Source organism: Spermophilus citellus, assembly GCF_964194105.1.
Source record: "Spermophilus citellus genome assembly, chromosome: 19".
NCBI classification, from domain to species: Eukaryota; Metazoa; Chordata; class Mammalia; order Rodentia; family Sciuridae; genus Spermophilus; species Spermophilus citellus.
The window spans coordinates 14,192,556-14,405,308 of NC_138201.1; the positions used below are offsets into that span (position 1 = coordinate 14,192,556).

The 212,753-nt window shown below is 43.9% G+C and overlaps 3 protein-coding genes and 1 long non-coding RNA gene across 5 annotated transcripts; 1 reads left to right on the top strand and 3 right to left on the bottom strand.

Moving 5' to 3' along the window:
- Positions 1 to 36,939: 36,939 nt before the first annotated feature.
- On the bottom strand, positions 36,940 to 60,783 carry SSUH2 (ssu-2 homolog). 2 transcript variants are annotated; one of them, XM_081276342.1, is made up of 12 exons: positions 60,734 to 60,783; positions 52,272 to 52,370; positions 51,825 to 51,906; positions 50,046 to 50,175; positions 48,850 to 48,910; positions 47,627 to 47,751; positions 46,317 to 46,379; positions 44,693 to 44,778; positions 44,029 to 44,121; positions 43,405 to 43,510; positions 41,492 to 41,599; positions 36,940 to 37,256 (listed from the first exon to the last, which is right to left on the bottom strand). In XM_081276342.1, exons 1-12 carry the CDS (start codon positions 60,759 to 60,761, stop codon positions 37,110 to 37,112), a joined length of 1,128 nt encoding a protein of 375 aa, XP_081132468.1. In that variant the 5' UTR covers positions 60,762 to 60,783; the 3' UTR covers positions 36,940 to 37,109. The 2 variants fall into 2 exon arrangements, with proteins under 2 accessions (XP_081132468.1, XP_081132467.1); XM_081276341.1 differs by having other exon boundaries at positions 50,046 to 50,178.
- Positions 60,784 to 74,438: 13,655 nt separating this feature from the next.
- On the bottom strand, positions 74,439 to 141,507 carry LOC308638652. Its single transcript, XR_014019898.1, has 4 exons — positions 141,301 to 141,507; positions 140,841 to 140,949; positions 121,557 to 121,720; positions 74,439 to 74,492 (listed from the first exon to the last, which is right to left on the bottom strand). It is a non-coding gene; the product is annotated as an uncharacterized lncRNA (long non-coding RNA).
- A 2,386-nt stretch (positions 141,508 to 143,893) lies between these two features.
- Positions 143,894 to 157,196, top strand: CAV3 (caveolin 3). Its single transcript, XM_081276287.1, has 2 exons — positions 143,894 to 144,164; positions 156,451 to 157,196. Exons 1-2 carry the CDS (start codon positions 144,051 to 144,053, stop codon positions 156,790 to 156,792), a joined length of 456 nt encoding a protein of 151 aa, XP_081132413.1. The 5' UTR covers positions 143,894 to 144,050; the 3' UTR covers positions 156,793 to 157,196.
- A 2,648-nt stretch (positions 157,197 to 159,844) lies between these two features.
- On the bottom strand, positions 159,845 to 180,337 carry OXTR (oxytocin receptor). The gene is made up of 3 exons (XM_081276078.1): positions 180,189 to 180,337; positions 178,949 to 180,023; positions 159,845 to 164,270 (listed from the first exon to the last, which is right to left on the bottom strand). Exons 2-3 carry the CDS (start codon positions 179,874 to 179,876, stop codon positions 164,023 to 164,025), a joined length of 1,176 nt encoding a protein of 391 aa, XP_081132204.1. The 5' UTR covers positions 179,877 to 180,023; positions 180,189 to 180,337; the 3' UTR covers positions 159,845 to 164,022.
- Positions 180,338 to 212,753: the final 32,416 nt, after the last annotated feature.

Below are 212,753 nucleotides of genomic sequence, written 5' to 3' on the forward strand. Positions count from 1 at the left end.
GGAACTGTAAAAAAGTATTTTTCAATGACAGCCTTCTCCTGATCTGTTGGTCTCACCAAACCTGAATAATAATAAAACCTACATTTCAATGAAGCTCCTACCTGCAAACAGAGCCCACCTTCAGTGAATGTTCAACAAAGATCAAATGAGGAGCCAGGCATGGTGGCACATGCCTATAATCCCAGAGGCTTGGGTGGTTGAGGCAGGAGGATCACGAGTTCCAAGCCAGCCTCAGCAACTTAGTGAGACCCTAAGCAACTTGGCAAGACCCTGTCTGTAAACACAATACAGAAAGGACTAGGGATGTGGCTCAGTTTTTTAGTGCCCCTGGGTTCAATTTCCCAAAAGAAAATAAAAACAAAAATCAAATGAGGAGAGAAGTCATATTTCTTTAGTCTACAAGCAACCCTCAGAGCCCAGCACAATGCTTGGCACACAGTAGGAAAATGACTTTGTTGAGGGCCTACTAAGCATCAGATATTTTCACATACATGCATATAGTCCAGTGTGTGGAGCCACCAATTTTAAAACCTGGGTGTAAAGGCTGATTTCACACTCCTTGGCTATTTGGACCAGTGACTAAACTTCTCTGGGTCTTTGTGAAAATAATAAACTCAAGAGAGTCGCCATAAATACTAAGCAAATTCATTTAGGCAAAGTACACAGAAGTGCACAGGATACCCTGTATAAATAATTATACTTTCTTATTTTCCTCACAAGCCAGCTATGAGAAGAAGGGATTATTATTCCCCAAACACCAAGCAGGAAACAGGAGTTCTAACAAGTAAAGAAGTGGCTTAGCCAAGCCAGCACGTCCTGATCATTCATCACGTGTCACAGCCCAAGGACCCACATAAGGATAGAAAGCTGGGCCTCATCTCCCCGTGGGGTTCACAATTCCCTGTTGCTTCTTGTCCTCCACACCTCCTGGTCTTGTCTCTTGGGGGCTGTATCTAGGGTTGAACACGCAAACCACATAGCCTAACCTTTATGTCAAGCATTCAAGTGAAGTTGCAATTAATGCCTGTGAAATCATGACTGTATTATGATTGGCAGAGAGACCGGCAACTCCACAAAGCCATCCAGTGGAGCTTAGGCCACAGCCTTCCCCACAACATCATTTAAACATGTTTATTAGTTGGCAGTGACGGAAAATCATTAGAGTCTACATAGAACATCTGAATGTCCATACTCTGTCAGAAAATCAGAAGGTCTGGCCACCCCAGGGACCTAGCTCCTGTTCCCACTGCCCCCTGCAGCCAGGCCATTCTCTCTGACTCAGGGTACAATAGCACCTCCATAAAGGTTTCCACTGTGACCTCATTCTCCCATCCACCCTTCATACCACCTCCCATGACAGACGTCCCAAGGAATCCTACTCCGGGACCCATGCCACAGGAGTTTTATTATCAAATGCCAGTTTTATCAGGTCACACCCTGGCTCTAACCCTCTTTGTTTCTTTACAACAAAATGCCTATAAACTCCTTTCTGGAGTACTCCAGCCTTTCCCAGCCTGGCCTCTGGCTACTTCCCTAGCCTTGTAACTTTTCATTTACCACAAAACCATCTTAAAATTCAATCGTATTTTAACGAGCAAGACACCCAATAAACAAAGGAAGCATCAAAAAAACAAGATTGTAGAAGAGCTAAGATGGAACTGATCAGGAAAATCAAATGGAAAGTCACTGTGGGTCACCTTGAGATAGAGTGGCCTGGGAAGGCTATTCTCAGAGGGGGTGGCCTCTGAGCAGAAACCCAAGCGGACAAGTAGAGTTGTCAGACAAATGGTCCTCATGGCTCATCTAGATTTCCTGGGATGGCATTTCTAAAATGGATTCAGGCCTTCATGTTTTCCTGTGACCATGACCCGCGCAATGTGACTTTGCTATTGCTCCCACCAAGAGGCAGACATTATTTTCATACTCCATAAACCAGGACCAGCCCTATAACAAACTTGGTCCAATAAAAAGCTAAGACTATTCTTTTCACATGGTGTTTGTCAGCTCTTTATTATTGTGACCAAAAGACCTGACAAGAACAACTTACAGGAGGAAAAGTTTGCTTTGCGCTCAGAGTTTCAGAGGTTCGGTCCATGGTTGGCTGACTGCATTGTTCTGAACCTGAAGTGGGGTAGAACATCATGGCGGAAGGGTGTGGTGGAGGACGGTTTCTCAGTTCATGGCAGCCAGGAAGCAGGGAGAGACAGTAAGGAGCCAGGGACAAAATATAATCCAAGGGGACACCCCCAGTGACCACTTCCTCCACACCCCACCACCTATGGTTACCACTGTGCAGTCCAGAGTATTAATCAATCAAAATGAATTAATCCACTGATGAGGTTACAGCTCTCATAATCTAGTCATTTGACCTCTGAAGCATCCCTGCATTGTCTGTTACCTGAGTTTTGGAGGGACACCTCATGTCCAAACCATAACACATTGAATTATTTTGGCACCTTTGTTGACAATCAGTTGATCAGATGTGTGCAGATCTACTTCAGACTCTTCTTTGTTTCTGTTTCTCTGATCTACATATCTATCCTTCCCCAGTACACCATATTGCCTCAATTGCTACTGTTCTGTACTATCTTGACATCAGGGAGGGTAAGTCTTCCAACTTTGTTCTTTTTCAAAATTATCTTGGTTGATTCTAGGTCATTTGTGTTTCCACACAAATTTTACAATGGGTTCACTGATTTCTACAAAAGCACCTGCTAGAATTCTGATTGGGATTGTATAGAGTCAATAGATCTATTCGGAAAGAATTGACATCTCGACAATATTGCATTTTCTAATCCACAAATATTGTATCTCACTCCTTTTATTTAGATCTTCTTTCACTTATCTTATTGTAGATGTCTTTCATTGCAGAGGTTTTGGGCATATTTGGTAGAATTTGTTCTTAAGCTAATGACACAGAAATTTTTAGAAATTTTGCTACCAAAGTGTACAAGTACAATTAATTTTGTTTCTATAAGCTGCTTGCACAAGCATCTGAAGTGTTTAGCAGAGGCATTTGTGGGGTCCCCTTCTTCTCTTCCACTCAGAACGCTACCTCCACTTTCCAGTAATTACAGAAGCCTTGAAGAACCTCACTTTGGTTCCCAGGCCACAAATTGGATGGGATTTCTATTGAAGTTTTAGCTAGTGCTCATTTCACCGTGACTGGATCTTGCCTTCAAGCAAAAGACATACAAACTAGAAACTTAACCGGTGCTGATTTCAAGTTCTGACCTTTTCCAAGATCTTCTGGCTTTAGTGAATTTTTCAGAGACTTTGGGTTTTGTTTTCGTACTTTGTACCCAGAGTTTATATATGTTCTCTGAGGGAAGACTGGCCTATTTGGAGTCTACTCTGCCATTCCGGAAATAGGCCTCCCTGGTTTTATTTTTAATGCCTCTGATTGAGAAAGAATTACAAATACTCCAAAACTTGGAGACTGACAAGTGTTGACAAGGACATGGAGAAATTGGGGCCCTGTGCTTAGTGCTAACAGGAATGTATTATGTGACCACCTTGAAAAACAGTTGTGTAGATGCTCAGAAAGTTAAGTGTGGAATTGCTTTATGATATAGTCCACTTCTGAATAAATACACAAGAGAATTAAAGGAGAGAGTCCAGATGGTATTTGTATACTAATATTCTTAACAGCATTCTTCACAACAACCCACAGATGAAAACAACCCAAGTATCCATTAACAGGTGAATCCATGTCTCTAAATAAAAAATAAAAAGGGCTGGGATGTGGTTCAGTGATTAAGCACCCCTGGATTCAATCCCTGGTACTAAAAACTAGGTGAGTGGATAAACAAAATGAGCTATATCCATACAATGAAATATTATTCAGCCTTAAAAAGGAATAAAGTTACAATATGTTCTATGTTTTTCAGGGCTCTCATAACAAGATACAAAAGACTCGGTGCCATAAGCAACAGAAATTGGTTTTCTGTCATGATTCTGGAGGTTAGAATTCTCAGATCAGGGTACTGCATGGTTGATTCCTTCTTAGAGGTCTTGAGGGCAGGATCTGTCCCAGACCTCTCTCCTTGGATTACATATGGCCACCTTCTCCTTAGATTTTCATATCATCTCTCTTTGTACATGTCTGTGTCCCAATATTTTCTTTTTAGAAAGACACCAGTCATGTTGGATGAGGGCCCACTATAATGAGTTGATTGTAACTTAATTCCCACTATAAAGGCCTCATCTCCAAACATGATTGCACTCTGAGGGACTGGGGTTTAGGACTTCTACATATAAATTTGGGGAACTGAAAGGATATAATTCATCCTTTAACTTGCTACCACATGGATGAGACCCAAAAACATTAAGCTAAATGCATAAGGCAGACACAAAAGGAGAAATCTGCAATCATATGAGCTAATAGAAGTATTGAGATTCATAGAGAAAGAAAGTAGAACAGAAGATACCAGGTCTAGGGGGAGTAGTGATAGGGAGTCATTACTGACTGGGCACAAGGTTTCTCTTTGGGATGATGAAAAAGTTCTGGAAATGGATAGTGGTGACAGCAGTGTGATACTGTGAATGTACTTAATGTCACTGAACTAGACACTTAAAGTGGTTACAATGGTAAATTTTATGTATTCTCTATTTTATCACAATAGAAAATACTTTTAAAGAAAAATCTATAAAAAGGAATTATTGCCTGAAATTTCTTCTCTTTCACATCTGGAAATTGGTGTCATAGCAGAGAGTATTTCAATTTTCCTCATTTCTTGAGACATAAGAAATTTCAATTTCCTATAGTTTTTTCCCTCCCTTTGAATTATGTACCTTGTACAATGACACCAACCTTTATTTTAAGATAAGAGACAGGCTACCAAAGGCAAAACGAGAATCAGAAAACTACTTCCAAACAAATTTTTTCTTCAGATTTTTTTTATTGGTGAATTATAGTTGTACATAATGCGGGATTTGTTGTTACATATTCACACAAGCACACAATACAACAATATATTTTGGCCAATATCATTGCCCAGTATTTTCCTGTTCCATTCCCACTTGGTCTCTTTCCTCTTCTGATCTTCCTTTGATTTTCATGAGATTCCCCGCCACTACAACACCTTTCTTTTCCTTTTTCTTCTCAGCCTCCCAAATGAGAGAAAACATTTGGTCCTTTACATTGAGTTTGACTTATTTCAGTTACACAATGTTCTTAAGCTCCATCCATTTTCCTGCAAAGGATATAATTCCATTTTTCTTTATGGTTGAAAAAAAAAACTTCATTGTGTACATAGACCACATTTTCATTATCCACTCATCCATTGATGAACACATAGGCTGATTCCATAGTTGGGCTATTGTGAATTGTGATTCTATAAACATGAGTATGCATGTATCATGGTAATATGGTGACTTTAATTTTTCAGGATATAGCTGGATCCTATGGTGGTTCCATGCCTAGTCTTTTCAGAAACCTCCATACTTATTCCCATAGTGGTTGTACTAAATAACAAACACAGCAGTATGTGAGTTTTTTTCCCCACATCCACTCCAGAATTTATTATTTCCAAACAAATCTTCAAAAAATGAGAGTCAAGTCAGATTTTCAGCTTGAATAGAGAGTCATCAGTAAACCAGTATTTAATTTAAATTGTTTACTTGAAATTTCCAACATGGCTGACCAGGTGTCCTTTATTTCCAATAAAATACCATCTTTGGAGATGTCAACTTAGCAGATACATTTTCATCTGAACCTAAACAAATCCTTTATGCTATGGCCCTCTGATCTTAACATACGAGAATAAGGAATTCTGTGGACAGCACTTGCAGACTTGCAAAGCAATTCTTACAGTCTTCATTTTGACAACAACCTTGAGAGATTTATTACTCACTGAACAGGTGAGAAAACAGAGGCTCCATCTTACTTCAGGAGGTGAGACTGCTTTTGAGTTATACAAAATATGTATCTGTATTATAAGTTTTATATATTTTCTTTATGATCTTTATCAATGAATTATGTAACGTTGGACAAGAAACCTCACCTCCTTATACTCAGGTTTTTCTAGCTGTAAAACAGGGAAAATAATAGAAATTTTCTAGAACATAGTTAGTACTCAATAAATACAGGACAGTATTATCATAGTAGTCAGGATTATTCCTAAGTTCTCAGCTATTTCTCAAGTGCTTAAGCACACTATCATGTATTTTATCTACCTGTATCTATGAAGATACATATATTACCTAACGAAACCATCTCAGCAACTCTGTAAGAGAGATTTTCTTATCCCCATCTTCTAACAGGGGAAACGGAGGCTCTGAAACTTGAAGTTATTTTCCAAAAGTGTTACTAATACCAGTTTATTGGTTTTGAAGGCCAGGCTTTTCGAGAATTGTGACCTCGAAGACCCAGGTCCAATACCAGTTTCTGACTGTCAAACCTACATAGTCTTTTTCAGCCTGTTTCCTTGTCTGAAAGATGGGACCTGGCTCCTTCACACACTTTCTGAAAGTCAGTTGAGATGGTGGCTGCACAAGCACTTGGTCATGATGAAAGTCTAAATCCAGCAATGCCTTGTATTCAAGCTTCCTGGGGAGGGAAAATGGTCTAAGTCTGTTCTGCCCATATCAGTGTCCCCTGTTCTGAGCTCTTCGACTGGATACAGTGGGTGCCCGCTTAAAAGTAGCTGGATGAATTGGGCAAATTTAATTGCTACTGCTTCTGCCAAGTAGAGGTTTCTGAGAATAGACACTTCCTGAATTATCTCAAGCTCCTAAGAATCTTGAGAGTCTCGGGATAAGAACCTACAGATGGTTACAATATATGATCCTTGTTCATCTGGAATTCTGAAGAATAAAGACAGATCCCAGATTCCAGGGGGATTAGGACATAGGTGCAGATTGGGACCAGGGACAGTGTCTTCCCCCAAACTGGACCCACCCCTGCACATGAGGCCTTCTCTACAGGGAATGTAAATCCAACCAGTAGGTCATAAATTGAAGTTTACTTAGAAAAATAAATGTCAATATCATTTATGACCTTATTCTGCCAGCCCAGAGCTCTGCCACTCTGCTGAAGCCCACACTTGGGTAATGAAGCAAGGCATCCTAAGTCACTCACTGAATGCCCTGTGGCCATCTCTGGATTGAACTTGAATTTTTTTTCTACTTTACTCAGCAGAGCTTAAATGCTCTGCAGACATTAGGCTGCCCTGATGACTCAGACCTGGAAAATTGAAGCAAACTCTCCAGAGGCAGCCATGTACTTGGTTGCAGATAAAGATGCAAAGGAAACTAATTAAGGCTCTTGTTTTTAATTCAGGTTCAATTTTGGAATATTACATTACCCAAAGCCCAAAGGGATACGTTTGCAGTGTCACAATGACTCCCAGGTAGGTAGGAACTGAGTCACACAACAGGCGAACTACCTTCTAAGGCTTGGTGCAAAGGTGTTAGGGAACGGCACACCTGTCTTCCTCTTCAAGAAAAAGATCACTTATTATGGAAGTACACTTATTACGGACAGTACAGAGGCAACTGTCTCTTATGCCCGCAAATAAGTGTACATTATGTGCTTGCTTATTTCAGAATTGTCCTGAAAACTGCAATGACATATTGCTGTTTTGTAGACTTGGGCTCCAGGTTCATGCCATTGGGAGGTAGTGGAGCCTTTAAGAGGTGGAGCCTAGTGGGAGGATGTCAGGTTATTGGGGGCGTGCCTTCAAAGGGGACTGTGGGAATCCATCCCCTTCCTCTTCCTCTCTCTTTCACCTGCAGTCATAAGGTGGACAGGCTTCCTCTGCCTGTGCTCCCCACCATGGGATGCACTGCCTTGCCACAGGCCCAAACCAACCAAACTGAAATCACAAAACTGTGAAAGTAAATCTTTACTCTTCATAAGCTGACTAATTTGCACAGAGTCACAAAGCAATCGTGTAAAATGGGGAAGTGCTTACCAAAGTCTGAGCCTTTTATGATGGCTTTATGTCTCCTCTTTCCCAACTCTACCACCCCTCTTCCAAACAGAAAAAAAGTTCCCTTTCCACAGCTTGTCCAGCATTGAAACACACTCAAGCTGAACAGGCTTTGAAATGAAGCATAACAGGGCTTACTTTCCACCTTCAGCATGTTGCTATGTAACCTTGGGCAAGAGTTTTAACCTATTTTCTAGACAATGGTAATTTTCCTCTGGGGTTGGCATGAGGATTAAATGAAATAATAACTGACAGCAACAGAAAATTAGTAGATGGCAACATAGATGTTTACTTTTTTCTTTTCTCTTTTCCCAATATACTTGTTTTTGTAACACTATGGTTATGAGGGCAGGGCCCTGTATATAGTGTGTGCCAAATTAGTGTTTTCTAGGTAATACCTGGTGCTCAATAAATACTTGTTGTAGACTAGCTGACTAATTTACTAAACTCTGTCATGCAGCCCAAGAGTCATTTCCTGCAAAGCACTTTGGTGCCCAAATACTCTCTAAGGCCCACAGGTGACTAAGTGAAGTCCCTTCAGTGATTAAAAGCAGTTAAGGGCTGGTATGGAGATCATCATCTGTACTCTGTAGCCCTAAGCCCATGGCAGGTACTGTCCTAAGACCTCTACATGTATTCATTCATTCCTCAAAACAGCCTTCTAGAGGCATGTGCTATTTATCAACTGCATTTTGCACATGAGGACACTGAGGCACAAAATAATTACAGCAGGCCTCTGAGCAGATGAAAAGCAAAACTTGAACCCAAGGGCCATGAACAGAGTTCCCTGTTATGTAACTTATGAGTTTGGACCAATTCTTTTTTTTTTTTTTTTAAGAGAGAGAGAGAGAGAGAGAGAGAGAGAGAGAGAGAGAGAGAGATAAGAGAGAGAATTTTTTTAATATTTATTTTTCAGTTTTCGGCGGATACAACATCTTTATTTTTATTTTTATGTAGTGCTGAGGATCGAACCCAGCGCCTCGCACATGCCAGGCGAGCATGTTACGGCTTGAGCCACATCCCCAGCCCTAGACCAATTCTTAAGTTAGAAGGCCCTGTTCCCTAAGACCCCCTGCCCTCCTGATACCAACTGCACATTCAGGGTGTGGTTCTCAAATCCTCATGTACAGTCATCTTCTAGAAGAACTCACAGACCTCACTGAAAGCAGCTATGCTCCTACAGCCTAGTTTATTACAGAGAATGATGCAGATGAAAATCAGCCGAGAGAAGTTCTTCAGACAAAATCCAGGGAAAGTCTCAAATGTGGAGCTCCCTGTGTGTTCTCCCCACAGACTCGGGGACACCATCCTCTCCTGGCATCCCTGTGTGGCAATATGCCCAGAGCATCACCAGACAGGGAAGCTCACCTGAGTGTCGGTGCTCAGAAGGTTTGGGGGTGCTTACCTCACCTTACCTCACACAGGCATGAAGGATGGATGGACAGACAGATCACCCATGTGACTGACCTGCTCTCCAGGTCCACGGACAGTGCCTGACACAAAGCCCCCACCCACCCTAAATCACACTGTGGTCTCTCTTTTGGGTCAGCCCCACCAAAAATCACTGTCCAGGTAGACCAAGCCCCCAGGCAAACAAAAACCACCTGCCAGAAGTAGAGGCCAAAGGCCAGACTTCCTTTTAGGCAAAACTCTTAACTGCACCCATGCATACATATTCACATTTGTGTTTAGGCTGACAATATAAGTTATACATAAATGCAGAAAAATAAAACTGAAATGAAACATACCATTTATAGCTTGGATATATGGTGTCCCCAAACATTCATGCATTAATTCTCTGATACGGATTAACTGAGTGGCCACTATAAGCAGGTAGGATGTGGTTGGAGGAGATGGGCCACTGGGGGCATGCCTTGGGGTTTATATTTTGTCCTTAGTGAACAGAGCTCTCTCTGCTTCCTGACTACTATGTTCTGAGCTGCTTTCCTCCACCAACTCTTCTGTCATGATGTTCTGCCTCATCTTGGGCCCAAAGCAATGGATTTGGCCGTTTATAGACTGAGATCTCTGAAATCTCAAGTGCCAAATAAAATATCCACCTCCAAAATTGTTCTTATTGGATCTTTTGGTCACAATGACCAAAAAGAAAATGACCAAAACACATAACCATACCATTAAGTGAGAAATGAATCAGGAACCTAAATATGTCACTTTATAGGTGCTTCCTATATTTTTCTATGTTTAAAATCTTTTCCAAGTGAGACTGTATCTGTGTATTACTTATGAGAATAGTTACCTTTAAACCTTTAGAGAATAAAGGAAGAAAAGAAAAGAAACTCTACCACGGCTGCCAGGCCAGCAGACATGGCACCATGTCTGCCAGGCAGTGGCGTCATACTATAAATAGGATAAATTCTGCTGACCTACCTCTTTGTGGAAGGATGTCATAGGAATGCGGAGTTGGGAAATCTTAATGAAATCACACAGTGTTGGGACTCAGGAGCAGGGACGAAGAACGGAGACCTGTCCAGGAGAGAAATTATCATCAGAGAAATTATCACGTTGACCTGCAGGAGCTGGCTTCAGGGCTGGCCTGAGTCCTGCCAGGAAATAAAAAGGTTCAGTGACTGGGATGAAGAACATGGAACTTCAAGGTCTTGGCCTCGAAGATGGAAGGGTGGGGGGGGGGAGTCAGAGGAGCAAGAGGAACCTCTCCAACTTTGAGTCTCCTCAACACTGAATCCTGGCCAGAAGCCATGAGAAGTGAGTGGCAAAGCCACCTGTCCCTCTTGCATGTCACTCTATGGTCCTAGTTTAATCCTCTTGTGCTAGCCATACATAAGTACTTCCAACTCAGTACTCCGGGAGGCTCCCTGGAGCAAGGAGCACAGAGCAAGGCAGGCCCACCCTCGCGTCCCTGTTCAATAAGACCAGCCCCCCACTTTGTGGGGCCCAGCAGTACCAAAGGCAGGGTATAGAGGATTTTACTTATGAAATGCAGCTGAAATTTCCCTTCTGAAAAGACTTTCTAATAAAACCTAATGGCAAAGAAAGGTGAACTCACAAAATGGACCTAGGTGAGAAACACAAATTAGAAATCATTATGAAACTAATTCAAGCACCTATGGAACCTATATTATTCACATGATCTACCTTTTTTCTTTTCAGAAGAGTCATGGGTTTTTTAAAAGAAGCCATCGTACTATTCAAGACAGAAAAGTGAATAAACGGAACAGTCTAATGGATGCCCGGGTACTATGCTCATTCAACGAATCCTTACAATAACCCCGCTATGTACCACTCCCTACTTTATAGATGGGGAAGAGTGAAGTCCAGAGATACTAAGAAGCTCAAGGCCACACAGACAGAGATAAGAACCACTACCATACAAACCCAAGATCATCTGATATGAGTTTAACCTCTTACCAGAAGGTACTGAATCCTCTCACATTCCTAGCTCATAGCTGGCTTTGGTTCCTCTTTATCATTTGGACTCTGGGTTGGTGGGTCCCCAACAAATTCAACGGGCATCATGACTCTCAAAATGACCTGAGCTAACTTGCAGTTCATTCACCTAATATGAAGATACATTTTCCAAACTGAAAAACGAACTCAAAATCCAACAGAGGAATTTTATTCTCCTTCATGTATGAAAGCCAATCTGAGAAGCTGTCATTTGGCTTCCAACATGTGTTCTTTCCTGGGGTAGTTCAATGATTGGTGTCCACGGTGGGGAGTACCCAGCACCGCCATGCTCCCATGAATCCCCTGGTGTGCTTTGGATCAGCCTCTGAGCACAGACACGGAGGTTGATGATTGACACATGTCTTATCCAGTGGCTTGTGAACCAGACACAGAAAACCTCTGGGGCAATGGTAAATATGAACAACTATCAACAGGAAGGAGGGAAGGAAAGGAATCCAGAGAGAGGAGGAAAGGGAGGGGAAGAAGAAGGAAGACTGAGCACAGAAATGAGTCCTATCACCCCCTCTAATGAGAAAAACCACTGAGCCCAGTCTCGGAAAATGTTTCTGGAGCTGACCTACAGAGGAGGAAAAAGGATCCCCTTTCCCTCCATTTGTCACCCCAAACTCAGTCTTCCTAGTGACTTGGAACAGTCTTCACCACCTGCTTATCAGTGTCCCAGACCCCAGACCACCATTGCTACCTCGTGGCTTGCTCTCTTCTGCTTCCAAGGCAACCCAGAGTTCTGCTGACTCCCTAACTAGAAGGAGCGATTACTAGGAGGCAGCAGGGGTTAACCCAGCCGATATGGGTGACTCAACTCATCGCTTTTAATACTAAGATGGGGCACGCTGGTCAGGGGTCTTGTGTTGCTATGGAATATCTGGTTTGCAATCAGGTTTCCCAAACACTCTTGTGGGTAGGTGAAGAAATGGGAGCTGCGTCATAGTACGACCTGTATCGTGCAGAGCGACCATCCCCCAGAGGGTGCTGAATGACACCCCAAAAGCCACACCCAAGCCCAACACAGCTGAGCATGGTTATCAATGACTTAGAGGGAAATGGGCCGCCTGTAAATGGACGGTGTTGGTGGCACAGAACTGAGAGGAGCTGCCAAACGTTGAATGAGAGCATTAGGACTGCAAAATACCCAGACAGCCTGGAACAACACAGCACAGGTCCGACAAGACCAAGCTTTAACAGGGACAGATGGTAGAAAGCTCTATGCTGGGCCCTGAAATGCAGCTGCCAAATCTCAGAGTGGGTGGCGCTGCTTCACAGCGGCATGTGTGAGGGACTCTGTTGTGTGTCCAGAGTACACGGCGTCTGCCAAGCTGAGCTGCGATCACAGACATGGGAGGGTCTGGAAAAAGTGGGGTGTTCTACTTGCCTTAGCTCTGAGCAGAGACTCTGGGGTCCCAGGCTTTAAGGAGGACAGTGAAAACTGGCTCCTGTCCTATAGAAACTGATGAGGACAGTAAGGGGGACTGGAGCCATGTCATGTGTGCCATGCTGAAAGAGCTATGTTTAGCCTGGGGACACTCAGGGAGGGACAGGAGAGCCGCTTTCAAGTACCTGGAGAGCCATTACAAGGAAGAGGAACTTAACCTTGTTCTCTCTGGCACCACAGGGTGAAGCCAGGGTAGCAAAGTGACATGGAGACATATCTGGGCTAGGTAGAAGTCACGTGGTGCCGACTAACACGTGATCCCATGATGAAATTGTTATCTCTGGAGAGACTGAGCTCCCTGTCACTGGCTACAACCATGCACAGGCAGAATGAGCACCTCCATGGAAGACGGAGACATAGGTATTAACTAGCCTGGATGACCTCTGCAGGCCTCTCCTCTCCAAGAACTGAGGAAGCCTCAGGAGAGACCTGTCTCTGCTGCAAGGTGTCTCCAAGCACCTGTTTCTTACATTCTCCAGCTAAAGAGAGAAGCCAAGCACTTTAAACAGCTGCTATCCCACTGATTCCTTTTCCTAAATTAGGCTCCCTGGGTCCTCACACTGCTGGAGCCCAGAGACAAGGGCCCTATGCAGAAAGTAATTAAGTCCCTGATATCAGCACTCCACTTGTCCCAGAGAACAGCGAAGCCCCAGGGGCAGGGGGCCAAGTTTCTTCAAATTACCATTCTTATAGCAGATTTTGGACTTTTGTCCCTGAGGGCCCAAAGCCCCAGTGATTCACGCCAAATGATGACCAAAATAGAGATGAGCAATGGGACCCAGGTTGTTGCCCAGAAAGCGGACACTCAGTCAAGGACACAAAGAAGTGGCCTCCACTGCCCCATACACTTCTCCCTCCATTCAACCAGCCAAACATAGTCCAGGATGAGAGGTGGTATCCAGCCCTGAGTAATGCAGGCCTGGCTAGAGTCTTAACCATGGTGGACAGCATGACCCCTACTTAGTAGATATGAGCATGTGCCCATGATATGTGAGACATCAGCCTCAACTCTGATGGGAAAAGAAAGGAAATAATAAGTGAACAAACATTCTCTTTTGTTGCATATGAAGATACCAGAGCCCAGAGAAGTTGAGTGAGTTAGCCAGGGTCACAGAGCAATGGCAAGGCTGAGGGTCAGACCCAGGTCTCCTCCCACCCTCAAAGTTTTCTTAGAAATGTCAGCCCCCACGCCTTGAATGACTCAGGAGGCCTCTGCACCCCCCAACCACTGGTTCTCCTCTTACCATAGGAAACTCTTTCTTCAGGGAATTATGATTTGCTGAACATAAAAATTCTTAAAGAAGAAGAAAATATGAAAATGAAAAATAAAGTCAGATAGAAAAAAATAAATAGATAATGAAAAATAGGAAGAAAATAGACAATTTCTGAATGCCTAAAGGGATTGGATAGAAATCCCACAGACAGAAGTCAAGGTCCAGAGGAGCTTGGGAGCTCTAAGGTCAAATGTGCCTCCTTTTCAAGTGTCTGCTCTTAGGGGTGACTGTAAACGGAGGGGACCCAGGAAGAAAGTTAGAGACCGAAGGTGCTGTCAAAATAAGTGAGCTATGTTTGAATCCTCTTCCAAAGAAATAATTCCACTTTAAATGCACTTGTCTCACACAGCCTGATACATTCTCATGTATTTGCGGATGAATGCACACGATTCTAGGTCTTCCTTCAAAGTAACCTAATGGGGAGAGATGACAGGGGCTGCAATGCCTTGAGTTCATAATTACTGAAACAGGGGACTGGAGATGAGGGGGGCTCACGATTCTGACAATTCTCAGTGTGTTTGAAATTTTATATAATTAAAAATAAAAGAAGGAGATGGTGCCAATATTTTGAGCCCTGTTGCCAAGCCACTGCCTAGAAAGAGAGTCATAGAGGATGTGAATATTCAGCCAAGGCCAGGTTTGGGTGTCCAGAATTACTCTAGAGCTCATTAGTCTCCCTGGAAGTCATTTGAGCAAACGGCTACTGGGCAAGACCAGGAGTGTGAGAAGCACACTCATAAAAAACATGGCAAAAATGTCGCTTGTTCTCACTTCCTGCCTCTTTTCTGAAAGATCTATCTACTGGCTTTTGCCTTCTTCATTGCAGGGGCTTCCTCTTCCTCACTGCACATGGCCCTAGAGGGGAGCCTTTCCTATGCTTGGAATTGCTTCACAGTGACCTCTGAGCTGGGCGAATGCCCACTGGCTGCAGCGACACCCCACCCATAGCAAGTCTGCTTTGCAGATCAAGCAGCCCCTCTGCAGAGTCTGGCCCATTCCACAGCCCAGCTGCTCAGATGCCTTCTCGAAATAGAAACTCTGTTTCATAATGCCTCCCCATTTGCCTTTCTGCAGGAGCCAGGCGGAGAGGCCAGGCTGATTAGCTCTGAGCTAATTTTTACCTGTGTCCACCTGTTGATGTCAGTTTCCACAGGTCCTGAATAGTGAGGTCACATGGCGTGAGCTATGACAGCCTATCTTTGGGGCAGGGCTGTCCACAGTGTAGGGAAAACCCAGACTTCACCATATACTATCAGCAGTTCTTTTCATGATTTGATGGTTATGTCAAGGAGAAAGTCTCACTTGGGTACCCGTCCCTCCCGCCTTGCTAATAATAGCTAATCTCCAGTTTCATCAAAACCAAGTAGGTCTCAATTTGGGGGTATCTATAGGTAAGAGTATCAACCCAATATTGAATAATCTGGCTTGATCACCATCGTTTGTAGTTCTAAACCCAAATCTATCTATGGAAATGATGTTGGTTTCCCTTGTACAACCATAAGACAGTGTTAGAAACGTTAAGTAAATACAAGTGGCACATTCTGCAAATTGTGAGGGAACAGAGATAGATTTAACACAGAGCTAATGAAGTTTGCAGGGGACCATGGGGGAGTGGCCCCAAGAGAACCCAACCCAAGAGACAGCAGAGAGGAAGAAGAGAGGAGGAAGTGAGAGTGAAAAGTGAACGCAGCTGAGCCCCTGCAATGGACAAGGCCAGCTTTTCTATTTGTACAAAAGTATTCGAATATAGGAACTTATTTTATGTGCTTTTTTTTAAAGGGCTCTTCTAGTCATTCTGCCCTAGAATTCTGGGAGCCAGCCTTGACTCCCTGCCAAATCCCACTGATCATCTCCATCCCTTCTATCTTTAACCACCATTATTGTCATCATCCCACTGTCATTACTATTGTCACCATCATCATCATCACTGTCATTGCTACACCATCATCATTACCAACCTCACCATTATTATTATCAACCTCCATTACCATCGCTGTCACCATCACCACTGCTATCACTATCACCACCATCAACACAACCACCATCACCACATCACCACCACCACCACCATCACAATCTTATCATAATCACTATCATCAATGTCATCATTATCACCAGTCTCAATGTCATTACCATCCCATCACCATTATCATTATGTCACCATTATCAACATTATAATTACTATTACATCATCAATACCATCCATTAGCATCAATCATCACCACCATCATCAACATCACCACTACCATCATCACCATCAGTAACTAACAGCACTTACTGCATACTAAGAGATTAGACTCTGTTTTAGTTATTTTGGTAGCCTCATTAGCAGAGATGCTGTGATCCAGCTTATCTTACAGATGATGAAAACCTGGAGAGGCTGCATGAATCACCCATCTTTACACACCAAGTAAGCAACATAGTCAGGATTTGAACCCAGTCTAGCGTTAGAGTTCAACTCTTCATCACTATGCCATTCAGCCTTGGATTTAATGACCTAGCTTAGAGGTTCCATATTGCTTTCCTGGACTTCATTAATACTTGCTTACTGGGTACCAGTGGCTCTAAGCAGCCCTAAACAGATCCACAGACATCATCTATCACCCACAATGGATAATACAACAGAACATAAACTTGGGATACATTGTATATGTTTGTGCACTTATATGAGCCCAATCTGAACTCAGTGGTAAAGGCCCTAAGAAAGTTCTAACACTAACACACACAAATGAGGAACCCCTGACTACTGAATGAGATATGCATTTCTCGTGCCAGAACTGACTTGGTATGGGTGGTCTCTACAGAGCCACAGCTCCAGATCTGCTTATCTGTTGAATATCTATACCTGTCAGCACCACACGATGTAAATCCTTTCTCAAACACATTCTGTTCACTCTCCTCCAAGGTGATCTTACTACCCAAGGAGTCTCTTGGGGGAGGCTGTGATATCTCTGAATCCATATGCTCTTCCATATCAATGCAACCTACAGTGTTTTTGCTCTAAATGGGTTGGCACCAACATACCATGAACTTGCCAAAACTATCCTGTTCTCCTTGGGCTGAAGCCCAATGTCATCACATCATTTTCCAGGGAGTGGTGGAATAGATCCCAGAGGAGTGGTAGAATAGATCCCTTTCTGCAGGAGTGGTGGAATAGAGGGGGAAAGCATCTGGAAAGTAGAAAATAAGCACCTATTACTCTGAAACCAGAGAAGCCCTCATGCACGACACGTACTCACTAACATTGGGCTTGTCTTTAAGATCAGTGGAGGTAGGACAAGTTCCTATGAAAGCAAGAACAAGGCATACCCCAAATTAGTAAGAAATAAACAATAAAGATCAGAGCATAAATAAATGAAGTGCTCCAAAAGAACAATACAAAGAATGAATAAAAAAACTGCTGGACTAGGCACAGTGGTGTATGCCTGTAATCCCAGCAGCTTATGAGGCTGAGGCAGAAGGATCATGAGTTCAAAATCAGCCTCAGCCTCCACAGCTTAGTGAATCCCTAAGCAATTTAGAAAGACCCTGCCTCTAAATAAAATATATTTTAAAAGAGCTGGAATTGTGGCTCAGTGGTTAAGCACCTTGGGTTCAATCCCTGATACCAAAAAAGCCAAAAAAAACTGTTGGTTGCTTCAAAAGATATACAAAATTACAAAATTGACATACCTTTAGTTAGGCTAATGTGGAGAGAGAGAGAGAGAGAGAGAGAGAGAGAGAGAGAGAGACCCAAATAATAAAATAAGAGATGAGAAAGGAGACATAGCAAATAATACTAAAGAAATTCAGAGAATTATTAGGGACATTTGGGGGGGAGGGTGTACTGGGACTGAATTCAGGGGCACTCAATCACTGAGCCACATACCCAGCCCTCTTCTGTATTTCATTTAGGGACAGGGTCTCACTGAGTGGCTTAGTGCCTCGCCATTGCTGAGACTGGCTTTGAACTCACGATCCTCCTGTCTCAGCCTTCCAAGATGCTGGGTTTACCAGCATGAGTTACCACGCCCAGGTTAATTATTGGGGAATATTGTGAAATAGTATATGCTCATAAATTAGAAAATCTAGAAGAAATGGACTCATTTTGGGACACATGTGACCTACCAAAATTGAACCAAGAAGTTATAAGAAACCTGCATAGACCAATAATAAGAAATGAGATCAAATCATCAATAAAAGCCAGGCACTAGGCAACTCAGTGAGACCCTATCTCTAAATAAAATACAATAGGGCTGGGGATGTGGCTCAGTGGTTAAGTGCCCCCAAGTTCAATACCCAGTACCAAAAAAAAAAAAAAAAAAAAGAGAATCCAGTAAAATAACAGTATAAAAAATCAATTTACAAAATCCAATAGATTTTTTATATATTAATAATAAATAATAAATTTCCTGAGAAAAATTCATAAAAGGAATTCCATTCACAATAACCACAAAAATAAATAACTTAGGACGGAAGTTAGGAAGTGAAAGAGCTCTATGATGAAAATTACAAAACACAAATCTGCTAATTATCAAAAACAAACCGAAAACAACATTTAAATGTGGAAAGTCCTCCCATGATCATGGGATAGAAAAATTAAGGCTGGTAAAATGTGCACACTTCCCAAAGCAATGTACAGATTCAATGCAATCCCCATCAGAACACCAATGATGTTCTTCACAGAACTATAAAGAAGGCAATCCTAAAATTCATGAGGAAGCCCAAAAGACCCTGACCAACCCAAGCAATCCTGAGCAAAAGAGCAAAGCTAGAGGCAACATAATACTTTATTCCAAGACTACAGAGCCATAGTAACCAACACAGCATGGTATTTGCATAAAAACAGATGCATCGACCATTGGAACAGAACAGAGAACCCAAAAATAAATCCACACATCTACAGCCAACAGATTCTTGATAAATTTGCCAAAACACCTTGAAGAAAAGACAGTCTCTTGAATAAACAGTGCTGGGAAAACTAGGTGTTCACATAGAATATCAAAACTAGATACTTATCTCTCATCTTATATAAAAATCAACTCAAAATTGACCAAGAACCTTAATGTAAAACCTGAGACTCTGAAACTACAAGGAGAAAAACACTTTTAAGATACTGGCAATGATTTTGCGGATGGGACCCCAAAAGCACAAGAAACAAAAGTAAAAACGGATAAATGGGATTCCATCAAACTAAAAGTCTTCTGCATAGCAAAGGAAACAATCAACAAAATGAAGAGACAACTAGAGAACAGCAGAAAATGTTTGCCAACTACTCAACTGACCCAGGGTTAACTTCAAAATTATACAAAGAACTCAAAAAACTTTCAAGAAAAACATTAAGAACAAACTGAGTAATCACACTTTTAAAATGGGCAAATGATCTGAATAAACATTTCTCAAAATACAAATGGTCAATAAATATATTTAGAATGTTCCATTATCATCAGTCATCAGGTAAATGCAGATCAAAACTGGGATGAGATACCATCTCACCTCAGTTAGAATGGCCTTATCCAAAAATAACAAATGCTGATGAGGAAGAAAAGGAACCCTTATACATTGTTGGTGGCAATATTAATTAGTGTAGCCACTATACAAAGGGTATGGAAGTTCCTTAAAAATTTCTATAACTAATAAATGAATTCAGCCAAAGTAGCAGGATATAAAATCAACACCTATAGATCAAACATGTTCCTATACATGAATGATGAATCCACACTGAAAGAGAAATTAGGAAACTACCCCATTCACAATAGCCTCCCCCACCAAAAAAAAAAAAAAAAAAAAAAAAAAAAAAAAAAAAAAAAAACAGAAGAGGTGAATGACCTCTACAATGAAAACTACAGAACACTAAAGAAAGAAATTGAAGAAGACCTTAGAAGATGGACAGATCTCCCATGATCTTGGACAGGCAGAATTAACATTGTCAAAATGGCCATACTACCAACAGCTTTATACAGGTTTACTACAATTCTTATTAAAATCCCAATGATGTTCTTCATAGAATTAGAAAAAAACAATCACTAAATTCATTTGGAAAAATAAGAGACCCAGAATAGTCAAAGCAATCCTTAACAAGAAGAGTGAAGCAGGTGGCATCACTATACCAGACCTTAAACTATACTACAGAACCACAATAACAAAAACAGCATGATAATGGCACCAAAACAAACACATAGACCAATGGTACACAATAGAAAACACAGAGACAAACCTATATAAATATAGTTACCTCATACAAAGGCACCAAAAACACGCACTGGAGAAAAGATAGCCTCTACAACAAATGGTGCTGGGAAAACTGGTAATCCATTTGTAGCAAAATGAAATTAAACCCCTATCTCTCACCATACATGAAACTCAACTTGAAGTGGATCAAAGACTTAGGCACTATAGCCTAACAGAAGAAAAAAGTAGGCCCAAATCTTCACTGTGTTGCTTAGGAACTGACTTCCTTAACAAGACTCCTAAAGTACAAGAAGTTAAATCAAGAATCATTAAATGGGATAGATTCAAACTAAAAAGCTTATTCTCAGCAAAGGAAACAATCAATAACATGAAGAGAGAGCTTACAGAATGGGAGAAAGTCTTTATCACATGCACCTCAGATAGAGCATCTCCTGGATATATAAAGAATTCAAAAAGGGCTGGAGATGTGGCTCAAGCGGTAGCGCACTCGCCTGGCATGCGTGTGGCCTGGGTTCGATCCTCAGCACCACATACAAATAAAAATGTTGTGTCTGCCGAAAACTAAAAAATAAAATAATAAAATTCTCTCTCTCTCTCTCTCTCTCAAAAAAAAAAAAAAGAAAAAGAAAGAAAAGAATTAAAAAACCTAACACCAAAAAAAAAAAAAACCCAATCAATAAATGGACAAAGGAACTGAATAGATAGTTCATAGAAGAAGAAATACAAGTGATCAACAAACATATAAAAAAATGTTTTACATCTCTAGAAATTAAAGAAATGCAAATAAAAACTATTGTAAGATTTCACCTCATTCCAGTCAGAATGACAATTATCAAGAACACAAGCAACAATAAATGTTAACAAGGATGTAGGAAAAAAGGAGACTCATACATTGCTGGTGGAACTGATAATTGGTGCAACCACTATGGAAGGTATGGAAATTCCTTAGAAAACTTGGAATGGAACCACCATTTGACCCAGCTATCCCACTCCTTGGTTTACACCCAAAGGACTTAAAATCAGCATATTGCCATGATGCAGCCACATCAATGTTTATAGCTGCTCAATTCACAACAGCTAAACTGTGGAACCAACCCTAGATGTCCTTCAACAGATAAATGGATAAAGAAAATGTGGTATAAATACACAATGGGATATTACTCAGCCTTAAAGAAAAATGAAATTATGGCATTTGGCAGTAAATGGATAAAGCTAGAGAATATCAGGCTAAGCAAAATAATCCAATCTCAAAGAAACAAAGGCAGAATATTTTCTCTGATATGCAGATGTTAATTCACAATAAGGGCAGGTAGCCCTAGGGAAGAATAGAGGTACTTTAGATTAGATAGAGGGGAGTAAAGGGAAGGGGGATATGGGGGGAGAAAGGATAGTAGAATGAATCAAACATTTGACCCTATGTGCATAAATGATTACACAACCAGAGTAATCCTACATCACATACAATCAGAAGAATAAGTTATACTCCATTTAAATATGATGTGTCAAAATGCATTTTACTGTCATGAATAACTATTTAGAACAAAATTTTGAAATCAGCATACTGCATTGACACAGCCATGTCAAGGTTTACAGCAGCTCAATTCACAACAGCTAAACTATGGAACCAACCCTAGGTGCCCTTCAACAGATGAATGGATAAAGAAAATGTGGTATATACATTCAATGGACTATCACTCAGCTTTAAAGAAGAATAAAATTGTGGCATTTGCCGTAAATGGATGGAGTTGGAGAAAAGCATGCTAAGCGAAATAAGCCAATCCCAAAAAACCAAAGGCCAAATGTTTTCTCTTGATATATGAATGCTAATTCACAATAAGGGGGGCACTAGGGAAGAATAGAGTTATGTTAGGTTAGGTAGAGGAGAGTGAAGGGAGGGGAGGGGAAGGGATGTGGGGATAGGAAGGATAGTAGAATGAAACAAACATTATTACCTTATGTGTGTGTGTGTGTGCACACGCACGCACGCGCATGACAGCATGACCAATGTGATTCTACAACATGTACAATCAGAAAAATGAGAAGTTATACCCCATCTATGTATGATGTATCAAAGTGCATAAATGCATTCTACTATTATATATAACTAATTAAAACAAATTTTAAAATTTTTTAAAGTTTTAAAAAGTCTAAAAGTAGATTGATCATGTGATCTAGCTATCTCACTTCTAGGCACATACTGAAAGGAAATGAAGTCAGCATACAAAAGAGATACCTGCATTCCCATGGTTACAGGTGTACTTTTCAAGGTAGCTCAGATATGGAACCAGCCTGGGTACCTGACCATTGATGAACAGGTAAAGAAAATATTATAGACCTACACAATGGAGTACTGTCCAATACTGAAGAATGAAGTCCTGTCATTCACAGGAAAACGAATGGAACTAGAGAACATCACCTTCAGTGAAGTCAGACACAGAAAGACAAGTATCTTCTCATATGTGGAAACAAAAAATTTCAATCTGAAAATAGGAGGATTACTAGGGACTGGAGTCGGGGGTGAGAGGGGGCTTGGAGGGCAGGAAGAAGAAGGCAAAGTACACATGACCAATGCATGATATAGGCATGTATGGAATATCACAGTGAATTCCATTAATCTGTACAATTAATGTGTTAATTATAATAAAAACACACTCACAAAGATCAATAGAGGTAGGATTTGGTGCCATGGCCAGATCTGGGGGTGAAGCCAGGGTCTGGGGGTGGGACCAAGGCCTTGAAGAAAGACCCTAGCAAACTCCATCCAGGGCACGAATCCCCACCCTCATAACATAATACCATCATCTTGGGGGTAGGGGTAGGATTTCACCATTGAATTTGGGAGGCAGGAGGTATTTACTGCATGGCCCTCCCCCTTGGTCAGACTCAAAATGTCTTTGTCAGTCAAATCCAAATGAGGGTTCTCATTGGTTGAGCCCAAAGGAAGTTGGGAGAAGTGGGCAGGGGGCAGGGGAGTCCTGCAGAACCACCTTTCAATGCTCAGACCTAATGAGAAGCGGAGAGTGTCTCTGGAGATGTCTCTGGAGACAAAATTACAAGATTCAGCCCACCAAACATTTGGAGATTTCTTTTTTTCTTTTTTTTTTTTTTAGTTGTTGATGGGCCTTTATTGTTTTTTATTTATTTATTTGTGGTGCTGAGAATCCAACACACTGCCTCATACATGCTTGGCAAGCGCTCTACCACTGAGCCACAACCCCAGCCCCTGGAGATTTCTTAACAGTATCCTGGACTTCCCTCCAACATTTCCCACCTGAAAACATCAACATTCCCTAGGCCCCTTTTCCCTCCACAGTGTCGGTATTTTCCCTTTCCCCTGCCCTCCCTCCACGTAGTGGTCAGCTTTGCTAAATCCCATGGCTCCCTCCCCAACTCTGAACTTCTCCCTCCTTAATTTGCAGAGCGATTTAGAGAGCACCCTGCCCTCTGTTCCCAGGCATCCACGCCATGGGAGCATTTCTTCCCCCTACCATACCCTGTCTTCCCAACAGGCAATCTGGCAAACAGCTTTCTCATCTCATCACACATTTTTTGGCGTTCATGTTGCACAGCTCAAAATCATTATTAGCTTCAAAATCCTGTTTGGGGAGTGTGGGGAAGAAAATGATTTTCCCTAATTGATCTGGATAAACATGTGTGTGTCAATACAAATCCCATCCCTTCGTGGATCATTTGCTGCAGTTACAGAGATGTGCTTCAGGGGGGAAAAATGAAGGCTTTTCTTTAATTGTAAGGGGCAGCCACTCAGTGGAGCTTCGTTGAGAAAACTGTCTCTGAGCCAAGCTGGGGAACGAGAAAAATAAGCAGATGCTTGGAGCCAGGAGGATTTTCATGTTTCTATAATCGGATCAGATCTGTTCCTCAGCAAGAGTTTGGATTCCCTTGTGCTCACAAACAACCACGGACTCAAAGCCACCTGCCCGTGTCTGCACAACGATTCCCTGAGGGTAGACCACATTGGCTCCTGCAGCCTGGCGTGTCCTCATTCACTCTAGTGAAGAGTCCATTTTCTATACCCAAGAAGAGAGCACTGTATGTCCCTTAGAAACAACCAGCATCTGTTTTCCTCAGCAACCCTCCCCCAGCAGGCAGGGTCATATGCATAGATACTGCAGACCTCAGGGAGGAAGGGAGGTTGGGAGCCTGCTGCTCCTGACCAGCTTCAGACTGGACTCAAGCTGGTGTAGACAGGGAATCTGCAGTCCACTTCCTGCATCCTCAGAGGAACACACAGTGGATTCTTCTCAAGATCATATGTGACCTTGAACAGACCCAAGCTTACTTCCTTATAATGAAAGAGATAAGCTGAGGAACCCATTGGGCTAGTGCATGCACACAAGTTGCTCTGGTTGGTGGTGGCTTTGCATTGTCCTGCAGAGCCAGTTTTCCCTGATGCTTGATCCAGGAGAGTTGGATGCAGCTGATGCCATTCTCTGGCTAATCACTCATTTCACCACAAGGCCAAGCCAGGCCGTTGGGCCCAACAAGTCTCAGTTGCAGAACCATTTCTAAAGCAACCAGGAAAGCCACGTGCACTTAGCTGCTGGAGGGCTGAGAATGTCACCCTGAGTCCAGAACTAAGTGTAGACATCTTGCCACCAGCAGGGAGAGAAGCTGGCAAAAGGCTGGTTCCTGACAGCATTGTTTGAACCTCCAGGAACAACCAGGCCCAGAGCTGGAAGGATGCCCAGACTGTTCCGCAGGCCAATCATCTGCCTCCCTCAGGTGAGCTGGGTTTCTGTCACTTGCAACCAAGTATCCTAATGCCCATGGGGGACATCTCCTTTTTCTTTGTTTCACTCTTTGCTGGCAATGTTAACAGCATCCATCCTGTGCATATCTTTCTGGAGACAGCAGGGTGTGGTGGGTGAGAGCCCTTGATTGACTACATGGTGGACAGGTGACTGTGTGCTAGCAGGTCTGAGGTGAGAACAGGGGAGCAGTACCCAGGGACAACCAGGGGTCGAATGGTGACACAGGCTCTTAGGAAGTTCCCCACTTTGAGCTGTGAAAAGCTAGGTGTGCTGAATTCTAAGGCACAGCCTGCTGCCAGGAGGCATCAATTAGAAGAAGGGACAGAGGCCACAATCAGAAGTTGGCCATCCCACACCACAGGAGCTACTAGACAGCCAGGATGGGGAGGAAAAGCCACCATCTATGGAGGTAGCACTCCCTGGAATACCCCAAGCCTCTGCTAGACACAGAGGGGCTCTCTTCAGTAACCACAGAACCAAAGACTCCAGTTCCAGTCCAACTCATGGGGTGACTTTGAGCAGAATGCTCAACCTCCTGGAACGTCAGGTTTCTTATCTGAAATGGGTCTCAAACTAAAGAAGCCTCAAAGGAGTCACCAGAGTATTAAATTTGGATGGTGGATAGGACAGTGTTTTATAAATCCATTTTGCCTTCCGTAACAAAATAGCATAAATTGGAGTTGGGGGCTTATGAAAATGGAAATGTCTTTCTCATAGTTCTGGAGGCCGGAAGTGGGTGACCAGGGAGCCAGTATGGGCAGGTTCTGAGAAGGTTCTCTTCCAGGTAGCAGATGGCACCTCCTTGTATCCTCAAAAAGAGTACTACTCCTCACTCTTCCCTCCTCTTCTTCTTCCTCTTCCTGCTCCTTCTCTTCCTCCTCCTCCCTTTCTCCTTCTCTTCTTCTCCTTCTCCTCCTCCTCCTGCTTATCCTCCTCCCTCCCTTCTCCTCCTCCTCCTCCCTCCCTCCTCCTCCTCCTCTTCCCTCCCTCCCTCCTTCTCTCTCTCCCCTTTCCTACAAGGACTCTCACTAAGCCCACCCCCTAGTGCTCCACCCTTGTGACCTAATCATTTCCTAAGGGCACAGTCACTCACACTCACACCCCATCACAACAGGGATTAGGTTTTGGCACATGAATGTTGCAAGGACAACATCTGGGTCCATAAGAGGCAGTTAGTAGCTTGTAGAAGGCTATATTCCTATATAACAGGGGGACAGTCTGAGGAAGGCCTTCAAGACCTTAGCCCTGACTGGAAATTCCTGGTGGTTAGGAAGAAGGACATGGAATTTTGAGCCCACATATCCAAATTTCAATCACAGCTTACTATTCAGGAAACCTGTGATGAGACATTTTGCTTTTTTGTGTGCATCTTTTTCAATAATTTTCATATGAGAAAATGAATCCCAGCTTTCCCTCAGATCTGGAGTGGGGCTCAAAGGAGGGAAATAGAACTTTGTGAAACACAATCACAGCAGCAATTTAATAGATCACCCACTAATGAACACTTACTCTGCTGTCTCATTGAAATCCCATGGCCATTTTGCAAGAAAAAAAGTAACAGTAATAATGACAATGCTATTCAACATTGGATTATCAATGGTCACAATTACTGAGAGCTTAGCAGGTGTGCGGCTCTGCTCTAAAGCACTTTCATACACTCCTGTTGCTAGTCCTCACAGCAGGTCTAGGAGCAATACCTATTGATACTACTCATATGCCCATTTTGCAGATGAGCATACCAAGTTCAGAGGGATTTGAGAAGTCAACATCTGGGGACTGGGAAAAGGAAGAGCCAAGATGCATTCAAAGATAAGTGCCATCTTACAATATGTTATATATAAATATAAAACTTATTATATATTACATATTATGTATATCTACATACATGTATATGTCTTGGGCAAATGGCCACTTTATCATATTCTCAAATTGTGGAAAGAGAATTTTCACACTCATATGTTGTATAATATATCATATCTTTCATAATGTAAGTTTCCAGGAGGTCTAGTCAGACACACAACTGACAGGGAGATGATCCACACAGAGCTTTGCTGGTCAATCCCACCCTGGGCAATGACATCAACAGGAAGTGGTTGGGAGACCTGTGGCTTGCCTTCCAAAATGAAGATCTTTCTAATCTCAAGTGTGGCTAAAGAGGGTACCTGGGCCCAGTCCACCTTGCCAGAAGCCAAGCCAGCCTTGAAAACCAAGCAAAGGAGCCCCAAATTTTTGCCCAAGGAGATTGACCCAGTTCCACTCAGCAGCTGGCAGCTGGGGCCTCCTAGCTGTCACAGCTGTTCCTGGCAGGGATGCTTCACTACTGGCCCCAGGGTCCCCCACCAGGCTCTGGGGGTTAGAGGAGTTTGCTGTCCCTGTCTGCTGATCTGCACATTCATCCCTGGGCATCCCTGGGAGTCAACTTTTCTCATATAACATACACACAAGATTCAAAGCCAAAAAAGTCTGGCTCTGCAACCCCCAGCTCCCTAAATTTGGTAAGTGATTTAAACTCTCTGGACCTCAATCTCCACATCTGTAAAATGGGAATGAAAAGAGTACCTGTTTCATAAGATCATTGTGAAGAGGAAGAGTCTCCTTCATAAAATGGTTCAAATGGCGCTTAGCAATTGAGGAAGAATTAATAAATGTTTGCCGTTAGGATTATCTGCAGGAAGACCAGAAACTTAGCAACTCCTAGAAGAAAACATAAGGGAAACTCTCCAACATAGAAATGCAGGCCACAACCTCCTCAATAGGACTCCTATAGCTCGGGAAATACTACCAAGAATCAATAGAAGGGATGATATCAATTAAAAACCTTCTGCATAGCAAAGGAAATAAGAGTATGAAGAGAAAGCTTACAGAATGGGGGAAAAATCTTTGCCAGCTGCTCTTCCCACAAAGGATTAATATGCAAGATTTATAAAGAACTCAAAAAACCTAAAACCCCCGCCCCAAAAATCTGTAAGTAGTCAAATTAACTAAACAGTCACTTTTCAAAAGAAGCACAAGTGGCCAATAAATATATTAAAAAAACACTCAACATTTTTAGCAACCAGGGGAATCCAAGTCAAAACTACACTGAGATTCCATTGCAGTCAGAAGGGCAGTCATCAAGAATATAAATAACAATAAGTGCTGGCAGGGAAAAGAAACTCTGATAGACCAGTGTTGGAAAATTAAGTTAGTATGACCACTTTGGAAAACAGTATGAAGTTTGTGGAAGTGTGCATGCCTGTAATCCCAACAGCTCAGGAGGCTGAGGCTGGAGAATCCCGAGTTCAAACTAGCCTCAGCAATAGCAAGGCACTAAGTAACTCAGTGAGACCCTGTCTCTAAATGAAATACAAAATAGGGCTGGGGATGTGGCTCAGTTGTCGAGTGCCCCTGAGTCTAATCCCTGGTACCCCCCTGCCCCAGGGGAAAAAAAAAAGACTAGGCATAGAAACACCATGTGACCCAGCTATACCAGACTTCAATACTTATCCTGAAGAATTAAAAGTCAGCATACTGCAGATGATACATGCATACCCATGTTTATAGCAGCAAAGTTCTCAACAGCCAAATTATGGAATCAGCCTTGGTGCCCATCAGTACATGAATGGATAAAGAAAATGTGTTTTGTAACAAATACTCAATAGAGTTTTATTCAGCCACTAGAAAGAATGAAATTGTGTCGTTTGGAGGAAAATGGATGGAACTGAAGGGCATCATGTTAAGCAAAATAAGCCACATTCAGAAATTCAAGGGTCCAATGTTTCCTCTTGTAAGTGGAAGCTAGAGATAAAAATGTTTTTTTAAAAAAAAGGAATCACATGAGAATAGAAGGAAAACCAATAAAATTGAGGAAGAGGTCAGTGGTAAGGAGAAAGGAAAGGAAAGGAAGGGGGAATGCAATTGTTCAAATTCTATAATATACATGGACAAATATGCTAAAATTCTGTATAATTGTTATCTGGCCAATAAATTTTTTTTTCAGAAGATTACATGCAGGAATTACTAAAAAAACAAGGCGGGGAGGCCCAACAGAAATTGGCATGGTGTCAGGGAGTCTGCTTGGACCTGAGTCCTTCAAAGGAGGTACTTGGTTTCTTCTGGAGGTGATAAGGACATGAAAAAGATGAGAAAGAAGTAGAACATCTCTTCTGGCTCTTCTAGAAACTCAGGAAACCATAAAGGGGGTCAAGGATGAGACTGAAAAAGTATCCAACTTCAGAGCAGGGCTGAAGATATAAGCAACTAGTAACTGAGCCACCTTTGGGCACCAAGGCTGACCCAGACACAGCCCACAGCCAGGGGCAGGGAGGGCTGAGGTCTCCATTCAGGGAAACCCTGAGCTGTTCCCAACCTCTCACTGGAGACTCTTCAGCCCTTTGTGAGGGAAGGCTTATCATCGCCACTTTACTGACACAGGAATAAGGCTCTAGGAGAATATCTATGGCCTTAAATGGCTACAGAAAAGTTGAGTAGAAGCAGCCAACTGTTTAATATGTCTGATAAATACATTGCAAGAGTAAAAGTCCAGGGGCTGGGGCTATAGCTCAGTGGTACAGCGCTTGCCTAGCATGTGTGAGGCACTAGGTTCAATCCTCAGCACCAAATAAAAATAAATAAATAAAATAAAGTGTCCATCTATAACTAAAAAATATTAAAAATAAAAAAGAATAAAAGTCCAGGTAAAGAGGGTACAGGGACTCTAGAAGGCTGGTTCCTGGCTTCCTATGACTTCAGAGAAATGCATGAATTCTAAAGAGAAAGAGGAAATCAGAGAGAGGACCCCCTTTAATAGGAGGTTCAGCAGGGGCGGGAAGTGTTCAGAACCAGCAACTCAAATGTCATCCCTTCTAGAGGCCTTCTCTATCCCCCCCACTCCATGGGCATAAAGCAATGCCCCCAAATGTTTGTAGTGAGTCTGATTCCACTCTGTTTGTCCCTACTGTGTTCTGGGCTGGACTACAGCTAAAACTAAGACTGAACTCTTTGTTCTTTAAAAGATATAAAATTCTGGGGTTGAGACTGAAGCTCAGTGGTAGAGCCCTTGCCTCACAGTTGTGAGGCCCTGGGTTCAATTCTCAGCACCACAGAATAATAAATAGGTAAATAAAGATAGTGTATCCATCTACAACTTGAAGAAAAAAAAAGAAAATTCTGAAAGACAGTGTCACAGGCTGGGTTCCATGCACCAAGATCTTCAATGGGAATCATTTATTTGGAAGGTAATCTCAGGAAGCAACGGTAGGAATATAGGGAAGGGAGCCAGGGAGGATACAGTATTGAATGGGGTAGCCCTGTGGACACTTGGAGTGCAGTCCCATTGGGAGACACTAGGAGGCAGTAAAGAACATGCTACTGAACTGACCTACTGTAGGAGCTGGGGTCACTGGCTGAGGATCACTCCCAGGGGCAATACCCCTACTTCCCTGCACTGTCCACAGAAAGTGAAGAAAGTGGCAGATGGACAGACCAGGGGCTCAAAGTGAGGAAGCAGCAGCATGCCTGGGAATCACATGTGGCTTAGGCCTCAGTGACTTTTTTATACATCTGCTTCCCTACTAACCCAGAGAGAGTGTGGCAATTCAAGGACCTGTCTCCAAATCCCTTCTCCTCCCCTCATGGGTGACCTTGAGTCAACTTCTTCAGGACTCAGTTCCCTCCTTTATCAAAGGGAGGGAAGAATAATGCCTAACTCACAGGACTCACGTCAGGAACAATACCTGCCCTAGGGGTGGTCCCCAGACATTTTAAGTTCCAGAATCATCAAGGCAAGATCAGCACCTGCCTGGCCTTAGTCTCCCCAGAGGCTGACCTAGCTGGTGCCCGGCACAGAGAAGGGGCTCAGTTCAAATCTAATGAATGAATAAAGGGATTGGATTAAATAGCCACTGCAGCTAACCTGGACGGGCACTATGACTTCCCTCGGGTTCTTCTTTGGGAGGATGAAACACTTTAACTGCAGTCTCCAAATAATAGAGGACATACTAAACCCATTCCTGAACAAATTTTCCAGAGCTACCTCGATTTCCCTGAGGCTCTGATCCCTGCCCAGGGGCTCCATGACTAAAAAGAGATTTGACACAGGCATTGAGCTTCTGTAGAATGGTGGGCTTATTTCTTGTGCGTGTATCACCTTCCCTCTGGTGGACAAAGTCCAAAACAGCAGGGAGCCTTGGAAATCATCTTTCCAAATCAGAGGGAAAATGTTTGGTTTCCAAATATTGCTTTGATTTACAAAGGGCTTTCTCATTCAATGCCTTGTGTGAGCCCTAAAACAGCCAGGCAAAGTAGCCAGGGATTATCTTCATTTCAGAGACGAAGACACCGAGGCTTGAAGGAGACCAGGCAAGGTGAGCTAGGATCGACATTTAAGGCTTTGATATTTTCCTCCACGATTAAAGGCTTAATCTGCACAGGGCGCTACTGGGAGGTGGGGCAACCACTAGGAGGTGGTCCTCAGATCTTTGAGAGTGTACCCTTGAAGAGGATCCTCTCTCTCTCTCTCTCTGCCTCGTTTGAGGCCACTGCTATCTGACTAGAGGCCAAAACCTACATAAACCCCTGCCCAATCTCAGACTTTCAAACCTCCAAACTACGCATTAAATAAACCTTTTCTCTTTATAATAAGGTTGGTTGCCTCAGGTATTCTGTTGATGTAACACAAAGCTAATGAGTACAAGCTTAGTTAATACTGTGATTCCAAAGCCCAATTCCTTTGATTCTAATTTCCCATTCTGAAGGGGCATATAAATCCCCTAAGGACACTGGTTAAAACTACAGAATATCAGCCATCATTACCAAAGCTAGGGATTATTCCCCATTTCACAGATGAAATCAGAATATCAGCCATCATATCCACCCCTGCCCCCAAGGCTTAGGAGAGAGATGGAATATGCATTCTGACAAACTTTCCAGGTGAGTCTGGTGCAAATAGGTCTCAATGAGCACCTTCTGCTCTATTCTCAATGCCTGAGGACCTGACCTCTAACACTTGACTTCCCTGTGGCCCCTCAATGACTAACAGTTAAGAGGTCCTGTCCCACAGGCCAATACACTGGGTCTCTAGAATGGTTCCAAGAGTCACTGGGACCCCCATGCACAGAGTGGCCAAGCAGAGGTATCTGAGATCAAGCAGTGATACTCGGCTGAGCCAGGATGGGAACACCAGGCTGTGATCACAGAGGCCACACTCAGTCCGTCTTTGGAGCCTACTATTCTGTCTTCCCTAGAAAAGTCTCCATCTTGTGTTCTAGTCCCCTGAACCTCCTGTCCTATTTTCTGATCATGGGACGGAAACTATTACTAAAAAGCACTGTGACTGATTTTCACCTAATAGATTGGCACAAGCCTCCACCCCATTCCCAAACCACATCTTTCTTTTTTTGGGTGGCGGGAAGGTACCGGGGATTGAACTCAGGTGCACTCAGCCATTGAGCCACATCCATAGCCTTATTTTTTTGTATTTTATTTAGAGGCAGGGTCTCACTGAGTTGCTCAGTGCCTCGCTTTTGCTGAGTCTGGCTTTGAACTCACGATCCTCCTGCCTCAGGCTCCTGAGCAGCTGAGATTACAGTTGTGCATCACTGCAGCCAGCTATATTGTTCCTTTAGCTGGATTTCAGTTCTGCCAGCTGATGGGGTTGGGGAAAGCAAAGAAATATTCAGAGCTTGAAGTCAAGGATACAAGAAGCACTGTTCACCTTGGTGACCAGGAAAAAAAGAGAGGGACCCCAAATCTGGATGTTCCAGGCCCCTTCTGCTCCAGGTAAAGTGCAGTAAAGCTGTCAGCTGCCCAGAATATTCCTCAGCCGAACTTTCTATAGTTCTAAACATTCGCCATTGAGAAATTCAGTTTGTGCCAAGAGTTTAACTCTTGAAAGAGGAGGATGTGGAAAAGAAGGAGGAGGAGGAGGAAAAAGAAGAAGAGAAAAAGAAAATACTTCCAGAAGACTGTGGTCTACAAGAGTTGCAGCCCACCTCTCTGACCCACAGGACAACCTCTGAGACACCAAGGCTGCACAGTGACTCTGGTCTGGCTGTGTTCAGTGGGTTCCTAGAAGCTGAGGGCTAGATGTGAGAAGGGCTGGGTGTTGGGAGCAGGGGAGCCAGGTCCCCTTACCACACCTCCACCTCTGGCTCCAGCTCCACTTGAGGCAATCTATATGTCCATGTCCCACATAATACTTTATTTGAAAGAGGAGAAAAGTTTCCCTTGCTAAGAAAAAAAAAAAGAAGGAGGGGGGAATGGGATTCCACCCAATTCCTGCTACCACAAAAAAAAAAAGGAAACCTGAGATGAAAGGACACACTGAGGATGGCAGAGCTGTAGAGGCCAGGCTGGCTTTAAAATCACACTCTGCGTTACACCCACACCCTGCGTCTTCATCCAGCCATTCATCCATACTTGGTAGTGTTCGGGAACAGGGACACAGAGACAAGCAAAACACAGCCCTGCAGCCTGTGAGACCCACATTTCAGTGAAAGAGGCAGACACAAGACAAGTGTATGTACCGTGGGCGCCAGAAGGCGAGCTCTAGGGAAGGGCAACAGCATCTGACCAGAGCAAAGGGTGAGGGGACACTTCCCCAAGGAAGCTGAAAGATGAGTGAAGAGCGGACCCAGCAGGGGACGTAAGGCCACAGCAGTGCACACAGCCAGCTCATCAGCCCCCTGGAGAGCCCCTGAGATAGGTGATCTGCACTGACCTATACCCAAAAACTAAATCCAGAAAGAAATGGGCTCTTCTAGGTACCCAGGCCCTCCTGAGGCTGGCCTCTGAGCTCCTGGCCTCTTTGGATCTTTCCTCCCCATCCTGCAAAACAAATGGCATCATCCCACTGCACAGATGAGAAAATAGGCTTGGCAAGGTCAACTGAGATGCCTAAATATCATAGAGCTTCAGATAGGCAGGGCCAAAATTAGAACCCAAGTATGTCTGATTTCCAAGCCCGAGTTCTTTCCAAAATTCCAGAATGTTACATACAAATGGAGAGACATTGAAGCCAGGTGCAGTGGCACATGCTTTTAATCCCAGCAACTCAGAAGGCTGAAGCAGGAGGATATAAGTTCAAGGCCAGTCTCAGGAAATTATAAGGCCCTGACTCAAAATAAAATTTAAAAAGACCAAGGATATTGCTTTGTGGTAAAGCACCTGGGATTCAATTCTCAGCTCAAAAAAAAAAAATCCAAAGGATAGGGAGACATTGAAAACCTGAAGGTAAACTAGCAGAATTCAAGCTACTGTATGTAGACGCTTCTGCAAGGTTCTAGCTACTATATCTAGAAGTCTCAAAATAAAAGGGGTGGGGATGTAGCTTAAAGTTAGAACATTCCTAGTTTCAATGGAAGGAAAGAAAAGGAAGGAGAAAGGGAAGAAGGAAGAAAGAAGGTAGAGAAGATATTGAAAATCTGAATGTAAACCTGCAGGATCCAAGCTACTGTGTCAAGAAGTTCTAGAAGGTTCCAGGCAATGGATCTAGAACTGGAGTTGTATTTGTTCTTTCATCGTTTATCCATAAAAGCACTACTGTAACTACAAATTGAGTTGTTGAAGGCCAAGGCACTGAGAATTACAGAGAACTTTGAGGGGAATAAACCCAATGGGGGGGGGGAGATGTCCCTTCGGCTTTCTAGGCAGTGACCCCGCCACCTGGCAAACATGCACACCCCATGCACACACACTTGCACCTACACACACTCTCTCCCCTTCCAGACCCTGTGCCTCTTCTGAGAGCCACAGGAATCCCAAGGTCAGCCCAAGTTCTCATTTCTAATCATCAAAATATAGCAGAATAGCAACCTGCAACCACAACAAACACAGGGAAGAGAAAGCAGGACTTAGGAGAGATAAGATATCATTTAGGACAAAGGACATAGGATTGGAGTGTCCTCTGTTCTACTCTCTGCCCCCAGTGACTTCAGCTGGATCTAGGGCTACACAGTATCAGCAAATCAGCTCAACAGTAGGGAGCGGCAGAAATAGCAAATAAGTCCAATCCTGGCCATAGTGAAGAGCATGAAAACAAGAGGATCCAGTAGCAAAAAATCTGCAACTGGCAGGAGGGCCAGGGTCCATCTGGGTTCTGTTCCCAAATCATCTCAGCTAAGGACTCCTTGGCTGGTGGCTCCCTGTGCTTGCTGCTCACTTGAGAGCCCACTTCATTATGGCTGGACTGCTCTTGTTGGGTTCACAAGCCAACAGTGTGTAAGTGCCATTTGGTGTCAATCTTGACATTCTCAACACTTCCTTTATATCTAAAACAAGATGTACATATAGCCCACTTATATACTATTTTATAAAAAGCAAGTTAATACCCAAACTGAAATATAAAACAGAAATGAAAAGACAAGTCATTTTTAAAAATACATGTATTTCAATCTGTAAAGTCACGTGAGAACATCCCTATTATGAAATCGGCGGATGATTATACACACTATGTTATGGTTTAGATATGAGGTGTCCCCCAAAAGCTCTTGTGTAAGATAATGCAAGAAAGTTTAGAGGTGAAATGACTGGATTACGGGACGTGTAACCTAAACAGTGGATTAATCCACTGTGCAGTCCTGATGGAGTCAGAAACCACCCCTCTCATCCTGGAACCTGCTGCTCTTGTCAACAAGCAGGACCTGTCCGTCAGGTCTTTCCAGTGTGTGGCTCAGTCAGGCCCAAGGAAACAGCAACATCTAAACAGTAGCCAAGTGGTTTATCAGGGATGCCCAGGGAGATGGTTTGTGTCCCCTTAACATCTCCCAACCAGGCCTCCCAGATCCACATGCATTCCTAGGGTGGGTTGAGCGGGTAGAGGGCAGGATGGCTGCAGCTTGGACATCAAGACAGGATACCAACTGGCCCTACCCAGGTCGGCTGCTAGAGGTCACTCCCTCTGTAGCATCTTCTTCTGCATCCAAGGCAGGAGTCACCAGATGATAGGGGCCTTCAGTTCCCTACAACCACGTACACAGTGACCAGCCGAACACATCCTCTCCAAAGCTGACACAGCACTGTGTCCTCAGGGCATCCATCCATCTTCTCAGCCTCGATCCACCAGTGCCTGCATGCAGGGCACACCCACTTCATCTTGCTCAATGGGCAGGTTCCATGGCTGCTACCTGTGACATCAAAAACTGTATCTACTCAAAATCACTCTCTAAACTCTTTTGCATGGGCCCCAGGCTAGGGATCAGCAAATACAGTCTCAGTCCATCCAATGCAGCCTGTTTGTTCTCTGGTTTGGGAAAAATCTGTATTTTTTTCAACTGAGGCATGCACAAGGAATGTGCACCATCAGAGCTGCCATGTTGGGAGGAAGCCCAGGCTACATGAAGAGGTGCCTCAGCCATCCATCACCAAAAACCACCAGATGTCTGAGTAAAACAACATTTAAATGGCTTCAATCCTTTCCTTGGGCCACGCCAGCCTTGGAATCTTCCAGGTGAGGTTCCATATCTCATGGGGCACAAATAAAGCATCCCTAAATTTCTCACCCACAGAACAGGTAGTAAAACATGACACTACTTGGATTAAGGGCAGCCAACTTGTGTGTATCTTTAAGCATTTCAATAATGTTCACTTGGCATGAGGGTCACACTAGATGCAGCCCTGTAGAACCCAGATAACAGAAGGAACAGCAAAATAAAGCCAAGAGCTCCACAGGGGCATTAAAATTATTTCTCTCAGCCAGCCTAGTGGCGCACGCCTGTAATCCCAGGAAATCAGGAGGCTGAGGCAGAAGAATTGCAAGTTAAAGGCCAGCCTCAGCAACTTTGTGAGGCCCTAAGCAACTTAGCAAGACCCTCTCTCAAAAAATAAAATGTGGCTCAGTGCTTGAGCCTCCCTGGGTTCAATCTGAGTGCCAAAATATGTGTGTGTGTGTGTGTGTGTGTGTGTGTGTTGTGTGTTTCTGCCATTTGTTCATATGGATTTTACCAGAGAACAGTTAATGCTTGATAGATGACTGAGTTTTCTAGAAGGATACTCAGGGTTTGTGTGTGATTGTTCAGTTCAGCCAATGCAGAGAAAACTCAGAGACCTCAGTTGTCCTCCCGGGCAAGTGTGAATGGTGGGCTCTGGGGACAGCTGTGCCACTGTGTCAGATAATTGTACAGCCACAGCAGTATCGTTCAGGGTAATCTGCCACATACACCTGGTGATCGGTGCCATAGATGTAGTAGACATAAGTCTTTCCTTGGTACCAGTAGTGAACTTCTGTGAGAGGGATCAACTCGATGGTCTGGCGCTGAGGAAACAAATGGCCACAACAAAAACAAAAACTTCAGTGTTCTGTTCATGTCATTCACCTGCTCAAGAATCTTCAGTGGCTCCCTACTGCCTATGGAATAAAGTTCATTCTCTGAAGTTGGCATGCACTCTAGAGTTGGTGCCTATATCCCCTACCATGCTCCTTTTCCCTTAACCTAAGCTTTGGGCAAAACTGATGCCTCATCTTTAGCCACCATCCACTTCCGAGTTTCACCAAGCAGGACAGAGGCATCTTTGGGGAAGTTCTATGGTACATGAAAAGCTATCAGCCAAACACAACATCTTCCAGAGGCATTAATTTTTAGTCAAAGTGCTAGAGGAAGGTGGAAGATAAAGTGATTTTTTTTAAAGATTTATATATTAAAACAACCATGGAGATAGTAGGGAGGCATTTATAAATTCTGAATTAAATTTTAAGATAAAACATTGGTACCAAAGAAACTCCCAAGTTTGGTAGGCTGTGTCGGGCTATGTCCTCAGACCTCCCTCCCCACCACCGCCACCATTTCAGATTGACCCTGCCTGCAGCAGTCTTCCGCAAATGTTCCCTTCTTTTTATAAATGGGGAAACAGAGGCCCATGGGCTCATGAAGTTTTTGGTGTGGAATTACCCCAGTTCAAGCCCTGTCTGCTCACCAAAACTATATCCAGTTAAGGCTCAAATTCCTTCCCCCTACATCTGGTTTTGTTTTGTCTTGTTTTGTTTTGTTTTTGGTACCAGCCCTGTCTGGGGGATTGAACCCAGGAGGACTTAACCACTGAGCCACATCCCCATCCCTTTTTGAGGCAAGTTCTCACTACATTGTTTGGGGCCTTACTAAGTTGCTGAGGCTGGCCTCCAACTTGTGGTCCTCCTGCCTTAGCCTCCTAAGTTGCTGGGATCACAGGCATGTGCCACCGTGCCCAGCGACATCTGCCTCTTTTTAAATGCCCCATCCGAATGGGGAGCGCTCTCCCCTGACCACAGAGTGGTCCTAAGTCCCACACTAAGACTTGGGGATGTCAAACACAGGGAGAGGTAGTGGGACTGGCCCAGGGTAGGACCCACACATGCAGGGATTTCTTCCTGCTGGGAAATGAGCCCAGAGCACTCCTGTGATAGCTGATGGGACAGAGGACCTGGGGGAAGGGGCTGGGAGGGATTCAGGTTCAAACCACACAGCAGCTTGACTTCTCTCTGCACAGGAACAAACCTGACCCAGGAGAACGGGGCAGGCGGGGAGTTCAAGAAGCAGGCTCTACAACTAAAAAATATTTTTAAAAAATTAAAAAAGAAAAAGAAGCAGGCTCTCAACTCTTACTAGAAGAGGAGCCAGGGCAGTGTGCCAATGGGGAAAGAAGAGGGGAATCCGGGTCAGGGAGGGAAATGTCTGTTAAGCCCTCTTTGTGATCTTGCACCCTGTTTCTCTGAGCCTCAGTTTCCTCCTCTGTGAAAAGGGAATGAAAATTACTTCACAGTCTTGCTGACACAACCAAAGGAAATCCGAGGACTGAGTTTTCTTCTCATGCCGAAAACTGGTATCCAAATCATGACTTTGGAAACACAAGGCAGAAGATTTCTCTTGAAATTTCATCGTAAATGGTCCCAACTCAGGGGCATGAGGAAATGAGAACTGACATCACTGCTCAGAAAGCCTGGACAGCGGGGTCAGGACCCCTCTGGCTTCCAGAATTTTCGACTAAGATCAAAGGAGAACACAGCAACACCATCCCCACCTCCACCGGCCTCTATCTATTACAGGATTGATGGGTATCTGACTTTGAGACCACAAATTGCTCAAGAGCTCAGTGGCCATCAGGTGGTCATCTTGTCATTTGATGTCTTGGTCATGCCCCATAGGAAACAGATCCCAGGTTTCTGCGTCACAGCTGTGGCACCGCGCAATGGCAGATGTCTCCACATGTTTGGATTCCACCTGCTACCTTTTGCATCTTCAGTAAAATGTCAATGTGAATCTTTATATTCAGTTCCAGGACCAAAGGCCAATGGAGAAAAATGTTTCACAGAATTGATCTCTTAAACTATTATGTTCCCTTTTAAAGAAAAATGTGCACGCTGCCTGGTTGACCCTTTCTGGCTCCAGAATTTGTCCACAGGTGGTTCATATCACTGGGAGTGCATTACAGGGGGGACACACGACTCAGGAGACTCACACTGTGTGATCTTAGGCAGGTGACTGACCTCTCTTCCTTGGGCCTCAGTTTCCCCCGCTGCCAAATGAAGGATCCAAAGAGGACGCAGATTTCTCCCTCTTGAAGTCGCTGGTTAACACCAAGTCTCCTCACTTTCTTAGAGCCTGTGCACCCTCTGCCCATTCCCAGAGGAGCTGCCTCAAGATTTGGGGCTCTTAATTGTAACTAAGTCACAGCTCACCTGTACCGTAAGAGCCAACCGCCTTGAGACCATTCAGTAGGTTGTCCTCGTGCCACCCCCTCCCCAGGCTTCCCCCAGTCTGTCTCACCACCCCTCATGTCTGGTGTCCAGCTGTCCACAGCTCCATGCTCCCAAGTCCTGACCTGGAGGTACAGAGCTCACCTCCTACACAAGGGCCAGATAGTGCCCAGGAGGATGTGCCTGATGACTGCACATTCCCACGAACACAGTCCACTCCCTTGCCTGCACGTGGACAGGCAAGGGGTGATTTCTGGGGGTGATTTAAGCTTGGAGTGGGGTCACAGAGAGGCCAAGTCGTCACCCAAACTGGGGCCCTTTCTTAGCTTCTTCCTCTTCCCCACCCCCACTCCTTCTCAGTTTCCCCCCAAAATGATGTGGATGCAAGTCCTCGTCTCTGCTTCTGCAGAGCCCAACCCAAAACAAGAGCCAGTGCCTCTCCTTTGACAAGCAAGGACATCAAGGCCCAAGGAAGGGAAAGGGGGGATCAAAATCACGAGTGAGTATCAGAGCTGGGAGGAGGCGCTAACCCCATAAGTTAATCGTCCCTGCAGCACTGGGTCCAATGAAAAGGGATCTAAATCCCACATCCCGCTGGCAGGTGACACATATACCAAGTCTACAGTAGCTTTCTGAGTGGCTACTAAGCTGCTGGCAAAGTCCCTCTCCTCTCTGGGCCTCCTCTCATTTATTGGAAAAGTCATGCATTTGGATCAGAAGCCCCGAGTGACCCCATCTGCCCACGCGATGCTCACAGCTTTGATAGGATTCTGTTGTGAATATTTAAAAATTTGAAAGTCTCATGTGAAAATACGGACATGGGAAAGTTTAGACACTCTGGGCACTGTGCCAGCACAAAGCTGAGGGGTTATTGGCCCCTTTGGATGCGGGGCTCTCCCATGCATATGACCACCTGCATGATTTCAAAGTTCCCTTCTAGATCCCAATGGCCCTTGTTAATTTTTACTAAATGCATCCTTTTCTCTCATGCAAATAAGATAGATGTTCAGAGACAGAGAGAAAGAGAGGTAAGAGAAAGGGAAGGAAGCAGTGTAAATGTTCACTGCAGAGAGGCTGGGAAGAAAAGGGACATTTCAAGCACTAATTGCCAACCACTTTAAGCAAAGTATCTTCTCTCTGCAAACCCCCCTACCCCCAAGGTGGTGTACTAGTGAAAAACTAGACTCAAAGGAGGATGAAGTAGCTGGCCCAGGGTCACATCAAGATGCAGGTGACCCAGGGTCTGACCCTAACCGCAAGGTGCAGGCCATGGCTATCACAGGAGCTCCAGAGCCAGACCCCTGCTCCAAGCTCAGTTACACCCAGAGAAAGGGCAGGCACCAGCACCACCTAGTGGCCACCAGCAGCCTATGACCTGATTCTCCAACCCATTCCTTTTTCTGAATTCCAGGGAGTCCCAATCTAAATCACACTAGGCCTCTTGTGTGCGTGAAACCCTGCCAACAACTTCTGATGTCTCAGAATAAAACTCTCAGCCTCTCTGGGTAGCCTATGGTCCTGACCATTGTGTCTGCCCTATTAACCGCACTGGTTCAGGTTGGCATCCAGGTGTTCCTCACCTGCGACTCCTCCCCTTGGCCTTCTGTTGGTCCACTCTGACATTCTCAGGAAAGCCTCCAGGCAGAGAAAAGGGCTTAGGTTCCCCTTTTTGTTGAGCTCAGGAAGTGCCCAGGCCTGGCCCCGGGAGCCTCCCCTTCAACAGCCCCAGGTCCAATCCCCAAAAGGTCACTGGCCCCAGGAAGAGAGATCAGAGCCAGGCAGCCCCTCCAGGCCTCACCCCAGGTTCCCTTCCAGCTCACCTGCTGTAGGATGCGGGCGCAGGAGGCTAGGGAAGCGCTGTGCTCTGTGATGCCCCTCTGGGAGGCCAGAGAGATCTCCCTCAGGGGGAAGTCAACAATGGGGTACACCTGGGGGACAGAGAGATACCAGTTCACTTTCTCAGATTCAGAGCATTAGAACCTGGAGGTTTGGAAGACACTGGGACTGAACTGAGCCAGATAGAGGAGGAGGCCCAGAGAGGTAGTGGGGGGAGCCCAGGGACACACAGGAAGCCTCTTTCCCACACACACCTTACAGGCCTACGAAGGTCAACACAGAGAGGAGAAGATCTGTGATCAGGAAGAGGACCCCTTCACCTGAAGCCTACCTTCCCCCAGCAAACCCTTGCTCAGTGCCTACTGTGTGCCAGACATCGTGCTACCGGCTGGGAGGCAGTAGGGACCACATTTGCCTTGGTCACAGACATAGGCAGCTGGAAAGCTCACTTGAGTGATTTCTCACTCAATACTGGAACTGCCTACTGAGTGCCAGGCTCTGTCTGCAAGCCTGAGGATGTGCTGAAGTCAACTCAAGTAGTTTTCGGTCTGCCAACAAAGTCCATGCAGCAGAGGATAGCAAACATTTTTTTAATATTTATTTTTTAGTTTTAGGTGGACACAACATCTTTATCTTACATCTATGTGGTGCTGAGGATCAAACCCAGTGCCTTGTGCATGGTAGGCGAGTGCTCTACCACTGAACCGCATCCCAGCCCCCATTTTTTTTTTTATTAATTGTGTTTTTTCTCTTTTTTTAACATTTATTTATTTATTTTTACATGGTGCTGAGGATGGAATCCAGTGCCTCACACGTGCTAGACAAGTGTTCTAGCACTGAGCCACCACCCCAGCCCTCAGCAAACATTTTGTGCAAAGGCCATGACAGGAAGGTTTTGCAGCCCACACAGTCTGTTTTAACTCAACTCTAACTCAGAAGCAGGAACACAGCCAAAGACAATAAATAAACAAATGGAGGGCTGTGTTCCAATAAAACTTTATAAGCAGGGATGGTGGCACATGCCTGTAATCCCAGCAGCTTGGGAGGCTGAGGCAGGAGGATCATGAATTCAAAGCCAGCCTCAGCAACTTAGCAAGGCCCAAACAAACTCAGCGAGACCCTTTCACTAAATAAGATATAGCTGGGATGTGGCTCAGTGGTTAAGCACCCCCAGGTTAAATCCCTGGTAAAAATAATTAAATTAAAACCTTGATTTATAACAGCAAGCAGTGGGCCAGATCTGCAGACCTCTGGCCTGTAAGATCCTTCATGCTCTGGCTGTCAGGCACCTGTCAGGCCCAGGCTTCTCTTTCAGCCCTGCTCTCTGCCCTCTGCCATGCCCAGCTGTCCCCTGGCTCCCGTGATCACGCGATCTACTACTCCCCAATGCACTGGGTGTGTAGGTTTCTACCCAAGGTCCCTTCTACAGAGAGGCCTTCCCTGACCCCAGCTAAGGCAACTACCCCTCCCAGCCTGCTCCCTCACCCTTCCTGAGTGTTCCACCATAACCAGACCTACCACCACCTGGCAACAGCCATTATTTCCCCCTCCAGACTGTAAGAGCCCTGAGGACAGGACTTTGCTTTTTTTTTTTTTTTGCCATGAAATCCCCAGCACCAGACCACTGCTTTGTTTGTGCACTTGAATCCTCAAACCTCATGGAAGAGAAAGGCGAATAGAGGGGGAGAGGAATAGAGGAAGGAAGACAGTACAAAGGGACAGAAACAGGGACAAAGTGTCCAGGACTGAAATTCAACGGGAGCCGGCAGCCCCTGGGGTCCCAGAGCCTCTTTCCTAGCCTTTCCCCACACAGCCCATCTTCCCACCCAGCTGCCTCCTGCAGGAGGGGACAAGGAACCCCACTGCCTTGGTCACCTGTCCACAAAGCCCTCCTCACCGCTGAGTTTTCATCCCTAAAGAGGTTTTCTCCCTTGGCCTTCGCCAGCAGCTCCCGGGGACAGTGGCGCTGGTGCTGGGACAGGAACTCAAACACGCTGTTCCTCCTGGAAGTACATGGGAGTGGGATGATGCACACAGTGCAAGAACATGGGCTTCAGCATCAGGCACACCCGGGCTCAAGGGCGCATGCGCAGACTGGTAGGCTCTGGGAAAGTTCAGGGCCTCTCCCAGCCTGGGAGCTTCCCTGCAGTGGGAGTCCAACAGGGGAGCCTGAGGGCTCGGCTGTGAGTTCTTATTTTATGAGGGCCCAGGTGACACCCTTAATGCCTTGGAGCACTGACTTCCAGACTGTAGCTTTTAGGGCCCCGGGATTCTGTTCCCTGACACAGGCACTCAGCTGTTGAGGGACTGCTGCGTACAGAGCGGTAAGGTCAGCATTTGAACTTGGGTCCTTCTATTCTAAAGCCTGTCAGACCCACCACCCCACGCAGCCTCTCCCAGGGAACTCTTCCCCTTCTATGTCCTGGCAGCTCCCTGCCCCATGGAGTTGCTCTGCAGCAGCCAGGCTGGGATATGTCCTCTGCCACCTCCTTGAAGCCCAGCACTGAGCTCTGCCACCTACCACATGACGACCAGCTGGATGAAGTGCACCAGCCTCCTCTGCCCCTTGCAGGTGGCACACGTCTTGTTCCCCCCTCCTGAGCACGTGCTGCACCTGCAATCAGTCACAGGGTTCTGGTGACTTCCAGAGGTCCCCATCCCCAAATCCTTCCTCAGAAAGGAAGACGGGGATGGGATTGCATCGTTTTTACCCGCCACCATCTCCCCACCTTACCTTGGTGGCAGGGTGTCTTTGGGGACCTCCCCGCCTGGTCTGCTTGGTTCCTGGGCTTTGCCCTCCCACCCTATTTTGACCAGCTTAGGATGCCAGCCTGGTCAATCATTCCATCTCTCTGGCAATGATAACTGATACAAAGGCAAACACAGGACCCAGGTGAATGCAGTGAGACCCATCCTATGACAACCATTGAGACTATCAGGAAAAGAGCATCTTTGTCTACTGGGATTCCTAAGGCTGAAGCTACCTCCACCACTCCAGCCTGGTGACACTGTTGAAGCCCCTGGATCCAGCTCAACCTGAAGCCATCCCAGGAATACACCCCTGGGGACATAGCAGGGACAAGACAGGTGCCTGCCCCCCTTCTAGATGAGCAGAGGGTAAAAAGCAAGAAAGCCAGTACATGAGACCCTTGGCCTGAATGCTATGGACACCCACGGGCTCTTACCTGCGCCTGCCAGAACCCGAGCACATCTGACACCTCTGGGGCTGCCTGGCTTTGCGCTTGGCTCCACTGCAGGTCGGGCACCTCACCTGGAGACACACCACAGCCTCAGCCCCACTGGCTCCTGGCAGCAAGGCCAAGACCCTCCCAAGACCAGCCTGGTGACGTTAGCACAAGTGACTCCCTGCCTCCTGGGCCACAGTCCCTTCATGGAACATGGGACCCTTCCAGATACAGCTTTCAAGGTTGGGGATGTTTCTTCTGAGAAATCAGCCTCCCCTCCTTCTCTCTGATTCCCACAACCCCAGAGACCTTCCCCAACCAAGTGTGGACAGGGAGCTGGGGGCAGAGTGGCCGGCTGGGGACCTGGTGTTGGAACTGGGGGCAGGAGAGAGGGAGTGGGGGAGATCCCTTTTGATAGTGGCCCCAGAAGTGGCTCAGGCATTGCCCAGTGAGAAGCAGGAAGAGCAGGAGTGGAGGAAGGAACAGAAAGACCATAGGGGAGGGTGTCCTGGGACAGCCAAGGAGGCAGGTAGCAGGGATGAGGACACAGGAGGGAACAGAGAAAAGCCAGGCACAGGCCACTGCTGGAAAACACAGAGTGTGAGTGGGTGGGAGGTCAGCACCCAGAGGAGAGAAATGAGCCGCGGAAAGGGTGGAGGGCTGACTGGATGTATTTTAGGATGAAGTCGCCAGTAGATGTCCAGACTCAAACTGCCAGAGCGGAGAACACATGGGGAGTCTGGTTCTACTCCCAGGCACGGCCCTGGAAGTTTCAGAGAAGAAGACTGATGGCCCAAGAGCCTGGCCGCCTGCTCCAGGCCTGCACTGGGCTGGATTCAAACTCAACCCCACTCAAGTGCCCTGGAGCCACAACACATGACCTTATTTGGAAATGGTCTTTGCAGATGTCTTTGGTTAAGACAAGGTTCAACAGCCTCATCCAGACCAGCCTGGGCCCCCACTCCAATGACTGGTGTCCTCAGAAGAACAGATGAAGATGAAAAGATACCCCAGGAAGGAGACTAGTGGACAATAGAGGCAGGGACGGCAGTGCTGCAGTCACCCAGTGGGATACCAAGGACTGTGGGCAGCTGGGAAAGAGGCATGGACAGCCTCTCCTTCAGAGCCTTCCAGAACACACCTGCCCGTGCCTGGGTTTTGCAATTCTGGCTGCCAGAACTGGGGGATCTCTGTTGTTTTAAGCCACCCAGATGTGCTAATTCGTTAGAGCAGCCCTGGGGAACCAGTACAAGGCACCTGTCTACCTTATCTATCAAAGCCCTCATCACCCTGGGCTACAAATGCTGATGGCTTGTCACTGTCCCCCACAGAGGGTGATGCAAAGGACCCCAGGTCTCAGTCCTCTTATAGGGCCAAGCAGTAAGCAGATGCTCAGTGAATACTGGGAGATGAATCAGACGGGAGAGAACACTTACAGCTAGAATGTCAAACTGTGAAGGTCATTAGGTCAGCTAGGTTTCCCATTGGACAGATGGAAAAATGGAGGCCCAGAAAGGGAAGATGTTACACAGGGAGCCCCACAGCCCCAGCCCAGCCCTCCTCTCCTGTGTCCCTCCCTCCCACACACAAGTTCTCACTCACCAGTGGCCCATATGTGACTCACCATGCCGGACCCGTGGCAGCCACTGCACTTGTACCGCCCATGCCCATGACATTTGTGACATTCCTGAAAGTGAGACGCTCTCCCTAGGTCCAGTTTCCCAAGCACCAGCCCCCTGCCCCGTGATGTCACCATCTTGAATAGAAGTGCCCGTTGTTGAGAACAGGGATAGGAAGATAGGATGAGCAAGGTACGGTCCTTCCCATTTGACCAGGATCCCCAAAGGCTTTGAAGGCCAAGTCAAGGGCACTGCGTTATCACTGCCTGCAGGCCCCCGCCCCCTCCATCCTGTGGGCCAAGAAGGGGGCTCTCAGAGTTTACTCTGGGCTAACCCACACCCCACGACTTCCCACCAGGCTACACTGCAAAGTCTGATGACATCTGCCTATCATGGCTAAAAGTGGTCTTCAGGAAGAGGGGCCACACAGAATGGACACCATGTTTGTGAAAGGCCACGAGAAAACTACTGGAACTTCATGACTGAATGAAAATAGCTTTTCCACCCTCAAAAAAAGAAAGGAATGTTTTTTGACCTTTCTGCGACCTCTTCATCTCATAACTCTATAAAAACTCAGGAGAATAAAATTACATATTCAGTCAAGTCCTTAGGTGAAAACAGGCAGGAATTAGATGAGAATAGAATATAAAATACCTGTTCCAGGTTCCCCTCACTCCATGCCATGATTATATTTCTGTTCTGGGGATTGAACCCAGAGGTGCTCTACCACTGAGCTTCACCCCCTCCCCAGCCCTTTTTAAAAAAATATTTTTTAATTTGAGACAGGGTCTAACTAAATTATTGAGACTGGCCTCAAACTTGTGATCCTCCTGCTTCAGCCTCCTGAGTCATTGGGATTATAGGAATGTCCCATTGCACCCAGCTATGATGATATTTCTATCAAACAGGATGGAAGTGAAATTCCGTTTCCCTACTGAATTCCAAGAAAATCCCAATAATGTTTTTAACTTTTATTTCATGTCATTTTCACTCACCCCTCCAGTTATTTTTGTCAGATCAAAAAAGAGAGATACAAATACATTCAAATGGTCTAGGAATGTTACTGTTCACTATTTAAGGCTGGGGACAATTCTGAAATTGCTATGTGAAGACTCACTCCCTAATTTGTGTGGAATTATGTATGAGACTACATTCCATATCCTGGATATTCTAAACGGAGGTTTATTTATACCCACAAATGAACCACCAGGCTGGATTGGGGGTTTCTTTTCTAAAGGGATAAAGTTAGAAGAAACATTCCACACTTGAAAAATTAGCCCAGAGAGAAAGTCACGTGTTCCAGTAAGTACATTACCTTCACCAGTGAAGAATGAGGGACTTGGAACTTCTTGGTGTCCTCCTGAAACATTGGAGGGATCTGGACCTTGATATCCCAAAGCCTAGGGGAGGTGCCTCTTTGTGGCCCGTCTACTGAGTGGTCTACAAAAAGGAACGATCATCAGAGCAGCTAAGAGCATCAGAAATTAACTTCCATTTATTCAACAAACAACACCAAGCCATGCCCAGGCATTGGGTTAGATTCTGGGGCTACACAGCTAGGTATAAAAGAGCCCCCTTGGAGACCATGATTAAGAACTCAATCTGTAGGGCTGGACAGACCCAGGTTTGATTTCTGGCTCTACTATTTCCTAGCTGTGTGACTCCAGGCAAGTTATTTAACCTCTCTGAGCTTTAACTGTCTCTTTTCTAAAATGGGGCTAATAGTGGCGCCTACCTTACAGGAATGTAGAGAAAAATAAATATAAAAATATATAAAATGCTTTGCACAGGTCTCCCAAATACTGAGGGATTAATCAATACCAGCTCTGATCCTTATTACCACCATCCCCTTCACCATCCCATCTTCCTCCTCTCTGATCACAGAGAGTCACAGCATACAACCTCAGTTTTATGTCATGAAATATGATAAGTTCTTTGGGCAAAAGTTGTATGAAAGACTGTAAGAACTCAGAAGATGGATCTATCCTAATGAGCAGCGGATAGCAAACAAGAAATCCTGACAAGCTTCACAGAAGAGGTGACACATGAGCTCCATCTTGAAGAAGGGACCAGAATGGCCCAACCGAGAACACAGGCAGGACAGAGGGCTTCCCAAACAAACAACCATAAGCCTCTAGTGGGGTTCGTGGAAGGTGGGAGGCATAGCTGATGAGGGGGGTGGCACAACAGTCTTGAGTCTTTGAGGGGCTGGGGTGGCACGGGAGGCGGGCAGATGCCAATCACGTGTCTGGACCCTCCTGCCAGCACCAGCCTGCAGCCAAAGCAAGCCCTGGACTTCCTCAGGCCTCTTGCAAACCACTTCCAGGAGGCAGGATGTACTTACTGTGGTCAATGCAGGAGAGGCTCCAAGATCAGCATCCACCACTCACCCCCATTCTACAGGGAATGGGGAAACCAAGGCTCTGAGCAGATGAGCACCTTGTTCCAGGTCTGCTGCTGAGCCAAGCCCTGAGATTTTCCACCAGCCCCCTGCCTCGTTTGTTACCTGTCATACTGATTTCAAGACGATTCACTTACTCGTAAAAGGTTGAAATGTCCACTCGCTTATCCTGGATTCACTGAAGGTCTCTAGTCGATACTACAGAGGGTGGAAAAAGAGCACTTTCACATTCCTGTTCCTGGGAAGACAGAGCCCATCTGCCAGGGTTAGTTGGGGACACCCAGGCTCCTATGCATGGTGCCCTCTGGTTGCTTAGAACAGGGTGGCAATGGTGATTTTTATTATGATGCCCTGAGACATCTGCAGAGAACTCAGGCAGCCCTGGGAAACCCCCTGACAGGCTCCCAATCTGAACCATTTCAGGTCCCCAGGAATCTCCACACAGAAATGTTCTATGAGGCAAGTTTGGAAGCAGTAGTTGTCCTTTAGATGCAGGCCACTGGAGTCCACAGTTCTTAGGGTCCCTATTAGGAAGAATTTATCTGACTCATGTCAAAATATTCTTGATCTTCATCCACAAAAATCTCAGAATTTGGCTCCTCCTTTCACATGTAAGATAACAGGCTCAGAGAGGTCGGTTGATTTGCCCAAGGTCAAACTGCTCTAAAGTGGCCACTTCCTCCAGATCCCTAATCTAGCTGCTCTGTGTTTCTGCATGAGTGTGTGCTCATCAGAGGACAGCTGTGTCCATGACACTCAAAAATATGGACAGAAAAGCTGTCCCTCTTCCCCCTTTAATGCAGGAGACAGAAGAATGTACCAGAGTCAGGATAGCCCTGGAGTGATGGATGAATGATTCTGCAGTGTGGACATGATATGGGAGAAGCAGAGGGAGCTGGGGTCAGCCCGCCCCTGGTGGAAGGCTGGAGTGAGGCTCTGGGATAAGCAACCTGGGTTTGTAGACTGAGGCTCCGTCCCTTCTACTGCATGTTCCTGTGTAAGTCACTTTGCTTTTCCAGGCCTCCCACCTTCCTCTCCAAGCTGTTGACAACAAGGCTAGAGTGCAGGGTGGCCAGGAGGGTGTGGCAACACATGCATTTCCATGAAGTGCGGCACATCTGAATGATAATTGACAGCACTCACTCACTTCATTATGATTCCCAGGTACAGACCAGAGATGGTGCAGAAGGAATTGGACGTTGCTACCATTCACCTGCTGCCCCCCACCAGGACTCCTTGTTCTTGGCTGGCTTCCCATAAATATCCCCTCTGTCCCAATGTCCCCATACCCCAGCCCCTTGGCCAGGGCCTCCACTAAGCCCAGCCCCCTTACCCTGCAGAGAGTCTGCTGCCTCAGCTCCCGGATGATGAGGTCATCTGCGGCTGCACTGCCATAACAGCATTTTGAGTTCACGAAGCTGAGAAGGGCCTCACGGGCCACTTCCTCTGTCACCACAGGGACTCTGCTGGGGACCAGAGAGGTAGAGGTCTGGGAAGGGCCCTTGGGTTCATCCAGGCCAGCCCCCTCAGTGTACAACTGGGCACCAAGGCCCAGAGAGGGAGGAAGAGTCCTGAGGTCAACAGTGGTAGTGAAGCCCCAAGGAGTCCAACTGGGGACAGTGACCCGAGAAAAAGAGCATGAATGGATGCCCAGGGTGAGAAGTGGCAGGTCTTTCTAAAGGACAGCAAAGCCATGTGAGTGAAAGTATGTGGCTCAGGAGAGGGACTCAGAGAATCTCAGAACAACCACATACAAAACAAGATGAGGCTTGTGCCCTAAAAGAACTTGACCTTGACCTTGACTGGAGGAGCTGGAGCAGCATGCACCAGAGTATTGGAGGATAATGACGGGGAGAGAGGCAGATCTGGGGCCCTTCCTCTGCCCTCTCTCTGAACAGCTTCCTCTCCTCCTGGAAAACCCTCTCCTGAGGCCAGGCCACGACGTCCTTGGCTAAGCTCTTCCTGTCCCCACCCTCTCCAGTAAGAAGGAGCCCTCTCCTTCCTCTGCCCTCATATCTTCACACCTGCTAGATCTCCATGGCAACCCTGGAGCCATTTGAACCTGACATGGACACCTGGTGTCTCCAGTACCCACCAGGCCCAGCACGTGCCTTCAGATCAGTGGGCAGCAGAGATGCTATGGGCTGCAGAGGCCAGAGGCAGCTGCACAGAGGAAGGGTTTGTACTGGGCACAGAGGCTAGGCAGCCCAGAGGAGAAGGTGAGCTGTTTGTGGCTGCAGGAGGACCAGGAACACCCAGGAGACTCCTATCTGGCAGGCCATAGCTGCCCAGCTAGGAGGCTGGACCCAGAGAGTGGGCAGGGGGCCCCTGGGGTTTCACCTTCTTTCTGCACAAAACTGGCTAGAAACCCAGAGCTCTACCCCTGAACTCTCAAAACCAATACAGGCAGGCCGTGAAGGGTCTAGCCTCAGGGCTTTCAAATTCCTGCAGCCAAGGGCCAGCTAGCAAATATTTTAATTTTCATGGACCACATCGTCTGCACCTCAGCTACTACACTTTGCCATCAGAATGTAAAAGCTGCCATAGACCATGCCGGATGAATGAGTATGACTGTGTTCCAATAAAGCTTGACTTATAAAAATAAATGGTGATGGTGGGGCGGGGGGATGTGGTGACATATGCCTATAAGCCCAGAAGCTCAGGAGGCTGAAACCAGAGGATCACGAGTTCAAAGCCAGCCTCAGCAAAAGCAAGGCACTAAGCAACTCTGTGAGACTCATCTCTAAATAAAATACAATAAAATAGGTCTGGGGATGTGGCTCAGTGTTTAAGTATCCCTGAGTTCAATCCCCAGTACCAATAAATAAATAAATGGGGGGACTGGATTTGGCCCACAGATTGGAGTTTGCAAACTTGTGGTATTGATTATGATTTTCAAATCTGGCTTTGTAGGCAAATGACCTGAAAACCCTGGTAAAATGTAGACTGCAAGGCTCCTTCCCTGGAGAATCTGGTTCAGTGGGTCTGGGATGAAGAGGGTCCACCCAATGGATCCCAATGCACTCTCAGGTTAAGACACACACACACCCTCCAGCCAGAGGGTGTTCATAGGGAAACAGTGACAGGTGCAGACACAGAACCCCAAAGTCACCTGTGTTCCAGAAACGAGGACCAGGAAGGTGGTTCCTGGGTTCTCACCGGGGCTTCCGAAGGTGGGAAGAATATTTGCTGCCCTGTAGGAAAGGAGGAAATGATCCAGGGGCTGCACAGTGCAGCTCCAAGGAATAGATGTTTGTGAGGCAAAAGGAGGAAAGCCTGGCTGAGCGTGGGCAAGAACATGAGGGAAAGGAACGGGCATTTGGTGCATCTAATGCAGACAAATGGGGATTCCAAGACAAGCTTCATTCAGGCCGTACGCTGGGTTATAGTCAGGAACGTCCATAATCACAGGGCTATGCCCCACTTCTGCCCGCTTCCACCCAACCATGATGTGGGGCTTCCCAACCCCACCAGGGAAAAGAGGAGCTACCTCAGCACCAGCCAACCTGTTCCAGAGTTGTCCTCACCAACCAGTGTGAGCCCCAGAAAGAGAACTTACCACCGCCCCCATGAAGAAGCCAGTCATAGCTGGGCAGCCTCTCCAGGAGTTCAGCAGGGGGTGCCAGAGGACTCTCGGCCTCAAAACTCAGGTCCACACCTGTGGAAAGATAGCGAGCGATCCTGAGCCTTGGAGAAGGCAGGCTGTCCTGCTAGAGAACCACAAGGAGAGGCCCTGAGACTCATGGAGAGGGCTTCTTGGAGTCCAGCCTTCCTGCTAAGCCACCATGCATGTGAGCAAAAACATCTTGGGCCCCTCCAAGCCAGGTGCCTGTGAGTACCACTGAGTGACCCTACTCAACCCTACATGGAGCAGAAGAATCTCCCATCAAGGTCCTGTCCAAATTCCTGACCCACAAAATCCTGAGATATAACACCAGTGTTGCCTAAAGGCTCTGAGATGTACATGGCTTACTCCCAGTGGGTAGTCCTTGCTCTGCGACTCCCCACAGACTTGGCCAAGGCTGCCTAGGAGCCACACCACAGTGTGAGGTCTCTCTACTCAGTGTCCCTCCATCCCTCTCTACCTTTGCAGGTGTCCAACTGAAATACAAAGACCCTCCTTGCTCTTTCCTTTCATGAGTGTATCTCAGGACTTGCTGGCATGCCTCATGTCACCGTGGTGTCTGCACCTCAGGTGACCCAGACTGACACACTAGCACTACCCCCACCCCCATTCTAACAAGGAGGACACTGAGGCACCAAAAGCTGTGATTCGGCCAAGATCATCCAGCCAGCGGGCGGCGAGTGGCACTGATCCAAACCAAAGCTCCAGCTCTTTCTGGGTACTTTTCATAAGGTGAAACACTATTAAGAAATCATTCCATGTATATCTGCTTTCAGTACCCCATCGTGACCTGCCAGATGTGGCATGGATCCAGATGGCCCTCAGAGTCCACAGAGGCAAGTGTAAGGCAAGCTGTGAGACGTGATGGCGGGCTCACGAAGCACCTGCCACACCTTTGCCTCCTCGGAGGAATGGAAGGCAGGGACTTCTGATTCTACTTGAGAGGCTACTGCAGTACTCCTGGATCACACAGCTGTGGGGCTAGAGGGGGAACTTAGTGCTATGCCTGCCCCACTGACTGCCTCTCAAAAATGTTCCCACAAGCCCTTGTGCTGGGGGCAAGAATCCCTTGGCTCTGACTTCTTTCTAGGAGGAAACTCTATCACAGGACATTCACTACAAGGCCTATAAAGAGTGGGCTACGAAATGGAGGTGCTATTTACTATACTCAGGTCAGACTTCCCCACCTGATGCACTTCCCAGCCGATCTGCTGCTTGAAAGCCTACATATCGTTACTTCCACAAAAATAAGAGAATGACATGCCCCATGCTTTCAAGTTTAATAAAAATGAAGGTCAGACTAATCAGCAGCTCTTGTTCTAAATGAGAGCAACCCAGGTTTATCTGAAAGTCAAGGAATGAGGAAGGCTGAAATCCTGAAATGTGTGTGGTAGGGGGAAGGGCAGAAGAAAGAGGGGTTGTCATTAAGACAAATGAATATGGCCCCTCAGCTGCCCCCTCAAAGTTAGGAATGCCCTTGTCCTCTGACACTGAGAATATTCTCTCCATCTCTGCGGTAGCTGTCTCTTGCAGGAAACCTACCAATGAAAATGAGAAGAAGAACTTTTGCAGATAAAGAGAGTGTCTTTCTAGGCAGGACCAGGTATGATGGTGATGCAAAGTGACATCATCCCAAAACCTCACACAGAGGCCAGACAAGGTGCACAAATGTCCCCAACATGATCATTCTTCTGGAATTCTTATTAAAACCTTGGTCTTCAATACTGTTTTGCTTTGAGTGATCTTATGAGCACTTGAAGAAATGCACTAGCGGGGACCCTGACAGCAACCATTTGCTGTCAAGAGCCAGGCAGGAAATATTTCAGACTTTGGACGTTATGATGGAGCAAATCATATTTGAGCCAATGTCTGAGCCGTCTCTAGTCCCGTGCCTGGCATATAAGCAGTGCTCAGTGAACGCCTTGGATTTGAGGAGGGTGGGTCTTCCTCTTTCTTTGTGTTCTTTTAAATCAGAGGAAAACAAAGAAAATGTCAAGTGTAGAAAGAAAGACAATCACATCCCCTGGGATGGCTCCTGCCTGCAGAGCAGTCTTGGGTTCGGCTGGGGTATTAATGTTCTCGTTGACGGGAAGATGGAAATGCCATATGGCTGGGAACCAAACAAAAGAAGCAGGAAGGGGGGAAGAATGAGGGGTGGGAAATTCAGAGCTCTATCCATCAACTAGGAGCCGCCCTGACCTCTGGGGCAGTTGCAATTCATTAGAGCTAAATTAATCTCACCATTATGCTATGTGCAAAAATAAAGGACTCCAGACTGACCCCCAGAAGGATGCGTCATTTCCTGTGCAAAAACCAACAGGCACAACAGGACCGTGGACGTCACTGGCCACTGTGCAACTCCTAACATGGGGCACTCAGATGGGGGCTTCCAGCCGTGTCACTGTCCCCATGGTGTTGGGCAGTTGTCCAGCTGGGCCACCCCACCCTGAAATAGATGTTGCAACACGTGGCTCACAGAGGAAGGCTGCAGATACGACCTCTTCTGCACTTCAAGGTCACCAGTGTCCCCGATTTCAGAGAGGAACAACAGAGGCTCAGAGATGTGATTTGGCTAAACTAGCTGGCACGTTCATGGCAGAGACAGAAATAGAGGCTAGAACTCAGACCTGACTCCAAGCCCAAAGACCTTGCTACTGAACTCCACTCTGTGTGTCTCCAAGTCTCCATGGCAATGGCATCAAGTGGTTTTTGAGAAAACTTTGCAAGGACATCTGAAAAGGGAGTGTTTCTGCTCACCAGTCGCCAGCTATTTTTCTTTTTTATAAAAGGATTTTTTTTCTTGTGGGGAAGAAATAATTAATGGATAACTCCTTTAACCTTTTCTTTTTTTAAAATGTCATTGTCTTTCCTTCAGATGAAAAAGGGAATCCATGCCCTTTGCCCCTGATTTCAAACTAATCATCTTAAAAACACTGACATCATGCTCCAATGGCCCCACCATACCATCTTGCTTTAGTTTGTTTCATAGTTCATTTCCTTCAACAGGTATGACAACCCCTTTGAGAGAAAGGCCCCTCTTGTATACCCCAACAAAGGGTAGGCATGCAGTAGAGACATACAAGTATTCCGTGCACAGAGTGTCAAACAAGGTGGACATACAGCTGGTGTACAAAAATGCATTTTGACTTGAATTATACTTAAAATTGTGCAAGAAATAGTCTGATGGTCAAATTCACAGAGAAGTTGGGCCTGGTGATACATGCCTGTCATCCCAGCAGCTCGTGAGGCTGAAACAGGAGGATGGCGAGTTCAAAGCCAGCCTCAGCCATTTAGGGAGGCCCTAAATAAAATACAAAATAGAGCTGGGGATGTGGCTCAGTGGTTAAGCACCCCTGGATTCAATTCCTAGTACCAAAGCAAAATTAATCAAACAAATAAACAACAATAAAAAAAATTCACAGAGAGAAAAGTAAAATGGTGGTTGTCAAGGGCCTGGGGGAAGGGTAAGGAATGGGGAATTTTTGTTTAATGGGTCCAAAGTTTTTGTTTTGCAAGACGAAAAGCCTTCTAGAAATGGACAGTGTGAATGCCCTAAACTCTACCTTTAAAACTGGGTAGGAGCCATTCATGGTGGCGTAGTCCTGTAATCCCAGCAACTTGGGACCCTGAGGCAGGAAGATGGCAAGTTCAAGACCAACCCTAGCAATTTAATCAGGCCCTCAACAACTTAGTGAAACTCTATCTCAAAATAAAAAATAAAAAGGGCTGGGGATGTGGCCCAGTGGTTAAGAGCCACATCAATCCTCAGTAAACCCTCCCCCTCCAAAAAAAAAAAACTGCTAAGATGGCAAAAGTTATGTTACATATATTTTACCACAGATAAAAATAATTTTAAAAGCATATTTCCAATGATTGAAACATTATAAAGAAAAAGAAGAAGTAAGAAAGGAGATCTGTTTTACAAAGAACAACAAATGAGCAAATGATTAGCCACAATATTTAAAGGACTTCTTGGCGAGGCTAAGAAACCTGACCACGGCACCCCCTCATTTGAACCCTGCAGAGGCTCATGATTACTGAACCCCTGAGCTTGACACTACCTAGGCCCCTACTTGGGCCCCTACCTAGGGACAGGAAAAGGGGATTCTCATCTGTCCACATGCCAGGGAAAAGTCTTCCTATGTTGTCCAGACCAGGGTGAGAAAAAGGGAGATGGCAATAAAGATAAATGCAGAAAGATGGAAGAAGGGAGATAGGCTTGCTTGAGGCCAGAGAGAGAAGTGTAGGTGCTTTGGGGTGGGAGACACCAGGAAAACCATATGGCAAGACCAAAATGCCAAGAGCAAAATGAAGAGAAATGGGGAACTCAGACCCGGGGGAGGTTCTGCTCTACACTGGGTAGGTCTCTGCCATTGCAGGAGAAAACGAGGCGAATATTACAATATTTTGTTTTAATTATGAAGGCTCATGATTTGCGATTTTTAAAAATTATTTGGGATTATGATTTACAGCTGCTTTACAGCTATCTGGGAAGTATAACCCATGCACTGTAAAGAGCTCCATTTTGCCAAGATAGGACCATGGAGGGGGCAGCTGGATTTTCTATGGTCTGTCCCTGCTTTTCCAGGAGTGATCTGTGACTTTGTGACACTGGCATTTGCATTTGCCCTCACTGGTACACAGGCCATTGCTCCCAGCCTTGCTCTGGCTGTTCCTGTCCTTGGCACATCCAAGTGCCCCTTTAGTACTTTCTCTCTCTTCCTGTTGTTGCTTTTGTTAGATGGCTTTTAAGAATTCTTTTTTTAAAAACAATTTTATCAGCATATTCTAATTTATACATAGTAGTTCATGTGTGCACATAATTTGTTCCAACACATTCTTTATAAAATGTCCACTTGGGTCCCACCAGACTTTGGGCACCGTGAGGTAGGAGGTGTTTGATTTACCCTCATTCTGCAGGCCCGAGCTTAGCGCAAAATACCTAGTCCACCAGGTAGTGTTGGGGACGAAGTCATTTAATTTTAGGGCTTTAATTTCCTTCCCTAAAAAGAAGTCTTAGGGAATACAGCCACTGGCAGGAACAGATGGGGCAAAGGATTAGAGAGGGCTCCACAGCTGACCTGGAGAGCCCTGCTAAGCTCTATATGACTTCGCTCAAGCTGTTTATTTCTTACAGGCTCCCCAGGTTAGATGTGCTATCCTGCTGTTAGGAGTTACTGGACCCACCATCCCTTCCAGCAATGTGGAGTGTGCAGGAAACACTGAACAGGCCCCATGAGGCCATGTCTGACCCAGCAGGTGAGGCCCGGATTCCTGGTGGCTATGGCTCCATCACTAGGATGTGTGAAAAACACTGAGGCCCCATGTCAGTCATTAGGAATGCTAGCCTCTGGGCCCCTTGTGGGAAGTCCAGCATCCTTTTCTACCACAATTCCATGGCAGCCTCAAACCCAGTCTCATATCTTCAGTTCAGAATTTTGTTGGTAGAGGAGGGACACTTTAATGAACAAGCCTTTTGGAAACAGAGCTGGCCTGTGATCCAAAAGAAGAGCCCCATCTATTCAGCCCTGGGCCACTGAAGGTGATGGTTGGTATGGCCTCAGGTCAGTCACTTGTGACTTCAAAACCTCTCCTCCTCCAAGGGACCAATTCCTGGAGGTCAGGAGGTACAATCTAGGTCTTATAGGCCAGAGAAGCCCTCTCCTAAAATTACCAGGGGCTCTACTGAAAGCCTCTCTTACTTGAAGAAGCTATTGTTCTCCATTTTTGGGAGGGGTGTTCAGTCTGCAACAAAGGAAGTTATATTATAGGACATATGGTGTATAAAATAAGGGAGGAGATCTTTCCTCCTGTGCTCTGTGCCAGGACATGGTGCTCTTAGAAATTGAAACCACTTCCCACCTGGGATTGCTGAAGAAGCAGGAGCTGGTTAAGCAAAAGTTGTTGAAGTCACCAGTGACAAGTTAAGCAGAAGAAAAGACTTTGAAGGGCTCTTGTTTTAAATAAGGAACACCCATGTTCCAAGTAGCCTTGACACCTAAGATCAAGAGCAAAAGTAGAAGAGATGTCACTCCAAATTAAGAAAGAAATATTCTCAGAGATAACAGGGGACAAGCTCAGCAATGGGAATGTGGCAGCCACTGGAGGAAGGCACCTGCCCTGGTCAGGGATGCTGCAGAGATACCCCAGCCCCCCGCAAGGAGGCTAAAAGGCCTTCAGGGCAATCTCCACCTGGATGCCACAGCCCAGGATGTCTTCATCCATATCCACTTTGAAGGAAGGAAGTTTTCCTCTCTCTCTGAGGCCACCTATATTAGGGACCCCCAAATTAAGGGATCAAATACTGAGTGACAAGAAGGGAAAGCCCTAAGATGAACTGGGATACACTGCTCACCTTAAAAATCACATACGTAAGTATTACAGTAGGGTCCCCTTCCTGGAAAAAGGTGCCTAGTTTCATAATTCACCCACTTATTTCTAAAATATTTTCTGGGTGAACCCAGATACCCCAACTTCTGACCTTAGCCCCATGGTGTTTGAAGCCAACATACAGGGCAACCCTATGACAGACCCTGGGCTTGGAGGACAATGAGGGAACTAAATCCTTCATTAGTTCTCACTGAGCCTACCAAAAGGTGTGAGACCCAGAAAAAAAAACCTCACAGGTGATAATAATTGCTGTTAATAGCAGTTTAATTTTTGAAGCTCTGGGGACATCATCTGGTCACTTCTGACAGTCAGTGTTTACTCCATGCCTACTCTGGCCCTGGTGATGTATTAGGCACTTTAGAACCAATGAATCCTCCACCAGCCCTGCAGAATGACACCATCTCTGTTTTTGATAAGGAAAATAAAGCTCAGAGAGGTTAAATGACTTGATCCTAGTTACCCAACCATTAGGGAGGAAGAGCTTGAATTGGAATCTACATCTGATGTAGTCCAAGGATACTAAGAGAAACTCCAATTATACCTTGAAAAATCTGCTAATGAAAAATGGTTTGAAGAGAAAAGATTTCATTAGAATATTTGTAAAATAAACATCCACAAACTGATCAAAATAAGACTATGGACACATCGTTTCAGTAGATCAGAGATTACGTTAGGTCTTCCTCAAATACTTGGAAAAATATCTCCATACTGTCTCCTAGTTCAATATGAAAAAGGAATCCAACAAAATTTAAACTGAGTTCTCTCCAAGATTAGCATAGCTTAACTTTATATTCTATTTCAATCTTTTTTTTGGGGGGGGGGGGGAGAGCAGGGATTGAACCTAGGGGCACTTGACCACTGTGCCACATCCCCAGCCCTATTTTTTGTATTTTATTTAGAGAAAGGATCTCACTGAGATGCTCAGCTCCTCGCTTTTGCTGAGGCTGGCTTTCAACTCCTGATCCTCCTGCCTCAGCCTCCCGAGCTGTTGAGATTACAGGCATGCACCACCACACCCTGGCTCTATTTCAATCTTAAAGCATACCAACATTAAAGACAACGGAGTGTCAGACCTGCAAAGGACCTTCAAGGTCATCAGGTCCAGTGACAATGACAATGTATTTGTGTCACAGGCCCCTGTAGGATTCAGATGAAAGACACAGACCCCTCAACACTCTGCAAATACTACATTTACATGACATCTTGTCCCCACCCTTGGGGTCCTCAAATTAAGGACTCCTGATCCTTTCTGTAGTTGGGGGAACTGAGGCTCTGATAAGTAAAATGACTTGCCCAAGATCACAGAACCTCTTTAAATCAGAACCAGGTCTTGAACCTGGCCTCCCAGTCCCCCAGCGTCCGTGTTTTATGTTCTGTCTCATTACCCATTCCAAAACAGTATGAAAAATTTCCTGTTTTAAACATAGCACATTTCTTCCTAAAATACCATTTCCTTCCTTATGTTTTAAATTAGTCTTTAAATTCCATTGTACTTCTGTCCTAGGGATGACAGAATGGAGTCACCGGGGCTGTGTTTCCCCAGCACTCATGAACGAGCAGGTTTTTGCTACAGGCAGGTCCTACCTAAAGACTTTACTACAAAAATTAACCGTGTCTATGAAATTAACCTCATCTAAGAATGTGATCAAAGTAAGAACCCCGATATTCATGCTTACGTTTGGCTGGGGTTGGGGGGAGGTGAGAGCCAGAGAAAGGAAAAAGAAAGAGCACAAGGCTGCACATCATCCCAATGGGTAGGGAGAAAGGTCCTTGTTAAAAGTTCTTGTTCATTTTTGCCGGTCCTTCTTCATTGTCTAGAAGCACACAATAGAAGAAGAGGTTGCAGGCTGCAAATGAGCTTTATCATGACAGCAGGAAGGAGGAAAAGAAGGAAGTTATTGGCAATGTAGACCCAGACCCGAGACATGTTCAGGGCTGACACAGGGTCTTGTTCAGTGCTGGCTACGGAGGACAGGCACCCACACCAGCCCTGACCCTCTACTTACTGTCGTCTTCACTCAGGTCTCTGTCCATGGTCTAGACCTCCAGTCAAGACAGTGTCTGCGTTCCCAAAGGCCAGCTGCAGGAATCTAAGGTGCCACCCTTGAGCCCCTCCCAGAACGTCAGGCCCATTGTTACCTGATTTGCATACAACAGAGGCAAAGCCACCGTGTCCATCAGAGAGGCTGCCTGGCACCCACTCCACGGGTGCTTGGGGTTCCTCCCCACAAGAGCCTCTGGCTTGCCACTTGCTTGTGGATGCTTCTAGAGTTCCCTGGGCCATTGCTGCAGTTCTGTGTGAGGGACACTCAGATTCTGCCCATTTTTCTGATCTGGGATTCAAAGCCTTGACTACCTGCTTCTCAAGTTGACCACCAAGCACACTGTACATCTGGGGGAGGCAGGTTTCCAAGTATGGGCAGGGCCATATAGAAAAATTTAATATCCATAGGCAGATCCCCTGCCGAAGGGGGTAAGAATATTTGGTAACCCAGACTGAGGTCTTGGGCACCAAGCTCTTTCTTATTAGAAGCTGAGGTTATGAAGTGAGGCTCCAAAACTACATAGCACATCATAACAAGAGCTGGCTGCCAACCCAGGATGCACGATCCACCATCGTATCTGTGGATTACTACTGGCTCCATACCCACCTGGGCCCTAGGAAAAATCTGTGGGTTGTAGAGGGGCAGAGTGGCTGGGGTTTGAACCCAGGACCTCATGCACGCCAAGAGACACTGAGCTACAGCCCCAAGCCCCATATGCAAAGTTTTAAAGGTCTTTTCCTAAACCTTTTGCATTAGGGGAGAAATTCCTTCAACTGCAACCCTTGGAAGATCATCACTCTCCTCCAGATGAGTCTAAACAGACTCTCCAACCCAGATGTGCTACTGGAGATGTACCATGATGCACCTTAAGGAAGACTGGGGTCACATAGGGAAGACTTTTTATTTATATCTCATCACTAGTTATTGGCCTGTATATGTTTTCTATGTCTTCTTGATTAAATTTTGGCAGTTTGTAAGAGTCTAGAAATGTATCCATTTCTTCTAGGTTTTCCAATCTATTAATGTATGCGTTTTCAACATAATCCATAAATATCTGCTAGATTTCTTTGACATCGGTAGTGATTCTTCCTTTTTAAATCTCTCATTTTATTAATTTGGATGTTCTTTTCCTTTTGCTAGTTTGACTAAGGGCTTATCAATATTGTTTATCATCTCAAAGAAACAACTCTTTGATCTTTGTATTTTTTTTTAAATTCTGTTTCATTGATTTCAGTTCCGAGCTTGATTATTTCTTTCCTTCTACTGGTTTTAAAATTGGTTTGTTCTTTTTCAAGGGTCTTGAAATGCATCATTGGGTTGTTTATTTGGGAACCTTTCTGATTTTATTACGTAGGTACGCATAGCTATAAACTTTCTTCTTAGAACTACCTTCATGGTGACTCAGAGGTTCTGGTGTGTTGTATCACTATTCTCATTTGAATCTAAGAATTTTTCAATTTCTCCTTTGATTTCTTCTATCACCCACTGACCATTCAAAAGAGTATTTTGCAATCTCCATTGCAAAATACTTTATATGTCCTTATAAAGTTTTTATATGTCTTTATATGTCCTTATAAAGTTTCTACAGAGTTTTGTTGTGTTGATTTCTAATTGCATTATGATCTAATAAGATGCAAGGAATTAAATCAATTTTTTTTGTATTTGCTAAGAATTGCTTTGTGGCCTAAAATATGATCTATTTTGGAGAAGGTTCCATGAGCTGCTGAAAAGAAAGTGTATTCAGCTGTAATTGGATGAAACAGATGTCTGATAGGTCCATTTGATTCATAATATTTTTCAGGTCTGAACAGTATTTACCAAGTTTTTGACTCGGTGACCTATTCAATGGTGAGAGAGGTGTGTCAAAATCACCCAGTATTATTGTACTGGGGTCTCTTTGATGCTTCAATTTGAGTGGTCCCCCCCCCTTTTTTTTTTGTACCAGGGATTGAACTCAGGGGCACTCAACCACTGAGCACATCCCCAGCACTATTTTGTATTTTATTTAGAGACAGGGTCTCACTGAGTTGCTTAAGGCCTCCCTAAGTTGCTGAGGCTGGCTTTGAACTTGCAATCCTCCTGCCTCAGCCTCCCAAGCTGCTGGTATGATAGGCATAAGCCACCACACCCAGCTGAGTGCTGTCACTTTTGTATAATTAATTGCACCCACCTTGTCAAATCATCATGTTGTATCATTTCCTTTACCAGTATGAAGTAGCCTTGTCTCTTCTGATTAATTTTAGTTTGAAGTCTGCTTTGTCAGATATGAGAATAGCTACTTCTAGTTCTTTGGGGTCTCCATTCACATAGTATATCAATTTCCATCTTTTAACTTTCAGCCTATGGCCATCTTTTCCTATAATGTGTGTCTCTTACAAACAACATTTAGTTGTGTCTTGTTTTTTAATCCATTCTGCCAGTCTATTTCTTTTCATTAGAGAGTTGAGACCCTTTAGATCTAATGTTATATAGAGAGATGTGATTAATTCCATTTTGATTTATTTATCATATTTCATTTGGTCCTTTTTATAATTTATTTAATTACTCTTAAAATGATATTTTGTTCATTTGTGAGCTCTGGGGTTTGCTTTTTATTTTTACTGTGTGGAAGGGCATTTCTTTAAGTAAGTTCTGTGGTGCCAATTTAGTAGTCATGAATTCTTTTAGTTTCTACCTATCATGGAAGGTTTTTATTTTTCCTTCAATTTTTAATGATAGATATGGCAATCTAGGTTGACAGTTATTTTCTTTCAGGACTTGGAACACATCATTCCAAGCCCTCCTAGCTTTTAGAGTTTATGCCAAAAACTCAGAAGTGATTCTGATGGGCTTGCTTCTAAATGTGACCTGACATTTTCTCTTGAGGATTTTAAAATTCTGTCCTTGTTCTCTATCTTAGGTACTTTAATTAAAATGTGTCGTGAAGAGGATCTTTTTAATCTTGTCTCTTTGGGATTCTGAATGCATCCTGTATCTAGATGTCCATCTCATGCTTAAGGTTTGGAAAATTTTCTGCTTTTATTTCCCAGAAAAGGTTATCCATTCCATTAACCTGCATCTTACACCCTTCCTCAATTATATTATTAAATTTTGTTGTCCCAGAATTATTGTATATTCTGATCATGGCTACTTATTTTCTCTTGTTTAATGTTGTTTGACTATTCAAGGTTGACGACTTTGCCTTTCAGCTCTGAGATTATGTCTTCAGCACAGTTTACTCTATTAGAGAGATTTTCAACTGAACAGAATTAACACAAAGACTGTGGATAAATAAATTTTAATTTATTTATCTTTTATTTCCAAGATTTTCTGTTTGGTTCTTTTTCAATATCTCTACCTCCTCACTGAATTTATGATTCATATTGTATACTGACTTCCTTAATCCTTTCATTGTTTTTCTGTGCTCTTTTGGAATTCATTGATTATTTTGTGGACAATTCTTTTGAATTATTTGTTTGATATTTCATCCACTTCAATATCTTGGGGTCAGGTGCCAATAAATTATGAACTTTTGGAAGTGTCATGTCATCTTGTTTTTTTCATATTTCTTTGTTGGTTTGTATGCATCTGTTGGGGAGGATTTCTCTTCATCTCTTATGTGTGGGCCTTATTAGGGCACAATGTTCACTTGTCAAAGTGTCCTAGAATGATCCAGATTGAGACCCCCCTTTGTAGGTGTGGTATCCACAGTCTTTGTGTTAATTCTGTTTTTTACTGTAGTCATGGATGTCTCCATCCATAGGTGGAACCTGGGGGCCCACCCTCTAGCTGTTTCTACTTGGGTACTGTGTGATTTTGTCTTTTCTATTCTTTGTTTTGAAGTATAGCTAAAGATAGAGAGTCATTAATTTGTTTGTGGGGCAAGGTGCACTGACTTCCGGTTGACTTTAGTTCAGTAGTGGTGTCCCTACCCTGTGAATTTGTAATGTCCCTGTAGGTTTCCAGCATCTCACAGAATAAGAAGAAACAAACAATAGCAACAACCAATGCAAACAACATATAACATTCAGCTAAATGCCTGGTTCCTACAATGACATCTTCCACAAAAAACAGACATGGTGGGCTCAGCAATTGCCAATGGTAAAAACATAAGTAACCATAAATTAGATCTGGCATTAAAGCAAATAACAGTTGACAACTATGTCATCCACAGCAGTAATGATTTCAACAGCATGAATGGTGGGGGCAGGAATTATGTAAACCAATTAGTTTGCTAAGTTTCTAAGGCTGAACTTGAACATGTGGTCCTTCTGCCTCAGCCTCCTGAGTTGCTGAGATTATAGGTGTGTGCCACCATGCAAAGCCCCTAAACCAATTAGTTCTAAAAGATGGTAAAAATAGCTGGACTCAGTGGTGCTGGCCTATAATCCCAGTGGTCAGGAGGCTGAAGTAGGAGGATACCATTTCAAAGCCAGCCTCAGCAACTTAGGGAGGTACTAAGCAACTTAGGGAGACCCTGCTTCAAAATAAAAAATAATAGGGCTGGGTTGTGGTTCAGTGGTGAAGCACCCCTGGGTTCAACCCCATCCACAAAAAAAAAAAAAAAAACAAAGATGGTAAAAATATAGTTACTTAAGAAAAAAATGTGAAAGAATTTACAATTTCAAAAAGTGAGCAGAGAGAGCACAGAAGAGATGTAGGATATGATTGATGGTTATAAAGAAGGAAGGAAAAATAGGAGAAACAAAGCAAAGAGAGGGAGAAAGAGAGAACAATAGAATTTGGCTGTCAGCAGAAGAAAAGAGGAAAAGATAAATGAGAAACAGTCAAATGAAAACAAAACAAAATTAAAATGTACAAACAAAAAACTCAAAGCTTCAAAAGACAGGGTAAGGAGAAATAACTACATTTTAAGAAAATGCTAAAAGTAATAAAAAAACAAATATATGTATGTGTGTGTATGTATGTGTCCATGAACCAATCAGACAGCAGGAACACACATATACACATACAAAAAAAAAAAAGGAAAAAGATTCATAATGAAAAATGAGAAAATCATGTCCACTGAGTTGATCAAAATAGTCTACAAGAATAGATGGTTGGGCCAGGGCTATAGCTCAGTGGCAGAGCACTTGCCTGGCATGTGTGAAGCACTGAGTTCAATCCTCATCACCATATAAAAATAAACAAATAAAATAAAGGCATTCTGTCCATCTACAAAAAATAAAAATAAAATAAAAAGAATAGATGGTCACTATCTATGCTCGAATGTCTTTTTTTTTCTTTTTTTGATGTACCAGGGATTGATCCTAAAGGGCTCCCAAGCACCGAGCCACATCCCCAGACCTTTTTATTTTTTTATTTTTCTTTTATTTTTATTTTGAGACAGGGTCTCACTAGGTTGCTTCCAGCCTCGCTAAGTTGCCGAGGCTGGCTTCGACCCTGCGATCCTCTTGCTTCAGCCCCCCAACTGCTGGGATTACAGACATGCACCACCACGCTTTGCTTTTCTGACTTGAGTCTTCCTGGGTATAGTCTTCTCTGTGCCTGTTTCACTTCCATTCCGTTAGTACACCCTAGACCCTGCTTGCTGGGGACAGCGCGGCAGTGTTTGCTGGGCTGTCCCGGGCTCCACAGTAGCAGCTGCAGGGTGGCGGCTTCAAGGTGACTTCACCTCAGCTCTCTGCAGCCAGCTGGGAAACACAGGGCGCCTTTCCTGCACTGGTGTATAGTGCAGCCTCTAGCTCAGCTGAGTTCAGGCCTTTTTTTCTGATCTCAGGTTTTTCTGTTCCAAATCTGTGTTTCTGTGTTCTCTCACCATCTGTACAGAACCCATGCTATGGCCATAACCTCCTGGGTTCCAACGTACTCTTTCGTCTTGGTTTAAATTTATACCCAAATTTTCAGTCTCTAAGACACTCTGTCCAAAATGGAGTTTCAGTGAAATCCCTCTTTTACCCCCCTCACCAAGGAGCAGTACTCCTTGTAAGGATGGCCTTAGGCCTGTGCCTAAGCAACTCCATTTTAAAACTCCAGTTTGAAACCTGCAGTCTCACCAGGCACACCTAACGGAGCCCTGCAGTATGGCCCTCAGGCACAAACAAGTCACTTCTCCCCACCCTGATAAACTCAGAGTGAAGTCTCTGGAATGTTGTCCTGACCCCAATAAGGGGGAAAGGCAAGAAAATCAGGGTAGGGACCACCAGACCAGATGTTTTAACCCCAGGGTAAATGACATAACTGAGAGATCTGGTGGCAGCTGATAAGGATTGAAAGGGGGGTCAAAAGCTCCCAAATTTGGTATAAATAATGGAGCAAATGAACAAACATTCAGCCAGCTGAAATTGATTGCCCCCCCCCTTTTTTGAGCCACACTCTTACTTGGAGCAGCCGCATCATTTTGTACTCCCACTGAGAGTGCCCAGCAGTTCCAACATCTCTCCATGGCCACCCACACCTGTCTTTCTGTTCACAGATTGCTATTATTGTCTCCACACGACAAACATTTGAAATGGCTCAAAGAGGTTAAGTGACTTGCCCAAGATCACACAGCAGGAAGCCAGGCTGAGCCTCCTCTGGTGAGCAGGGTCCCTCACTCCAGGGAGCACTCGCTGGGCATCTAGGAGGAGCCAGGTACTGCTCCAAGACCACCTGCTGCCCATCTAACTAACCCAGATCCACCCAGAATGCCTGCAGAAGCCAAAAGGCCCAACAAAGGAATCCTGCCCACAGGGCCTGGCAGCCAAGATAACATTGTTATGGCTTATCTGCAGGCTGGGTGCATGGAGAGCAGTGGTAGCCCTGCAGGAACAAGAGAATGGTCTTGGCACAAATAAGAAACTTGTTCAAGTGGAGATTCCTGGAAACTGCCCCCAAGTACCCTCCTTTCTCTGGAGCCAGGGAAATGGGCATATCTCTTCAGGCTCAAGTTAGGGGCTTCTAATTGCCTGGATGGAAGAGGAACTGAGATCTTTTGACACCCCCCAAGTCCCAGGGATGAGGAAATGCTTTCATAGGTGTTTCCACACAAAGCCTCCACAACAACCCCATAAAGTAGATGTCATTATCTTCAAATGTGAGGAAACAGCTCAGAGAGGTTGAGTGACTTCCCCCAAAATCACACAGCTCAGATGTGGCAGAGCCAGGATTCAAGCAAGATCTATCAGCATCAAGGCCCTATTGCAGACTACCAACAATTTTGTGCAGTTATGTTTTTATAAGAAGCTGGGGAAAAAGGGAATGACATGGTTTTCATTGTCCTAACTAGAAAAGGGCTGGACCCTGGTAAGTCTGACTACTACCCAATTAACTGAACAGGAAAACAATGGAGGAAAGCTGTGAAATTCTGGTGTACACAGGGCCTTGATATTCAGGACAGTCATCCTTCCTCTCTTCGCCTTATTAGCAAGTGAGAGTCTGCACCACATCATCATTTATAGCAAAGCCACAGTTAAGCTGGTATCAACTCCTGAGCCTGGAAGCTCCTTAGAAGTGCTCACCCATGCACCACTGTATTCTGTCACTCTGCTCTGCAGCTCTTAGCCTTTTCTCTGACCCCTCCAGGCCTCTGCTCCTCTCCCCACACCACTTTGAGATAAGTGAGGCCCGTAGTCCAAGTCTGGCTTCCCAAAATTCAATGGGGAAGATTTTGGAGCACAAACCTGAACTCAGCCTGCAGCTCCTGGATCCCACCAGTCCTGAATTCTCAGGGAATCCCATTCTCTCTGAATAGCTCCTGACCCCTTATAAAGGCCTAATGAGCACTGGGTCATCCCTTTGGGGACTGAAACAGTCATTGCTAACCTCCCAGCATGATCGGCCAGTCAAAGACCAGAGCCATGTCCTACTCTGAATTGCCTGGGGCCCAAAGGAGCTGCCTTGCCAAGGTTTTGCCCACCCCTTCGTGGATGCCCACATCCAATGACTCGTCCATGCAAGACTGCTCTGTCTGAAGAGCCCCAGCTCCTGAGCATCCATGGAATCCATTGAGGTCTTTGTAGCAACTAAGTTGTGATTCAACATCCTCCTCCACCAACCCTGCTTGCTGCCTCTGCTCCCTCATAGGACTCGACCCCAAGAGTACCCTCAACTAACTTCCCATATATAACCAAACTAAATCTCCCCAACTAAATTCCCTCCTCCTCGGACTCTTCCTTCCAGGGAATGCTGCCTGTGGCAAGATCTTTCACCATATCCAGCCATAGGTGGGAAGAGGGTAGGAACCAAACTTCTTCTCACCCTCAGTTCCTGGGGGTGGATAAAGTGGGGTGGACCTTCTTACCCATGATCTCTAACACTGGGGTGCTTGGACACAGCTCATCTCCATCATTGCTTATACCCCCAGTGACTCACCCAACATTGTGCATTGACAATTCAAGACTCCCACCTCTGCTTGGCCTCTCCTCTCAGCTCAAACTCCTCCAGTAGCTAGGACATTGCCATTTGGATGGCCAACAGGCATCCTAAACCCCTCCTGTCTGACACCGTACTCCTGAGCTGCATCCTCCACCCCAATTCCCCTGGGTTTCCTATACCTCCATCCAATGTCAGCAGATTGAATCACCATCTGGGCCACTTGCTCCTGCTCCATCTGAGCCCCATAGCCTCTCACCTGGGTCCTTGCCGTGGCTACTCACTGATGTCCCAGCAGCTTCCCTTGCCCTGATAGAAACTGCTCAACACAGAGCTCCAATGGATTTTCTGGTACTGGGGACTGAACTAAGCTACATCCCCAGCCCTTTTTTACTTTGAATCAGGGTCTCACTAAGTTGCTTAGGGCCTCACTAAGTTGCTGAAGCTGACCTCAAACTTGAGATCCTTCTGCCTCAGCCTCCTGAGTGGCTGAAATTACAGGTATGCACCACCACACCGGGCTCAGACTGATCCCTTTAAAGTTGTTAAGTCAGATGACAAACTCACCTTGCTCAGACCCTTCCTGGCTGCCATCTCACTTGGAAGAAAAGCTAAGCCTTTGTCATAGCCTTGCCTCCCTCCCCCAGTGTGGTCTCTGCCCACCTCTCCCTCTGCCCCCCACCCAGCCTCAGCAGCCTCCTCCTTGCTCCAAGCCACACTGGGCACAGTCCCACCTCAGTGCCTCTGCACTGCCATTTGTCTGGAATTCCCTTCTAGATCTCCAAATGACTTGGTCCCTTGCCCCCTTCAGGTTTTTGCTCCAATGTCACCTTCCCAGTGAAGATGTTCTTGGCCCTGTATTCAAATTCTTTCATTTAATTTTCTCTCTTACGTTAACACAGAATAACTGTACATATTTGTGGGACACGAGGTGGTATTTCAATACATGTATACAATGTGCACTGATCAAAAATTAACCTCTCTTGGGGTTGGGGTTGCGGCTCAGTGGCAGAGCGCTTGCCTAGCATATGTGAGGCACTGGGTTCAATTCTCAGTACCACATATAAATAAATAAAATAAAGGTCCATCAACAACTAAAAAACAAAATTACACTTAAAAAAATGAACCAACCAATATCTATCTCTCTCTCTCTCTCTCTCTCTCTCTCTCTCTCTCTCTCTCTCTCTCTCTCTCCTTAGCATTTCTTTATATTTGGAGACTCAAGCCCCTCTCTTCTAGTCCTTCATAAAATATGTAACAGTGTCTGGTGAATCACATCACCTTGTGCTATAGAACACCAGAACTTCTTACTTCCATGTAACTGTGCCTTGGTACCAGTTATCCAACCTCTCTCCAGCCTCTTCCCTCCTCCCTTCCCAGCCTCTAGCAATCACTATTCTACTCCTCCTTGAAGATCCACTCTCAGCTTCCACATGTGAGAGAGTGCATGTCATAGTTTTCCTTATGTTTCTGGCTGGTCTCATAATGTTCTTTAGTTCTGTCCCTTTTGCTTAAAATTGAACATTGCCACTACTAAGTCCCCAACAAGGGAATTTTTCCAGTTTTGTCTGTCATCATAGGAATTATTATGATCCAATCCATCAACTGTCTTACTATTTGCTTTGCCTAATATGTTTTTCACCACCCTATAATCAAAATTTAGGCCAAAAAATCAATAACTTTTTGTCCATTTAGTGCCTGCTATCCACTTAACACCTAAACAGGACCCAGCAGATAAGAGATGCTCTGGAAACATGTAATGAACAGAATAAAAATGCATTCTATAATATTATCTGGGTTCTTTATCTTCCTATTGTCCTGGACTTCTGAACAGGAGCGATGGGAAAATAAAGACTACCCATAACTTTCAAATATCCCTGCTTCTAGATATTCATGATTCCAAAACACAGGGATCCAGTCTCAGAGTGTCTCTCAACAGGGACAACAGAAAGGAACTCAGAGTGGCCTGGGACTCACTTCCTTGACTAAGGATGCTTCCTTGCAAAAAGCTGAAAGTATGGAAAGTTCTGCTCCTGCAGGGTCTGAAAACCATCCTGTGACAGCTCCAGCTCCCCACCATGGCCATGACTCAGAAGGCCATTGCTCATTTTGCTTTTTGGTAGGTCCAACTAGAGGCCCGGCCTGGGTACTTCAGAGTCCATCAACCAGAGCCAATTCCTACAGCTCTGGCTGCTTTCCTCGCTGGTCTAGAAAATGGGGGAGGTTTGCATTTTTGGGCTGCTGGCAGGCAAAGAGAACAAAGTGGCTTGTCACCAGCAACCCAGAGATGCTAATCTCATAAGGCTGAAGGCTGCCTGCCAGCCATTCCACCCACGTTGCCCTGTCCCTCCATTTCTCCCTCCCTTCCTGATCCATTTGTCTCCAAAACCAATTTGGAATTTTAAAAGGCCAGTCTCTTTGGTCACTTAAATTTCCAACTACAAATTCAATTTGCTTTGCAAGGCGCCGACAATCTTTCCAGAGCACAGATGGAACCAGCTTCAAGCCTTATGTTTGCAGAGGGGGGTTCTTCCAAATGCTTTGGAGTCTGCCCTGGGTCATCACCCCAGGTGGAGGACACTTGCTGGGACCTCAGAAATCCTCTGGTCCTACCTTCTCACTGTATACAGGGAAAATGCAAGCTGATAGAAGGTAAGGGAGGGTTACATGGCAGCGAGTAGCTAGCCACAGGCCACGATTTCTCCAACATAAATACACCTTGCATTTTGTACTGACATCCCCAGGTAAGAAACAACTTCCCATCTTACATTAGACCTCTTGTCTCATGTCAAACTAGAAAGACAGCACTCAGGAAGGATGGATGAGTTCCCAATGGCTTCAACAAATTCATTCTCCTCTGCAGGCCAACCCCTCCTTTCCTCTTCACCAGTCACACCAATTGGGAACCTCTGATTGTCCTCAATTCCTGCCTCTGCTCATCCGTCTGCCAATCTAGCCTCCCTCCATCTCCATGGTGACTGCCTTCTGCTGGGCCTCATGACCCAGAAAGCACCCTGGCTCTCTGCCTCCACTTACCTGCTTAGCATCTCCAGCCAGGAGGAGCTATTCTAATCTGCAGGTGGTGACCAGGAACAGGTGGTCACCTAGCCTTTTTATTTGCACACCTAGCCTTTTTAAAAACACAAATGAGGGGCTGGGGATGTGGCTCAAGTGGTAGCATGCTCGCTTGATGATCCATCACTAGAAGGAAAATGGAGTAACCAGAGATCATTACACTTGGGCTCCAGAGGATGATACAAAACATCCTTTCCTGGGGCTGGAGTGGTGACTCAGTGGAAGAGCACTCACCTAGCATAAGTGAGACACTGGGTTCAATTCTGAGCACTACATATAAATAAATTAATTAAATAAAGGACCACTAACATCTAAAAAAAATTTTTTAAACACACTTTCCTTTCTCTGTTGAGTCACTTACCCATGCCCTGAGTGCTTACTCACAACACAGTCCTATACGCCCCCAACATGCACACTGAATCACAACCCCAAGCCTTTGTGCATATAGTTCCCCCTATTCTGAACATTTTCCTTCTCTATTTTCTGTCAAACTCCTACTCATCCTGCAAGGATCAGCTCACAAGCCCCTTTCCCTTAGAAGCCTTGATTTCCCCAAGCAGACCCAATTGTTCTATCTGCTCTGTCCCTAGGCCACTTTTCACAGGACTGTTACTTATGGATATGAGTGAAAGAGCAGCAATCAAAGGAGAGCAGCAGGAGAGGGGGAGCAGCAGCAGCTTCCCCTTGAGCATTACCTTTTATAGGCCAGAATCATGGCCCCCCGGTTGGGGCGGGTTTAGCCCTTGTGATTGGCATAGCAAGCATCACCTAATTTTGCAGAAGTCAAGTTTCTGTTTCTTGGGAACAGACTTGGGCAGGTCTTTTATATCTCAAGGAGAGAACAGAGAGACCGAAACATCTCCAGACCAGTAAGTTTTTATCTTAGGCAAGTTTCTATTTCTTGAGAATAAGAACAGTATTCATAAAGTGGGAGTGGGGAAAGGAAGATGGCTGTAACTTTGCCAACAACGAGCATGTAACTCACTGTCACCCCTGGGAGTCCAGGGGAAGCCTCCCTCCCATGTTCCTTCCTGCTTTGTCTCCAACTTCTCTTAGAGATTGACTACCTGAAATGGACACTCTGAACTATTATGTCTCAGTTCCAGAGCTGGCTCCACATCACACTTGACGTGGAGAAAAGGAATCCACAACAAAACCCCAAAATGACAGCCACAGAAATGGACGAGGTGAAACATATCTGCAGCTCTAGATTAAGAACCAAAAATGGAAATTTAGAGCAACCCAACTCAAACCTATCAATGTTGCTGGACTTGGGATTCCACATAATCACAGACCCCAGAGAAAGGTTGGGGGGGTACTCAGATGTCACCTGCCCATCTGCTCTAAACTCTTTATTCCTTTCCTCTTGGATTTATCTTCACTATTTTTTTATTAACATAAATACCCTAATACTATAAAAACAAATCAAACAGAAGAAAGTTTAAAAGTTAAAAAATAATGGCCACCTGACTTTAATGTAAATTTGCATGTAGATCTACATATAAATGTATAAATACTTGCATTATTTTTATTTGCACACCTAGCCTTTTTAAAAACACAAATGATATATTATAAATACTGCTTGGAATCTTTTGTTTAAAAAACAAAAAAATGTTACATATATTTTTCTCTGTCAATACATATATATGGTTTGACCTTGTTTGTGTTGTGGCTGTTTTGGTAGAAAATCTTACATGTAGCCCACACCTGGCTAAAGTCTAGGCACTAGGCACAGAAATAATTAAAATATTACTCACAAGACTTTTCCTTTTATTGATAATCATTATTTTATATTTGGAAGGTTTTTTTTGAGGGGGGTACTGGGGATTGAACTTAAGGGCACTTGACCACTGAGCCACATCCCCAGCCCTATTTTGTATTTTATTTAGAGACAGGGTCTCACTGAGTTGCTTAGCACCTCGATTTTGCTGTGACTGGCTTTGAACTCATGATCCTCCTGCCTCAGCCTCCCAAGCCGCTGGGATTATAGGTGTGAGCCATCACACCCGACTGGCTCCTAATTATTCTTAACACCAACTCGAGCAGTTTTGTAAGTTTTATTGAAATATATTATCATGAAACTGCACAGATCCTAATCATACAACATGATAAATTCTCAAAAGGTAAATGCACCCATGGTACCAACACACCAATCAAGAACAGAACATGAATGAATCCTGAACCCATCTTGGTTCTCTTTTCATTGTCCACCTCCCCCATGACTGATAACCGTTCCCCAGACTCAAAACACCATAGTTCAGATTTGCCTACTGTTGAACTTTATGCAGATGCATACAGTCGGGTTCAGGTGAGGGATGCAGCCCCAGGTTGCAGACAGCCATTATCTCCCTATCTAAAGAGAGAGAGAGAGACACACAGAGAGAAAGAGACAGATACATGGAGACATCAAAAGAAAGACAAGGAGAGATATTGGTCTCTTCCTGTAAGGACACTAACCCCACGAGGGTCCCACCTCAACAACCTCTTCTAACCCTGCTTATCTGCCAAAGACTGACCCCACCTCTGAATGCCATCCCCTCACACCGTGGTGGTTAGGGCTTCGATGTATGAGTTTCAGGAGGGGGGACACAATTCAGCCCCTAAGCTCTACTCTTTAGGGTCTGGCTTCAGCATTATGTTTGTGAGGATCTCTCATGTTGCCTCAGTCTTTTTTATTTTTTAACCCATTTTAGTATCTCATTGCGGAAATATACTAGGATGTGCTGAACTATTCTCTTTTTTAAAAATATTTTCTTAGTTGTAGATGGACACAATGCTTTTGATTTTTTTTTTTTTCATGTGTTGCTAAGGATCAAAGCTAGTACTTCACACATACCAGGCAAGCACTCTGCCACTGAGCCACAACCCCAGCCCAACTAGTCTCCTCTTAATGGACACCCAAATTGTTTCCTACTTTTTCAAACTATAGTGTTGGAGTTTTAAACTACCCTTACACATAGGCCTGAACAGGTGAGCATGTTTCCACAGGGCAGGTGAGTATAAAATGAACTGCTGTGACTGCCTCATTGCCAGACAGGTGCTGGGTCTCAGGGGAAAATGAACACCTCAAGGTCTCAGTACACAGCCTCTCCAAGGTCACAGTGGGAACCTCCCCAAGGGTCAGGGGGTGGGTGGCATAGAGAGCTAGCAACAGAGGTCCCTGACTTTCCATCCCTGCCTGTCTACACTAATATCCCTGCTTGACTCCATTGAAAACTCACTTGGTATTAGTCACACACACTCCAGTTAGAATCCCAATCATGTCTCAAACCAATTTCTGAGTGACATCAGCAATCTGACAACTCAAGAGACAACGCTACCATTCCTTTGCACACAGCGGAATGGGCACCCAATAACACAGCCTGGTAGCCATTCAGCTGTTGTCAGCAAAATGCTATATGGTTTTGGAAGCAGGAGACCCCCATTGATGGGTAACAGGGAGCCTCAGAGGCAGACAAACACAGGCCATGATTTCAGAAGTATAATCTGTTCTTCTCCAAGTTTCAAGACACTGGAAAATTTTTACATTTCCCCACTTCTTTTTCTTCCCCTTGTAACACTCTGGAGCAGGGGAAATTGAGTTTCAAAGGGATATTATTCTAAATAAATATAAGCCTGTGCTGCCACAAGAACTAGGTTCTCAGCTGTTTGGTTTTTTTGTTTTTTTGGCGGGGGTGGGGGGCGTGGTGGGAGAGGGTACCAGGGATTGAACTCAGGGACACTCGACCATTGACTGAGCCACATCTCCAGCCCTATTTTGTATTTTATTTAGGAACAGGGTCTCACTGAGTTGCTTAGCACCTCAGTGTTGCTGAAGCTGGCTTTGAATTTACAATCCTCCTGTCTCAGCCTCCCCAGCCACAGGGATTACAGGCATGCACCACCCGTGCCTTGCTTGGTTTTGTTTTTAATAATTCATGTTCCACTTAAGACAAAAATCAAGGAACAAGAGTTTAAGAGAGACAGACAGACCAGGTTTATGCAAATCTTGAATGGAAGATACAACTCAAAAGGCCTTATATGTAGGCTCAAAATTTAGAAACTTAGACCTCTGGGAATGTATGCCTCCCCATTTCATTGCCTATGAAACAAACTTCCCATGAGTGAGTCTAGAAGAAAATGGAACAAAGGGTCTGTCTAGGACACATTTTCCTATTTATTCCTAGAACACATGGCAATGAGGCTTCCTAGAACTTCACTTTCTCCTTCACTCCCCTGTCCTGAGTCCCCAGACCTCTTTGTTCCCATAGCTCAGGACCACAAGTCACTCTCCTTCCCTTCATTTAGAAGGTGTAATTCCAAAAATGAACCAAAATCGCAGCATGCAGCTTCCTCAAGCTTACTCCCTGAGTCACAGTGGGTAGCCTTCCAGATACTGGGAGCTGTGGCCCAGTGTGTTTGGGCCCCAGGTGGGGTGAATGTCCTTTGGAAAAAAGGAGTTGGTAGGGAAAACAGGGATGTAAACAACTAAGCCCCTGGTGATTTTGCCATCATCTTCCAGAAAGAGCAAATGATGAACCAGAACTGGGATTCAAGTATTAAACACAACCCCAGCAATCCCGGTTCTCTTTTTTTAAAATTTATTATTATTATTATTTGTACATGATAGCAGAATGCATTTGAATTTATTGTACACAAATGGAGCACAGCTCTTCATTTCTCTGGTTGTATATGACACACAGTCACACCACATGTGCAGTCATACATGTACCTAGGATAATGATGTCCATCTCATTCCACCATCTTTCCTACCTCCATGCCCCCTCCTCTCCCCACCCTCCTCTTTGCCCAATCAAAGTTCCTCCATTTTCCCCATGACCCCCATCCCGCAATAATGGATCAGCATCCATTTATCAGAGAGAACATTTGGCCTTTGGTTTTTTGGGATTGGCTTATTTCACTTATTTCACTTAGCATGATATTCTCCAACTCCATCCTCCAAATGCCATAATTTTATTCTCTTTTAATGCTGAGCAATATTCCATTGTGTATATATACCACAGTTTCTTTATCCATTCATCTATTGAAGGTCATTTAGGGTGGTTGCACAATTTAGCTATTGTGAATTGAGCCTCTATGAACATTAATGTGGCTGTGTTACTATAGTATGCTGATTTTAAGTTAGACCAAGGAGTGGGATAGCTGGGTCAAATGGTGTTTCCATTCCAAGTCTTTTAAGGAATCTCCATACTGCTCTCCATAGTGGTTGCACCAATTTACAGTGCCAACAGCAATATATGAGTGTGCCTTTTTCTCTACAGCTTTCTACATTTTTCTCTACATTTATTTCAATCCTGGTTCTTGCTCTCGGCTTCAGTTTCTCTGCTTGTGACATGAAGCTTGGGGCTGGGTCAGGGAAGGTGAACTCCTGAAACTACCCCCACCAAAAAATAAATAAGTAAATAGATAGATAAATAAATGATGCAAACTAGAGGAAGAGAAATGGAACACTTCAGGTGAAGTTTGAGTCAGGGTGTATTTGGGGTCATAGTGGCACAAAACATGCTTGTTGATTGAACATTCATTCCAATGCTCAGGATCTGGACCCTTTGGACAATGATAGGCTGTGACGGATGTGATGACTGTGATTCATAGATGAAGAAGCAGCCATTCCACAAACAGTAATCCTGCCCCCCCACTCAGGCTCCCAAGGCCAAGGATGTTGTAGGAAGCAAGGGAGACATGGCCCCTGCCCGGAAGGAACTGTCACAAAAGGAAGAGCCATGAGCTTTACTCATTTAGTCCTCACTACAACCCTGTGGGATGAGAGTAATTATAATTCCCAGTTTGTTGATAAGAAAACTGAGACATGGGGAGAAAAGAGACTGGACCAAGTTCTCACAGCTGGGAAATGATGGTGCCATGATGAGAATGTAGGCTTCTATGGCTGTCACAATTTATGTACCTTCTCTTCCACAGGATTCACTATCCTGATTTGTAATTGCTTCCCTTTATTTTTTATTTTGTGTAGTGCTGGGGATTGAACCCAGGGCTTTGCATGTGGTTGGCAAGTGATCTACCACCCAACTACACCCCCAGCCCTGCTTCCTTTTCTCATCTGTCTTCCCCCACTTAACTCTAGACTCCATGGTGTCTAATGTAGCTCCACACCCCTAATGCTGCACTTGGTATTTGTTGAATGAGTGGGTGGAGGGGTGGACAGGTGACCAGAAAAATAGGTGAGTATATAGGATAGATGGATGATTGGCTGGTTGGTGGGAGGATGCACAGATGGGTGGATAGATGGATTTGTAGATGGAGAGACACATGGATGGGTCAATGGGGGAATAGATGAATAGATGGAACTTATGGGCAGTAAAGAGTCATTAAAGGTTTGGGAGAAGGAGAGTGACATAAAGTTGTATACAGAAGCACAAGATTCAGTTGGGAAGGCCCAGCACAGACACAGGAAACATCTCTAAAGCCCAATGCCACCAAGGAACCCCATCTTCACAGACAGTGGGTAAAGATGAAACAGGAAGTCAGATGCAAGAGACCCCACTCTGCTCTCAGCAGGGGAGAAGTCAGGGAAGACTGCCTGGTGGAGGTGGGGCTAGAGAGGAGTACAGAGGATGGCAAGAGTTAGACAAATGGAGAAGAGGAGGGAAGGAAGGATGAGTAGCAACACCATGCCCTTTCCACCACATTCTACCAAGAGGAGAGTACAGAGGAAGGGAGGGAGGGAGAGAAGGAGGAAATGCCTTTCCTGAAGTCATTCACAGAGGACTCTGCTCTATAGACTCCTGACACCCAACCTCTCTCTTATTTTCCAAAACTCATGTGTAGCGACACCATCACCCTGGAGCATATTGGACATGCTGCGAGAGCTCTTCTGATCTCTCCCCTGCCTCCATGCTTCCCTAGCAAGATTCTGAAGCAGGCAGGAGAGGTGAGATTTGCATCAGGGGCAGGACCAGGTCTGAAGTGGCTGCCTCTACTCCTCCCTGCTCTCATCCCTCTGCAGGGACAGGCAGCTGAGGAGGCACCAAGGAGATCTGCTCTGTAGTCAATGTGCTTGGGGACATAATGATTTCCTAGCTGGGTGATGCTAGGCAAGTCACTTCACCTCTCTGAGCCTTGGTTTCCACACCTGGAAGAGGGGGATGTCTTTCATAGAAACATTATGGGATAAGGGACATGAACAAAGTCAACACGGTGTCTGGTATATGGTGGGATCTCAATAAGTTGGGATTACTATTAACCAGATTGCTTTTATTCCTATTGTATTTGAGGACAAAACAAAATCCTTACTGCTTCTTTCCTGACCATTTCAGAAGTGCTCTGAGGGAGAGTTTCTGGTACCTCGCTCCCGGTAGAGGGAGGAAGAGCAGCATTTGGGTCTTTCTGGGATCCCCGGCCTCCTGGCCCCTGGATGCCTGCAGACTTGCCTCTATTGGTGACTGATGACTGGCTTGGGTGGGGCAGGCTCTTGGGGACTCTGTGATACATTCTTGGGCTCCCCAGGGTAAAAATAGTTTTGCTTTGTTGGGCTGGATAGTTTACTCACTCATTGGCCTGGCTGCCTGCCCACTGGAAAGGCAAATACCAGACTATTTTGGGCGGTAAAAACAAGCCCCCGCCAGGCCCCAGTGTCAGACTCTAGATTGCGGTATTAATAATTCACTATCTCATTCTTTGAGGCCAGAAAAGAGAGAGAGAGAGAGAGAGAGAGAGAGAGAGAGAGAGAGAGAGAGAGAGAGAAAGCTCTGTGGCTGCATCTGCCCTTCTGTTACCCACCACCATCACAGCTGCCAGTACCACCAGGGACAATGCACAGGACTCCAAAATGTCACGTTCCCTCAAACAAAACACAACTTGAAAAGGCGGCAGTAGTTACAGGAATACAAACAGATCATTTACCATAACACAAAATGCCACGGCAGGCCCATTTCTTTCACTGGGTCATCTGGTCACAGCAGCCCCAGGAGGTGAATATGACAAGTTCCCTCTTCAGGAAGAGAAAAATCAAACTTCAGAGAGGTGACATAACCTTCTCAAGGTCACACAGTTAAAAATCAGCAAGGTGGTCATCCAAGCCCAATCAGCCCTGATTCTGAACTCTGGGCTCCTCCCTCACTCATTTCTCCTGATGCCTTAGAGAAGAAAGCTTGGCTAACTCCTGCTTTTCTTTGTCTTGTTTGAAGTAACAAACTGCACTGAAACATTTTTAATAGCTTCCTGGTGCCATTTTTCCTACCTCAATGGCCTCCTCTCTTCTTCTGACAAAAATCTTAACATCTTTACTTTTAATTCTTGGTCTTCTTGTTCCTGTCTTACCTGGGTCCATCTGGACTCTCAGATGTGTTCCCTTTTCTTCTCAATCCATCTAACTCTTCCCATCCAGCCCCACTTCTGCCAGGCAGTCCTGCCTGATTCCCCCACTCTGCCCAGAGCAGAGGGGGCTACCTCCTGCCTGATATCCTGTGCCACCCACCATCGAGGAACATGGGACACCACAGCAGACGAGGACTTAGAGGTTAGAGACTTCACAGGTCCAAGCCATATCTTCCCGCCTGGGTTGTTAGAAGGTGCAGGAGGGCAGGAACTGCCATAGTGCTACAGTGTGTCCACTCAAATTCATCCACCTCCCCAAGTACTATCAATCCATATCCATCCATCCACTTATCTATTCATCTAATTGGTATTTATTGCTGTTAAGTGTAAGATATGGAAATTGACCAGAAATCTACAATCACAGGGGAGAGAGAGACACAGAGAAGGAAGAGGGAATTAAAAATACAGTCCAGGGCTGGGGATGTGACTCAAGCGGTAGTGCGCTCGCCTGGCATGCGTGCGGCCCGGGTTCGATCCTCAGCACCACATACCAACAAAGATGCTGTGTCCACCGAATACTAAAAAATAAATAATAAATAATTCTCTCTCTCTCTCTCTCTCTCTCTCTCTCTCTCTCTCTCTCTCTCTCTTCCCTCCCTCTCTCTCTCTCTCTCTCTCTCTCAAAAAAAAAATAAATAAATAAAAATACAATCCATCCATGGTATGGGAGGAAAGGTATCATGGGAGTCTTCCCAGGCAAGGAGACACCTGAGATGGATATTAATGGAGGTTAATTGGGTAACATGAGGAGGCCATTCCTCAGACAGGCCTAAAGACATTTCCTCTAAGGTCTGACCTAACATCCTCTCCAACTCATCCCCTCAACCATTGTACCAGTTGAATCCCAGTAAGGAAAGCTGGCTCACCATCAGGATGTGTTTGTTTTCATAGAGACAATCATAAATAAAGGGGTGGGTGGGGGAAAAACAGAGGAGAGTGTGGTCACCTGGCTAGTTGCAATGAAGATGTTACCACCCCCTGAAAAGATGGGGGATGTTTACAGTAATGCAGAAGGACAGAGCTGGAGAGAGTCTCCCTTGAGTGAACAGTGGCTTTCTGCCAAAGGATACAGGCAGCCAGAGGCAAACTCAAAAGCAGGGAGCCAAGGGGCTCCATAGCCTGTCCTCACTTTCCTTCCACCTCCAGTGCCCAGGTAGTTCCCCACCACTGGGCCAACCCAGCCAGAGAGAAGGAACCAGGTTAGTGAGCCAGGATAGGAGGGTGAAGAGTGACTCTGGAGGGGCAGGAGGAGCTGTCCTGCACATCTGGTCAGCATTCGTGGCTCCCATGCTCATGGATTATCACTGTCGCCTGAATCCACCCTTGGCCTTCAGCCTCTGTGCCTTTACTTATTCTGTTCCCTCTGTCTGGGACTTTCTTACCCAACCTCCTAGTCCATCAAAATCCTATTTCCCCTGCAAGGCACACTTAAACTCTGCCTTTTCCTTATCTGCTGGTATACAATTATCTTTTAATTGCTTATATCATTCTCTCCTGTGTTTTCTTGCCCTTCATTTCCACTTTTTTTTTTTAACCAGGGATTGAACCCAGGAGCGCTTAACCACTGAGCCATATTCCCAGATCAATTTTTTTTGTATTTTATTTAGAGACCGGGTCTCACTGAGTTGCTGAGGGTCTTACTAATTTGCTGAGGCTGGCTTGGAACTCACAATACTCCTGCCTCAGCCTCTCAAGCCACTGGGATTACAGGCTTGTGCCACTGCACTTGGCTTCACTAGTCTTTGAGCAAAGAGTTGGGGGCGATGGCTGATTCGTCTTTAATATGTAAACTTCTGCCTCCTGTAAGTCATGAACCTTGAACCTGAGAAGAAGTGTGAATGGGCTGAGGCAATCCAATTTGTGTATTCACCTGACAGTTTCATGGATGCTAGCAGAAGGGTCAGAGACAGAGGATTTTATTATTCACAGCAACAGCAGTAGCTGGATGATCAGCAATTTTGCACCAGTTCCCTGAGCCCCAATCCCTACAGGACTGAAGAGGGCTAGATAATACTTGTATATGCAGTGAGCTGTGTTATAGGAGAGCAAGATGGCCTCATGAACTCTAATATTTCACAAGTGGAAGTAAGCACACCTGCTTTTTGTTCCAGTGGGAGACACTACCTGTCTCCCAAGGGAGGCTAGTATGCACAAACATGCCTTTGCTTGTAAGAAGTGCTGAAATGAGAGAGGCCCATGGGGAATTGTCTCCTAATGTAACCTGGTGGGTAAGTATTAAATGTGAAATACACACCTGGGTCTCAGTCTGCCTTCCTAGTACCAAATATCAGTACTGAGAAAGCAGCCAGAGCCTTGACTTGGAGCTTCCTGAGGTCTGCCTTCCAGGGGATGCTGAGACCCAGGGTAACCCTGTTGTCCCCATCTGTGAAAGGGGCATAGTGATACCAGGTGATTGGGAAGACAGAATGAGCTCATCCCTGTAAATCATTTTGGTGGGCACACAATAAGTGCTATAGGTGTGAGCAAAAAGGAAAGAAGAAAAGAGAGAGAGGAGGGGGAAAGGACACATAAACAGAAAAAGAGAGAGAGAGAGAGAAGCTAAGTACACGGATAGGAAGGGCCTGGCACTTCTCAAGAACAGGAAGTAGAATTACAGCTACAAAAAGTCAGAGAACATCACTGGCCACCCAGCCCTCCTTTCCCCCTGTTCTGCTGGACCACTTAGGCAGATATAATTTTCCACACCATTGATTCTGTTTGCTATCCCAAATCACAGATGGGATGGGATGATATCCACATGGCTGAAGATGGCCCCAGGTTCCAGTGGTCCTGACTTGGGGCAAATCATTACCCACTAAAAAAAACCCAAGAGATAAATGAATCATTTGAGATTCTTTCCAAATGCAAAATAAGTCCCAAGGCCATATCCAGGCTACCATTCCTATTATCATTTAGGAATTCATGTACTCTCTTCAACAGGCATCTCACGAACCAGAGCATTGGAAGATCATAGCAGTATTAATAAAAGTAGCCCCTGCCACAAACTGAGCATGATAAATAATATACCAGCCTGGGCTTTGTATAGTAATTCTATTTGAGCCTTGACATACCTCCATCTGTAAAATCTCCATTTTACAGATGGAAAGCTAAAGTTCATGGAGGCAAAACAATTTGCCTCAAATTCTAAGCATGCCTGAGTCCAAAGCCAAAGCTTGATCACACTACATCATTCTGTCACGAGGAGCCTTGTGAATCAGCTACCCTTCTCATTCAACACACAGAAGAACAAAGGGTGGGACAATCACAGTGTATGTACTGAGGCCAAGGAAGTCCTAAAATCAAAACTCCTAAACTGGATCCGGACTGGTGACCCTCACTCTTTGTTCTCTGATAGTTTCACAGGGACTTAGAAACAAGCACCAAATGATATAAAAATGCAGAGGAAATGAAGAAGCTGTGTTTGAGAGCAGGGGTGGGGTGGGGATCACAGTAGTGGCATGGGGGTGGCTAGTATCTTGGCTGGAAATGTTATTTCCAATTCTGTCAAGTCCAAGAATTCCAGTCAGTTAGAGCGGTGATGTCCACCAGGGGGTGCTATGAATTTATAAACTGATTAAGCAGCCTCAGCCCAAAGTCTTCCGCCCAGAGATGCTCTTACAGGGTTACCTGATGAGTGGGTCACAGGAGTACCAGTAAGGACACACAAAATAACTGCAGGAGGTGCATTTACCAAGATTTTAAAAGTAATTCTGAGTATCCTAAGAAAACTGTGTTTTCTTCTAGCTGCAATTGGCAAAAACAAAACAAAAAACACTTGGGTATGTTTTTTCTCTGGTTAGAAAGTGAGAGATTTGGGGGCTTTTTTAACTTCCAAAACAGCTTCTAATTAATAAAATCTCCAGCCATGTCACTGGAAGGTATCTGCTGACCCACATGCCCTTTAGGATCTCTCTGCAGGTCCAGAGCTCTGTGGCTGCTGCCAACCTAGAAAGCATTACCCTGTTCCCACGGGGTGAGAGAGACAGGAGAACACAAGGTTTGTTTTGTAACTCCCAGAAAATGAAGTGATGGAGGGATATAGGGGATGTCACATCTCCCAAGAGCCTCACATTTTTAAAAAAATATATATATTTTTTATTTTGTTTAGTTGTTTTTTGTTTTTTGTTTTTTTTTTTTAATGTGGTATTGGGGATAGAAACCAGTGCCTCACATGTGCTAGACAAGCGCTCTACCACTAAGCCACAACCCAAGCCTCACATTTTTCTAGGCAATTTCAGGTCATTGAATGCTTGTTCACTGGGAGCAGGCCACCATATTGCACAACTCCAAGGACACTGATTCCCATTATCATCTTCATGAGAAGTGTCTCTCTTCTCCCTTGAATCTGCATATGGCATGGTCTGCTCAACCACACTTGAAGGCCTTAACTGAGAGCAGCCATCCATCCATTCATCCCAGGATATTCCTAAGCAACTGCTTTTTTCCATACCCTAGCTGGGTCTTGCTTTTTATAAACATTTAGTCAAAAATTTGGAGGGGCAAAACTGTATTTGGATATATTTGAATGGAGGAAATGCATCCCATTTTGAGAAACCCAACTGTCTCATTTCACAGATGAGGAAACTGAGATCTTCCAAAGTCATTTACACATTGAGCATTACAAACCTAGAGAACAGCAGAGTAGAGTCTAAGCCCCAACTCCTGATTCCTGGCTCAGGACCCCGGTCTGCTTACCATGTCACCTGCCAATGGTCCAGTCACCTCTATACTACCTCCAACCTAAGGAAAGATATTAATATCATTGCTCCCAATTCACAGAAATGCAAACTGAGATCACTAAAGACTAGTTAAGATCAATAGTGACTCAACTCAAACATTTCTCAAAATGGCATCTTCTTATTCTTGCAAGTCATTTCTGAATGTGAACTGTCATCTAATACACTGTGTATGTATTCTCTTTGACATCAGATGTCTATACACCTCACCCTTTCAAAATCCCATCTTGTAAATAACCCTTCCTGGGTAAAGAACCATTCCTGGGACTAGGATTGTGGCTCAGCAGTAGAGCACTCTCCTCGAAAGGGCAGAACCCGGGTTTGATCCTCAGCACCACATAAAAATAAAGGCATTGTGTTGTGTCCATCTACACCTAAAAAATAAATAATAAAAAAAAACATTCCTGCCCTCTATACTGCTGCTTCTTTTCCACTGGATTTCCACTTCACTTTCAACTGTGAGGGTCCTTTTGCTTTGATCTTTGACAATGTTTATGTTAAAAAGATAAGCAGCAGCTGACGGCAATTACTTTGGAATAGTACATTTCCGTTACCACAAGAGAAAGAGTGAAAAAGAGAAAAAGTAGACAAGAAAAATTATTTGGAAAAGAAGGAAAATAAAGTCATATAAAGGGAGTGAAAGAATAAGGGGAAGAAAGGAGGAACCACGGATGTTGGAGAGAGGGAGAAAATACTGCGAAAATGTACCCTGGTTCATTGATTCATTTTCTCTCCCTTAGGATCCATAACAATCAAAGAAGACTGTTGATTAGCACCGTCTGATGAAACCAAACTCCACGGTGAAGCCAAAATGTAATGTAACCTCCTCAACAACTCCTACCTTAAGAAAAAGGGCAGTCTGAGTCTGAGATTAAATCTTTGCTAAGAAGAAAATGAACATGGAGATCATTAAGGGAAACCTCTAAACCATTAACCTAAAGAAAAACCAACCTAACAAAAAATATCCACATCCTTTATTGTTACATGAAATGTTCGAACAAATTAAATATCATAACTCAAGTGAAACAAGGTTAGGGCAATTTTAGACAAAAATTGCATTTTTCCTACAAGAAGAATAGAATCTTTATTTTATTCACATATTATCAATTTGTTTCTATGCCCCAAGTCCTCTCTCTTTGATCAAAAGTGGCAGGTGACATCACTTTTAACATTAAGGCTGTTGACTTATCTTTTTTTTTAATGGTGACTACTGTGAGAAATGATGTACAATGGATGCTTACTTATGTTCAAAAGATAAAGGGGATAATTCACCTCTAAAGAATCTTTAGTCAAACCTGAGTTCCAAGAATACCTGCGGGGAATCTGGCAAAAATAGAATGCTGGTGAGAAAGGGTTTCCTTGCAGAATTTCAAACATGATTTTCAATATCTATCTTCATCAGTTTTCTGGTGCTATAAGAGAATGCCCAAGATGGGGTAATATATAAAGGAAAGAAGTTTATTCAGCTCATGGTTCTGGAAGCTGGAAGTCCAAGATGGGGTAGATGTGTCTTGGTGGCAAAAGTCAGAAAGGGAAATAAGGCAGAGAAGAAAAGGGGTTATATTCCCTCAATAGCTAACATATTTCATGGAGAAAAGCATTAATCCATTCATGAAGGTTCTGCCTCTGTGACCTAAATATATCCCACTAGGCTCCACCTCCCAACACTGCTATGTGGAAGAATTCAGGCTCTAACACAAGAACTGTTGTGGGACACACTCAAATCATAGCAATGTCAGGGGGAAAAAAATACATCTTGAATCTATCCTGCAGGCACATTAGATGACTCAGTTTTGTTTCCTTGAAAGCAAGAACACCACCAAATCCAAACACTAAAAAGAAATGCTTAATATTTGTGTGATACATCTATAGATAAATGTGTGTTATAATCTCTTGACCTATGCAATACTGAGAAATGAGGTGTGTGTATCCTTCTTCTAATTTCACAATCAATATTCTCAAAGTTTCAAATGCATTTGCTAAGTAGTTCAACTATCTCAGGCCAGGTTCCCAAGAAGCAGATTCTAGGGGAAGATGCAGCTGTAAAGGGTTTAGAGTGGAGAAACCTGTAAGGAATAAGGAAGCAGGAAAAAGGAAGGAGGGAAGCCAAGTCAGACAGCTATTTCTGGAAAGTGAGATATACTCTGGATGCCTACCCCCACCCATCCACTGAGGAAGCTGGATTATAGAGGCTTTTATACCCAGCCCTACAGTCATTGTCTATGGCCATGTCAAGGGACATAGACAAGGGGTTCTAGTAACCCAAAGATGGTCCTGGAAGAAGGAAGTGAGCACATATACTAAACACTAATGTCCTATATATCAAAATAGCTGAAAGATTTTTTTTTTAGTAGCAGGGATTGAACTCAGGGGCTCTCAACCACTGAGCCACATCCCCAGCCTTATTTTGTATTTTATTTAGAGACAGGGTCTCACTGAGTCGCTTAGCACTTCAATTTTGCTGAGGCTGGCTTTGAACTCATGATCCTCCTGCCTCAGCCTTCCAAGTTGCTGGGATTATAGGCATGCACCACCACACCCAGCTGAAAGAGAATTTTTAATGTTCTCACCCCAAAGGAATAATAAATGTTCAAGGTGATAGATATGCAGATAACATATCTTAATCATGACACAATATAGACATGTATTGAAAGATCACATTTTATCCCCATAAATAGGTACAAATATTATGTATCAATTTAAAACAAACACACAGTTATCCCTGTGTATTCTTGGGGGACTAGAGCCAGGATGCTCCCTCCTCCTCCTCCCTGCAAATACCAAAATGTGAGGATGCTCAAGTCCCTTTATAAAATGGTGTACCATTTGCATAGAAACTATGCACTTCCTCCGGTAAACTTTAAATGACTTCTAGATGACTTAGAGTACCTAATACAACATAATGCTGTGTAAATGGCTATTATGTTTCATTATTTAGGAAATGATGACAAAGGTTCAATATGGGTGCAACCTTTTTTTCGGATTTTTAAATTTTTTTTAGTTGTATTTGAACATAATATCTTTATTTTATTTATTTTTATGTGTGCTGAGGATCGAACCCAGCACCTCACATGTGCCAGGCAAGCACTCTACCACTGAGCCACAGTCCCAGCCCTTTTTTTCTGATTTTTTAAAAATTGGTACCAGGGACTGAACCCAGGAGCACTTAATTGCTGAGCCCCATCCCCAGCTCTTTTTATTTTTACTTAGATATAGGGTCTCACTAAGTTTCTTAGGGCCTTGCTAAGTTACTGAGACTGGCTTGGAACTCACAAACCTCCAGTCTCAGCCTCCCAAGCTGCTAGGATTACAGGATTGCACCACTGTGCCCAGCAATCTGATTATTTTTAATCAGTGTTTTGTTAGATAGGGAACTCACAGATACTGAGGGTGGAATGTAATACGTAATACATATATATAACTGTGACTATATACACATATACATATATTCATATATATGTATATGTGTGTATACACACACACACACACATTCATATATATATGGTCTACACACACACAGAGTGTATGATAAAAGAAGAAGCAGGAACACCAGTAAGATGAACATTTGTAATTGGTAAAGGAGACGAGGGGGCTGTAGGTAAAGAGCCCTGAGTGTCTGCTACACCCAGCAACTGGGAACATTAACATTTTTGAAAATTTGGAAAGGTCTTTTCCTGGTTTTCCCAAAATCAGAGCAACTGTGGTCTTTGTTCATTGCAGCCAAGTTAAATATCCCTGTGGCAATGGAAGCACCTGGGTATTCTGGGATCAGCACTCATACCTCACCATGAAAAGGTGATGGGCTGGTGCCTTCAGCACAGGACTTCCACCAGGCTGGGATCTTGGTGGGGGACAGGGGGGTGTGAGCTACTATAATGGAGTTTTCCACTCCAATGCTGGGCAGTGACAAGACACTCTAAAAAGATTAAGCCTTTTTTGCATTTTTGGCCATAATGTTGATCTTGAACCAAGTGATGCTGTAATAGCAACAACAACAACAAAAAAAAATGCCCAATCTCCCTTTCTCTTTCTCTCTTCTCTAAGCCCATTACTTCCAAGAATTTTGACTATGTTTCACAAATATCACCAACTGAAAGCATGGTCTGCAGGGCTTGGGAACTTTATAAATGGAGCATGCATAAACAGTGGTGAGCACAATTTTCCTTTTTCGGTGATGAATGAACCTTGAAATTTTGATTTTTCTCAGCAAGCCATCTTTTCAGCATTTGAGTATAAAATCAGATGAAACAATGCTCTGGAATTTATTTGTTATTCTCTTCCCAAGTGAAGTTTTTCTGATGCTCAGGTTCACAGATTAAATGAGTCTCTTCCACACTGTGAAGTTCTTATTTTTTTATTAGAAAATAAACTATTTCAGATATGATTTTCATGACCTAAGTAGAAGAGTCTTGATTCTTCTCATTTCTTGTTTGATCCATTCTGCATTCAAAAGAGTACTGTTCAATCTCCATGTGTTTATGTGGTTTCTATTACTTTTCTAGTTTCATTCCATTATGATCTGATAGGATACATGGGATTAAATCAATTTTTTATGTGCTAAGATTTGCTCTGTGACCTAGAGGAGGGTCTATTTTGGGAAAAAAAGGTAAATTTAGCTGTTTTGGGGTGGAATATTCTGTAGATGTCCCTTAGGACCATTTAATATATTGTTGTCCCTTAGGCCCATTTAATTTAGGTTGGAGATATTGTTGTTGATTTTTTTGTTTTTATGACCTGTTGGTGATAAGGCTGTATTGAAACCCCCAGTATTATCATGTTTAGATCTATGTGTAATTTAACGTCATGGAGTATTATTTTCCTTGTAATTGGGTGCATCAATATTTGGAGCATAAATGCTTACGATGGTTATCTATTCTTGTTGGGTTGTTACCTCTGCTAGGATGAAATGGCCTTCTTTGTCTCTTCTAAATTTTGCTTAAATCTACTTTGTCAGACAGGAGAATAGATACTCCTGCTTGTTTTCTTGGAAAACATGCCTGGAATATTTTTTTTTTTTTGCCATCCTTTTACTTTCAGCCTGTGGGTTGTCTTTGCCTATAAGATGGGTCTCTGATGAATAGCATATAGGGAGATCTTATTTTTTGACCCATTCTGTTAATCTGTGTCTTTTAATTGGGGAGTTGAGACTATTAACATTCAGCATTAGTATGCGTTTGTGGTTTCCTGTCATTTTGTTCTTTGCTATATTTTATCCTGTTTGGATTCTCTCATTTTCTATTGAACTTCCTCTGTGAACTTTGGGAATTGGTTTTTAGTTACTTTCAGTATTCTTTGTAGTTCTGGTTTGGTACTCATAGATTCTTTTAGTTGATTCTTTTTAAAGCATTTTTTAGTTGTAGATGGACACAATACCTTTATTTATTTTTGTGGTGCTGAGGATCAAATCCAGTGCCCCACACATGCTAGGCAAGTGCTCTACCACTGAGCAACAATTGAAGCCCCTTCAGTTTATTCTTGTCATGGAATATTTTTATTTCCCCACCAAATTTGAAACTATTTTGCTGGGTTTAGTAACGTTGGCTGACAGTTGTGTTCCTTTAGGATTTGGAATGTAGCACTCCAGGCCCTCATTGATTTTAGGGTCTGAGCAGAGAAAACAGAAGAAAACCTTATTGGTTTGTCTCTAAATGTGAACTTTTGTTTCTCTCTTCTGGCTTTTAATATTCTTTCCTTGTTTGCTATATTAGGCATTTGATTATGATATATCTTGGTGAGGTTCTCATTTGGCTGGGTCTATTTGGGGGTCCTATAAGGCTCCTGCATGTGGATATCCATCTTGTTTCTGCTGTGGGAGAAGTTTTCCATAACTCTTGTTGAAAATGTTCTTTATAAAGCTGTTAGTTCATATCACCATGTTCTATTCTATCCGAATGAGTCTCAGGTTTGGTCTTTTCAAGTTGACCTAGAGTTATTATATATTCTGATCATGTTCTATAATTTCTTTCCTTCTACTGGCCTTCTGCATATTTGAGATCATATAGCCTGTCTTCAATGTCTGAAGTTCTGTCTTCAAGGGCTGAGGTTCTGTTTTCTACACCATCTAGTCTATTATTGATGCCTTCAAGGGGGTTTGCAATTTGATTGATCTTATCTTTCATTTCTAGGAGTTCTGCTTGATTTCTTTCCACTATTTCTACTTATTCATTAAGATGGTCTTTCATCTCCTGTAATTGCTCCTAATTCCTTTCCTTAGATCTTCTTTTAGTTCATTAAACATTTTGATAATCAATGTTTCATAATCTTTCTCTGGGTTTTCAACTACCTTATTATCAGTGGGTTCCTTCCTTGGGGGATTGTGAATTTGGAGAAGACATTTGCCTGTTATCTCATGTTTTCAGAGGTCTTGGTCCTGCACATCAAGTGAAGTGTATTCCTTTACCTATTTTTTGTACATGTCTTTTTGTATATTGATTATTTGTCCTGGGACTTCTGTTTTTGAAGTATGAGTAGATGTGAATGGGTAGGGCCTAAGTTTCCTATCTGGTTGGTCCTCCTTAGGTCCTTCTTGATGGTTGGGGGCTTTTTGGCTCCTCCCTTCTTTGAGTTGGAATAATGTGAGGGAATGTTAAAGTTCTGCAGCAAAATCTCTAACCTGTGACCTTTTAGTGTCCCTGTAGGTTCCCAGTACCTCAAAGAATGGGGGCAAAGTGAACAATAGTAAAAACTGTTGCAAACAACAAAGAGTAAACAGTGTTTAGAGTAAATACCCAGATCCTAGGACTTTTCAATATTTTTTTTAGTTGCAAATGGACACAATACCTTCATTTTATTTATTTATTTTTTTAAATGCAGTGCTGATGATGGAACCCAGTGCCTCACAGGTGCCAGGCAAGCATTCCACCATTGACCCACAACCCCAGCCCCCCTGCTATGAGTAATTAATTAATTAATGTATTCAACATTAATTGTCACCAATAAATAGGAATAGTGGGTTTAGCAATTGTGCGCAGTAAAAACAGTAACTATGAACTAGGTCTGGCTTTAAAGCAAATAACTAGTGTCAGCTATATTATACACAGTGGCAATGATTTGTATTAATGGTGGGAGCAAGGATCATATAAACCATTTAGTTCTGAATGATGGTTAAAATACAATTAATGGGGGAAAAGGAAATGTGTTAGGAAGTTATGAAAGAATTTATAGTTTCACAAAGTGAACAGAGAATGCAGAAGAACAGTAGCAGGCAATGTTTATACAGAAGGAGGGAAAAATAGAAGAACAGTATTGAGAGAGAGGGAGAACAGCAGAATTAGGTCAATAGCAGAAGATAAGACTGAAAGAGAAATAAACACATGAAAATAATACAAAATCAAACTAAGATATACTAAGATAAACTAAGATTTCAATGAACCCAAACCCTCATAAGACTGTGCTAGAAAAATGTAATTATGTTTTTTAAAAATGCTGAATATGAGAAAAAAAAAAGACACACTTCCCTGAAGAAATTGGGACAGCCAGAATTCACATGATCTCACACATACTCACACTTACACACACACACACACACACACACACACACACACACACAGAAGGAATAAGAAAAAATTAATTAAAAGATACATATGTATTTAAAAAATAAAAATAAGCTGGTCATGGTGGCACATGCTGTAATCCTAGCAGCTTGGGAGGCTGAGGCAGGAGGATCACCAGTTCAAAGCCAGGCTTAGCAAAAGTGGGGTGCTAAGCAACTCAGTGAGACCCTGTATCTAAATAAAATACAAAATAGGGCTGGGGATGTGGCTCAGTGGTTGAGTGTCCCTGAGTTCAATTCCTGGTGCAAAAAATAAATAAATAAATAAAATAAAAAGAGAAGGAAAAAAGTACAATATCTTGGTGTACAATAAAGGGACCTTCTCCACTGAAGTGGTCAAAATATTTGACCAGAATGCGTGGTCACTATCTGTGTCCAGTAGTCTTTGCTATAAATTATTCTTGAGTAAAGTACTGATAGAAAAAGAGGTGGGGGATATTAACCCCTTCCTGTTATTGTGCGGCTCTCTGAGTTACCAATTAGAGTGGCCTAAGATTGAATCTATTTGATATAAGACTCAGTTTCCCTTCTTGCCATTATGAGGTGGGATGGGTCAAGATGCACAGTTGTCTTGCATTTTTACCCTTTGTACCTGATCCAAGCACTCCCAGGCTACAGGTTCTGCAGCACATTCTGTGAAGGGACATCTGACAGGTGGCACTGAGATCTGTTTGGGCCTCAGGTATAGTCAGGCTAGGTTGAAAGCTGCCTTCTTTGGAGAGATAAGGTTAATCTGCCCATAGGGCAGACTTTGGCCAATCACTTCTATGGGTTTGGTTCTCAGAGAAGTCCTTTTGTGGGACATGGGGCCAATCCCACACTGGCCAATCCCACCCAGGAATTCAGCTTTCCCAGAGGTAGTGCCTGAGTGTATTACCCTTGCCCACTCTGAGTCCCAAACCTCCTCGGCTGGTCATGTAAGCTGCCAAGTTACCCTTGGCCTTTCCAACTCAATTCACCCTAGGGACAGTCCACCCCCACCCCCCCACACACACACATAGTATCTCTCACGTTATGCTAGTCAACACTTAGGTCCCTTACTAGGCAGCTGCCAGGATACTGTGGCTGGCGGGGGAGGGTGTTTTGCTTTGTTTTCTGATCTCCCGATAGCACAGTAGGCACAATTGTCCCAAGATGGTCCCACCTCAGCTCTCCCCACCAGTCAGGAGGCAGCATGCTTGTGAGCATGCTTGTCAAGGACCCTCACAGTTTGCTGCCTCTTGGTTCAGATAAGTTCAGGCAGTGGTTTGTTTGTTTGTTTTTGGTGGTGCTGGGGCTTGAACCCAGGGCCCTGTGCATGCTAGGCAAGCACTCTACCAACTGAGCTCTATCCCCAGCTGCAGGCAGCATTTTGGGTCTCAAATTTCTCCACAGAGACCCCCGAGGGTGCCACTGACGCCTGAAATGTGGTTTTCTCTAGCTGCCCCCCCAACCCCCACCACCCTCGCCTGCATAGGGTTGGCTCCGGCAGCCCCCAGCAACAGTGGACCACCTTCTTTGTTTTATTGTCTCCAACTTTCTGAGTCCCCAAGCTGCTCTGAGTGTCCAGTACTAAATCCCAGTGAAATCCCTCTTTCACCCACCTCACAGAGAAGCTATATTTCTGCTATCTTGGTCTCACTTCAGGAGCAGCTGGGAAAGCCACCTCAACTACTCCGCCATCTTCCCAGAATTCCATTTGTTGGGTGTGTGGGAAACTCCCCGCTGAAGTTAAGTTTCCATCTCGCGAGAACATCACGGAATCCCTTACCCCTCCCCAACCTCTCTGAAGGGCGCCAAGCCGAAGAGCGCCAAATTCAAAGGTTTTCTTGACCAATCCTCACAGCACACAATGTCCACTCGCCATTTTTGAGTCACCCTGCCAATCAGCACCTGCCACGTCGCCTACGCAACCCTTCTTAAGCCAAAACTTGCAATCTCAGCTTTCTGCTCTCTGCCCTCTTCCTCTTCTTTCTCTCCTCTCTCTGCTCTCCTTCTCTCTGCTCTCTTCCTCTCCTCTCTCTGCTCTCTGCCTCTCCTTTTCTTCCCCTTCGGGCAGCCCCCCCAATAAAATCTCTTGGTTGAATCTCTGTCTTGGGTGAGTCACTCGCCTTTCACCCTTACTCTGATATTTTTTCTCTTTTATAAAGTCTGGGGTGACTCTGACTCATGAGAAGGATCAAAAAGAAGATGTCCATTTATCTGTTGAATATATCAAAATGGACTCTGCCCTCATGTGTAACTACAAAGAACCAATTGAAAAAGGATGATGCCATCAAAATAATTACTTCTGACACTGTACCAACTACAAAAAAAAATTAAACTTTATTTGGTGCAAGCTCTTATCTTATGTGATGTGAGAGTTCAAGAGGTAACGTATGCCAAATGCCTAAACCAGACAATCACAAAACATAATCTCAGGCTAGACTGCCAGAAGAAAGTAGGAAGCTGAAACTCCAAACCTTGGTCCATGTGTTCCAATGAAAGAATATTTAAAGTCAGACACAAAAAGTCATGCAAGGGAACTTAGTTATAAGTGAAAGTAAAGTAAAAAACAAAGTGAGGCTTAAGTAGAAAGCACCCTCAAGAGAGAGAGTGTGCTGTCTCGGAGCTGAGAATGACAAAGGAGACAACTCTGTCTCTAAATTTATGAGTGTTTGATGTTTATCTGGAGAACTAGAGACCACCTGCTGTACTCTGTGACAATCAGATGTTAAACTTCTTCACGTTGGGTGGTGGAGTTTTTGACCTTAGTTGGTCCTCTCTGGAACTTTCATGGTGACCATACTATTTAGAGGTGTTTCACCTACAAGTCAATCCCCTATTCATATGTAGGCACTGGGTTCAGTAGCTGGTCAGAAGGTATTGTAGAGCACGTGCGCTACTAAAGGAATCTTTCTTCCCAGACAAATGGAGACACCTGTAGCCATAATTCCTAGCTTCACATCAACATCAATGGACCCTTATCAAGAGTTAGTCCCATTAATCCTTTTCTTTTGGTGTATTTTCCCATTAGTTCCTTTACTTCTGTTTATTTTTTACAAATTAACTACCATGCTTTGCTTTCTTGTCTACTTTGAAAGTAGTTTTAAAGAAGACCCTAAAGGCCAGGCGCAGTGGTGCATGCCTGTAATCCCAGTTGCTTGGGTGGCTGAGATAGAAGGATTGCAAGTTCAAAGCCAGCCTCAGCAAAAGTGAGGTGCTAAGCAACTCAGTGAGACCCTGTCTCTAAATAAAATACAAAGTAGGGCTGGGGATGTGGCTCAGTGGTTGAGTGCCCCTGAGTTCAATCCCTAGTACCCCCTCCAAAAAAAAAAAGACCCTAAAGTAATTTAAAGAACACTTGTGACCCTGCTATGCATTTTACTGCTCTTTGACAACCTAACAAGAATACTAAGATGTAGTGATTAAAGCAGATTACTGATTTGCTGGCATAAAAAGTGACACATAAATGGAAGAGAAAGCAATCTCAGAAATAAATCCACACATCTATAGCCAACTACTTTTCAACGAAGGAGAATATACCATGAATAAAGCATAACCTCTTCAAAAAATGGGGCTGAGAAAACTGGATATTCACATATAAAAATGAAACTTCATCTTCATCTTTCATCCCATATAAAAATCCACTCAAAAATCAAATGTAAAACCTGTAATATGAAATTTTGAGAAGACATAGAGAAGTTTGATCCCCACTTCCAAAAAACAAAACAAAACACCAAAAAAATAAATAAGAAAAAAAAAACATGGGGAACACTTCAGATCATCAGTATTGGCAATGATATTTTGCGGGACTCCAAAAACACATTGAACAACAGCAGAAATGGACAAATGGGATTATATAAAACTAAGAAGCTTATGCACAGAAGAAAAAACTTTCAACAGAATGAAGAGATGCAGATTGGAAGAAAATATTTGCAAACTATTCATGTGCCAAAAGATTAATGTTTACAATTTATAAGATACTCAAAAAAACTCAACAAAAGACCAAACAATCCAATTATTTAAATAGGCAACTGATCTGACAGACATTTCTCAAAAGATGAAATACAAATGGCCAAAAAATATATGAAAACAGTTCTTTGCCACTGGGCATAGGGGAAATAGAAATCAAAACCACAGTAGGACATCATCACCCCAGGGAGAATGGCTATTGTCAAAAAAAAAAAAAAAAGCCAAAAATAAATGCTGGTGAGGACGTGCAGAAAAGGGACTTTTTTGGGGGATGGTGCTTGGGATGGAACTCGGGGGTGCTCTACCACTAACCTACATCCCCAGCACTGTATTTTTAAAAAAATATTTTTAATTGTAGATGGACTTAATTCCTTTATTTTATATATTTTTGTGTGGCACTGAGAATGGAACCCAGTGCCTCACACATGCTATGCAAATACTCTATTACTGAGCCATAACCCCAGGCCCTTTTATTTTTCACTTGAGACAGGGTCTTGCTAAGTTGCTCAGTCTAACCTCAAATGTGTGATCTTCCGGGCTGGGGATGTGGCTCAAGCGGTAGCGCGCTCGCCTGGCATGCGTGCGGCCCAGGTTCGATCCTCAGCACCACATACCAACAAAAAAATATGTTGTGTCCGCCGAGAAGTAAAAAATAAATATTAAAAATTCTCTCTCTCTCTCTCTCTCTCTCTCTCTCTCTCTCTCTCTCTCTCTCTAAAAAAAAAAAAAAAAAAAAATGTGTGATCTTCCTGCCTCAAACTCCTAAATTTCTGGGATCACAGATATGTATCATCACACCTGGTGAGAAAAGAGAACTCTTAGACATTGTTAGTAGGAGTGTAAATTAGTACAGCCATTATAGAGAATAGTGTGGAGGAGCCTTAAAAAACTAAAACTAGATCTACCTAATGGTCCAACTATCCCACTCCTGTGTATATAATCAAAGGAAGTATTATCAGCATATCCAAGAGACACCTGAACACATGTGTTCATTGAAGCACTATTTCTCAATTGCAAAGCTGTGGAATCAAGCCAGACAACCATTGGTGGGTTAGTGGATAAAGAAACTGTGGTATGTTTACTTAGTGAAATATTATTCAGCCATAAAAACAATGATATCCCATTATTTGCAGCAAAATGGGTGAAACTGGAGGACATTATGTTAAACAAATAATCCAGAAACAGAAAAACAAATACCATGTGTATTCTCTTGTATGTTGAAGCAAAAAAAAATTTTTGTTTCAACATAGAAGAGACCAGAATAGTGATTGATAGAAAGTAGGAGGGGAAAGGGGATAGAAGCGGGTTGGATTTCTGTTTTAGTCAGTTTTTTCACCACTGTGACTAAAAGATATGACCTGAATAATTGTAGAGGAGGAAAGGTTTATTTAGGGGCAGTTTCAGACATCTCAATCCATAGACAACAGGCTCCATTTCTCCGGGCTTGAGGTGAGGCAGAACATCATGGCAGAAGAGTGTGGCAGAGGGAACCAGCTCACATGATGACCAGGAAGCAGAGAGAGACTCCACTGACCAGATACAAATATATACCCCAAGGCCACACCCACAGTGCCTACCTCCTTCAGCCACACTTTACCACTTCAGTTGCCATTCAATTAATCCCTATTAGGGGATTAATTGGATTAAGACTCTCACAACCCAATTATTTCTCCTCTGAACCTTCTTGCATTGTCTCACATGTGAGTTTTTTGGGGGACACCTCTCATCCAAACCATAACAATAAAAAGTATCAAAACACAGATAAGATGAATAAGTCCTAATGTTCTACAACACAGTATGGGACTATAGTTCACAATAACCTATTGTAGATTGCATGGAGACCTAGAGGAAAGGAACTTGAAGCTCAAAACATAAAGAAATGGTAAAGACATGGAAATGAAAACTACCTTAATTTTGGCAGTATGTATTGCATACATGTATGGAAATATTATGATATTTATATTATAATATTATAAATATATACAATAAAAATTAAAACATAAAGTGCCTAAGCTAGAGCTTGGCATTTAAAAATCTCCACCTAAAAGATAAATTACAGAAACCATTGAAAATTACAGATAAATATATACACATATATTTTTATATAATATATATTTATATAATTATATTGTGTATATAAATATTTAAATATACATTTATATAATATAATTATGTTTATATTATAAGTATATATATAAATATATATTTAAATATGTATATATTTCCATCTTTATAAAAAATTAGTCACCTTACTTCTTAAAGTTTCCAGCATCTCTCAACAGTGCCATGGGTTGAGGACCAAGCCTTTGACACATAGGCCTTCAGGGGACATTCCAGATTCAAACTATAGCAAAGTATAAAAATAGCATGTGTAATTTTTTTTTCTTTGGTACCAGGGATTGAACTCAGGGGCACTCCGCCACTGAGTCACATCCCCAGCCCTATTTTGTATTTTATTTAGAGACAAGGTCTCACTGAGTTGCTTAGCACCTCACTTTTGCTGAGGCTGGCTTTGAACTGGTGATTCTCTTGCCTCAGCCTCCCAAGCCGCTGGGATTATAGGTGTGCGCCACTGAGCCCAGCATCAGCAATTTCATGCAGTATTAGAAACTCATTTTAAGTATTATAATTGTTTCATAACATTCCATTACAAATAAAGATGTACCTTAATTCACTGGTGACTTTTTACTATCATAGAAAACTGGGATGATTTGTTTTAGATTATTCAGATTTGGAAATTTCTTTTTTATTGCATGTGAACCTCAGATGATTGGAAGAGCACCCTTTAAAAGTCCCCAGTCTAGGATTAATCACACTGGCCCCTTCTTAATTCCACCATGACCTATGGCTGTGTAGCTATCGCTTGTTAATAAGACAACCTCGTGCCAGCTCTCTGAAAACATGGCCTGATGTGCCACTCCATGGAGCCAAAGCATTTATCCATCTGTGGATTGGAAGAAGAAATCATCTGGACTGGTGCTTCTGGGAAGGAAGCCAGATAGGCCCTCGGGGCTGCCAATCTTCTGAACACCATGCTGCCCCTAAACACAGGGGCACCTGCAAAAATCCATCTCATCTGCCATTCCTTCCACCTTGGGGCCACACATTTACCCACTGTGGTCAGATGTGACTTAATCTGGGAATTTCACCTTTCCAAGCATGACTCAGAGTGTAGATAAAAAGCCAAAAAGGCTTTGACAAAGTCAAAGCTATTCATCCCCCAGCACATGCACCAAAGTCTTTGCTCACAGCCATGACTCATATTGGAGACAGAATTTTAACGAGGCTAGTTATCTGATATTCTAGATCACAGCAGATTCGAAATAATGAAGGGTGGGGAAGAAATGTAGAAGGTGGATGACAGTAATAAGAAATGGCAGTTGGGGCTGGGGATGTGGTTCAGGCAGTAGTGCGCTCCCCTGGCATGCGTGCGGCCCGGGTTGGATCCTCAGCACCACATACAAACAAAGATGTTGTGTCTGCCAAAAACTAAAAAATAAATGTTAAAAAATTCTCTCTCTCTCTCTCTTTAAAAAAAAAGAAATGGCAGTTGACAGCAAGGGAGAAAGGGAAGGGCTACATAAAGCCTTTGTAAGCTTTCAAACACCATGGACCACAGGAATGGGGGTCCCCCGATAATAGTGGCATCTTCTAGAAGCCAGCAGGGTAGAAAGAATTGCCCAGAGGAGGAAGGCCATGAGTGATCCGCAGCACCACTTCACTGAGCTCAAGACCCCTGGATCTTGTATGGCCAAGGCTCCAAGTCAGAGGATCTGCCTAAGATACACAGCAAAGAGACACGGGCTAGCCACTGCTAAGTCCCCAGCCACTGCCGGTGGCATCCTCCTCACTTCCCTACCTCCTGAGCTACCTGAGTTCAGAGGTGCAAATGGGCCTGGGTAACCCCAAAGGGAAGAGCATGTGGGAGCTGGAGGCCACATTCCAGTTCCATAGCCTCAGAAAGCTCCAGCCAGGGCAGAATGTGACCAGGCAAGTGATCCAGCAGGACCCCTGCTCCTCAGCCTGACTTGGAAAAGCTTCTTCATCCTCTTAAACCCCAGCCCACTCAGCCATCAAAGGAGGATTACAGTCCCTGTCCCACCTGCCTTCTGAGCAGTCTCAGGGATTAGATGCTTTAACTGTGAGTCAGCTTTGGAAACTCTTATTGCTGTGTGGGTAGAGACCTCCATGGGGGCAAAGGGCCAGGCTTGCTGGCTCACAAAACAAGATAATTCTCCATACTAGACTTAATCATCTAGCCCACTTGTGAGTTTATCTGGAAAATTTGCTCAATAATAAACTGATATCAGAGAAGCTTTGTTCTAAAACATAGGGGGAAAAATTGGCTACAAATAGACACTAGCAGGTTTAGTCCCTCAGAATAGGAAGACTGAAAATATATTTTTGCCAAGTAATTTTTGTAATATATTATTTTAATGTTTTGAGGCATTTTAAAAAATATTTTTTTAGTTTCAGATGGACACAATACCTTTATTTAATTAATTAATTTATTTTTATGTGGTGCTGAGGATCAAACCCAGTGCCTCACATGTTCGAGGCAAGTGCTCTACCACTGAGCCACAACCTCAGCCCTTTGGTACATTTTTTTCTAAGAGTTGTCACCTTTGTAAAGACTGGGTGTCATTTTTTGTTTAGCTTAGGTTAAATCTAATGTGCCCTGCTCAGGTGACTTTTACTTTGATCTTAATGGAGATCACCCATGAATATTGCCCCAACTCTCTTGCAGTGGTCAATTGCAACTAGTAAGATGAGAATACTGAATTCCAAAAAGAGCATGGGACTTTTTCACTCAGCTCAATGAGTGACAAAGATGAAATTTAGACCAATGTTCTCTTTCCTTCAAAGACTTTATGATGTTGGCTCTACCACGCGGCCTGCGCAGTGGTTTCATTAATGAGGTTCTGGCATTCAGTTAGTTAGAAGAGATCAAAATAAAACACACAGACAGTACCTTATTTTAATGCTAGGTCCGAGACGGCTCGGTCTCCCTGTTTCCCTGCCTCCAGCCGCTCAGCAGGGCAGCGAGGATTACTCTGGGCTAGCAGGAGAGAGAGAGAGCGAACACGCCGGGGAGCAGCCTTTTATTTGGGGGGACAAGAAATTCAGGGGAGAATTCCATCCAATGAAGGTTGAGGGGGGGCTGCACTCCAAGGTCAGGGTCAGTGATTGGGTCTCCAGGGTCAGTGGTTACGCACACCCCCACACGGATGGGCTCTCTCATCAGGAAAGGGTCGGGATAACTCCGACACAGCCAGAGTGCCTCAGGCCCTTAACGGGAGTCACCCAATCACGTGTCAGAATGGCTCCCCACATATTCCCCCTTTTTATTCTTAACAATGAGGCGGCGGTTCACTCTCTGGAGTCCCCGGATTCTTGATTGGAAGACTCGCCATCCTATAGTTACAATACAAAAGAGAATTAACAGCAAAGAGAATAATCCAATAAGGTACCAAGCGGAGTGCTTAAGAATATTTCCAGGGTTGAATCCATTTAACTCCTTCAATATTTGGTTAGCCAAAGAAGAAGGATCTGAAAAATCAGCTCTATTATTTTGAATGTCTTGGATATGGTGATGAAGTTCCAGAATATCCAAGCTATTATTACTATTTTGCCAAATACCTAATAAATGGGTTTTAACCTTCTCCCAATCCCAGAGAGAAGCATTGTACTTGGCAGCTGTAACACATACATACTTATAATTAGCATGGCATTTAAGCCTTTCCTTAAATTTTAAGGCTGAAAGTTCATTACCAATGTTAATAACAGTCGCCTCTAAGGCGTTTAACTTAGTCTCAATCCTTTCATCAATATTTACTTGATTACGCAGAGCCTTGGAAGTATTTTGAGCTAAATTATTAAGAAATTTTGCATGCTGAATATTCTGAGACAATGTCAGAGATGCAGAGACGGTTGAGGCAATAAATGAGACCAGTGCTAAGACACCAACAATTATGACTCCAATAGCACGTTTAGGTCTTGTTAGCTGGGCATGAATTTGCTGCAGGACTTGTAAACCAGCATCAGCATACCATGGCTCTGAAATATTAGCAGGTAATAAAACAAAAGAGGGCTGATGAAGTATCAGCATTCCTTTTCCTCCATTATACCTAGAAATACAATTGGTTAGGTTGCACTTATTACAAGTAACAAAATATCTATCATCTATCCATCTAACTTTTACATTTCCAATAATTAAAACATAAGGAGATTGGACACAGGCTCTTAGGCCATAGCAAGATCCCTCTTTACAGTTCTTGCCGACAAATTTTGGTAAAGGTTTGTCTGTAAAATGTAAATATTTTGAGGCAGCAATTAAACGCCAAATATCTTTTTGAATACCTCCTTCACTATAAGTCAAAATATTACTAACAAATCCTGCAGGTGTCATAGCAGAATTTCTTCGTAATTGTCTCTTATCAATTTTTGGAGACCAGTCTAAAATATACCCACTAGCTTTAGACACCTTATGTTGTACAGGAAAGGTATTTACACAATCCATCCATTTAGGAAAGGTGCCAATTTCAATTATAGAACTATTTGGACAGTGGGGTACCGGTGGAGGTTTTGCAGAAATGACTGGCTTGTTATGGGAAAGTCCCATCTTAATTACTGATCTAGTATTAGGTTTTAAGTCTCCATAAATAGAATTATTTGTCAGTCTAGGTTTACCAATCGCTGTCTTTTCTTCAAATGATACTTTTAGACAGCCAGCATGTTTATCATGTGACCAACATAAAGGTAATTGGGCACTGTAGCCAGAATAATTAAATCTAGTCACATGACTGGGAGTAATATGAGTATCTGTAAATCCTCCCATCATGAATGAGTCATTAGTAAATACCGGAATAGATTCTCCAGTCCACACAGCTGGGTGTACCAGGGGTGGATCTGGGAAATATGTCCAATAAGTGTCTACTTGATTCCCTTTTACCTGACAACCCAGTAGGGCAATTACTGTCGCTACCATCAAGACTGGTGTCCTGTTCTTTCCTAGGCGTCGAAGTATTTGGGAAGCCTGGGTTGTCAATTTCTTCACATCTTTCCATGAAATCAGCTTCTCGGCTGGTTCAATCTGGTCTTTCTTCATCTTTTTCCGATATTTCCTCCTTCTGGGTTGTGGCTCCTCCGTGTCTATCCTCAGTCGCTTGAGTCTGGGTTCTATCTCCTCCATGTCTGATAGCACGTTCAGGCACCCAGATAGGACGAAAAGCACCTTCTGGAAAAATACAAGCATGCCCTCGGCCCCATGATATTACCGGATCTGGGCCCTTCCACTGACCAGTCTGTAAATCTTTCCACAGAACTCTGCCTAAAGGGCCTGTCACCGAGGGAGACATTTGTCTCTCAGCAGCTGTGTGACCTTCTGTGTCACAGTTTAAAAAATTTAAAACAAATAAGGCATGATTAAGGCTATTTTGGGGAGTCATTATCTTATTCCCCCTTTTTAATTTTTGTAATTGAAGTTTAATAGATAAATGAGCTCGTTCTACAATGGCTTGACCTTGGGGGTTATAAGGAATTCCTGTTTTATGATTAATTTGAAACTCTTGGCAAAATTGTTGAAAAGCAGAGCTTACATAAGCTGGAGCATTATCTGTTTTAATCTGCATAGGACACCCTAAAACAGAAAAAGCTGCTAAGCAATGAGAAATTACATGTTGAGTATTTTCCTTAGTACGTGCTGTGGCAAAAATAAATCTAGAATAAGTGTCCACTATGACATGCACATAACATTGCTTACCAAATTGAGGAATATGAGTTACATCCATTTGCCATATTTGATTTGGTTTTAAACCACGGGGATTTACCCCTGATGGCAGAGATGGAGTGTAAATAACACACTTAGGGCATTGGCTTACAATCTGACGAGCCTGTTCTCTGGTAATACTAAATTTTTTACGTAAGCTAGAAGCATTTTGATGATGCAAGGAATGGGAAGCTAGGGCACAGTCATATGAAGACATCTGTTGACAAAAAGCTACTAATTTATCAATATTATCATTACCTGCAACCAAAGGTCCAGGGAGGCTAGAATGTGCTCGGATATGTCCAATAAAATATGGGTACTTCCTCATTAGCACTGTCTTTTGTAAATTATGAAATAATTCAAATAACTCCTGTGATGAAGTAAACCCAATAACTGAGGTTTCAATATTTTTGGTAACTCTGACTGCATATAAGCTGTCAGAATAGATATTAATAGGCTCATTTGAAAAATAATCTAAGGCCAAAATCAGGGCTTGAAGTTCTGCCCTTTGAGCTGAAGTATAAGAAGTTTGTATTACCTCTGTGTGAACACGGCTGAAGAAACCTGCCTTACCAGAGCTGGAACCATCTGTGAACACCGATAAAGCTCCCTCTATTGGATGGGAAAGTACAATCTTTGGAAAAATAAGTGATGTTAATGATGCAAATTGTACAATCTTATCACGAGGATAATGGCTATCTATCTGGCCAGGGAAATCTGCAAAAGCTATCTGCCATGAACTAGAAGTTTGAAAAAGCCAATTAATCTGTTGAACAGAAAATGGAATAATTATGATATCAGGCTCAGATCCAATTAATTGTAAAATCCTAGTTCTACCCTTAATCACTAATTGAGCTGTAGAATCATGAAAAAGTGTTAATGTTTTTTGAGGGGAATGAGATAAGTAGATCCATTCAATAACTCCTAATCTTTGCCATATGGCTCCTGTTGGGGTATGTTCAGTTGGAAATATTAATAAATATATTATTTCTTTAGGATCTATTCTAGTAAGCTGTGCATTTTTAATTGCAATTTCCACTTTCCTTAAGGCTGCTTTGGCCTCCAAAGTTAGTTGACGTGGAGAGGTTGGAGAAGGATTTCCTTGTAATATCTGAAATAAAGGACTTAACTCAGAAGTAGTTAACTTTAAGGATGGTCTTAGCCAGTTAATATCTCCTAATAGTTTTTGAAAATCATTAAGGGTACGTAACTCCTTAACTCTTATCTGAAGATTTTGAGGACGGACTGTACTCCCTTGAATTATCTGACCTAGATATTGAAAAGGAGATACCTTTTGAATTTTTTGAGGAGCTATACTTAAACCCATAGTTGTAAGTGAGGTCTCTAACTGAGTAAAAATTTCTGAAAGTACTTCTGAATTAGCATGGGCCAATAATATATCATCCATAAAATGAATAATGTATGCATCAGGGAAGCTATTTCTAATGGGATCTATTGCCTGATCAACATATTTTTGACACAGGGTAGGGCTATTACGCATTCCCTGAGGAAGGACTTTCCAGCAGTATCTTTTAACAGGTTCCTTAAAATTAACTGCTGGGACAGTGAAAGCAAATTTTTCACAATCTTCAGGATGTAACTTTATAGAGAAAAAACAGTCTTTTAAATCTATTACCATCAAGTTATAATCTAAAGGAATGGCTGTGGGGGAGGGAAGTCCTGGCTGTAATGATCCCATAGGCCGAATTGCCTGATTTATCGCCCTTAAATCCTGCAGTAATCTCCAATTTCCTGACTTTTTCTTAATAACAAAAATAGGTGTATTCCAAGGGCTAAGTGTTGGTTCAATATGACCAGCTTGAAGTTGTTCCTCAACTAATCTATGAATTATTTTAAGCTTTTCCCCTGAGATGGGCCACTGAGAAATCCAAATAGGCTCTTCTGTGAGCCACGTAATTTTTTCAGCTGTTTTAAGGATCGGGGAAGTACTCAGTGCCCCTAATAAAAATTTTGTCCTGAAGTATTTACTAATCCTTGCCGTGGAGACTGGCTTGTAAACAGATATTCTTCCTGAAAGTTTTCCCTATCATCTCCAGGAAAATACCTTTGATTAATTTCTTCAACTGACCTTATAGAATTTGGGGTGACTAGTAGCAGTCCCATTTTGGCTAGTATATCTCTTCCCCATAGATTAGCTGGTAAAGACTCTAACACATAAGGCTTAAATATTCCACTGTTCCCATCAGAATCTTCCCAACGGAGATAGTTGGCACTTTGAGCAGGCTGTGAAATTTTTCCTATTCCTTCTAGATTAGCTGAGGCTGTATGCAGAGGCCACTGCCTGGGCCAAAATCGGCTGGACAATATTGAACTATCAGCCCCTGTGTCAATTATTCCTAGGAAATTTTTATTATTAATTCTAAGTTTTAATAAAGGGCGTTCTTGTCGCACTAACTGGGACCAATATACTCTGTCTGGCGGTTTAGAAACTGAATCTGCCGGCAGGTGCCTTTCTGAGACACAAGGCAATAATATTAATTGAGCAAAAATATCCTTTGGGGTGAGTCTTAGGGCATAATTGGATCTTACAGTGACATATAATTGCCCTTTAAATTTTGAATCTATCACACCAGGTATTACTTCAATAGCTCCCTTTAAATTATTACGCCCCAAAATTAAACCTACAGTATTTTCAGGAAGCGGCCCGAAAATCCCAGTAGGGATTTGTGTTGGTCCCGTTTCAGGATCTAATTCAACTGTCTCTGAAGGTCCTAAGAAAACTGTCTGTGATCCATGTCTCTGCTCCGGTAAAAATCGCGGACTGTCCTGGTCGGCGCCGCTAGTGACGTCACACTGTGCGACGTCTCCCCATATTGTTTCTGGGCCCGGGGAGGGGCCGAACGGAAGTTTTTTGTCCCCTCGCTAGGAGGAAATACTTGTGGCGAGAAGGCGGGCTCATCCGCGCCACCCGAATCAACCACGTGGCGCCGAGTCCTGCAATATCTATTATCGCCAGTAGATGGAGCCCTAAACCTAAATTTGCGTTGGCGACATTCGTAGGCGAAATGACCGGGTTTTCCGCAAACGTAACACTTGCTGCGGGACTTCTGAACTGAATTTTGTGGCCCCAAAGTTTCCTTTAATACTGTTGCTAAGGCTACCGTTTGCAACTGAGTGGAATCTAAGTCAGAACACAAGCGAATATACTCAGAAATTGTTCCTTTCTTACGATGGGGGCGGAGAACATCTTGGCAAATTTTGTTTGCGTTCTCAAAAGCCAATTGTCTAACAATAAATTCGCTAGCTCCTGGGTCTCCGATGGACCTGTTCGCAGCCTGATATAGTCGGGCTACGAAATCTGAATAAGTCTCATTGGCACCTTGTCTGATTTTGGTAAGAACTAAATTGGACTGGTCCTTGGGGACAATTTGCCTCCAGGCACGTTTTGCACAATCAGTTATTTGATTGTACACTACAAAATCATAATTTAACTGTCTTTCTAAATCAGCAAAATCTTCAGTCCCTAAAAACATCGTTACTGGCGTTTCTATGCCCTGTCTTCTGTTTCTTTCTGCCTGTTCATTACAAAAATCAGTCCAGTAAGTTTTCCAAAGTAAGTAATCTCCCCCGCTCAGACAAGATCTGGCTAAAAAAACCCAGTCACTAGGAGGAAGGGGTTGTGAGCAGATATTTTCTATCAGACTCTGAACAAAAGGCGAATTTGGGCCGTACGTTTCACATGCATTTTTTAATTCCTTGATAGTTTTAAATGGAATTACAGCATGAATTCTAACTCTCTGATTTTGCTCATCAGTTTGCTCAAAAACTGGAAAGAGGTGAAAACCAGTAGTATCCTCCCCCATTTCTTGAGCCTTCTTAATACCTTGCTGAACTGGGGTAAGAAAAGTCATCTTTAATTCAGCACACCTGTTAAATTTGGTTCTTCTAGCAGGTATCGGCTGAATTTTAAAAGCTTGGGCAGGTGGTGCTAAATGCAATCTATTAAAATTTCTCTCTAAGTCCTGAGTTTCTATGTCTAATTCTTCTTCCTCAGACTGCGAGCTGCTATCAGACTCTGTACTATCGCCATTTGGAATTTGGGTTTCTAACTCACGTGGCTGAGAAGAAACCTGAGCCCCGCTAGGAGTTTCCTTTGTATTTTCCTCTCCAGGAAGATTGGTTACCACTTCTGGAGGGCTCTCCAAGATTAGAGATGCTTCTTCTTTATCATGCTGTTCTGTATAATCTGTCTGCGGGCTAGCTTGCACATTTCTAACCTTTGTTTTAGCTCCTAGCGCTTTTGTTTTAAAACGGCTCAAAGGAAAGGAAATTAACTTAGCCTCAGGCTGATTTTCCATTTGAATAGACCTAATGGCTCTTTGAATACCTCTCAGAAGCTCTTCTGGTGGCCACGGACTCTGGTCCATGTATTCAAAGAGACAAATTTCTAGGGCCGTCCAAGTTTTCTGTATATTCTCTATGCCTCCAGGTATTTCAGTAGAAAGACAAACTCTCTGTAACTTTCTTCCTAATTTCTCCCAAGTAAGTAAATTTGGAGACTCTTGGTCACAAAACCAAGGACAATATTCACCTACAATCTTTAAGAATTGCAATAACTGAGTTTTCTTTATCTGTTTTCCTTTCTGATTAATTATACTGTCTAAAATAGTTAGATACATTTCCTTATCCGAAGAAGTAGAATTTCCCATTTTAAGTAAATTAACGTCTCTTTCCTTCAATATTTCCTGGTACTTTTGTGACTCAAATGTCACTTTTTTCTTTCTCTTATCTTATTTCTTATTTTCTTTATCCTCTTTATTACTTTTGTGACCCAAATGTCACCTCTTTCTTTTCTTTATTCTTTATTCCTTACTTTCCTTTATTTTCTCTTTATTTCTTTATTTCTATTTCCTTATCTTCCTTTCTCTTTATTTCTTTCCCTTAATCTTTTTAGCGCGCGCTCCCACTCAATCTAACTAATTCAGAATGCCCCCCTCTTGGGCGCCAATTCTACCACGCGGCCTGCGCAGTGGTTTCATTAATGAGGTTCTGGCATTCAGTTAGTTAGAAGAGATCAAAATAAAACACACAGACAGTACCTTATTTTAATGCTAGGTCCGAGACGGCTCGGTCTCCCTGTTTCCCTGCCTCCAGCCGCTCAGCAGGGCAGCGAGGATTACTCTGGGCTAGCAGGAGAGAGAGAGAGCGAACACGCCGGGGAGCAGCCTTTTATTTGGGGGGACAAGAAATTCAGGGGAGAATTCCATCCAATGAAGGTTGAGGGGGGGCTGCACTCCAAGGTCAGGGTCAGTGATTGGGTCTCCAGGGTCAGTGGTTACGCACACCCCCACACGGATGGGCTCTCTCATCAGGAAAGGGTCGGGATAACTCCGACACAGCCAGAGTGCCTCAGGCCCTTAACGGGAGTCACCCAATCACGTGTCAGAATGGCTCCCCACAGTTGGCCCTGCCATTAGTCAGATTTCCCTTACCATGACAAAATACCTGAGATAACCGACTTAAGAGAAAAGATTCATTTTTGTTCATGGGTTCAGAGGTTTCAGTCCATGCTTGCTGCTTGACCCTGTTGCTTTGGGCTTGTGTTGGCACAGTCTACCATGTCAGGAACGCTTGGTGGAGGAGTCCTATTCACCTTACGGTGGCAAGGAAACAGAAAGAGAGAGAGAGAAAAAGGGGTGGGGATTGGCTAGGATCCCAATATCCTCCTGAAGGCATGACCCCAATGACCTAACTTCCTTCCACTAGGCCCCACCTCCTAAAGGTCCCACCCTCTCTCACTAGCACCATTGGCTGAAGACCAAGTCTTCATACGTGGGCCCTTGGGAAACACTTATCTAAACCATACCAGAATCTAAGGAGGAAGGAAGACAGGGAGGCCGGGGTGGAAGACTTGGGCCTTTCAGTTAACACAATATAGAGAGCAGGGTGAAAAGCTCATCCTTTTGATGAGGGGTCTGTCTATGGGAAAATACTTTGATGAACTACTTGGGGAGAAGAAGAGTAAAGTGAGGGAGGCCACAATGTAGAAGAAAGAAGAAATAGTTTACAAGGTGAATAGTTATTCACTGAGATTATCCAGGAACATGGGGAAGAAGGAAGGAAGGGGAACAGGAAAGGGAGATGAGATTACATGAAATGGAGACTCTCGAAATGACAGATCATACTATGTAGGAGACCTGGCCCATCTGCGGGCTCAGGTAGGAGATGTCCACTGCCCAATTCACAGTCCCATTGTGGGAATCCACCCTCTCCTCTCATTCCTTCTAAATAAGGGAAAGTCACCACACCTGTACACTGCCACGTGTGCGTGATTAGAAGAGGAATTAAAGTTTCATACCTGGACCCATTCAATGCAAAGTGAGAAAGAAGTGTGATCTGTGAGTTTACAAAAAAAAAAAAAAAAGCAGAAGATGAAATTAAAAGTGATCATGAGGGGATCCAACATGGCCGCCGGCGAGGAAGCAGCGATTCCAATGTCTCCACATTAACGGGATCAGAAAGACCCATTGGAACAGCTGCAGTCTACCTACTGAGGAACATTTAGCAAAATTCCGTTAAGAGGGGACCTGCCGGGAATTGGTAGGTTTATTAGAAGTGTCAGTTTGTCCCAGACAAGTGGATCTTGGCTGGCCACGCGGGCGCAGAGGTCCACTCCCGCAGCCACCAGCTGCTTCTGCAAGCAGCCGGCAGCCCAGAGCGGTGCGGCCCAGAGCGGTGCGGCCCGCCCGAACCCGCAGAGGGCACCCGCCATCCCGCCGTCCAGGGGAGGCCCTGCTCTCGCTCTGCAAACGGCCACCCCGCCTGCCAGGCTCTTAGCCACGCGGCCGCAGCTGCCCAGCTCTACAGGCGGCCCTCCGGCGGGTGCAGAGGTCCAGTCCCCGCGGCCACCAGCCGCTTCTGCAAGCGGCCGGCGGCCCGGAGTGGTGCGGCCCGCCCGAACCGGCAGACAGCACCCACCAGCCCGGCCCTCCCGGGAGGCCCCGCTCTCGCTCAGCGAACGGCCACCCCGCCCGCCCGGATCTTAGCCACGCGGCCGCAGCTGCCCGGCTCTACAGGCAGCCCCCAGCGGCCCGACGCAGCGAGAAGTGTCCCCGCCTGGCCCAACAGACAGCCCGTGCCCTCCCGGCTCTACTAACAGCCCCGCCCACCCGGCGAACGGCTCCCCCCCCCCACCCAGACAGCGTGAAGGGAATCTAACCAACCCTTTACGAAATAGAGAACTGGGAACTAAAACCAGAGATTGTGTCAGACCAGAGACGAGCCAGTTCCAACCCTCCCTTCGAACACTCCAGCAAGGAGCCAGGGGCCCGCCATAGCAGAGAGGGGAAGTCACCAAAGTTCGGCCAAAGAGATTCCTTCCCAGCGGAATCTACTTTAGCAGTTGTGTGACTCCCACCCACATCAGATACAAACAACCAGGAAACTTCAAAATCTCTCCGTGGGCGTGACCGTAAGGGCCAAAGGACTCTCGACCCCCAACTCCCCCTACTGCCAGTGACGTGGGCGTGACTGTAGGGGCAGAGGGAAGCAGAGAAGACTCCCCACCCCCAACTCCCCCAACCGCGAACTGAGAGGGTGTGCCGGTAGGGGCGGAGGGAAACAGAGGACACTCCAGACCCCCAACTCCTCCTACCGCCAGCAGAGTGGTTGTGACTGTAGGGGCTGAGGGAAGTAGAGGAGATCCTCGACCCCCAACTCCTATTACCACCAGCAGCGACATCAATGGTCTTAGCTGCCAGATTCCAAAGGTGTGCCCACCAAAGGGGCCCGGAAAAATTAAACAATTGACTCCCAGACCACAGCTCCACAGCACTGGGGCTTAGATGAATGACAGCGAGAGTGCTCAGTAGTTAGGGAAATAGAGCACTCGGTGGGGCTGAAAGTGTAACCAAATCCTTGGGGAACTGCCTCCGGTGAGCAGGACCTGGCTGGCTGGCAGGAGGAAGGGGAGGAGGGGCCGTAGAAGTGAAACGGCTCTGGACCAACAGGATTGAGAGACTCCCAGGAACCGCCTTACAGGGATTGCTGTTGACACACTGAGGGCAAAACTCAGCCCGGAGGGCACAACTTTGCCTACGGGAAGAGAAGAAAATGGATCTCTAAGACCTAATTTTATTTCCTATTTCATTTTATTTTTTTCTCTCCCTTTTCCCTCTCTCTCTCCCCTTCCAAGTTTTACTGCTCTTGCCATTCTCCTCTATGCTATCTATCTCCCTCTCCTTCTTTCTTTTCAAGAGCACCTACCTTCCCCTTCCCCCCAACTTTCATCCCCAAGCATTACGTCCTCCATTTCGCGTAACTCTCTAAATGCAAATAGGTGTGCGCCCTCCCCCCGCGCCTGCAAGGTAGGCGGACCTGCAACCCACCAGCAGGTCAGGCCCATCAACCTGGGAGTGGCAGAGCCGCCCCACGCGCCTGCAAGGTAGGCAGACCTGTGACCCACCAGCAGACCAGGCCCAGCGGCCTGCGGAGGGGCAGAGCTGCCCCCTCCCCCCACGCCAGCAAGGTAGGCAGAACTGTGACCACCAACAGAACAGACTCGGTGGCCTGCGGAGGGGCAGAGCTGCCAACCACACTTGTAAAGTAGGTGGACCTGCGACCCACCAGCAGAATAGGCCCAGCAACCCGCGGAGGGGCAGAGTAGCCCCACGCGCCTGCAAGGTAGGCGGACCTGCGACCCACCAGCAGATCAGGCCCAGCGGCCTGCTGAGGGGCAGAGCCGCGCCCTCCACCCGCGCCTGCAAGGTAGGCGGCCCTGCGACCCACCAGCAGGTCAGGCCCAGCAACCTGCGGAGTGGCAGAGCCACCCCACGCGCCTGCAAGGTAGGCAGACCTGCGACCCACCAGCAGACCAGGCCCAGTGGCCTGCTGAGGGGCAGAGCTACCCCCTCCCCCCGTGCCAGCAAGGTAGGCGGAACTGTGACCACCAACAGAACAGGCTCAGTAGTCTGCGGAGGGGCAGAGCTGCCAACAACGCCTGCAAAGTAGGCGGACCTGCGACCCACCAGCAGAGTAGGACCAGCAACCCGCAGAGGGACAGAGCCGCCCCACGCGCCTGCAAGGTAGGCGGACCTGCGACCCACCAGCAGATCAGGCCCAGCGGCCTGCTGAGGGGCAGACCCGTGCCCTCCCCCCGCGCCTGCAAGGTAGGGGGATCTGCGACCCACCAGCAGAGCAGGCCCAGCGGCCTGCTGAGGGGCAGAGCTGCCCCCTCCCCCCACGCCAGCAAGGTAAGCGGAACTGTGACCATCAACAGAACAGGCCCAGTGGCCCACGGAGGGGTAGAGCTGCCAACCACGCCTGCAAGGTAGGCAGACCTGCGACCCAACGGCAGAATAGGCCCAGGAACCCGCAGAGGGGCAGAGCCACCCCACTTGCCTTCATGGTAGGCGGACCTGCGACCCACCAACAGAACAGTCCCAGTGGCCTGCAGAAGGGTAGAGCCGCCTCCCGCGCCTGCAAGATAGGCAGACCTGTGACCCACCAACAGAACAGTCCCAGTGGCCTGCAGAAGGGCAGAGCCGCCTCCTGCGCCTGCAAGATAGGCGGACCTGTGACCCACCAGCAGAACAGGCCCAGCGGCGTGTGGAGGGGCAGAGCTGCGCCCCCCCCCCCCGCGCGCCTGCAAGGTAGGCGGAACTGTGACCACTGACAGAACAGGCCCAGCGACCCGCAGAGGGGCAGAGCCGCCGCCCGCGCCTGCAAGGTAGGTGGACCTGCGACCCACCGGCAGAACAGGCCCAGTGGCCTTCAGAGGGGCAGAGCCGCTGCCCGCGACTGCAAAGGAGGCGGAACTGAGACCACCGACAGGACAGGCCTAGCGGCCCGCAGAGGGGCAGAGCCGCCGCCCGCCCCTGCAAGGTAGGCGCACCTGCTACCAACCAGCAGAACAGGCCCAGCGGCCTGCCGATGTGGTAGGCACATTGCCCCAATTGGAGGAGGAGCAGAGCCCCTGCCCGCACCTGCACGGGAGACTTTGCAACTATACAAGAGTAATACAAATATATAGGGGGAAAATTCAATAACACAACAGTCTCAGTAAGCAGAAAGAAGTGCGAACAGTATGAAGAGACAAGGAAAGAAAGGACCACAAGCAATGCAGGTCAACTCAACGTTAGAAGAGGTAATATCTGCAGCAGATGGAATGTCAGATAAATAATTCAGGAGATACATGCTTCAGATGATCTGGAGTCTCAAGGAAGACATTAGACAGCAAAATCAGACAATGAAAGATCTCTTCAACAATGAATTACATAAACAAATCCAGGAAGCAAAAGATCAACTATACAGGGAGATAGAGGTTATAAAAAACAAACAAACAGAAATCCTAGAAAGGCAGGAAGCAATAAACCAACTTAAAAACTCAATTGAGAATACTACCAGCAGAGTAGAACACTTAGAAGATAGAACATCAGACAATGAAGACAAAGTATTTCAACTTGAAAAGAACATAGACAGCTCAGCAAGACTGTTAAGAAACCATGAGCAGAACATCCAAGAAATATGGGATAACATTAAAAGACCAAACTTAAGAGTCATTGGGATACAGGAAGGCACAGAGCTCCAAACCAAAGGAATGAGCAATCTATTCAATGAAATAATTCGAGAAAACTTCCCAGACTTGAAGAACGAGACAGAATCCCAAATCCTAGAAGCCTACAGGACGCCGAATGTGCAAAATCATAAGAGATCCACACCTAGACACGTTATAATGAAGATGCCCAACATACAGAATAAGGAGAGAATTTTAAAAGCTACAAGAGAAAGGAAGCAGATTACATTTAGGGGTAAACCAATCAGGATAACAGCTGATCTCTCAACACAGACTTTGAAAGCTAGAAGATCCTGGAATAACATATTTCAAACACTGAAAGAAAATGGGTTACAACCAAGAATTGTGTTTCCAGCAAAATTAAGCTTCAAGATGGAAGATGAAATTAAAACCTTCCACGATAAACAAAAGTTAAAAGAATTTGCAGCTAGAAAACCATCTCTCCAAAAAATCCTCGGCAAAACATTACAGGAAGAGGAAATGGAAAATAGCAATGAAAACCAACAGTGGGAGGTAGGATAGTAAAGGGGGGAAAATAATCAAAGAGGAAAACAAACCATATTCAATAACATAAATAAACAAATATGGCTGGAAGGATAACCCATATCTCAATAATAACCCTAAATGTTAATGGCTTAAACTCACCAATCAAGAGACACAGGCTAGTAGAATGGATCACAAAACATGACCCAACAATATGCTGCCTACAGGAGACACATTTGATAGGAAAAGACATACATAGACTGAAGGTGAAAGGTTGGGAAAAATCATATCACTCATATGGACTTCGGAAACAAACAGGAGTGTCCATACTCATATCAAATAAAATAGATTTCAAGCCAAAGTTAATCAAAAGGGATAAAGAGGGACACTACATACTGCTCAAGGGAACCATACACCAACAAGACATAACAATCATAAATATATATGCCCCAAACAATGGTGCAGCTATGTTCATCAAACAAACTCTTCTCAAGTTCAAGAGTCTAATACACCACCATACAATAATCATGGGAGACTTCAACACACCTCTCTCACCACTGGACAGATCTTCCAAACAAAAGTTGAATAAGGAAACTATAGAACTCAATAACACAATTAACAACCTAGACTTAATTGACATATATAGAATACACCACCCAACATCAAGCAGTTACACTTTTTTCTTAGCAGCACATGGATCCTTCTCAAAAATAGATCATATATTATGTCACAGGGCAACTCTTAGACAATATAAAGGAGTAGCGATAATACCATGCATCTTATCTGACCATAATGGAATGAAACTGAAAATCAACGATAAAAGAAGGAAGGAAAAATCATGCATCACTTGGAGAATGAACAATAGGTTACTGAATGATCAATGGGTTATAGAAGACATTAAGGAGGAAATTAAAAAATTCTTAGAGATAAATGAAAACACAGACACAACATATCGGAATCTATGGGACACACTGAAAGCAGTTCTAAGAGGAAAATTCATTGCATGGAGTTAATTCCTTAAAAAAAAGAAAAAACCAACAAATAAATGATCTCATACTTCATGTCAAAATCCTAGAAAAAGAAGAGCAAAACAACAGCAAAAGAAGTAGAAGGCAAGAAATAATTAAAATCAGAGCTGAAATTAATGAAATCGAAACAAAAGAAACAATTGAAAAAATTGATAAAACTAAAAGTTGGTTCTTTGAAAAAATAAATAAGATCGACAGACCCTTAGCCATGCTAATGAAGAGAAGAAAAGAGAGAACTCAAATTACTAGCATACAGGATGAAAAAGGCAATATCACAACAGACACTTCAGAAATACAGAAGATAATCAGAAATTATTTTGAATCCTTATACTCCAATAAAATAGAAGATAGTGAAGGCATCGATAAATTTCTTAAATCATATGATCTGCCCAGATTGAGACAGGAGGATATAGACAACCTAAACAGACCAATATCAATTAAGGAAATAGAAGAAACCATCAAAAGATTACCAACTAAGAAAAGCCCAGGACTGGATGGGTATACAGCAGAGTTTTACAAAACCTTTAAAGAGGAACTAATACCAATACTTTTCAAGCTATTTCAGGAAATAGAAAAAGAGGGAGAACTTCCAAATTCATTCTTCGAGGCCAACATCACCCTGACTCCTAAACCAGACAAAGACTCTTCAAAGAAAGAAAACTACAGACCTATATCTCTAATGAACCTAGACGCAAAAATCCTCAATAAAATTCTGGCGAATCAGATACAAAATCGTATCAAAAAAATTGTACACCATGATCAAGTAGGATTCATCCCTGGGATGCAAGGCTGGTTCAATATACGGAAATCAATAAATGTTTTTCACCACATCAATAGACTTAAAAATAAGAACCATATGATCATCTCGATAGATGCGGAAAAAGCATTCGACAAAGTACAGCATCCCTTTATGTTCAAAACTCTCGAAAAAATAGGGATAACAGGAACATACCTCAACATTGTAAAACCAATCTATGCTAAGCCTCAGGCTAGCATCATTCTGAATGGACAAAAGTTGAAGGCATTCCCTCTAAAATCTGGAACAAGACAGGGATGCCCTCTCTCACCACTTCTGTTCAACATAGTTCTCAAAACACTGGCCAGAGCAATTAGACAGACGAAAGAAATTAAAGGCATAAAAATAGGAAAAGAAGAACTTAAATTATCACTATTTGCAGATGACATGATTCTATACCTAGCAGACCCAAAAGGGTCTACAAAGAAACTATTGGAGCTAATAAATGAATTCAGTAAAGTGGCAGGATATAAAATCAACACGCATAAATCAAAGGCATTTCTGTATATCAGGGACAAAACTTCTGAAATGGAAATGAGGAAAAACACTCCATTCACAATATCCTCAAAAATAATAAAATACTTGGGAATCAACCTAACAAAAGAGGTAAAAGACTTATACAATGAAAACTACAGAACCCTAAAGAGAGAAATTGAAGAAGATCTTAGAAGATGGAAAAATATACCCTGTTCATGGATAGGCAGAACTAACATCATCAAAATGGCGATATTACCAAAAGTTCTCTATAGGTTTAATGCAATGCCAATCAAAATCCCAATGGCATTTCTTGTAGAAATAGAGAAAGCAATCATGAAATTCATATGGAAAAATAAAAGACCCAGAATAGCAAAAACAATGCTAAGCAGGAAGTGTGTATCAGGTGGTATAGCGATACCAGACTTCAAATTATACTACAGAGCCATAGTAACAAAAACAGCATGGTATTGGTACCAAAACAGGCAGGTGGACCAATGGTACAGAATAGAGGACACAGAGACTAATCCACAAAGTTACAACTATCTTATATTTGATAAAGGGGCTAAAAGCATGCAATGGAGGAAGGATAGCATCTTCAACAAATGGTGCTGGGAAAACTGGAAATTCATATGCAACAAAATGAAACTGAATCCCTTTCTCTCGCCATGCACAAAAGTTAACTCAAAATGGATCAAGGAGCTTGATATCAAATCAGAGACAAGGCATCTGATAGAAGATAAAGTTGGCTACGACCTACATACTGTGGGGTCGGGCTCCAAATTCCTCAATAGGACACCCATAGCACAAGAATTAATATCTAGAATCAACAAATGGGACTTGCTCAAACTAAAAAGTTTTTTCTCAGCAAGAGAAACAATAAGAGAGGTAAATAGGGAGCCTACATCCTGGGAACAAATATTTACCCCTCACACTTCAGATAGAGCTCTAATCTCCAGAGTATACAAAGAACTCAAAAAATTAGACAATAAGATAACACATAACCCAATCAACAAATGGGCCAAGGACCCAAACAGACCCTTCTCAGAGGAGGACATACAATCAATCAACAAGTACATGAAAAAATGCTCACCAACTCTAGCAGTCAGAGAAATGCAAATCAAAACCACCCTAAGATACCATCTCACTCCAGTAAGATTGGCAGCCACTATGAAGTCAAACAACAACAAGTGCTGGCGAGGATGTGGGGAAAAGGGTACACTTGTTCATTGTTGGTGGGACTGCAAATTGGTGCAGCCAATTTGGAAAGCAGTATGGAGATTTCTTGGAAAGCTGGGAATGGAACCACCATTTGACCCAGCTATTCCCCTTCTGGGTCTATTTCCTAAAGACCTAAAAACAGCATGCTACAGGGACACTGCTACATCGATGTTCATAGCAGCACAATTCACAATAGCAAGACTGTGGAAGCAACCTAGATGCCCTTCAATAGAGGAATGGATTTTTAAAATGTGGCATTTATACACAATGGAGTATTACTCTGCATTAAAAAATGACAAAATTATAGAATTTGGAGGGAAATGGATGGCATTAGAGCATATTATGCTAAGTGAAGCTAGCCAATCCCTAAAAAACAAATGCCAAATGTCTTCTTTGATATAAGGAGAGTAACTAAGAACAGAGTAGGGAAGAAGAGCTTGAGAAGATGACTAACATTAAACAGGGATGAGAGGTGGGAGGGAAAGGGAGAGAGAAGGGAAATTGCTTGGAAATGGAAGGAGACCCTCAGGGTTATACAAAATTACATAAAAGAGGAAGTGAGGGAAAAGGGAAAAATAATACAAGGGGGAGAAATGAATTACAGTAGAGGGGGTAGAGAGAGAAAAGGGGAGGGGAGGGGAGGGGAGGGGGGATAGTAGAGGATAGGAAAGGCAGCAGAATACAACAGACATGAGTATGTCAATATGTAAATTAGTGGAAGTGTAACTGATGTGATTCTGCAATCTGTATACGGGGTAAAAATGGGAGTTCATAACCCACTTGAATCAAAGTGTGAAATATGATATATCAAGAACTATGTAATGTTTTGAACAACCAATAAAAAAAAAGTGATCATGAGGAAGGACTCTTTCCTGGGAACTCACTGAAACTTTGCAGAGGGAGTTTAGACTTCTATCTAGAATAGAAATGAGCTCCAAATTGATATTGTCTCCATGACAAGAGGCAGGGAAAACACCTGACTCTGGGCACAGAGCTTTCTGCAAAGAAATGGACAGTCAAATCCTTAGACAATTTTGACCTGCAATGGAGGGAAGAAGCACGCACATGACTCCCCAGTCCTCACCACTCCTCTGCAGTTCTGCCCACATTGTTGACTGGGAAGCTCACCACCCTGGATTCTAACATGGAACTGAGATAGATAGATCTGTATCTCAAGGACCTAATTTAAAGCTAATCCCAAATGACTGTTAAACCTCTGTTAGACCATCAAGAGAAGCAGAAATCTAGGAGTGATAGCTCTGAAAAATGAACCATATCCTCTGAGTCCTTGGGGAGTGACAGGATGGTCTCTTTTTTTTTTTTAAAGAGAGAGTGAGAGAGGGGAGAGAGAGAGAGAGAGAGAGAGAGAGAGAGAGAGAGAGAGAGAGAGAGAGAGAATTTTTAATATTTATTTTTTTATTTTTTTAGTTCTCGGCGGACACAACATCTTTGTCTGTATGTGGTGCTGAGGATCGAACCCGGGCCGCACGCATGCCAGGCGAGCGCGCTACCGCTTGAGCCACATCCCCAGCCCCAGGATGGTCTCTTTAGGAGATGAAATCAGGGCTTGTGGAAACAGAGAAGACAGAGATAATAGGGGGATCAGCATGGGCCTTGGAAGGGCATTGGGTCAAGTGTCAACAGCTAGGCTCTTATTCCTCTTCTGCCTTGCTGAATGACCTTGGGAAAGTCACTCTGGCTTTCAGTTTCCTCTTCTGTTAAACAAAAACAATGGCATCTGCTCTCCCTGCCCAATTTCAAAGTAGATTAAAAAGTGAAGTTGGACATGGACAATGGCAGCATTTTAAGGCAGACTTCAAGTGTGAAGCCCACTCACCTTCTACTGGGCAGCTAGAGTGAGTGGAAAAGTTGAGAACACACTAGGCTTTTGTTCTAACTATCTCCCATGGTTTCAAGGATGGATACAGAGGTGGTGTGGAACAACATGCTCAAGGCTCACAGTGAGAGCTTAAAAGAAATGATAACGGTGGTGGTGGGGATGGTAATGACAAATACAGCTCAATGTGTACATGTGATGCTTACTGTTAAAACATGCCATGTGTATTATCTCACTTAAACCTCCCTGTGAGCCAAAGTAGTTGGTGCAATGATTATTATTTCCATCTGCAGATGTGACAACAGAGGAATTTGCTCAAAGTCAAGCAACTAGTAGGTATCAGATCCAAGATCCAAATTTGAAAGTCTGATTCCAGAGTCAAGTTATAAGCCATTATGCTATAGTAATTATTATTATGGAAAGTAACAATATCAATATCATGGTCATAATTATGCCATCCTAATAAAATAATAATTATTATTACCCATTGCATTCAGTTCTTCCCAAATCCCACTTAAGAAGACATTTTATCCCCATTTGATTGATGGGAAAACTGAGACTCAGGAATCACTAAGTCTAAGAGGCAAAGCCAGAATCTTGGCTCCCAGACAGATGTGCTTCAGGAAGTGTGGCCAGCAGACACAAGCTCACAGAAGACTTTAAAATAATAATAAATGTTAGTTGTCCACTCCGAGATATCACACAGCTCAGGATGACTTACCCTCAGCTGGGATGCGTCATGCAGACTCGAAATCCAAAGATAGAAAGGCCAGGTTGCTCCCGTTTTTTCACAATATGATATTTCTTCATGGCAGGAAGCACAAAATATGATTCTCTGCCTTCACAATCCTGGCGCTTTCCCATCTCCCAAGAGAGATAAAAGAGCTATGATGAAATCCACAAAGCACAAGTGACATATTAGAATAAAGAGGCTTTAGCCCAGTGCAGAAAAATAAATATGATCTGAATGGTGGGAAGGGAAGAACAAAGAACATCTTTCATTGTAAACATGTTTTAAGTTTGTTTGTTTTCTTTTATTAGTGCATTACAATTATATGTATTAGCTGGGTTCACACGTGCATGGAATTTAATTTACTCCATTTCGGTCCCTGGTTTTCCCCCACTCTTTTCTTCCCTCCATGCTTCCCCTAAATTCCTTCATCTACTCAATTGATCTTCTTTCACTCATATAAAGTATTTGCTTTTGATGGATGCTTTATAGACATCCATAAAGGTGAAATTCACTGTGGCATGTTTATACACACACATAATATCAAATTCATTCCACATCTCCTCTGCTTTCCTGCCCCTCCTCCCTCTCTCTCAATCTTCTTCTTCTACTCCACTGATCTTCTCTCTACATTTATGATATCCAACCTCCATCTCCTTTTCCCCCTTCTTTTGTTCTACCTTTTACCTATGAGAGAAAATATGACCCTGAATTTTCTGAGCCTGGCTTATTTCCCTTAGCATGATATTCCTCAGTTTCATCCATTTATCAGGAAATATCATAATTTCCTTCTTCTTCATGACTGAGTAAAACCTCTTTGTGCATTCACACCATGTTTTCTTCATCCGTTCATCTCTTGATCCGCACCTGGGCTAGTTCCATAACTTGGCTATTGAGAATCGCACTGCTATAAACACTGATGTGTGTGTATCGCTATCAAATGCTGATTTTGTTTTTTGGGGATAAATACTGAGGCATGGGATAGCTGGGTCATACGGTGGTTCCATTTGTAGTTTTTTTTTAATATTTATTTTTTAGTTGTAATTGGACACAATATCTTTATTTAATTTATTTATTTTTGTATGGTGCTCAGGATCGAACCCAGGGCCTTGCACATGCTAGGCAAGCGCTCTACCACTGAGTCACAACCCCAGCCCCCTCCCCTATTTGTAGTTTTTAAAGGAATTTCCATACTGCTTTCCAGAGTGACTGTACTAATTTGCAGTCCCACCAACAACACATAAGTGTACCTTTGTTTATTAATTTGTTTTTAATAGAAAAGATTCCAACCAAATTGTTTTCTCCAGGTACCCAGAGAATTGAAGAAATGGAAAAAATTTCAACTGGAAAAGCTGAGAATGTCCTGCCTGAGAACTGATGAAATGGAGGAAAAAGAACAGACACTGATACAGATTTAAGCAGGGAACTGAATGAACAGAAGGTCATTTGGGAGGTCACAGAATCTCCACAAGGGTCATAATATTACGTTTGCCCAGGCAGGACCAGAGTTGGAAATCATGTCACAAAACTGGGCCAAAGAAGACTCCACTGGACAAAAGTACTGCTGCTAACTTCAAATCTCCCATGTGGGATGGATCATGGACACTGTATAAGAATCAATGCCACTAGAAACTCAAAGTGGCCACCATTATTTCCCATTCCTCTCCTTCAGTCACTAACCTCTGAATCCAAAGTGGGTCTGCACCTGATTGAAGGATTCTGGGTCATGAAGCCACCCTTAGTGGCTGACATTTTTTATATAGGGTGACCAACTCATCCAGCTCTGCCTCGATGTCTCAGTTTCAAAACTGAGAGTCCCATATCCTAGAAAGTCTATCAATCCCATCCATACTAGGACAGCTGATCTTTCTATTGTGGCAGGTTTACTTGGGTCTATGAGATAAGGAATTATGCTCCAGATACAGAACGTTCATACTTGTATAGTCAAGAATGACAAATGGCCTCCCATATTCAGCAAAAGAGTCCAGAAAGATTATAGTCCTGCAGATTTCCCGGGGATGGGGAAGAGGCCTGTCTGAAACCAAAGAGCTGAAACCAAAGAGCTGAGCTTAGTGAGATATCGAAGTGTCTCTCAGCTGCCAAGTTTTAGAATTCTGCAGCGCCAGGATTTTATAATGCTGTAAGGCCATGATTCTTTCTGATGATCTATCCATCTTTGTAAGTACTCCAAGTATTTCACAGAACATTTATAAATGAGCTCCACCACTGCTAGGAGGGATCTAAAATGATTTTAATAAGAACCAAAAATTTAACACCATTTTTTTTTGTTCCTTTGGGATAATTGAAGTAATTCAGAAGAAGAAGAAGAAGAAAAATCACTCCCAAGAAGTAAGCCTCACCTTGCAAACCTTCCTAGAAATTATAATTACAATGTCAAGAAGATATTGACATAAGCAGAAGAAATAAATTAAAATTCATCAACAAATTTTCCTAACCTTGCTCTACCCCATGCATATATAGCTCCCATGGCAAGTAATAAGCATGTGACCCCAATCTGGCCAATCAGAGACCCCCGTTGCCCAGACCCAACTCTGACCTGAGCCAGGTCAATCAGCAATTCCCATGAATTTGCTTAATTTGGAGCTGGGACAGAAGGAGTCCTGCAGCAGAGCCAGGAGAATTAAAGGACCATGGGACCTGGGCTGCTAGCTTCCCTGCTCCACGGAGAAGGCCTGGAAGTAAGTAGAAGAAATGGAGCACTTTGGAAATTAGCAGAGACCAGAGAAAGATGAAGAGGCTCAAACCTCTGCTGGCCTCAAACCTCTGTCTCCAGTCTCAGAAGCCTGGGTTTTTGCCAAGTACTCTTCGTCCCTGCCTGGCCGTGTAAACTCAGAAAATCCTCTTGCTTCTGATACTGTCCTTTGTAAGAGAGACCAAAGTCATACTCCCTGGCTGGGTGCTGAGGCGCTCAGGCACAGAAATGTGGCAGAGCTTTCCCCACCCATCTTGGGTTCAAGGGTCGGTGTCTTGTGCATGGGTGTGTCTTACTACAGCCCCATGGGTGAAGCTATGCTCACCTGTTCCTTTGTAATATTACCCCTTGCCCTGTTTCGGATAGAATCTTCCATGGAAGTGCCTTGTGTGTGTGTCCCCCTTCTCTTACTGTGCCCTTGGGTGTGGCCTACCCAGATGTCAGTCAACCTGCCGACAGTGGACAACATGAAGATAGACTCAGCCCCCTGAAACCTGACCCCTTGCCTCATTTGAATAGCTTCTCCTCAATAAAAGGGGTCAGCGTGTGCTCTTGCTCTCTCTCTTCCTATGAACCCTTAAGGTCAGAGGACCCCAAAGTAAAAGGTATTTGTGTCTCTTGTGTGGTTATGTTGCTCAGCTCAGTCAGCCCAGTTCAACTAGAGTGACGTCTGAGCCTTTTAGTCCCCTGCAGTCCTTGTCTGACACACAACCAAAGCCATGGGAGTTACACTGTGGCCAGAAATAATAGTATCAGATGTGAGGTGGAGCCAGTGTGTGGGAACACCCCCATTGAGACTGGTTTTCTTAACCTCACTGAAATGGGGTCATCTCACTGTAAGATGGGGAGAGTTCACAGAATGAGCATCCTAGAGTTGCTATGTAACCTCAATGGGAAGCACTTCCAGACTGAATATTTGGTGACTTTGGGGTACAATCCAAAGTCCTCAGATGGCTGAGGTCCAGAGAAGCCAGAACCCTCTCAGCTTCCATAGCAGGAAAGGACAGGAGAACTCGCACCCAGGTCTATTGACTCAAAGTCCAGTGCTCTCTATCCTCGCAACAAAAATGTGAGAGGTGCCCAGATGATTTGATTGGCATGAGTTGAAGAAGAAACTGATGAGTAGACAAGAGGCAAAACCAGTGACTGAATGTTTTGAAAGTCACCTGCAAAGAGTAGTTGTTTGTCTGACTCAATGGGTTCCTTGGTCAAACAGGCAGCCACTCAGAGCTGGCTTTACCTGGTGTTTGGGATCAGACCCCTTGAGAAATCCCCAACAGATCACAAAGGGAATTCAATCACAAGAGGCATTTCTTTTGCAGCCAGTGGTGGCAGCAAGAGAGCTGTTTGCTGGAGGGATGCTTATTCAGGTTTATCCTCAGCTAAATGAGCTAGAAGAATGGAAAAGAAAATGAGAAATGGGGGCAAAGGAAGAGAGCATGCCAGACTGCACAGTTGGCCCTGGATTTGAGACATCAAGCTCCCAGAAAGCCCTTCCTGCCTAGGTAGCAGAATAAATCTTCAGCCAATTCATTTCACTGCAAATTAAACTTCCAATATCCCAAGTCCTTAGTCACTAGCAACAGCCATGAATTTATTGAGCCTTTTAAGTTAGAGGTACACAGAGTGATATGAGTTCAGCTCTCAGTTTAAAAACTAGGTTGGCCTCAGGGAAAACATGACCACAAATAAACCATCCAACCTATCTGAGGGTTTATATCTATATAAAGATCTTATACAAATAATCAAGATGCAAAAACAATGTGTGAAAAGACAGGAGCAGAAAATTTCTCCAGAAGAAAATAAGAATAGCAAAATAACACAGAAAAAAAATATTTGGCATCATTAATTACCAAAGAAATGCAAGGAGAGACAATGATATGCCACATAAATACTATTAAGTTAACAATCAATAAATAAATTTCAATAATGCCAAATGCCAGCAAGATTTTAGGGAAATTGCTACATTCAAATATCACAGTGGCAGAGTATTTTGGAAACTAAGCTTCTTGAGCCATAAAATGATTGATATCCTACAATCTAGCAATGACCACACTCTATGGAATTTTTTCTAAAAGAATCTAAAAGCCAAATGTCCAAAGGTTTTGACAATGCAGTATAATTGAATGACAATCCCCTCCTCAAAAAAAAAGTTTAGAAATAATCTAAATGTCAACATATGGAAAAAGTTCAACAAATTATAATAATACATTCACTTAATGGACTATTTGGGGGCCATTTTAAAAAACCATTGTGAAAATCATATGACACCTTAGAAAATGTCTTCAATATAGTTAATGCAAAAAGAAAAGTACAGAGGACAGGATTACAATAATGAAAAAATTATATTTTCAGTGATATAAGAATAAAAAGAGCCTAGGGTAATGGACAACATTGTTGGGTAGGCTGCATGGGGAAGGCTCAACCATGTTCATCTTCTCCTCTCCCTTCAGCTATAGGAGGCTGTAACCCACTGAAGCAGCCTCCTAGGAGACCAGGGCAAGGGTGATCTGAGTACAACTCTCACTTCAAAAGCTAGGTTGGCCTCAAGGAAAACATTACCACAAATAAACCAACCAACCTATCTGAGGGTTTATATTTATATAAAGATCTTATACAAATAATCAAAATGCTAAAATAGTGTACAAAAAGACAGGAGCAGAAAATTTCTGAGGTCAGATGGGGAGGACACTGTTTCACCAGCCTGCTCACAACTCCTCTGCATGCTACTGTCTTCAAACTTAGTTTCCCAAGGGGCCCTTCATCCCTGCCTTCTGCCCCCATGCTAGTCAACAGGAATCCAGGCTAGCAGCACTCTGAGATTTATTCAGAGGAAGGGACAGATTGCTGGAGTCCCTGTGTGGAAGGAACCCTGAATGTCATGGGGTAACCCACATACCATTGGATCTATATGTTACAGGGCCTCCATGACTTTGATCCTCTGTGAGTTTATAAGAATCCAAAGCAGCAACAGAACAGACAATTTCAGGTGTCTTCTCTCATAATGATGTGAATCCTATTGGACAGGGCCCCTCTCATGGTCTCCTTTAACCTTAATTACTTCCTTAGTCCCAGTCCAGTCACAGTAAAGGTTAAAGCTTCGACCTATGAATGGAGGGTGGGAGCACAATTCAGCCCACAGATGGGGCCCACCATAGAAGCAGGCCACTGTCCTTGCTCTATCCTCTTGGCCTGCTCCTGTCAGCCCCCACCTTAGGCTTCTCTATACAAGGGGAGGTTCTAGGCCACCCCTCCAGCTTGTACACCCCTCCAGCTCTTGGGGACTCGTGTTAGGAACTACCAAGGATTCTATTTACTCCTTAGCCCTTAGGGTGGTAGTTGAGATTCTGCAGCTCAGCTGAAATCCAGCCCAGGAGAGTATGCCTAGATCCTCATCCCGAAAGCCTCTCCTGTCCTGCAACCTACCCAAATCCTTCTCCTAGGCTTCTCTTATATGGCTTAGCAGACAGAGAAATGACTCTTTTTCCCTCATCTAGGGAAAAGCCATATACCTAGCCCTATATCCAATGTTCTCTGTTTTGTTTTGGCTTTGAAAGGACCCCCAAAGCTCATGTGTTGAAGACTTGGTCCCCAGTTCATGGTGCTGTTGAGAGGTCATGTATGGAAGGCTTGGTCCCCAGTTTGAGGTACTGGTGAGAGGGGGTGGAGCCTTTAGGAGGTAGGACCTAAAGAAACAAAGTGAGACATTGGGCACATGCCCTTAAAGCGGGTATGGAGACCCTGACCCCTCCTCTCTCTCTCTTACTGCCCCACTGCTGTAAGAGGACAGTCTTGCTTCACCATGGGCTCTCATATTGTGTACTGCTTTGTCATAGGCCCAAAGTGATGAAGCCAACCAAGCAACCACAGACTGAAACCTCTAAAACCATGAGCCAAAATCAATCTTTCCTCCTTTTAAGTTGTTTACCTCAGGTATTTTGTTAAGCAATAGAGAGCTAACACTCTCCAAAAATCTCTAAACTTCCCTAAGAAAGATAAAGGGTGTGTAATGGGTTTGAAAGTTATATATTTTATTTGACTGCCTTTTAAATAAATAAATTCTTATATAGCCCTAGCTAAATGCCAGAAGTCATTCTTTTTTTAAATATATATATATATATATATACATTTATTTAATTTATTTATTTATATGTGGTGCTGAGGATCGAACACAGCGCCTCACATGTGCTAGACAAGTGCTTTACCGCTGAGCCATGACCCCAGCCCACCAGAAGTTGTTCTAAGTTCTCTACATTTATCCTATCTTATTTGCCAGGACTTTTGCAAGACAACTATGCTTATTAACCTTATCTTACGGATAAGGAAACCAAGGCTCAGAGAGATTAGGTAACTTGCTAAAAATCACACAGTTTGTACATGGCAGAGCTAGGGTTTGAACAGCAGTCAGGCTTCAGAGTCAAGTCCTCAAACTACTGTTCTCTTTGGTGAAAGCTTGGAAATAGGTATTCTGAGTGAGGAAAATGGGGCTAATGACTTTACACAACATGCATGGCCCCTAAGTGACAAGATGCAGATTCTTACTGGAACGTATGATCTTCAGTCTAGTGCTCTTCCCTGAGGGTTATGGCTTGGGCTATTTGTGAAAGAACTGTTTATCACTCCCTTTTCTTGCTATTTTGTAAGAAATGGAAAGTCCTGTGGTCCATTTTCAGAATACAGTATTTAGCTTTAAATGTGTAATGACTTGGGATGTAAGAAACGCAGCTGGAGGGGAGAGCAGAATGGACAGTTACAAGCAGTTAACACCCGAGTGTAAAAATTCACAAAGAGGTTAGAAAGGAAAGCCCCCCTCCAGCCCCCACCTGACCAACAGATAACTGTGCACATGCCAAAAGACATTCAATCCAAGAGGACTTTCTCTGTCCTAAGAGAGCAAAGGGAGGTGGGAACAAGTGAAGAAATATTTATTTACGTAATCCAATAGAAGACAGCAAAACCTAGGTAACATTTGGAAAACTTATACCCCGAAGAACTCAAATAATGAGCAACTGGGGGAGGGATCTTGTGCTCTAGGGGATAAAACACTGGTTGTACCCAATCAGTGTATCCCTGACCACCAGGCACTGGATCTTGTAAGACGGTCATTAAAGTAAAGCCTCACTTTTTGCTGTACTTTGTGTGTTTTCGTGTAGTCTTTGGGCTTAGTCAGGTGAGCATGTTTCTCACAATTTGGACTTTGAAAACTCTCCATCAAAATTAGATACAGATCTAGAACTACCTTGATCAGACAGTAACCATGCTTCCCTTAAGATGGAGGCTTTGAGGATGTTAGCAAAGGAATTCCTGTGTAGGCTTCCAAAGGAACTGGCTCCAATTCTCCACCACCCTCTTGGGGTCCTGTGACAAGGAGGAACAGGGATTTGTTTTCTGCATGCTTCTCTGGGACGCTTGTCAGAGTGGGCATTTTCAGAAGCACAGGGTCCCTAGCTCACTTATTCCCCCCTCCTCATGCACCCTCCCAACTCACGTCCCTAATACTCACACACCTCCACCCTTAGACCTGACCATTGGCACAAGGACTCTGCTTCCCAGGGTCTTGGAGCTCATGGACAACTCTGGACTTTGTTGTTCTCTGTGTCCAGAGCCCCTATCAATAATAACAACTAGCATTAAAATCCTAGTTCGCTAGACTGGTAATTCAGTTCCCTGTTTCTTTATTCTGTGGTTCCTGGCCATATAAACTCCAGATTCATAAAAATGCAAATGGCAGAGGGCCCAAGGGTGGTGGAGTCTGGGCTGGAGGGGATTGTTAACAGTTATGACTGTTCCAACAGCTGCTCTGCTTTTTCTATCCCAGATTAGAACACAGTGTTTCCTTTGTGTGCCTTGTAATTTCTTGAGTTTGTCACCTGTGCCCAGCACAATTAGGCAGCCAAGACTTTTCTGGTTCTAATGCTAACTCTCTGAGGGTCCTTCCAGCTGAAGGCCACATGGAAGATGCCATTATATTCTCAAAAAGAAAAAGGGCTGGGGCTATGGCTCAGTGGTAGAGCACTTGCCTAGCACGTGTGAGGCACTGGGTTTGATCCTCAACACCACATAAAAATAAATAAAAGAAATGCATATACATATAAAAGAAAGGGGTTTCTTCCACTTCCAGCTGCTTTGCAATGTGTTGTCAAGTGAGTCTCCAGAGGTATTTCGGCTCTCGGAGGTCTGTCCTGGGGCTTGGGACTCCCTCCTGCCAATGAATCATGCCAAGATGATTGTTTAAATCAGGTTTTCTCACCTTCAGCCCTGCTGAATTTGAGGCTAATGGGGGGCTCTCAACAATATTCCCATCTCTATCAACCAGATGCTAATAGAATTCCTGTGACAATCAAAAGTGCCTCCAGACATAGCTAGAAGTCCTCTAGTTGAGTTCTAAATGCAGAGTTAATGTTGGGCTGCCTGAGGAAAATGGGATGTCCTGGTGGCAAAGTTGCCCAGGAATAAATAATTAAGGTCCTCCAGTCACAGTGAGGAGAGGTTTCAATATGTCTGCTGTCACAGAAAAGGGACAAAAGTGCCAATAGAGCATTTAAAAGCAAATCGGTGGAAAGATCTTGAGATAGAATGGGGTCCTGGTTAGGGTTCTCTAGAAAGAGATTCTGAGACAAGTTGTCTTAGTCAGCTTTTTCACTGCTGTGACCAAAAGGACCCAACCAGAACAACTGTAGAGGAGGAAAAGTTTATTTGAGGGCTCATGGCTTCAGAGGTCTCAGTCCACAGAAGGCCAGCTCCATTCCTCAGGGCTGGAGGTAAGACGGAACAAGTCTCACATGGTGGTCAGAAAGCAGAGAGAGTCCACTAGCTAGGTACAAACATATACCCCAAAGCCACGCCCCAATGCCCACCTCCTCCAGCCACACCCCACCACTTTAGTTACCACTCAGTTAATCCCTATCATGGGATTAAATCACTGATTGGGTTAAGATTTTTACAACCTAATCATTTCTCACATGAGTTTTTGGGGAACACTACACATTCCAAACCATAACACAAGTATTCTTGAACAAGTAGCTTATGTGGGAGATGCAGGGCAGACTAGCAAAGGGTAGGGGATTAGTACAGGAAAAAGAAGGTGCCCAAAAGATGTTGCCACAGTGGGTGACCAGAGCGTATTCCTGGTGGAGGCCTCTAGGTGGCAGTGGCAAGCACATCCCTAAGAGTGAGGGACCTCAATTATTTATATATCATCTCCCACCAGCCAGTGGTTGTTGGCTGCTCCCATAGGGTGACAGTTCTCCAAAGCAGGCTCTAGGGACTAAGGAAAGCCTCCTTCAGGGAAAAAGGAAGGAGTCAGGCCATCTGTGTGCTCCAAAATGGCAGCACACCCACAGTGTATGCTCTAGTCAAATATATCAACTCACTATGCCTACTGGACTCAACCACCGGAGCCTTGTGCATCTCCAAGTCTCACCACCCAGGAACAGTGTTCTTTATTGCCTTGGTTTTTAAATTATTTGAAGTTAAGACTCTGTCTTCAAGCACACTCTTAAAATAAAGTTCACTGTGTAATGTGGCACAAAGGAGGGCTGTCTGGTTGACTGGAGGTGGGGGCAGGGACGCAAGCAATAAGCAGGCATGAAATTTCAGAAGGCAGTTTGCAAAGACCAAGAGTCCAGCTCCAGGCTAGGCGCAGTGGCGCATACCTGTAATCCAAGCAGCTTGGGAGGAAGAGGATCATAAGTTCAAAGCCAGCCTCTGTAAAAGCGAGGCGCTGCGCAACTCAGTGAGACCCTGTCTCTAAATATTAAAATACAAAATAGGGCTGTGGCTGTGGCTGTGGCTGTGGCTCAGTGATAGAGCCCTCGCCTAGCATGCGTGAGGCACTGGATTTGATCCTCAGCACCACATAAAAATAAAACAAAGGCATCCACCTACAACTAAAAAATAAATATTAAAAAAAAATAATAATAAGGCTGGGAATGTGGCTATGTGGTTGAGTGCCCATGAGTTCAATCCCCAGTACCCACCCCCCAAAAAAGAGTTCACTCTACCACCTGTTAGCCCTATGACCTTGGATAAGACCCTTCAACTCACAGAATCTCAGTTTCCTCATCCATGAAATGGGGCAGGTTGTGGTTACATCCCATGTAGCTCTGTGAGGATCAAATGCGACGCCCTCTATAGCCAATGGACCTGGTTCAAATGAGCTTCCATGGCTGGTTTCAGCCGAGCGGCTTTAAAAATTGCAGATGCTTCTCCAGGAGCCACGTTGTGAAACTGGGTGTTAATCTTTGCTTCTCAGAGCCAGTTGGAATGATTTCAGTGAGAATCATTTCTGACAAGTGGTTGGGAAGTACCCGCTACGTTAATTCATCAAACCGCATGGCTTGCCAGGTCTGCAGTGGGCCTTCCTAGGGTGGGCAATGATCCTCCTTTACATTTATTACAGCCTGACACAAATCTCAAGCCCCCTTCCCCACTATCCTGTTCCATAAGTACTAGGCCTGGCCCTGCCTCCCCACCCCACCATCCTGGCTTGGGTTCTTCTTCCAAACAGGTGGACCCCTGGGAATTAAAACTGCTGGACTCTGAATTTGTGTATCACCCAGAGGCTCCAGCCAGCTGCTCAGATTCCCAGGATACCTCTAGGCTGGGATGAACCTATAGGGCTTTCCCCTTTCTCTCTTCTTGTAATAACTAAACCCCTATTTCCTGTGGGGAACCCATTGTATGGATTATAAGGAGACTAAATTCGGCTCCTTCTTCTCCATGCCATAAAAGCCAGTAGACCCAAGATGTGGGCCATGCCTGTCAGGGTTTTGCTTGAGAGCTTTGTGCCTTGCTGGGAGACAGGGGCAGGCCAGGGGATGTCCTCCTTCAGATGAGATTGGTAAGCACATAATGTTCTTCCTGCCACATGGAGAGATGGAGAAAGAATCTGAGAGACAATTAATGACATTATCTGAACTCCTGGATTCAAGCTTGCCTGAAGTTAGAAGCATCCTGGGACTCTTCAATTCCATGAGCCAGTATAATCCACTTCCCAACTGTTATTATTGAACGTTTTCTTTAAAGCAGTTGGAGTTTGAGACCAACTCTCTATGATGCAGCAAGAAGCCCCACCCCCACCCCCTAGACACAGCCTCTTGATCTTGGACTTCCCAGTCTCCAGAACTGTGAGCAAAATGAACTTCTATTTTTTTTTTTTATAATTTTCTCAGTCTGTGGTCTTCTGTTACAGCACAGAAAATGAACTGAGACAGAAGCCAAGCTTCTCTGAGAGGAGAACCACATTCTTTCCTGTCTTCACTCATCTTTGGGGAGGGAGGGGGAAGGTGCAGATCCACAGCCCCTGGGTCCCTGCTTCCAGTTCCCTGCCTGGTTGAAGGCCCACTGTACCTTATTCAAGATTATCACCTTTAATGCTCCATCAGCATAGATGTCACCCCTCTACCCTCCTTGGATCCACATATTTATCAGAGTTTGCAATCCTGACTCTGTAGGCCTGGGAAGAAAAGAGCTTGAATTCAATGACACAGGGTCTTCTCCTTTCCCTCAGATTGACTTTAGGCAGGTCACTGTCACTCTCAGGGCCTTTGTTTCTGGATCTGAGAAGTGCAGCCCTTAATAGCTACCATGTTTATCTGGCATGGCTTGGTTTTGATGGATACCAGTTCTACCCCCTCCCTAGCCCTTCCCTAGCCTCATCCTGACCTCTATTCCAGATTCCCAGGATTCTCTAGAGGGGAATCAAGATTCTACTTATGTCTCCCTTTCCCAGAATTCAGCCCAAATGCACCACAAATTGGGACAAAAACATCTCAGTCTCTGTTCTTTCAGTCCCAAGAATTAAATTCAAAGAGCATTTCTACACGAGTCACAGAAGCATCCATCTTCTTAAGACAGTTTCCCTCCTGAGCAGAAAGTATTTGTTCATTAAGCCCTTTCTGCATTAAATTGATGAAACAAAAGCCTGTTTCAAAAAGGAAAAAAAAAAAAACTCAACTTGGGTTCAAAAACGCATCACCTTCAGCTGACACTAGACTCTGCATGGCTTGTTTTTTTTGGTTTTTATAATTGCTTAAAATTTGACTCTAGCGGGCTGGGGCTGTAGCTCAATGGTAGAGTACTTGCCTAGCATGTGAGAGACCTTGGCTTGATTCCTGACACTGCAAAAAAAAAAAAAAAAACACACACACACACACACAATTCTACTCCAGATACCTGCCAGTCATCTTTGTGGCTCCCACAGCTCTATCCTTTTTTCTGGAACTAGTCTCATCCACTGGAGCTTCAGAGCTTTTATACCCTGGGGTTTGGTGCACAGGCTGCTGAGACACAGCTTCCAGCCTCCCATGCAGCCGACCCTATTGGTCCAGCTGTGCTCACCAGGACCTCTCCCAAGCACCTTCCTTCCTGACTATAACCTTAAACCCCATTTCACTCCCCAAAAGGACTGACTTATCAGGGTCAAAGCCTAGATCCATGCACACATGATTAAACCTATGATCTCCTATCTCACACTCTGAAGGGAGACCCTGCAACCTTCTTGTAAAAGCAGCACCAGAATCCATGTATACCATCTCTGCACAGGTGGGTCTCCACCTCCACCAAAAAGGTCATCTTCACTTATAAGCCACAGGTCCCTGTGGCCCAAGGGAAAGCTTTGGTATCACTGGGTCCCATCTCAGTACCGTCACTTACTGCTGTGTGCCATCAGGCATGTTACTGCACTTCTCTGAACCTCAGTAGCACCCACCTTCTTATGGTAGAGATCCCCATGTGCCTCAAACAATGCCTGCTGTCTGATTCTCAGGGCCCTCTCATTCAACAAACATTAACTAACAAGTGTTACCTCTCTAGCTTTTAAAACAATGAGTACCATTGATTAACAACAACAAATAAATAATATATCCAGTTCTGGCCATGGGTCAGGCATTGTAACTGCTTTAAATAAATTTGTAAGTTCACTCACTGAATCCTGTGAATTAGGAAACAAATTCATCCCCATTTTGAAGAGAAAGACACAAAGACATGGTGAGATGAAGTAACTCACCTGAAGTCACGCTGGGGACAGAGCAGAGCTACAATGAATCTGAATTTATACAACCCGATTTACAGCTCATCTTATAAACACACACACACACACACACACACCCCTCTGGGTTTTCTGTGTTTATTATAAATATACTGCCTTAAACAGCAATTCAAAAGCACTCAGAATCCAGCTGGAAGCTGCTCCCATTTCTCGACTCAGCTCTGAGGTGAGTCATTGAGTGATCGTGGGAACAGCCACCCGAGCAGCTTCGGGAGGGCCCAGGGCTAGCAAACGCCTGCTGCCAGCCACCACCCTCCTCCCAGAGCAGATGTTCAACTTGACTGAAGTTGGACCCACAGGACAATCTTTACCTTCTTTTCCATGGGAAACAAGCCCAGAGATGCCAGTGTCCCCACCCTGAATAGTTAACAGGAACGTATATAATAAGGCACAATTCCTGCCCCCTCCCCAATATTTTTCATTCACAGGATTTTCCAGCTATTTCTGTCCTAATTACCTTCCCAGATAGGAATCCATGTGACGGATACATTTATTCACTCCACAAGCCTCTGTGAGTGTTTTCTGAAGGGCCAGCCTCTGTTGTCCAAAAACTGCAATCCAAAGCAACAACTCATATCTAATTCTCACTTGTTTCCCATGAGTCAGTTTCTTCCAGAATTTTCTTTCGGTCTCAGAAAGGGCCAGTACAGTTAATTCTTCTGCACACATGGCTAGAAAACCTTGAAGATTTCGTAGGTTCAATTATTCCCCAGTTAGCCTGACTCTATGAAAGCAAAGATCATTCTGTTCCAACCTGGTCAAATCAATGCATCCAGCTCCATCCCTGATATCGCTTAGGAAATCCTGTTCCCCTCTCCCAGCCTCTTCCCCTGCTCCTGTTCCATATTTCTTGCTCAGCTTGCAAGCTTGCTTTCTTCCATAGGCATGGTCTCCCTGACCTATCCTGAAAACCACTTTGTCCTCAACACATCTCTTGGGCCGGATGCCTAACACCTGCCCCTCTTCCACATCCCTGTCACCTCCCTCCCCAACCTCTTGGGCTCCAGGAAACCAACCAACCAAGTTGCTCTGCCCAGCCAACTAAACGGGGATAAAATTAAGGTCTGCCAAAACAACAGCCCATTTCTCCTAATAAAATGAATGCTTTAGACCCTAGCACACATGCATTAACAGTGGAGATTAATATCTGTCTGCAAAAAAATTCAGCTTCTCTGTACAAGCCTGTGCCAGTTCTACAACGTGCCAAAATGAAATGTTACAGTGATATCTGCACATATCTGAATAAAATAAAGACCTGCAGCAAGCCACTGGAGTTCTCTTTCAAAAAGAATGATTTTTATTTACCTAGAAATGTGACAAGTTCACCAAATAAATACAGTCTAATGAATCAGTCTTCTTTGCAGCCTGTTTAACTGTGTTGTTGGATGTATCAAGGTGATCAAGGTCCCATTTGTTTTTTTAACATTTTGTTAAACTTCTAAAAGTCATTTCCTATGCATCCTGTTACCCTTGTCTCCTTGGAGGCAGGGTGAAGTCTTAAGCTAGCACCTACCAAGCCCATGGTGGTCCGGACATTTCATTTTGGATCCTTGGCAGCTGACCCTCACCTCTAATCCTAACACCTGCCACTTACTCTGTAACTCCCAAAAGCTCAGTCTCCCTCATTTCCAGTATGTCAGGACTTTTTCCTTGTGTAAGTACAGTCAGGTACCAGATGACACTTCTACTGATGACAGAGAGCATATGGGACAGTTTCTTTTGATCAATAGCCTGGGTGCATAGGCTTGGACCATTCAAGTTCATGCATTCTCTGATGTTCCCACAAGGACAAAAATCATCGAACAATGCATTTCTCAGAATATATCCTCATCATTAAGTGCTAAACTCAGTACTTTTCCCCCAAATCCAATGATAATAAGCATGTCATCATGTGTGGAAACTTACGGAAAAAGTGAGGGATCACAAGAGGGGTCTCACCCCCATATGGCAGGCAGCACTCCACCTCCAAACTGCCCCACCAACTCTTTCTCTCCCTCAGTTTCTGTCCCTGAACCCAAGCAACAGGGGCGGCCTACAGCCCTGACAGTATGGGTCCTCCTCCATATTCCCAGAGAGCTTATCCTAAAAATGGTAGTCATGGGGGGAGGGGGTTAAAAATTATGATGTTCAGGTTCTGATCCAGAAATCCTGCCACAGCTGGTCTGACTGTGGCCCCGTCCCACAAGGTCTGTGCCTGTTCAGTCCCTCCTCTCTGAGGCTGAGCTGTGTAGCACCATCTTCACGCAGCTCGCCTCACTCATACAACTTGTGGCTGGAAGACTCCCAAGTCAACTCAACTTGGAACCCTAAGCTCATAAAGTTCTGTAGGATTCTGTCTTCTTCCAGTGAGCTACCCTCGTATCCTACCGCACTCTATTCCCAGAGAGCTCTGACCATTGGAAAGTTCCTCCTCACATGAAGCCCAAAGCAGCTTTTCATTTGCATACATAACACTGAAGTAGAAAGAGAGGCAGGGACAGAGTCTAGAGGCCAGATGGCCTTTGATTGACCAGCTGGAGCCAGCAATGTCCTGACTGTCTGCAAAGGCCTGGAGAGGAACCCAGGAATCCCCCTAGAACCAGCTGCTGTGGACTGGAATGAAACCTAGATGCCCATGAGCCAACAGGCACAAAGAATGGGAACCACTGAGAACCGGAAGCATGAGGTTGGAGGGGGAACAGGGAGGACAGATGGGATGTGAGGGCCTGGGTCAACAGCCCCTGATTTGAAACCAAGATCAAAGGGATGCACTTAAAAGATGGAAGAAGCAGCTCCCACAGAAAACAGATGGCTTCTAGAAACGAGGACCCAAGGAAATGGATTCTTCCCTAGAGCCTCCCAAAGCAATACTGGCTTGCTGATACCTTGATTTTAGGGCTCATGACCTCTAGAACTGTAAGAGAATGTTACTTTTGCATAAGTTTGTGGTTACTGATTACAGAAGCCATAGGAAACCAATACAGTCAGAAGTCTGGGTCTTTCCAGCATGTACAGACCAGGGGGTTTAAACAACAAACATTTATTGGCTCACGGTTCTGGAGACTGGAACTCCAAGATCAAGGTGTGAGCAGGGCCAAGCTCCAAGGTTCCAGGAAAGGATGGGTTCCAGGCCTTTCTCCTCACCTCTAGTGGCCCCTCAGTTTGTGACAGTTCCAATCTTCACACAGCATTCCGTTATGCATGTCTGTCTCTGTGCCCAGATTTCCTCTTTTTGTAAGTCATTTTGAATTAGGATTCACCCCTGCTGACTTCTTAAGTTGATCATCTCTACAAAAATCCTATTTTCAAATAAGGTCACACTCACAGGTATTGAGACTAAGGACTTCCACATCTTTCATGCCTGCCTTTCTGGGCAGGCAGCATGCCAGACCCTCTGTTTATCATTGTTGTGATTTTATTGTCTGTAGAACTGGGCAATCTGCCAAGTTAAGGCCCAAGTCTTCACATTTTATCTGCAGCATCTGCTCCAGGCCACACATCCAGTGTGTGTTGAAATGACACACTGTACATTTTGTTTTCCTAGGGAAAACACCAGTGCAAAAATCAATGTATGTTGAATGAAAAGATGACCCCAGGAAAGCTTCTCTCAACACAGAAGAGTGGAGCTCAAGTTGTCTGGAAACAAGGAATGCTACGAGGAGAGGGGCATGCTCTGTCTGGATCACTGGGGCTCTGGGTGCAATTTGCATCTGCAGCCCAGGCTGAATGAAATCAGAGCTGATGCTTTGTGGAGCTGCAACTGAGATCCTTCTAGAGACCAAAGAGACAGAAACAAGGAGGAGAAATGGCTTCTTTCTTTCATCAGCACCCCTGGTGGCAGCAACATGAGGTATCCCATGAGAACAGAGGCTCACCCTCAGTGGGTCCCTCTGTGGAGCATCATCAGGCTCTGGACCAGTCGCCCTGTGCTCAGAGAGAGCTGCAGAAATCCCAGCTGGCAAGCCTCCTGGCTAGTGTCATTTCACTGTGAATTAATAAGGATGCCCTGAACACCAGCCTCCCACCAGCTACTCTGAGACCAAGGCCAGTCCCAGGTCTGAGAGAAAACATAGATAGAGTTGTCACCCATGATGCACATAGCCCCTTCCTGAGCCAACTCCAGCTGGGCAGTTTCTGAACTGGGTGTCTTCCCTGTTGGTTCATGAGACCAGAAAAGTTTGCATCCCTTTTCTCTCACCTGGGCAGCCCTATTATGGTCACTGTCCTAGGAGGGGTATTGAAAATTGGGGGTCATTGTCTGATGGAAAGGCTGGGGAAGGACTGAAGGGATCCCAAGGAGACATAGGACCCAAGGATGAGAGATCCTTCCCCCTGAAAACCTGCAGTGACTCAATCAGGAAACCAAGATTGGCTAGACTTGGCTTTGGGGCAATATTGTAGCCTGAGGTGGCCTAGGTGACCCATCTTAGGATGCTACACAGGTCTGCAAACTACAATCTCTGGGCCCCAAAGGTTAATTTTGTGATCTGGCTGCCACTTATTTTTGCAAGTCTCACTGAAATACAACCATGCCACTACATTTATATACTGTCAGTGGCTGCTACTGTTCAGTAAGGACAGAGCAGTGGGGTCACAACAGAAATCATGTGGCTGCAGAGCCTAAAGCCAGGACTAGCTTCATGGACGTGCAACTCATGGAGCTGTACGCTTAGGAGATGCCCCTCATTTGGTTTTGCCATCTTGCAATTCTTTAACAGGGTCCTGTATTTTTGCTTCATCCTGGGCTCTGCCCTAGTCCTAAAATCTTGACTGGCCCTCCAGTTGGCTGAGCCCTCTGCTTTTTCAATCTTTGGCTCCCTTCCACTCCCTGCAGTAATGCATCTGATTCCAGGAAGACTCTGCTCTCTGAAGAGCCTGTTACATCTCTGGAAAACTGAGCGTTGGTTCTTTCTGGTATCTTTAATATAATCCTACCTGCTGTCACTATCAAGGGGGCCTATTGGGAGCCTGGCACTGGGTTGACTCAAGTCAGAGCACACCATGTATTCGCCAACCCTCAGGACCACCCGGAACAAATCTCTTTTGGCCTTCAGAAACTTGAAAACAGCTCTTCTATCCCTTCCTTTCTTTCACCTCTTCTCCAACCCAAAACTGTTCTCTCATAAAACACATTTATAAATCCTGAATCATCTTAGATAGAATCTTGCTAGCCAAGGCATCTCTCAAATTATGGAACCCAAATGAGTTCCAATTATAGTCTGACCAGAATAGAGTTGAGTATCATAGTCACCTATTCTGTTGGTATATCTCAAGAGTATACTGCTACTTTTTTGTTGTTGTTAGATTTGTAGATGAACACAATACCTTTATTTAATTTATTATTTATTTATTTTTATGTGGCGTTGAGTATAGAACCTAGTGCCTCACAAACATGGGGCAAGCACTCCTACCACTGAGCTACAACCCCAGCCTTGTGCTGTCGGTTTTTGAAAATCATTCCAAACATTTTTCCAAATCTCTGCTAGTAGGAGATGATATTCATATATTCATTATATATAGGAGTTCAACTTACATTTGGAGGAGCATGGCCTGCTCACTGGCACGGGGCATGTTTATCGGTGTCCAAATCCCAAGCTCTCTCTTCTACCAATCAAGACTTTTGGAGCCCTCAATTTCTTCATCTGTAAAATGGAAAAGCTGGGTCTTTTCCAGGTCTGACCTGTTGAGATTTTTCTGCTAACTGCAGACCCCATAATCCAATTTGTGAAGTAAATACAAGTCCTTCTCCTGGACCTTAAACTCTTAGGGAAAAACAAAAAGTTTGTTTTTTCGATATATTTTCCCACCCTTACCAGCCTTGGAAGCATCTGCCTGTATGATAATCTTTTTAAAATTAATTTATTCTTTTAATTAGGTATATATGACAGAAGAATACATTTTGATTCATTGTACACAATTACAGCACAGCTTTTCATTTCTCTGGTTGTACACGATGTAGAATCATCGCACTATATGTGCAGTCATATACATACCTAGGGTAGTGATGTCTATCTCATTCCACCATCTTTTGCATGTGTGATAATCTTGGTGGCTAACGGAAACTCTGGGTGGATAGCTCACCAAGTCTTCAGGCTGCATTGCTGTGACTCTGGGCAACTGGTTCACATCATCTTTCCCCTTCCTGTTACTTCTGCTTTTCACACACCACAAATGGATGTCTTCCTGCACATCCATCCCATCTTGAATGGCAAAATGAAGCAACAATAACAACACAACATGCCTTTAAAGGAAGAATGCAGAGCACTCCATAAAACCTCAGCAACAAAACAATTTCCAGAAAATCATGTCTGTCTCCTTCTTCTTGTTCCCTTGTTAGAGTCTTCACCCCAGAGTTGATTTGGAGGTTTCATTTCTTGGTATGTCCTTCACATTTTCTCTAAGGTAACATAAGCCTGCTGGTGCTCCACTAGGTTTTCCCAGTGTGTCTGAGGTGCAGGTTTTACCATCCACGCTTGACCAGTGAGAACACCGAGGTACAGAGAGGGCACAGTTTGATCCAAGTTAGCGACAAGTCAGGAAGTCTTAACTGTTCCTGGTTTAAAGCTGTCTCCACAACATTGTCTCTGGAAATGGGATTGTCACAGAGCATCAGATTTAATCAGAGTCCAAACCTTTGCCCAAATTTAAGAGGAAGGGATGGCAGCCCTCTTGTGCCTGTGAGGAAGCTATGGAAAGATGGGGGTATGGATGCCTGATGACATCCTAGAGCCACCAAAATAGTTTTGAACGACCTATGCATAATAAATGAGACGGATAAAAAGAAAGGTCCCTGTTTTGTTCAAGCCACTATTATCTTTGCAGTAGTAATCAAACACAACTATTGACCAAGCCCAACAGCCTCCAACTTTTTGATGAGCCCTCCTGCCTCAATCTTTACCCAGCTCCCATTCACCTTCCATCTGGCCATCAATGAGCTTCCTCACATATAAGCCTGATAATGACCTCTGCCACCTTGAAGCCTTCAGAGACTTTCCAACACCTCTAAATATAATCCATACTCATGTGTATTTGTATGTGAGTGCAAGTTTGTGTGTGTGTGCACAGGCATGTATGTGTATGCATGTTGCTAGGGACTGAACCCAGGAGTGCACTACCATTGAGCTATATCCCCAGCACTTATTATTTTCTATTTTGAGACAGGGTATTGCTAACTTGCAGAGACTGGCTTTGAACTTGAGATCCTCCTACCTCAGCCTCCCAAGTCAATGGGATCACAGGTGTGCGCCATCATATCTGGCAAAATCCATACCCTTTAGCATGATGTTTGGGATACTTCACACCCAGGTAGAGTCCATTCATGTCTTCTGCCTCACCTCCACCTCTAAAGCCACCCTACACCCTCACCATCCACTTCACTTCACTTCTGGTATCTACAGTCCTACTACCCGAAGCATTCTGGGTGGTGACCTTCAACTTGCCTTCAACACTGAACTCTAAAGTCACCTCCCACAGGAGGCCTTCCCCGATGCCTCCAGGATGAGCTACTGCCTCCAGCAAACTTCAAAGCCAAGCTTATTATGAAATAGTTGTGAGGGGTAGCACTTGCCCCACTGAAGTACAATCACTTTGCAAATCTGTCTGTCTCCCTTGATTGGCAGCTGCTTGAAGCAAGCCTGGAGCCTAATTCACCTTTTTATTTGCAGCTCTTAGTCAATCCTGATTGGAGGAGTAGGTGAACAATAAATGGATGCACTGGGCCTTACCCCTGGAGATTCAGGATAATACCCTTCAACTCTCAGAGCCTCAAGAGATGGCTGAGTTAGAAGCAGGCACAGGAAAACGAGCCAGTGTCTACAAGTGGTGCACCCCACTGGTGCAGTGGAGTGGCTGGGGCCTATAGACATCCCAGAAACCGCCACTAGGAGTGGGTCACAGAGCAGCATTAACATGGATTCATGCCTCCTCCTAGCACAGGCTGGTGCATCAAGAAGGCAGTGGAAGGGGAAAGCCCCACCAGTAGTCTCCTGTCCTCATCTCATCACAAGCCCCACTAATCACAGCCCATCACCTCTCCCTCTAAGGGAAGACCCCAGAAACTGGAAACCATCAGACCTGCTCCAGGGCACCAAGCAGCAGGGCCAGGTGCTAATAATCCCCTGAGAATCCCTAGGAGAGAGCATTTCCAGTTATTGAAGCCATTTCTTTACACAAGCCCACCTCCTCCTTTCCTTGAGGGTGGGAAGAGTCCTGATGGTAATTATCATATCCCCATTTTACAGGTGGGAACATGGTTGCCCCAGAGGTGAAGCATGTCCAAGGTCACATAGCAGGCAAGAGGCAGAGCTGGGACCAAGCCCACCTCCCTTCCTGGGAAACTGTTTCCCAGAGAAGCCCAAGTGCCAATGGCAATAGCAAATTCCAGGAGCCCCGGTGAGAGCTAAGCCCACCCCAGCTCAGAGAATGCCAGGCCCTGGGGGAATGCTAGGCCACTGGCTCCCTCGCATAAGGCCCAGGGCCCAGGGGCAGCCCCCTTTAAGAAGCGCTCTCTTTTCCAGAAGAGCTCCAGTCTTAATTTTAGCTTGGAGGCCTGCCACGGGAGGCTTTACCGAGAGGCAGGCTGAAGTTATGTGGGACAGCTGTCAGCCGGCATGCTGGGTGGGGCCTATTTAGCCGGCAGGGGCACAGGCCCGGGGGACCCTGAACTGGTCTCTCTGCTCCAAGTGCTCTCAACCCCACCGGCCACACGGCTCCGATCTCCTCCAGAGGGTCCCCCAGCTTCACCATGATGACCGAAGAGCACACGGATCTCGAAGCCCAGATCATCAAGGACATCCACTGCAAGGAGATCGACCTTGTGAACCGAGACCCCAAAAACATTAATGAGGACATAGTCAAGGTAGGCTGGGCCCTGGGATGGCAGGGAGGGTCTCTGCCACAGGCACCGCCATCTTCTCCCAAAGACTCTTTTGTTACCCTATCTTCTCTACATCTCCCCCCAAACAAACAAAAACAGATTTGTTAAACCCCCCCAATGAACCTTTAGTATAAACCATCACAAAAAATTAGCCACATATCATTAGTAGCATATCAGGCCACAATTGGCAGATCACAAAGAAAATACCTCCTTACTACTCCGAGACTCTCGCCATTCACTCCTGGCCCTTGTCCCGGGAGCAATAGGAATAGGTGGCCAAGTTGGGCTCTTTTCCATGCCAGAAGGCATTTCTGCGGTCTTCACAGTGGGCTCTGGGTTAATCTCCAGGAAGAGCTTCCAACAGGGCTGGCAGCCCCTCGAAGAGACACTCACTCCCCTAGAGCCCTGCCCAGGGTCTATCCCTCATGGCCTACTAGCCATGCTCAGCTATCACCCCAGCTCTCACCTCACCTCACATTTAGGGGGCACAGCAGGACAGAGGCCTCTCAGAGGGTGCCTGGGTCCCTGAAAAGGAATGCTGAGAGTTGTCCAGCTTTCAGGAAGTGTCCCCTGTCACTGCAGCCTGAAGTCGGGCCTCCTTCCTCACCAGGTGACAGGAGCAGCCTGGCTGCCTCTAAGCCCATGACTTTAACCCAGCCTCCACGTGAAAACCAAAGGGAACTTTTTAAAAGATAGTTCCTCAGAGCAGGATCCCCAGTCACCAACACTGGAGTCGCTGGAGGGGCTATTACAGGGGAAGATGGCTGGGCTCTCTCTGGGCCTACTGAATACATTAGGATCTCAGACTAGCACTGTCCCACCAAAGTAGAGATGTAATGTAACCCATGATACAATGGCCCTATGGACTTCTTTTACATAAACTGTAACATTATCATTTATTATTATCAAATATTACACACTGCATATAATTGTGTGTGCTAAACTTTTTACATGATAATCACACAATGACTTATTTTACACATCTTGTTTTATAAAGTTAGATTCTTTTTTAGAATAGCCATAAGTTGACAGAAAAATTGAATGAAAGGTACAGGGATTTCCCATATCCCCACCTGCCCTGGAATTTTTAATTTTCTGGCAGACACATTTACAGAAGAAAAGCCAAACCGGTAAAACTAATTTGAATGATATTTTTTTTATGTAACCCTATCTGTCCAAAATAGTATCATTTCAACATATAGTTGACCTAAAACAATTATTAAGGAACTATTTTGTATGGTATTTCTTCACGTTCTAAATCCAGTGTGTATCTTGTTGATGACATATCTCAAAGCGTACACTAAATTTTAATCAGAAATAGATATTCTGTATTTGGAGTTCAAAGACTTGCAATTGAAAATTGATTCACATGCCCAAATTGTTCCAAACATTCTTAAAATTGTTCCCATAATGGAATGGATGCCCAGATATCAATTAAAATTAAAGAATTTAGAATTTTAGCCCAATATAAGTGCCTAAAGCTGGGGCTACTGGATTCTACCGTTTGGCTAAGAGCTGGTTGTAAGGCACAGCCCTGGGCTGTCATCCTTTACTGGGGCACCTCCCTCATTGGATCAGGCTCTAATCTCTCCAAGTGGCTTTCCAAACCCAACACAATCTGGCCCCAACCTGTTTCTTTGGCTTCCAGCTGCCAGTCCACCCACCAGAACACACCCTTTTGACCTGGGCAGAAGGGCCCACCTGCTCTCCTCTGAGTGGTGAAGGCCGGGCTCAGTCTTCAAGGTCCAACTCAAATGTCATTTCCTAGGGGCTAGGGATGTGGCTCAAGCGGTAGCGCGCTCGCCTGGCATGCGTGCGGCCCGGGTTCGATCCTCAGCACCACATACCAACAAAGATGTTGTGTCCGCCGAGAACTAAAAATAAATATTAAAAATTCTCTCTCTCTCTCTCTCCTCTCTCACTCTCTCTTTAAAAAAAAAAAAAAAAAACAGTCCCCAGCACACAGCAAGGGAGGGACAAATGTGAGCTGAATAGGGCCTCAAGGTACTTGCAGTTGCAGGTCCTGAGGGCAAGCCACAGGCACTGGGAAATGGAGATAAGGATTCCATAGGGGAATGTGGTTTCTGAGGGAGACCACAAGGAGTCCCAAGTGTAGAAGGGACTTCTGGGTCCTACTGAGCTGAGCATGAACGTGGGCCCAGATTGTGATCCAAAGGGAGAAGTGGGGATGGCAGCACAAATGTCTAGCTTTATGCAGCCTCTCTAGAGCTATATGTATCCTCTTCTGATGGCCCCATGCCCCCAGGAAAACAGTTCCCAAAGGCTAAACAAAAGGCCCTGCAAATAATTATGTTGAGAGGAGATTGTTGTTTGGTATTATTTGAACATTCTCTGGTTTCTAAAGCTATCTGACAATCTCTTGTTTTTAATGAGGAAGAAATCAAACGTTAAAAATACAGAAAAAATAATCATAAAATAGAGTCAGATAAATACCACAGACAGGTTCAGGGAGACTTCAGGTTTATGTTATGGTCTGTTAAAGAAGAAAGATAAAGGAAGAAAGGAGAGAGGAGCCTGTGGCTAGGAGGGGTGCAGAGCAGCCTGTCTGAACAGAGTGACCTCCTGACTGCCTGGGTGCCTGCCCTCTCATGGGAAAAGACAGACACAGGGATTGAAGGAAGGGTAAGTGAGGGAGTGGGCAAAGAAGAGGAACATGTTGTCCCCTCCACCACCAGCTGCTGGAGGAAGAGCAGGAGATAAACCCACTGTGTTCATGTATTTGAGCCCCACAGAGGGGAGATACTCCCTTTGGGTGATAACCTTGAATCCAGACTGAAAATGAGTACCAGAGAGCCCTGAACACCCAGCAGAATTATACTGTGATCTCCAAGCCTTGGGGCGGGGCCCAGGGCAGACTTGAAGGTCATGTGAGGCTAGTGCTGAGGAAGTGGGGAGAGCACACCCCCATTCCCTTTCCCACCCACCATCATTGCCAACATCAACTCCTTGCTTCATTACTGAGTACCTGCTACATGCCAGGCACTGTGCTATCTCAGAGCAGATGGTATGAGCTGTGTGCAAGCCCCATGTAGGGTCTAGGGGACATAAATGCATACCCTAAGACCCCACCCCACCCTAACCCTCCTGAGTTATTTCTGAGAGGGCTCACTGCTAGCTCCATAGCCTTCCCTCTCTCCCTAACTCATATTTTAGCACCAGGACCCTAAAGAAGCGAGGCATGCCCCCTAAGTGCCATGCAATACCTGCAGCTTCCAGATTACACTCCTCTTTCCCCAGGTGCTGCAAGGCAACCCCTCAGAAAGGACAGGAGACAGGCCTGATCCCAGCCCTTCCCATGATACTGGTTCCTACCCCACATCTAACCACAATCAATCATAACATCTCCCCTCTTCAAACAACACCCTTCTGCCTATCAGCTCAAGCTAAGTCACAGCCAGAGGAAGCATCAGCATTTAGCACCTTCCCCAGTTCTGCACACTCCTGCTCCCAGTTTGGGTGGATCCAGGATACCTGTCACTCAAAGGAGGAATTAAACTTAATACCTCCCCTTGAAATCAGAATTCAATCCAATAAGGAAGCAATGACTAGAAAAATGAGACTATACAGGGGAAGGTGCTAAACGCTATAAGTTAATGCCAGATGAAGGGTGGGGGGAGTTAGGAGAGGAACAGATTACAGATTACTTGCATGTAGTAAAATGGGCAGCCAGTCTCATGGGGATATAGTATGCAAGGTGCATTTTCTAAAAATGAGAAACATAGAAAATGTGGGAAGGGGGACAGGCTTTCAAGAATAGGAAAGAGAATGAGCAAAGGTGTGGAGGATTTTCACAACATTGGGAAGAATGTACAGTGCAGAGTTGATGAAGTGAGGGCCAGGTATTACCATTCCTCCTTCTTGTGTGCATGGCAGACGTTATTAATGAGTCCCAGCAGGAAGCCAGGCCTCATTAGATAGTCAAGAGTTATAGCACAAGAGATTAAATTTCTTTACTAGTCTGACTGTAGAATAACAAACTGCTGAATGAGAATAGGACAGAGCATTCAAGAGGGAATTTCTTGGGGTAGAAAGCAAGAAGGGCAGGTTGAGGCTAGATTCGCAGTTCCTTTCTTCTGGGATGTCTTGTCCTCTGTCAATGACCTTTAAGAAGAGCTATGTTGAACTAACACCGAGATTTTCTGACTTAGCATTAGGGGGATTCCTGAGAGTCAATTGGTCTACAATTTTTTAAATGTAGCCCACTTTCTTGGGGAGCTTGTTAAAATACAGATCCCTCAACCCTATCACTAGAAGTTCTTATTCAGTAGAGCTGGTAAATGTTTTGCATTTTTATGTTCAAGTGTCAGCAAATACATCCACCTCAGCCTATAGAAGACAGTTGTGGAGTCCAGAGTTATCATCTCTTTTACCTAAAGACACACTGAATCGGTTATCAATTACTGTGTGACAAATCACCCCAACTATTTTACGGTCACTCACAATTCTGCAGATTGACAGGGCTCAGCTGGGTGGTTCTGCTGGATTAGAGGGGCCCTCTCATGCAGCTTCAGTCAGATAACACTGAGGCTAAAATCACCTAGGGGCTTCAAGATGGTTCACTCATATTCTAGGGCATTGTCAAACAGAGCTCTAAGGTGGGGCTCAGTCAGGATGCTGGAATGGTTGAGCATCTCTTTGTGGTAGTTTGGAAACTCTCCCTGCATATGGCCTCTCCATCAGTCTCTAGAGGAGGTAATGGCAGTGGGCTTCTACAGCACAGTACAATAGCTGACTTCTAACACCACCAGTCTCTAACAGCAGGGTATAAAACATGATGGCTATGGGCTCCCCAAAGCAGAAGCTGCCAGGCCTTCTGAAAGCTTAGTTCTGGAACTGGCACAGCATTCCTTCTGCCACATTCTGGTGGTTACAGGCAATCACACAACAAGTGTAGACTCAAGATGAGATGAGAGTACCCATGGGCATAAACACTGAGAGGCATGACTCATCAGGGGTCATTCTCTGGAGACTAGCTAGTCACACACTAAATGGTACACACATCCTAGAACTCATCCAGGGCCTTTCATTTATTCCCTATTTCAGCTTTCACCAAAGGCACAGGCTGAGAGGGCAGGAGAGAGAAAGGCAAGAGCCCAGAAGGAAGACAAGTACCAGGCCTCCCTGGGATACTGATGAGGTCCTTCTGGCAGGTTCCTTTCTCTCTTCTTGCAGCCTTCTTCTTGCATCTCCTTTACGTGAACCCATGAACCCCAGTCCCTTTATGCTCCAACCCAGGTGCTCCTAGTACCCCACTAGGATGCTCTTTATCACAAGCTCCAGATGATGCCTGGTTACCTCCTATGCTGTGTTCTGTGTCTCATCCTCCTGGAGATCCTGAATCCTGTGGTGATCCTGGGCTAGGTCACAGCAAAGGAGACTCGGGCCCATTCTTTGTTGTCAGGCTGATTTGGGCATCACTCTGCTTGGCCCTTATATGAAATAACAGATACATGGCCAGAACTGACATCTATGAGGGTCAAATGCATTGTGGGTGTCCCTATGGTCACCCCAGATTGTATAGAATTCCATTATTATCATATCTAACAAAAGAAGCAAAGCTTTACCATTTTGAAGCTGTTTTGCAGCTATTACCTCAGTTTAGCTTCTAATTTTATCAGCCAGTGCTTCTCAAATACCTGGGTAAAGGGCTGCTTTTATTAAGACTGCTCTGATCTGTTGTACAATACTTTTGTAAAATGCCATAAAAATTAACTACTCAGGAAATGAAATGAAAAATAGGCATACAAATACAAGCTCCAATTCTTTCTTATTATTGGATTTAACAGACATAAAATTACTGTATCAAATTTTTTTGAATATTTCTAAGTGCTTTTTATTTTAAAGAGAGAGTGAGAGAGGAGAGAGAGAGAGAGAGAGAGAGAGAGAGAGAGAGAAAGAGAGAGAGAGAGAGAATTTTTTAATATTTATTTTTTAGTTCTCGGCGGACACAACATCTTTGTTGGTATGTGGTGCTGAGGATCGAACCCGGGCCACCCGCATGCCAGGCGAGCGCGCTACCGCTTGAGCCACATCCCCAGCCCCTCTAAGTGCTTTTTCTCAATTTCTACTGACCTTGCTGGGGTAGGATGGAGGAGACACTAACTTCCTTTAAGTTGCAAAGTAGCAAGTAAAAAAATGGAATCCAGAAAATTAGACCAACTTGATTGATTCTTCTGGTTCCGGAGCTAGTCTCATCCACTGCGGATCTTGTCTCAGTCCTCTCTGTGTAAAGTTAAACAAACAAATAAAATCAAAAACAAAGAGAGAAAAAAAAATACCCTAAGGACCAGAGAGGGAAAGCACCATGCCCAAAATCACACAATTACTCAGTGGTCAGTAGAGAATGGAACCATAGAGCTATTTACCTCCCTTTTGAGATATTTTATCTGAACAGTCCAGGGCCCTGGATGCCCAAGGCCTGAGTCATGCAGGACTCTGGGGAGGTATTTTTGACAGGAGTGACTGCTGGCGTCCCTGGAATTCTAGGCAACTCCACGGCCTGTATTCCTCCACCCTCTCAAAGTCTGTGGGGGCCTTGCGGGCTCATTCCTATTAATCAACTAGCTTTCTTGCTGTTCCAAAAAATAAATATGCCAGAGAAAGGGACACCAACTGAATGAGCAACCATTGGTCTCCCCCTTTTACTCTTCACCCTCTCTCCAGCAGGACAAATAGCCCCAAGGCTCAGCCAGTGAATTGAGTCCCCCATTTCCCACCCTCCAAGCAAAAGCCTCTCCACCTCCTGAAAGGAATTAAGAAACAAAGTCACTGTGTGCTCCTGATACGCTGGCATCACTGCCTAGAGCTGCGTGAGCAGAGTCTTAAAATCATCTGTCTCCCCACACTAGCACATTGTGGCAAAGTTCTTTTAATGCTCAAATCTGAGTTAGGGGAACAGTGGCCTGCTCTCAGCAAAGCACAGCCCTCTAATAGCATACTTTCTGATTTCCTGGGCCGTGCACAGCACTCAAAGGCAATCCCTAGAAATAATTCAAAGGTCAGCACCACTGTCTTCTGCAAAGAGATGACAATTAAAAGACACAACAGAGAGGTCCTTGAGAGTGGAATTATGACTACAAACAGAAAAAGAGAGCAAGGAGGATTCCATCCATCTTACCATCTCACATAAACATTTATGACTCGGTAGGTTGCTGAAGAATGGTCATTTGTGATCTGGGATGTCAACAGAATTTTTGAGATATATTTTCATAGAAACTCCAGAGGATTTGAACAAATAATTCCCATCAGTGTGTACTCATCATATGCGATACATTATGCTAAGCACTGCCCAAGAGGTGGTATGAGGAAACAAAGTGGATCTCCATAAATACTTGTTTGAATACATGGGTGGGTGGATGGATGGATGGATGGTTGGTTGGTTAAGAGGAAAGAAAGACTGATGGGCAAGTGAATAAATGGATAAGTGAATGGGTAGGTAGAAGTATGGATGGATGGAGGAAGATGGGTAGGCTGATGGATGGACACATGAAAAGGTGGATAGATGGTTAGATGAAAAGATAAGTAATAGATGAATGAATAGATGAATAGATGGTAGAGTATAGATGAATGGATGAATAGATGAAAGAAAAATTATCTCTATTCTTCACAATAAGAAAAAATGGCAGCTCCATTTTATAGATGAGGAGATGAAGCTCGAAAAAATTAAGTGACCCTTCAAAGTCACTCATCTGGTCAGCATCTGCTCTGGATGCAAACCCACCTTTGTACTCCAGCTTCCTGTTGAGGAAAGCACTCTAGGATGATCTCCAACAACAGTTGAATTCATCAGCTTTCTGTTACTAGAATAAATACCTGAAATAACCAACTTACAAAGAGCAAAGGCTCATTGTGGCTCACAGTTATGCAGGTTCCAGTACATGATTGGTTGGCCCTATTGCTTTGGGCCAAGGGATTTGTGACAAGGTAGAAAGTCATAGGGGAAGTGCACTATGAGCTAGCCATTTACTTCATGGCAGAGGAATGCAGGAGAGACAGAGGAAGGGGAAGTGCCCCATTAATCTTTTCAATGACCTAAAGACCCCTACAAGGTCACACCTCTTAAAAGCTCCACTACCTCAAAATAGCGCCACCCTGGAGACTATGCCTTTAATACATGGGCCTTTGGGGACATTTAAGATTCAAACTATAATGACAGCTAGCAGTTCCTAATCAGGTATTCTGTGCCAGTGTTTTGAGTATTTGCCTTAATTTATTTAATTAAATTCTTGCCTTAATTTATTTAATCCTCTGACAACTACTGTAAGACAAAGCTGGGAAAACAAGGCATAGAAAAGCTCAATGATTTGCTCAAGGTCAAATCCAGTCTGTCTGCCTGCCAAGGCCAAACTTCAGAGGGGACAGTCACCCTCCCTGATAAGCACAGCACAGACAGAATCTACTTTGGGGTTGACCTTATTTGAGACAGTGGATTACAGTCAAGATGTCTAAATTCAATCTGGCCCTGTGATGCTGGCCAGGACCCCCTTCTGGGCCTGACTGCCCACCTGAAGTCAAAGAGGCAGGTCTGGGTAATCTGTGAATAGGGAGGTTCTGTTCTAAGGACACTCACTAGAAGACTGGACAAGCCACCAGGTGCTGAGCAGAGGAAGACAGGAAAGAGCATTAACTGATGGGATGAGGCAGACATGCAAGGCTCTATCCGAATGCCTATCTCTGCTGGAAGGTTTCTGAGGCCACACAGCATCTCTAGAAGCCAGTCCAAAAGGTATCAGGCACAAGACAGGCATCGGCCAATAGGGGGGGTAGGGCAGGTTGCTGAGATCAGAGCTTCTCAGTTGGCAGGATCCAAGCCCTGGGCATTTGACTGAACAGACCCATACATAAGCAGGCAGATTATATGCCCAGTCAAGTTTGGAAGGGACTCCCGGGGTACCCTCCCCACCTTCTCCAGTTTAAAAACTCCCTCAAGAAATAGCAAGTCTGGATTTTTGTCCCATATAAACCAGATGTAGAAGATTCCAGCCCTGCACTGGGGTTATCACTCAGTGATAAAGCACTTCCCTAATATGTACAAGGCCCTGGGTGCTATCCCAGCACTTCAAAACAGATAAAAAATGACGCTATCTCTTTCCATCCAGTCTCCAAAGCCATGAGATGTTCCCAACCAACTTGGGCCCTCTTATCCAAATATCTAGCGTATGTCTTTTCCATCTCTGCTCCAAGACCCACGGTTTTCCCAGGTTTTCATCCATCCACCACAACCTGGAAGTCCTTTAGGAAGAAGTTACCTACTTCTCAGAAGTTTAGGCCCATATTTTTCTCTTCTCCTATCCACGGGGTCATCTAAGAGGTTAAGCCATCTCCATCAAAACAACCAGGGGCTAAGATTATACAGGGAGGGAATCCTGTGGCCCTGCTGACTCTTCATCCTGCAGCCTAGAATCTCACCATACAAACTTTGCTGCCCATTAATCTACTACCCTAAGTAGGACCTCATACAGGATGTATAGGAGGATCCATGGATCTGAGATCTGGTGCAAGAGCTCAGAACTGAAAGCCATATGAGAAAAAGGGATCCAAGATTCCTTGAGCATCATGGTTCTATGCACTCCCTTTCCCAAAAAGCATTATTCTAAAAAGAAATGCACCAAAGCAATACTTTTAGTATTAGACAGATACAAATCAGAGACAATTTTTTTGTTGTTCATTTTTTTCTATTCTCTTCATTTTCTGTGATGTGGCTCTGTCTTTTATAATGAAAAGTAATTGTAATAATAACTGCCCATTAGGGAAAGAATCATTTCCCCACAGCCACAGTGGGAAAGGAAAGCCCTGGAAGACTGAAATCAGATCTCTGGTCTCAGCTGCCCACATAGGCCTCTCCCATTAGTCTAATTAGTCTGTGATTTTATTTAACCCACTTTTATTAGACAGGAAATATCTCAGACAGGACTAAGACTGCATTAGTCAGCTTTTTGTCACTGTGACAAATACCTAAAATAATCAACTTAAATGGAGGAAAGGTTCGTTTTGACTCATGGTTTCAGTCCACAGCCTCTTGGACTATGGCTTTGGGCCTGTGGTAACACAGTACATTATGGCAAGAGCACATCACCAAGGAGGCCTGTTCACCTCATGGAAGCAAAGAGACAGAGGAAAAGGAGGGGCTGGTATTCCAATATCCCTTTCAAGGGTACCCCCACCCAATGACCTAACTTCCTCCCACTGAGCCCCACCTCTTGAAGCTACTACCACCTCCCAGGAGTGCCAACCTGGAGACTAAGCCTTCAACATGAAGGTCTTTGGAGGACACTTAAGATCCAAATGATATAACAGGCATTTCTATAATAGATTTTCTCACAACAGCAAACAGCTCTTCAGCCTCCCGGTTGGTAAGATGTCCTGGTCATACCACTGGGTCCACCCGTCATCAAGCCCTAGTGTACATTCAGTGCTTTTCAATTGTCTCATGAATTTAACAGCCTTCCATCCTTTCATCCTGGAGAATACACTGAAATGTGGGTCGTTACCTCTACTTTACAGAGAAGGCAGAGGATGCAGTGATGCTAAACGTCATCACCTAAGAGTGATCGGCTAGAACAATGTTTAATGCACAGCAGGAACCTCAGAAAGGTTAGGTAAATGGCTTGGCTGAAAGTTACCTTTCTTTTATATCCATTGATTTTTTTTTATTTCCCACATGAGGCCTCAGTCACTTCCTCCATGGGTTGTATGAACTGAAGTGAGCCCCCACATTCCTGGGGAACAGGGAGGAAGGCCTATAGTTACTGTAGAGCTAGGACAAGGAAAATGAACTCAGCCTCCTTCACGAGGCTCTTCAGGCAAGGTTAGCCACACCCAGTTTCAGACACCTTTATAGCCAGTGAAGCTTGCTCCAGAAATGGACCTCACTTTGCCACAGGTCAGAGTAGCTCCTTTCTGTACCTATGCACCTTTCTCTAACTCACTACCACTACCTTACACCAGGAACCACCATGTCCTAACTGGCCCTGCACCATCCTCACTCCCAGCCTTACCAATTGCCCCAATAGCAGCAGCCAGAATGAGCTGCTTGAAACCCAGATCCTACCAAGCCACCCCAGACTAAAGCCCTCAAAGGGCCACAGCACTGAGAGAGCCCAGATTCACTCTCCAGTCTCCTTTCTGGTCTTGCACTTGGCCTTCCAGAAGTACCTGCATCTCCTGAGAGCCCACACTGTCTATCCCACTAGCTCCTAGCAGTTTCTTCCCCTTCAGACCCAAATACTATTTTCCAGGGCATAACTCCCTCTCTACCTGATCATCTTCAGATATCAGCTTCAGCTAGATGTCTCTCCCTCAATGAATTTCCTTTAACCCCTGCTCTGAGTTAAATGCCCTGCTTGGGGGTACATTTCCCCTATTCTCCCCTTAGCCTGGCACTTATAACTGCCTACCATAAGCTCCATGAGGGTAGGAACCTGTGCTTGTTCACCACTCTATCTACAGGTGCTCAGCAAGCACATCCTTGCAGGATGAATATGATTGTTCAACTCCCTTAGGATCTTAAAATAATAGAATTTGGGAGCTTCGTAGTGAGCTTTCTCTCCCTGTAACAAACACCTGAGATAATCAATTTATAAAGAAAGGTGATTTACTTTGGCTCACAGTTTTGGAAGTTCCAGTCCATGGTTGATTGGCCCCATTGCTTTTGGTGCTGTGGCAAGGCAGCACATCATGACAGGAGTGGAGCAAAAGTGCTCACCTCAGGGCCATGAGTAAAAAGAGAGAAGGCAGGGCCAGGGTCTCACAGTCCCATTCAAGGGCACACCCCCAATGACCTAATGACCTGTTACTAGGCTCCACCTCTTAAATGTTCCAACACCTCCCAGCAAGCATCATTCTGGGGACTAAACCTTTAATACATGGGCCTTTGGGGACATTCCAGACCCAAACTATAGCAGAACTCATGGCTCTAGCACTGCCCCAAACTTACTGTTGGCTTTGAGCAAGTCACTGGACTTTCCAGGGCCTGCTTATCCATCTATAAAATGAGGAGGTTGGACAAGCACTTCATTGTACCTCACTATTGCAGCAGGGGGTGTCTCAGCACAGGTGGGGACTAGCAGCACTGACATCAGGAAAATTTGTTAGAAATGCAGAGTCTTGGGCCCAGCCAGACCTGCAGCCAGAATCTTCTGGGGATGGGGTTTGAAGAGCCCATCCAGGGGATTCTGAGCCACACATGTGAAAGCTTGAGAAGTGGGTGGATGCAGTGCATTGAGGATCTCTCATCCCGTCCCTGCAGGTGGATTTTGAAGATGTGATTGCAGAACCTGTGGGCACCTACAGCTTCGATGGCGTGTGGAAGGTGAGCTACACCACCTTCACTGTCTCTAAGTACTGGTGTTACCGCCTGCTGTCCACGCTGCTCGGCGTCCCACTGGCCCTGCTCTGGGGCTTCCTGTTTGCCTGCATCTCCTTCTGCCACATCTGGGCGGTGGTGCCATGCATTAAGAGCTACCTGATTGAGATCCAGTGCATCAGCCACATCTACTCTCTCTGTATTCGTACCTTCTGCAACCCAGTCTTCGCTGCCCTGGGTCAGGTCTGCAGCAACATCAAGGTGGTGCTGCGGAAGGAAATCTAAAGCCAAGTGGGGCAACAGGGCTGGTGGGGCAGGGAGAATCAGGCCAGGCTGGCTCCCTAGGTGCTGCTCCATGGGAGGTGCTGGAGAGCTCTTTTTCTTCAGGGACTGCTCAATTCTCCCCCAAGATAGGAGCACACAGTATAAGGAAGCCAGAAAGAAAAGAGCCCAGCTACAAAAGCATTGTGGCTCTTCACTCTGCCCCAACCCTGCCAAGATGCTCCCATGATTGGGGCTGGGGGAAGATGGTTTCTAAGAGGCAGCTACTGCAAGTTTTTGCATTCACTTGTACTGTAACAGCGTAAACCAGAATCAGTTCCCACTCAGTGTCAACCTGTCCACACCCGAGAAAGAGACCAGTGACTGTGGTGTGGGGAGGGTGGCTCCAATAAAGGGTTTCAGCTGCACTGAGGGAATGCTGTGCTTTGTTTGTGTCCATAAGGTTGGTATGTGTCCTGACCAGTCCTAGAAATACATTTCACTCCCTGAGAAGCAGAAGTGTGGAAAGTTGGTGGGACCAGAATCAAGTAGTTTTTCTTGGGATTCTACTTGTTTACTGGATAATTGTTCTGCCATGTTCATTAGGAGATTACTTATAAATGACTTCAATTGTCCCTGAATCAGATAATGATACCAATAGAGGAAAATGGTCCATGAGCTGGCAGGATGGATATACTTTAGGACAGATATACCTCAGGGCAGGGCTCAGCCTCAAATCTTTCTGAACTGCTGAGTCTTTGGCTCACCAGAGACTAAGCCCTGGCATATCTGTCCTTCCCACTTGGTATGTGCACTTCTTCATCCCTAAGAGATGTGAAGTCCCATGTGTGTCTGTGTGGATTCATCAGGAGGATAAAAGCAACAGAATTGACATGCCCACCTCTTTCCACCCTCCTAATGACAACAATAACACACACACACACACACACACACACACACACACACACGCACACACACACGCGCGCGCGCGCGCGCGCGCGCACACACACACACACATTGCGCATGCGTGCGTACACACACACACACACACACACACACACACACACCCACACACCCAGCAATCTTACCATTCTTGAGACTGCTTTTCCCAAATATGCTGTCCATAAATTAGTCCTCAAAAAAAAAGTAAAAATTAAAATTACAGAGGTTAAGGAGGTTAGTTTCTGTAGCCAAATTTGTTTAGAAATGCCATATATTTCTCTTGGAGACTTTCAGTAGACATTAAATAGCACATTAAAGTTTTTGACAAGTTCTGCAATAAAGAAACCCATTTAGGCCATATTATCCCCAGCCCAGATCCTATTTAACCTCTCTTCCTTTTTCATAAAACATAATATCTCATAAAATTAAAGTTCCAAAACACTTTACAAGTTGACAGAGGCATTACCTCATTGGTGCCTGGCCACAAGCCCAAGGGGTCTTGGGAAACAGTGTGTTAGAGTCAGGACACAGAAGGATTTGGTTCTGATATCGCCTCTGTTCCTAGTTCCTTTCTCTGGCCTCAGTGTTATTATCCATGAAAATTATCTCTATTTCAGCTCTAAAATTTTGCTCCTGTTTTTGTTTTTAATCTAACATCTAATGTGATTTTCAAATGTAGAAAAGTTGAAAGGATTTACAGTATACCTGTATACCCACCATCTTGGCCCTACGATTAACATTCTACTGCCCTTGCTTTATCACATTTTTATCTGTCCATCCATCCTTCTATTTATCTGTAGTCTCATTTTGATGCATTTTAAAGTAAGTTGTAATATCAGTCTATTTTACCTCCAAACACTTCACCATTCAATCCTTTCTTTCGAAGATGAGAAAAATGACAGCTCAGAGAGGTCAGCAGACTCTCTAAAAGTTGCACAGTCAGCAGGCGTAAGCACTGTGTTCCCAGACCACTACACTCTGTGCTCTGCCCTGGGGCTTGACCACATTCTCTAGTGGACTCTGCAAGCCCTGGATCCTCTTGCTGAAAAGGATTAAGGCTGGTGTTATATCCTCCTGGAAGGATCTGCCCTTTCAAATGCCCTTCTCACAATCATTGGGCCATCAGTTTCAAATCTGTAATCTTGGGTTAGACAGAGGTTCTCACCACAGTGGTATTTGCTATAACTGCATTGGGCTATTGCTCCAATTTTTCCAGGCCACTCTTTCTTTAAGGCAGACTATGGCAGGTGCTTAATGATCCATGAGATTCGTGGAATTGGAGGAAGGATGCATATGTTAGGTATATGTACATCTGAAGAGTTCTGTCCCCTCCAGGAATCCCACTGAGAAGCAGCAGCAGAGCACATTGCGGGTATGACGAGAAAAGATTCCAGGTAGAAGGACAGAGAAGTCCCTCTTATGTTCTGTATGCATTATCAGCAACTTGTGTTTAAACTGCATGTTCTGGGGCCCCATCTTCAGAGACTGATTCAGTAATAGGGCCCCAGAATCTACATTTAATGCAAATCCATCCATGATTCACATGTGAATTGCAAATTCCCCTTTAAGAATTATTTGTCAAGGTCCTTTCAAGGTAACAAAACAGAATCCAGTTATCTCCAGAGTCAGACTGTGGGTCATGTGGATTCAGGTTATATCACACAAAAGGGTTTTTTTTTCAGGGTCTTAGAGCATTTTCCAACATACCAATACATGTACCTGGGATTCTGGAGAATGGAACCAGCACCCCTTTTTGTCCCCTGCCACAACCCATGCACCTGCATCAGACACATGACTGTGTAGTACTAAAGGAGAAATGGAGTCTAAAAACCACCAGATATGGTGCCTCTTCTTGGAGGGAGTAACAAGACAAAGCAGTGTATGAAAAAAAGAGGTTTATTAAGTGCACCTTTTACAAAGCAGACATATCATGATTGGCCACGTCACTCACCAGTTAGCACAGTACACAGGAGTACCACAGGAGGTCACCACAGTGGAACAAAATCAACACTGCATGTTTAGTGGTATATCATTGCAACTGGATACAAAAAAAGAAAAAAGTAAAGAACTCTGAAACCAGGATCTTCATCAAAGGCATTATGTCCCCTTGCATTTTCTGAAATGGTGACTCATAGACTCATCTCCAAAAGGAGATCACATTTGCAGAAGATTTTTTTTTCAGGGACTAAAGAAATAATGCTCAGGGTTTACACATTTACTTTTGATGATGGGAACTCTGAAACACTCCAGAAGACTCCAGCTGACTGGCACCTCCAGTCATGCACATGGTTTGTGAATTGGTCTGAAACTGTAGAAAGAGGCAGGTGCTGGGCAGACCTCAGGCAGGGGGTCTGGGAAAAGACATAGATAACCAAAGTCCAGGGAACATTTTGGACCTCTGCACTCATTCTTCCAGACTTAGGTTGGAGAAAGAGACAATGAAAAATATTCTCAGGGATGAGATTGGGAGGGGAGAGGTATAGATACAGGAGTGTTGTGGAAATCAAATGTCACTTATATACCATGAAACACAGACTGCTATCATTATAAGACCCCAGGTACTAGTAAGGGCTTTCATATGAAGAGAATGATGACCTATTGGGTTTGATGCCTAAGATCCTCACAACTCCAGGGTCCCAGGAAGGTGACTATCCCCTTGGTCCTCATTGACCTCAGTTGGCTCTCAGGAATAGCAGGACCAGAGCATTTGCAAGGCACAGACCCCATCACCACTGCATTTGTACCCCAAAGCTCTAAGACATGGGCACAGAGACCCAAAATAAGCATCCTGTTAGCTTCCCAAAGAGGAAGGACAGGCTGGTGTTGGCACTCTGAGCACGTGTCATAGCACCATGGTGCAAGGTCTGACTCCAAAGATGGTATTGCCTTCCATCTCTGGTTGGTACTGAAGATCTGTACTAAAATGTAAGAGGTTGAGCACTGGCACTTCAGTATGTGCCTCTCCTCTCCCAGAACATCTAGACCATGCTGGCTCATTTGTATGCAGTGTGTGTGTGTGTGTGTGTGTGTGTGTGTGTGTGTGTGTGTGTTATGGACCTGTGGCTTTTGGAAAGTGCTCTTGCTGTATCTCAATAAATTAAAAAATGTGTATAGTTATTCAAAGGTGCCCCAGAATGCACTAAGCTGACCAGTCCCAGACAGAAAATCTCTAATCAATACTGTCCTGTATTTAATGACTAAAGGAATTTCTATTTCTTAGACATAGTCAGGTCCTATCCATGGGCTGAGAGGACATTTGAGAACATGTTTATCAGAAAAGCAGAACCTTTGAGGCCCTTGGAGAATTGCTATTCTAAATAAAAAAAGAGCATCTACAGCTACAAGTGTCCCTTGTGCCTTTATGAAAGCCAGGTGAGGGTGTTATCACCACCTCTGCTGTTGGCCAAAATGGAAACACGCTCTCTTGCAGAAACTCGGAAGAGGTGAGTCACATAAGAAACAAGAGCTCAGGGAGGTAAGAAATTCCAAGCAATTCATCCATCATGCTGGCTTTCCCTGAATTCAACTGCAGAACATTTTTTATCTTGTATCTTTTACACGTGCAGTTCAGATACACATTTAAAAAAAAAAAAAACCCGAAAGTTGGTTCTCAAAATTGTGCACCAATTCCAGACCATTTTCACCACCCAAAAAATGAACCCAGTCCTCTTTGAAGTTGCTCCAATTTCCTGTAGCTTCCAGCCTCTGAAAACCTTTACTCAATAATCAATTTCTGTAGATTTCTATAGATTTATCTGGACATTTCAGACAAAGAGGATCAAACAATGTGTGACTTTTGGAACTGTTTTCTTTTACTCAGCATTTTTTTAAGGTTCATCCATGTTGTAGTATGAATTGGTACTTTAAAATTTTTTAATATATATTTTTAGTTATTGACAGACCTTTATTTTTATTCACTTATTTATATGCGGTGCTGAGAATCAAATGCAGTGCCTCGCACATGTTAGGCAAGCACTCTACCACTGAGCCACAACCCCAGGCTAGTACTTCCTTTTTATGGCTAAATAATGTTCCACTGTATAGATAATTTTTTAATCCATTCATCAGTTGGTAGACAATTGGGTATTTCTTCTTTGGGACATTAATAAATAATGTTGTAGTCAACACCGGTATGCAAGTTTGGGTATGTATATATATCTTTTGATTTCTCTTAGGTTTAAACCAAAGAGTGGTACTTCTAGATGCAACAGTCATTCTATGCTTAACTTTTTGAGGAACTGCCAAACTGGTCTCCACCATGGATGCATCATTTGCATTCCCACTAGCAATTTCTGAAGGTTCTACTTTCTCTACATCTTTGTCAATACTTCTTATTGTCCAGCCTTTACACTGTAGCCATCTTAGTAGATGTGAAGTAGAATCTCACTGTGGTTTTGACATGCATTCCCCTAATGAAAAATAATAATGTTGAGCATCATCCTTCTGCTTATTTGTGACTTGTATATCTTCTCTGGAGAAATATCTATCCAAATCTTTGCCTATTTTTAAACTGGATTCTTTTTGTTTATTTATTTTAAGAGTTCTTTATGTATTCTGTATACACATCCCTTATCAGATAATATGATTTGCAAATATTTTCTCCTATTCTGTAGTTGTCCTTTTACTCTCTGGATGATTACAGAAGTTTTATATTTTGATGAAATCCAATGAATCTATTTGTCCTTATATCTTTGGTATCACATCAAAGCAAAAATTGTATAACCCAAGATCACACAGATTTTTTTTTTAAGCAGGATGTAGATTTATTGTTTATATAGGGTTGCAACCAGGTAAGATCACACAGATTTATGCCTGTTTTCTTCTAAGTGTTTTTTTAGGTTTAGCCTTTCCATTTAGGTCTTGGATAAATTTTGAATTAGTTTTTGGTATGGTGTGGGTAAGGGTCCAACTTCATTCTTCAGTGTGTGCATATTCAGCACCAGTTGTTTGAAAAATGACTGTTTCCCTACAGAATCATCTTAGTTCTCTTGGTGAAAATAAATTGACCATAAATATAAGGACTATATCTGTACTCTTTATTCCATTGCTCTAAATGTCTATCCAGAATTCAGTTCCACACTGTTTTGATTACTATAGCTTTATAGTAATTTTAAATCAAAAAGTGTGAATCCACCAAATTTCCTTTTCTTTTTCAAGGCATTTTTTGGTCATTCTGGGTTCCTTGAATTTCCTTACGAGTTTTAGGAGCAGCTTATCAATTTCTGCAATTAATCCATCTAAAATTTTGATAAAGATTGCATTGAATCTGTGCAACAATTTGGACAGTATTGAGGTCTTAGCAATATTAAGTCTCTGATCCATAAACACAGGGTGTCTTTCCATTAATATAAGACTTTTATTTGAATGATATTTTGTAGCTTTCAAGGCACAAGTCTTACATTTCTTTTGTTGAATTTATTTCTATTTTATTGTTTCTGATGCTATTATAAATGGAATTGTTTCTTAATTTTTGAATTGTTCATTGGTAGTATAAAGAAATGCAATCAATCTTTATGTATTGATCTTCTATCCTACAACTTTGGTGAACTCATTTATTTAATAGGGGTGTGTGTGTGTGTGTGTGTGTGTGTGTGTGTGTGTGTGTATTCCTTAGGATTTCCTATATATACAAAATCGTGTCATGTACAAATAGCTTTACTTCTTCCTTCCAATTTGGATTCCTTTTAGTTCTCTTTCCAAAATGCTTGTTAAATACTAGCGTCTTAAACATTTTCAAGCCAAGTTCTCATTTGTTATCTATGCCAGATGGCCTTAGAGGGGATCTCCTCCTCCAAGGGCAATCTCCTGACAGCTGGTCCCCAAAATGTTAAGATTTGTCCACTCAAAGGCAGAAACACTCTCTCTGAGGTCAGGAGGAAGTTAGCACCACCCTCACCATCTGAAGTCCCACCCCCACTAATATACCAAGCCCAGAACACCTGATCAAGTTGGTTACTAATCCCATACTTATTACCTTTCATAAGAACCCATAATAAAGGAGTAAAAAGATACTGGAGAGGTCCAGGGGAGAAAAGTACCACCCACTGCAGAGAATAGCCATGGGGTCAGGGTAACAGAAGTACCTGTAGGAGCTCAGGGTGACTATCTGATGGAGGAGTCACCCTATCATCTTCCACCACAGAAACCTCTTCCCCACCCCAAACCAGTTCCCCATCACCCTCAAGCCACCCCAAGGTATAGAGGGACACGAGTTGATCAGTACCTGATACATACATGTACATGGGCCACCAAGGGGTAGACTGTGTCAGCACAACCCAGCCTCAGGAGGTGGCTTTGACCCAGACCAGTGGGTCACGCTGTTGATGGCTGGGAGCAGCTCCTCTGGCTGGAGCTGCGTCGGCTCAAGACAAATGTGGAGGAGTTGCTCTTTTTGCTGACGCTAGTCTCTCCTGGGCGGCTACCCTTCAGATGGCTGGAGGAGCAGCAGAGGAAGCGCTGTACCAGTTCATGGAAGAGGTGGCCCGTGAAGAGCATGTAGATCCAGGGGTTGCAGCAGCTGTTGAGGCTGGCCAGGAGCATGGCGATGATGAAGGCCGAGGCTGTGGGTGTGGGAAGAGGCAAACAGGGCATCACTGTGGGAGCCTTCCAGCACCATCTGATTTATCCATTGTTTCCTAGCAACAGCCTTTTCCATGTACCACTACCAACATCACAGGACAGGGCACTAAGGAAGCAATAAATGTCTTCCTTCTGAAACCTTGCTCTGGGAATCCTTTCCAATCCCCCCAGGCTCACTCCACCCCTGGAACAGTCTTCCCCTTTCTCTTATCCAAAGCTTACCTGCTGTATGCCTCCATTGGCAGGAACAGTACACACAGCAGCCACCTGATCATTCTTCACTCACCCAGCAAGTGTTGAGTCCCTACTACTTAGAAGGTCAAAGAGCAAAGTCCAGAAGCTGCCAGCCCTAGTTTGCATTATAGTCCCAGCAGTGACAAATCACTTTAGTTCCCCCAAGAAGCTTTGATTTCCTAATCTTTAAACAGGGATAATGTGAATATCTAAGTCTCCTGGAAGGTGGCAAGGATTAGATTAGAGTGTGCCCAATAAATGGTGGCTGCTATCATGACAGTGTGCCAGGCATCAGGCTCAGCACTGAGGAAACACACACTCAAAACAAAAATGAAATGGGAAAGGAAAAAATTTAATCCTAGGTACTTTCAATCAGAGGAGAAAAAAATCTAGCTATTATGGTTTATATATGAGATGTCCCCCAAAAGCTCTTGTGTTAATGTAGGAACATTCAGAAGTAAAATTATTAGATTATGAGAGCTGTGACCTTATCAGTGGATTAACCCATTATATGGTTAATAATGTGAATGAATTAGCTGGGCATTAAGTGTAGGAAGCAGAAAGAAGTTGGTCACGGGCGGTGGTGCTGCCTTTGGGGGTTATATTTTGTCCCTGGTATGTGTCTGTGTGTCTCTCTGTCTCTGTCTCTCTTCTAGCTGAACAGTTTTCCTCTACCATACCCTCCCATCATGATATTACCCCTGCCTGACCTCAGGCTAAGAGCAATAGAGTTGGCTCACCATGGACTGAACCTTTAAAACTGGGAGCCCTGAGCAAACTTTTCCCCCTCTAAGTTGTTCTTGTCCAATATTTTGATCATAAATGACAAAAAGGTGACCAGCACATCTAAGTTTCTTTCAATGGTCTTAAATCTGATAAACAGCAGACTTTAGCCAACAGATGAGGCCAGACCCCATGAGAAAAAACAATACAACAACATAACCAAGAATTCCCTTCACAGTCATATGTTTATGAGCAAAGATGATCACAATTAGTCTGGGGAATCCACCAGTCTTTTGTCTTTTCTGAAAAATCTTCCAGAAATAACTCCAGAATTCAGTTCAAGAGTTATATCCAGGGAAGAATTCTTCACACAGAGGTTTTTTTTTTTTTTTTTTGTCAGCATAGTTTCTAAGCACCAAAAGGAGAAGGGCAGTGGTCCTTCTAAGACACATCCAAGGGAGTGGTTCTCAAAGTTGGGCCCCTAGAGCAGCAGCAGCTCATTTGTTGGAAATGCAAATTCTAAGACACAATCCCAGAACCACCCAATCAGGCCCTCTGGAGAAGTTTGTTTTAAGAAGCCCTCTGAGTGGTTCTGATATACACCCAAGTTTAAGGACTGATTAACTAGTGCACCTGTTGGAATGAAAACACACTACAATGGACAAAAACCAAATATGTTATAAAACAAGATTTTTAGAAAGCAAAGGAAAGGAATCTAATCTTTATAACAAAAAGAATAGAAAAGAGGAAAAGTCAAAGGGGGAAAAATGCCACTTTCATTGAATTCCTTGGTTTTTATAAAAGAATTTTTTAAAAACCTGCTTCTGTTTTGGATGGTTTATAAGATGAAATTAAGTTTAGAGTGTCTGGTAAAATATTTTAAATTAAATTAAAAATCACCCACAAGACTAGAAATAGGATGTGTTCGAAATCATAAAAGAAGCAAAATCAACGTATAACAGTAAAGTTTTTAAAAGGCATCAAAAAGTAAACTGTTAGGGGCTGGGGATGTGGCTCAAGCGGTAGCGCGCTCGCCTCGCATGCGTGCGGCCCGGGTTCGATCCTCAGCACCACATACCAACAAAGATGTTGTGTCCGCCGAGAACTAAAAAAAATAAATAAATATTAAAAATTCTCTCTCTCTCTCTCTCTCACTCTCTCTCCTCTCTCACTCTCTCTTTAAAAAAAAAAGTAAACTGTTAGCCACAAAAGGAAGAATAAGGGGATGAAGTGGGACAGAAGGAAATATAAGGAATGAAGTTCACACCTGGAAGGAAAGCCTCCAAATTTTACTTTATATGATACAAGTGAGGCGTACCTAGTAGGAAAAGAAAAATCCCAAATGCTCCAAAATCAGAAACTTCTCAACCTGATACAATGTCACAAATAGAAACTTCCACATCGGACCTAATATGACAGATCACAGTCAAAACACAGCTGCACTAAAGCTGTCCTATGAAATGGTCTTATGTCTATCTGTATACGTTGTAAATGAAACAAATGAACTTCATGTTTAGGCTTGGGTCTCTTCCCTGTTATAGTTTACATATGAGGTGTCTCTCGAAAGCCCATGTCTGAAACAATGCAAGAAAGTTTGGAGGTAAAATGATTAGGTTATGAGAGCCTTAACCTCCTCAGTGCATTAATCCACTGATAGGGATTAATTAACTGAGGTCAACTGTTGGCAGGCAGGGTGTGGCTGGAGGAGATGTCACTGGGGGCATGCCTTTGGGATTTATATTTTGTCCCTGGTCTGCAATGTCTGCTTCCTATTGCCAAGCCCTGAGCTGCTTTCCTCTGCCATACTCTGCTACCATGATGTTCTGCTTTACCCTAGTTCCAGAGCTGTGGAGTCAGCCACTGTCTATGGACTGAGACCTCTGAAACTGTGAGCCAAGTAAACTTTTCCTCCTCTAATTGTTCTTGTCTGGTCTTCTGCTCACAGTGGCAAAAAAGCTGACTGAAACATTCCTCAAGATGTTACATGATAGATAGATAGATAGATAGATAGATAGATAGATAGGCAGGCAAATATTCCAAAGCCCATCCCTTCCCAAATACAAATATATATACAAAATCTGAAATACTTCTGGTTCAAAGCATTTCAGATAAGGGATCCTCAACCTATAATCTTGTCTATTTATTTAATCTATTTGCCTCACTCTTTACATTTACACCTTCTAACTTTTATATTCTTTTTTTTTTTGGTACAGGTATTAAATCCAAGGACCCTTTAACACTGAGCTATATCCCCAGCCCCTTTTTATTTTTGAGTTGCCAAGGCAACTTGAACTTGCAATCCTCCTGAGTCACCAAGACTACAGGCATGTGCCACCACACTCAGCTATCCTATTTTTCAAAAAAAGAAAAACAACAGCAAGAAGAAGTAAGTAATTAATTACTATCTAGTCACATAAGCCTTTCTGTCTTCAAGCAGCCAGCCTAGATGGGAGATATCTGGCTCAAGGCCAGAATCTCTGCTCCCACCTGGTGTCCACAGACATGAACTAGCCTGTCCGGGACAGGCTCCCCAAGGGATGAACAATCATTGCTAAGTTGAATGAATCTACTTAGGTCAAGTGACCAACACAAACAGGCACATTTGGATTTTTAAAAACTGGCAAGATCTTAATCATCCAAAGACATGAGTGCAAAGAGGGTAGAATTTGTAGTCTCCACCATTGGCCAGGAGGAGAGCTATATGGCGATAGACAAGAGGGACTATGGAGGCTGCTTCAATGGAAGAGAGCAGCAGGAGTAAAAGCCCATGGTCTAGCAACATCCTGGGACTTTCAGGAGAATGAGAGGCGGGGGAAGAAGAAACCAGAAAGATGGTTTAGAATTCGCTGAGGGAGATGTTGAATCCAGTGAGTGATCAGGAGTCCCAGCTTTACCACTTGGCAGCTGTGTGTTCTTGGGCAAGTCATCTAACCTCTCTTGACCTGAGTTCCTCCAACCTGAGAAATGGGAAAAATCAAAATCTTCTTCACTGAATTATTTCAAGGCTCACTTGGATGGGATTCTGTTATGGTTTGGATGAAAGGTGTCCCCCAAAGCTCCTGTGAGTGCAGGAATATTCAGAAGTGAAATGATTAGATGTGAGAGCTGTCACCTAATCAGTCCATTTGAATGTAGTCACTGTAGGCAGGTGGGGCGTGGTTGGAGGAGGTGGGTCCCTGGAGGTATGCCCTAGAAGAATATACCATCCCTGGAGACCTCTTTGCTCTCTTCTTCCTGGTTACCATGTATGGAGCCACACTCCTCCATCATGCCTTTCTGCCTGATGCTTTGCATCATGTTGGGCCCAGGGCAATGGACTAAACCTCTGGAGCCTTCCCTAAATTGTTCTTGTCAGGTATTTTGGTCACAAGCAATAAAAAGCTAACAGAAATCAAGTGGGGCTGAGGATTCCTGGCACTTGTTAACCACAAACAGCAGAGCCTAGGTAGAGTCATTGCTACTACAGTGATGTGTAAGTGCTCAATAAATACACTGTTCTTTCTCATTGATAATGGTTAGCACCATGTAAGAGAAGAAGAGGAGACTCCACTCCCACAGCTGGAATATGAACAGCAGGCCCCAAGTTGGGTATAGAACATAGGACCTCCTGGCTGAGCATCTGGAAACATCACTGACATATGGTGGTGTCTATGCATTGTGGCTCCTAAGCCAGACTTCCTGGCTAAGAAGGTCAGTTTATATGAAGATTCTCACACTGGCTCAAAAGGCCCCACCACCAACATAAGCCTTAGGGTGATCTGCCCTTTTCAGCTAGCTTGAATTTTCTGATAGGTTTAAACAGGCTGAAAGATGGGCCATTTGCAGAGAGTGCAGGGGAGATGTCTGGGCTCCATGAAGGAGTACTGAAAGTATCTCACCTGGCCCTGCAGCTTGCCGGTCCTGCATCAGTGGAGAAGTGCTGAGATCGGCTTTAACTCCCTGGTTGGCCTGGACATTCCGGCTGAGAGAAGTTGCTATCTTTTTAAAAATATATATATATTTATTTTTTGTAGGTGTACACAATAACTTTTTATTTATTATTTATTAATTTTTATGTGGTGCTGAGGATCAAACCCAGGACCTTTCATGTGCAAGGCCAGCGCTCTACCGCTGAGCCATAGAAGTTGCTATCTTAATAGTCCTTTTTGCTTTCTGCTTACCACATTCCAGCTAGAAGTTCCAGGGCTCTGCCACCCTCCTGGTGTTCTTCCCTGCTGAGATCTTTAGCAGAGTTCATTGTTTTCTTTCAAAATGCACCCACCTGCTGGGTAATGCTCATAGAGAACTGATTGAAAAGGTGAATTAGACACTGCCTGGAAGTTGTGTCTAGCAGGTCAGGAGTGGATGTTGTGGTGTTCTACCCCTTTAGGACTCCAGTCACTCACTCTCTCCAGCTGTCAGAGAGCTAGTTGCCAATGTTATTGGAGTGTTCTGCTCCTGTTCCAGGCTTTAACTTTGGCAAGAAGCTGCCCCATGCAATGACTGTTCAATCAAGTGAATTACTGTAGGTTACCTGGGGAGAGGACAGGAGGTCACTCACAGGAGCTGCAGGGCCCAGTGAACACTGACTTGAGTGGGTTGGAGGAGCCTGGAACACAGAATTTCCTTGGGTCCTAAATCTCCCTTTCCCCTTTTTACTCTCTGAGCCACATCAACTGGGTCAGCATTAGTTTCCTTATCGGTAGAATGGAAGTCACACAAGAATATTGAGAAAATGGAAATATCTTAAAAAGATTGTGTAAAAGGACTTTATGAATGGCAAGATGTTTATTCTACTGATGATAATGATGATGATGATTAATGGCTAAGAGATAGAATCAACTTAATCAGGGACTTTGATCACAGGTCAAATTAAAGAACTGTCCTTAGCCCCTTTTTCTTTAGCACTTCTCTTTTTTTTTTTTTTTTTAAAGAGAGAGTAGAGAGAGAAGAGAGAGAGAGAGAATTTTTAATATTTATTTTTTAGTTCTCTTTTTTTTTAAAATTTTTTTTAATATTTTATTTTTAGTTCTCGGCGGACACAACATCTTTGTTGGTATGTGGTGCTGAGGATCGAACCCGGGCCGCACGCATGCGAGGCGAGCGTGCTACCGCTTGAGCCACATCCCCAGCCCTCTTTAGCACTTCTCAAAAAAAAAATTAAAAACGACAAAAAAAGTGGCTGGGATTATGGCTCAAGTGGTAGCACACTCGCCTAGCAGGTGTGAAGCACTGAGTCTGATCCTCAGCACATAAAAATAAAATAAAGATATTGTGTCCACCTAACACTAAAAAAAAAATATTAAAAAAAATGAAAACCTCAAAGTTCTGGGACTGGAGGATATGACAAAAACAAACAAACAAAAAATTCTCTGGAAAAACTCATGCGACCAGCATTAGCAAACAAATATATTATAAAATATAAAGTAAAACATATCCATATTTGATCAAATTCTATGCCAATTGCGTTTTTAAACAATATGGAAAGTTTACATTTGTGTGAGTATGTGATTCACCCAAGATATTAAAGTGATTGCATGACAAACATGATGAAAAACCCTCAGTTAATTCTGACAAAATACCGTTTGTTCTTTCCATTATACCTATATGTATAAAATACTTGTAGAAATATGCGATATCATAAAATGAAATATAAATATATATATGAATGTGCTTCAAAAAAAATGAAGAAGAAGAAAAAAGAAATTCCAAAGGCAGAATTGCTACAACCACGGGCAAAAGCAGGATTTCAGAGCCAGCTCTGAAGCCACGTCTGTTCCACTCATCCACCATAAAACTGACACCTTCCCCTATGACCAAGCTGCAAATATGCCCAAGCTGCCAACCTTCTGTCCCTGATCCTGGCAGGGAAACGAAGGGAAGCACCAGTCCCCCCAGCCTATCCTGGAGATGCTGGCCTCATGCCCAGGGCATTTTGGGGGAAGGAAGAGGTCAAACATTTGTCCATCCTTTTATTCTGGTTCCTCTAATGCCAGGCACTGAGGGCCTAGGGCCTTCCTAAGTCCATCAAGTCCCTGCTTCAGAGGATTCACAGACTGGTTGTAGGTTAGGGAGTATACGCCCAGAACAGTGTCAAATGGGGGTTGCAGCCTTTGGGAGAGGGGCTGGCAGGTGCAGGACTATGAGTAAAGGTGGGAGCTCCTATGTGCCAATGAGCCAAGCATCAAAAGCAAATGTCACTGGCTGGGCAATTTTGCCCCCTGGAGAGGAGAATCCACTCTGTATTTCTGCTCAGCACCATGATTCATGCAGGGTGGGAGGCAGAGGCTGCTGAAAGATGGTAAGCTCCAGGCATTCCATCCTCACCAGCCTGGCTTTACTCATGTCCCAAGAACTCCCCTGTTCGGACTTCCCGGCACTCCCTCCGCCCCAGCACCGAAGGCCCAAATTAGCCCAGAGCAGCTGCTGGGCAGCTGGCCACCGCCTTTCTGGGTTATGCTGTTCCTGAGGCAACTAAGACGCTCCATATGCAGATCAAAGAAAGACAGCTGAGCTGTCAGCTTTATAAGAGGCCCCCAAGAGGGAAACCAATCACTTGGTGCAAAACCTCCACTTGGACTTGAACCTCCATCAGGATTTGGGTGTCCAGTCTGTTATTCCTATAGGGACTATGTGGGCCTTTGGCGGCCAGGATATAGAAATCCTTTAAAAAATGGTTTTGAAATGTATGCTTATGTAAAGATCAAATTCCAATATATATTACAGTATACCTTCTTTGGAAAAAACACAATTTTATGATTGTGATTTTTCTAAAAAATCCCATATGTGTGACCAAGCTAGGTACTGCAGGGTTGGGGTAAAGAGCCAAATTTAGAGGCTATAGAGTTTCAAATGGTCTTCTTTTATGGCACTGGTTAAATCTGGTGAACGTGTTAGACTCCCTGGTCGGGCCTGGGGAATAATCACATTTTGGAAGAAGAAAGGCCAGATGTTTCTTGCAAATGACTAGGCAGGCCATTCTCATCCTTTCAAGAACATCCACTGGGGGCTGGGGATGTGGCTCAAGCGGTAGCGCGCTCGCCTCGCATGCGTGCGGCCCGGGTTCGATCCTCAGCACCACATACCAACAAAGATGTTGTGTCCGCCGAGAACTAAAAAAAAAAAATAAATATTAAAAATTCTCTCTCTCTCTCTCTCTCTCTCACTCTCTCTCCTCTCTCACTCTCTCTTTAAAAAAAAAAAAAAAAGAACATCCACTGTAGGTCATACGTATAAAGGTGAACGGTGGGTTTTGGTCAAAGAGATACTAGATTAAAGCCTTGCTACTCAAAGAGAGTTCAGTGTGCCAGCTACATGGGCATCACATAGGCATCACCTGTATACTTGCCCAAAATGCAGACTCTTAGGGCTTCACTACAGACCTACTGAATCAGATCAGTATTTTAACAAGTTCCTTCAGTGATTTGTGTGCAATTAAAGCTTGAGAAACATCTTTTCACCTGGCTAAAATTATATGGAGTAGGGAACAAGGGGAAGATAATAATCGTCCAAGGGTCTCAAAAGAGAATACACCTGCTTTTTTGCCTAACAAGCTCCTACTTATCCTTCAAACCCCTTTTCAAATGTTACTTCCTCTCTAAAACCTTCCCAATTTTTTTCTTCCTGTGGGAGGAAGAATTAACTAATATTCACACCACTTGATAAATAAGTACACCATTATCCTATCACATCGCCATTATTTTTGTTTATACTCCTTGGATGGGGACTTTGTCCCATTTGTGGCTCTGCCCCTGGCTGCTAGTAGAGATTGGAAAACAGGAAGAGTTCAATAAGGGACTGAATTGAATTGAAGCATGAAATTAGCAGACAGGAAGTCCTGATAAAGCAGCTGCAGCCACTAGCACGTTGGAAAGGCAAAAGGACAATTTTTCTGCTTGACAACAGGGCACAGCCTCCTAACAGGGTGACTAGATTCAAGTGCAATTCCCTCTAGGAAAATTAAGTTCACCCTTAGATATCAAGGTCAAGAGGAGAGAAAGGGAGAGAAACAGAATAAGTAAGTGTGGCCATTCAGGTGTGAGGCATGGGTCAGGGAAGGCACAGGCCCATGATACACAGAAGTATCCAGCAAGAGGGCAGGATGCACCAGCAACCCCCTCCCCCAGCACAAAAGGAAGTTCAAGTAGAGACCAGGAGCACAGGTACAGGGACCCTAAAGATAACCTGGTTGCACCGCCCTCCCCACCCTCACGCAAAGACCCAACCAGGAGTACTTCCAAACTCAGAGCTGGAAGCTCCTTTAGATAAGACATTCTATTCCTTTCTCTTTACCTCTTTTTTTTTTTTTTTTTTTTTTTTTTTTTTAAAGAGAGAGTGAGAGAGGAGAGAGTTAGGAGAGAGAGAGAGAGAGAGAGAGAGAGAGAGAGAGAGAGAATTTTTAATATTTATTTTTTAGTTCTCGGCGGACACAACATCTTTGTTGGTATGTGGTGCTGAGGATCGAACCCGGGCCGCACGCATGCCAGGCGAGCGTGCTACCGCTTGAGCCACATCCCCAGCCCTCTCTTTACCTCTTAACCCTTGTGTTCCTGAGTTACAGGACTGGCCAGCACCCCCAACTGCACTGCACCTCCTTTCCTAAGATGCTACTACATCAGTGCTCAAAACAATTTCCATCCCTCAAAGGCACTGACGTCCCCTAAGACCCTGATACTTATTAAAAATGCATTTATCTTTTTCAAAAAAAGTAGGCATCTGACAGAGCACCTACTATGTGCAAGGTACTATGCCACAGCACAATCCACCCTCCCCCACTTAAGCCAGATACTTAACCCCAGAAAACTGAGCTGTGGGCAGGACCAGCCTCTCCCAGGTCCAGTGCTATTGCTCCACCTAGATATACCTTAGAATACAGAGTGACACCAGCCTGGCAGAAAGTGGGGGGTCCTGCTAAACATCCTTCAAAGCATAATACAGGCTCCCCAACCCCAACACACAAAATAAAGATTACCTGGCCCACTCTGTCAATAGTGCCAAGGTTGAAAATCATGCTTTAAATGGAAAAAGAAGCAAAGTAGCAATAGAAGACATGCGGAGAAGCTAAAGTGATGGAGTCAGTGGATATAAGGAGGAGCACAGGGACGTGACATTGAACCCAGAGTACTGACAGGGTCATGTCATTAGCAGATGTGTAGCTGGTCAGGGCATGTGCATCCAAGATGTCAGGACAATGAAGCCAGAAGAAAAAAAAATGATGGGCTCCACCTCCACCCCAAGAATCAGCTTTTTAATAAATGCCCCAGGAGATGCAGATGTGAAGGGCAGTGGACCTCCCTTGGGAAAATGCTCAGTTGGGGAAGGAGGGGAAGTGGGATCTGTCAGTCTATAGTGTGAGAAAATCAGGTTCAAATCCAAACTCCACTGCTAACTTAACAGCAACCCTGAGTGGGTCCTGCCTCTCTGAACTTCAGTTTCTTCATCTCAGAAAGGGCATGATGTCTCCTTACCTTGCTGTGTTTAGGTGAAGTTCAGACACACAGGTGCACATACAGGGTCTGGCGCAGAGTGGACATTCACCCAAAGGTGACTAATGTTATCAACAAATACAATTCCTTATTTCAATAAGACTAATCCCCAGATATCGAGAGATGTTAGGCCCTTTGCTCAGACAGGGGTGACAAAAGCCCAGAGAACTTTGAAAGACAAGCATCAAATCCAACAGACAGCAATGAGACCAAGTCTCTCAAGGGGACTCTGTTTCTTGCCAGTGCTGTTTCCAAGGGTCCATGGGCTTTTGCAAGCAGACCCTGTGTATATTTACGGTTTGGTGAAGTATACGTGAGAATCCTCCAGCCCTAGCCCCTAAGAGTGAGCTTGTGGGGATTTCTTTGCTTCCAACTTCTAGCAGTGCAAGATGACAGGGTAATCAGATGGGCCAGCCCATGGCCCCAGACCCAGCCCAGCCTCTCCATTGATGGTCTCCTGATCCAAGGCCCTCCATAACCCTAGCTTTACCTCCTCGCCTCCCCAACTACTCAGATATCCATTGGATGGGGGAAAAAAAAAAAAAAAATATATATATATATATATATATATATATATATATATATATATGTAGCAAAGCCTCATCCAATGGGTTTTTCCCTCCATTATTAATTATATCTTTGGAGAGAAAAAAGGGAAGTCACGGGCTGGGGATGTGGCTCAAGCGGTAGCGCGCTCGCCTGGCATGCGTGCGGCCTGGGTTCGATCCTCAGCACCACATACCAACAAAGATGTCGTGTCCACCGAAAACTAAAAAATAAATATTAAAAAATTCTCTCTCTCTCTAAAAAAAAAAAAGGAGTCACCTTGGAACACTCTAAAGGAAAACATTATCCTTAGTCAAGGACAGAAAAAAACTCACAGCTGAATCACACAAGAGTTTAGCTATTAATGGTTCATCTAAGGCAATTTTTAACCAAAGGGCCTCACTGGAGAGATCCTTATAGCCAAGAATGAAGCTATCTGACTCTTGCTGCACACTCTCCCTATCTGCTCTCCACATGGCTAGATTATCCAAAGAGGTAGCTACTCCAAGACACCTGTCCCCAGTACTATTGACAGAATGTCTGTGGGAGGGAAGGCACCCATGCTGGAGGGACCACAAGTTCACAGAAACAGAGATGGGCTGGGAAGCCCATCCTACTGATGGGGAGGCACTTAAACCCAGGCCTCCCATGCATTTCCACCTTCTGGTCCTATGCCCCTGACAGATGTTTGGCTGATTGCTATGATAGAGCACTCACTTCCGCTCAGGGTTGCCAGGTCTGTCTCTGAAGGACTACTTAGAAAGTTCCTCTCCCTCCTGTGTCCAGCTCTTCACACCCATTCCTGTCCCATCTCCTGCAGCCCCTCCTCACTTATTCCACTTATTTGACAAGCAAGTTTTGGTTGTACCATCAATGGGAGTCCATCCCTGTTACAGGCACTGGGCACACACTGGTGAGCAGAGCAACAGCATTATTGCTCCCAGTCCCCAAGCTTCTCCCCCAGGTCTTCATGCATGAGGTCCCACTGTAGCAATGGGCTCTCTGAACTTCCAATTCTAACTCCCCTGGGGGGAGCCAAGCAAAGGGTCTAGATATTTTTGTATCTCTTATCAATTCTGTCCCTTTTGGGGAGGAAAGGGGACTATGTGTTAATTCCATCTCCCAGACAAAATCTCTTGAGTAGCCTGAGCAGGCTTCTCTTTCAAACCTTCCTTAATACCTGCTGATATTTTTGGTTGAGCCATGTCTCTCATCTGACTGCAAACACCATCCCCTACTGGCAATTATTTAAATCAAGGCTGAGTTCTTCCTGGCTCAGCCCATATCCACTCAGACACTTGCAGCCCCGAGGTGGAGGCAAGATTTGGCCAGGCTGGTGGCTAGAACCTAAATCCTCACCTCTGTGCCCCAGGAATCTCTCACATCTGGACCGCTCCTGGCCACATGCTGGGGTGGGGTATGTTCTGACTACAGCAGCATCATGAGTCCCCCACCCCAGGGTTGTTACACATTTTTTTCTCTTCTTGGCATCCAGTACAGAATGCCAAGGAGGAGCAAGAGAAGCCTTTTCTTGTGGATAAAGGCAAAGGAACAAAGGGACATGGGATTGGACATTCTAAAAGTCCACTTCTCCCCTGTCCCTTGAGCTTGATTAGTAGCTCTCTACTGAGGGCTGCACCCACAGGGAAATCCTTAGACTACATGTGACCCAAAGGCCTCTGGCCTGCACTTAGACTCTTTCTCATTCTCTCTCATTTTAAGACAGAGAAATAAATACTTTGATGTACTTTTACATCATATAAAAGATAGAAACTTCACTCCATGTGTGTTGACCACATACTTTAGTTCTTTAGAGAGGAAAGAAAGTGAAAAAGAAGAGCACATTAAAAGGAGTCAAATAATACAAAGCCATTTGAGGAGGGCAGTGGGAGGATAAAGAAGGAGAAAAATCACAAATCCTGACTCCAAGAGTCAGAATACCTGCAGAAAGAACGAACTGAATGTTGAAATGTTCTTATCCTAAATGCAAGACAGTAAGAGCCCAGAGGGATAAAGGGATCCCTCACCCAATATCCCACAGCTAGTAGGAAAGGAGGAAGAACTAGAGCCCAGGTCTCCCAGTATGTGCTCTGAGGGGTGCCAGATTTGCTCCCTCGGCAGTTGGGGTTGGAGTTCCTTAAGACTTGGATCTAGTCTCTGAATCCCGCCAAGGAAATGGGTGTGCCCTGATGACTTATTTAGAAAAAAACCACCACTGGGTTTTGTACCCCAATTCCCTAGTCAGGTGCCCCTGATAAGAGGCCTGGTGAGAAAACCCCACCTCTAGTTGCTGCTCTGTCTCCAACTTGCTGTGTGACAGGGTACAAGTACCTCCTCCTTTCTGGGCCCCAGAACCCTGTGCAAGGCATGCCCAGTGCCTGCACCAGGGAGTCAGGAATAGTTTTACTGTGTCCTCACAGCAATCCTCACCCCAAACGCCATGCCATAGACACTCAATACATTTTGAATAACTAGTGTCCTCCTATCTGGGAGGGCTTCCTAAGGAACAAGGTGTCTGTGGTTTCTGCAAGGGACCAAAGCAAAGTTATCAATCTGAATGAAGGCAGCTGGCACTGAGATTTCAACTTCACAGGATGGATATATATGAGACTGTTGGGAGAAGCAATTATTTTATCCAGAAACAGGACAGTGTGTTGCCTAGAGGATAGATAGGGTAGAAGGAAATCCCCTGGTCTTAACCTACAAGCATTATCCTCTAAGTCACAGGTTTAACATTGAACAAGAAGGTTTAAGTCTTTGGGCACCAATGATCAGGGCTCCTGCTCTTTCCCCAAAAAAGCCACTGAAATTACTAGCTGTGAGGATGAAGCTCTCTGGAGCACTGTGCTTTGGGGACAGCTGCCCAGCACCAGCCACAGAGCCCCCAGGGTGCTCTGTCTCCCAAAGCTCTCTTCCCCAGAAGTCCCATTCAACCACTTCTTTCTGGACTTCCAACTAATACAGGTCAAGTCATGTAACCTTGTTTGTCCTACAAGGTACAAGGCTTGACTGCTCTCCAATACAGAATCATGCAGCCTCCCAGTCCAATCTGATCACCCTCCTCCCTGTCCCCCTAAGTGGAAGTCTCCATTCTGGGTACCTCAGTCTTGCACCTGCCTAGTGCCCCCTGAGGGAGTCACCGCTCTATGTCACCAAGCAAGCATCACCTCCACTAGATGAGATGTTCCAGAAGTTGTTCTCACCTCCCCAGGGGACCCCAAACTTCCTGGAGTTTGGCTGGACAACTGCTCACCTCCTAAGGCTGCCTTCACAAATTTATCATGGATTCAAGACCATCATCCATTTTAGAAGATGCTTGAGCTTGAACTTGGGCCAAGGTTGGAAATCTATCTCCACCACTGGCTGGGGAAGATTACCCTAACCTAATTTTCTCCTCAGTAACCACCAGCCATGGCTAGCCCAGGCCTGTGCTCTGGACTTCATGTGATTTTCTCATTTCACTACCCTTTTGCCTGGTAAGAGTTGGCACTTCATCATTTTTTCAATTTCACAGAAGATGAAGGAGTGGCCCAGGGAGGTTACTCGGCCAAAAATCAACTGGCCATGGGATGCTGGAGACTCAAACCCATTTATTCCCCAGAAGGACCCAAGAACCTTGGAAGTGGGGAGACAGCAGGACTATGTCTTGGCCCCTGCCACGCTCCCTCCTTCAGGTCTCCGCCCAGCTCTACCTTCCTTGGGTGCATTAGTATCCCAGACGCTCCACATCTGCACGAAGAAGAATGGTGTCCAGCATACGATGAAGGCCAGCACGATGATGAAGGTCATCTTGACCGTGCGGATCTTGGCTTTGGAGATGAGCTTGACACTGCTGACTCGTGCCAGGGCCGCACGACCCTCACTACCCGCTGATGAACCCTCGGGTCCCTGAGCCTGAGCCGCAGCTGCTGCAGCCGTCTTGAGCCTCAAGTTCTGCCAGATCTTGAAGCTGATGAGGCCGTAACAGGCAGCGAGTACGATGACTGGCACGATGTAGACGGCGAGTGTGATCCACGTGACGTAGGCCTTGGGTCCCCAGGGCTGGATGAAGACCGCCCAGCAATCAAAGACGCCTTCAGCCACCTCGCGCAGCGAGAAGATGTGCACCTGCGGGGCGCTGGCCACTAGGCAGCCAAGCCATGTGGCGAGCACCGCCAGGCGGTCGGTACGCCGGCGCAGCGATCGCAGCGGCTGGCAGATGGCCAGGCAGCGGTCAAGCGACATGAGCAGCAGCAGGTAGGTGGAAGCGAACATCCCCACCACCTGCAGGTACTTGACTAGACGGCACAACAGGTCGGGCCCATAGAAACGGAAGGTGATATCCCACAGTAGCTGCGGCAGCACCTGGAACACAGCTACCACCAAGTCAGCGATACTCAGGTGTTTCATGAAGAAAAAGAGGCGTGAGTGCTTGTGGCGCGTGGTGCGCAGTGCCAGCAGCACGCACGCGTTGCCGCTCAGTGCCAGGAAGAGAATGAGGCACAGTACTGCCACCTCCACGCGTGCCAGTGCCTCGTTGCGCCGCGGAGGTCCGGCAGTGCAGTTGTCTTCGGCCCCAGGAGGCGCGGCGCTCCCGTTGACTGCCTCGGCGCTCCAGTTGGCTGAGAAAGCGCCCTCCATGACCGTGGCCCTAGGTACGCCCGGCCTTGAGCCCTTTAAGGCGTAGCGCTACGGGGCGGGGCCGAAGCGCAATTCAAAAGCGCTGAGCGAAGCGCCTAGGGCTCTGCTCCTGGAGTCCCGCCGGGACTGTTCCGCTGGAATCCAACCCTGCAACAAACCAGCAGGACGGTGAGAGGACTGTCGCGTTTCTCTCAACGCGCGTTCAGGAGCACTTGTTCCCTTCCTGGGGATTCCAAGTCACCTGAGACTCGGGGCACAACTGCCCGCCACAGGGTTGCCCAGCCGCCACCCCAGAAATCCCGGTTGATGTACCTCCTTTCAGCCAGGGCAAATGAGCGGGAATCCTCTATCCGAGTGTCAGTTTCTTGAGAGGTTCAGCCTTTTCCACTCGTGGAGAGAGGAGGACCATAATCAATCACTTTCCTTGCTCCCTCCGGGACTGGGATATCCAATCCAGTCACCTCCCCCAGCGGTCTCCCCAAACACACTACACACCCAGGACCCTCAGCACAGCTACCTCCTGCGGGATCCCCAAATCAGCCCCTCTCCTATTAAACCTTAATCCATGTACTTCTCCCAGAGATCCCAAACAGCCACTTGCCTGGAAAGCCTCACTCAGATTTATCCCCCTCAGATCTCCTATTTCTAAAACGCTCAGCCATCACTGCCTGAACTTCAATAACGGCTGCTTGCCTAGAACTCTGGTCCAGCAGTCCCTCCCAGGGGGACTCCTGCCTAAAAATCTATCTCCCAGGATGCCCAATCGCTGTCAGTCAGACCTCTGACCTAGACACTTTCGGCGGACACCTAGACACTTTCCTCCTCAGCCCAGTAGCCTCGAAGGTTCAGGAGTCCAACAAGCGTCTTGGCCCCCTGACAATCAAGGGCTCCACGTCTTGGTCCCAAGCTGTCACTTTATACCCTCCTGCAGCACCCTGTGCGCCTCCAGGAACCAGAAGCGCAAAGCACCCCATTACCTCCTCTCAAACCCAGATGTCCACACTAGCCCTCGCCATCCCGTCCACCCGCGCTCAGGACCCAGCTACCTGCACCGAGTCCTCGGGTTGACCTAAAGTTGACTCCCAGGGGAAGTTGCACCGCTGCTGATGGACTCAAAGACGCGTGAGCTCCGGGAACAGGTTGGGAGGGCAGCTGCAGGCACCCAGTTTGTCACTCGCTGAGGTCTGGGATTCAGGAGCCTTGGTTGGAATACTCTCGCCCGCAGCTTTGCTGGTGGTTGGATAGGAACAGAAGGCAATCGAAGAGCGCCGCCAAGCCTATGCTCTAGGACAGCGTCGGGATGCAGCGATGGGTGCGGGTGGCCGGCTTTTCTTTAGCTGGGGTCCGGGATGCGCTGCCACATGAATCCGCTAGGGGGTGGGGGAGGCCGGCTGCGCAGACCCCAGATGATGGGGTTAGCTTGCTCTGTTAGCTCGCGGGCTGTTGGTCCCAAGAGTGGTAAGGAACTAGTTTATTTTGCAGTAGTTTAAAACCTCTAGAGGGATGGAACTCGTAAATAACCCGCCCGGTTTCTTCCTTTCTTGGCTTAGAAGCTCCTGATCCTTTCACTGAAATAGGAGGCTTGCATAGTAATGTTTTCCCCTGAGGAGACAATGATGAAGTTACAAAAGCATTTAACTGATATTTCTTGAATTAAGATTCATTTCAGTGCTTTCTTATTCTTTTTTCCCAGGGAACTCATGCCCTTGCTTTGGAATACTTATGTTCATATTCTCATTAAAAAGGAATTAGAAATACCTTCTATTCCAAGCATCACCAGGAGAGATCTTCATTCTTTAGATAGTTTTAGGTGGAAATCTAAAAAAAAAAAAAAAAAAAAAAGAACTATCTTCTACTCATCTGTGGACCAAAAGCAATTTCCTTCTCCTTATCATGAATGAATATCCTAAATGATGGTAAAAGAAGATGAAATATTAAAGACTGCTTCTCTGCCTCCTTGTGCCTTTTCTATTCCAAAACCATTTTGTGGAGTAATTTACAGTGACTGGAATTAAGGCAGGAGGGGGAAAAGCCAGAATCCAGAAATGAACAAGGCTCTTTGAAGTGGATTAAATGCATATTTCCTCTTGACATTTCATTTCTCCCTCTTTTAATTATGTGGAAAGAATTGGGTTAGCCAAGGACTAGGTTTCCTGAATCCACAATTATAGTCCTGTGCCAAGATATCCTAATGGCAGAGCCTTACAGGGCCATGATTCCAGGATAGGATTTGTAGGCTCTAGCAACATTGCCAAACAGTGGGCAGCAACAGTTATCTTTTTTTTGCCTTTGGGAATTGTGTCACAAATTATCAATAGTATCTGTCATGCAAACCACAGGTTAAAGTTACAGATTATTCAGGTGAGAATTAAGTGACTTAAGTAAGTCCCTACTCCCTGGGTCTTGGTTTCCCCATATGTGAAATGAGAGGGTTAGTCCTGATAACTAATGTCTGAGGTCCCATCTTTCTGATTTTCTAAATTTTTATGGCTTAAGCCATCTGAGAGTTTATCTGAAATCCCCTTGCCTCATTCTGTGGGTGGATAAGAGGGATTCTAAGAACCATTGATTGGTAGCGTGGGAAGAAAAAAACAGGCTTGTAGAACCCAGCTTGCCCTTATTTCTCCTGAAAGAGAACAGCCTTCAAGGAGCAAATTAACTGAGCCACTTCTCAGCTCTTCTACTCTGTGACTGGTCTTGAGTGGGTTTTGTATGACCAGTGAGACTATCTAATTTGGATTAATTCAGAAGGACCATATGGCCTTGTGCAACATCCAGGTTCTTTAATTTAGCTTTTATCCATTAAAAAAAAAGTGATAGTGAGCTCCTTAGTTCCTCTTTTATTTCTCATTGTGTGCAAAATCCAGGTAGTTAAGATAGGTAGTTAGGTACTGGGGAACTCCTTTGAGAGCCCCCAACAATAAACAAAACATGTCCCCAAACCCTTGAGCTCTAGCCACAGAGAAAAGCACTTACCTTTGGTGTGACAATGATAAATACTAATATTGAGAGAGCATGAAGTGCTGGAGAGTACTTGGAGGACAGTTTCTCAAAGAAGGCAGCTGTATTTTAAGGTATCAGAACAAGTCCTCCAGGAAACACAGAAGAAAGGCAGAAACTGTGTAGTAGTCAGCTTTTTATCACTATGACCAAAATATCTGAAGTAAACAATTTAGAGGAGGAAGGATTTATTTTGGCTTATGGTATCAGAAGTTTCAGTCAATGGTTGGCTGGCTACATTGCTTTGGGCTTGAGATGAGGCTGAAGAACATCATGTCAGAAGGATGTGGTGAAGGAAAGCTGCTCAGCTCATTAGAGAAGGGAGCAGAGAAAGAGGGAAAGGGAGCCAAGGACAAGACACAATCCCCAAGAGCATGCCCCAAGGACCCACGCCTTCAACTAGGTCCTACCTGCACAACCTCCCAGTAATCCATTCACCTACAAATGGATTAATCCACGATCAGCCTCTCATGATTCCAATCCTTCCCCAAAGCCCCACCTCTAAACATTGTTGCACTGGGGATCAAGTTTTTGACACATGAGTCTTTAGGGGACAGCTCATATCTAAACCATAAAATAGAGGTACAGGATATAGGTGTCATTTAGGGGGTAGGGACAAACAATTCCACATGGCTGGGATGAATTGTTCAGTGCCTATCAGCATTTAATAAATACTTAATCAATGCACAAGGGCCTCTGAGGCCATGTCAAAGAAGAATTAATTTTTTTCAGTAACTGGATGTCTCCCAAACATGGGAAAGAATACATTCCCAGATGGTACCCAAGATGCAAATTTAGTATCTAGTTACACAATAAAGTGAAAAAAAATTAGTTCTTTCTCAGTCTATTTCACTCCTTTGGGTTTCATCAATGAGAAAGTCTGAGAACAATCATGAAGATGATGGAACATGGACAGCTGAGGTTTGGGAGACAGTGGTGGGGAAGGTAGGTGCATGGAAGAACTGTAAGCAGAACAATATCTGCAGATCTGTGCTTCAGTAAGAGAACCCTGGAAGCCACTAGGAAGCTGGGGAAGGAGACACTGGCACAGAGACCCTTGAAGGGTGTGACATTGGAGGAATTAGAGTACTCCAAAGAAAAAGAATCACTCGGATGTGTATATGTAGAGAAAGAGGTTTAAATAATGAGTTGGCTGGTGCGTTATGCAGGCTAGAACGCCCATAATTTGCAAGGTGGACTGACAGCTCCTCTCTGGGAACCAATGTTGCAATTCAAGTCAGAAGGCCATCCAAGGCAGTGTTCCTTCTTGCCCAAGGGGGGGTCATTCTTGTTCTGTTCAGGCATTAATTGACTGGATGAGGCCCACCCTCATTATGACTGGCAATTTGCTTTCCTCAAAGTCCACTAAATGACATGTTAATCTCATCCAGAAACACACTCACAGAAACATTCAGAATAATATTTGGTCACAAACTGTAGCCCAGTCAAGTTGACCCATGAACCATCACAGGGGGAGTCTCAGCAATCAGTATTTTTACACATTGTCCCATCTGTCTGAGTAGCAAACATCCTGAAGGTAGAGTTGGTATTCTATAAACCTGTACTTTCAAAGGTCTAGGACACTGTAGAGTAGGTATCTTTCAGGTATTTATTAAATGTAAAAGGATGGAAGGTAGGAAGGAAAAGAGGGAGAAATAAATATTCCTCATTGTAGTTCTGAGCAGGACTGGGCCCCCTGGGGAAGATATCCAGCCCTGGAAATGACCTGTCCATTACCCACTCCTACCTCTGGGAAGTGGGTTCTGAGTTTTAGCACCGTTTGAATTTTCCAGTTTGGGTACAGTTATTTAGACACAGATCCAAGTCCAGGTGGCCTTGCTCTGCAATCAGGGTAGGAAATTAATCATAAACACCTCCAGTGTCCTGGAGTCTCAGCTTGAACCCCCAACTTGGGGTCCATAACATGCTCTGGCATCAAGACTAAGAACGCATTGCAGCAATGATCTTGCCACTGACAAACTCGCCTGCTTACATTTACTGTTTCCATCCAGAGGCAGGAACATGAGGTCACATGGGCTGACCTGGGACATGCACGTGGCATTGTGTCTGCATGCCTGCTTACACTTAACAACTCTCACATTCTTCTTGGAGGCTGCATCATTTTGGGATCCTTCTCAGGCTGTGTCTTCATTCTTGTGCTCCTTGGAGGGTGGAGAAAGAGAGGAGAACATGCTTTCATATTGGAAACAGCTCTGGACTTTTGCAGCAGAGAATCTGGGTTCTATGACCTTCTGCCTGTGCAGCAGAGTGACTAAACCTCTCTGAGACTCAGTTTCCCTGCAGTGCTGACCTCAACAGGTCATAGGAACACTGCATAGGGTTTTGTGAGTAAACGAAACTTATTGCCCAGAAGGAGCACTATGCAAACAGCTAGGTCAGTACACTTGAATATTTTTTCTCATGATGATGATACACACCCCAGAAAAATCTCATGAAAATGCAATCAACCTCTAAATCATTCATCTTCCCTGATCAAGGTCATGTGCTTTCTGACTCAGTTAGGCAAAATTGTGTGTGTGTGTGTGTGTGTGTGTGTGTGTGTGTTATGATAGTGCCTGATAAAAAGAGATACTCCTTTAAATCTAATTGGTACCCTGGGGACACTGAATGTTCATGTCCTTAGTGAAGCCCCTCCTGACCATCCAGGTCTACTGAGAACATGCCAATTTTTGATCCTCTGCAGGTGGCCATGGATTCCACTTGTGACATGAATATACTCAGTATCCTCAGTTCAGTTATAAGTGCATAAATTTATTCCATGTGGGTCCTTTATATATTTATCCATCTTTTTTTTCTTATCAGACATGCCCATCAATAAAAATGTGTTAAGAAAATGATGGATGGATGACCCAAGAACATGCTTTAGTTGATCAATCACTGGGGTCAGACCCCTGTTTTTTCCTGGAACATTTTTTATGGAAGTGAAACTGAAGGAGGGCTCTTTGTGAGAAAGTATGTTATTTGTGTATTGTGCCATTCTCCCTGAGAAAAAGAGATGATAGAGATAAAGCATGAGGCTTCAAATTCCACAAACATGTTGTCAATTGACAATGTATGTGATGACACAACCCCTGTTGGTGAACTGGCTAAAATAAATGCATTCTCTGCATAGGAACACTGTTGGCTGAGGTTAAGGCATTAACATGACACAACCACTGAGAAATAGCTTCCTTCAGGATTAACAGAATTTAGAATAAAGGCAGACTAATCTTTTTTGAAGAAAAGGTTTATTAAGAATCAGAGTCTTTGGAATTTGTCATTTCTTTTGGACAGGGAGGGTCTGGAAGGACTGAGAGTGAGTTCAAATGGATGCTCTCCTTATAACCAGCAGAATGACTGGGATTATAATGTCTATTTTACAAATGAGGAAACTGAGGTTCAGAGAGGAGAAGACATTTGCTCAAGGCCACAGAGCTGGTTAAAGAAGATCAGCGTGGCCGGTGCATGCCTGTAATCCCAGCAGTTTGGGAGGCTGAGGCAGGAGGATCACAAATTCAAAGCCAGCCTCAGTAAAAGCAAAACACTAAGCAACTCAGTGAGACCATCTCTAAATAAAATAGAAAACAGGGCCAGGGATGTGGCTTAATGGTGGAGTGCCCCTGAGTTCAATCCCAAGTAGATCCCCCCACAAAAAAGAAGATCAATGTTCCAAAAAGATGGAAGCACAAGATATGTGGACAGGAACATGAACACACGGACCTAGCAGAAATAGTAAGGGACTTTGTTCTCTCATTTTTAGGGTTTAGATATGGAGTGTCCCCCCAAAGCTCATGTGTGAGACAATGCAAGAAAGTTTAAAGGTGAAATAATTGGGTTATGAAAACCTTAATATAATCAGTGCATTAATCCCCTCATAGGCATTAACTGGGTGGTAACTACAGGCAAGAAGGGTGTGCCTGGAGGAGGGGGGTCATTGGGGACATGCTTTGGGGGCTTTTATCATGGTAAGGAGAACTCCTTCTCTCTCTCTGCTTCCTAGTGTGATGGCCTGAGCCACTTTCCTCTGCCACACACTTCTACCATGCTGTTCTGCCTTACCTCGGGTCCAGAGAAACCTCTAAAACCATGAGAAACTTTTCCTCCTCTAATTGTTCTTGTCAGGTCTTTTAGTCGCAGCAACAACAACAAAAAAAGGCTAACTAAAACATTTATCTAGGGTTGTGGAAACACTTTGAGGAGTTTGAAGTGGACGAGGGACATGAATGATAACATGTTCACATCAGCATTGGGCACTGATTGACAAGTGGAAATAGTTAAGTCAGTTAAAAGCCTGTTGTAAGCTGAGCATGGTGGTATGTGCCTGTAATTGCAGAGACTCAGGAGGCTGAGGGAGGAGGATTATGAGTTCAAAGTCAGCCTCAGAAACTTAGTGAGGCCCTAAGCAACTAAGCAAAACCCTGTCTCTAAATAAAATGTCAAAAGGGCTGGGGATGTGGCTCAGTGGCTAAGTGCACCTGGGTTCAATCCCTGATACAAAAAAAAAAAAAAAAAAAAAAGGCTATTGTAGATATCTAGACAACAATGGTGCTTGCCTGAATAGGGCAGTGCCATGGTTGACATGGCAAGGACAGTGACATGTCCAAGGTCTCGCCATGATCAGAAGTGAAACCAGACCCAAACTGCACTGATGGGCTACCTCCTAAGTCAGGAGAGGCCTGAGACGCACTGACACCATTCTGGAGGTAAAAGCTGCAAACTCTTTGGTGAAATAGCAAGGCAGGGGAGTGAGCTGAACAATGGGAATAACAGCAGTGACCTGAAATAGTCCCCTGGGATTTTTGGAGATGTTGGACCGGGTTCATCCAGGAACACTCAGAGAAAAAAAAAAAAAAACTCTCCTCTCACACCATCCCCTGCCCGATTCTATCAGTCCATCTCCAAGAGGACCAAGCAAACTAAGGGAAATTCCAGGGACTAGACAGCCCCAAACATGTCACAAGCCCCAGGCAGCTCCATCTGTCCTCCTCCACCAATTCCAAAAGCCCACTCATTTTTTTCTTTTCATCAAAAAAAAAAAAAAGGTATTTCTTCCCAGAAGGGGCACCCCATGGAAGTCTGCCACTCTTCCTGGGATACTGAGCACATTTTGACTGAATGTACATTTTTTTTTCTAATCTGTTATACACCCACATTCATTCCATGAATATGTTCTCAAGTACCAACACTGTGTCTGAAGGGGTTACCCCTGAGTCACAGCACACAGAGGCTGTATATTTGTTTGGAATTAAACTTAACCAACCAATGCTCTAAGGTTAATGAAAATAAGTAGAAATCCCAGAATCTCTGTCTTTCGGAGTTATAATTCCACCAAAAATATGCTGTCCTTTGTGACCAAGTGTCCCCATACATCCTGGGCCTCAGTTTCCCTTCCTTAAAATGAGGGTATCAGACAACCTCTCAGTTCCCTTTCAGCTCTGACTTTCTCTAGTTCTGTAAAGCTGAGTGACAAAACACACCCAACTAAGCAGTGAGCGCCACATGGACTGTCCAATGAATCATGCCCCATGCCTACCACACCAAAGATGCATTCTCAATAAATATCAGTAGAAAGAATGAGATGGACTATACAACAAAGGATAAGGCCCTCTTCTCAGAGATAAAGTGAGTTGTAAACAACTGAAATATCATTTTTCACCTACCAGACTGGTGAAAATGAAAAAGGAAACCGCCTTGGGGGGGATCCAGCACTTTCAAACGTTGCTGATAGGAATGAATTTTGAAGCAGTTTTCTTTCAAAAGAGGAAATTTGACAATATGTATCAAAAGTCTTAACCATGTTCATATTTTTTGACACAGCAATTCACCCTCCTGTTGATGTAATTTGAGGAAATAACTGGGCAAAAATGCAGACATGGATACAGATGTCTACTCATCCAACACTGTTAATAACAATGGGAAAGGGTATGTGGAATGTGAGTGTTTATCATGTACATCAAGCTAAAAGCTATCTAGAAGATAAAAATAACAGGATGAATCTGTGCTGATATAGAAAAGTATCTGTGTGTCTGTCAGAGAGGTTTTGAGGAAGAGCAGAAAAAGAAAATTGAAGCTAAAGAAGAGTGTATATTGAATGATGCTATTTTTATAAATGCACACACTCAGAGAATGGTCCAAAAATGATATAACAAGGTAATAGCAATTATCTCTAGGTGGTAGGATTATGGATGATTTAAATATTTGTATTATCTGCATTTTCTCATGTTTCCCGGTTAACCCTGCATTTATGGGTTATTTTCACAAGTGATAAGAGAATTTCTTTCCAAAAACCTCATTGCCAACCATTCTGGGAGTCTCCAAGCCGCCACTTCCTGTTCTGCCCTACTTGTGGGAAGTGCTGTTCCCTGGATGCTAGAAAAGGTGGGTGGGTGGGGGGATCCCCTAAGTGTTCCTCAAAGTTCTTAGCCTGCTCAGTCTCGAGTGTTTACAGAGAGTTTGATCATCAGCATGGGTAACAGTCAGCAGGCAGGGACTGCTCACAGAGAGGAAGGAACCTCCGGATTCTAGAACATCAGGACCTCAAGGCATGCGGACACACATCTGGGTTCATTTCACAGCCTCAGTATGCTGATTAAGACTCCACTGACTGAACCACCTTAAATATGACACAAACCAAAATGCCTTCTCCTTAGTGGTTCCTTCCTAATCCCTTCCACAACCCAGCCCACCCCATCTGCCTCCTCTCCTTCCTTTCCTTCCCTAGGCTTGGCTCCATAGGCACGTGTGCCCTACAGTCCTATGAATTCCATTTCCATGCCTAGTTTAATTGGTTCCCCTACTGGATGTGCCCCCTTCTGGTCCCCCTTACTAATAAATGTCACACCTTGTCCACTTTATAGCTAGAGAAACCAAATCTCACAAGTTGCTTAAGATGGCCTGACTAATTAGTATCAGACCAGGTCTCTGACTTCCTCTTGGCCTGTTGCCCTTTTTCTTTTTTTTTTTTTTTTTAAAGAGAGAGTGAGAGAGGAGAGAGAGAGAATTTTTAATATTTATTTTTTTTTAGTTCTCGGCGGACACAACATCTTTGTTGGTATGTGGTGCTGAGGATCGAACCCGGGCCGCACGCATGCCAGGCGAGCGCGCTACCGCTTGAGCCACATCCCCAGCCCTGTTGCCCTTTTTCTGAGCACTGTGTTTTCTAGAACTTTGGATTAGGGGGCTATAAAGTGGACATTCATTTTGCTCCCTTCAAACAGTTGATTCCTAACCCTAGCTCTCCTCAGGACCTCCTCATTTCTGCCTTTAAGGACTCCTTAGAGCTCAAGAACAGCAGAGGAGGATTCAGTGAGTTGGCTTCTGCAGGCTCACCTGGGGTAAATACCAGCCTCTGGAATCAAGGTTGTATGGGGGAGTCATGCGGGCCTGGATTTCAATCTTGGTGATGCCACATATGTTGAACAGTATTACTTTGAGTGACAGCACCAGCCTCATTGTGCCTCAGTTAATTCCACAAACAGTGGGGATGATACTCACCTTTATGTTTATCTATAAAACAATAATTTTTTAAAAAGCAGTAAATAAATAGGAGGATCAGTAGAAGAAGAGAACAGGGAAAGGGAGTAGAGGAGGAAAAGAGGAAGTACTGGGAACTAAAATGGAGCAGATTATATTTGCTATGTATATGATTATGTAAAAATGAAACCCACTATTATATATAACTATAATGCACTCATAAAAAGTCACATAATCGGGCTTCAGTTGTAGCTCAGTGGTAGAACCCTTAGCTAGCATGTGTAGGCTGTGAGGCACTGGGATTGATTCTTGACCCCTCATATAAATAAATAAATAAAGGTCCATTAACAACTAAAATAAAATATTTTTTAAAAAAGTCACAAAGTCCCACTAGTTAAGGAAGAGGAGAAATAGGCCCCAGCTCTTGTGGGGAGTAGTGAGATGCCAGAGGCATAAGAGTCCAAAAGTATCATTGTGCCATTTTTGGAAAATATACAAGCATACCATGACACTGAGTTGTTCAAGATGATTCAGTTAAAGAAGATCTAGAGCAGGTATGAATATGTAGCAATGAATCCCACAATGATGTATAATTATAATGTACAAATAAAAATATGGGGAAAAACAAAGAAGGAAATTTTGGTGTACAAAAATAAAATTTAAAACAATTTAAATTTAAAATTTAAAAAAAGAGCTAAAATGGTACCTGGTACTTGGTGGAATCCACTAGATAATATATCTTATATAGTAGGATGCCTAGGAGTCTGCGGGGCGACAGGTTAGAACCAATGGCCACGTACAGCAGATCAAACTAGAGTTTTTTCCTCCAAACTGCAAGCAGAAATACCCCACGGCCACTTTAGCTATCCTGATTTGAGTGAACAAGGGGCCTATATAATGCTTTAAAGGCATGTCAGTGAAGTTTCTCCATATCACCCCCATCCCATACACCTGTCATACCCCAAGAGTATTACCCAGTATCCCAGAATAGGAGCAAGGGCGCTGTCCTAAAGAAACTACACAATCCTAAGAAAATGGCTTAGAAATGAGAACAGAAACCTTTGCATTCTACAAGTCCATTGTGTGGAAACACATTGCAGCTTCCAAAGAGAGCTGGATGTCTTCTAGGACAGCAGTGTATGGTCTTCCCTGTTGGACTGAGTTGCCCAGCCATGGACCAGACTGTGACTGGGGGTCTGCTATTCCTTAATTAACTATATGAGTTTCTTCTACCCATTTCCCAGTGAAGATCCTACCACTAAAATTTCAGTGGGAAATAGCTACAAATGTCATTTCTCCCAAATGTATTGATATTTTGACCAGGGATTTGGTGGTATATTTCTCTCTTATAGTAGAAAACCAGGCACTATGATGGGGAAGATAAGCAAGCACACTTCCCAAGCAAGCATCTTCCCATCCCAACAGCATCCTCCCATACTAAATGCAGCCCACAGCATGAGAAGGCATAGAGAACAGGAATACAGACAGCAAGGGAGCCATAAAGATACTAAATGTTGGGTCCAGAAAGGACTCCAGAAATCATATATTACAATCCCTTTGTTTCTCAGAGAATAAAAGTAAAGTCCAGAAAGGGATTATAATTGGCCCTGGTTTCCCCTGCTTCTTTGCAGGGCTTGGTTCCTATGGCTGGAGTTCAGGCCTATTCACAGCTTGATGGCTCTGGGCAATAAGTCCTCTGATTTCTGGGCTTGGGCACTTGCTCCAGGGGAGCTAGTTGAGAGACAGCCTGGGATTAGGAAGGGGTTGAGGTCCTTGATTCCATCCCCAGTAGTAGGGCTTCCTATATAAGTTGCAGAATCTAGTGCAAAATCAAATTACAGAGCCTCTTATTCAAAATTGGGACTAATCAGCTTCTTATTACTATTATAAAAATAAATAAGAAAATTAACGTAAAAAGAGAAAAGGTCTATTTTGGCTCACAGTTTGGAATTTCCATTCTAAAATCAAACCATTGCTTTAGAAGCAAACTGCTTACTTCATGAGCCAGGAAGCAAAAAAGATTATGAGACTGGGGTCCCACAGTTCTCCTCAAGGTCATGCCCCCAATAACCTAAGGACTTCCCATAATATCCCACCTCCTAAAGGTCTAAAGCACTTCCCACCCCAGAAACCAAGCCTTTAATACATGGGCCTTGGAGAGATGTTTGTTCAAACTTTATTAAGAATCTCAAGCCAGTAACAGAAGAGTGTTAAAACAAAATTTTTAAGAAACAAGGTAGAAAGCCGGGTGCAGTAGCGCGTGCCTGTAATCCCAGCAGCTCAGGAGGCTGAGGCAGGAGAATTACAAGTTCACAGCCAGCCTCAGCAAAAGCAAGGCATTAAGCAACTCAGGAAGACCCTGAAAATAAAAATCAAAATAGGGCTAGGGATGTGGCTCAGGGGCCAAGTGCCCCTGAGTTAAATCCCCATTACCAAAAAAAAAAAAAAAAATGATAGAAGAATAGGAGGCCTCTGCTCAAATCTATCTCTACCATCCTGGGCTCTACCAACAACACATTAGCAGTCATATGGACAAAAGTGACTTTGTGGGAACATTGAATTACAACTATGAGTTGGCAAAACCCAAGAGGAGTCCATAACTGAGAAAGGCTATTTTGAGAAGGCAAAAGCATGCCTGGATAACCAACTTATTGACCCCAATCCTAGCTGCAGACTTGGAAATAACCCCATGTCTCTGTGGGATTCAGATAAATCTCTTTTGGCTCTTGGTCTTGCCATGAGCACCATCAACCAAGTGAGCCAGGAAGAGCCATGCCAGCCAGTGCCTACTGATGTTAGTCCCAGCAATATATCTGGAAGTGGCCTGCATATCAGCAAGAATACAAGGAAAGTTCTAGCTGCCAAATAGCCAACATAAAATATACTTGTCCATTTCTAGGGAGGTAGATCTGAAGACCTCAATCCCAGCTGTAGATCCGGAAGCAGCCTGTGACTCAGTTTTAGCCCCTCTCAGTTGCAGTTCAGGGCTAGTCCTGCCTGCCCATGGACCCATTCAGTGACTGGACAGAAGTCACACCTGTCCAAGCACTTGTAAAAGGCCCACCATCTTTGAACTCAGCTCTGGGCTCTAAAGCAGACCTTTGTCCCAGTGCCAGTCCTCCTAACCAAGGTTCTAGAAGTAGTCCCAGGGACCCAGGGACCAGAAACTATCCATATCCACACAAGACTCTGGTAACAGGCCCATCAATTGCAGATCTCACTGCAGACCCAGAAGTAGTCACAGATCCCAGCTCCAAACTCACTCAACTGCAATCCCAGAGGCAATTTCTGCCCAAGGAATGGACCAGAAAAGGTCTTCACCTGCTAAAATATGACTAAAAGACTACAATAGGTGTTTTTTTTTTCTTTAAATGCCCAAACACCAAACAACACATGGATCACACAGAATAAGGAAAACATGACACCACTAAAGCAAACTAATAAAACTCCAGTAACTAACTCCAAAGAAATGGAAATCTATGAATTAGAAAAATTCAAAATAATCATCTCAAAGAAGCTTACTGAGATGCAAGAGACAGACAGACCACTGATCAAAATCAGAAAAGCAATGTATGAACAAAACAATAAATTTAATAGAGAAATGGAAAATATAAAAAAAGAAATCCTCAGCTGAAGGATACAGAGCAAAAGTAAAAATTTCAATAGAGCACTTCAATGGTAGACTTAATCATTCAGAAAAAAAGAATCTGCAAACTTGAATAGATCATTTGAAACTAAGTAATTTAGAGAACATAAAGGACTGAACATGCAGCTTGATGACAAAGTCCTTGCCTGGCATGCATGAGGCCCAGGGTTCAATCCCTAGTACTGGAAAAAGAAAAAATAAAAAAGAGTAAAGAAGAAAGGATACAGGAGCTATGTGGCATCACCACATGCATGAGCATTTACATTACAGGAGTTTCAAAAGGAGGAAAACAGAAAAAGAGAAAGGAAAAGAAAGCTCAATTAAGGGGAAAAAAGACTGAAAATTTTCCAAATTTTAGGATGGATATGGATATCCAAAACCATGAAGCTCAAAAATTTCTTAACCAAGATCAATCCAAAAAGTATCCTGAGATACATTATAATGAAATTGTCAAAAGTCAAAGACAAAAGGAGAATTTTGGAAGTAGTGAGAGAAAAGCAACTTGTCACTGACAAAGGAAGCTCTATAAGGCTATAAATAGATTTTTCACAGAAACCTTGCAGGTCAAGAGGGTATGAGATGATATATTCAAAATGCTGAAAGAAAGAAAAAAATCTATTCAAGAATATTAACTTGGTCAAAGCTATCCTTCAGAAATGAAGTAACGGTGAAGACATTCCCAGACAAACCAAAGCTGAGAGAACTCAACACTACTAGTCCTGCCTTGCAAGAAATGCTAAAGGGGGTTCTTCAAGTTGAAATGAGAGGATGTCAAAGGACAACATAGGAATATATGACAGTGTAAAACTCACTAGCCAAGGTAAATAGTCAAATTCAGTATACTCTAATACTCTACTCTAATACTATAATGTTGGCATGGAAATCACTTTTAACTTTAGTATAAAAGTTAAAAGGCAAAATATTAAAAATAACTGTAACTATAATAACCTGTTGGTGGATAAATAATATAAAAAGATATAAATTATGCCATCAATAGTATGAAATGTGGAGGGGAAAGGAGTAAACATGTAGAGTTTTGTATATAATTAAGATTAATGTGGGGCCACAGGTGTGGCTCTGTGGCAGAGCACTTGCCTCACATATGTGAGGCACTGGGTTTGCTCCTCAGCACCACATAAAAATAAATAAATAAAGGTATTTTTAAAAAGATTAATGTTACTAGCTTAAAATAAACTGTTAAAACTATAAGACAGTTTATGCAATCTTCATGGTAACCACAAATTTTAAAAATCTCTAAGAGATACAAAAAAAAAAAAAAACCAAAGAGCAAAGAATCAAAGCATATTGCTACAAAAAATCAATAAATTACAAAAGAAGACAGCAAAGAATGCCTGAATGGAAAAACAAATCTAAATCCAACAACATGCTGCCTACAAGAGACTCACTTTATACTTAAAGATGCACATAGGCTGAAAGTGAAAGAATAGAAAAAGGTATCCATGCAAATGATAGCCAAAAGAGAGCAAAAAATATATTCCAAGTAAAAATCTATCACAAGAGACAAATTATACAATGAGAAAAGGGTCAGTTCACATGAAAATATAACAATTTTAAATATAAATGCATATAACATTGGAGCATGTAAATTTACAAAGCAAATATTAATAGTTGAAACAAAGGGAGAAATATCAATGTGATATTAGGAGGGAACTTCAATATCTCACTTTAATCAATGGATATACTTTTATAATATAATAACATGTTTGACTCAGTATATAGAGCAAATGAACCTCACAGATACACATAGAACATTTCACCCAACAGCTGCAGAACACACATTCCTTCCAAGCACACACAGAACATTCTCCAGGACAGAGAGGCCACAAAACAAGTCTTAACAAATTTAAAAAGAGAATCCTGTCAAATAACTTTTCCAACCACAATGGTATGAAGCTAGAAATTAATCACGGGAGGAAAATAGAACAATTTACAACTTGTAGAAATTAAACACACTCCTGAACAACCAGTGAATCAAAGAAGAAATCAAATGGGAAATTTAAAATATCTCAAGAGAAAATGGAAATATTACATACCAAAACTTATATCATGCAGCAAAATAAGTTCTAAGAGGGAAGTCTGTAGCAAAAAAAAAATGCCTATGTAACAAAAAATAAAGGTCTCATAAAACAACCTAATATTACTCTTTAATATTAGGTTATTTTATGAGAAACATAAACTTCTTAGTTTAGAAGAATAAACTAAGCCCAAAGTTAGCAGAAGGAAGGGAATAATAAAGATTAGAAACTAGAAAGAATAAAAAAGATAAACAAAAGTAAGATTTTGGGTTTTTTAAAGATAAACATAATTGATAAACATTTAATTAGCTTAACCAAGAAAAACAAGAAAGAACTCAAATTTTAAAATATAAATGAGGAGATATTACAATGTATACCCCCTGCAAACCAAGGGTCATAAGATTGCTCTGGACAATTGTATGCTAACAAATTGGATAACCAAGAGGGAAATGGATCAGTTCCTAGAAGCATATAACCTACGAAGACTGAGACATAAACAGAAAAAAAAATCTGAACAGATCAATAACAAGAACAGAGATTGATGCAATAATCAAAAACTTCCCAACAAAGACCAGTATCAGATGATTTAACAAGGGAATTCTACCAAACATTTAAAGAGTTGGTATCAATCCCTCTCAAACTTTTCCAAAAAATGGAGGAGGAGGGAATACTTTTAAGCCTACTTTACAAAGCCAGCTTTACCTTCATGCCACAACTAGGTAAATATGGGAGGGAGGTGGGGGGAGAGAGGGAGGAAGGAAACGAGAAAGGGAGGAGAGAAAGGAGCGATCTTGAGTAAAAGCAAATCTTAGAGACTTACACTATCTGATTTTAAACTATATCACAAAGCTATAACAATCAAAATAGCCACAAAAACAGGGTACTAGCATAAAAAAGAGGTACATGTCACAATGGAACAGAAGAGAAAACCCAAGAGTCAATTCACACAAGCTTCATAAAAGTGCCAAGAACACACAATGGGGAAATTCTCCCCAATAAATGGTGCTGAGGAAATGGTTCTGGACTATGTATAAGTTGGATCTTTATAATATACCATAAGCAAACATTAACCTAAAATGGATTAAAAATTTAAATGCAAGACTTGAAACCATAAAACTCCTAGAAGAAAGCACTAGAGGGAAAAACTCCTTGACATTGACCTTGATGATGATTTTTTGGACATGATCCCAAAAGCACAGGCAATAAAAGCAAAGTGAAATAGATGGTACGATCACTAAGTAAAAAGCTTCTGCACAGCAATGGAAACAATCAATGAAATGAAAAGACTACCATAAATGAGATAAAATATCTGCAAACTACATATCTGATAAAGAATTAATATCACAACAAGGAACTTGTAGAGCTTTATAGCAAAAACAAAAACAAAACAAAACAAACAAACAAAAAACCACCAAATTACCCAATAAAATATGGGCAAAGGAACTAATAACATTAAAAAAAATCATACCAACAACCAACAGGCATATGAAGAGGTGTTCAACACCACTAATCATTAGGGAAATGCAAAGCAAAACAACAATGAGATCTCACCTCACCTATTAGGGTGGCTCTTATCAAAAAGACAAGAGATAACAAGGGTTGGTTAGAGCACAGAGAGAAGGGAACCCTTGGACAGTGTTGGTGGGAGTGTAAATTAGTAAAATCATTATGGAAAGCAGTATGGAGGGTCCTCAAAAAATTAAATATAGAACCACCATATAAGCTGACAATCCCACTGCTGGGTATATATCCAAAGGAAACGAAATCCGCATCTCAAAAGGAGATATTGGCACATCCATGTTCATTGAAGCTTTATTCACAATAACTAAGCACTGAAGCAACCAAAGTATCCATCCCAGTGGACAAACAGGTAAAGAAAACATGGTATGTGTGCACAATGGACTACTACCAGTATTTAAAGCAGGAAGTCCTGCCATCTGCAATATGAATGAACCTGGAGGTATGAGGCTAGGTAAAATAATCCAGATGGAGAAAGAAAAATGCTATGTGATTTCATTTATATATGAAATTTTAAAAAGTCAAACTCACAGAAGCAGAGAGTAGATGGTAGTTGCAATGTCTGGGAGCAGGAAAGGATGATAGAGAGAGGTTGGTAAAGAGTGCAAACTTTCATTATTAAGAAGAAAATGTTCTGAAGATCCAATGTACAGCATGGAGACTATAGTAAACAATACCATATCATATATTTGAAATTTGATAAGGCAGTAGATCTTAAGTGTTCTCACCAGACACATACAAAAAGCTATGTGAGGTGATGAATTTGTTAAGTAGTTGATTGTGGTAATCCTGTTACAATTGTGATAATCCTGTTACCTAGCCTAATACCTCTGTATATCAGATCATCACATTTTACATCTTAAATATATGCAATATTTGTCATTATATCTCAGTAAAGCTGAGATGCAAAGATTGCAAAAGGCTATACAATGGATCCAATCCCAGATACATCTCTTTCCTCAGGAGAGGAGGGATTAGAACATTAAATCAAGCATGAGCCCTTTAAGTGGTATTGCATGCTGGTGCACAGGCCACATGCCTGAGAAGCCAGCCTGCCATCCACTTCACCCTAAGAGCCCTCCACTTTACCTCCTAAATGTCTCTTGAAGCCATTGACTCCCTCCATCATTTCTATGCCACTACTGCAATCCAAGCTGCCAGCCACGCAACTCCTTGGAGGGCTGCAAATCTTTCAGTCCCTCTCACCTGAATCCACACAGCAGTTGGAGTTACCTTTTAAAACAGCACATGCAATGACATCAGCTTTTGATGGGAACAGTTTAATGTCCTTGCAATGTTCCTAGGGAAAAGGCCAAATGCTTTAAAATGGCCCATAGTACCTACATGGCCCCGTTCTGCAGATCAGGCCAGACTTTCTTTCTTTTTTTAAGCTCTCAAAGCTTCATCCACTATCCCTCCAAACCCTGACCAAGTTACCTCCTGCTTGTGTCTCATATCTCAGAATATTTGCCTTCAGAACATCTTATAATACTACAGATATCTTAGAATTTTCCAAAGGCACAATTTTACAGCTGTTTGTGTGGGGTATGGATTTATAATGCCTGCCACTAAAGAGAATTCTGCCAGTTCACAATAGCATCTCTGTGCCTTGTATGTTGTACATATGCAATATTCATATGTTGAAAGAGTTAACTAATAAACCAATACCTGCCACATACACGGAAATCTCAAGACTGACAATGTACCCAGCTGGTCATAAGGGGAAACAGAAATGCTACCTCAACTATAACAAGAGGATGAAAATACCTTCTTTGAATGGATGCTATACAGATTTAATGAGATTGTATATTTAAAGGACCTGGTATAAGAGTCATGGTCAGTAAATGTCCATTAAATGTTTGTGGAGGGATTCTGTGAATCCTGCAGCAGGGGAACACCAAGGGAGCCCTTCTTTCTTTCCCAACCCTGTCCCCAGGGATATGGAATTCTTAGAAGAAAGTTTTAGATTAATTTACGTCCATAGTCATATTAGAGATTTAATGTGTTCCCCCTTCCTAGAGACATGCATTTATAGACAGTCTTCTGGGACTCATTTGAGTTGCAAAACACCCCTCCGTCAGGAATAATAATATATAGGTGTAGGAAGGAGGTGGTTTAAATCCAGTTGCAGCTACTTCCAAACCCTAGTCACATTCTTCCACACTAGAATTCCTTTGGGGGAGAATAGTTAACTTAAATCTACTATCTTTAGACCAAGTTAGATTTAGCCTGAATCTTAACTTTAATCTGTATTAACTATTAACTAATTGGGGAAGTAGGGTGGACACCCCCTCTACCATACACACAAAGCTGGCCCAGGCTTCATTCAGTTTTCTTGCTCCTAAAAAACTTCTTGAAATTCAGAAGTAATGAGAAAGATGAAGTGACCTCTCTGGTCAATTTAAGCAGGAAAGTTGATACTCCCTGCCAGGGTCAGAAATTAGTATGAAGACTGCTGCTCATTTTCCCATCCAGCCTTACCTTTGGCTTGACCTCCCAGGCTGGGTTTGCAGAGCCAGGGTTCTGTCTGGCCTGGAGGTAGCTGGGCATTGTGTAGTCCCTATCAACAGCTGCCCAGTGTGTCCAAAGAGGAGATGGCCATCCCTTGAATCCAAATGAAGCTCCAGGCAGGGGAGAACTGATCCTCAGTTGCAAAGCCAGGTTCCTTTGAGCCTGCATAATTCAGTCTGCAGGAAGCCAAATATCTTATTTAAAAAATCCAAATCATAACATCCTCCTGTATTTGTCCTGCTTTTGTTCCTCCTCAGAGCACATTCTGGTCTATTAGCTTGTTAGAGCTTCAAAAACAACCCCATGAGGTCTATAGGCAGGAATTGTCATCCCCATTCATGAAAAGAAGAACTGAGATTCTGGAAATAATTCTCATTTATGGCAGCATGACAAGCATTGTTGGGTGTTTACTGTGTGCTGAGAGCTTTGTGTGAATTATCTCAATTAAATTCTGGGAAGCAAATTATCTTGTTCTCCTTTTTCTATAGGCCAGGAGTCAGAGGCTGGGGAAAGCTAAATTCCTTGTTGCAGGTACAGAAAATGCCAGAGCCTGGATTTTCAAAGATTGCAAAAGGCTATGCAATGGACTACTATGTTGGAGATCACCCAGAAACAGCCCATCTTGGAGGTTCCCTTTCCAAGGCCACATTAGCATGTATTATTTTATTTCTAGGACTCCTTTCTCAGATCTCCACCACACCACTGACCCTTAAATCTATGAACTCATAGCTCTCAGGGAAATTGGTTCCAAAGCATGATCCCCATATCCACCTTCCCTGGGAAATTAGCATACATTACCATTCCACAAAATTCTAGGTACCCAGAGTTGTTTACTATAACACAACTCTAGCTTTGGGAAATTTATACCCTAGTGGGACCCCTTCCCCCAGATATGAAAACTCTCAAAGACACTTATGCAACAGGTGTCAACAGCATAAGACATCTCCAATTATGGGCCAGGCACCATTTTAGAACCCTCGGATTCCGTCAACAGTAAGGCAGATAAAGTTCCTGCCCTAGTGGGGCTTACATTTTAGCAGAAGAGGCAGATATATTAAAAAAAATAGGGCATAGTGGCAATCCCAGTGGCTAGGAGGCTGTGACAGGAGCATTGCAAATTCAAAGCCAGTTTTGGCAACAGCAAGGCGCTAAGCAACTCAGTGAGACCCTGTCTCTAAATAAAATACAAAATAGGGGGCTGGGGATGTGGCCCAAGCGGTAGTGCGCTCGCCTGGCATGCGTGCGGCCCGGGTTCGATCCTCAGCACCACATACTAACAAAGATGTTGTGTCCGCCGAGAACTAAAAAATAAATATTAAAAATTCTCTCTCTCTCTCTCTCTCTCTCTCTCCTCTCTCACTCTCTCTTTAAAAAAAAAAATACAAAATAGGGCTGGGAATGTTGCTCAGTAGTCAAGTACCCCTGAGTTCAATCCCTGGTGCCAAAAAAAAAAAAAAAAAAAAAAAGGTACATAGAATATTAATGTAACAGCAGGAGATGTTAAGTACTCTAAAGAGAAAAAATCCAGGAAGGATATGGAGGGAGACTTAGGATGCACTTTTAGATAGTCAGGGGAGGTTGCTGATCAGCTAATGTGGAGATTTTCCTGGATTATCTGGGTGGGAAGGCTGTATGCACACACACTCATCCTTATAATTGAAAGACAGATATGAAGAGAGTCAGTGTCACATACACACAGAGATGTAAAGATGCTACACTACTGGCTTCAAAGGCTGAGGAAGGGCCACAAGCCAAGAAATGCAAGGGACCTTGAAGATCAGAGGAAACAGATTCTCTGCATGGGTCTCCAGGAGGAAGTAGCACAGTAGAAGCTTTGAATTTATCTTAGTAGGGCACAGTGCCAAATTCTGACCTCCAAACCTCCATTTCTTCACCTGTAAAATGAAGTTGTTATAATTAAATGAGATGAGACACAGAAAACTTAGCTCTTCATAGACATTAATCTATAGAAGCTATTACTATTATTTCTAAAGTAGAGAAAACAAAGGACCTTCCTAAACTTCTAATGAGGATCAGACCAACAAGAGCAGAGGCTAGCACATAAAATACATTCCAATTGTTCATTACTTACATTCTGTCAGCTTTCTAAAAGGATTTGAGAAGATTTATAGTTTAAAAAAACAATTATATTAACACTATTTTTAAAAAGGGTGAAAGAATAAGAGAAAGAACTCATCTCTTTGACTTAGTTCTTGAACTGATAAAGCCACTTAAAGGATTTTAATCATTTTGCTCAATACATAAAGTGCTTTGATATTTCTGATGATGCTGACCACATTTCCCAGAGACCATTTTTATCCTGCTGCTGTTTGGTGTATTTGAAGAGAGGAGATTGAATAGTGATAAGAAAGAAGCTTCTAGAATAATTCATTTTAGATACTGTTTCATGAGGATTGCATGTGTTCAATTTTCCCATCAGAATTAAGTCTTCAAGAGTAAATGTAGTACATGCCCATAATCCCAGCAACTCAGGAGGCTAAGGCAGGAGGATTGCGAGTTCAAAGCCAGCATCGGCAACTTAGTGAGGCCCTAAGCAACTTAGTGAGACCCTATCTGTAAACAAAATATAAAAAAGGAGAGGGGATGTAGGTAGCTTAATGGTTAGTGCCCCTGGGTTCAATCTCTGGTACAATAAAAAAAAAGTCTCAAGCAAGTTCTTAACCTCTGTGTATTTCAATTTCCTTCATCTATAAAATGGAAATCATAATGCTCTTCTTTTGAGGACTCAGTTGACATACATAATACACATTTAGATCAGGGACTGGCATAGTTAGAGCTGTAAAAGTCTTTGATATCATCACTATTATTATTTAATAAAAATTCACTTGTTATTGTCCTGAAGAATTAATCTCACAAAGTCATTTTGAGACTTGATCTTTTTTTAAATACATTTTTTAGTTGTAGATGGAGAAAATACCTTTATTTTATTTATTTATGTGGTGCTGAGGTTTGAGCCCAGTGACCTACACATGCTAGGGAAGCACTTCACCACTGAGCCACAGACCCAACCCCTTGAGACTTAATCTTATTGCTCAGAAATATCAAGGTCCAAATGTCCATAGGAAATCAATGCTGTGCTTCCTCCTCCAGAGGCAGAGTCTATAGTCCCTCTTGTGATTGCTCCTCCCTTATTTGAAGATCACAGGTAATCAAGGAGAAAGCCAAGTTCTGCAACTTACTAAGACCCAGGATGGGCATTTTATTGCCCACCCCCTTGAACACTCAACTTGGCTGTGTATAAGGTACTTCTAGAGCTGTTTCTATTTGATTAATAGAGGATAAAGTTAGATCGGTAACTCTCAAACAAGGGGAGACCTTATAAATAACATTGTAAAGTGCTTTCTTTTATAGCTAAAGAAATTGAGGCTAAAAGAAGATGAGCAACTTGACCAAGGTCATGTTGTTAGTGGCAGTAACTTCTCTTGATCCCAGTACCAGTGGACCTAGCCATTATGCCTTTACAGACCCTGCAAAAGGGTCCATCCTCATTTTCCTCCAGCCACACACAGGACAGAATTTGTAGACTCTTCTCTACAAACCACATCATGCTGTTCTGCCCACACTCCAGAGTGTCAGGGATCCTCAGAAATCATAGTGTCCAGATGAGTACATTACTATTGATAATGTCTGACCAGTCCAGAGACTGGTATGACAGAGCTCTCCTTCATCCTAAATGCCATGCTTCCATTAATTGTGGCTGTAGAACAAACTGGCTTCCTTGGAAGTTCCCACTGTGTTGACTCACTTCTCCCTAAACATTGACTAAAACCCTCAAACCTTCTGCAAATTCTGTTGCTAAGCAATACCTCCCTCAACTCCACCTTTTAACATTCCCAGCACCAGGCATCTAGCTCAGAGGCTCACCCTGAGAGGCTCAGATATCTCTCTAGCGGTATCTGGCTGCCATGATTTCTGAGAGGAAGGGAATTGGGCATGGTAACCTAAGAAGAGGAATTCACATGGCAACCATCTGTAGGCACTTATCAGGCAGGGCTACTGCCAAATTCAGGGATGACCTGGCACTCTCCTGGGTGGATAGAAACTAGACTTGGTGCCTGTGAAATTGCTACCTTGATTCTTTTCCCAGTTTTCCCCAGAACCTTAAAATAGTCTAGTTCTGTTCCCCACTTGTCTACACCTTAGAGATCCACATGGGAAAACTGCCTACACTTGGCAGCAAAGAGGAAAACGCAAGTTGAAGAATGACATGGAGAATATGATGTATCTTCTTGTTTGTTTTGTAAGTGCAGAAAATATTTTTTAAATTCATATGATCATAAAAGAGATCAAGTTGGTAATCGTGGTTGTTGTTCTCTAAGCACAAGATTGGTAAGTGGTGCTTTGTTCAGCTTTTTCAATGAACAACACAGAGGAGGGAAACTATTTGGGGCTCATGGGTTCAGAGTCCTCAGTCCACAGATGGCCAACTTCATTGTTTGGGGCCTGAGTGAGGCAGAACATCATGGAGGAAAGGCATGGTGAAGGGAAACAATTCAGGTGTGGTGACCAGGAAGGAGGGAGGGAGGGAGGGAGGGAGAGAGAGAGAGAGAGAGAGAGAGAGAGAGAGAGAGAGCGCTTTGCTCGCCAGAGACAAAATAAAAACCCCAAAGGCACTCTCCCAGTGACTTTTTTCCTCCAATCACACCCTACTTGCCTACAGTTAATACCCAGATCAATCTACCAATTAGGTTCCATCCCTCAATCCAGTCATTTCACCTCTAAAAATTCTTGGATTGTCTCACACATGAATTTTGGTGGGACACTTCATATCCAAACTATAACTGGTGTGGAACTACAATGTTTTGCCTTACACATCTTAGCACCTAATGCAATGCCAAATGTGGGCAAATATGTTAGATGAATGAATGGGAGAGAAAGGAAGGAAGGAAAACTTTGCCTTCTATTCAGCAAAGCATGAATTCCAGCCCTAACTAAAACGTCTAGATCCACACCTAAAATTCCATAATTGGCTCCTCTGGCTCTTTCTTACCATTGGACTTCCCTTGCTCTGCTCCTTGCCTTCATGCTCACAGAGATAGCAGAACAAATGGAACCATGGCTCTGACACTTATAGCTGTGTCGCCAAGTTTCCCTGGCCTCTCTGATCCTCTGAGCACTGCACCATTGTGATGGTTGGATGAGACAATGAATTCCAAGTGCTCAGACATGATGCTGGGAATGTGGAAAGAACTCCATTTGTGTTAACTTCAATAGCTCCTCATTCAGTTGCTTACTCCTGCTCCTGTCTCTGATATTGCCTCTTGTCACCTCTCCCAGCAAGGCCTCACACTCAGGAAACTGATAACTCAGGAATAACATCCCTTCTTCTGTACCTTTCATCTTCAACAATGACCAAGGCCACCTGTCCCACAACTGGTAAGACCAATTCATTCACACGGAGATGCTACTGATTTAATGTCAATGTATAAATTCAAATGAGCAAGACCTATAGATGCAGAAACAGGTTTGGGGTCAATGTGGGGAAAGGAAGCAATTTCCTAATGTGGGTGTCTAAGCTTCTGTATAAGACTGCCCTGTTGGAGAATCCCCAGGGAGCCTGGCCACAGAGTGCTCTAGGAAAGCCATGCTGGCCTGAGAAGAACTCCAGAGCAGAGCAATCTGCATCCTGTGCCTCCCTGGAAGAGAAGCCTCCTCCATGACTCTGCTGGATTTTCTCTATAGCTCCTCCAAGCCTTGCATAGGCCCAGGCCCACCAAAAGGGCTCCTTCACCAGAGGACCCTGGGTGAATATACCTACAGAGAGCAACAGCAGCAGCTGCAGCAGCTTTGGACTGCAATGCAGACTGCAACAATTGTCCTGTATTTTGGCTCTACCACTCTCCAGCTATAGGACCCCAGGAAGCTATGTGACCCTTTTGTCAGCTTCTCCCTGGGCCATGAAAGTTTAACTCTAAGGGCTGTTAAGAGGAGCTGGAAAGACAATGGGTGGGAAATTGGCCAGCTCAGGGACTGATGGATAGAAAGAGAGGGTTTTCATAAATGCATGGGGGGATAACAAGCCCTAAAACATTCCCCTAACAAAGACCATTTTCTAGGTGTCTTCCTTCTTTCCAAGCTGTTTCTGAGGCTTCATTTTCAGGACTAACCACTCCTTCCAGTTCTGATGTGGATTAATAATACTGAGACCAGAGGCAAAGAGATATGAAAGGGTGCCTGCAGCCAAAGCCACGATGCCCTGACTCAGGAGGCAAAGGAAGACACAGTGCCCTGAATATACGGGGCATTGCTCCTTTTGCTCAAATGAAGGAGACAGGCTAATGCTGGCACAAGGGACGGAGCATTATCAACAGACAGAGGCTAGATGGCAAAGCTACTTGAGGAACCTGAATGGACACCGTGAACTGTGAATCACTAAGAGCTAGTGACTCAAAGTCTCAGAGACATTAGCTAATCATAAAAGTTATTACAAGCATTTAGTTTTGGGGATCTCCCACTCCAGGCTGACATCACACTTGGACATCAGTCAGATGCCCCAGTAGGCATGGTCCTTACCCTGTGTCACAGTAACTTGAAGTCACTCCCTGGGCAGCTATTGCAGGCCAGAAGGTATGGAAGGCAGCTCATGATTGAATTCCAAGAAGCAGCCTTTGCTTTTAAAGATAGAGATGCAACTCGTGAAAACACAAGAGACCCCAAAGACAGCCCTGGACATGATAAAATTATTAATTCAAATAAATGGAAAAGCACTTGAGCAAAGGATAAGGATTCTATGTGATTATTTTCCCTTCTGGCTAGAACAAATTTATTTGTGTGACTGTTAAACAGTGAAGCAGGTAGAAACATCTAATGCCTTGCTGCTTGAAGTGTGCCCCATGGACCAGGTACATCAGAGCCCCTTCTGTGTACTAGCAATGCTGAGTCTCAAGCCCCAGCCTAGAATTTACAAAAGTGTAGAATCAGCATCTGTAGTTTAACAAGATCCCAGGTGGTCTGTGTACTCACTGAAGTTTTTTTTTTTTTAAATTCTAATTTGTTATATATGACAGCAGAATGCATTTCAATTTATATTACACATACAGAGCACAATTTTTCATGTCTCTGGTTGTACACAAAGTAGAGTCACACCATTTACATCTTCATACATGTACCTAGGGTAATGATGTCCAACACTTATTATTCCACCATTTTTCCTACCCACATACCCCCTCCCTTCCCCTCTCTCTCCTTTGCTATCTAAAGTTCCTCCATTCCTCCCATGCTCCCCTCTCCCCACATCCCCATTATGGATCAGCACCCTCATATCAGAGAAAACATTCAGCATTTGGTTTTTGGGGATTGGCTTACTTCACTTAGGATAATGTTCTACAACTCCATCCATTTACCTGCAAATGCCAGGATTTTGTTCTCTTTTAATGCTGAGTAATATTCCATTGTGTATATATCACATTTTTTTATCCATTCATCTACTGAAGGGCATCTAGGTTGGTTTTACAAATTAGCTATTGTGAATTGTGCTGCTATAAACATTGATGTGGCTGCGTCACTGAAGTACGCTGTTTTTAAATCCTTTGGATATAAACTGAGGAGTGAGATAGCTGGGTCAAATGGTGGTTCTGTTCCAAGGAATCTCCATACTGCTTTCCAGATTGGTTGCACCAATTTGCAGTCCCACCAGCAATGTAAGAGTGTGCCTTTCCCCCCACATCCTCACCAACACTTATTATTGTTTGTATTCTTAATAGCTGCCATTCTGACTGGAGTGAGATGAAATCTTAGAGTATTTTTGATTTGCATTTCTTTAATTGCTAAAGATGTTGAACATTTTTTTGTATATTTGTTGATTGATTATGTATCATCTTCTGCAAAGTGTCTGTTCAGTTCCTTGGCCCATTTATTGATTGGGTTATTTGTGGGGTTGTTTTTTTTTTTTTTTGGTGTTAAGATTGTTGAGTTCTTTATATATCCTAGAGATTAGTGCTCTGTCTGATGTGCATGTGGTAAAAAACTGCTCCCATTCTGTAGGCTCTCTGTTCACCTCACTGATTGTTTCTTTTGATGATACTCACTGAAGTTTAAGAAGCACTGCACTAGGATGCATGATCATGTGCCCCTTGTTAAATATCAAAACAAAGAACCCTCATTTATCAAACTTAAAGGTCCATGATACATCAACCTGTTATGCTCCAAGGATGCAACTGTAAATTAGAGACAAAATCTTGCTCTTGTAGAACTTATATTCAACTAGGGGAAGCAGAGAATAAATACATTCTGTGAATAAGATGACTCCAGACTGTTCAATGCGAGGATGAAAATAGGGTGACATTTCAGAGTGATAAAAGTGGTCAGAGAAAGCCTATTCAAAGAGTTATCTTCTGAAATGAGTCTTAAGGGAACAGAAAGAATCCAGTCTCACCTAGAACCACAAGAAAGGCCATAGAAATAGCAAGCTCAAAGGCCCTGAGGCAGGCATGCCTGAAGCAGGCCTGAAGGATAGAAAAGAATCATGTGGCCATAGCGCCGTGTGCTAAAGGAAAGTGGTGGGCCTGGAAGAGGTGGCACCCGCCTGTAATCCCAGTGGCTCGGGAGGCTGAGGCAGGAGGATCTTGAGTTCAAAGCCAGCCTCAGCAAAAACGAGTCACTAAGCAACTCAATGACACTCTGTCTCTAAATAAAATACAAAATAGGGCTGGGGATGTGGCTCAGTGGTCGACCCCTGAGTTCAATCCCCAGTATTGCCCCCCCAAAAAAAAAGAAAATTGGTGAGCAAAGAATGGATATTGAAGGACTATAAGCCGTGGCAAGGAATATGGATTTTATTCTGAAGTATAACAGGAAGTCACTTATAAGAGATACTTAAAGGAGAGTTAATATCTGTTTCATATTGCTTTCAGTAGTTTAAAACAGCAACCATTTAGTTGCTCATGATTCTGTGTTTCAGGAATCTCATCAGCTCCCACTGGGAGAGCTCATCTCTGCTCCACAGAGCCTCAATGCCACCTCACTGCTGCCCTTGAACTGGCTTCTCATCATTCAGTAAGTTGCTCTGCATGGTAGCCAGCTCCCAAGATCCATTTACATTTTAAACAGATTTCTCTGGCTGTCAAGTCGGGGAAAGATGGTAAAGAGGACACAGTGAGAAACCGGGAGGGCAGAGAAGAGGCTGTGGCATGGCAATGCTGGGAAAAGACGGTGGTGACTTACTCAAAGATGGGTGGAGGAGGTGTGGGCTTCCAATTTGAACCAACATGACTTGTTGTTGGATGAGAATGTGGTGAGGGACATAGGGAAGAATCAGAGATTATAGGGACATAGTGAATAATCAGAGATTATATCCAGGATCCTGGTTTAAGTCACCATGTGGATGGGGATACCTGGTGTCACACTCTGAGATGGAAGACAGACTTAACTCAGGGCAGGGAGGGAGAAAGCAGAGGGTTCCCTTTTTGCCATGTGAATTCTAAGGCTATTAAACATCTGAGGGGAGGTGTAATGGAACCAGTCAGGTGAGTGATTCTGGAATTCAGATAGAAGGTGCAGAACCCAATTATTAGCAAAAAAGAGGATGCATAAATCCTTGAAGAGGAGGTAAGCATAGAGGAAGGTTCAGGCTGGAATCCTGACACCCCAAAATTTAGGGGTCAGTTAGTAAAGTGGGAACCCCAAAACAAGCAAAACAAAATAATTAAAAACAGTGCATAAAAGAAGCCACCAGTGAGAAGGGAAGAAATCAGCAGAAAGAGCAACAACAGCCATAGAGGGGACCCACCTTGGAGGAGGACAGAGGGAGCCATCAGTAGAAAGTTCTTTTTGAAGCTCTTTCCCAACATGGAAGGTGCTATAGCATGTTGTAATATGAGATGCTCCAGCAGAGAAAGGTGACTACAGGGGTGAAGGCCTTGAGAAGGAAAGGGACAGGATGCAGAATTCAGGTGAGGCAGGGATGGGACAGGTACAAAACACAGGTGCAGATGCAGACCCACACGGAGAGGGCAGTTTCTAACAGGTTGTCTCCATTTTCTCAGTGGAATGTAAGGTGAGATCAGCTGCTGGCCAATGGCCAGCCTGAAGAGGTATGTCTTAGGGAGGTTAGAGGTGACAGTGACAAATAAAATGGGATATGCAAAAGTTCTTGGGTGGGCAGGAAATCAAATTGTCCGGTGCATAGGTTTTTTTTTCCCATTTCTCTTAAGCATTGTATAATAAATTCCAACAATCAGAATTATTGAGCCGGGCCCTGGTTGTATCAATCCTTCACTTATTCTTCTTAACAGGAAGGTAAAGCAGAGATGATGATAGAAGTCCAAAGAGGCAGGAGATTTGCCAGCATCTGTACAGCAGGAATGTGACAGATAAAACTGGGCCAGGACTACTGAGTCTCTTTGGAACTGTGGATCCTATGTCCATCTTCTCAGAATCCTGAGGTCACTGCCAGGTTCACTTCCTGCACTTGACACCAGGCCTGTCATCCTCTTTGTCTTTCCTCCCAGGAATCCTTCCTATTATGGTTGACTTCAAGCTGCAGCAGGTACATCTCTCCTCTGAACTCCATCTTTATGTGTTTCCCTGTAAACCAGGTGAATTGGTAAGAGGACTGTAGGTAAATATCTGGTTTTAAAGTCAAATTCCAGTTCAAGTTCTGGATTTGCCTGTAGACTCAAGGAAGTTATTTGTCCTCTTTGACCTTCCTTTCTTTATCTTTAAAACAATAATAGTAAGCCATAGGAGGGGTGCATGCCTATAATCCCAATGACTTGGGAGGCTGAGGCAGGAGGATTGCGAGATCAAAGCCAGCCTCAGCAAAAGCAAGGTGCTAAGCAACTCAGTGAGACCTTCTCTCTAGATAAAACACAAAAAAGGGCTAGGGATGTAGCTCAGTGGTTAAGTGCTTCTGAGTTCAATCCATGGTACTGAAAATAAAAAAAACAATAATAGTAAGCTGGGCACAGTGGTGCACCCTTGGAATCCCAGCAACTTAGGAAGCTGAGGCAGAATTGAAAGTTTGAGGCCAGCTTGGGCAATGTAGGGAGAATCTGTCTCAAAAATAAATAAATAAAGGAAATTAAAGGGGGACCTAGCTCAATGGTAGAACTCCACTGAGTTCAATCCCTAGTACTACAAAAAAAGAAAAAGAAACAATAGTAGTGCGGTAGTAACAGTAATTGTAGCTCATAGGACTGTAATGAAGATGAAATAAAATGATACATATAAAGTCCTTCACACAGCTGCTGATTAATAGAAAATACTCAATACACAAGAATTACTGTATTATTAACACTGGATAATAGAGCAAAAACAATTTGTGTTGAAATTTCTTGACATTAAATATTTAAAAACCTAAGAACTCATAGAAAAGTAGTATCAAGTACATTCATACTTATATCTACATATAAGGAGAGTCAGATTTATGATTGACACTCAATTAATAACCCAACACATATGTGGTTAGTGGTTCAGAATTACCTGGTAGATTTGTTAAAAACACAAGATGCTCCAGGCCCACTGCAGACATGATGAATCAGACTTTCTGATATTCAGTGTGACTCGAGGTGCCCAATTGTTCAGCAACTGTCTATATGAAACTGTTAATAGGAGTCCTAAGACAAATCCAGGTTTTTAAGATAACAAGACAGAATGGATAAGAGTGATCTGCAAGAACATAAAAATTTCAACAACAAAACAAAGATGGCGAAGCATGCATAAAGCTGTGATTAAGAAACTCCATCACATATTGTAAAGGAAAATAAAGCAAAAATGACAAGAAGTGCAGGTTTGGTGATTCTTAATTCACAAAGAGAAAATATAGAAAGAAAACCCAGGGAGTTTCAGGGAAGGTCCAATCTCCAAAAACAAAAGAAAATACAAAATTAAAAACATCAGTCAGGCATAGGAAAAAAAGAAATATCAGAAACTAGAGAGTTCATAATGGGGTTGGTATAATGTGGGATATTCACTTAAAAAAAACAATTTTACACTGTTTTAATAGCCTTAAAAATATAAATGACTCTGCTTCAGCAATCCTATTTTTATATGGCAATAATTAGTAAGGCAATAACAATAATAATGGGAAGGCAATAACTTAAAAGAGGTAAAGTATTTATTGAAATGTTACTTATAATAACATAAGATTAGAAGCAGCTTGAAATTTTGAAAAATAAGAAAATCATTATATAAATTATGATACATTAAGTTGATATAATATTATGCAGCCATAAAAAATCATTGTGAAGTAATATAATAATATCATAGAAAAGGAAAGGTTTATGACATGACTAGCAAAACATTCAGCCTTCAAATGGGATTGCACTAAATACAACTATAAGTAGGTAACCTAAGTGCATGGGAACAAGAATTACAGAGAACACATTAAACTGGACAAAAAAAAATGATTTATTGGGGAGCAGGATTCTGGGTGCATTTTTCCCCATTAAATTTCTTTTAGTACTCCCATTATGCTTACACAAGTACTCCTACATGTGGAAAGCATGTGTCTCTTTTAAACAGCTTTTAGTAAGTTTGCTTTGACTCATACTGTGTCTGTGTCAAGCAAACTTCCATTAGTAACGGTGTTCAGTTTACCTTCCTGTGTGCCAATCTATGGTCTCCAGGTCAACTTTCTCCTTTTCTTTCAGACCAGTTGTTCTTTATCTCTGGAGCAGAGTAGGAATCATCCTCTTTGGACAAAACCATGTGCTTTTGGCTCCTCATCTCTGA

Bases quoted from the DNA above. Each gene is read 5' to 3' on its own strand.
- CAV3 (XM_081276287.1), top strand. From the start codon at position 144,051: ATGATGACCGAAGAGCACACGGATCTCGAAGCCCAGATCATCAAGGAC. The intron at 144,165-156,450 runs GTAGGCTGGGCC...CCGTCCCTGCAG, and splicing joins TTAATGAGGACATAGTCAAG to GTGGATTTTGAAGATGTGAT.
- SSUH2 (XM_081276341.1), bottom strand. From the start codon at position 60,761: ATGGACAGAGACCTGAGTGAAGACGACA. The intron at 51,907-52,271 runs GTAAGTTCTCTT...CCTTTCCTACAG, and splicing joins GCTTCTTCATGGGGGCGGTG to GGCAGCAAATATTCTTCCCA. The intron at 48,911-50,045 runs GTAAGGGGGCTG...CACCCTCTGTAG, and splicing joins GGCAGCAGACTCTCTGCAGG to TATCGACTAGAGACCTTCAG.
- OXTR (XM_081276078.1), bottom strand. From the start codon at position 179,876: ATGGAGGGCGCTTTCTCAGCCAACTGGAGCGCCGAGGCAGTCAACGGG. The intron at 164,271-178,948 runs GTAGAGCTGGGC...CCACACCCACAG, and splicing joins TACTAATGCACCCAAGGAAG to CCTCGGCCTTCATCATCGCC.